Source organism: Vulpes vulpes, chromosome 9, assembly GCF_048418805.1.
Source record: "Vulpes vulpes isolate BD-2025 chromosome 9, VulVul3, whole genome shotgun sequence".
In the NCBI taxonomy this organism is placed as follows: domain Eukaryota; kingdom Metazoa; phylum Chordata; class Mammalia; order Carnivora; family Canidae; genus Vulpes; species Vulpes vulpes.
This window is the reverse complement of record NC_132788.1, coordinates 31,552,304-31,786,531: the sequence shown is the minus strand read 5'-3', so window position 1 is coordinate 31,786,531 and position 234,228 is coordinate 31,552,304. Positions and strand designations below refer to the sequence as shown.

Below are 234,228 nucleotides of genomic sequence, written 5' to 3'. Positions count from 1 at the left end.
GCAAGGCTCTTAGAAGCCGTAACTGCATATACTCCAGACAATGTTTATTTGTCACTGTTGCTTGCAGTCATCAGTTGCAGGCAAAATTATGAGAGACTGAGAAAGCACAGATCTTATTACTTTTGTCTGCTACCTAAAAGAAGGAATAGAGAACTTGGCCCTCCATGGTAGCAAACCTAAAACCCACATATTAGCATTCATTACTTTATCTATATTAGTGGATAGAGTGACCTTCATTTTGGAAACATGAGATCCAAGTTCTCTGTGGACGAAACCTGATCTCTCTCAGAAAGATTAACCTCCAGCTCTTGAGTGTGCCTCTTGAGATGTTTCACATCCAAGCTTCGGATGTGACCTGTATTCAAGTCCATTCAAATTCATAAATATTTACTGCATGTCTGCTCTCTGGAAAATGTATTCCCTGGTAGGAATTGGTTATTAACAGATGGCAGAAAGCTAATAGATCCTCCATGGCAGCTGTATTCAGAGATGACATCTCATAGTATCACAAACTCTTAGAAAGCATTGCTTACGTGACCGTTCCAAAATTCCTAATAACAGGTAAATCTATTCTAAAATTTATTCTTGAAATCTCTTTGAGAAGAAAATATGTTACTCAGCAAATTTGCAGTATACGGGCAAATGTAACAGCAGTTTTAACCTAGGTGAGAGAATAATTTCCAGGGACTCCAGCAACATTTATTAAGTAGCGACAATAAAGGTCAACAACTTGACAACAAGTCTTATCTGTCCATTAAAGCCAGTCTTTTTTTTTTTTTTTTTTTAAGATTTTATTTATTTATTCATGAGAGACACAGAGGAGAGAGAGAGGCAGAGACACAGGCAGAGGGAGAAGCAGGCTCCATCCCAGTTCTCCAGGATCACGCCCTGGGCTGAAGGCGCCGCCAAACCATTGGGCCACCATGGCTGCCCCATTAAAGCCAGTCTAGCAGGATCTACATTATGGCAAAATAATAAGCAATTGACTCAAAATAATTTAGTAGCTTAAGAACATCAAAAATTTTGGATTTTTTTTAATTCATTGTTCAGATTTTCTCCTAATGCACCTTGCTTCTTCTGTCTGTGACTTTGGATTGGTCAAGTGTTATCTGTACAAAAGAAATTCTTAGACGTATATTGAGTCTTTCGGTTGCAAGATCACTAAGAACTTTCTGCAATAGGAAATCTTCAATTAAATGACCAAAAGGATTCAACAGCGCAAAATGAAATCCTGTTCTGCCATCTAGAGGACACATACTGACTGCCTAGGAAGTATCTTAAATCTTAATGGCCCCTGAAGTATAAAATATACAGATATTGTTTAAAAGAAGGTGGGGGGGGGACCGTGAAAGAGATTTTTTTTTTTTTTTTTGCTTTATGAAACTATCAGATTTCACCACACAGAAAAAAATAATTTATTTAAAAAAACACTCTTTTAAAAACTGTGCATTAGGCATGTATCAAGCTGAGATTTACACCTTGCCAAGTTTGCTGGGCTTAAGCCTACCTTGGATATATCTCCTAAGAACACTGTCCTGGCCAGTCACTGTTGATGCTTCAGCTTAAACTGAAGTTTCTTTTATAATGTTTTCCACTGAATTTTCTTTTTTTTTTTTAATTTTTTTATTTATTTATGATAGTCACAGAGAGACAGAGAGAGAGGCAGAGACACAGGCAGAGGGAGAAACAGGCTCCATGCACCGGGAACCTGACGTGGGATTCGATCCCAGGGCTCCAGGATTGCGCCCTGGGCCAAAGGCAAGCGCCAAACCACTGCGCCACCCAGGGATCCCTCCACTGAATTTTCAGTCCCACATTTTAAGATTTTCTAAACTACCTTTATATATATATCCCGTGCTAAGCAATACTATACATTGCAATGTGGCATTTTACAGGTACAAAGTATTTTTCGGAGTATACTACAACCTAATACATACTTCTTGAAAAAATCAGGAAACAGATGGCCATCCATATAATCAAAGAGCTTCATAATTAAAGGGGAAAGTAAAGATAATCTTCAATCTCTTCATCTTCAATGGAATAAACTGAAGTCAATAAAGATTCTATACTCTGTTCAATGTCACACATTGGTTATTGGTGCTTTCAATATCACCCACACTGCCCAATGTAAGTCCAGTTTTTTTTTTTCCAGGTCATTTATCCATTCATTCAACAGATATTTATATTTTTTTTAAATTTTTATTTATTTATGATAGCCACAGAGAGAGAGAGAGAGGCAGAGACACAGGCAGAGGGAGAAGCAGGCTCCATGCACCGGGAGCCCGACGTGGGATTCGATCCCGGGTCTCCAGGATCGCGCCCTGGGCCAAAGGCAGGCGCCAAACCGCTGCGCCACCCAGGGATCCCCATTCAACAGATATTTAATACATGCCTACTAAAGACTAAGCATTGTGATGGGCACTGAAGGGGAAATGCCACATGAAAGAGACACAGCCCCTGCTCCCTAAGAGCTCATAGTCTGCTGGGCATGAAGCATTCATCAGTCACACAGAATTATAAAAATATAAGGGACTAACTAAGAAAGAGTTTAATGGCAGCAGGACTTAGTCTAGTCAAGAGGTCAGGTATGACTTCTCTAAAGAAGTTATTTTTAAAAAGAGATTCAAAGGATGAGCAAAGCAGAAAGAAAAAGCATTCCCAGCACTGCCAAAGGCCTTGGATGGGAGAAGGCATGATGCTCTTGTGGAACTAAAAGATTAGTGGGAAATGAGTATGGCTGAGCCTGCAGAGGAAACAGATGACAGACAATAAGCAAGCTATGAAGAGTTTCAAAAGAGAGAATCAATCAGATTTGTGCTTTTGAAAGATTGCTCTGGATCCAGGCAGTGACAGAGAGAAAAGAGCCAAGAATGGGCTGGGCAGAAGACCAATTAAGAGGCCACATGTGATGACAACTTGTTGTACAGCGGTGTCATGGCAAAAGACAAGTCCCCCGAGATTGTGGTCTGTCAGCCATGTCTCCTGGTGTTGGGCGGTACGCTGCCAACACTGCCATACTTCAGTCCTGGATGGTGATAGAGACTTTGTGCCCACCCTCCCCAAAATTCATATGCAATGGTATAAGGAGGTGTGGTCCTTGGGAGGTCATGAAGGTGGAGCCCTCAAGAATGGGAACTGTGCCCAGTAGGAACACCAGAGAGTTCCTGCACCCTTTCTACCATGTGAAGACACAGTGAGAATATGCCATCTGTGAACAGGAAGCAGGTCTTCAACAGACACCGAATCTGCTGGGGCTTGGTCTTAGACCTCCCTGCCTCTCGAATTGTGACAAATAAATGTCTGTGGTTCAGGTGACTCAGTCTATTTTTTTATAGCAGCCTGAACGGACTAAGTCTCTGGCTAGTCTCTGCTATTTTTTTTTTTTTTATAGCAGCCTGAATGGACTAAGACACCTAGGGACTTGGTCATCAACCAAGAGGGGGCTCTGTGTTGCTGTCAAAATGACCTTTAGTTGTCTAGTTTGTACAACCAGACAATTGAGCCATTTACTAAGATGAAAAATCTGCAAAAAGATATCCTCTGGGACATCTGTACTATAAGGGTGGATACATGACATTATGCATTTGCAAATGCATAATGTCATGTGTGACACAAAGAGTGAGCCCTAATGTAAACTACAGATTTAATTTAATAATAATGTATTGGCATTGGTTACTGAACTGTAACAAATGTACCACACCAGTGCAAAGTGTGTAGGGAAAATTGTGGGAAGTGCGGAGAAAGAATATATGAGAATTTTTCTATGTTTGAAAGAATTTTTCTATAAATCTGAATCTACTTTCAAAAATCAAGTTGATTAATTTTTTTTAAATATTCTTGGGAAAAATCAAGGTAGCCCTCTAACTGGTAATAAATAAGAAAGCAAAAGTTATTTTCTGTGGAACAAGGTTGAGAAAAGGACAGGTCTTAAAAAAAAAAAAACTTTTATTAAAAAATGCATGAGGGACACTTGGGTGGCTCAGTGGTTGAGTGTCTGCCTTTGGCTCAGGTCGTGATCCCAGGGTCTTGAGATAGAGTCCCGCATCGGGCTCCCTGCAGGGAGCTTGCTTTTCCCTCTGCCTGTGTCTCTGCCTCTCTCTCTCTCTCTCTGTCTCTCATGAATAAATAAATAAAATATTTTTTAAATGCATGAAAAGACTATGGTACAATGGTACAGATATCACAGAGGGGATTCTTTTTTTAAAATTTTGTATAGGTAATTTATTGTTAGTTTGTAGAAAAATATCTTTTTTTTATAAATTTATTTTTTATTGGTGTTCAATTTGCCAACATATAGAATAACACCCAGTGCTCATTCCATCAAGTGCCCCCCTCAGTGCCTATCACCCAGTCACCCCCACCCCCCAGCCCACCTCCCTTTCTACCACCCCTAGTTCGTTTCCCAGAGTTAGGAGTCTCTCATGTTCTGTCTCCCTTTCTGATATTTCCCACTCATTTTTTCTCCTTTCCCCTTTATTCCCTTTCACTATTTTTTATATTCCCCAAATGAATGAGACCATATAATGTTTGTCCTTCTCCGATTGACTTATTTCACTCAGCATAATACCCTCCAGTTCCATCCACGTCCAAGCAAATGGTGGGTATTTGTCGTTTCTGATGGCTGAGGAATATTCCATTGTATACATAAACCACATCTTCTTTATCCATTCATCTTTCGATGGACACCGAGGCTCCTTCCACAGTTTGGCTATTGTGGACATTGCTGCTAGAAACATCGGGGTGCAGGGGTCCTGGCATTTCATTGCATCTGTATCTTTGGGGTAAATCCCCAGCAGTGCAATTGCTGGGTCGTAGTGCAGATCTATTTTTAACTCTTTGAGGAACCTCCACACAGTTTTCCAGAGTGGCTGCACCAGTTCACATTCCCACCAACAGTGTAAGAGGGTTCCCTTTTCTCCGCATCCTCTCCAACATTTGTTGTTTCCTGCCTTGTTAATTTTCCCCATTCTCACTGGTGCGAGGTGGTATCTCATTGTGGTTTTAATTTGTATTTCCCTGATAGCCAGTGATGCAGAGCATTTTCTCATGTACTTGTTGGCCAGGTCTGTGTCTTCCTCTGTGAGATTTCTGTTCATGTCTTTTGCCCATTTCATGATTGGATTGTTTGTTTCTTTGCTGTTGAGTTTAATAAGTTCTTTATAGATCTTGGATACTAGCCCTTTATCTGTTATGTCATTTGCAAATATCTTCTCCCATTCTGTAGGTTGTCTTTTAGTTTTGTTGACTGTATCTTTTGCTGTGCAAAAGCTTCTTATCTTGATGAAGTCCCAATAGTTCATTTTTGCTTTTGTTTCTCTTGCCTTCGTGGATGTATCTTGCAAGAAGTTACTGTGGCCGAGTTCAAAAAGGGTGTTGCCTGTGTTCTCCTCTAGAATTTTGATGGAATCTTGTCTCACATTTAGATCTCTCATCCATTTTGAGTTTATCTTTGTGTATGGTGAAAGAGAGTGGTCCAGTTTCATTCTTCTGCATGTGGGCGTCCAATTTTCCCAACACCATTTATTGAAGAGACTGTCTTTCTTCCAACGGATAGTCTTTCCTCCTTTGTTGAATATTAGTTGACCATAAAGTTGAGGGTCCAATTCTGGATTCTCCATTCTGTTCCATTGATTTATGTGTCTGTTTTTGTGCCAGTACCACACTGTCTTGATGACCACAGCTTTGTAGTACAACCTGAAATCTGGCATTGTGATGCCCCAGCTATGGTTTTCTTTTTTAATATTCACAGAGGGGATTCTTCTTGAAGGTTTTTTATTTTAGTAAATGGCCCAACTATCTATGGGAGAGGGAAGGATGAATAAGTAAAACAGGGAGTGCAACCATCCTGTAGGATACTGCATATGTTCACTGTTCAATACTGACTCTGTTGTCATCAGTGACTAAACAAAGACATTTCTGAAGGAAGAGGTCCCCACGGCCATGTAGCTTTATCTTTTCCCTCCTGAATCAAAGGCAGAAAGGGCAGACCCACAACCAGTTCTGTGTATAAAGTGAATGACCTGTTACACAGGCAGCCACTGTTGAACCAAGATCTCCCAGGACTTCCATCCTTCCCTGGTAGCAGCCAGGAAACATGGGAACTTTTCCAGGCAGAGCAAAATATACCCCAGAGGGTAACAACGGTGATTCCTCAGGTAAATGCTGCCTTTGGGGCCTCTATGTCCATGCCCTCCACCACCAAACCCCAGCACACTACAGTGGAAGAGTCACTGCCTTCCAGATGGATTGAAACATGCCCTTTGTTCCCAGCTCTGTCACCAAACCCCAAGTTCCACCAGCCATTTGCAGCACTAACACAGCACAGAAGAGAAACAGTGATGGCAAAAGTCGCATCACTTGAATGTCTACAAAGTTAAGGTAGCAAAGGCATGGCTTAAGTCCTTCCTGAAACTCATCACAGGAGGGCTGTCCAGGTCGGGGAGCAGGTGGTTGGACCCTGCTAGGGGACACAGGGGTGAGCAAATGCTCAGGAGCCCACAGGACATCTGCCTTCACTCTGAGGGGCCACTTGATGCTTTATTTATCCCCCACCCTTCACCTCTCCTTCAAAATGACATGGTCAGCAAGTCACTGAACAGGGCAGTGTGGTTTCATGGTCTTTTGTGCTGGTCTTCTCAGCAAGAATCTGAGTTCTGTCCTTGTCCAGCATTCTCCACCTCATCAGCCATGGCTCTTCTGTGAAACAAATGAAATGGAAGCCTTCAAATCCCTCACCTGCACTGCCTCTCTCCAATGTCCTTGGAGGGACCCCTCACAGTGTGTTTGTCAGCTTTTTAATAAATGTACAGATGTGAAATATCTGAGCCTCAGATGGTTAAGACCATTCGCATTCCACCCTACGCCCCCTTGTTTTAGATGGCACAGAAGTGGGCAGGAGTGTTTGGGAATCCAGCTAAGGAGAAGTTGAGTTAGAGAAATACATTTAGTTGGACAGTCAGCTGGACTTGGTGGGATACATTCATCTGGTTCATAGACGTATCTGTGTATAGTTACAATTATAGTTAGTCATCCTGATGTAGGCATGGCTTCCAGAAAAACTGCCACCCATTGTGTCAACTCACCCAGCATCATGACCAGAACATGGGGGGCCAGAGCTTGCATCACAGTCTAGATGTGTTTTGTGGCTTCTGGCACCCACTAGTCTGTGGATTGTGAACCTAAAACATAGTTTGAAACACATGGAGCCAGAAGCCTGTCTGGGAAAACTCTTCCAGATTTCACAGCCTCTATATAAAGGGAACTTGATAGACGTTATCCCAAATTTAACATAGCCCTAGAAGTTTTAAAAAAGATTTTATTTATTTATTCATGAGAGATACAGAGAGGCAGAGACATAGGCAGAGGGAGAAGCAGGCTCCCAGCGGGGAGCCTGATGTGGGACTCGATCCCAAGACCCCCGGATCATGACCTGAGCTGAAGGCAGATGCTCAAATACTGAGCCACCAGGTGCCCCTAACCCTAGACTTTTAAATGACATTACCAATAATCTTTATTTTTAAATTTTCAATAAACAAATTTCAATCAACCATGCCAGAGCAAATATTGAATGATTCTATGCTCTCTAGAGGAAATTAAATTATATAATTGTTTTCTTTAAAAAGGTAACTAAAAAATATAGAGAGGAAAAGTATTATAGAAGTATAGCAGGCAATCAACTAATAAAAATATTGTATTATTTTTCTGGATTTTGTGTTTTGTACTATTTGTTAACTTTTTAAAATATGTAATTTGTTGTGATTTCTTTACTCATTATGTCATAACGAATTTTGTATAGATCATTTTCACATAGCCAGGATTCTTCACAGCATGTAGAAAACTGTTGGGTAAAATGTTGGAAGTAGTATACTCTAAATGTTCACTGTGTTAAATGCTAATGTTAAATCATTTCCTCTGCTTTTTAAGTTCTCCCCCTGCATAGCCAACAAGCCCAGCCTCAGCTACATCAAGCTCACACATCTCTCTGGGTCCCCTAGAGCTGCCTCTTGACCACTTTCTCCACCTGCCATCAAGATCATCCATCAAAAGCTCAACAACTCTGCTGAGATGCACACCAACACTTACAAGATCCGGGAAACTGCAGATGGACTGGACATAGTGGAGGAGAGGATGATCTCTGGAAGTGAGGGGAGTGCTGGTGATGCTTGCATTGGCAGCAACACCTCCATGAAAGGCCTCGGGAGACTGAGCAGCTACTCTGGTAATCACCACTTGTGGCCCTGCACAGCACCATATTTTCCACAAGAGACATTTACAAAAAATACATCAGAGGCAACAAAAAGCTGGCCAAAGGCAGATGTAAAAAACAAAAATGTAGTTTTCCTCTAAAAGTCTTTATGACAATAAGCTACAGAACAAATCATGACCATGGTGCTTATTTAAAAATCAGTTTTTTATAGATGAAAACAGGAATCCAGATGGTATAAGCATCCACTAGTAAAGGTAGTGTGACTTACGTGTGATTCATGTATGTGGAGGGGGGATGGTTTGAAAACAGAAATCCTGACAAACTTGGCGAGTTGCTTTGAGCTAATAATACTAGGGGACACGAGCCTTTCTTTCCTCAAGCTGCACCAGGAGTGGAAGAAAACTAGATGTCATCTCGACTTTTATTCACATATTTAATCTTCATTGATTTGAAATGGAGGCATGTGGGTTAACAAAGATTAAAACAACACTATTAAAATTTAAATGAAGGGATGCTTGGTTGGCTCAGTCAGTTAAGTGCATTTGGCTCCAGTCCTGCTCCCAGGGTCCTGCTCCCAGGGTCCTGGGCTCCCTGCTCAGTGGGGAGTCTACTTCTCCCTCTGCTCCTGCTCTCTTTCCTTCTCTCAAATAAATAAATAAATAAAATCTTTAAAAAAATTTTTTTAATTGAGGTTCTTTTCCTTCTCAAAGTTATTGGTCCTCCACCCATTGGTTCAATGGCATTCGCTACTTAAGGAGAAAGTGGCAACAGCCAGAATAAAGCAGTCAGTGGAGGTGCTGAGTGGATTCATAATTCACAACATCTAAAGTTGAAGAGACTTGAAAGAGCTAGTCCTGTGTGAGGGAGAAGTGGTCTTATTTTGAATTCCAAAAGGGCTCAACTTGAAGATAACAGTAAAAGCTTGGAAGACCAGAGCATAGAGTTTACAGATGTTACCCTCTAAAGGATGCAGGTAATGGTACAAGGTCATTTTTCCATCACACACACATGCACACAAGCAATGAAAGTATTTCCTGACTGAGAACAGAGGGGTGGAGGCAGAGCCTAGGCAGATCGGGGGAGGAGAGAGAGAGAGTTATGAGAGTGCATACTGTGGAGGGAGGGAGGAGAAGGGAAGAAGGTCAGAAGGGCAGACTTGGACTGATGGTGGGCCTCAACCACCCACCCTCCTTGAGTCTCCCCCACTTCTTCCTGTGTGTGGAGAGTAAGAAAGGATCCCATAGCTCCTTAGGAGGGGTGAGGAAGGCAGAAGAGAATGGAGAGTTAGTGAGAGCAGCATCAGCCCCTGTAGAGCACGAAGCAGCCTCCACGTGCCGCCTGACAGACTTGACAAGGAGGGTCAATGGTAAAGTCAATAGGGACCAAGGTAGACACCCATGACCAAGGTAGCAAGGTGTGTCCAAGAAGGCCAACTGGGAACAGAGAACAGAAAGTGAGGAACTTAGACCCAGGACTTATCCAGGAGGAGAAGATGAGGGAAAACATCTTGCCTGGCTGGAGCTGAAATCCTGAATTGACAGAGGAATTACCCAAAAGAGGCTTTTAAGCCAGAATGGGGTCAATTATCCTAAAGTGGCAAGATTGAGTTTTCCACTACCTCATAAGCAAATTGAGTGCAGTTATAGAGAAATAGTTTCATTTTTGCACGTCTGAGATGTCACTATAAATTTGAAACCCTCTACATGCATTTGAAATCCCTGCCCTCCCTCTCTATGCCCCAAAATATTCCAATCACAAAGGCAGCCTTGTATGCTGAGAATTTGCCTATGTTTTGTGGTGTGATTAACAGGACCTGAACCAGACATCCAGGAATACTTTGAACTTCCAGAAATCTACTACTATCAAAGCACTTCTATGAGTTTTCAGAAATCTAATTTGGGGGCAGCCCAGGTGGCTCAGCGGTTTAGCGCCGCCTTCAGCCCAGGGCCTGATTCTGGAGACCCGGGATCGAGTCCCACATCAGGCTCCCTGCATGGAGCCTGCTTCTCCCTCTGCCTGTGTTTCTGCCTCTCTCTGTGTGTCTCTCATGAATAAATAATAAAATAAAATAAATCTAATTTGGGAAAGTATTTGAGAGACAGAAACACCTGGTTCCATCTCACATAGGTCACAAAGACATGAACATGGGTAGCCCCAATGTCATCCTAACAATCATTAATTACTATCACGACATCCTAATCTAAGATAATATAAGAAACATAGTGTCTACTATTTCTCCCCCCCCCCCTTTAACCTATTATCTTGGAAGCAGAGAATTATAACGTAAAACATTTGCTACAACTTTTCTCTCTAAGTGGTATCCACAATGATTAGGAATACCTTCAAGACAGTACTCCTGTCTAGCTGGGTGCAATCTACCAGTTGTTCAACCAGTATGACTACATTTCCCTTTGTTAGGCCTCTGAATGATTTCTCTCCTCATATGTGGGTGAAAGGCTCAGGCTGTAGTTCTCCAAGTACCCTAGAGCTAAAGGTCCTTGTTTGCTTTCCCTGGAGTAATTTCACTCAATCCCCGCTCCCCTCTGTACAAGGAAGCTGTGGCTCACAGGCCTATGTGCCTGTAAGGATTCATGAGTAATTGAAATAGAAGCATTACACGCCCTATAGAAAAAATAAGGACATTCTCTAAGTTCCACTCTAAATGGGGTGAAGCCCAAGCATTTAATGGAGACAAAAATCAGAGATTACTGGTCGTCTGCTTTGGTTGTCCTAAGGGAACAGCTTGTTGCCTGAACACGGGGAGCTCCCTGGGATTGCAGTCTTGGCACTGTTCTGAAACCTTCCTCAAGAGACCAACTGAATTCCTGGCGATTTATTTCTGCTAGTGTGGTTCACATGCACAAAGCCCAAACCAAGCAAGCCCAGGAAGATTTTTGCCATTGGACATTAACGAGCCCTACCATGCAGCATTTCTCCTCTCTGTCCTTGGGGCTTCTTAAGCAAACTCCATCAGCCTCAGGTCATCCACAAAACATCTTTGTGCATTTTTATATTGAAAAATCTTATAAAATGCTCACATGTACATTAGAACTTGTTATATTACCTTTGTAATGCCTTACATTTTCATAAACAATAGAATCTTGAAGTCTGAACAAAATTAAACAAATGGGAGTACATCAAACTGCACATCAAAGGAAACTATCAACAAAATGAAAAGCCTCCAGCTCTTGATTTTGGCTCGTCATGATCCCAGGGTGGTGAGATCAAGCCCCACGCTGGGCATGGAGCCTACTTAAGATTCTCTACCTCCCTCTCTCTCTGTCTCTCCCCCCTCTAAAAAAATAAATGAAAGGATAAAGAAGATATGATATTAGATATGCACTGGAATATTACTAAGCCATAAAAACCCATGGAGTCTTGTCATTGGTGTGATGAGATGGATGCACTTAGAGGGTATTATGCTAAAGTGAAATAAGTTAGAGAAAGATAAATGCTGTATAATTTCACTTATATGTGGAACCTAAGAAACTAAACAAACGAGCAAACAAAAAAAAGCTGAAATAGACCCACAAGTGCAGAGAACAAATGGATGGTTGCCAGAGGGGAGGAGGTGGAGGGATGGGCAAAAAGGAGTGAAGGGCATGGGAGGTACAAGCTTTCAGTTTTGAAAAGAGTAAGCAACAGGGATGAAAGGTACAGCAAAGGGAATACAGTCAATAGTATGGTAATAGCATTGTCTGGTGACAGATGATGGCTACACTTATGGTGAGCACAGCATAATGTACAGAGTTGTGGACTCACTATGTTGTACACCCGAAATTAATGTAACATTGTGTCAACTATCCTTCAATTAAAAACAAAAAGGACAGAGGATTGGAACACATTTTTCCAAAGAAGATATACAGATTGCCAATAGGTACATGAAAATATACTCAACATCACTGATCATCAGGGAAATGCAAATGAATCAAAATAATGATTTATCATGTCATACCCGTTAGAGTGGTTATTATCAAAAAGGCATATAACATTTCTTCGGTGGGATATATCAGGAAGGGAGACAGAACATAAAGACTCCTAACTCTGGAAAACGAACTAGGGGTGGTGGAAGGGGAGGAGGGCGGGGGGTGGGGGGGAATGGGTGACAGGCACTGAGCGGGACACTTGACGGGATAAGCACTGGGTATTATTCTGTATGTTGGTAAATTGAACACCAATAAAAATTAATTTATTAAAAAAAACAAAAAACAAAACAAAACAAAAAGGCATATAACAAATGCTGGCATAAATGTGGAAAAAAGGAAACCATTGTGCACTGTTGGTGGCATTGTAAATTGGTGTGGCCACTATGGAAAACAGTATGGAGTTTCCTCAAACAATTTATAAAGTAGAACTACCATATGATCTAGCAATTCTACTTTTACATATTTACTTTAAAAACCAAAAAATGCTAACCTGAAAGCTATGTGACCTCCATGTTCATTGTAGCACTATTTACGGTAGCCAAGGGATGGAAACAACCTAAGTGTCCACTGATGGATGAATCAATAAGGAAACTGTTGAATGTATAGTGGAATATTATTGAGCTTTACAAAAGAAGGAAGGAAGTCCTGCCATTTGAGATAGTATAAATAGGGCTTGAGGGCATTCTGCTAAGTAAAAGGCCAAACAGAGAAAGACAAATACTGATGATCTCACTTATATGTAGAATCTTACACATGCGTGTGCACACACTCACACACACACACACAAATGAGCTCATAGATAGAGAAAACTGCTGAAAGAGTAGATCTTGAAAGTTCTCATCACAAGAAAAAAATTTTGTAATCATGTAGGGTGAGAGATGTTAACTATATTTATTACGGTGATCATCTCACTATATATATATATATATACATATATATATATATATATGAATATCAAGTCATTATGTTGTACAGCTAAAACTAGTATGATGGGATCCTTGGGTGGCTCAGCGGTTTAGCGCCCGCCTTCAACCCAGGGCACGATCCTGGAGTCCTGGGATCGAGTCCCGCGTTGGGCTCCCTGCATGGAGCCTGCTTCTCCATCTGCCTGTGTCTCTGCCTCTCTCTGTGTGTGTCTCTCATGAATAAATAAATAAAATATTTTTAAAAATAAAAAATAAATAAAAATAAAACTAGTATGATGTTATGTCTATTCTATTTTAATCAATTTTTTAAATGTTGAAACTAAAAATAAAAGTTGAAAGTTGACTTGATCTAAACATAGTTTGAGGCCCCTCAACAGCACCTCTAAATGCTGGCAACCAATCTCTCATCCAGTATCTCCAGGTAATTTATACCTTTGGATTACTCAGGTGGAAAGTCTGTCTTCCTTCCATAAAAGACTGCCTACAATTTGCAGTTTGGCCCTACTTTCACCTCTTCACACCCTTTAGGATAAACCTGGCCCTGCTTCCACGTGCCAGCTCTGAGTAATTGGTGGCCACTTTCTTCAAGGCCTCTCTTCACAGACCAAGCTCCTTCAGTTTCTGTAGTTGCCATCCTTCCTATCCGAACGGTCTGAGATTGCTCACCATCCCGGTGCTCCTCCTTGACCATCCTCCAACTTGTTGGTTCCTGGTAAACTACGGTTTTCATAACTTGGCACAGTGCTCAGCTATGGTCCATTTAGCGCAGAGTGAGGAAGGCTTTGTTCTAAGTACTATGCATCTATTCATGCAGCCTAAGGTTTAATTAGCTTTCTTGGCAACCAATTAAACTATGTCCTGTTTCTTAGCAGCCACTACATATTTGAGTAGCTGGATTTTTAAAACCCTAAAACAAAGCCTGCCATTTACTACTGATAGACTTTGTCTTGTAACACAGGCTGATTGGTTCACACTTTTAGAGATCTTTTGCAATTCTGATTTTGCCCTTGCATGCATTAGCATTCCAGTCTAGCTGTGTGTCACCTGCAAATAAAATAAGCTTCTTTTCTGTCTTCAGCCCAGCCACTCATTAAAAAAAATCTTGTCTAGCACAAAAATGCAGAGTTCTGTGGTATGCCAATAAAAACTTTAAGATTGAAAAGGAATGATTAATGAACAAGCTTTAGCTAGGGTCCTTCTGCTATTTATAAACACCCAATTACCCTATCCCTCAGTCCCTATGAGGAGGACATTAACCGATCTTCATAGTAGCCATCATCTGAAACTTTTCTGTTTGGGGCAATTACCTACCTTATGCGTCTTTCAGAAACCAGAGACTGCCTTTCTGGATGAAAGAAGAAAAATGTTGGCTCCCGGCTGGCTCAGCTTCCTTTGCACCTGGGGTTCACCACATGATCTACACTCTACAATCAGAGGCATCGTGCTGAGCGGTAGACCTAGGAGGTGGAGGTGCAAATAATTTGGGACTTTAAGGATTCTATTCTGGCAGAGGGTAGGGACAGCTTTACACCCTTTTTTTGGGACACCAGGGTCAGCGGTGTCAGCAGTGTAAATGGTGGTGTTCATGCCAGTGTTGACAAGCTGTCACATGCTCACAAGACCACCTCTGTGATTTTTGGATATGGTTCTGATTTGTGACATCCAAACCTGATTGTCTAGCCCTTCAGGAGAGCTGTTCCATATCCTCAAATAAAATCCCTTTTTCCCTTAAACTAGTTAGAATTTGTTTCCGTTGTTTATGACCTAAAAACAGGAAATGACATCCGGCTTTAGCCCTTATGCCAAGAGAACTGGAGTGACCGTGTCAGATTCCTTCCTGGAATGTACATTCTTTGTATCAATCTCATTTATAAGCTTGCCAGTCAGAAAAGGAGATGAAAACATTCAGACACAACGTGTTTTTAGTGACCCTGTGCTATTTTTTCATACTCACTGATTCTCTTTCTCTTACTCATTCTCTTTCTTTTTTTTTTAGATTTATTTATATATTCATGATAGACATAGGGAGAGAGAGGCAGAGACACAGGAGGAGGGAGAAGCAGGCTCCATGCCGGGAGCCCGACGTGGGACTCGATCCCGGGACTCCAGGATCGCGCCCTGGGCCAAAGACAGGTGCCAAACCGCTGAGCCACCCAGGGATCCCTACTCATTCCCTTTCTAAGAGCTCAGAAACCATTTTATAGTATTCCCTTTAAGATTCTTACCAAGAATCAATATCAAGCTCACTCATCTATAGTTTATAATATTTGCCTTCTTTCACTTTCTGAGAATTATAATTCCACTACCCCATCTCTTGTGGCTCTGTTTTTTTTTTTTTGTGATTCCTCAAAGATTCTTCAAAAGATTTCTCAGTCACATCTCCAAATTCTCTCAACACCCTGGGATCCTATTTTCCTTACTAGGAAAATTCTGTTATTTTTTAATACCATATCATCTAGTTTTCACTACAGAACTACCTCAAAGCCTTTCTACATCCCTGAAGACCAAGGCAAGGTGTCTGTCTGTCTGTCTGCCATGTCAAGTGTCAGAACTCAAGTCTGTATACATCATCTTCATACATAGTAAGTGCCTTACAGTTGGTAGAGGAACAAAGTTAACGAATGACCTGCAACATCTCCCGGGCATACCTTCTTGCCCTTTGAACTTCACAGCTATCATTGTATAAAGAGTCTACCACAGAAAAATATAAATGATCATGTAAAAGTTTATATTAACCAGGCCTTAATTAACCTCATTAAATGTCGCCTTTCAGGCTCACTTAATGTTGTTTTGGCCAACAAAAGCAATGCAAGATTATTTCAAATTGTTTCTTAGAATCATGGGTCTTAAAATCATCATATTAAGTTCAGTGAATTTGAGTGCAAATATCCACTATTTGGTTAATGAGATATTCAGACCATTAGAAATGGGGTGGGAACTGAGAAAGCAAAAGTTCCAGAAAAGGAAGAGGACAATAAGTAGGGTTAGATAAGAGTTGGGAGAGAAATGGTTCTCAAGGAGAATGATTATATCCAGGGTAATATGATTCTATACCCCAAATTTCTCTAAATTTTTCTATATCCTCTGTAATTCCTGCAAAATATGCTTAAGCTGCAAACTAGCAATTTGAACGCAAAACTTCCAGGCTCCTATTTAATTCCTAAAGAATAAAACTCCCAGACGGATTGAGGAACGTAAGATGAAAGAATATTAGTAGAGAGGTGGTGGAGAAACGGGCAGGAGACGGAAGAGAGAGAGAGAGAGACACACACACACACACACACACACACAGGGGAAAAAGGAGGAGGCGGAGCCAGGAGAGGAAGGGCAGGGGGAGGGGAGAAAAGATGCAGGAGAGAAACCCACAATCCGCCACCCAGCTCCTGGCCTCCTCCTGACGCCCTATGATAGAAAATAGTTCTTTTTTTTTAGTTTTAAAACATAGGGGCAGCCCGGGTGGCTCAGCGGTTTAGCACCACCTTTGGCCTGGGGCCTGATCCTGGGGACCCGGGATCGAGTCCCATGTCGGGCTCCCTGCATGGAGCCTGCTTCTCTCTCTGCCTCTCTCTCTCTCTCTCTCTCTCTGTGTCTCTCATAAATAAATAAAATAAATAAATAAATAAATAATAATAGACACTCAGGGGGCACCTGGGTGGCTCAGTTGGTTGAGTGTCAGGCGCTCGGTTTTTGGCTCAGGTTGTGGTGGTGAGATTGAGCCCCACATCCCACTCTACACTCATCAGGGAGTCTGCTGGAAATTCTCCCTCTCCCTCTGCCCCTCCCCCTGCTCATTCTCTTTCTCTAAAATAAATAAATCTTTAAAAATATGTGTATGTTCAGTACCCACTTGATTGCTTTAACTCAGTGTTTTGTTTTTTTGTGTCCTCAAACCCATTTCTCTAAGCTTACCACTTGCTAGAGGGCATGTCCTCACTCAATCCACTTCCCTCTCAGAGGAGCAGCACCCTCACGTAAAGGCTTTCTGAGAATTAAGTCATCAGGGTTGTCAGGCGACAACTCTGGAAATGTCCTGAAAATGGTAAATGTGTCCTGGAAATGGTATATGCTTCAAATATGGGCAGACTGTTTTAAGGAATTCAAAGCGAGCATGCAGCAACCGGGGCTCCTTGGAAGAATGGAGATGTTTCTTCTGCGGTAGAAGCTGGGTTCCATAGAGCATTCCAGAAGTATTCTCGATGCATTCTACCTGAAATGCCTCCTATTCTTCAAGAAAACAGGATAGTAATACAGCTACACAACTGTAAGGATAGGTAAGGATAGTACCATCACATGCCAAAAACTTAAGAGAAATTTTTTTTATCATGGATTGTGGTTACAAGACAAGAGAAAAAGGACAATCAACCAAACACCATTGCATTGAATGGAAAAGTCCTGCCTGAGAGAAGGAAAGGCATTGCCACTGGGAAGCCACCAACCTCTCTGGTTTGGATGAGGATAGAGTAAGGCCTGAAGTGAAGCCACTGGGCAGTTGGGACAGGACCAACTTGTTCCATGGATGTCTTTTAGAAGTTATCAGATGGTGGATTCCACACCAGGGACATCTTCCTGTAGTGCTTGGCACTTATATTTAGCACAAATAGGATGATGAACCAGTCAGGTCCCTCTCAACCATGGTTCCTAAGAGGGCAGATGTGTATTTGAAGAAGGTCACCACCCTGGATAACTTCAGATAGCCATGAGACACACGTGTGGTTGGTGCCAGTTTAAAGCGATGCCTTGCCAGAAATTAACTTCGTGTTATTTCCCTTATTTGGTGAGAGAGAAAGAGGAGACCAACCTTCAGGACAGTAAGAATGCATCAAGGACCCACATTACCAGGAAGAAAGAGTCAAACTCACAAGATACTTTGTGCTTTGAGGTTTTCAGTTGAAATCTGTACCATCTCTTGGAGAGTAGATGCCTGAAGAACATCTGGGGCCACAGAATGGTGAGCTAGAAATCACCCAAACCAGGGCTTCCAGCAGAACTACTGCATTGCTCCAGAAGGCATCATTCACACAGGACACAACAATGGTGCTCTCTGCAGTTGTGCAAAGCTGGGGCCCACCTCCTGGGGGTGGGTTTATGTTCCCGGGCTGAATGTGCTTATGAGGAAGAGTTGGTCGTTAAGGGCTGTAATACTTTGGGCTTTGGCCTAGGAGGGAATGAGTTCCTTACAACCAAGCCCAGTTCTAAGGAGTTAGTTTCCAGAACTGCTACAAAAGGGTTTTGCTGCAGCCCAGATGGAATGGTAGGGGCACAGGACACAAAATTCAGGAACAGATTCAATCCCTACTCCACCCCCTTCAAATGAGTAAAGCCAACCATTCCCAACTCCTTAGCTGCTCTGTCCACCACCCTATATCCATGAGCTGATGAAGAATTAAAGGGGTTTGACTCAGATCCTCCTATATGGTGATGAAGGTAAAGTAGAATATCTTTAACCTGAAGATACTTGGCCAGTAAAGGAAGAGATGGGGTACAAAGTTGAGAATCAATTTCTTTTCTTTTTTTTTTTAAACAAGTTTTTATTTTTATTTTTTAAAAAATATTTTATTTATTTATTCACGATAGAGAGAGAGAGAGAGAGAGGCAGAGACACAGGCAGAGGGAGAAGCAGGCTCTATGCAGGGAGCCTGATGCGGAACTTGATCCCGGGACTTCAGGATCGTGCCCTGGGCCAAAGGCAGGCGCCATACCGCTGAGCCACCCAGGGATCCCCGAGAATCTATTTCTATAGGAGATACTAAATACCCTTGGCCACTAGGTGAGTTCAGGGCTTTGTCCAGCTCTGGGCTCTGGCTATAACCTGCCAACATGAGGCTCTATTCAGCCATCGGTTCCCCTCCATCCTAATCACTTACCGACATGAGCTCCAGCCCATTTGGACCGACCTCCACATCCAAGCTACTACCAGAAAACTCATACACAGATATGAAGGAAGGGGTTGGTGCATTTCAGGAAGACTGACATCTAGATTCTTTGCCATTACAGAAGCTCTTGAATGCTTGATCTCTTGGGATAGAATGGGTCATGTTATTTCTCCAAGAAATCTTTAGGACCAAAAAATATTGCCTTTGGTACCCACAACCCCTCACCCACCCTCACCCTTATCTGTAAGATAAAGAAAAACTACAATAAATCTAAACATTTCTCTCTCCCAAAGATTTGCAGTTGAATCCACACTACCCTAAAAGAACACATCTTAATTTCCATTACCAGATACATGGAGACTCCTCTCCTTAAGGATCAACAAAACCGCAACTGAAAAAAAAAATCACCAGACATATGAAAAGATTGCACACTGCAGAGGAGACCAACCTGATACCAAACCAAATAGCCCCTCTCAAAGAATATTGCAAGAAACAGGAGAAATGCTTAGAGAATATTTAACTTGTATTTTTAATGTTTTTATTTTTCTTTTAAAGATTTTATTTATTTATTCATGAGAGACAGAGAGAGAGGCAGAGACACAGGCAGAGGGAAGAGAAAAAGGCTCCATGCAGGGAGCCCGATGTGGGACTCGATCCCAGGACTCCGGGATTACAACCTGAGCCAAAGGCAGATGCTCAACCTCGGAGCCACCCCCAGGCATCCAGAAGTTCTCCTGACCCTGTCCTTTCGGGTTTTTATGGAGCCTTCATTACAAGATTAATTAACTCATTGGCCGTTAGTGAGGATTCGACCTCTAGGCCCCCTCCTCTCTCTGAAGAGGTTGGAAGTTCCAACCCTCTCAGGGCCCGGTTGGCTCCCCTGACCTCCAGTGCTCTCAGAAGTTACTTCATTAACATAACAGACACCTCAGGAAATTCCGAGTGTTTTAAGGGCTCTGCGCCAGAACCGGGATGAACACCCTTATAAATCATGACATCAGGCCTCCTTCGGCTGCCTCCACACAGACAGCGGGCAGGTAGTTACGGCGGAGCCGAGCCCAGAGCCGAGCCCCGAAGGGCCCTTCCAGCAAGGCAGGGCTTCGCAGCCCTACTCCCGAGCTGCCTGGGACCCCAGAGGCTGGAACCCGCGACACCCGCCAGGCCCTTTGTCCTTCAGGGTTGTGTGTCCACCTGCCAGTGCAGACAGAAGGATCGAGGCGAGTAGGTACAGCACAGGGCGCTGGTAGAATCTGGAGCCCTAGCAGAGACACCTGCTCCAGGTCTCCCAACCGAGCCCAAGCCAGCCCTGGGAGGGCAGCTTGGGTCCCACAGCTTTAGTGCAGAGAACGCACTTTGCAGTTTGAGGAACCGGAATCCACGGTCTGGACGAGCTGTCTTTGAGGATCAGCCAAGAGTCGTCTGGCTCCCACGACGGTTCCTTTCTGCCAGGAGGGAACAAACAGTTCTGGAGACTTCTCCTCTATTTTGTCCTATCACGAAGGGAACAGTTCTTAAAGTCACCCCATGCTCCTGATCTTGAGAAATCACCAGCAGACTTAACCGACATCACAAGCACTGCAGGATCCACAACGATGTGTGTTTCTTCCCTCTCTGTGGCCGAACGCCCAGAGCGAGCAGTGTAATATAAGAAGCAGAGAAAATGATTAGAGATGGGGGAAAAATCACATAAAGGGAACGACCAGTCAAGATGTGAATCCCAATAGCAAATGGGAAAGCTTGTAAGTGTTCTCAGCAGCGAGCACTTGCCAAAGTTGTTACTCATACCAGGCCTGTGGGTTCTCCGCACACTGTTACACGAACAGCACAGTAGGCAAGGGGGATATGTGACTTCTCATAAATGATCTGTTCTTATTTTATATAAGAAAAATCAATGTAAGGAAAACACGGTCATATTTATACATCAAACATCATGCTGTGTACAATGAGACTTTTATATGGTTTTAAAGACGTCCATTTTGTATGTCAATCCTTATATGATCTGCCAGCAGGATTTATACGTCATTGCACAATTACATTATAGCGAGAACACCGAGATGGTATTTCAACTCTGATTGGGTCTACAAGATCTTTGCATTCTTTTCCTGAAGAGCAATAGCTTTGAAAAAAAGTTTTGTTCTTTGGTTTGTTTTATTTTTTAACAGAGGAGGGAAAAGGGTCAGGACAGCTGCCAAGAGCTTCTTGGGTTGGTTCCAAAGCATTCTGGGCAAAATCCCTCAGAATGTCAAATGTCACATCCCATTCAGGGATTCAGTTGGATTGTCAGTGACGTGAGAAGAGACTGGGAAATAGAAAGTTCTTTCTCACTCCTGTCTCTGCTGCAATAGACCCTGTTGACCTCTACTTCTGGAAACTGCTCTCCTGGCTTCTGTGACGCGGGACTTATCCTGACCTTGCTACCAGAAGGCAACACTGTGCAATGTTCCTCTTCATGCAGTTACCTCCCTGTGTGCCTTTCCAAACGGCCACCCTTGGTCCTGGGCTTGTCCACGGCTCACACTGCTTTTCCCTGAAGGAGTTTGAAATCACTCCATTGGCATTTTTCTCACTCTTACCTCATATGAACTTAAATTTCATGTTTTTAGCTGCCTACATGACATTTACAGTTTAAACTCCTGACATTACTTCAACTCAACATTCCCCCAAACAAAACTTAACATTTTTTACTTGGAAATGCTCTTCCTTTCCAACCTCTGCGTCCCTCCCGAAGGCCACCACTACAGTCACTGTGATACAAATCTTTGGTGTTTGGCTATTTTTTTTCAAAATGTCTCTCCTGGCTTTCCTTCCTCTTCCTGCTGTCCGCCGTCCCCCGTCGAGGTAGAGATCAAGCTTCCTGACTCCCCATGTTCTCCCTGACTCCCTGCCCCCCTGCTTATCTCCATTACCCTGGCCTGACAGACAGTTGCAGGCCACATCTCCTGAATTGGGAAACCTTCAGCAGCATCAAGGTAACACTTCTGCTTTGCTTTCACGACTTGTCAGCATTTGGCCATAAGCAGGATACAGACTATACATTTTCTGTATTCGTTGTGGGTTTTCCATCTCCACACAAACATGCCTGCCTGATGTCTGCTGCTGAGCTATTCTGCTTCGAGTCTGGTCCCCTGCACGTCCTTTCTTTCCCTGATACCTATTCAAAATCTCTCCATTCTTCTTTGTCCAAGTCCTATCACCCTTTTATCTAACCCTTGCTCCTGCCTTCTGTTGGCCTCTCTCTTCTCTGAGCTTACATTGTATTTGTCACCTTACCTCAGAATGATTATAATGATGCCGCGTCTTCTATTTTGTACAGTTTTTGGTTGGTGTTTTCTCCCCAGACTGTAATCTCCTTGAGGACAAGGACAATGTCTTTTATTTCTTCTGATTATCTCTTCCTCTCCATGTCCTGTTTGCCCTGATCATACATTATACCTATTTTTACCTTTGTCTTTTTATTTTATATGATTTCATAAAGCTACCTCCAAACATTTGCAGTATAAAAAAGTATTTCTTCTGTTTCTGTCACAGTAACTGTGATTATGCTAGCTAAAGACACAGTGGAGCGTGGGAACCCACTCAATAAAATAATATAATTGGTTTTGAAATATAGTGAGGCATATGTGTATGAATTTCAGGCAAACAGAAAATACATTTCAGTTCTTTAAAAGTTGGAATTTAAATGGAATCATTTAAGTCTTCTTCCTCCTCTGGTTCAGCTGTGTTGTCTTTTATTATATTCCGGTACCTTGAAAATGACTTAATACAACTAAAACTGAGAGAGAGAAGGGAAAACAAAACAACAAAAACCCTCAATGGATTTTCAGATGCAAATGTAACAGGAGTAGTTAATGATAAAAGCATTTTTAGATGAGGACACTCGTTTATGGAACGTTCCAGCAGACACCAACTCCATCACCCAACACCTATACTAAACAGAGGGTGAGAGTGGGAGCTAGAGGCAGAGGGAGAGAGAGAGGCAGAGATGGAGACAGTGAGATAAGAGAGGAATCATTCAATCTGTAGGACTTTTTTTTAAGAAAAGAAAAAAATGTATTCTCTGTCATAAGGCATAGTTCAGGATCAAAGGGTAAGATTTTGATTTTAAAAGTATTGAGTCTGTGTTCTTCAGGCCTAAGCCACTGGGCGAATTTAGATGGTGGGGGAGATTATTGCAGCTTTGCTTATGTGAAGCATTTCTTTTGAGATACCCTCCTGAAAGCTTCACCCATTTCAGTTTTATTACAGGGGCTGACTGAGAACATGCCAATCCCACACATCTGTCTCAGTGGGCAAAGAAATCACAGGAAAGAACAGTTTAGCAAGGGGTAGAAATTCAAGCCCAGCTTTGATTTCTGCTGCCATCACCACATCAGAGCAATCCCACAATTGCTACCCCAGCGGAACAAGCAGTGCCGGCCCTACACGGAGGCTGCCCTACTGCTGCGGTGGCCGGGGCAGGACTGGGGGCAGGCAGCTTGTCATACTTCCTCCGATCTTCATGAGCCCAGCTCTTCCTTTGCAGTCAGCAATAGAGGAAGGATGCCTTCCTCCTCACCTTAGGCTTGGGTCCTTGCAGGTGGCTGTTTGTGTAGACTTGGCTGCTTGAGCACCACGGGGCCAGTATATGGGCCTCCTTGGATCGCCGTGTCGCTTAAACAACTGTCCTCTATGTCCATGGTTGCTGTCCACATGTGCGGCTGTGTCACAGCCCTTAACTCAGGAAGCCAAGGGGAGCCCTGGCGTGCTGCTGGGGCCGACTGTTCCCTCCCGGGAATCCCGAAGGGCTTGGGCAGACGCAGAGCGCGGCTCCTGGTTGGATCTGCCCACACTCGCCCAACCAACTCCGAGAAATCCGTCACAGGAGAAGTCAAGGACTCAAGAATGGAGTCTTGGGAAAAGAGAAAGGGAGACAATTATTTCGGGCTCCAGCAGCCGGGGGCGGGGCAGGCTCAAGCCTGAACAAGCCACCTCTCTGCTCACAAGATGGGAAACCTAGAGTTTTAGGAGGGGAGCCTGGGGGTGAGGGGCACCTGCGGGGGAGCAGGCGGAGGGCTGGAGCTCAGGGGTAGGGGCGGCATGTGCTCAGCGCCAGCCGGGGAGGGGGGGGATGCGGGGCTGTGGTCTTACAGGCCTTCTGTGGTTAATAGAGGGCTTTTCTAGCCTGGCAGTTAGAATGTTCTGGTCATTACAAAACACCTTTATCGGTGCAAGAAAGTGCGGTAAGAAATAAGCACAATGGGTCACAGAGCATGAGGTCAGCGGGCTTGTCTGCTTCTGGTTTTAACCATTGTGGCTTATAGTGGGGAAGAGGGCTCGCTGACACACAGAGGGTTTCAACAACCAAGGTGGTCTCCCTCAGTATGGAAGAGTTTACAGCCGGCAGTTGTTTCACACATAGGACCCAGGAGACGTGGTGATGCTGTCATCTGGTGTCTTTTTTTTTTTTTTAAAGATTTTATTTATTTATTCATGAGAGACACAGAGAGAGAGAGAGAGAGAGAGAGAGAGAGAGGCAAAGACCCAGGCAGAGGGAGAAGCAGGCTCCATGCAGGAAGCCCGATGCGGGACTCGATCCCTGGTCTCCAGGATCATGCCCTGGGCCGAAGGCAGCCGCTCAACCGCTGAGCCACCCAGGTGCCCCGTCATCTGGTGTCCTCTAAAACATAAAGGTTTTTATCCACAGAATCTTCCCTCCTCTGCAAAGCTAAGGTTCTTGACCCTAATCAGTTCCTAACAGAGTCTCCTACTAAACCTTTGTAAGAAAGGGAAAAAGGAAGAGGGGCTACCGATGAGGAGGCCCTCAAGGGCTGAACTGGCTTGTGTTCAGGAGTGAGCTGGCAGTGAGGCCTCAGTCTTCACTTTGTTTCTGCCTTTAGGGAGTTTATTGAATGTGCTTTTGTGATATAATTTATAAGGAAATTGGTTTTACTCAAAAGGACGTTTTTGCTTTATGCCATGTAGTACCCTTGAGTGCTTAAAGGGAAAAGGTAATTCCGTTAAGCTTTCAATTTTCTCTGGCAAAATAAATGAACTAGATGTGATTGGAAAGATAAGGCACCAGCCTTCACTTGAGCTGACCTTGCTCCAGGGCTTGGGGAATAAGCAGCATGGCCTTTCTTCCACAGGTGTCACTTCATGCTTAATTAGAGGGCTACGGTTCCATTTCTTTCCCTCTGTAAACCCCAACCTCAGTTTGTGGAGAAAATGTTCATTAAGTTCCCAGTGGGCAGATCATCTGATCGTCATCTTAATGGCTTTGAGAGTCATGTGCTCAGTCTGGCGATCCTTAGTTGGCTGAAGATCAAGGTAAATGCTAAAATCAAGGAACGAGAAGAGGCCTGCCCTTTGAAGAATGCTGGGATCTCTGTGTTCATGGATGGGTCCATGAAGACCATGCCTGGTCCTCTCAGCCACCCCAAAAAGCTTCAGTAGGATCCCCAAATTCTCTTCTTTAACTTCTTGCTTTGTCTACTTTTTGGTGGGCAGTGGGAGGGAAAAACCACTCAAAATGAAAGAATCTCCATTGCCCAGTTAAGATGTTTTCACCTCTCTTGAGGGGGTTCTTTGTTAGAATCCAGTTCTGTGATCCTTAACTTATAAGTAGGTGCCTCCAAATGAGAAGCTGCATATGGTATGTTTTGGATAAGGCCACATTTTGGTATTTACATTTTTTTTGGTTTGATCATTTAAAAATAGGTATTTTCTAAAACTGCACTGCCTAATATGGTAGCCATTAGCCACATGGGGCTACTTTAAAATTTAACTCATGAAAATTAAATCAGATTAGAGATTCACTTCACAGGAGCCACATTTGAAGGGTTCAAGAGCCACACGTGGCTAGTAGCTACCATACTGGGCAGCACAGATAAACAACTGTAAAACTTTCCATTACTTCCTGGAGCACAAGTTCTATGAGACAGTGCTGATCTAGAAAATAAATAGTGATGAAGTTTATTTCTCACCTATGCATATATACATGTATATACACACACACACACATATATACGTATATTCAGAATAGCCAAACACTTAATTAGCAGCTCAAATATAATTTTCATAAGCTGCCATTAGACCACCTCAACTGCCAATTAGGTTTTGCCATGTAATGGCTAGCAGGGTGTGGCACACTGATCTCTTTCAATGATGGGTCTTTTGGAAGCTCCAGCTTCCGAAATTGAATGTCTTGGAAGGTCAGCTTGAAAAACTGCAGAAAGACCTGGAGAAAGAGAGGATAGTGATAGTGGCCAGATAGGACTCTGAATTTTACATCTTACTTGATCAAATCTTTCTGCTCTGGGAGGGAGGCCTTGGTGGGCTTTGTTGTTTTTTGCTGCTCATCCTCTTGCCTCCAGCAGCTCCTCCAAGAGGATTAAGGCTGAAGGCCTCGTGGTTCTGCAAAAATCAACAGGACTGGGTGAGGCCTGTGAGTTCACGTTTGCCAAGCAGATCACCATTGCTCTTGCTGTCTCACTTTCGACTACCTGGTTGTGAGCCGAATGGTGAATATCCGAATCCCTTTCTGTGGGTATTTAGGTAGTACTCCTGTAGCAGTGTTTATGGGACGGACGACCACGGACAGAAGTCCTGCCTTGTTTCAGACTTGTCCTTACACAAGATCCAAGGCTGGAAGCCCGCACCCTAACATTCATCTTTTGTTGATACTTTTCCTTCATTTTGTACCATGGCAAATCTAGGAGTTCTGCATCTTGGGACTACCTGCAGAGGCCCCAGTAGAATCTAATTATTGACCTTGTTGTGTATCCAATTTATTTTGTAAGGTCTTATTTGTGGGATCCATTGTACTCTAAAACAAGTCTCTCAATTTCCCAAAGTAATGGCAGAGGAATAAAAGTCAATCCTTTGTGGAAAGTCAACCTCTGGGCTCTCCTGCGCTCTTGTAGATCATGTGCTCTGAACAAAGAAGTGGAAATGTGGGATCACCCTCTCTAAATGACATCATTTTTCTATCTGTTCTTGAACTCAATAGTAAAATGATGAATCATTCTCACTAAAGTGAGAAATCCCTTGCTTTCTACTTAATTTGAAAGATCTCATTTTCCTAAAAAATTTTTAATGTTTGTCTCCTCTCTCATTCTCTCTTCTAAATACACTTGACCCTTGGACAACATAGGGGTTGGGGCACTGGTGCCCCACACAGCAAAAAATCAATGTATAAATGCTGCAACAAATATGGGAACTGTCATTTTACACTTGATAAATAAATATACTTGGAGGACAAATTCTTAAAAGTAGAATGGGTAAGTGCATCTGCAATTTTGTTTTTTTCTAGATTGCTCTCCCTAGATATTTTATCAAATTCCATTCTCATTAGCAAAGTATAAAGTGTTCCTCATTTTGCCAACACAGTGATTTCTAATTTTTTAGTTTCCGATGTTACAGATGAAAAGTATTTCACTGTTGTTAATGTGCCATTTATATTGGGGACAAAGTAGAACATCTTTTAATACGTTTGAATTTCGTTTGATGAACCATCAATTTAATTATTTTTTAGAGAAAGAGAGTAAGGGGAGGGGCATAGGGAGAGAATCTCCAGCAGACCCCCATTAAGTGTGGAGTATGACGTGGGGCTTGATTTCATAACCCTGAGATATGACCTGACCTGAGCCAAAATCAAGAGTCAGACGTTTAACTGACTGAGCCACCAAGGTGCCCCTTATTTATTTTTTAAGTGAGTTCTATGTCCAGTGGGAGACCTGAGATCAAAAGCCACATACTCCATTGCCTGAGCCAACCCTGAACTGTTGATTTACATTGGTATCAGTCAGGGCAGTTGAGGGTAAGAGATTAGACTCCAGTGGCTTAAAATCAAGGGACTTACTCTCACATAAATCATCTCTAAGGCTGAGTAGTGCAAGCTGACTTGAAGGCCATAAGTGTATCAATGTCTCAGGCTCTTTTTTTCTTCTCTATCACATTAAAATGTGGCTTCTCTCTTGAAAGTTATCTTATGGTTCAACAGTTACTAGAGTATCAGCCATCAAGTCTACATTGCAGGCTGGAAGAAGGAAAAGCAAAATGGTCAAAGGAAGTGTGCCCTTTTAAGAAAACTTACCAGAAGTCTCTTTTAACACTTAAGCTGTTTTCTCAACAAAAGCTTAGTAACAGAGATGCACCCAAGAAAAACTGGATGCAGTTAACTGAGGACATTGCCCAGATATCAGTTCATAAGGGAGAATAGGAAAATGAATATTAGGAGGCAATTGTCAGTTTCTGTCACAGATCCTTGGTCAATTTTACTTTTGGGCTTATGTTCTTAATGATTTGTGGGAGCTCTTTATATGTAAATGAAATTCTGTTTGTTACAGGAGTTACAAATACTTTTTTCCCTATTATTTTGATTTTGATTATGGTCTTTTGTCATGTAGATACTTTTTCTGTATTGAATATATCAATGTTTTCTTTTTTCATGGCTTCTGGTTTTTATGTCATAGTTAGGAAGGCCTTCTCACTCTGAAATCTCTCATGGTTTTCTCCAGTACTTTTATAAGAATTCAGACCTTGAAAGAGTCAACTCAAGGTCAGAGCCTTCTGGAACCAAATTTCTTATTTAAGTTGGAAGCAATAGCAGTGACGTATGGCTCACTGATTACCAGTAGAGATAGTTCTGCTGTCTTTGGAGACTTAACAGTACCACTAAAGTAGTCTTGCCATATAATAGTAGTATTGAATGGTGGCTCAAAGATTAATGTGAATTGCAGGTCCATCCTAAATGAGACCAAGGTGGTGTTTTCAAGATGGAAATCCAAACAAGCCAAGCCAGGAAGTTATTAATAAGAAATGCAAAATAAATAAAAGAAACATTCATTTGTAAATCAGAGAGAGTATTTTAAAACTATCACAGTTCACATCGGCTGGTTACTGTTCCAAAAGCTTCTTACTATCTCTGATGATCATTACTCCCAGGAACAGAGCAAAGTCCCATTAGATATATCTGTATGTACCAGAGCATGCCCCATTACAGTCTGCAGTTGACAGGAGTTCATGAAGGGTAAGGCCTTGCTAAGCCTGGACACGGGCTAATCCTCTCCATTACTGTGGTAGCTCGGCAAATTCTTTCTCTTGGAAAGGAATAATTTCATTAGGATGCCACTTTGGTAAGAACATAGTTTAATTGGTTCAAACAAATTTTTAAAAAATTTCACATGGATACACACAACAACTTAGCCTAACATCTATTAAAAGCATTTTCCAAACTTGAATTCTAATGTTGTGAAATATTCACCTGAACTTCTGGAGATATGAAAAAGGTCCTATTCTCATCAGGAACAAAAAATTAAATGCATAGCAGTTGGAAACATCACCTTAATATGTTCCTTCTAAATTTAATTAGACTCAATAATGGAATTACATGCATGTACTCCAAGAGAATAAGAGGAAATATTTGAAACCAGATATGAAAATAATGCCACCTACTACAATAGCACTTTTCAAACAAGTCTCAGTGTGGCAAACAGGGCAGTAACAGGGGAAACTAAGAAATAAGTAACTTGCCCAAGTGGTCACAAAGGTAGTTTTGGGAAAGCTATGATTTATAAACTGGAATTCCTGATTTTTAATTCTGGTAAGTAATTTGATAGTAACTAAAGGTTAGGTTAGGAAAATATTTTTAACAGGATGTACATGGTTTCTTTAAATTTACAACTTGTTGGCATTCCATGGAAGAGTAAAATCAGAGTCTAAAGATGATGTTCCCACGCTTTGCTGAGGCCTACTGGTTATTATACAGTTGGTTATAGGTCTACTACTTCTTTCTGTGGCTAAGAAACAACTTCTAGTGGCCACCAGACATTTTAGTTGCCATGAAAGGTGCAGGGGAGCAGAAGTGGTAATACCCATAAGCTCTTTTAAGAAGACTTTAAGCTTCTTGGAGAACTAACCAAAGAAGGTTTGTTAGTTGGAGAGGTAAAATGTATCATAACCACTAAACTGATTATTGTAGACACCTTCTTTTTGAGGTATATGCAAAAGGTTCTTATAAAGTAGAATTTACGTCAAATGTGTCTTAGGTTTAAAAAAGGAGAAAGAAAATTTAAAAAATTAAAAAAAATTTTTTTAAAAAGGAGAAAAAGAAAAATTTTAAGAATTAACACAAGGAACACATGATTGAACATCAAATTTTAATCTTGAACCTTTTCTCCAGTCTTCAAACTATTAACATGGAAAGGAATGATAAATTGCAATTTTATCATTGCCATATCACTGTGTAACAAGCCCTTGTTACAAAATCTCCATCTACTGTCTCCAAAAAACCAATAGAAAACCCATACATTATATTATCTAAGTGATCTATTAACAGATGAAATTTTAACCAACTTCATACCAGGAAACTATTAACAGAGGTACGTCAATCACATAGCTTAAAATATGGAGAAGACAGGTAAAAAATTATCTTAAGCTGTAGTAGTCTTTTTACTTTTTAAAATTTTTATAAAATACACTAATTTCCCAAAATAAAGAATATTATGACACATTGGTGTCAACTTACACAGATGAAAGCTGATGTCAGCTTTTTTCCTAACTAAAGTTCATTTCACCAAACCTTTATATATTACATGAATATCCAAGTATTTTTTTAAAAAAATCAACACACAGGAACATAATGTACAGTGTTTTATATATATATATATAAAAAAACTAAAAGGTTAATTTAGGAATGATTTCATTTCAACCATATAACATCTTTTTTAAGACCATGAAACCTCTTGCTATTGCAAGAAGACTTTTCAGTTCATGTTTCTATATCCCAGTTGTAATTCTTAAGAGTAAAAAATGAAAAAAATTTTTTTTCCACAAGAAAACTGTAGCAACAATTTCATTCACTACCAGGCTGTCTTCCCTCCTTTTGTTTTTAGGACTACCCAGACCCACAACTGCAGTGGCCCTGGAATGTAATGGGGAGAAGAGGCCAATGACATCAAAGAATGGATATAAAAAGACAGGCTCAGCTGGATCCTGCTGCAATTGTAAGGTGTGGCCATTTTCCCTTGAGCAAGGCCTCCCAGAGCTGCAAGGGAGCATCAAGGGAACAGTAACAGCAACAGCCTCCTGGCTCATCCTTTACCTCAATTGGCTAGGAGGACAGAAAGGAACATTTTCATGAATGACTGTATAATGGCTGATGGATGCCTTAGCCAGGGAGGGAGGGCATACACCCAGAGACCTTGGTCAGGAGCGAAAAGAATACTGTTTATTTTACACCTCCTGCATTGGTCACTTCTGAGCACAAACTAACCTCAACAGGACACTGCAGTGAAATATACACTCCATGCACAGTCGATATTACTGTGGGGATCCAGTAACACATGCAAGACGGTGGGAAAAGAACCACAATGGATGAATGTAAACTTTTCACAGTGTTTCTTATAGCCTTTAACTTCAGCACGAGGGCATCACCACCACGATCTCACAAACGTTTTATTGTGTCCTGGGCATGCAGATCACTTGGGGTAAAAATAGGAGATTATATCTCATAGCCACTCTCAGGAGCACAACTTCAATTTTCCCAATTTCCAACAATGAACTGAGCTCCTTCTGTTATAAAACTAAATATATTTCTGAATACATTTTTGTTCAAGGATTGTGCTTTATTTTTCCTTATCACTTCATTGACTTCATTCTAGGAATTTAAAACCCACTAAATTATACTGAGAACTAGGTCTTAAGGAGGATTCCTGACCAAACCAGAAAGACGGAACCACTAACTTCTTTTCTCTCAAGTTTCTGTCTCCCTACCCCAGGCCTTTACTGATACTTGATTCAGTTATATGTTTAGTTTCCCAAAGATGAAAACCAAATTAGAGAACTGGCATTTCTATCTTAAAGAAGCAAAGAGTAACACCGGTAGGGGGAGAGAAGGGGGGTTCATTCTAAGTCAAAAACAATCTCTTGCTCTCAACAGGAGATAATCCAGCTTCTCCTTAGCTATCATTTCATAAATTAATAATTCCTTAAAATCACAATCCAATGAATTTATCTATTACAAGAAAAATTCAAGTTTAAAAAAGCAAATAAATTAGTTAAGCCTTGTAAACAATTGTCCTTTAGCTATATATCTTTTTAAAAAAGGCTTCTCTGTAGAGTAAATCAGACAGTACAAGGCACACCTTATACATCCGAATCCAGAGTGACAAGACACACACACACACACACACACACACACACACGCACGCACCCCTTCTTCATGCTCTTGGCTGGCCTAACCATGCTGGGGGCACTGGGGTCACGCACCAATCCTTTGCTCATCTCCTGACTATCTGGAAGTCCACAGATGTGCTCTTTCCATTAAAATGCTTTGTGCTACTTTGTTGTATGATGTGACTTTCACCCTTCTCAGTGTTAGTCTCCTTAGATGTTCTCCACAAAGCTTCCCGGGAAAAGGCCAGTTTTCCCATTACGCTGTAATGTGCCTTTGAACCAGCCGTCTTCTCGCTTTTTATGCACAAACACTATATCTCCTTCTTTAAGTTCAAGTTCTGCCTCACTCTGAGGAGGATAGGAAACTACCACCCTGTGCCTAGAAAAAAGAGATATATTTTAGTTAAAGCCACACAAAGTAGTGAAAAAAAAAAAAAAGGTGTACTACTAATACACATAGCTTTAAACATGAACAGAATAGGAAATAACATAAGTTTGTTTATAACATTTGTAAAATAACTCAAAATACACTATTCTCTGTTTTGTAGAGATTGTTGGAGTTTGGATGTGCTTCACAGTCCACTACTGATGACTCAGACTGGTTTATTTGAGTGACGTTTACAGGGAGAGCTATTCTTGTCCCCTCCCATATGGAAAATGTTATTCCATTTCCTAGGAGGAAATGCCCTGTCCTTCCCTCTCCTCCAAGAAGAAAGGAGTGAATTTACTGGATTAGTGAGACTAGGAGAAGCTGAGTAGGTGGTTTCAGTCCTTCCTGAGCTACCTTCCTCTGGGCTCCGCTCTGCCTCTGCTGCCACATTGGAAGCATGCAATGGTCAGGGGCCAGAGGGGGCAGACCTGCCTTCTGGAAGTGGATCTGAAGTCTGTCTCTCTGTGTCCTTTACATTGGGCCTTGACATGGATGAGGCAGGGATTCTAAGGAAGTTCATTTCCCTTACATAACCAAATCCACCCTTGGGCAGGCTGTCCTAAGGTCTAGACAGGGAGGGGAGCACAATGGCCACAAATCCAATCCAGTACCACCAATAAGAAGGTTGACATTCTGCTCTCCATTAGTCTGATAACTGTGTCTCTTTCTCTATTGGTTCTCAACTCAGATATTAGTAGGGAAAGTATGATTATCACTTAAAAACCCCAGAAGCCTTATTGGTTTAATATTATCTGTCTCCCTTCTTCCTCTCTCTTGAGTCTCCTGGAAAATTATGATTAGCAGCCATGGAAGACAGATGTTCTGTGCCTCATATCCTTTTATTTTTCTCTATTTTTCCAGTATTATTGCCCTCCCTTATTCCTCTCTTGCTATTCCCAACAGGTGGTATATGCTAGCCAACCTCTAAGATGGCCCCAATGACCCTCGTCTCCTGGTATTCATTCTCTTGGGTGATCTCTTCCCATAAATGCACAGGGATGACTAGTAAAATACTGTGGAAGTGTGTGATTTCTGAGGCTAGATCATAAAAGGCATTGTGGCTTCTATATCAGTATCTCTTGGATCACACAGTCTGTAGAAAATTAGCTGCCATGTTGTGAGAAAACTCTACATTCCTATGGAGAAGATCACACGGTAGGTACTGAGGTCTTCTTTTCTTTTTTTTTTTTTTTTTTAAGATTTTATTTATTTATTCATGAAAGACAGAGAGTGAGAGAAGGCAGAGACACAGGCAGAAGGAGAAGCAGGCTTCATGCAGGGAGCCTGATGTGGGACTTGATTCCAGGTCTCCAGGATCATGCCCTGGGCTGAGGCAGGTGCTAAACCGCCGAGCCACCCAGGCTGCCCTTCTTTTCTTTTTTAAAAAACATTTAATTAATTTATTTTAGAGAGAGAGCAAGCAGCAGTGGGAGGGGCAGAAGGAGAGGGAGAGAAAATCTGAAGCAGTCTCCCTGCTGAGCATGGAGCCTATGCAGGGCTCGATCCCATGACTGCGAGATTGTGACCTGAGCTGAGACCAAAATCAGATGCTCTGACAGACTGAGCCACCCAGCTGTCCCTAACTGAGGTATCTTTCTAAAAGCCAACTAACTACCCAATAGTGATGTGAGAAAGCCATCTTGGAGGAGAATCCCCCAGACCTGGTCAGGCCTTTAGATGACTACAGCTGAGGCTAATATCTGGACTGCAACCTCAGGAAATAATCCAGGTCAGAACCATGCTGATAAGGCACTTCCAAGTTCCCAACCCACAGAAACTGTGGGGTAACAAAATGTTTGTTATTTTACGCCACTCAATTTTGGGGGTAATTTGTCACATGGCAATACATAACTAAAAAATGTGAACATACATCTTTCTCCATTGGCTTTATGCAATATTTAGTCATAAAGGTAATTCTGAGTTACTACTTTTGTTTGGTTCTTAAAGTTAGAAAAGAAGTCCAAAGCCTCACAGGGACTCACTCTTGACTGTAAGTAAAGACTGGTATGGCTTAAATATGGTAGTTGTAACAAGTACTATAGAACTGCCTCTAAAGTATGAAACCGATTAGAGCCCAGTCCTTTAAGAAGATTGCTAGCTTCACCAATCTCCATCTCATAAAAACTAGAATAGACTCTCATTAAGAAAGGCCACAGCAAGAGCCCCAGACTATTACTCTATTAAAAAAAAAAAGGGGGGGGGGGCGGGCGGCATCTCTGCAAAAGTTACATGGCTTCCCAAACAATTCCTGAGCTACTTTGGGCACATGAACCAAATTATCCTCTAAGGTCTGAAGCAAAAGTACAGCATAGAGGCTGACTTATTATTTCTAAGAAAGATTCTGTTAATTCAAACATGAATTACAAGGCTCAGTGTTCAATCAAGCATGAACTGAGGGAGTAGGCCTGGCACTGTGTGCAAAGACACTGTATGTGAAGCTCTGGGCTGGGTTGATGTGGCCTTAAAAGTCATTTGGAGTAGCGTCACTTGGGCTAATTATCTCTGATCTCTTGGTCCCAGCTTCCTTATCTGTAGAAAAAGATCGCAGTAACTTAAACAGATATTGTCATGTAATGGAGTAATATTCTAAGTGTGATGCTCTTAGCATGGTGTCTCTTACAGAGTTTATATCCCAAAACACTAGCTCCTATTGGGATCACATGGCTTACGCAAAAGCAGGAGGGGTCTGGTACTTCAAGGAGGTGAAGGATAGGCCAGGAAGTCACTGGCCACTTCTACTATAAAGAGACTCAGACCACAGCCTAAAGAACTGCCTTATAATGACACCTGACACTTTAGAATGATAAAGTTAGGTTTTGGAATTCCTTCTTTGATACCTTTAAAAGCAAGACAAATAGTCTCATCATACACTTATCTGAAGGAAGAAATCCAGGTGAAAAGATTTCTCAAGTCTGATGCCAACAAGCTAAAAATTCATGTAAAAAGCAATATAACAGGTTGCCATTTGGGGCAAGTTAAAATTTGAGCAAAGTGTTGTAAGTCTGGAAAGAAGCATACAAGTGATTCACATTATATTTAGAGTAGATCTCTCATGAAATGTATTCCCTGTTGGTTCTCTGTGAGCTGCCTTAAAGGTGAAATGGAACAAAAATAGTTCTTGAAAAACTTGAAGTGAATTAGATTAATATTTGCATTTTATAAAATGCACTAAACCAATTTTGTCAAAAAATTTTTTGAATTAGAACTGCTGCTGGGCTAAGAACATAATCTTCCTGCCAAGTTCCCAGTGGGAGCAAATTTTCATTGCTCAGTTATAAACCTCAGGGGGGGGGGGGGGTAGGGAGAGGAAGGTGGAATGAGAAACCATGTGCATAATGGAAACTGTGACACAGGCCTGATTGTATGAAGACTACCAGGTGCAGCGGTAACAGACTCTACTTAGAAATCTTCCAGCTCCGAAGCTGGCCTCGAGCCTTGTGAGGTAGTATGTACACAGATTTCTAACATAGACTCTTAAGGCCAAATTCTGGGCACAACTGGCCAACCATCTCAGGCATGGAAAGTAGAATGTTTACAGACCAACAAACAGATGTAAGGCACAGCTGCAGAGGCCCCTCACATCTGTTCCTTCACCCTCTGCCTCACTTCGATTATGCTTGTCTTTGAGTAGGGCTTCTGGGAAACAGTGAACCTCAGAAGTCAAAGATCCCTCTCCCATAATCTTCACAGACCTGCTAATCCCACTTTCAGAGCCACGCCCTATCTATTCTTCATGGTCACTGCTACCATCCTGGTTGGCAAATTCATGACCTTCCACCTGGTCAAATAAACTACCTGTCCTCTCTGACCCCATTCCATTCTATACAGAACTGACAGACTCTTTCTTTCTTTAAAGATTTTATTTATTTATTCATAAGAGACAGAAAGAGAGAGAAACAGGCAGAGGGAGCAGCAGGCTCCATGTAGGGAGCCCCATGCAGACTTGATCCCAGGACCCGGGAATCACGCCCCGGGTCAAAGGCAGATGCTCAACCTCTGAGCTACCCAGGCGTCCTGACAAGCACTTTTTTTTTTTTTTTTTCTGACAAGCTCTTTCTTAACTGGCAACTCTACCTATAGTTGCCTATAGCTCAAAAATCATTACTGGCTTCCAACGCCTGTGAATAAGCCTAATCCTCAGCTGGTGAATAAGGCTAATCCTTAGCCTGGTATGTAAAGCTCTCAATGATCTGACCTTCCCCTCTATCTGTATCTACGATTATCTCCATAAATGAACGAAACAGGTCTCTAAACCTGAATGTGCCCACCATACATAGCTTTTATCTCTCCACTCCTTGGCTCATGTGGTTCCTTCTATTGGGAACTCCCTGTGAGGATCTCTGCTCATCCACACCTGATCAGCCCCCCACAGCCTGGCTCCAATTTGCCCTGCAAAATCTTCTCTAGTCCCATGGCCGGAAGTAATTTCATGCTCGCTTGGATCCCGGAGGCCTCATGTGCATTTCTTATGGCACTTAGCACAGTGTTCATTGTATTGGTATCATCTCCATCCCTGTCTCATTTATTATCCCAGACCATAATCTGCTTGAGGGCTGAGATGACGGTAAATTCACTTTATATGCCTCATACCACTTAGTATAGTTCATGATAATTCTTTTTTTTTTAGAGAATCTTTTTTTTAAAAAGATTTTATTTATTTATTCATGAGACACAGAGAGAGAGAGAGAGAGAGAGAGAGAGAGAGGCAGAGACACAGGCAGAAGGAGAAGCAGGCTCCATGCAGGGAGCCTGACGTGGGACTATCCCAGGTCTCCAGGATCACGCCCCAGGCTGAAGGCGGCACTAAACTGCTGAGCCACCCGGGCTGCCCTTTTTTAGAGAATCTTAACCAGACTCCACACACAGCATGGAGCCCACCAATGCAGGGCTCAATCTCACAACCCTGAGATCATGACCTGAGCTGAAAACAAGAGTGAGATCTTAACTGACTGAGCCACTCAGGTGCCTCTTGTGAGAATTCTTAATAAGCATGTTGAATGACAAAAGAAAAAGCACAATGTATAGTAAAACTATTTCCAAAAAGTGCAAAGCTCCCTAAAGAGGAATGTAATTTGACAAATGCTAAAACATAGAAGGACCTTGAGAACATTATGCTAAGTGAAATAAGCCATGAACAATAGGCCAAATATCATACAATTCCACCTATAAAGTTCCTACAACAGTCAAATTCATAGAAAAGTAAAATGGTGGTTGTCAAGAGGTGCCAGAAAAAGGAATGGGGACTTACTGTTTAGTGAGTGCAGAGTTTCAGTTTGGAATAACAAAGTTTTACAAATGGATAGTGGTGATGGTTATTCAACAATAGGGACTTACTTAATGTCACTGACTTTTACCTTAAAAAAATGGTAAACTTTATGTATATTTTAACACAATTTAAAAATAAGATAAATGAATAAGTGAGTGAATAAAAAAACAATGGAAAGATTAGGGGGAAGAAAAGAAAGAAAAATGAAAAAAAAAAAAAAAAGGAAGGCTGAGTGGTAAGATGAATGTTTGTAAAGTATGCATTTGAACAGAGCACCTGAGAGGCAGTGTGAGGCATACAGCATGGCTCACAGACTTGGCCCTGAATGGGCCTCTGCATTTTGGTGGCTTTCTGACCTTCAGTTTTTGTGACGGTTACCAGGATGGAATTCAAGACACGGAGGCTTGCTACACAAAGAAGCTTCACTAATACAAGAAATAGGGAAAGGGATTACAAGGGAGAGGAGGGAAACTGAGTGGGGAAAAACAACCTGAGAGAGGAAGACAAACCATGAGAGACCTCTAACTCTGGGAAACAAAGGTTGCAGAAGGGGAGGTGAGTGAGGGGATGGGTAACTGGGTGACGGGCTGAGGAAGGCACTTGATGGGATGAGCACTGGGTGTTATATAGGATATGTTTGCAAACTGAATTTAAATAAAAAAAATTTGAAAAACAACAACAAAGAAGCTCCACTGCCATCCCACTGCCAATCTTCCAGGCTTGGGCTATGGTGTTCAGGCTTCTACGTAATAAGCACTTGCAATCTTTATTTTTATAAATTTTCTATTTCCTTTATTTTTCTGGTCTCTTGCATTCTCTGCAATTCAAACATTTTTGTTGTTGTTGTTTCTAATCTCTCCTGGTACAGTCCAAGTTGGACCCCCTGGGGTTCTGGGAGGCACTCTGCCCATCACCCTGGGTAAGTAACCTGCACTGCTTTCTGCCAGTTGCTACAGCAATCTAATATCCAATTAAGTATTTCACTGGCAAAACCATACTAGCTTACTTTGTAGCTTTGCTTGAAGTCCAAGTAAATTATATCCACTGCTTCACTCAGTGGGTTCATTGTCACTAACTCAAATTAATCATGCTGATTAAACCTGACTGACTCTCTGTAAATCTATCTCTATCCAATTTGTGTGTTTCCAAGTGTTCTAGCTTAATCCCTGATCAAAGATCATAGGTTCTTTTCCAATTTAGGAGATGGGTTTATAGGTATGTGGTTATCAGTTTAATTCCTAAGCTTCAAAATACACACAGAGATGGTGAGCTGTGTTTCCTTAAGCCCTTATCTATTCATTTTCAGTAGAGAAAAAAAAAAAAAGCCTGTCACATATACTTTCTTTTATTGTCATCCCTTCCGAAGTATTATTTTATTTCTATTTTCTCTTCACAATTTTCAAATTATTTTTTCCTCCATTACCTAAAATAGAACCTAAAATATTTGTTCTATTATTTCTGCTGTCATCAATTATACATCTCTTGCCTCCAGGATATAGCATCGCTTGCTTGTTTTCCTCAGCCTCTCTAACAAACACAAAAGGATTCTTTTGTTCCTCAGAGAATTGTCTCAGCTGACACCAAGACCTGTCAACACACCTCAAGGTTCATCCTTTCTTACTGTGAGATTGCTTAAGTCTTTATGTCACGTGAATGCTTCTTTCCTTTGAAGGCACCAGCTGCCCTACTCGCATTCTTTTACCTTAGATTTATGGGACAGAGCCATGGTTTGAGGAGAAATTTTATGCTCGTTCTCATTATAACCTGTAGGGGAATTCTATCTCACCCTATACCAATACTACAGTGACAACTACTTCTACGAAATTCTATCAGTAAAAATTCTACCAGAAGAACCCAGGCAGGCTTCTGCACTTTGCCAGAGCAGGAGCTGTTGATGTTTACATGGTGAATCAAGGAATCTAAGATCCTGAGATACTTTCAGAATCATACTGATGTGAAAGTTAATCTTCCCTTCTTTTTTAGCAATAAGCACTTTTTATTGTGTTAAAAAATTTGAAATGTCAAAACAGATAATCCCTAAATGATATACTTGGTAGCTTTCTACTAACCAAAAAATTTCATTCCCAGTGGATAAGATGTTTTCCCATATTACTTGTTTCCGCACATTTTCCCTATTGTTTTTATAGTCAGGCAGACCTAAGAATACAAGTTAAATAAATACTATCATCATTGTATGAAGGCAAAGGAGCTGTGAAAAGTTGATCAGTCTGGCTATTATTTTTAATATGCCACTGAACATATGGATTATAAAAATATAAAATCCAGCAGAAATCTTCTCCAAAGACCCCTTTTCCACTTGTAAAAATTGAAATGGTTATACAAAAAACCTGCCAGAGAATTCCAGAGTGCCTGTGCCCATCTGTTCCATCATTAAATTCTCCCTGTACCCTAGGTGATGTGAATCCCCTGCTCCCTGAACCACCATCACCTGTCTGCATTAGCGATTTCTCCTTTTCAGACACACTGAACAGCAGGGCCTGCTGTTAGAAACAAGGGCCGGAATGCAGAAGCCACAGAGATCCAGGACATCTGGCAACTGAAAAGGAATGCATAATGGGGGAGGCAGGCAGCAGTGCCAGAGCCAGTGCCCAGGGAGGGGCTGGGCAAAATGAACTAGCGCTCAGAACAGTCACACAAACACCACAAATGACAGGGAAAAGAGGAGACAGATACAGGGCACAAAGGAAAAACTGCAGATCAATGCCTGGGGATGGGAAGGAAAGAAGGAGCCTGCCTCGAGTGGTGTAATACTGCAGGAGCATAGCAGAAGAGGGGAAAGAGAATGATTTTATTTGTGGGAGAGGAACACTTTTTAGGGTAATTTCTCATTTCAAAACTGGTTCTATAAGGATGAGAACTAGGGAAAATTATCTCACTTAACCATGAAAATATGTAATAAACCATGTACTTTGTACTTAATGCGCATAGGTTGTTCAAAGTTTATTCTTTTCTGGTTTATTTTTTGGTAAGTAGGTATGTCCCCCAGATTATATGAATGAAGGCCTCAAGTTTTAGTGGGCACAAATGTTCATCTGAAATACAGACCTGAGGGAATTTAAGTCATTTTGAAGTGTAACATTTTATAGTCAGACTTCAAATCAGTAACCTAAAATGCTACCTAAGATGCAACACTGCCACAAATTAGACAATTGGTTCATTTATAAAGTGCAGGTACACAAGGAATAAAGCTTACAGACACAATAAAACAGATGACACTTTTAAAAATAAATGTTTGTATTATTTATGCATGATGTGAAAATTGTCCACTATTTTTAGTGTACTTCATGATGCTTTCCTGGCCAACCAACAGTGTTTAAAAAAAATTTTTTTTTTAAGATTCTATTTATTTATTCATGAGAGACACACACAGAGAGAGAGAAAGAGGCAGAGACATAGGCAGAAGGAGAAGCAGCGTCCCTGCATGGAGCCTGATGTGGGACTTGATCCCAGAACCTCAGGCTCTTGCCCTGTGCCGAAGGCAGATGTTCAACCACTGAGTCACCCTGGTGCCCCACAACAGTGCTTTTTATTTTTTTTAAAGATTTTATTTATTTATTCATGAGAGAGAGGCAGAGACACAGGCAGAGGGAGAAGCAGGCTCCATGCAGGGAGCCCAATGTGGGACTCGATCCCGGGACTCCAGGGTCATGCCATGGGCTGAAGGCAGGTGCTAAACTGCTGAGCCACCCAGGGATTCCCCAACAATGCTTTTTAAATTCATGTAGTCCTAGCAGATATTAGTCTTACTCCCCATATAGTTTTTCCCAGCGTACTCCTGGAACCCCACTGGTTGTATAAAACAGATTTGTAATCATTATTCAAAGCCAGAATCACTACAACAGGACTCCTAGTTCCAGGTATAACCAAACCGAGTGCCTCTGTCAGCAGAGGACTCAAGTCTCTGAGAACTGGGTCACACTGTCCTCACTCAAGAAAAATACAAAGAGCCTTCTCAGTTGTCAGAATCTCCAGCTGCTGTGCAACTAGCAGGTACTGATGTAAACGTTTAATGAAAAAGGCAAAGGACAAAACAAGGGAGCAATTGCTGGCAGTGGAAGAGCAGCAAGAAGGAAAGAGATGTGAACCAAGTTCCAGGGATTCACAAATTTCATCTGGATGCAATTCTGGAGTGGTTGTCTGGAGAAAATACACAGAGAAAGCGCTGGCGGCCTAACCCATGGAAGAAACACAGCAAGTGGGAAAAGAAAGCCAGTGGTTGGTTGTTACTACAAACTCGGTTAAAAAAAACATAGGGGGGTGTGGAAATGTATTCTAATGTCAGGATAAATAGTTCAGCATGAAGGTCACTAGGAACAACAGTGGACTCACCTCTCACAAACCACCGGCCTGGACTCATTCATGACAGGGCCCAGGGATGAGCATGGCTGGCGAGGTGGTGGGGCAATGGGAACAGCTGAGTCCAGAGAGCTGGTCTTGCGATGCAGAGCAAGAGCATCCTGGACCACAGCAGCAGCTGGGCCATCCCCATCCGTGGGGCAGGAGCCAACCCTGCCATGGGCACCCCCGAGCGGCAGCTCAGGACCCACTGCTCCCTGCAGAGGCAACTCGCTGCCCCCAAGCTCCACTTCCAGGGTAGGTGAGGCTGGAGGAGATGTTCGGGGCTTGCGTTTAGTGGAGGCGCCAGAAAGCAACTTCAATAAACCCTTTTTTTCTTTCTAGGAAAAAAAAAAAAAGTACATTAATTGGAGACCAGAAGGTATTGCTGTTATTGTAATCAATAGGGTGTCACAGTTTCAATTTTGGGTTTAACCTTTTTTTTTTTTTTTTTTAAATTTTGAAGTATCTCTATAACCCAACATGGGGCTCTCACAACCCTGAGTCAACAATCGCATGTGCTACCCACTGAACCTGTCACGTGCCCCTGGTTTGGTATTTTAAAATTTATTTCTGTGGATATTTGGTTATTTGTGATCTAGCTCCCAATTCCTGTATGCTGTTAATCCAACGTTTTGCCTCTCCTTCTTTTCCCTTTCTGCCTGCATGTTGGTGCTTGTTTTGGACACTCCAATGTTCATCACTATCTTCTATTAAAGTAGAATAAGCAGATAAAACAGAAGTGAAACAAAAAACTCACCAAGTCATATCTCAGGCTTGGTGAAGGCAAAAACAGACATTTTAGGACAAAATGGAAATTTCTGATTATGAACTTACTGATTTAAACATCATAGCATTTTACTCTCCATCCACAGACTTGATTCTTATCATATACAGGTAGTGATGTCTTGATCAGGGTTAAGGACTAAAACACTTCTCAGTAAGCCAATAATGACAGAAGTCAAACCATTTCTATTGTGCAAGAATGTCTTGGATTAGACAGCCAAGACTCCACAAGATTTTAAATAAAGCTTCAGTATAATCGAAAACATTTTTATGTTTCTTTGCTAGCAAATGTAGAAAAACATTTTCTTTCCAGCAATCTTACTCCATAAAAAACCATCTCTTGAATCTTTGTCTCTTTTGACACTTTTGTTCTCTGCTCTGCTAGGAAAACCAGATTAGAGCTAACTTTTCTTCATTTCCAAAACCCATGTCAATGGTCTTTCTGACGACCAAGCATAGTTAACAATAATAATTTTACATCATTTTACTAAGATGTCAACATCATCATAAAGTCCTCTGAGTGGAAGCATTGCTTGGAAATAAAACATTTCATAGAGAAATAATTCTTTAGAAAACTCTATAGGCAAACTGGAATCATTATGGTCTACTGAAAAAGGGAATTAGATTATGAGGGGCCCATACAAAGACAGAACACTGAGGAATTTTTCTTAGAATATGAGTTAGTTCACGCTCAGTAAAAATCCCTTGGGGAAAGGGGTCTGAATCCATAATAACACAGTTCCATTAGAGACAGAATGGCAGAAAAAAGACAAGACAAAAGCAATGTTTAACTAGATGATGAAAAAGCATTCCAGGAAAAAAGCATCCTAGGAAACTGTAGGCTCCATTTACCAAATACTGTTCACAGTTCGAAATAAGCCACAGGTTAGAAACAGAAGACAGGGAAGAATGGTAGGGAGTGCTGAATTCATTTCTGGACCGGTCGACTCAGGCTGCAGATGAGCAGAATCAGTCAATTGATCCCCACCCCTTTTCTCCCCATCCCAGCCTGAGGAAGATTCTTTTGCATTTTTCTTCAAGGCCTGGCCGTAACTCACCTTTTTGGCTTTTGCTTCATTTTCCAAAGGGCTATTAATACATCCCACTGAATGACCCTATACACTTGGGCTACCTGCTTGAGTGCTTGTACCTTATCCACCCGGTGCCTCGTGCAGAGTTGCACCTACTGAGCTAAATGTGGTCAAGACCAGAAAGAGGATGAAACAGGTGGGAGGAAGGGGAAAGATTTGGCTAGTCCCAGGGTAAGGGCCTAAGAGAAGGCATTTGCAATTCCCAAATCCTGTGGAGATGAAGATTTCCCTTTATACAGTAGCCAATAAAGTAGGCTGACCAAACGTTTGCCAAAGATACTACCATACTTCTTTAGGAGAGCCTGAGGTCTGGAGGGCCGACAAACAAGCTGAGAAAGAATAATGTCTACACTTCGAATGGCCTATCAGCCACAATTTCCAGCTATTCCTTCCATGATGTAAGAAAGCACACTCTAATCCCTGGATCCCGACAGATTCACTGAGATCAAGTGAATTACAATCTCAGCAAGCCACAGCTACAGATGTTTCTTAAAAGCTCAGTTCTGGGCACTCAGAAAAATTCAGTTAACTGAATGGTGCTCAGGAAAGAGCCTCTAAAGTGATTAGGAAGAAAGATGACTTGGTTCATCTAAAATGATTAAGCACATTAAATACAGCTTGCTTTAATGACTTCTAAGGGATTTGTTATCATCATTAGCTGATGCCAACGACCATGGAGCAGAAGGCAGAAGATGAGGTGGTGTGGCAGGGTGTGGGGGTACGAAGTGGGAGTGCTAACACGGAAAACACACTGCCCTAGCTTCACCAAACTGTGCTTTTAATAGCATATTCTGATGTTTTCTACATTAGCAGAACAGTTGCCGCTGGAGAGAGATAATTTTGCAAACACAGACACTTAGCATCTAAGGGTACCTTTGTTTTTTTCAAAATCAAAACAGCAGAAATGAGAACTATAGATGAATAAAAACTACACTTCAGCAAAGCAATTTTTAAAATGTAGTGTTAGCATGCACGCAAAACGGACATATCTTTTAACATAAACCTTAACAATTCTCCTCCTATGGGTTTTCTAGGAAATTATTACTAGATGGAATAATATTTTTATACTCATAATTTTTTCTTTAGAAGGCCTGATGATTTAAAATCACAACTCATGTATAAAAAGAACTATTTGGGTCAGAAAATTACTAGATGATGAGAAAGAGTAACTTTTACATACAAAAATCATTTCTGAACATCACCTAAATAACTTTCTATTAGTCATATCATGGAGGATGAGTACAATATAGGAAATCTCAAGTTCTCCTGACCAAGCAAAAATAAATTTGAGCAATTTATATAGTGAACTACATTCTACCTCATGTCTTCTTTATTCTTTGCCTTCATATGTACAAAGAAAGTAGCAAGAGATAAACAGTCTTCTGGGCCATTGCCATCAAAAATCTACACATATTCCCAACAATCAGTCACTCTTCCTAGATAAGGGATCTCAAAAGCTTAACTGATGTCTAATAATAATCACTCCTTCAGCAAATATTTACTGAGTGTTGAATATGAACCAACAATGTGCTAGGCTCTGGGAATACAGTAGGTGAACAAGACAAGAAGGAGTTCATATTCTCTAGCAGAGACTAGAGACAGTAAATCAGGCACTCTCTAGAAAAATAAAGCAGGGGAAGGGGAAAATGAATGACCACGCCGTGCTGTCTGAGATGGGGGGTGGGGGGGCTCAGGAAAGGCTTTTTTAAAGAAGTGCAGGGAGAGAGAAAGGCCATGTGAAACTCTAGGGATTGTTATTCTCATTGCCTACACCTCTCTAAGCTTGCCTAAATCACACAGCTAGTAAGGGGTGGGAGTGGGACTTGAACCTAGCCTTTGCTCTTCTCTTCTGAGAGTTCAGCACAGGGAACATTTCTAGAAGCACATCTACTCGATGGAGTGAAAAGAGCAGGTATGTTTGCCTAAGGACTGTGCATCATAAGGGTCACTGTGTGCACATCCACACCATCCAGACCTGGATCCTAGTTATTGACAGGGGCAGGTATGTGACTCTGATCACTTAATATGGACAACAGTGGCTTCTCCTTGAGAAAATGAAATGGTGAAGCTCACAGATCAACTTATTTTTGACAGTGAACTAAGAATTGGGAGGAAGGTAAATCATGTGGGCAAAGAAAGTGATCAGTAGGGGCTCTAGGACAAGTGTTCAAGAACAGAAGAAAATGGGTATTGGGGCACCTGAGTGGCTCAGTGGTTGAGCATCTGCCTTTGGCTCATGGCGTAATCCCGGGGTCCTGGGATCGAGTCCTGCATGGGGCTACCTGTGGGGTGTCTGCTTCTTCCTCTGCCTATGTCTCTGCCTCTCTCTCTCTGTGTCTCTCATGAATAAATAATACAATCTTTAAAAAATGGGCATTTATTTTTTAAAGATTTTATTTTGAAGTAATCTCTACACCAACTTACAACCTTGAGATCAAGAGTTGTATGCTCTATTGACTGAACCAACCAGGGACCCCAAAAATGGATATTTAAAAACTAGATGGACCCTTGGCTTAAAAAAACCAAGAATAAGAGCATAGGTCCACAACAAAGGTTGGCTCCTTAAGGGTGAGAGTCACAAGGACTTTGGCGGTGGAACATCTGAGGCACTAAATGTTGACCTTTTGTGGCCTACTTGTAGAAATGTTATCGTTTAGGAACAAATCTAGGATGTGGTAGAGGGCATGAGAACCCACACCTACTTCTGCTGATTGGTATGGGAAATAAATGACAATGTCAGAGAAGACTTACACTGTGAAGGGAGGGGAAGGAAATGGAAGCATGTGAGGGAAAGTGGGGCCTCAGATATGGTTTCTTCTCTTTTCCTATGTGACGGTAAATTCTGTTAAATTGACTAAATCATTAGAGATTTGATTAGAGGCCATTAGGACTGAGGGGATTCTAATATCCTACCAGCCACCACTAGCAAATCCAAACCTAGGCCTGTAAACACCTCAAGGTTAAGAAATCAAACCTAAGGACAACCAATCATAAACAGCCAACGGGGCTTTCCCAAATAAGGCAACTGTGTGCAGACAGCCAATCAAATAACTTCCCTGTTCTGCTCTGAGGTGTCCTCTATGTAATCCTTGCCTCCAGCGCAACTGTTGGTAGAGTGCTCCTAAGCACTTCAGTTTGGTGCTGCTTGATTTGTACACATTTTTTACTCAACTGAAGCCTTAGAATTTTTAATATATATCAGCTCACCTTCAAATAAAACTTAGGAAATATAAGAACAGCCAATTATGTAATTGGTGTTGGAAAAAAAGATTTTATTTTCTGGATAAAAGCTTAGCATACCAAAACAACATTTACTGTATTTTGGTATGTGAGGGGGGTAAAAAGTATATACACACCATAGTATTAATGGCTGTCTTTGAAATCTTGGATCATACTTCGGTTTTCTATCTGGATACTTAGATTTTCTTTCACATCTAAATAAATACGTAGATTTTAAATTTTTTATAATAAGAAAACAATAAAATATACACACATATGCACATGGGCCCAAGTATCTCATAAGGACTGGGAAACACATTTGCCTGGAGATTAGCTGGTCAAATAATGAAGCCTTTATTATTTTTTTAATAATGAAGCCTTTAAACTGAACATGCAGTTAGAAAAATGTCCAGACAAAGCTGTTAAACTGATAACTGTAGAAGACATGAAGAATAACAATGGCAGAAAGGCCCAGGATTTCAAAGAAGAAATAACTGAGATAATGTTTGGAAATATATTACACAGTTTCAGATGCTTATTTATCAAATCACAGAAGCAGTTACCAGACAAAATTAGCTACAGGGACAAAAACACTTTTTCTTAAAGTCAAGGACAAACACATTTGAGATAAGACTTCCAAATAAAATATTGTTCAAAAGGAATAGCTTAGTTAGGCTAGGAGCTGCAACAGTCCTGTGTGCACATCAAAAAGTTATAGGTCTCTATGGAACACCAGTGGTAGCTCACTGCAGACGATTTATGTATAGAGAAAAGGACAGGGCATTCGCCAAGCTATTATTTGGGGGAAACAGTACACGCTATCTAAGGAGTTTCAGTAAATGGATGATGCTAATCACAAAATGATGAAAGCAGATAGAGATAACAAGGGGATTGTCAAATCCCTAGCTATCTGCTGGAAGTCTCAACTAAAACTAGGGTCTCTATACACTTAGAATCTCTGATATACTTTTCCCTTGAATTGTTGATAATTTAATCTCACTTTGGATCTAATTCTGATCAACTGGGGAATGGTAGAGACCAGTAGGAGGTGCAAAGTTCATTAGGTGAAGCAGAAATGTTGAAAACTTCGAAGTAGGCACCCAAAGAGAAGTTGGCTATAGTGAGATTTGAACTCTGAAGTTTAAAAGAACTGATTTTAAAAGTTCAAAGAAAATATATGCATGACCTGGAACTCAAAAGGAAAGATACTTCAAGAAGAATGGGAGGGATCTCCAGAATGAAATTTCAACATTACTACTGCAAATTATCTGAATAGATAAAAATGTAGAGGCATCTAACGGCGCTAATGTGATCCCGCAGAGAGTGGCCTAATGGGCTCAAATTTTTAAAGGACTCAATACAAAAAGATCAAGAGAAGGGACCATAAGAAAGAATGTATTATGGCCCATAATAGCTTAAACTTGGGGAAAAAAAGGGGGGGGGGGTAGCCTTAACGTTATGTTTGAAATGAGAAGAACAGGAAAGATACAGACCTGCTGCTTGAGATGGATGGTGGTTCTCAGAAGATAAGAAGAAAGAGAAGGATAATCTTCAGACTAGAAAGACCAAACCCTGATAAGAGGGAAATGGGTGAAGAGATTGGGATTTAGAGATCCAATAATTACTTGCCAGGATGAATTCACCCCAGCATACAGAGAAAATTAACAGCTGAAATGCAACCAAATAATCTTTGATAAATGTGGGTGAACCTGAGATCAGGTCAACTCAACAGGGCAATAAGGGATGTATAATCCTAATTTTCAAAAAGAAGACAACAATGTACTTTGCAGACTGTCTGGAAAATTCTAGAACAATATATTAAATGAAAGGAAATGAGACTCTGAGGAGACTTCTTCAGGAGACACTTGCTAACATGAGTAACAGCTAAAATGATGGAGGACTGGGGAATAGTTTGGATGGGAGAATATAAAAGACATCTGGATTTTGACAGGTATCTGATAAGTTCTCCCATGATATCCTTATAGACCTGATGGAGGAATGTGAACTAAATGACACTCCAGTCATGTTAGTCATGGAATTATGGATTTTATATTAACCAAGAGAAGTCTCCCTGTGGATCTGGAACATTAAATGAGGTAGGAGATTTAGGAAGGAAAATTTATAATCTGTGACATAAGTACTAGTGACAAAAACTTCAAGAGTATAGCCTTAAAAAAGAAGATAACTCGGAAGTAAGTCAAGGCATCATATAGAAAGGAGAGCAACATTTTCTATGCAGCCCCTCAACATAAGGAAAATGGCATGGGACACTCTGGACCTAAGGCATTAATGGTTGGTTAGGGTGTCCAAACAGAGGCCATTTGTCAAGGACAGGGACTCAACAGGTAACTTGTTAGGCCCTATATTGTTGCTGTAACAAATTACCACAAACTTTGTGGTAAAAATCAGGCTTAAAAACTAAGGACTCAGCAAGGGCTACATCCCTTACAGAAGCCCTAAGTAAGAATCTGTTTCCTTGTCTTTTCCAGATTCTAGAAGCTGCTTGCATTTCTTGGTCTGTGGCTCCCTCCTTGAATCACTCTGATCTCTGCTTCGGATGTCACATCTCCTCTGGACCCAATCCTCCTGCCTCCCTTTCAGGAAGATCCATGTGATTATATGGGCCCACTCAGATTTATCCCCTCATCTCAAGAGATTGATAAAATCCCTTTTGCCACATAAGGAAACATATTCTCAACTTTCAGGAATTAGGATGTGGACATCTTTGGGGAGCCATTATTCTCTCTGGCACAGCTCCCTTTCAAGTCTGTGATTCAATTAATTCTTTCCTGGGAGGACAGGAGTTGAAGAACCCCTGTTCTCAATGATGAGGGTCCTGAAATCTTAAATTCTAAACTACAAAACAATTTTTTAAAGATATTGACAAAGTTGAACATGTCAGCTTGAGTACAAGTTTAATGTAGTTAATTATAAACATTGAAGAGATACCAATCTTTTTCAAAAACACTAAGGTTAACTGAACAATTAAATATTAACTTTTTAGTAGGCTGTAAAGTTTATTTCCTTATAAACTCCTATTTACAGGCTTACCTAACCACTTAAAATAAGCGACGTACATTACCACTGAACCAGATGGTTAAGAGTTTATGATTACCCTAGAACTTCCCAGAATCGGGCTAGAGTTGTGGAGAAAATACACAAAATACTGAGGAAAACAGGATTTTCCTCAGGTTGCTACTTCCTTTGATTGTAATACAATTATCCAGACTTTGTTATCACTTCGATTTCTGTTCACAATTACTCACCATCAATTTCCCTGGTCTCAAACCACCTGTCTCCAAACCCAAACACACGTTAGTCTTTCAAACACAGCTTTTTATTTATATTTTCTTTGAAATTCAGCCCCAAATGAGAGATTTTTAAAAGATCTATAGATTTAGGGCAGCCCAGGTGGCTCAGCGGTTTAGCGCCGCCTTTGGCCCAGGGTGTGATCCTGGAGACCTAGGATCGAGTCCCACATAAGGCTTCCTGCATGGAGCCTGTTTCTCCCTCTACCTGTGTCTCTGCCTCTCTCTCTCTCTCTCTCTCTCTCTCTCAGTGTCTCTCATGAATAAATTAATAAAATCTTTAAAAAAAAAAAGATCTATAGATTTAGGAAATCATTTTTCACCCATACTTCAAATTAAGAGGAACACTATCCATGCTGATTATAATTAAATACACTGCAGAAAAAATAAATCCACAAATAACACTTCTGATCAACAATTCCAACCCTTTCACATATTACCTTTTCTTTTTTTCAGAACTGACTGAAGAGGAAGAATTAAGGATGGCACAATGATGAAAAAATGAGTTAACTAAAGAGGTAAGGAAATTCCTTCATGAGACATAAGCTGCAGGAGAAATGGCTAAATCTTATTCACTGTGGTTTCCCTAAACACCCAGTACAAGGCCTGGCAACTAGTGGGTGTTTCAACGCACAAAATCATGAATCTAGCACCTGGCATGGTGACTCACACATGGTAAGCACTTGAAGGATTGTTGAACAATGAGTCCTTTCATTAGTTAGAAAGGATGGAACACAACATAAGCAGAGGAGAGGGATGTTGGTCTTACTTTATTATCCTTGTCTGGCTTGGTTGCTGAACTGTTCCCACAAGCCAGTGAAGCACTGTCAGGAGAGGTGGGAAGTCCAGGAAGAATAGTCACTGCCCGGCCACTGGGCTCAGTCTCCAGAGAGGCAGTGGTGATGCTCGGAGAGGTCAATAAGGCAGCTGAACCACAAGCTAGGGGAGCACTGACTCGACCCATATTGACGGCAGCCACATGGGTGGTAGGGCCTGCCACTGGAACTGGAAGTTGTGGGGAAGCCAAGGGATGATGAGGCAGGCTCACAGACGCAGGGCTCAGGCAGGCAGTGTTCTGTACCTGGATGGGTGTCACTGCTGCCGTAGGGCGTTCTTGGTTATGTGCCGCCACTAGTAATGACAGGAGAGAAAACAGCAAAGTTCGACTTTCTAATAATAAATGCTACTCACCAAAACATGAGTCATTTCACTATATCAGACCATAATGAAAGGTTGCTATCGCATTTTTACAATAAATAACGGATGTTTGGTGGTTTAAAAGCACTTAATCTTAGCTGGGTCCCTAGACATTATTTTCCTTTCAGATCAGCTCTTAGTCTGTTGAGAGCTTAGAAGCTTAGCTATAACTCCATGCTGTTCAGTTAGAGAGAAGGCCTTTCCACATATTTATAGACATAGCCTGTCTTTGATGGTACTCTACAGTGTCAGATTAGTTTGGCCTCCAGGCCTTTTCAAAATGATTCTCTCTTTTCTTAAAAATAAATACATACATAATTTAATTAATTAAAATAAAATAAAATAAAATAAAATACATACATATGTTCTTCTCCCTTTTCTTAGTAACCATTTTCCTTCTTTTGGTTTTTCTGATAGAATTTACAAGTTTACCCCACCATTGTTACCCAAGAATCTTGGGTAGGTTTTCAAAACCACTACGGAAAATAGAAAGTTATTTAAGATCTTATTGGGTCTAAAACAGATTTGGGATTAAGCTCATCAGAAATCAGCACACCAGTTAGTAGAGTACAATGTCGTGGTCACACAGCTGACAGCGGTGAGGTTTGAGCTCCTCCGGTGTTAACTGCAGACGTCATATTTTCAAGTCTATTGCTATTCTTAGGATTGGCCTAATTCTTTCAGACTTTCAATCTGGAGATCAAGCTTGAATTAATGTGTTGGGCAGGCTTAGCCAAAATAAGCAGATGTGGAGTGCTGCTAACTAGACTGTGCCTACTTCATTTCCTAATGTTCTTCATTACCGTAACATAACATCTGCTTTTCTCAACACCTGTTGGAGAAGAGCTGGTTTAGGCTAGCAGCCCCTTTCCTGGTACTTTCCATTCCAGTCTCCCCCTTACCTGTCCTCACAGCATTGCGGGCCTGGTTGACTGTCATCTGCCCAGTCATGTGCAACAAGACCTTAGCCTGAGGACTTGTCTGGATGTGAGCTGCTGACACCACGGCTGTGGGGACAACACTGGGGCTCCCAGCCATACCATTTCCCTGGAGCTTCTGGGCAGGCCCTCCTGCAGTGGAAGGACTGACCATAGTCACTCCTTTACTTGTCTGACCAGCAGTAGACATAGGGACTTTAGCTTGGGAAGCATTTGTCACGGCCCTGCCAAGACAGAGACAGAGACAGAGAGCCCAATCAAACAGCAAAATGGGGGAGAAAACATTAAACGCAAGAAAAATGACTTGGGGTTTTAAAACAGAACATTTTAAAAGAATTAATGGATTTTTACATTCTGTAAAAAATGTAAAAATCACAAATTCAAAGTAAAGATGGCCCTGAGGGAGAGAAAGGTCTGGAAATATATTGTGAGTCACAGAACATTACACGTCATAATCTGCTCAAGAATAGGTGGTTACTGGGTTCAGCTTTCCATATCAAGGCTCAGCACCTGCCACTGCCTTCCAGGTCCTGGATTCTTCTGCTTCAGCTATCAAAGAAGTTGATTTGTTTGCTATTGCTGCTAATAACATTAGCAGTTTTGCTACTTTTTCATAGCTTTGCTCACATTTTTGGCCCTTTTCTCTGCCTGCTCCCAGCTCAGATCACACGAGTGCCTGTGAACATGTATGTGTGTGCATATACACATATGCACACACTCTTGGAATATTCTCTTTAGCTTCTCTTTACCTGTCTTAATCTCATGTATATTTCAAGGCCCAGCAGAAATCTCTTCTTTTAGAGAAGACATTCCTAAGGCTTAGGCTGAAGACCTTATGATTCTATGGTTTCACGTGAATTTCTTCCTTCTATGGCCCTTGATCACCAAATGTGTTATTTTTAGCGTGTAAATTCTTTATTAAATACTCCTGATTCAGTAAAAGTTTCTTGAAACAGCTCTAAAGAAGCATTCATAGGTTAAATTAAATTAAAATAGGTTCAATGTAGTTTTGTGTCATGTATTTTTTTATATCCTAAATTCATTTAAATAACTCTACATAGTAGAGTTGTATAGTATAGCTGTATAGTTACTATATTCTATATAGTAAAGTATAGTACTGTAACTTTCTACAAAGTAGAATACTTCATTAACTCAAACATCCATATTATTTATTATGATAAATAACAGAAAATTTATTCTAAGTAAGCATATCCCCAGAGACTTTTAATAATTTGTTTTTGAAGGTTATGAAAATGCTTTCCTTCATTAACTTAGTCTTTTGTTGTGGTTTATTTCCCTCAGTTGTGATGGTGGTTTTTTATTTGTTTGTTTTCTAACCAGGGAAGGTCTATCTGCCATCTTCTGGATCCTGAATGTAGATTTTAACATACACAGAAAAGAAGGTTTATATTGATTAAAAATCTGCAAGTCAAATTAAAGCTAACATTCTGTCACCATCTGCAACAATAGTGATCTTCATTTGATTAGGCTGCTGGCCAACCTATAAATCAAGGCCAACAGCTGACAAACATGTCAGTTCATTAAGCCATTTATTTAAAATCAGGGTGTTTGAGGAATGATTTAACACAGCTAAACCTGGACCATTTATTAAAAGCACAGTGGTTAAGATCTGAGGCTCCCTCAATGCCATTATGGGTCTTTTCATTCAGTTTCCAAGGCTATTTTCCTCAGTGACTAGAAGGTGAGCTATCTTTAAAAAAATTTTGAGAAAAAAAAATTTAAAAAAGGAATGAAAATTTTGTATAATTAAAGCTCTTACTTCCTATTATCCTATAACGGAGTTTTTTTTTTTTTTAACCTCAGGGATGTTTTGGGCCAGACAATTCCTTTTGGTAGGAGGCTATTATGTATACTATAGGACATTTAGCAGCATCCTTGGCTTCTATGCAACACATGCCAATAGCAACATCCTCCCACATCCTCCATAGTAACAATCAAAACTGTGTTCAGACACTGCCAAATTCCCTTGAGGAGCAAAATCACCCTTAACTGAGAAGGATGAAGGATCAATGTCATATTTAAGGAATTTTATTTCTGACTTTATTAGAGAAATTAATTGGGAGACAAATCATAAGAGACTCTTAATCATAGGAAACAAACTGAGGGTTGCTGGAGGGGAGGTGGAGGAGGAGATGGGGGGTAACTGGGTGATGGGCATTAAGGAGGGCATGTGATATAATGAGCACTGAGTGTTATATAAGAAGACTTATGAATCACTGAACTGTACCTGGGACTCCAGGATCACATCCTGAGCCAAAGGCAGACACTCAACCGTGAAGCCACTCAGGCATCCTGACTGAATTTAAATTTTAAACAATTAATTAAATTTTAAAAAAGAAACTCGGAATCTTGAGGTCATCAACAAGCTATTGTAATGAATATAGAACTAGACACCTAGGTTAAGTACTTCTTCACTGTACCATCTCAGATGAATTATTTAATATCTCTGTGCCTTCATTTTCTCATCTATTAAGTGGGAATAATAATAGCAACTACATCAACAAGTTGCTTAAGGACTCTGAGTTAATATGTGTACCATGCATTTCAAAATCTGCCTGCCTGGCATATAGGAAGTGTTACACAAACATGTAATAATATAGCTTTTGTTGATGCTAAACATGTTATTTTTTATTTTTGAGCAGAAAAATATTGAAAGTGGTATAGTTGGATCTTCTCACATATAACTTGAAGCAAATAATTTAAAACCTAGTACATTTATTGGTTGAAACCTATAATTTCACATATACTCATGTGAAAAGTAAGCTAAGAATTTGAGAATTAGAAGGGATTTCAGCAAGTAGAGATATGAAATTTTCAAATGTTGGCTATGTAACAGACAATTATAGTGTGAGAAGGAATCTTGGATAGGCTGAAAACCATGGGAAAGAACAAAGCTTCTCTGTTTAGAATTTAGTAAACCATTTATTCAAGACCATACCTTGTGACTGGTGCCACATAATTGCCAGGGAAAACCCCTATCTTGCTGGTATGCATCGATGTCCCTTTGAACCAGCCGTCCTGGCAACGCTCAAAAACTAAAAACATCTCCCCTTTCCTCAGCTCCAGCTCATCCTCTTTCCGGGGAGTGTATGGATATATAGCAACATACCTAAAATAAAAAAGAATATTTAATTTCAGGCTGAGTAGCAGACAAGCCCCTGAATGCTCAAAAACTCTTCCTTGGTACAAAGTCTTGAATATTCCATACAAGTGTAAAGAGAAAATGTAATGGTTTAACCCGTGAGTAGCATTGGTGATTTGCCATTGAGAGAGTTTTTGCAGCCTACAATTGACAGAGGCCTTCCTGATTAAGAAGTGCCAACCTGGTCCCCCTCAATGTGAAGGTGACTATCCAACCAAATGGTATTCGTGGGGTGTGAAAGAATTACCCAGCTTCCCAAAGTGTCTAGCTTGCTGCTGGGGATTAGGGACCTACCAGGAAACCTGAGCTCTTCAAATGGCACTTGTTAGACATGGGAAGTAGCCCCAAATGAGGACATATGGCATGAAATCCCACTGGGAGGCACAACATGCTGCCTTCCACACACAAGCTGAACCTAGAGGTTTGGGGTGCACCTGCTTTCATATGCTCAGCCAGGAAAAATAGTGAATTTGAAAAAGTCAAAAGGAAAAAAAAGTCCAGATCATAGACAGTGCAAAACCACCCCACAGTGCAAGGTGACTGTGCCACCAACAATAGAAACTAGGTAGGCAACACCAACCAATGAATAGTTCATTTCTTTCTTTCTTTCTTTCTTTCTTTCTTTCTTTCTTTCTTTCTTTCTTTCTTTCTTTCTTTCTTTCTTTCTCTTTCTTTCCTTCCTTCCTTCCTTCCTCCCTTCCCTTCCCCTCCCTTCCTTCTTTCCTTCTCTCTTTCCTTTCTCTTTCTTTCTCTCTCTCTCTCTCTCTTTCCTTTCTTTCTTTCTTTCTTCTTTCTTTCTTTCTTTCTTTCTTTTCTTTTCTTTTCTTCTTTTCTTTTCTTCCTTCCTTCCTTCCTTCCTTCCTTCCTTCCTTCCTTTCTTTCTTTCTTTCTTTCACCAGGGCTCTAAACTGTTCCGCATATAAAATCACACATGATGGGGCCACAAAAATGTAGCTCTTTTCTGCCATCAGTAAACTTTGAACGAGACAATGAGGCTCTTCTGCATACTTATTGCTGGGGATTTCCAGCTTTCCACATGCACGCTCCCTCTAAGTCTGATTTGTGTGGGAATACCTTCCTGTTCCTTAGCATCCTCATGCAAGAAACGAAAATGAAGACAAAAAGCTCAAACAGGAATTATACAAAAAGGTGGTTCCGTGTACATATACTATTATGAAGAAGCAAACACGATGTTTCCCTAAACTGTAAAAGGGATGGCTGCACGATGGCTGCCTAGCGAGCTCATGTGTTGGACCCATTTTGTTTCAGCAGTTTCCTCATTATATGCATGACTGGGTGTAAGTTTGCAGAACACAAACCACTTTGGTGAGCCATAAGCCTGTCACCAGCTCTTCTCAGAAAGGTGTTTCTCTACCTCTGCTGTTTGGGCCTAGCTTGAAGTGAACTTTAAAGCAGTAATAAATGACATCTTCACTTACACACTGGGGCGAGCCTGAGGCCGTAAATGTGCAATCTGGTCAGCGGGTCCCGCTGTGGGCCTCGGTCCCACTCCAGCAGCAGCAACAGCAGCAACAGCAGCAGCAGCGCCTGGAGGTGTGGAGGCCAGTAAAGGGGGCGGCGGAAGAGGAGGATTCATCGTCTGGTATGAGAGTGGAGGGGGGAGAAAGAGAGGCAGAAAAGAAAGAAAAGAATGAACAGTTTATTTATTTACATCTTTCGTGGGAGGTGGGAGGGAAGAGGAATCAGGAATCCATTGGAAAAGACTTTAATGGAATCCACAGGGAGCAGAACCAGCAGGCTACCTTGTATGAAAGCCTCTTTAAAAAAACAAAAAACAAAAAACAAAAAAAATTCTTGTTCTCCTTTAAGATCTTAGAGCCACAGCAACTTTTTCAGCAAACAGGTGAGTAAGGACGCTCGGGAAGGGGGAAAGAAAAAAATGGAACAACAGCATGTAATTTTATGATTAATAGCATTTTTCAGTATCGACTTGGGTAAGAACTCCAACGCTTTTCAAGGGGGCAGCTATAACATCACACTGCTTGCTAGGAATTAATTTGTGATTGTTTCTGTAACTGGAAACTTAAACACAACACAAAACAATTTAGCTGCACTATATCTCAAACGACTCTTTCAGAAGAAAATTTCCTTTGATGCCTGGTTTCCAAAAAAGCCCAAACAATAGCAAGCCACAATCACTAGGCTATTGTTGCCACTTTTGCTTATTCTTTTCTTAACTTTGCCAGCTTTTGAAATTTAGTACTATCAAGGCTGGTAATCTTTAACAAGTACACCAATGAAAAGCTGCTGGTTCCTTTATGGGCACAGCCTAATGGGGTTCTGCCTACAGGATTCCATGCCTTTTGAAAATCAATGGAGCAATTGTTACTTTCTGATCTATAAACCCCAGATGATTCTTTAGGGTCTGTATACTGAAACTCCTGGGAAAACAGGCACACAAAGACTTGCCTGAACCCCCACCTCCCCAAATCTTTGAACCACTAAATGTAAAAACTGAATCAAAAGAGAAATAAGGAGACTAGAGAATGCACCTAAGAAAGCATAAATGGCTCTAAAATCGGTCTCTAAAATAGTTCATAACAGTCACCTTGCTTCTATTTTTTGAAATAATAATTCACATCTCATCAACATTTGCTTCATCTGCCTGTTAATATACATAGTTCCAGAAACACAATACACTGAGTAGAAAAAAAAATTCAGAATTCTAGACATATCTTACAACTGTTTCACACATTATATTAAATTTTTTGCTGAAATGACTTTCAAGAAGGATTTTTTCCCATACCGAAGCTGGAGGTGCTGTGGAATACTTAGTGCAGAAATAAATGAGGTGCAGAGCTGCTTACAGAGTACTAACTTGGACAAGGCAGAGGGCAGTTCAAAAAGTTAGAATTGCATGAACATCACTCACGCTCTCCATACAAAACATGGCAGCCATAAGATTTGCTACAACTCTGGAATTGCAGATACAGGGGCTTAGAGTCTTCAAAACCTTTAATCAGGAGAAGGTCAAGCATTCATTCCAATCGGGCTCCTCCCAGTGACAGGATAGAGAGAAACAAAGATAATCCTGGTAAAAACACTTAGGACATGTGACCTGGGCAGTTCACTGGTAATAACAACACATCGGTGACTTGTCAGACAAGATAACAAGTCTAGACTCTACATGGGATAATATATGGAGATTGTAAAATTACCACTCAATTGATTTCCACTTAAATCTTCCAAAGCCCAATCTCCAAACAGTGTGGCTGTGGGAAGGAGGAAGACACGAAGACCACTGCACGAGCACATAAGGAGTCCAACAAGAACTGCTCCTAGAAATTACTTAAAATAGTACCCAAGGCAGAGAACTAAAAAGATCCACTTCACGCTCTGAGTAGAATTCTATTCTCAAGAGGAAAGGAAATTAAAATAGTCTGTCATATCTTAACTTTATTAAAACAGAGGCTGCACTAAATTAGCCCTAAGAAGAAAACGGCAAAAACAAAAACTACAGACCTGATAAAAACTTGTCATATTCTGTTAACAAAGTGAAAAAAAAAAAGACAGTTAAAAAATACAGTAAACAAATGCTTCATGTACATTCCTTTCACAAAGAGTACTTTTAGAAGTCATTTGAGATACAGCTTAGAAGAGGATATTCTGAAAGATCCCAAAGGTTGTGCTTGAGAGAAAATGTATTATCTCTTTTTTTGTGGTTGAAATAGTTTTAATAAAATTGGGCAGATTTTTTTTCCCACTCTTGGGTTACATATCTTTGGGGAAATGTGCACATGTGTGTGCATGTGTACTTGGAACATAAGCACACAAAGACCTAGAGAGAAAGTCTGATTAAAATCAGATTCCTAGATGTTGTTCAGCCCTGTGGGGTTGGTAAAATGATAGGGCTCTGGTGAGTCCAGGGCTGGGACAGACTAGGAAATTCTGTGGGTTGCTTTATAAACAACTTAAACTGAAATAATCTGGTGATGTGGAAGTTCAAAAGGTAATTCACTATGTGTTGTGCTTCAGGCAGTTTGCTATCCTGCAAGACCTGAAATTTCTACAGAGCAAACCACAGCCTTTCATTCACCCGGAGATGACCTAGAGACCTGCTTATTATTTCATAGTCCAGCCCAGACCAGGCCTCAGAGGCCAAGATGCAATCTCCATCAGCAGCAAAAAACATCTATGGACCTGCAAGAAGTACAGATCATATTTTGCTAATAATATTTTGTTAATATCGTTGAGAACCAAATGTCGCACTTAAATGCTATTTTCACTAGACATTGCATACTAACTTAACAGGGGTTTAAAAAGCAGCTCACTTATAATTTTATTTTATGGAAATGTAGCAGGTTTATATTATCACAGCACAGGTGTCTACAAACTATGTGCCACATCACAGAAATACTAATGTAGAAAATTGGAAGTTATTCCAATATATATTAAAAATGAGCTTCCTGGGGATCCTTGGATGGCTCAGCAGTTTGGCACCTGCCTTTGGCCCAGGGCATGATCCTGGAGCCCCAGGATCGAGTCCCATGTCAGGCTCCTGGCATGGAGCCTGCTTCTCCCTCCCTCTGCCTCTCTCTCTCTCTCTCTATCATAAATAAATAAATTTTTAAAAAAATATTTTTAAAAAAATGAGCTTCCTCCTTACATTTTAATAGATTCAGATCTTCTGTTTATAGTCTGTGCTAATGGTCTGAGGCAAGAATTACTATTTCTGAATAACATTTAGCTTAAAAACAGGACTGTAGTCTGCTAATGTGTAGTAATCATCCTTTGCCATATCCAGGTTCTGTTGCCCTGACCTACTGATCTTGAGAGCAGCATCAGCTTTACACAGTAGGAGTATGGGCTTTGGGGCTCAAAAAACACAGATTCCATTCTTGGCTCAGCCTCTTGGGGCAGCCCTTGATAGAATGAACACCAGAAAAGAACTGTCCTCTCTGAAAGGGCTGGATTCTAAGCCAGACAAGCCACAAGTGCTAGTGGACATTGTGAGTGAAAAGCTTAAGTACATGGGGATGGATGATACCACTCCTTTCTGGTGCTTTCTCCTTTTTTTGCTCTTTCATGCGACCAAAGAGTGGTTAGGTCTGAATGTGGCTAAAGAAAGGTGACAAGATCCAGCAGGGTTTAAGCCTGTGCCATGGGCTGCAGGCCACTTCACCAGAAAAGTAGTTTGGAGTTTGGGGCACAAGTTCAACTGACAATAAAAGATTCATTTTCTTTCCAATTGCCCTTTAGGTGTGCATTTCCCTCACACGCATTTCATTTCCCAGGTAAGAGTGACTGGCAGGAGAGACTTTGGGCATTTCTGGGTTCCTGGGCAAATAGCATGTGATATCTCCCAATGCCAGCATCCTTTTTTTCCTAAACATCTGATTTCCAATCAACCCACTTTCACCCTACACATCAACATCTCTGAACAGCCTCCCTGTGTACTGAACTCAGACGCATGTATATAGGCTGAGGGGAGAAACAGTTGAAGCTGCTGCATGGTCAAGCTCCCTCAAGTCAGGAGTGTTGGCAATTTCGGCAGCATCGCTGTGTAAAGCAGTGTTTGTGCAATTATATAAATGGTCTGCTTTAGTTTATGACAATGAGTAGGAAGAAGAAAAGTGAGAATACTGACACTAGTGATTAAAAAAAAAAACTTAGGTGTCAGAATCCAATAAAATTAAGATAAAGATGGAAGGTCCTAAGTCTTAAGTTTCAACTGGATGCTCACCAAATTAAGCCCATCAGTTGTGGGTACAGCTATGAAGAAAAATAAAAAAAAATTAAAGAATGTATAAAAAAAATAGAAATAGGTGCTTAGATGATTATGTCTCAAAGGGAAGATGTAGTGAAGAATTTGGCAATTTTTTAAAAATCTCTCAAGAATGGAATTTCTCTCACAAATGATGGATTTATTGTTCTAGATTTGATTTGTAAGAAGAGATACCTAATGCTAGTTAACTGACTTTGTATCTGTTACATAAGGTCTCTATGCCTTAATATACCAATCTGTGAGATGGAGTTATAACTATAATAGCTTAGGTAAAGCTGCCTTTCCCGGTGCCCTCAAGCACTGCACAAACCCAATCAATAGAAGCTGTTATTATGATTCATGAGACTCTGAAGTGAGAAAACTGTCTTACTCATCCTTATATTGCTGTCACCCAGCTCCATAGACAGACGTTAACAGATCCTCAATGAGCTTTTTGCAAATGAGAAAACATTCTGTGCTTCTACCTCCCTTAGGACAATATGATACGGACTGAGAGGCCTCGGTTCCTGAGATGCCAGAGTCCTTTTCTGCTGCTGCTGTGAACATTCTGGCCACATCCTACCCCTAGTCCTGATTTTTAGAATTCCCATCAATTCCAAAGGCTCAACTTGTACCTCTCAAACTACAGAGGTTGGCAGTTCATTACCCTTCTTCCAGAGCCCTTCTCTAATGCTGACAATAGCAGTTAAGTCCTACTGAGCCTTCCACCATGGGCTTCAATGGGCTAAGTACATATTGGCTATTCTGAGAACCTGACCTCATTTAATTTACTTCTTTAAATACACACACACTATGTGTGTACGTGTTAAATTTTTTTAGTTAGGGTTACGCATTTTTGGAATGCAATCTATCTATAAGTTGGCCATGGGCTGTATTTGGCCTTTACTGACCTGCCTAACTTGTGACATCTTGCAGCTAAAACACCTCTCAGCTGGTACAGGGAATCAGGGATTATTAATCACTTATTTAAGAGTTCTTCTGCCCTTGTGCAGAAATACAAGACTAACATAGATCCTCACCCTCTTCCCTTCATAAAATTAATTGGAAAAAAATCCCTCGTTACTATTAATAGCCAGATGTCTACATTAGATAGAAATAATGCCAGTTTTGCTCTTAATATTAGATATCTAACATTTTAACTGTTATATATGAAATGTATAGGACAATATGCTCCTAACTTCATTCTGCATAAAAGATTCCAAAGTCTCAATTCATGACAAAAATACTAGAAATAATTTTCATTTCCTATTCTAGTGTTGGCATTTATTACCTAATAAATCCACACCACAGGGCAGCCCTGTTGGCCCAGTGGTTTGGAGCCGCCTTCAGTCCAGGGCGTGATCCTGGAGACCCGGGATCGAGTCCCATGTCGGGCTCCCTGCATGGAGCCTGCTTCTCCCTCTGACTGTCTCTGCCTCTCTCTCTATGTCTCTCGTGAGTAAATAAAATCTTTAAAAATAAATAAATAAATAAATCCACACCACAAAAAACATGGTTTCCTTTCTACCAAGCTGCATACTATTGCTGTGACAGTGTTCAAATTCTTAGAAAATATTTCAGATTTTATTTTTAAGATTTTATTTATTTATTCATGAGAAACAGAGAGACACAGAGAGAGGCAGAGACATAGGCAGAGGGAGAAGCAGGCTCCATGCAGGGAGCCTGATGTGGAACTCATGACCTGGTCCAAAAGCAGGTGCTAAACCGCTGAGCCACCAGGTGTCCCAATATTTCAGATTTTAAATAGGATACTTGCCATGATTAATGTAAGATATAGAGGGTACATGTTACTGAGATTTTTTTTCCACTTAAACCTAACATATTAAATCCAAAATATTTCTGCCAACCTACCAGGGACTTTGAGATCTAGACATCTCCTGGGATGACAGACAGGTCTGTTTATAATTAGTCTTTCATTAAATGGAATTGGCACAGTAGACATACTGTTTAATAAACCTTCCTCTTGTTTAACATGCAGGCTTTCTTATATAATCCGAGGATGAAATGGTTGAATGTAAATTAATTTTTGTATATTCATACTCTCTTGTGACCTGTCCCATTGACTTGCCCTACAGTGTGCCTGCCTCTAGTGAAGAGCAACTGGCCTTTTACTACACTGTAAAATTTTCAGCCCACAAGGGCTGAAATTCAGCCAGCTCTGTCTTTTCCACTAATTAATTTTTCTAAGATCAGAAAAAGCAGCCTTTTTCACTTAAATTATGCTAGAATTTTTCCATGTGAAGCAGTCATCTGGAAATGGAAATACCAACTGGTTGTGTATGTACTGGGGTAGAAGAGCAGGAAGGAAAGGAGAGTCTTTTCTGGAGAAAGGAGGGCAGGGTGATTATGGAACTTGGCTCTGGTCAAAATACCCGAGGTTAACAGAATCTCATGGAAACCACATTTTAATAAAAGTTAACTGAATTTTTTCTACCCAGAAGAATCAACACAACTTTTCTTACACCAAACAGTGGTACTATCAAGGCAGCTGTAATTGTTCTGGGAACATTAAAAAAAAAAAAAATACAACTTTAACTCCTAACCAGAACATTATTAACTTCCATTTAAATACAAGAACATGCTTAACTCTATAAAAAGTTTTCTAAAGTCTAAGTCAGGCTCAGTAATAACTCCACATTTATTTATATCCCACCTTGTTTCAAAGTAAAGTGAGACAAGAGGAACATGAGGACAATAAAACTAGATGGAGCCAACATCTTGACTAATGTGCTAATATGTTGTGAGGTCTTAGTTGGAGGGGGGTACAGATTTGGCTCTAAGCATTCTAGCAGAAGGAAACATAATCTTTACAACATATATAAAATCTACAACCTAAAAACAAACCAGCTGCTTAGAAGCCTCCCTATTCCTGGTACAGATTGCAGAGAAACCATAACACAATGGACCAGGCAGGCCCTCCAAGGCATTCGCACATATCACAGGCCCACCTTGCAACAGTCCTCAATAGAGAGATCGGTAATAGTCATCCCCTACTACATTCTAGGCATGGTACTAACTCTTCAAAGTAGATAGTATTAGTTTCATTTTACAGGTAGAGGAACTGAAGCTTAAAGAGGTTGAGTAACTTTTCATGGTCATGTAAACAAGTAAGTGGCTGAGCTGGGCTTCCAATCCAAGTCTGTGGCCACATCATTGGGCCATGCTGTTTCTCTGAGAGCATCATAGCCAGGTGAGACTCTATAAATCAACTTACAGGGGCAGGGCCCACTGGGGAGATCTGATTTGGTCATCTTTTCTATTCTCATTTGATTTAGCACTGAAAGAAACAGTCTAAGAACATAAGCCAAAGCAATGGCCTGGATGAGAGATGTCTCACAATTGCTGGTTCCTTGTAGTTCAACTGCCTGTAACTTCAGGAAACAGGGATTTATTTATTTTTATTTTTTAAAGATTTTTATTTATTTATTCATGAGTGACACAGAGAGAGGCAGAGACATAGGCAGAGGGAGAAGCAGGCTCCCTGTGGGGAGCCTTATGTGGGACTCCATCCCAGGACCCCAGGATCACGCCCTGAACCAAAGGCAGACAGATGCTCAACCACTGAGCCACCCAGGTGCCCCAGGGAAACTGGGATGTAAACAATTGTGTTTCTGCTATTTAAGGTTGAGTTTAGAAACTGCTTGTTTCTTCTCTTTTAATTTTCTCTCCATAGTGTTCCTTCTATGTATCTATCTCCCTTGGCTGCCCTCATTTCTCCTATTAATTCCTCCTATGAGGGTGTTGTAAAGCAATTAGTGTTTAGACTCTGTACGATGCTATGTCTTCACAAAGAAAAGACAATCTGAGGGAGGCTTCCAAGGCAGCAAAGCTGCAGCTATCGTAGAGGAAGACAAGAAACCAAAAGCTGAATCATAAATGGAGAGATTTGGAATCGACTCATCATGTGACTGAAAGCAAACAGCTTAGCTTTTGGGATTCCTGTTTCCTCAGTATTTCTATAAATGTGTCTTTGAAAGAAATAAGTAAAGTCTAGAAACTCAAAAGAATGAAAAAGAAATTTTAGGTTAAGCCTTCAGGAAATCAGGCTGAACGTTAATGAAAATTAAAAGTATTCTATAGAACTCTTCTAATGGCTTCAGGCCACTGATCCTTACTGTTAAAAATTATGCAGGCTGTAGGCAAGAAACCTTCTCATTTTTCCTGTAAGATTAACAGAGATAACAGATGAAAGAGATCCACCCCCACCTAGCAAGTGTCAATATAAACTGCAGGTGTTAGGAGGTGGGTGTGCCAGATTAATGGGACTAAATACCTAAGAGAGAAACAGAGACCAGAGAGGCTGTACTCACTCCAAGGGCAGCTGGGTAGGGAACATCCGATGGGAAAGTGAATGAGGGGCCAGTTGTCACTGGGCTGCTGGGGGGTGGGGTCACAATTAACCCGGTGGTACTTATATGAACCTGTCAAAAAAAAAAAAAAGTTAATTGAAAGACAACTACATTTAATACAATAGACTGTACAGACTAAACCTTGCAGAGATGTTATAATTTTAAAAAATAATATCTGTAAGTTTTTATGATTTGGGGAAGGCAGAAACTCAGTTTAATCAGTCAACATTTACTGATGACCTAATTGGTACTCAACACTGGGTGGTCATGTGATAAGTACTGGCCACTGTGATGTTTTACATACAGAATTCAACTGCTGTTGGCTTTTGCAATGACATGCTGCCTCACTTGGGATGCCACTGTGAACCAAACTGACCTTTCAGATAGTCTGATGCTTGAGGATCCCACTAGCAATTCTCCTGAAGATTCTGGGAAGGTAGGTCATGGCTGAATACTCACCTGTCTATCAATATGCAAATCTTTGTGAAGTGCTTAAGGTATTTTGTTATTCTCAGGATCATTTTTCATGACTTCTACTCTTCAGTGGGGATGCATAATTAAAATGCAGCTGCCTAGACATGCCTAGAGCAGGTAATTATTTATAAAACCTTTAAAGGAACAATGTCAAGCAAAATTAGCTGTTTTCAAAGGTGTCTTATCCCTGATACTATCCAAGATTAATTTACTAGAAAGAAATTGAGTTATTCAGGCCATTTCATTGCCTGTTTTCAGTTACTCAATCAATTTCACTCAGGTTGCATATCAGGTCCAACTGCAGAATGCTGTCATCACTTGATGCTGCAGATGGAGGCACGTGGGTTCCTGTACAAATGGGGCAATTTTCCTCCACTATTAAAGGAATGTGGTTGGCTGGTGCCTTGTTTCCCCAAGGAAACAATGATACTCCAACAACGCAGGGCCTTTTGTAATAAAACTTAATCCCAAACGTAGTTCCCTCAATTCCTATAAATTAAGAAAAAGATTATCAGGACAAAGAAAAGCTCAGAGATTAGTTCCCAGAGGCCCGAAGGAAACTTGAGTTTCCCCGCTGAGTTAGGCCTCACCAAGGCCAGGGAAAACCAGCATCACGGCATACAATTTATTTTCACAAATAAATCTGTGTTATACATGGAATCCACATCCTTTTAAAATCACATCCGCACCTGTTTGCTCAGATACTAATTCAACCAAAGGCTTAAACTAAGCAGATCCAAGTGATGCCCTAACAAGAATTTCTCCCCAAACCCTCCTTTTTTGTCTCTCCTGTGAACCAAAGCCTATTTCCAATCAATTTTTAATGGGAAGTACAGTGAGTTTTCATTCTAGGATAAAATCCAATGGCCTTTAGCTGTTTTAACCAATAAATCTGTTTATATACATACACACCACAAGAACATTTGTAAATTGGCACCACATAAAAGATGGAGTCTTTCTCAGAAGATACAATGAACCTCACTTCAAAGTGCATGTCATTGTTATGGAATCTTCAGGGTAGAAAAAAAAACCCCACCAAAATACAGCTTCCTGGGCCTGACCCTAGAGATACCTAAGAATGATCTCCTGATTGATCGATGTTTCTCTAAAAGCCACAGACTGGGAGTCAAGATAGTTAATTGCTAACGAGCTCATGGTCTTAGACAAAACACCTCACAGCCTGTGAGAAGCTGGACCAGATGCCCTCTAAGGTGTCCGCTATCACGGACATGGGAGGGAAGCAGTGAACACTGAGACTTCTGCAAACCCCAGCCAACACAGGGCCACTCCTAACACTGAGTAAAATAAGAGATAAAAGTCACCAGAGAATGACTAAAGCACAAGTAAACTGGCTGAGCGGTGAGCATGCCCAGAATAAATGCCGGAGTTGGGAACAACTTTCTCCTGTTTTCTCTCTTCCTCATGGAACTGCAAATTAGTTTTGGCTCCTCCACAAGGACTCTGTGGAGAGGGAAAGAGGTAGGGAAAGCAAATGGAAATGAGTGGGTGCACCTCTGGCTCCCTTGGAGCCATTGTTAATTCAAAAAAATGCCACAAAAACACTTAATATTATGAAGCATTCCTGCAGCTGGCAGAGACCAAAAAATATGAGTGGAGACAGAGAAGGAGACAAAAAGGCTTATTTACTTAGAGCATCATCTGCTTTCACAGATGTCACAGACATCTGTGTGTATTTGTTTTGGTGACCCACCTGGACAGTACAGTCTATAAATAATTTCCCAATTTAGGTATTTGAAAATTCTGCCTTCACTCAATAGTCACCAAATGTAATAGCAAGCAAGCCCTCTGCTCCTTTCTTCTGTCCATTTCCCCATCCTGCTGACTAGAATTTGGATGTCATGGAGAGATCTCTAAATTCCATATAGACACACAAGGATAAGGTTCTACCCCCATGTTGGAAAGGTGAGCTGAAAAGCACCATCACACCATCACTGACTGACTACCTACATGTGGATTCCATTCAGGTGATAGAAAAATGAACACTCACTTCTTTGGGCTCCTTACTTCAGATTTTCTAAGTGCAACCAAACCTAATTAAGGAAAAGCAAGAGAGAAAATGGGCCAAGTCAGGATAATAAAACATCCTTCTTCTCAGCATTGTCAAAATAAAAAATAAAAAGAAAGAAAAGGAAAAAGGGTCAGAGCAGGAGAAGTCAAATCTCTTGACTGGTCCTTTGCAGGGCAGAGAAAAAGGACAGTCCTATTTTCAACAGTATTAACATGAGCCATCTTTCCATGTACACTGATCTCCACAGGTAGGAGAGTGTTTGCCCATCACCTATGCTACACACACGTATTGCTTGATCATGGACTGTGGTTCCCTCCAATGTACACAGTGAGCTAGACAGGGAATTGTTTTCTGTAAACCTGGGCTGGAGAAGCCAGGCAGCACTTGAAACATCTCCCATAGGCTTCTTGAAATAACATCCCTGAGGCAACACATTACCACCTATAACAGAATGAATTAGAATACAAGAGGAGGGGTGGAACAGTTGAAGGGGAAGCTGTTTTAATGGAACACAGAGAGAGCCTTGTTTCCTAAGCTACTCCAACCAAAACAAAAATAGCTCTACTTTTATAGTCTTCATTCCCAGCTCTGGTGTGGCAGCGTCAGACATGCTCACACCTGACTGCTGAGTTCTCTACAAAAGATATAAATGCTAGGTTTATCCTGCTTTCTCTTTTAATTTTCTCTAATGCCAAAAGATTACTGTCTATTCTTTAAAGCTACTCCTATTCTGAGTTGCCACTATCTTACCAGAAATATACCTTTTATTTTAACAAAACATCATTGTGCAAACGTTGCTAGGTCACAAATAAAAAACACAAATGATTCAATTTTCTTATACTGAATGGCCATCTTTACTAGCCACCTCCATCAGAACCTTATTCAAAAATCTTTTGAACCTTTCCAGAGCGACCTCAATTGGTATTCCTTACTCCAATCTATAACCCATGCTTATTTTTCACATAGGTACAATTAGTTACATATAAAGTTACATATAAAGTAACATAGCTCTCCTTTCTACCTATTTTTCAAGTGTCTCATTCATTCAATACATATTTACTGAGTGTTTATTGTATGTCTGACATTTGGAATATATTGGTGAACAAAAAGACCTCTCCCTTCATCACACTTATGTTCTAGTGAGGTATGTCTGTATATCCTCATTCCCTCATAAGATCAAAAGCTTCATTTCCCCACCACCTAAAAAACACCAACAAATCAGAATCTTATTCAGAAAATGAATGCATTTAACTCACAACATGCAGGATGAATCTAAGGGAGCAAGGTCAAAGAAATGAGGCTGAGAGAAAAAAAAATTTTTTTTGAGAAAAAAATTTTTAATAAAATTGGCAAGGAATACCGAAAACTATGTTGTACATATTTATTCTGTGGCCCAAAACAGCCATTTTAATTAAACTGACAACTTTCTGAGGACCAAGACTATGTATTTGTTTCTTTGTTTTCTTTAAAGGAAATAATTCTTGTGTTTAAAAAATGTAAAATCTGCATGAATTTTAAAAATTAAATATGAGACTTGAAAGAAATTTCTTCCTTTATGACAGACTGCTTTGGATTGGGCTCTCTGACCTTTGGGTTGAGGAAAAATATAGCTGTCATCTAACTGGATAATTATAGTAGCCCTGTGACTTAGGTGGGCTCCTTTTACAGTCCAGAATGAAGGCCTAATATAGGGAAGTCCTATAGCTCCTTATTGCAGTGTACATGGTGCCTAGGAGGATCTAACAATGAGGCACTCAATAAATGCCTGCTGACTGCATGCATGTTTCCAATCACCTTGTGGGGATCCCTGGGTGGCGCAGTGGTTTGGCGCTTGCCTTTGGCCCAGGGCGCGATCCTGGAGACCCGGGATCGAATCCCACATCAGGCTCCAGGTGCATGGAGCCTGCTTCTCCCTCTGCCTGTGTCTCTGCCTCTCTCTCTCTCTCTGTGACTATCACAAATAAATAAAAATTAAAAAAAAAAATCCAATCACCTTGTGTATTCTTACTAACACAAGAATAATGTGCAGCTACTTCTGAAGATAGTTCAAAGCCTTGATGAAGTTATGAGGTTTTTTAAAAAAAATATGGTTAATTTCTAATTTAAATTAAATGTTTCTTCATGTCCTTTCTTTTTTTTTTTTCTCTATAACTCCTACTGGGAAGCCTAAGTATCAGGGTAAGGTACACAGATGAAAGCAACTGTCAACTATCAGTTTCAACCACAGCATCTTCAGTTTGGATGATGATAAAATTTTAGTTGGCAAGAACTTCCAAAGTAGCCCCATGACAGACAAGGTTCTATAAAACTGAGCAGTTGCTTGAAACTTACTACTTAAATCATTTTGTAATTTCTGATCCTTCCTTTGAAAATGGCTGAGTAGTTTCACGTTAGTTTTTCTCTTCTCCATTTTTCTATCTACAGAATGAAGAAAGAAAAAGGCTTCCCAGGAGAGCTATTATTTTCTCTCTCTCTCTCTCTTTTTTTTTTTTTTAAAGGAAAGTTACTATCTTTTGAAGGCAAAAATAAATAGCATTTTCCAGCTAGTGAACAAACATGTTTGTGGGTAGGTTACTTTGTTTCCAACCTCTTTTCATACCTTTATATGATTTACCTGAGAAGGGGCACTGCAGGAAAGCCCGGACAGCTCACTGATCCGCGCAGCCGCTGTGGGGTTACTGGAGCTGATGAGGACAGGAGGGCTGATCTCCATGGAGTGGCGGTTCTGGGATGCTTGGGAGGATTTGCTGGCCATGGTGAGGGAAGTAAAGGAGTGCCGCTTTTTGGTGTTCTTCTTGGTATCAGAGTGCTTTGGGGCATTGCTGCTCTGGGCTGCTGCTGAGGTACATTCTCCAGCATCAACTCCTGGCACAGGAGGCTTATCCCATTCTATCAGCTGCTTAGCAGCTGAGTTAAACTGCAAAGCAAGAAATCGACATAAGACCGTTACACAATTCTCAGGGACTCACTGAGATTTATTTTCAACCAGATTTTTTTTTTCATTTATATATTTGAGAGAATGAGAGAGAGCAAGAGAGCAAGAGCACAAGCTGGGGAGAGGGGTACAGGGAGAGGGAGAAGCAGACTCCCCACTGAGCAGAGAGCCCAATGCAGGACTTAATCCCACAATGCTAGAATCATGATCTGAGCTGAAGGCAGATGCTTAACCGAGTCATCCAGGTACCCTTTCAACCAGCATTTATCTAAAACTTAACGTTATCACTTTAGAGTTTGCATTTGTGAGTATATCTTTTCTTTTTTTCCATGTGAGATGTCTTTTCTCTCAATACCAGGATTTCATTATATCTGTCAGCAATAGATTTTTTTTTAAAGATTGTATTTATTTATTCATAGAGACACAGCTAGAGAGAGAGAGGCAGAGACACAAGCAGAGGGAGAAGCAGGCACCATGCAGGGAGCCTGACGTGGGACTCGATCCTGGGTCTCCAGGATCACGCCGTGGGCTGCAGGCGGCGCCAAACCACTGCACCACCGGGGCTGCCCAATAGATTTTTTTTTTTTAAGCAACAGATGTTAAATCAAGAACAAACCATTTTAATTTGAGACCAATAAGGTAAAAAATTTTTCCCCAAGATATTTTCAGAATATCTAAATTTAAAATTTGCCAGTAACAAATGAAGATTCATTTCAGTTCACTGATGAAATTTAAAGAACAACTGAAAATTTAGGGACACTTGGGTGGCGCAGTGGTTGAGCATCTGCCTTTGGCTCAGGTCATGATGCCTGGGTCCTGGGATTGAGTCTTGCATTGGCCCACCTGCAGGTAGCCTGCTTCTCCCTCTGAGTCTCTCATGAAAAAATAAGAAAGATAGGAAAGAAAGGAAGAAAGAACGAAAGAATGAAAAAGAAAGAAAGAAAAAGAAAGAAAGAAAGAAAGAAAGAAAGAAAGAAAGAAAGAAGAAAGAAAGAAAGAAAGAAGAAAGAAAGAAAGAAAGAAAGAAAGAAAGAAAGAAAGAAAGGAAGGAAGGGAAGGAAAGGAAAGGAAAGGGAAGGAGAGAGGAAGGGAGGAAGGAAGGGAGGAAGAAAAGAAAAGAAAAGAAAAGAAAAGAAAAAAAGAAAAGAAAGAAAAAAAGAAAGAAAGAAAGAGAGAAAGAAAGAGAGAGAGAGAAAGAAGTCTGACCAAATCTTCTGTTGCCTGATAATGGCCGGGTATTTGCTCAGAGCACAAGTGAACACTAAGGGGCAACTCTTGGGTTTGGTAAAAATGGGCAAGACGACAAAGAATGAAAGCATTATATGTGAACTTACCCATTTCCAATGAATTAACCTCCTGCCTCTGTGAATTTTGGGAGAAGTTCACAAAAAGGTTGGTAGACATTCTTACCTGTTTGTAATGTCATTGCATCAATTCTTTTCATACATGCTTACATTTTAAAATCACAAGGGGGTAAAACATGAAATCTAAGTGCTACTGGCAAGCTAACTTTGTCTATTCGAAAAGTTTTCTGATTACAAAGAGTCCAAGGGGTCCAAAGTTGTGCTCTGGGCTGGTAACACCAGCAAGAAAGGAAAGAACAAAAAATTTGTTTTCCCTGAGCTATAATACAATGTTTCCAGAAAGCTGCAATAATAACAAGCTGTATAGAACTCACCTAGATATTACAGTAATAGGAAATCATTGAGCACTTAATTTAACCTCTCATAAAAAAAAAGTGTTAAAGTGAAAAAGAATAGACTTCTTAAAAAGGTAATGTAGGTAAAGATTAAGGACAATAGGATCTTCTCATCTCAGCTTTGCATGTTCAGCACTTCACAAATACCCTTAGAAAAAATATCACCGTCAGATGTTATTTTCCACCCACTTAAATGGTTAGGATCATGTCTCTTTACTCTGTTGATGAAAATGTCCTACTGGAAGAATGGAAATCCCATCAGTCAATATTTACAAAGTGAACTTGCTCTGGTACAACTAGCTGCTCACAACACTGCATTAATCGCAGCTCAGTAGCCACTGCTTCTATAGATGATTGCAAATTGATTATTTCTTCCTGTGGCTTCCCCAGGACTTGAATTCATCTGGCCTGTGTAATCTACAATTAGTAGGGTACATCTTTTTCAAACAGGAGCGTGCCTCTCCTTCAGACTTCCAGGGTTTTTTCCACATGATAAACTTTCAAGAGTAAAAGGCTGTAATGCCATCATTAACACAATCAATGCCTCAGGTACAAATGGCAGGCAAAAGAGGATCATAAGGACTCTGTGTTATGTGTTTAGGAAAGAAGAAATGAAGTACTATTAAAGGCTGGCCTTATAACATGATAGTGGCATCTCCCAAGAGATCCATAATTCACACTTCCTTGACCTGCTATTCTACCCTGAAATTTTACCATTTGCATAAGATCACTGGACCCTCCAAAACCTGAATTTACCATTTGGAGGACACTAGGGATAACCAATACCACCAATCTGACTGACTGTTGTCATTACCTAGAATACTGGGATTATATTTTTGGAAAAAAAAAATTAGGTAGTATTTATAAATCCTACTTTGGTCTATCCTCTTATCTCCTGGTGGTCCCCAAGAAAAACACATGCCCAAAGGAAGAAATGTAATGTTTTATTATTATGGTGAGAGTGGCCCAAACCTCAGCAATGCCAGAAGAAAAGGAGTCAGAAAATGCCTTCTAATATAAGCTCATTTAGATCTCAAGGCACAAAGCCTCAAAAGCATGATGTATCCATATGCTGGAATCTGGCCAATTAACTTAGCATTCATGTTGCACTGAGTAATAAATAAGAAAAGGAGCTGAGAAAACTTCCTCCCCATTAAGGCCAAAAATAGGAATTTTTAAAACTATGACATGTACTTGATATTACAGTTAAATGAATCCTGGGATCAAATCATAGGTTCCATTGGCAATGTCTGCTTTGAAACAGTTTGAAATATTACCATATTCTAGTCCTGTTCACATCCAGCCAAGTGTCAGTTATAGTTAATATTGTATTAAAATTTCAGGTTTCTGTATGCTGTGTCCTGGAATAAACACAGGAAATAAAGAATTGTTCCCTATATTTCCTATTGTTTTTCTCATTATAAAAATACTAGGTGCTTCCCTGTATCTTCTTCTCTATCATATATTTGCCATCAAAATAAATACATATTGATCACATGTTCCATTGCTGGATAATACACTAGATGCTAGAGATCTACACATGCAGACTAATGGTCCCTGCCCTCAAGAAGCTTACAAACAGACTTATAAAGAAACACATGCACTCTATATTTTTCTGCGTCTTGCTTCCTTCATTCAACAATATACTTGAGATTCATCCATATGGCCCTATGAATCAGTCTTTTAATTTAAAAGAGCTATGGAATATTCCATTGTACAAATACATTACAATTTATTTAGGCATTCTATTATTGATTTATATTTGGGTTCCTGTTCCCTCTTTTTTCCCCCTCCTTCCCTTTCTTCTTCTTCTTCTTCTTCTTTTTTTTTTTTTTAAAGATTTTATTTATTTATTCATGATAGACATAGAGGGAGAAAGAGGCAGAGACACAGGCAGAGGGAGAAGCCGGCTCCATGCAGGGAGCCTGATGTGGGACTTGATCCCGGGACTCCAGGATCGCGCCCTGGGCCAAAGGCAGGCGCTAAACCGCTGAGCCACCCAGGGATCCCCCCTTTCTTCTTCTTTCCTTCCTATAGATTTTGGCTATCAAGAACAATGCTGCCATGAATAATCTCATGCATATTTTTTGGTGGACATAAGCACTCATCCAGATATTGGCTATATGCCTAGGAAATGGAACTGCTGGGCCATAGTAGGCATGTTTAGAAACATAAAGTCCACATGCAGAAGTATGTGCATACAGGCAGACACATCGTGGTACAGTGGGAACCAGTGAATTGCAGACTAAAGACCACAGTTCTGATCCTCATCCATAAAATGAGACAGTTGGAGCCAATGACCGTTTTTGTTTTTTTAGCTGTCCATATGTGTAATGCATTATCTCACCTTAAGCAAATATAATTCATTTTTCTATTTCACATCATTCATTTCTCTTCCTCTAAATCACCTATTATATTTTTCCCTCATTTCATTTTTACACACAGGCAGTTATATTTGTTAACAGAATGTTGCTATAATTTAAAATTAAACTTTTTCTGAAGCAGCAGAGGTTAGTACTAAAAAATGCTATCAGCTGCCTTTATAAGTCCCAGAGAATATCACAAAGTCAAGACTATTTGGGAAAGGCATTAAGTAAATCAGGCAGAAACTTAAAGACACTTTTATTCTCAGTGTAACTTAACCTTCAGCAACAACAGGAAAGCAAGGATCTGGCAGCTTATAATTGAATTTTGTTAACATTCATTTATGAATGTTTATTTGAGCTCACTCATGTAGGCTTTCTGTGACATTTATTTAACCATGACCTTTAGGTTTAGGAGTGTATCGTCACCTGCAAAATAAATTTGTGTCCTAATAATATACCTTCTCCAAACACTTGGTAAGGAATATCTGATGAGACCTAGGTTGCCCACAAGGTAAAATTCAGTACAGTGGAGCTAATGCAGGGACAAATGGGATTTGGTAATCTCTTTAAACTGTAATGTCTGTTTTTGGGAAACTTTAAAATTCAGATGGAGGATTATTATAAGTATAATTAAATATGAGAAAGGAAATACTGACAAAATATTGTAATAAAAATAACAACAAAGCAGCTGAAGAAATGTCTAAATAATCTGTGTGTGCATGTAGCTATCTTCTTTGCTAAAGACAATATGACCTTTTTAAAAGATGAAACTTATATGTCTTAAAAAGAGAAAAAAATGTTTAACAAAAACTATGTTGAATAGTCACTATTTGATATGAAGCTTTATAGATGAATCAGTCTAGTTTTTGAGCACCAGAGAATATAAACAGTAGGTCTGAGGAAGGAGCCTATTCTAATTCACAACCCATTAGAGTGTCCCTTAAACATAAAAGGTTTTTTAAGAAAGGCAAATAGACTTTAAAAAAGATATTATAAAAGAAATGTATGTCTGTTATTTTTATAAGAAAGAGTATAGAATATGAAGTAAAAATGAAAAGCCTGTTTCCCACATGTCTCCCCTCAACTCATTTCCCAGATGTATCAAAGCTTAATAGTTTAGAACATATCCTTCCATATATTTTCTATGTAGACATTGTTAATTATGCATCTATTTTATTAATTTTTAATACAAGTGAAACCAAGGAGTATATACTACTCTCTTCTATTACAATATCACATGAACATCTTTCCGTATCAATAGAGAGAGGTTGATAGCATGGTATTTCATTATGTAGAGCTGTCTTCATTTAATATATCTTGGCATGTTTGTGTGGGTATATATGCAGGGTGAACTCCTAAAAGTGAACTTGTTAGATCAAAGAATAGGCTTAAAACCCTTTTGAAGGAAGGGTTAATGCCTTATTGTGCTCCAAAAAGGTGTCAAATTTTCATCATCTCCAATGGTCTGGTTCTTTTTTTTTTTTTTAAGATTTTATTTATTTATTCATGATAGACACACACACACACACACACAGAGGCAGAGAACAGGCAGAGGGAGAAGCAAGCTCCATGCAAGGAGTCCCGATGTAGGACTTGATCCTGGGACTCTAGGATCATGCCGTAGGCCGAAGGCAGGCGCTAAACTGCTGAGCCACTCAGGGAACCACAAATCACCCAGGGTCTGTTTTTTATTGCAATATATTTGACATAGAACATTGTGTAAATTGAAGATATACCTCCAATACTCAATTAAAAAGTCTCTTTCTCCACATTGTTAACAGTATTGGGTATTATCAATCATTTTCTTATAGATCTATAACTGGTCTTCATATATAAACCATTCTTTAATATAATACATATGTGTATATATGTATATATATATCCATCAAATTAAAAATATTGTTCCAATTTGTTACCTTGGTATGTTTGTTATACATACCTTTTTATTTTATGTGCCAAATTTATCAATCTTTTCCATTATGCCATCTCAATTTGCCAGGCTTTATTTATTTATTTAATTTTAAAAAGATTTTATTTTTTAAAATATTTTATTTTTATTTATTTTTATTTATTTTTATTTTTTTTGAGAGAGAGAGCAGATGCATGTGTGAGCGCAGGGTGGGAGGCAGAGGGAGAGGGAGAGAGAGAATCCAAGCAGGTTCCATGACTAGCATGAAGCCAACCATGGAGCCGGATCTCATGACCCTGAAATCATGACCTGAGCCAAAATCAAGAGTCACATATTTAACCAACTGAACCACCCAAGTGCCCCTAAAGATTTTTTTAAATAATCTCTGCACCCAACTTGGTGCTCAAACTCACAACCCTGAGATCAAGAGTTGGATGTTCCATCAACTGAGCCAGCCAGGTACCCCTCAATTTACCACGCTTTAAAAATCTTATTCTATAATTATTTTTAAAAATAAAATTACTTTTTTCCCTAATATTTTAATGGCTCCTTCTTACATCTCAATCTTCGAACCATGTGCCCATCTACGTAAAGAATAAGGTGAGGATAGCATGCTGTTTTTTTCACACAGCTCAGGAGCTGGTCCATCACTGTTTGTTTAAGTCTCCCTTTCCTCACTGGTTTGAAATGCACCTTCATAAAGCCATGTTTTAAAAAGATACTTTAGTGTTCTGCTGCACTGTTAGGTCCAACTGTTCTTTCTCCAGACAGTTATACACTTTGAATAACAGCCGTCAACAAATGCTATAGGATATATATTCATGCCATTTACTCCTCTTAGCAAAAATATTTTGCCTCAGGTTACAGTCCTTTCCAAAATGTTTTTACATAATGGCAATGAAGAATTTCTATTTCCATTAGTCCTCCATTCTTCCCTGCAATTTAGGTAACAAGATTTTTGTTTTTGGATGATCCAAATATAAAAGCAAGCTCAGTCTTCATTTATAATACAAGACTCCCTCACAAAAAAGGAATAATTAGAAAGACTGAAGGGATTACTCAGGAGTCTTTTAAATTGATCTGAAAGCCTCCCTCAGCCAACAGCTCCATTTAGGGCTCTGTAAATATTTGTTGAAAGAATAAAAATGTCAGTCTCTTAGAACTATTAAGGGAAGAAGGGGCTCTCTCAGTTGGACAGCACTGTCCAACTGAAGTATAATATGAGCCACATGTGTAATAAAAAAATTTAATAGCCACATTTAAAAAGAAACAGCTAAAATTAATTTTAATAATGTATCTTATTTAATCCAAATTATCCAAGATAAATACATAATCAACATTAAAAAGTTATTGAAATAGGGGTGCCTGGGTAGCTCAGTTAAGCGTCTGACTCTTGATTTTGGCTCAGGTCATGATCCTAGGGTTGGGGGACTCAAACCCATGCCAGGCTCTGTGCTGAGCACAGAGTCTGCTTGTCCCTTTCCCTCTGCTTCTCCTTATTCTCTCTCTCGCTTGCGTGTGCTCTGTTTCTCTCTCAAATAAGTAAAATATTTAGAAAAGAAATAGAATAAATATTAAAAAATTAAAATGTTATTAAAATAGTTACATTTTTTTCTTTTGAAATCCAGTGTATATTGTATACTTATAGGACATCCCAATCTGGATGGGGACATTTCAAGTGCTCAGTATCTACACGTACATAATAGCACAGCTCTAGACTCTCAAAGGTTTCTGAGGAGAGAGGAGCTGCACCCAAGGTAGCTGTGTCCCGAGGCTCACTAAGCACAACAAATTTGCTGAACAGAAAAAGGACAACTGAAACTTCTCCCCTTGTCTCCCCTAGCCTACATTCCTGAAGCCTCTGGAGCCCGGAGGCAGTTCTCTGGTAATACGGGTTACTCCTTTATGCAGCAGGGTGGTGAGGAAAACAAACTCAATACAACCTTCATGATGTCCAAGGGAAAAGGATTTTCAAAGTAACTGTCCCACTGCACTAGGTTAGGAGGTGAGACATCAGTTACTTAGTTCCTTTGCTTATTTCATTTTCTTCACCTCTGCTGGACCCAACCATTAAAAAAAAAAAACAGAATTTTATTTTTCAGGTTTCTAATTCTGAAATGTAAAGGACGAGGGGGTGTTTATTCATTGAAAGCCTAAAAAGAATTTTGTCTTAGTGAGCTGAATAAAGGATTGTTGGAGAAAGAAAACCATAGGAAAAGCTGGGCACATAAAGTTGCAAGGTCTGGGTTGGAGTCAGGTCTCTTCTCACTGGCTAAGTGATCTTGGATAGACCATTTAAATTCCATGGTTTCCGTTTCCTTAGCTGTATAAAATGGGAAAGGTAACATCAGTTCTGTATACCCGAGGTAAAAATGAATACAGGTTAAAGTGCTCTGTAACCTATAAAGCTCTATATAAATGTGAGTTATTCTCATTATTCAGAGGGATCCCAACTGGTCCTTCACTTGCTCTGCTGCCCTGGGCAAGTCACTTTATCTTGGGTGTGTCTCCTATGTGCTGTGTGTAACATGAAGTTGGACTTAATATCTATAAAGTTTCATTCCTATGTAAAGTACTGATACTTTTCCTCAACCCAAAACAAAAGCATCCCATTCAAAATACTCAGAGGCAAAGACCTCTTTGTCAAGTATAGAGCCCTCAGATCCACGGTGACCACAATCAAACCTAATGGAGTCATTCACTCATTCAAATGTGTGGTTCTGTTTTGTTTTGTTTTGTTTCTGAGTGACTATTATAAGCCAGGCATAGTACTATGCGCAGTACATAGGAGAAAAGGGATACACAGACACACACCCTCTGACTTGTGAGAAAAAGAGACCTCAGAAATAGCACAATGGATTTCTAACATTAAAAGTAAGAGGTGCAAAAATGATGGGTTAGCAGAGCTAGGGCAGGTGAGGTCAACGAGTGAAGGTCAGACAGAAACCAACAGGGAACAGTGGCCTCTCTGGTGCACAGGGGAGTGCCGGTCCTCTCTCCAGAGGCAGCTCTTGCTGGTGTCAGCTGATTTTTCTTTAAGGAAAGCTAGCAATTTAGGCCTATGTGAAATCTCCTGAGTTTTCCATCTTAACAATGAATTAAAACAAACCCACTCTGCAAGCTAAGCATGAAAGTCTTGTGGGGTCACATTAGTTGGCATTCTCTGGTTAGGGAAGAAAAAGTAGAGAAGATAACAAGTAGGAGGGAAAGCAAAAGGCACTCAGCATTTCAGGCTACAGAAGGGCCCTGCATAGTTTCCCAGACCAACCCACCAACCAAAACCCCAGAAGTGAAAACAGCAAGTGGTTCAGGAAGATTAAGAATGGTGGTTGGGATGATTAATCCCATGAGGGGAAAAAGAAAGGAAAAATAGTGGTGGATGTCACTGGGAGAATAGAACAACAAAATAAGAGCTAAGAAAAGGCAGTTCATGGAGGGTATTATGCTGAGTGAAATGAGTCAATCGGAGAAGGACAAACATTATATGTTCTCATTCATTTGGGGAATATAAATAATAGTGAAAGGGAATAGAAGGGAAGGGAGAGGAAATGGGTGGGAAATGTCAGAAAGGGAGACAGAACATAAAGACTCCTAACTCTGGGAAATGAACTAGGGGTGGTGGAAGGGGAGGAGGAAGGGGGGTGGGGGTGAGTGGGTGACGGGCACTGAGGGGGGCACTTGACGGGATGAGCACTGGGTGTTGTTCTGTATGTTGGCAAATTGAACACCAATAAAAAATGAATTTATTATTAAAAAAAAAAAAAAAAGAAAAGGCAGTTCATTGGCAGCCAGGAGGGCAGTTGCAGGGGCTGAAGTAGCCCAGGGCTAATTGCAGGTAATCACAGAGAGGCACTGAGCAAGTGTTGTGATTCTTCTGAGAATCGACAGAAATTCCAGTGATATATAATCAGTTAATAAGCCAGTGAACGAATGTTTCTCCTGCCCTGGGACCTAAAGTGTGTGTGTGTGTGTGTGTGTGTGTGTGTGTGTGTGAGAGAGAGAGAGAGAGAGAGAGAGAGAGTGTGTGTGTGTGTGAATGAAGCAGTGGGAAGTTAAAGGAGTAGGGAGAAAGGCTAATGTGAGAATAACTCACATTCTTATAAAGCTTTATAGGTTACAGAGCTCTACCCTAAAGGTTAATGCTAAAGAGGCAGTCATTCCTGTTAAATTCTGAAGCAACAGATCTGCAATCTTATTATGATGCCAAGGAGAGAGACAGACCAATGAATAATTTAAAAGTTGAGCTCATTTCAGTTCTCCGTGTCTATAATTCTAACAATATATTAGATTTGTGTGTGTCTCATTCTGTTTGATATTTGTTCACCAAATGCACACCACAAATAAGAAATGTCTACAAACCAAAAGGATACATTCCAATGACACATTTTATTTTCAAGTACCTCATTACCAGAGGTAGTTAGTAATGCCACATCTGGAATATGTATCAGGAGGTTAAGAATATGTAGTTGTCACTAAATTCTAAGTAAAAATTTGTCAGTGTGAAATGACACACTGACAGAAATTCCAAAGTGATACGTAATCAGTTAATAAACCAGTGAATCAAGGTTTCTCCTGCCCTGGTACCTCAAGTGTAAGTGTATGAAGCAGTGATAGGTTATAAGGAATAAAGTGGAAGGCTAATCAGCAAGAAGTAATCTTATACAGAAAAATACTGAGAATATTGATCACTATGACTTTGCACTTTTGTTTAAGATCTCCCTTCTTCTCAGCATAGAGAAATTTTTACTCTACACACATGTGAAGCCTAATAGGCACATTGCCACTAAACACTATTTTAAAAGGAATACTGTTTTACAACACTTAAGAAAAATTTTCCAGAAATACATTTGATTTCATTTTAGAGAAGCTTGTTCCCTAGTGGTTTAATAATCAAGATGCTTCTTTTCATGCTGCTTATATGCCACATATGCACACAAATGTGCAGAATAATACAGAATATTTATCCAATCTTCTTCAAGATACAAGAAAGGACTTAACCCTTGGCTAATTAAAATTAATCTATTTTGCTTCTTAAAGCCTTAGTTACTACCAAATTTAAGATGTATACAGTAATAGAATAAAACTTTAAAATAATAAACAATAAAATTTAAAAGGCCTTAAGATACTATGGTTTTAATTAACTTGTGGCTTTTCTCTTAAAAAAAAAAAAGGCAACCTCAGATATTTGAAATTGTTGAATGATGAGTCATTTCTGAATATTAACCTCTTAGGTGTTAGAAATTTGAAAAGCTATCATGATTCTTGATGAAAAATGAAAATGTCCTAAATACTTTTTAAGCAAAGCATAACAGTGATTCTGTACCAGTATTAGGAACACTAGTATTACATATGCTATAAGGCTACTGTGGGGCAGAAGTATGGGGTAGCAATGGACAGCAGAATAGATACCACTATTCACTTCTCAGTTACTGGCTGGGTGTCTCTAAACAAGACACTTTACTTGTTTGAAAGAGGGGGAAAAATTAACTAAATTATGATTTTAGCTACCAAAATGTTTATTATGTAGTTTAAGAACCTGATGATTAGTAGTACTATAATAATGTAGAGAATGGAAAAATCATGTATGTAGTATCATTAAAGCATAAGGGGAAAGAATGGGAAGATATTTACCAAAATTATATGTGATGATACTAAGGGCTGTTTCTTTTCCAACTTTTCCACAATGTGATTATATTACTGAAATAAAATCATTAAAAATATTCTTTATGTAAGATGTGGCTCCCAAGGAACACAGGAAAACACTAAATCATCTACACACATAATTATACTCTTAGCATGTGCCAGATCTATAATGGTACAAACTGAGTATCACAGAACTCCAAAGCAAGGAGGAGGCTGGGTGTTTTTGTTTTATTTCTGTATAGGAGAATTAGAAAAGAAAGACTTTAGGAGAAATGGCAGTATTAATCTGGACCTTGAAGAAAGAGTGAGCTTCCCACAGATAGTTGGACAAAAAAAATATACCAGATGAGCCATAAAGGCAGCACTTCTAAGGTATGTTTTTCAGGAACAATCAGTAGATTAACTTAGCTAGGGCTCTGGGTATGTCTAGGGGATATGGCCAGGCTTAGTAATTTGAGGGTTCCATGGGGAATCATTGTGTATGTTAGACTCTGGTTAGTCATTATCCTCATCCTCTGATGAAGGCACTACAGGAGACCTGTATTTTTATGTTCTTTAAAACTACTCAGAGTACTGGAAACTGTCCATTTATGCAGTGAGAATTCAATAAACATTAGCTGATCTTAAGAATCTCAGCTCCTTGAGATAGAAAACAAAAAGGAAACTTAAATTAGAAAGAGGCTACTGAATAATAGATTGTCAACTGCCTTAAATAAAGTTCATTACCTAATTTAAAGGTCTTCTTGTCAGATTGAGTCTAGTCAAGTTGCTTCTAGCCATATGCATTAAGCAGCTGTTCCTGGAGTCCAGAGGAGACCCTCCTTTGGCCCTTAGAAATTCAGAAACCAGTGCTCATTTTTCTTTCTAATCATTATGGCAGAACAAAAGGCAACAATTACTTGTATCAAGTAATCTCCTGAAAGAAGACAAAAAAACATGCACTAGGAGATAAAGCCCACAATGCTTAAAAAAGAAAAAAAAATCCACTCCTATGTGTTCAGTTATCAGAATTTAAAACTGGAAATATGAAAGAAACATCAAAATGAAACAAGTATTGCTATTTAAAATGGAGCCGGGAGGCCATTAAGGGAACCAAGGCTTACTGCATGTCCCCACCTGAAAGAAAAGATCACTGCCAAACCAGAAGCATCCCAGAGCACTAGCTGCAACTGTACTGCTTTAAGACAAATGAATTTTTTGCTTAGTGATAGCCTTTAGCAATTAATCATGTACAGATAGAAATAGCTTCAGCTTCCAGTATCAATCATAATTCTTGACAATTTTTGTAGCTCTACTGGAAATCTCCTTTGCCTTTAAAAGTCCTCTTTTCTCCCCACTTCAAAATACATTTTCAACTCCTGCTCATATCTGTGTCTCTTAAATTGCAATTCTCAAACATCAAATAAAAGCCTTTGGTTTGCCCTTCAGTCGTGCTGCATTTCTCATTTGACATTCCATGCTATCAGAAGTGGGATTCAAAGTGACTGGCCTTCCTCTCCCCACCTCTGCTGCCACTGTGGATTCAAGTAAGGTGCCTACAAGAGTCCATTATGCTCGGTCATCTCCTCAAGGTTTTCGGGTTGCATTAGTAGTCCCCTTGGTCGCGGAACTCCCATCTCAATTAAGGTTCAGGCTCTATTTGGGTCTACTGTGTTGCCAGCCTTTGTAAGATTTCCTGTTTTGTCTCTGGAGAGTACACACTCTTTGTTAAAATGGGTAGTTCATTCTCTAAAGAGAAGGCTACTAATCAGTCTCCTTCTGGAACTCTCAAAAAACTATGGACCTTTGTCCTACAAATGTTTGTCATGCTGACCGATGATTACTCAGGATAACTTACAACTGAACTGGCCTAAATTGGTTTATCTGTGCAGCCAATTGAAAGATGTTGTAAGACAAAACAGCCTGAGTGGGAAGCTTATTTTCATCGACATTTCAAGGCCTCTAAATGCATAAGTACTTCCAAAATTGCTTTCCTGCAGAATGCTAACTTGAAATTAACCAAGGCTAATTCTGAGCTGTCTCAGAGACTCACTAAACTTGAGGAGTCTTCTGAAGGCTCATCTGTGGTCTGTTTATATTCCCTCTGCTCCTTCTGCTTGCCCACCAGATCTCTGTATTTCACTAGCTGAACTTTCTTTCCATAATGATTCAGATCCTGAGCTACTAGACTTTGCCACTGCCTTTAAGGTTAAACCTAATGAAGGTGGTTTACGCCCCCCTCCACCCCACCCGTGACCTCCACTCCTTGGACAAAAACAGAACTCTGAGCTATTACTACAGAGTTCTCAGATCCTAAATATAATCCTGTAAGCTTTTCAAAGGAATTTAACCTAGTGATCCAAACTAATCAACTAGGTTACTCCAATCTTTACCAACTGATTTCCATGCTCAATGGTGAAGGTAGAGCTAAAGAATGGATATAGTAAATTAGAAAAGTCTTTTTGAGAATTTCAATAAGTGGAGAGCAACTGACTGATTAAATGTTCTCAAACTAGCAAAAGAAATTTAAAATGAGGTTCCTAAACTTTTTCCTAAAATTACTGACTAGAAAAAGATCCAACATGTACTCAAAACCTGATAAAGATGCTTATGCTTAATCTCCCTGAAAGAATCTAAAGACAATATTCTTGTCTAGATTCAATTAATTATGAAATGTCCACCCTTCTTAACTCAACCTTCCTGAACTGGTTCAATAAAGAACTAAGCACACTTGTCTAACCTAAGTAGCTTAACTGAGGCACTGTGGATCCTCACAACCTAGTCAACCTGCCTGAACACTTAACCAAATAATCCAAACAAAAAATAAGAAAAAAGCCACCCAAGTTTTAAGTACCCAGATTTAAGCCACTCAAATAATGAGCTTATAAATGTAACACTTAACAAAACTTGCCTTCAAAATCTACCAGGCAAGCCATCCCTTAAAGGGATTTTCCACTACTGTAAAAAATCCCAAACACTGGGAAAAGTTTTGTATTACAACATAAGAGGCTCCTATAAGACCAATAGACTCTGAAACCGTAATTCCTTCCAGGGATTCCAACCTAAACACTCTCAACAGTAGGGATGCTCCAAGGATCAAATGAGGATTTTCCTCATGCTTTTGACTAACTCCCTGGGGAAAATAGACTTACTCATTGGAAATGAGGTAACGAAGGCTCTAACAGACACTGCGGCTATAATCAGTCCTCAACCCCACCAGCTTCATCTTTCCTTTCTCAGAGTACCAAAACTATACAAATGGTGGGTGTTTCTAGTCAATCCAATTCAAACAATCCACTGTTTCTAAATTCCTTCCTATTCCTTTTCATCATGGACTCATTCAAGGAACTCATCAATTCCTTTTAGTTCCTTTTGCCCCTATTCACCTCCTACGACAAGACTTCTTTGAGGCATACAAAGCTCACATTTCTTTTTTTCAAAAGAGACAACTGACAATCCTCAAGAAGACTTGTCCATGGCTATCCCAGTCTTTTCAGGCACCGTAACTGAACCAAATCCCTTCTTAGATTCCATTCTACCTGAAGTATGGTCTACAATGCAATTGATATTGGCTACATTCATTGTATATTACCATTAAAAATATGAATTGATGAAAATAAGCCCTGCTTAATACTCATCAATAAAATGCAGAGGTTACTCAAGGAATTAAGCTCATTATTGAGTAATATATTAGGCAAGGTCTCACTGTTCTCATAAGTCCTTAAAACATTCCAATCCTTTCCAAAAACCTCATGGAAAGGGATGGAGTTTTTTGTCCAAGATCTGAGACCAATAAGCAATATGGTTATACCCCAGAGCTCCATTGTGCCTCATCTTCACACCTTGCTCTAAGCCATACCACCAGAAAGCAAATTCTTTACAATTATATATTTCTGAAGTGCCTTTTTCAGCATTTCTATCAACTCTAGAAGTCAGTTTCTATTCATTTTCACTTGGGAGGACAACAGTACACGTGGACAGTAATGTCTCAAGGTCACATTAAGAGTCCAACCTACTTTTCTCAAATCTTGAAGGCAGATATCGCCAATAAATGAGTTTCCACACCAGTTCTCCCTTCTATAATATGTACATAACTCCTCCCATGTTCAACTTCTAGAGAGGCATCTCTCAAAACCAGTCTCTATCTTCTTCAAGAACTAGCAAAAAAGGGAGCCTCCACAACCTTCTTGCCCCAGGGCACCCTAACTATTGATTAGGCGTCTTCTTAATGTTTCTATTGATTGCTACAATACACTAAACCCTGCTACTCTTCTCCCTTTGCCTCCAAATAAACTTCCTCATGATTAACATTGACAGCCCAACTGCTGACTCCTTGAATTGATTTACAGGAAATCCCTCTTAAAAACACTGAATTAATTTGGTTTGCTGATGGACCTTACCTAAAAGATGAAACAAGACAGTATCAGGCCAGTTACGTAATTGTTTCCTTAAATGAACAAATGAGGCTGACACAATGCCCTAAGCAACTTTCACCCAAAAAACAGAACCCCATGCATTAACTTGACCTTGTGTCTTAGCCAAAAATTGCCAATATTTATACTGACAGTCAATATGCTTTAGTGTTACCCATGACTTTGTAATGCTTTGGAAACAAAGTTTTCTGATCTCCTCTGGACAAAAGATTAAAAAAAAAAAATAGCACTTGTGTTTTAAGCCTTTTAGAATCCATTCAATTATCTAAAACTCTAGTCTATGAAAACTCCTATACACTCTATGGCAAATAGAGAAGAAAGTAAGAGAAAGCATTTGGTTGATGGAGCTGTCAAGAGAGAAGCCCTCAATTTACCCTTTAAGACAATCAGGACATCCTTAACCTTGCCTGAGTCCTTTATCGATATGATGGGCCACATTTGGCTGCCCAACAAAATAAGAAAAAAATATGTTGAACAAGGATGCAAATTTAAAATAAAAAGGAATTTATGGGTGGGACCAAATGGATGGCCAGTCCTCCCTGTATTAACAATTAATATACCCATGACTTAACTGATTGGAACACTGACAAAATGATCTTAAGGGGAAAACAGTACTATTGGAAGCCTTCCCAAGTGTAGCAGAAATGTCAAATCTGTCCAAAACATAACCCTAGAAATCCACTGATACCTTTATGGGACATTTTCCCTTAGCCTCAAGTCCCTTTGGTTTATGGCAAATAGACTTCATCCAGTTGCTGTTTTCTTAGGGATACAAAATTATACTGGTAATGTTTACTGGTATACTGGTAATTATACTGGTATGTTTTATCATTGGGTAGATGCATTTCCATGCCACAGAGCCATAGACTCATCAGTAAGCAAAATACTATTATAGTATATAATATATAGTAATAGTAAGCAAAATACTATAATAGTATATAGTATATAGTAATAGTAAGCAAAATACTATTAGAAAAAAAGTATTTTTGCTTGGGATATTCCTTTAGAGCTCCACAGTGACAGAGGTTTCCATTTCATTGGTCAGGTTATTCAATTTGTAAAATCTGGCACGTCCACCATTTTCATTGTGCTTACCATCTCCAGTCCTCAGGACTGGTGGGATGTACCAGTAGGATTATCAAAAATCAATTGGCAAAAACCACAGAATCCTTTAAAGTGCCTAGGCCCAGAATTCCACCCTTAGTATCACTCAGCTTTAGGTCCACATCTACAGGAAAAAGCAAATTGTCACTCTTTGAAATGATCATTGGCAGACCTATGAGGCTACATGATGGAATGTACGAACCACTTTTGTTAAAAGATTTTTTTAACCTACTGCAAAGAATTCATAAAAGCCCTCAAAATTGACCTACTGCTCACAGAGCGATCTTTTCACAGCATGCTGCAGGGAGACAAAGATATACGTTACCAGGACCTCCAACTTGGTGATTCTGTTTATTGGAAACATCATCCTTATGGTATCTTATAGCTCCAATAGAAAAGACCATACCAAATTATTAACCAATCTTTGTGCTACTAAACTCAGGGGTATTGACTCATGGATTCATTTTTAAAGGGCATCAAGTCCTGAGTGGTCATCTTGAGCCTTGGGGGATCTCAAATTAAAAGTCTCCAGAGCCCAAGACTACCTTGAAGACTACCACCCAACCAGGCAAATGACACCTGATGTAGATTGTTTTCCAAGAATCTAGACTAGGTCCATATATTAAACTCTTTAGCCAATGGACATTCATGAATTATTGGGTATCCTACTCCTTTTTAAAGCAGTAATTGCACTCTGCTTGATTTCTTCTTATTCCTCCTGGTTGCAATTGTTTAACTCTGTTTAAAGAGTTCTGATTTTACTATACCCAAGATGATTCCCGTAATCCTACTTATTCTGTCCTTAGCCCATATGGAAACATAAAAGTACCCTTATTTGGTTTTTCTAGGCTATCGCCAAAGCAGGAAACTTATCTGATTGCTAGATACGTCGTCATCAGCCCCTTACCAACTACGGTAAAACAGCTGATCCCTTTTTATACCTGTTGATAATTTTTCATCCCTTCTGAATTGCACCAAAAATCAAATAACCCTTTCAAGCTCCACTTATTGTGTCAAAATAGTTTTGCTGCCAGGTAAAGCAAACCCCCAATGCTTTAGGGTTCCTCCTATCTGCAGGAGTACCTACAATATCCATTAGCTCTCCTTTATCAATGGTTTCACTCAAAAATAAATATTTTCCTACTATATCTTCCCCTGGCCTTCTATATAACACCTTCTCCCAACTAGAATGAGATCTATAGGCTGGGCAAACAAGCCAATCAATGCCTGAAAAAACAGTTACACCAACCTACATACAGATTCCTGGTTTGATCATATACCCTCTTCCATACTGGTAAATGAATCTATAAGTAAGCAGACACTGGCAAGGGTAGTTTATGTACCCTCAGGAACACATATCTGTACGTATAAAAATAAACCATAGACATTTGACTATTTACATAGCTGGAGACTCCCTGGACAATGTCTCCTGGGTTATTTAACAACTCCACTCACAATTCTTAAACTAGTAACTCAAGGTTCCCAGAAATCTGGAAGACAAAAGAGAGTCCTTAATATAAATGAGGATTACCCTGATGAAGATCCCTCCATATATGATGACAACACCTTCTTGATACACCTATAAATTTGAAAAACTACTCGAGTATAAATTTGAAAAACTACTCAAGCCTTGTCTCCTAAAAACCTCCCTGTTGTGCGAATACGATCACAAGCTCTCCTCAAATATACCAGTAATCCTACCTCTACTTTCCCTCCTCTGTGGGATGTGACTTTATAAGAATGAGCCTTCCTAGAGCTGAGGATACCTATACTAATGTTGGATGACCTACTAGTCGATCCTCAAATCTTTCCAAGGAAAGATCTCAATCAAAGGGAGAAATGTGAAAGAAGCATCAAAATGAAGTCAGTCTTGCTAGGAGAGGTATTTAAAATGGAGCCAGGAGGCCATTAAGAAAGGAAGGCTTGTTTCATATCCCCACCTGAAAGAAAAACTTTAAAGTATAGGTCACTGCCAAACCACAAGCATCCCAGAGCACCAGCTGCAACTCTGCCATTTCAAGAGAAATGAACTTTTTCTTTGACTTACAAATGGACTTTTTACTTAGTGATAGCCCTTAGCAACCAATCATGTACAGAATAGCTTCAGCCTGTCAGCACCAATCATAATTCTTGACAATTTATGTGGCTTTACTGGAAATCCCCTCTTATGTTTAAAAGCCCTCCTCTTTTCCACACACTTTGGAACACATTTTCAACTCCTGCTCGAATCTGCGTCTCTTGAATTGCAGTTCTCACACCTCAAATAAAAACCTTTGGTTTGCCCTTCAGACTTGCTGACAAAAGTATGATGCTAAGCAACAGAGTAATTCTCCCTTACTGACTTCTCAACAATATCTCTAAATTTCATTTGTAAAAATTAATTTACCTCAGAACTGAAGGAATAAGTGTGGTAAGCAACATAGTAATTATGCCTTTCTGAATTTCCAACAATTTCTCTAAGTTTCTTTTATAAAAATTAATTTACTTCAGAATAAAGGGGAAATTTGGATGCTAAGCAATATAATTATTCTCTCCAACTTTCTCCAAATTTTCCTATATTTCTTTTATTAAAAATGATTTCAATTAATTGAACATTTTACTTTGTAATTTTATTTTATTTTAAAGATTTTATTTATTTATTCAGGAGAGACACAGAGAGAGGCAGGGACACAGGCAGAGAGAGAAGCAAGCACCCTGCGGGAAGCCCAATGTGGGACTCAATCCCGGGACTCCAGGATCACGCCCTGGGCTGAAGGCAGACACTTAACTGCTAAGCCACCCAGGTGTCCCTACTTTGTAATTTTAAAAGAAAAGAATACACTGAAAAATACAGATAGAATATCTTTTTATAATGCTCAATCAACTCTGATTATTAAATCACGATTAATAAACAAGAACTATTATTTTGGGGGCAGCTGGGTAACTTAGTTAAGCATCTGACTCTTGATTTTGGTTCAGGTCAAGATTTTAGGATTGTGAGACTGAGCCCAGATTGGGCTCATCCACTGGGCATGGAGACTACTTAAGATTCTCTTTCCTTCTTTCTCTGCTCCACCCCCTCTCCTTTCTCTCACTCTCCCTCTCTCTCTAAAAAAAAAAACAAAAAAAACAACAACAAAAAACCCCCACACAAACTATTATTTTGGTCTTCTGCTCTCATTATTCTCTAGAGCAAAGGCTTTAGGTTAAGATAGAAAATTACTGCTATTTTGAGCTTCTCCAAGGATCAGTCACCTTGGCAACTTCCAACTATGTACCTAAACTTCTACTTCTTCTTTTCTGGAGCACAGATGATTATCTCCCGATTCCATGACCATAGAGGAGAAGGCTAGCACTCCTATCCTTAAGGCCACTTATGATCTCTGAGACCTGCACATATGACTTTTCCCTGTTAAGGCTGATAGTACTAATTCTCTTTCCTAGCCACAGAAATATCTCCCAAGATTTGCCTATGAGTTGCTTCTAAAAGTTGAAAACAACAAATAGCACCTGATCAAACTGTATACTTTAAATATGTATAGTTATTGTAATGACACTTATAACTCAAAAATGTTATTTTAAAAATTGAGGATCTTTGACAATAAGGCCACTGCAGCTCTGCTCAAAGTAGTCAAAGGAATAATCCTAAGCAGGTGAAAATTCATCTCAGAAAGTATTAGGGAGTCATCTGTGTATTCGAGATAAATAATCAGTAGAGGATTCAAGATCTAACCCACAAAATATGGTTATCATTATTTGGTCTGGAAAAATTCTAAAGTAGGCACAACCAAATACTCACCCAACCTCATTCAAAAAGAAAAAAAAAAAAAAGATCTTATTAAGGTCATACAACAGATCTTCTAGGCTTTGAGAAACGGAGATTCCTGAAATAACACTAAGATAAATCAGTGAGGAACTAGATGCCTAGGTAGTGAATGATGGGAGTATTAGCTGAAAAATGTAAAAGCTGGCAACATCTGAAAATCAATACGGTTTTGTTTAGAACCTTTCACTCTAAAGGTTGTTAGGTTGCTCATTCATTCATACAACCAATATTTATTGAGAGCCAATGGGCAGATGCTGTACAAGGACTTCAGGGGACCAAGGTAAACCAGAAATAAGACAAGGTGCTACCCTTAGGAGCTCACTTCCTAATGGGGCAGGGAAATAGTAACCACATCAAGTAGTTGCAGAGAATATAAAATGCTATAAAGGAACAACAATGCAGCTATCACATAACAGCTCCAACTAGGTGCTACAGTACTGCTTTTAAGCATCATTGGAATTAACTCACCCTATCACGTAGTTCTATTGTACAAAAGAAGAGACAAGGACCAAGGTCACGTAGACACTTAGTGGTAGAGCAAAGACTTGAATCCCAGCCATCTGGGATTAGAGTCCAAGTTTCTCCCTACAACCACCATGTGTATAAGGTCAAGCAAGTGGAAGAGGAGGAACTACTTTAGATAAAGTGGTGAGGAAAAGTCTGTCAGAAGAAGTGACATTTGATCAGAGATCTGAAAAATGAGAAATATAGCCCTTCTTATTGGCAGGAACTAAAGAGTAAACATAGTTGTCTGTCTACTGGGCCATATCGACTTCATGCCATTTGCACATAAAAAATGCTTATCTTTATATTATAGCTATAGCAGAGTAGCAGGTTGCCAAATAATTTTTTTTGTAGCTGTTAAAAAATGAGTGATATTTCAAATGAATGACTAAGAATCAAAATAAAATGATAAACTTAATAGAAATTTATAGTTCACCAGAACCTACAATGCACAATGGTTGAAAACATCCCAAATCCCATAGTTAGCATTTACTTCATTCAAACTTTTTTGCTTGCTAAGAATCATGTCATACTTGCTCAAATGAGTGCTAAACTTGAATGAGTCAGCTCTGAATTAATGACATTGTTAAAGTCTTCCATCCTATTTTGCAGAAGACTGGTATTTTTTAACAAATAAAGAAGAAAGCTACTGATTTCTTTTTTAAGCTACATTCAGTCCTTGACAAATATACCCTTTTATACATATCCTGGCATGGTGTCTTCAAGAATTCCTCAGATTTCCCTAAGAGTCCAACCTCTTCCAACTTTCCAGCTTGCTCAAATCTAGGCAGATCTTGTCTAAGCAGAATAGAATCCACAACCTCTATGGCTCAACCCCAATCTTAGGAGCTTAAACAAAGGCTCCAAGAGAAGAATTCAAGGCCATTTATATAGCCATTCTTTGTCCTACTCGCTTTCCTCAATCAGAAGCTCCCACTCTGTTCAAATCTTGAAGAATTTTGTACTTTCATAAGGGTAATTTGTGGCTATACCACACAACCATTTTATTACTTTATTCTAACACAGGTGCAGATTGTAGTACACAGATATGAGATGCTAAGGGAGAGAGAAAGAAGACAAGAAGGGAGGGCAAACTATTCCAGTAGCATTTCTAGTTCTTCAGTATCTCAATCCTCCCACTCAATTCTCTTTACCCACCTCTAATGTTCAGCTCCTTTCAATTTATCCACACCCTCTAATTCCACAGCTGAACCTCTGACCCCATGATTCTACTCTAGGTCCACGATCCTATCCCTAGGCCCATTCTAGCATGTCTGCCATAACCAAGTCCCTTGAGCATTGCCATTAGCAAAGCCAACCAGCAGGAGTTGAGGGGGAGTTCCAGTTTCTGCTGACAGGCCTGTGGAGATCAGAGATGTCACTGTGAGATGCAGAATTCAATTCTGAACTCATTTCTTTCATTATATGTAGTGGTGAGATTCTCTTATTTGATCATTACTATACTCTGCCATATTCTGGATTAGAGTTTAATCTGAGCTCCAAACACTATGCATAAAACACAGCAGTGCCAGACCCCTCAAAATATCTTAAATTTTTGATCCTCTCAGAGCATCTGGGAGGGAAGGTAACAGTTTTTGAAGCACTGTGAAAAAACCAAAAGCACCTAACAATCATAGAGACCTAAAAGTATATTTATAAGATTCAAGAAAATGTTTTGTAAATGGATTTTTATAACACAGACTGTTTTTATACTGGGGATAGTCTGGGTCCTGAAGAGGTTTACAGAGCAAGAGAAAGACCATTTCAGGAAAAAGGCTCAGTTTTTGACTCCTTATAGTTGGCTTTAACCCATCTAAGACTGCCTTGTAAGACAGTCTATACTTTAAACAGTTCAATTTTGGTAGGTTGCTATTGAAATCCACCTCCCCTCAATTCCCCTGCAGGCTAAACCAGGTGTTACTAATCCCCAGATGCTCTGCTCCTACCAGAAAATTCAATCTGATGGCCTGACATCAAAGAAATGTTCACAGTTTCTTAGAGATGGCCGATTTGTTTATCTCGTCTCAACTAGCAAAATTCTGGTTCGAATGAGAAAAATATTCATTTGAAAGAAAGGAGGCAGGAGAATGAAAATACCTTCCACTTGGACAGACTTTTATCTTTCCAACTTAAGTTAGAATAAATAATCCCAAGTGACTCAAAATGACTCTGGATTTGCCAGGGGTGGATCTTTTATGCCTCTCTGCGCAATTTTACACCTGCTCAATAACAAAAGTATAGCAATCCTTTTTCATGCATCACAAACCAAGTATTGGCATGTAATATTGATAATACCTAACAAGTAAAGACAGGCTTTCATTACTAATTTTGTGCTTACCCATGCTTTTCAGTGTAACTATTCAGATACTTAGAAACGCTTGTAATTTTCCATGACCCACAGCTAGAATATATAAATAATATATAGTAAGGATTGCCGGAGAGTTAGGAATTTTTTTTCTGTTGTTTACTTTCAAAGGAGAAAAAAATGTTTCAATAAATGAGAACATGTGAAGGGTATGGATAAAATTCAAGGTTCATACATGGTTTGAATTATTTTTCCATGGGTATACAGTAGTCAAACAGATTTTTAATGGAAATTTTGGCAATCTTACTGTCTATGGGAGAAGCTGAGTGCTAACTTCAATGACACAATTTGTCATTTTAGTTTTAAAAATCGTGCCAAAACAAATGCCTCAGACAAAAAGATGGAAAAATAAGTAATGGTGTTTTTTTTTTTTATGTGCTTAAAACACATGCTTTGATATCTTAAATGACAGAACTACTTTCAATTACCCTAAACAACCTGTGTTCTTACTTTTTGGCTCTTGCACATGCCAGTCTTCCCGCATGGATCTTCTTTTTGCCATAAAAATGCATTTCTTCCATTTATTTTGGTTAACCTTTATTTATCCATCACACAGATATGTACTAAGAACTCACTTCTTTGGACACCTGGGTGGCTCAGTGAGTGATCCTGGAAACCTGGGATTGAGTCCCACATCGGGCTCCCCGTATGGAGCCTGCTTCTCCCTCTGCCTGTGTCTCTCATGAATAAAAAAAAAAAAAAAAAAAAGAACTCACTTCTTCCAGAATCCTTCTGTGATCCCAGCTAACTTTGTATGGTTGTTTGCACTGTTTCATTCTTTAAAAATGCCTTTAATTTGTCTTCAGCAAGAAACTCTTATGACTAGAGGACATGAATGTTTATGATGTATGATGTAATGCAGCCTATTATAATTGTAACATCCTATTTCATTTTTAATTTATGTTATTCTTTAAAATAATACAATCATGTTATACATACTCTCTATAAAGACTTCAGTGAGTCAGGTTGGCCATAACCTTTCCAAGTAAAGCTGATTTAAAAGGGGGAAAGAGGTGGGAGGTGTTGCAGAGAATGACATGGGGGAATTTTTATTCATTTACTTTATGTTTGTTAGAGGCCTACTCTGCAAATCAGTTATAGTTCTGATCACCTGGCAGATAATGAAAAAAAATAAGCAAATACACACTCACCTCCCACCTTATTCAGAACTTCATCAACCTTCTGATGCGAAAGCTGGCAAATGAAATAGAACACCTGGAAACAGTATAGGTACTGATAGGAAGCATTAAGTACCATTTAACAAGACACAAGAATGCTTTAGCAGAGGGACAAAGTGGAGCTTCAAACATCTCAGAGTTTTCAGTAATTGTAGCCACGATGGAAGAACTCTTCCTAATCCACCCAGTGATCTGGGACAGGGCATTCCTGGTTCTTTGTATTATGTGTTCTTCTCTTGTTTCTCCTCCTTCTCCTCCTCCTGTCTTCTGCAGGCTAGATTTTTGTCTTTCTTCTTCTTTTTTTTAACCCCAGATTTATTGTGATATAATTGACATAAAACATTGTATTCATTTAAGGTGTACAACCTAATGATTTGCTGTGTGTATACACTGCAAAATGATTGTGAGGACTTCTTTTTTCTTAATTTTTTTTTAATTAAAAAAAAATTTATTTTAAGTAGGCTTATGCCCAACAACTCTGAGATTAAGAGTTGTGTGCTCTACTGACTGAGCCAGCCAGGGACTCCTGGGAGAACTTCTTAATGCCCAAAATGCATAAATAAGATTTGTCTACTAAGCTGAGTACTGACATGATTGGATTTTCTACAGATTAACTTACCTCAACATATGAAATCGGAAATATTCCTATTTTGTCTGCCAGCATTCCTTCAGCCCAGTTTTCATCCACTCTACGGATCACAGTCAGAACATCATCCTGAAGAAACAGCAAACATTAGTCTACTTAATCCCATTTAGCTCATCATTTAATTTTCCTTTTCAATAAAGGGGCTCAAGTTTTAAAAGTACGTGAATTAAAATGCTATGACATATCTTTAGTACATGAATCCAATGTTATCACGAACTAAATGGCCACTATCACAATCAAACTGTTGGTCCTCTCAGACAGTTATACAACTATGAACTCCTTCTATACAAGGGTTGGCTGCGCATTTGGTTTAGATCCACAAATTATAACTTCAAATACTACCCATCTCAGGCTCTTAAACTTCTGTTTTAGATTGATTCTCAGGCTCTTCTCACATTCTCTCTCAAAATATACCAAATGCCCATTTAAAAATGCATATCCTACTGCTTTTCTTTATTAAAAACACTATTGTGTTAATCTACTTAAAATTCTAAAGCATTTTATCAATTCAGTGGATATACTCCTGTGTGCTTTCAGCAAAGAAATTTATGTATAAAATAAGAAAATAATGATGTTTTATTTTGTTATTCATAATTCAGTAAATTAAAATCCCTCAGTTGCACACACATCCTATAAAGTGGCTTAGAATTAAATTTAGGCTCTAAATATGAAAATGATACCACAAAGAATATCAACCAAAATTATCTTTCATTTAAGAACAGCCTATGCACAAAATATTTTTTTGTGACTTTAAGAAAACTGCTTCTGGGTATTTTTAAAAGCACAGTGAAATACTAAAACTATTTCTATCTTTTTACAAAAAGAAATACCGGCCATACTGCTGTGTATCCGGGTCCAGAGGAAGAGGCAGCAAACAGAAAATCTCATTCTAAATTTACCTTGGCAAATGGAAGGCAATCTTTGTCTGCTTCCTTGTCTTTCACTTCGAAGTCATAAAGTGCTTTGCACTGAGGTGGGGGCTGAGGTAACGGTTTGATAATCTGCACAAAATTGGTGGGGAAAAAGCCATGGATCCCGTTGACTTCCCCATGGTACCAATTTTCATCCACTTGTCGCCGCAAAATGATGATGTCACCTTTGCTGAATTTAAGGTCTCCGGGTTCTTTCCCTTCGTAGTTGTATAACGCTTTGGCACAAGGTAACTGAGGTATACCCTTAAGGAAAGAGATGAGTTTTAATTAAAGAATGATCCAAAAATGTCTGAAAATTTAACTGTGTTATCATCTTTAGTCAAGACTAACTCAACATAGAGCGCAGGTCTCTAGCGTTTAGTGGGTGGGAAAATGAAACATTTCCTGGAGAAAGTAACACATGAGCCAAGTCTTCAAGGACACATAGGAGTTAGCCACAATGCTGGGGTGGAAGAATAAAAAAGTGAGGCATTCAAAGCTGATAGGACAGCACCCGTAAAGACAGGGAGCATGCTGTGCAGAGGGACTGGAGTTTTCTAAAGAATGCAGTGTTCCCAGACAGGAATTACAGAACATAAAGTGTAGGAGAAGTAGGCAGAAGCTAATTCATGGAGGGTCTTGAAAAACATGGTAAAGAGGTTCAAATGCTGTGTCCTTCAGGCAATGACAAGCCCTCACAGGTGTGAAATACAGATGGCCATGGCAAGAAGCATGTGTCAGGAGATGAATCTGGCATTAGAGTGGGAAACGGACAGAAGGGGACAGGCAGGCAGACAGCTTATGAGCAAAGCACAGGCCTAAACTACTTGAAAAAAAATTTTTTTTACAGCCTAATCTTTCTAATGAAGTAGAGGAATATGAAACATTACTCATAGTACTGCCCTCTCCCTGGGCTCCTCCATCTCCCCACTCCCCCAAAAAAGTGGTTCTAAGTTTTATACCCTTGAGGCAACAGAACTTCATAATACAGTTTTTAAAATTTACTTTGGTTTCTAGTCAGAGATTTAGAGTCTGGCCTACTCCCTAGCCAAACTTTTTTTTTTTTTTTTTTTTGGGTTAAATATTTTTGTTTGGCCTAAGAGGAATAGCCAATTCTTGGCTCTCGAAATGCTATTGGCAGTCATCTTGTGTTGGCTTGATCCATGTGATGTTGCATTTGGTTAATGAGAGCTGCTCTCAAGGCCAATATCCCAAGGAGGTGGGAGCTGAGCCTTCCAGAAGTTCTGAAACTGTCACATGCCCTCTGACTTTTGGACCCTGCCTTAAGATCTTGCCTATGAAAGCATGACTCCTATTATCTGGCCATGAATCTTATAAACAATTCTGCTGTGCTCTTTGGTTTCTGCAGAAGGAAAATGCCCATCAGGAAATCTGGTGCCTCACAATCCTGTGAACTTTAGTTTTATCTCTTCAGTGTCCAACTTTGTGGGATGATTCTAATTTTTGTCTCTCACAGAGATGCCTCACTACATTCTCTATTTTATTACATATTTCTTGAAGTCAGGTTATCATAATAACGAATTTTCCCAAGACAGATTTGACAAAGTAACAGTAAATAAACAGAGAAATAAGTATCACTGTGAAAGAGGGCAAGAGTGATCAAACCAGAGACAGAGCACTGGCAAGTACTGTAATAAACCAACTTCTGGAACAAGTTGATAGCACCATGATCAGGCATTTTCAAGGAGGTTGGAAACACAGACGTTGGAAGCCAGAATGCCTGGGTTTGAATCCCAGCTCAGCCACTCACAAGCTATGAGATCTTGAGAAGGTTAACCTCTCCGTGCCTCAATTTCTTCATCTGGGTTGTTCTGGGGATTTAGTGAAGCACTACAAAAGGCCCAGCAGTTAGTAAGTGCTACATGCATGAACTATCATCATCATCATTGTCCAGTACGAAATGCCTTGTTCACCAGTGAAACACAGCACTTGGAAATGTATTTGTGTCTATGCAGCTGGATGCTTCTCCTTTTGGATGAATTCACATAACAATTATATTTTTAATACATATTCACTATATAGCAATGTAAAGAATGTTCCTCCTAGGAAGTGCTGGGATTTCGAACTGTGAATTTCTGAAGCACACATTTGTTTTCTAAGTGAAATCCATTCATCTTCTGGTTGAACAGAAGAAATTACAAATTCACTGACATGCACAGTTTAATAGGGGATGGCATTTTAGATGTGGCTGTAGTTCATCTTGACAGGGCTAATGTAAGGCATTGGAAGCCTGCATGAATTAATTGAAAATCCTATTACAAACTCGGTGACAAATAACTCTATTCACCATTATGGCCTATTCTCTTGATCTTTTCCCCACCTCAATTAGCTCTGTTTGGCCCACTCTGTCCAAATCCATGCCAGCCAAATCCATGCACCAAGACTTAGCACTCTTAGAAACTACTCTGAACTGCCCCTTGAAGAGATCTGTAAAATTCTCAAAAAACCACAGTATGGTTCTTTTGTGACATGCTCATGTGGGAACTAAAGGAATTTATTTCTTCACAGATCACTTCCACACACCACTAGCCCAATGGGCTTATTAACTTTTCTACTAAAGCAAATCTATTCAGTATTCCTAAAATCACACATTCTTAATACAATGAAGGGCAAGGATAAAATTTATGATAACAGTGATATACATTATGGTTAGCCTAGTTACATCTTTGAGACTGCAACCTAAAATTCATTAATTCACACTGATTTGCCAAATCTGGACTGCTAAGGTTATTTCAATGATCAATAACCACAGAGAAAGAATCATAAAGCTTATGGCAATCTAATCCTTGAGCAGACATTTGTGCATCTGGCTGTGTTTTTCCATGGTGTTCTTTTTCAAATAATTCTAAGAGTCTAAAAAGCCAGTTTGTGTTAAGTTTCTCAAAAGAAGGTTTCCCACATTAAATAAAATGAATTCGACTCTGATTTCAAATCAAGCAAAGTTCAGTGATCTTTAAAAGACTTATTCCCACACAGACTACAGATGATTAAGGATAAATGGTCAAACGACTTGGAAAAGCAATAAAAGAACGCATTTTCCTTTTGCAACATCTGAAAGATAAAGCCAAAACAATTGGTTTGATAGCCTCGGACTACTCTTGTGGATAAAATACATCCCAGGCCCAAGGAGGCAATGCCTTCTCATTCATCTCCTTGGAAAGGTCTGGGAGTCATGTCATCGCCCAGGCCCTTTGCCCTTTATGCCTTCAGCAGGCTTTCCAAACGGCTGCCTTTCTTCTGTATCCTCTCATCAGGCCAAGGCCTCCGAGGATCTGCAGAGCTTACATTTCACTTGGCTACACATGAAAGGGAGGCTTAAAAGGAGAGAAAGCCAGAGAGAAACTGACTCTGCAGTCTAACCTTGGGTTTGCAGCTGTCATTCATGCTGCCAGCTTTATCAAAAACCTTGGCAATTTAGATAGGTGAGCTATTATTATAATAATTCTTAATCAGAAATACATTTCAATAAATAGTGACTATTTTACTTATTTAAAAGGAATAAATATGACAATGGGCCAGTTTTACTCTTCAACTAATTCTCCTTCTACATTATGTATACAGATTTTTTTTTAATGTATACAGATATTTTATATAACATTAAAATCCTTATGGTGGGGATCCCTGGATGGCTCAGTGGTTTAGCGCCTGCCTTTGGCCTGGGCGTGATCCTGGAGTCCAGGGATCAAGTCCTGCATCTGGCTCCCTGTATGGAGCCTGCTTCTCCCTCTGCCTGTGTCTCTGCCTCTCTCTCTCTCTGTGTCTCTCATGAATAAATAAATAAAATCTTTAAAAAATAAAATCCTTATGAGACCTGCACACAAATATTTTTGATTAAACACTCTACACTCCATTTTTGTACCATCAAGTGTATTCCAATATATCTGGCAAAGGGCTACTTGATGATGTGGCTGAGATTCTGATGGGTAAATAAAACATTCACTGCCAATTTATTTTATAGACTCTAAATGCCAATGCCCAGATATACATGCAAGACAGCGTCTTTAAATTCAAATCCCTTCATGCATTTCTTACTGCTCCATAAAGTAAAAGAGATTCAATGACCTATTAAAAAGAGTATCTGGAAGATACTCTTGCTGTAGGAGCAGTACCACAGGGTGTATAATTTAATAATTTAGTTATAACTAAATGGGCACAAACTATGGCTGATTTCTACTTGACTTTCAGAAACTTCCCAGAAAGAACTGAAGCACAAAGAAATTACAATAATATAAAGTATTATACACAGAGTAACAGTTAGCAAAATGGGTTCAAAAAAGGATTTTTAAAATGTCCTTTGTAGGGATGCCTGGGTGGCTCAGTCAGTTAAGCATCTGCCTTTGGCTCAGGTCATGATCCCAGAGTCCTGGGATCAACCCCTGTACCAAGCTTCCTGCTCAGCAGGGAGTCCACTTGTCCCTCTCCACCCCTGCTTGTGCACTCTCACTCTCTCTCTGTCTCAAATGAATAAATAAAATCTTTTATAAATAAATAAATTAATTAATTGTCCTTTGTACAACAAAATACATGTTGGCTTTTACCCACAATGTGAAAATCTATCAGAATATACCAATAGTATATCACAAAAATACTGATTCTTTAATAGTTAATAAGTATTAAGTATTGATTGCAAGATGCCTATGTTGGATTATTACTCAACTATTACTCAACTATTATTCCATCACTTGGAATGTTTCAACTTCAATATAACCAACATCCAAGATGAATACTACAAGTTATTTTTCCAAAGCAGTATCAGAAAGGACTGAGAATCCCATAATCCCATGATAGTCCATCTTTTTATCTGTACTTTCCTTTAAACTTTATTTATGGAGAGTACTGTGCTAGGACATTTTATCTGATGATCACTTTCTTAAGCTACCATCTGCCATCCATCCCAAGACAGTCACATAAAATCTTCTCATCAGACTCACTTCAATCATTATCTGCCAGCACTTTGAGGATGGTAGTTGTGAATAAACAAAAATGAAGAAATACATGTTTTCTTCATTCACATTTATTCCCTGTCTGCTCCTTCTCCTCACTGTCAGCAACTGCAGCCCAACCCACAAGCCCTCATGGAGTTTCTGTCCCAACTCATGACTAAACAGCACTCAGCCAGTTACAGCTTTCAGCCTTGTTGTTTTAGTGATATCAGTGTTTTAGGGAAAGGGTGGAGGGAGAAAAAAACAAACCCAAGGTTTAAAAGAGAGGAGACAAAGTAGCCTCTTTCTCACCCATTTCCCTGGGCAGTATTCTCACTGCTTCTTACTCAAATGATAATACATAATCATTTATTTAATCAATAATCAAATGTAAATACAGAATGAAATACATTGAGGTCAAAAGATTATGTTCAAACATCCAGAGAGAGAATGAAGACAGAGTTTTCCAAACTTAAGAAAAAAAATTATATGAGATTCTAAAATTTTTTCTAGGACTGCAGTATAGGGAATAGATAAATCCACCTATGTGGGGTAGATTCAGGCCTCAATGGGGCTCCCCTCTCCTATTTGTCCAGGAAGGCCTGAAGGGGCACTCAAGCACAGTATGAAGAGCTGTGTTAAGGGGGGGGAGTGGGGAGAGAGTGATCTAAGTGGACTGAGCGCACTGTTTAGGAAATACCTAGATTTAAGAGATTAAAAAAAAAACCTAAGGATTTGAGAGGTAGGAAGAGAACAAGCAGAATCTTTCTACCACGATAACCTACCTCAATGTCTGTGAATAAATTCTTGCTGAATAAATAAATTAATGAATTTATCTCTAGGTGGCTGGGGTCTATGACGTGAAAGGCGAAATGTAAAAATAGCATACCTAAAGGAAAAGCAACTTAAAAGACAATTCTGTGGATAGTCAGGCTCACCAGCTGAAATGTATTGTACAATATATGCACCTATGTATTTCTGTGCCTCTTGTACTCCTCATGAATAGCAGATCGTGAGCCCATCCTTTGGAAACTGTCTTCAGTGCCTCCTATGGAACACAGTATACGGTGGCTGCTTGACACTGAGATGTAGGAGGAGCAGAAACACTGTGGAAAGAATTTCATTCCTCATTCCCAAAGGCTGCTGGGAAGCGTGAAGCACATGAAGGTGCCACAGAAAACCCTAAGGAAATGTGAGCAAGTCTGCTCACCTGGTGTCCACTTCAATGTGCTCTAGAAACATGACTAAAAACATGATTTGTTCTGGAAATGGGCAATTGAATTTGTACTAAACAAAATGCTGGCATTTAAAAAATGTGAAACAAATTATATACCAAACCATAGCAAACAAATATTTTCCTTTCAAACTCATCTGGCGGTTATGAGGAAATAGTCACGTAGTTGATATATACCTTTTTTTCTTAGCTGGCCTTAAGAAGGGGGTATCCAACTGACAGGCAAATCATTACAGAAAAAAATCTTACTGTATTTCTCTAAGGGAAGACAGCTATTGCGAATGCAGTCACAGAAATAAAATTCAGGAAATTTATGTCACTCATTGCCCTGAATATTAGTTTTCTGTTTCATCACATGTTTAATAATTACAATAGTGTTTTGCAAAGAGGAGGAAAAGTTATAGGGAAAATTCTCTGCAGTAACATGAGCTATCATCTTGGGGACTCATGGCAGGATGAGGGATGTTTCCTGGTAAAAGGTCAAGTTTCTGTCTATTTGAAAAAGTTTGATTCCTGGCAAGGAATCTGCCCCTGCCCTTTCCTAAACCTCCCACCTGCCCGTGGGGGCATGGGACTAGATGAAGAAGAATGACTGTGTATCAGAATGCTATGTGGCCCTTGCCTAATCCTTACAGAAACCCAGAAATTTAGGGGAGTCAAAAATACAGAGGCAGAGGGGTCTGTGGGAGTAGGTTTTTAATTTAAATAGAAAGATCAGGTAAGGCTTCAATCTCATTCAATGGCCTGGTTTTAGACTTTTTTTCTGGGGGGGGGGGGGGGGAATCCAATGTTTCCATTAATATCCCAAAGAGAGACACTCATAATTTAGACATGATATTATTTATGAAAGACAGTTCATAGTTTCAGAGTAAAATAACATTGTAATAAACCCACATGTATACGGGCAATTAGACAAAAGTGCCAAAGCAATTCAATTTAAGATAAGAAAGTATTTTCAACAGATGGTTCTGGGATAATTGGAAGCCCATATGGGGAAAAATGAGTCTTGACTCCTACCTCACATCATATACAAAAATAATTTGAGATGAGCCCCAAAAACCAAACGTAGAAGTTAAAACTAAGTTTTCCAGAAGAAAGCACAGATTAGTGATTAGATAGATCAAAAATTAAATCAATCATAAAAATTTATAAATTAGACTTCATAAAATTGAAAAATTCTGTCCATCAAGACAATTGAGAAAATAATTTTAATTTGTAAATACAAAGAACTTCTATAAATCAACAATAAACAATGAATTTAAAAACAGACATGATATGAAGATAATAATTCAAGAAGGAAATGATTGATTACAGAGCCATGTAAAGGTATTCAGCACCAGTAGTGAAATGCAAAATAAAACCATAATGAGATATTCTTTCACAGTCATTAAAATGAAATTTAAAAGACTGACAACAGGGACGCCTAGGTGACTCAGTTGGTTGAGCATCTATCTGACTCTTGGTTTTGGCTCAGGTCATCATCTCATGGGCTGTGGGTTTGAGCTCTGTGTCAGGCTCTGAGTCTCTGAGCACAGAGTCTGGCTGAGATTCTCTTTCCTCTTCCTTTGCCCCTCTTCCTCCTACGTCCTTCTCTCCATCTCTCTCTCTCTCTCTCTCTAGTAAGTAAATCTTTAAAAAAAAAAATAAATAAATAACAGAAAATGCTGTCGAAGATACAGACCAAACAGAACTCAGATACATTGCTAGTGGGAGTCTAAAATGGTACAACCACTTTGGAAAGCTGTTTGACAATTTCTTATCAAGCTATTCATATACCTGCTCTATGACCTAACAATTCTAATTCTAGGTAATAACCAGGAAATGAAGACATATGTCCACACAAAGACCAGTAACAGAAATGTCATTGCAGCACTATTTATAACACCAAAAACTGAAAAACAAATGTCCATCAACAAGAGAAAAGATAATGAAATCCTTAAGTTATAAAAAAAAAAAGTGAAACACGAGTGAAAAAAATAAAATTAATACTACACATTTATATGACCTCAAGAATAGGTAAAATCATTCTATTGTAATATAAATCAGAACAGTAGTTGTCCATAGGGATTGGGGAATATAAATGGAAGGGTGAATGATGGAAATTTCTGAGATCAGAGATAGATTCTACATTTTGAAGGGATGATTACCCAGCTATACAAATGTGTGAAAACATATTAAATTGTACACTTAAGAACTACAATTCAAATAGGCCAATTTTATCTCAATATTAAAATATATAGGGGCACCTGGGTGGCTCAGTGGTCGAGCATCTGCCTTTGGGTCAGGTCATGATCCTGGAATCCTGGGATTGAGTCCTACATCAGGCTCCCTGTTAGGAGCCTGCTTCTCCCTCTGCCTGTGTCTCTGCTTCTCTCTGTGTCGCTCATAAATAAATAAATAAATAAATAAATAAATAAATAAATAAATAAAATTCTTTTAAAAAATTATATATGTATGTGTGTGTGTGTGTGTGTGTGTGTATATATATATATATATATATATATATATATATATATAAACAGTAGCAGCACTTAGAAATAAAAATTGAAATAACCACATATACCGAATATGTGACCATGTATGCACATGGAGGAAAAGATACAAAAGTATCACAGTGAATAACTTATGGCAATCAAGAGAACAGCAAAACTGGCAATATAAGAAATCTGAAGCCCAGATGTATGGAGATTAGTGCCTAGAAAGATGGCTCCTTTTTGAAAAAGAAACCCATCACTGACGTACAGAGTATGTGTATGTAATATAGGGTCTCTGCTATAATCTGACCCGACACTTAGCACCAGTCAGGTGTTCAGTAGATGTCCATGCTACATTCTGAATCCCATAAACAGAATGAACAGAGAGCTGTAGCATGTTCCATGGGGAGTGGTATAGATGATAAAAGTGTTGGAAAATACGATGGAAAAGCTGCAGAAGGTGAAATGTATCAGTGGGGCAGTATGAAAGTAAGTATTCACTTTGATAATAATACACTTATACTTGGTGACTTCAATCTAGCTCTTTCTATACTAGATAGGTCTTCTAAGCACAACATATCCAAAGAAACGAGAGCTTTAAATGATACAGTGGACCAGATGGATTTCACAGATATCTACAGAACTTTACATCCAAACTCAACTGAATACACATTCTTCTCAAGTGCACATGGAACTTTCTCCAGAATAGACCACATACTGGGTCACAAATCGGGTCTGAACCGATACCAAAAGATCGGAATAGTCCCCTGTATATTCACAGACCATAATGCCTTGAAATTAGAACTTAATCACAACAAGAAGTTTGGAAAGACTTCAAACACGTGGAGGTTAAGGACCATCCTGCTAAAAGATGAAAAGGTCAACCAAGAAATTAAGGAAGAATTGAGAAGATTCATGGAAACTAATGAGAATGAAAATACAACCGTTCAAAATCTTTGGGATGCAGCAAAAGCAGTCCTGAGGGGGAAATACATCGCAATACAAGCATCCATTCAAAAACTGGAAAGATCTCAAATTCAAAAGCTCACCTTACACATAAAGGAACTAGAGAAAAAGCAACAAATAGACCCCACCCCCAGCAGAAGAAGACAGTTAATTAAAATTCGAGCAGAACTCAATGATATCGAGACCACAAGAACTGTGGAACAGATCAACAGAACCAGGAGTTGGTTCTTTGAAAGAATTAAAAAGATAGATAAACCATTAGCCAACCTTATTAAAAAGAAGAGAGAGAAGACTCAAATTAATAAAATCATGAATGAGAAAGGAGAGATCACTACCAACACCAAGGAAATACAAACGATTTTAAAAACATATTATGAACAGCTGTACGCCAATAAATTAGGAAATCTAGAAGAAATGGACGCATTCCTGGAAAGCCACAAACTACCAAAACTGGAGCAGGAAGAAATAGAAAACCTGAACAGGCCAATAACCAGGGAGGAAATTGAAGCAGTCATCAAAAACCTCCCAAGACACAAGAGTCCAGGGCCAGATGGCTTCCCAGGGGAATTCTATCAAACGTTTAAAGAAGAAATCATACCTATTCTACTAAAGCTGTTTGGAAAGATAGAAAGAGATGGAGTACTTCCAAATTCGTTCTATGAGGCCAGCATCACCTTAATTCCGAAACCAAAGACCCCACCAAAAAGGAGAATTACAGACCAATATCCCTGATGAACATGGATGCAAAAATTCTCAACAAGATACTAGCCAATAGGATCCAACAACACATTAAGAAAATTATTCACCATGACCAAGTAGGATTTATCTCTGGGACACAAGGCTGGTTCAACACTCATAAAACAATCAATGTGATTCATCATATCAGCAAGAGAAAAACCAAGAACCATATGATCCTCTCATTAGATGCAGAGAAAGCATTTGACAAAATACAGCATCCATTCCTGATCAAAACCCTTCAGAGTGTTGGGATAGAGGGAACTTTCCTCGACATCTTAAAAGCCATTTACGAAAAGCCCACAGCAAATATGATTCTCAATGGGGAAGCACTGGGAGCCTTTCCCCTAAGATCAGGAACAAGACAGGGATGTCCACTCTCACCACTGCTGTTCAACATAGTTCTGGAAGTCCTCGCCTCAGCAATCAGACAACAAAAAGACATTAAAGGCATTCAAATTGGCAAAGAAGAAGTCAAACTCTCCCTCTTCGCCGATGACATGATACTCTACGTAGAAAACACAAAAGCCTCCACCCCAAGATTGCTAGAACTCATACAGCAATTTGCTGGCGTGGCAGGAGACAAAATCAATGCCCAGAAATCAATGGCATTTCTATACGCTAACAATGAGACTGAAGAAAGAGAAATTAAGGAGTCAATCCCATTTACAATTGCACCCAAAAGCATAAGATACCTAGGAATAAACCTAACCAAAGAGGTGAAGGATCTATACCCTAAAAACTATAGAACACTTCTGAAAGAAATTGAGGAAGACACAAAGAGATGGAAAAATATTCCATGCTCATGGATTGGCAGAATTAATATTGTAAAAATGTCAATGTTACCCAGGGCAATTTACACGTTTAATGCAATCCCTATCAAAATACCATGGACTTTCTTCAGAGAGTTGGAACAAATTATTTTAAGATTTGTGTGGAATCAGAAAAGACCCCGAATAGCCAGGGGAATTTTAAAAAAGAAAACCATAGCTGGGGGCATCACAATGCCAGATTTCAGGTTGTACTACAAAGCTGTGGTCATCAAGACAGTGTGGTACTGGCACGAAAACAGACACATAGATCAATGAAACAGAATAGAGAACCCAGAAGTGGACCCTGAAATGTATGGTCATCTAATATTCGATAAAGGAGGAAAGACTATCCATTGGAAGAAAGACACTCTCTTCAATAAATGGTGTTGGGAAAATTGGACATCCACATGCAGAAGAATGAAACTGGACCACTCTCTCTCACCATACACAAAGATAAACTCAAAATGGATGAGAGATCTAAATGTGAGACAAGAGTCCATCAAAATCCTAGAGGAGAACACAGGCAACACCCTTTTTGAACTCGGCCACAGTAACTTCTTTCAAGATACATCCACAAAGGCAAAAGAAACAAAAGCAAAAATGAACTATTGGGACTTCATCAAGATAAGAAGCTTTTGCACAGCAAAGGATACAGTCAACAAAACTAAAAGACAACCTACAGAATGGGAGAAGATATTTGCAAACGACATATAGGATAAAGGGCTAGTTTCCAAAATCTATAAAGAACTTATTAAACTCAACACCAAAGAAACAAACAATCCAATCATGAAATGGGCAAAAGACATGAACAGAAATCTCACAGAGGAAGACATGGACATGGCCAACATGCACATGAGAAAATGCTCTGCATCACTTGCCATCAGGGAAATACAAATCAAAACCACAATGAGATACCACCTCACACCAGTGAGAATGGGGAAAATTAACAAGGCAGGAAACAACAAATGTTGGAGAGGATGCGGAGAAAAGGGAACCCTCTTACACTGTTGGTGGGAATGTGAACTGGTGCAGCCACTCTGGAAAACTGTGTGGAGGTTCCTCAAAGAGTTAAAAATAGACCTGCCCTACGACCCAGCAATTGCACTGTTGGGGATTTACCCCAAAGATTCAGATGCAATGAAACGTCAGGACACCTGCACCCCGATGTTTCTATCAGCAATGGCCACAATAGCCAAACTGTGGAAGGAGCCTCGGTGTCCATCGAAAGATGAATGGATAAAGAAGATGTGGTTTATGTATACAATGGAATATTACTCAGCCATTAGAAACGACAAATACCCACCATTTGCTTCAACGTGGATGGAACTGGAGGGTATTATGCTGAGTGAAATAAGTCAATCGGAGAAGGACAAACAGTGTATGTTCTCATTCATTTGGGGAATATAAATAATAGTGAAAGGGAATATAAAGGAAGGGAAAAGAAATGTTGGGAAATATCAGGAAGGGAGACAGAACATAAACACTCCTAACTCGGGGAAACGAACTAGGGGTGGTGGAAGGGGAGGAGGGCGGGTGTTGGAGGGGAATGGGTGACGGGCACTGAGGTGGACACTTGACGGGAGGAGCACTGGGTGTTTTTCTGTATGTTGGTAAATTGAATACCAATAAAAATTAATTTAAAAAAAATTAAAATAAAACAGCTACATCATCCCTGAAAAAAAAAAAAGAAATTAAGTATTCAAATACAATGAAAAGGCTTTACACAAGGAAAGTAAATTGGCTTCATATTCACTGAAGAAAAAAATAAAGGCTTAAACTGATGTATGTATTATTTAAGTTGGAGAAAAGAATTTCTTGCCAGTGAGGGTTGTTAAATACTGCAATGGATTATTCTATCTCTTTCACTGGAGACTTTTAAAAATAGGACAATCTCACAAGTTTGGTTCTGTCCAAAGGCAAAGGAACAAAGATTATGATGCGTGATCTGGTAAGACTATGATTTCTTTGGCAATAAGACCATTTGAAAGAGCAATTGTATTCTTGATGATTTTGTCATTTGTTTCTTTTTTTAAGAGTGGAATCTCAAGAATAAAGAAGGTACTAAAGTATGGGAGAGTGAGCTAGTAGAGGGCATTTAGAAAGAAAACAAAAGGAGAATATGAATTAGTTTGTAGAAATCAAATCAAATCAAGTCAGCCTCAATACTCCAAAATCTATCACAACCGGTTGCAATGTTACTTGCAAAAGTAGAGGCAAGCTCAGCTATGGTCAGTCACACCAGGTCCTCTTTTATCTCATTATTTTTATGTCAAAAAGTAATACATAATATGTGTGTTATTGTTACTACTCTCCATAAGAGTGCTCTGCCAGTTAATTAATATGAAGTTTACACAGTGAAGACTAAGTAATTACTGCAGGATAATATCCTCTTACTTTGAAATAAATCTATTACAAGGACATAAAACCAATCCTGTGAAACCCATAGGGTAGAATCAAGATCTTTAAAAGATAATTAAGTCTTCATTAAAAGAAAAAAACCCAATCTACATGCATATGCTTTGGAGTTTTGGCTTTCAAAAATTTAAGTATTAACTGAATGTAGAGACAATCTTATACTTATTTCAACAAATGTCTTTTACCTTTAAGTCTGTTGTAAAATGATACTTTAAAAATATCTGTAAATATTCTGCAATACTTAAATAAGTGTTACTAGAAAATGCAAATTGCTTTTAATCTAATTTTTCTATTACATGACTGCACAAGAAATGCCATGAAGAAAAAAAATATTTTCAATGGATAATTTTACCAATAGATAATTAATTTAAAATAAGTAGTTTATTGAAACTTTTCTCTAAAAAAAATAAGTATTCCACTTTAAGTATATTGATCATTAAAAATATGAAATAAGAAGTGTAAGGGGGAGAAGATTTACTAACTAATCCAACACTGAGGAGCCCAAATCCAGCTCTTCTATTTTCCCCTATATTTATTATATATATATTATATATATTGTTTATTAACAATAGGATATGAATTATAGGTATTTTCAACCAAAATGAACCATTATATGAAAATGATATATTGTTTTTTACATTTCTAGGTGATTAAATATATAGCAAAGAATATAAAAATTATGCGCAGAGTCCATATGTGTGGATCCAAGACTTTCATTAAGCATTTAATACATACTGCACAAAGAAGATAAGACATCATTCTAGCTCTATTTGTAATAGAAAATTTGAGACAATGAGAAATTGATCATCTGAGATAGCCATTGACAACCAATTAAATTACGGTTTTAAAATACCTACTAATATAAAATACCACATCTGTATGTTTTTTAAAATGATATAACTAAATGTTTCTTTGAATAAGGCAACTAGTTCTTCATGTGCACCAGGCTGTGAGCGACCTGAGGGCAGGGTCTGGATATCATTCATCTTAGTATCCAGACTGCCCAGAACATGGCACAGAACCAACTCGTTGGATGACTGATTTCTGCCTGCCTCTTACTTCATTCCATCCTACAGAAATTTGCCAGATTCATCTTCTTAAAATACAGCTTTTACAAAATCATCTGTCTCATCAACCTTTTTAAATTCCATTCCTAACAAATTTAGTTCAAACCCTTCTCTCTGGCACTTAAGATGCCCATAGTCTGACTCCAAACTATTTTTTTCAAATACTTGTTGGAATATCTCCAACATTCTAACCAAACAGATGCACTCTAGTTCCCCTAATATGATCCTTCTTCCCTGACCTATGGGACTTTTCTCTGCCATTCCTTCCACCCAAAGAGCTCTTGTCAGAAGTCCATCCAGGCTTCAAGACACAATTCAAACATCATATTTCCCAAGTCCCTTCTCTATCGTCCAATATAGATGTATATTCTCCTTATGAACCTCAGAAGGTTTTGTTTACAGTTCTCTCTTGGCTTTATGATACCTTTTATTATATATATTTGAGTATTTTACTAATATGCTACCAGACTCAAAACACTTTGAGGGCAGGGATGGTCTCTCACACCTTCTTGAATCAGCTGTAGAGCCTAATAATGTATCTTATATACAGAAAACATATTTACTGAAATAAATTAGATCAGTCTCTCCCTCTAGGCAATTCTCATCAACTACATAATTCTAAGAAAGAGGAGGAAGCTTCTCCCCTCCTATCTTGCACTCTCCATTCAAGTTGGCAGTCTATGTCTGGTGTGCTACTCAAAGGAATTCCACTTAGAAAATTAGTAGAGTGGCCCACATGGTAACTGCCTGTATGTACTAATCAAGCAGAAGGTCAGGGCACTGACTGACATGGGTGTCTACTTGTATTTTTATTATTTTATCTGACCTAAGCAAAGAAATCAAAGAAAGAGACTTATATCAAGGCAGTATTTTGCAATGATGAGCTAAACAAATGCATTTAATTGCTTGAGTGACCTTTTTTCCTAAGGTCATATTGAAATAACAAAGAATATTTTTTAAAAAATAAACCACAGGAGCTCTAGAGAACAGGGAAAACATACCAGAAAACTTTAGGAATTTCTACAAAAACGAAAGCAAATGGAATCAGAAAAATTTTCAGTGGCTGGATTGAAAAATATATGGGGCAGGGCTAAATACCAGGATGGTAACCATTGTCATGAAGTCAACTATGTATCACAAAACATACAGAAAAAAGACAGAGGTGAAAAATAACCAAAAATTTAAGAGATATGAAAGGTACCTCTAAAAAAGCCTAATACCAATCTAAAGTAAGAATCATAAAGAAAAAAATAAGGGGGAAGAGAATAATGAAAGAAATAAGAGGATTAGAAGAAAAGTTTCATAAGCTAAAGACACTCAAGATCTGAATTACAATAATGTCATTAAGTACTAAGGTTAACAAGGAAAAAAATATTCATATTTGGAGACATCACTTTATATTGCAGAATTCCAAAGATAAGGAAAAAATTCTCAAAGATTTAGGGCAAAGTTTACCATTATGGAACCAGAATCTGATTTTTTGGCAGCAATACTGGATAAAAGAAAACGACAGAGCAATGCCTTTGAATTTCTAAGGGAACGTGATTTAGAAAAACTCAGCCAGCTAAGTTGTTAAATATTTATGTGGAAAAAAGAAAGATATTCTTGAATAAACAAAATCTCAGGAAGTTCATCCCCTGTGCATTTCAAATAAAAAAAAAAAAAGAAAATTTCAGGGATCCCTGAGTGGCGCAGCGGTTTGGCGCCTCCCTTTGGCCCAGGGCGCGATCCTGGAGACCCGGGATCGAATCCCACGTCGGGCTTCCGGTGCATGGAGCCTGCTTCTCCCTCTGCCTGTGTCTCTGCCTCTCTCTCTGTGTGTGACTATCGTAGATTAAAAAAAAAAAAAAAAAAAGTTCAGGGGCGCCTGGGTGGCAGTCATTTAGGTATCTGACTCGGTTCAGCTCAGGTCATGATCTTAGGATTGTGACATCTAGCCCCCCATCAGGCTCTGCGCTCAGTGTGGAGTCTTGCTTGGGACTCTCTTTCCCACTCCATCTGCCCCTCCACACCTATCCCTTGCTCTCTCTCTAAATAAATAAAGCTTAAAAAAAAAAAAGTTCAAGGAAGTATCTCCCATCCTACCCCCAACAAGCCCACAGAAGACTCCTAGAGAGAGGATATGTGAAACAAGAAACATGCATGGCTAAAAATGATCTAGAAGACATAAAGAAAATGGAAAAGAAATTTAAGGAGAATCCATAGAACTTCGAAGCTACATTCATCCTACTTATATTGAAGCAGGATCTGGTGACACAGGTTATGTTTCCCTTTTTAATGGACCCAACCACACTGCAGTGAATAATGCTTATATAATCAGAATACCACAAAGTGTTTTTATGGAGTTTCAACCTATAGAATCATTCTCCAAACATAGAAAAGAAGAATTAATTACAGCTACATAACAGAACTCTATAAACTCTGATAATATAACAAACAAAAATCAGGAGTTAGGGAAGGGGAGATGGGAAGTAGAAGGAATCTCAATATTATCCCTTAGTATCCGAAATTGATATTGTCCAAGGCTAAGGAATCAAGAAAAAGAAACACATTTTTTGAGGTTGTGCATGAAACCAGTAGAAGAACCAAATATCAGAACACAGTATAAGCCCTTAGCTCTGGAAACTAAGATTAGGGTATGAGAGAAGAGACACTTTAATTTTCTATTTTAGACTCTTCTGTGTGGTTACATATTTTATATCATGAACAGGTATAACTTTAAAAATAAAGTGCATAAGAAAAAGGAATGCAGTGTGTAAAATTCTAATATAGTCAACTATAAATTTTAATTATCTTGTTTATTAAATAATTCAGATATGCAAAGAAGATGGATACTATAAAAGAGAGCTCTGTACCTACAACGTAATTTGAGAAACAGCATTTTAAATGCAGTCAAGGCCACTTATATATTCTTAAGCAACCACATAATCACCTTTAAATGAAAATGAAAAGAAGAAAAGTTAGGTAGACCCTAAATACAGACCCCCTGTTCACACTTCCAGTTAATCCTATTACTGATTAGGATATTTGGTTGCACTAAATAATTGACTCTGGCACTTTAATGCAATATCAACAGAACATCAGTAAAACCCCTACTATCTCATTTATTATTTCAAATTCTCTTATAAAAATACAGACTTTTTAGCTTGCTATGCTAATTATCTTTATGACTATTAAAAATAGAACAATAGTATAAAATAAGACAAATTTTTTTTTTTTAAAGACATAAATTGGTTCCACAACCATACCTCCCACTTCTGTAAGACCTGGCCACACTAATCAATGTGATTTCATCTTAAGACTTTATGTCTGGGAGCTGGTGTTCCTGACATGCTGTAGATCATGGGGCCTGGAGAGTGAAGCATGTTAGCTTTGGAGGAAATAAAACCATAATGCCTTTCCTCAGATCAAAAGAGGTTAGTTCACTAAACTTATGAAATACATGTCACTTTCAAAAATATCTATTTCTCATGCAAACTTAAGAAGTCAACATATCATCCCAACTATCAGTTACCTCATCATTTACTTTTAAGCAGGGAGTAGGGTGGGGGTAGGAGGCAAGTTGATAGTATATGAATTCTTAGAGCCACAGTCAAAAAAAAAAACTTCATTAATCTGAGATAGCTTTTAAAATGTTGAAAATAAAGCCATTTCTCTTTCTCACAAAGTGTTTTAGAAATATAAGGGCAGCTCCCAATACCACCAATCTGATTTAAGGATATAGCATGATACTTCCATTTTAATTTTCCCTGAGTGTGAGAGAGAAATGGAGAACCAATGAATGAATTCATACTTGGTGGAAGCCTTAACATGATTACAAAATCAAAACAGGTGCTTTTCAAACTTTATTTTTCAGGCCTATGAGTCATTTGGTGTTCCTATTACATGCAACTCTGATTCAGTAGGTCTGGGTAGGGCTAGAGAGGCTGCATTTCTAACAGCTCCCGGGAGATAGCAGTGGTGATGCTGCTGGTCCAGGAACCATACTTTGAGCAGCATGGGAATCAGGGATCAGTCACCTTCCTCATGTCCTTTCTGATTCTTCTTCCTCAGTTGCTCCAGGATTCAAGCTTTTAACAGTTTCTCTTTTCTAAGTTTACTCCCAAGCCAATCTCATCTATTCCCTTCTTTTAACACCATTTATGCCAGCTATTACCAACTCTGGCTGCATATTAGGATCAACTAGGGAGTTCTTTTAAAGTTATATAAAAACCCCCACCCCAAACCAATGAAGCAAAAATTTCAGGGTTGGGTCAGAAATATAGGCTTTTTTAAAAGCTCCTTCATGGTTCCCATATAAAAGGCCAAGACCGGGCAGCCCTGGTAGCTCAGGGGTTTGGCGCCGCCTTCGGCCCGGGGCCTGATCCTGGAGACCTGGAATCGAGTCCTGCGTCAGGCTCCCTGCGTGGAGCCTGCTTCTCTCTCATGCCTGTGACTCTGCCCCCCTCTCTCTCATGAGTGAATAGATAAAATAAATCTTTAAAAAATAATAAAAAAAAAAAAATAAAGGGCCAAGACCTGTTATCTACATGCTAATATCTCCCAAGCCTGATCTCAGCTACAACTTCTCCCCTGAGCTGCAAGTGCTTCTATTTCTCCTATCGAACGTCTAATAGATGTCTCCAAGTTGACCTGTCTAAAATAGACCTCTTGATTTCCACCTGACTCCACCAAAACCTGATCCTCTACCACTTCTTCCCATCTTGGTAAATGGCCCCACCATTCTGCCTTGACCCAAAAACTGAGCCTCATCATGATGCCTCTTTCATATTCTATGTCTGATTCACCACCAATCCTGCTGGCTCTACCTTCAAAATATATCCTAAACTGGTGCATTTCTTACAACTTCGATTGCTACTAACCTAAGATAACATTATCTCCATATTGCCACTCTTGAACCCCTAGAGTCTGGTATCTACACTCTCTTGCCTGTTAACTTCCCGATGGCTTTCTTATCCACTTATATTAAAATACAAACTCCTTCCCATGGCCTCCAAGGCTTTGCATTATCTTTAACCAACCTCCTTCACTCTAACCTCTAACTCCTAACCCTGTTGATGCTTATAACCACTACAAGCTCTTTTCTGCCTCAGGATCTTTCTCTTGTTTTTCCTTATGCCTACAATATTCTTTATAGGTTTTTTTCTGCACATTGCTCAGGTGTCTACTCCAACATCACTTCAGAAAAGCCTTCCCTAACTATCCCCAAATAGCCTCCCACAACCAACATCTATCATAATGTCCTCACCTTACTCTTTCTACCATGCTCATTTTCTTCAGCATTTCTCACCACCTGAAGTTATATTAGTCATTCCTTTGTTGGCTTGTTTATTGTCTACCCTCACCCACTCCAAAATACTAGAACATAAGCTCTAAAACCCAGCTTACCTTATTCAAGTAAGGATCATAAGCCTATGTCCATCCCTAACAAGTTGTAGAGACTCTAATGCATGTTGGTTGTTATGGGCAGAAAGTTTATGGCCTCTCCAAAATTCATATATGGAAGCTATAAGCTCCAATGTGATGGCATTTGGAGGAAGGGCCCTTGGGAGGTAATTAGGTTTAGATGAGGTCATGAGGGTAGAGCTCTCCTGGTAGGATTAGTGCTCTTAAGAGGAGACACCAGAGTTTCCTTTCTCTTTCTCCACAAAAGTACACCAAGGAAAAGCCATGTGAGCACACAGTAAGAAGGTGGCCATTTACAAGCCAGGAAGCAGGCCCTTAACAAGAAACAAATGTGTCAGTACCTTGACTTTGGACTTCCCAGCCTCCAAAATTATGAGAAATATATGTCTGTTGCTTAAGCCCCACAGTCTGTAGTGTTTTATTAAAGAAACCTGACACTGGTAAAATGGATAAATGAATCAACAGAAAGTAACCTGGGTAGAGAGCTCTGTGGTGTACCCCAAAGCTTTGTAACTGTCCATCCTTTGGGATGTCCAGCATTTTTAGTAATGATTTCAATGAAAGTATTTAGGACACAATTAAATTGCCAGTGACACAAAACTAGAAGGAAGTGCTAGCCAACTAAAATGATGGATGACAGAAATAGGATTTTGAAAGATTTTCATCAATGAGAAATACGGACCAAACAAAGCAAGTATTTCCTGGGATGAACATTTACTAGTGTATTTCATTGTTTAAAACCACTAGCACAGGGATGCCAGGGTGGCTCAGTGGTTGAGCAACCACCTTTAGCTCAGGATGTGATCGCAGGGTCCTGGGATCAAGTCCCACATCGGGCTCCCTGCAGGGAGCCTGCTTCTCCCTCTGCCAGTGTCTCTGCCTCTCTCTGTATGTCTCTCATGAATAAATTAAAAAAAAAAAAACCTTAAAAAAATAAAAATAAAACCACTAGCATAGGTATAGGAAACTACAAAAGACCTGCCCTAAAAGCAGATTAAATGAAAAAGACTCAAGGACTTTTGCTAGCCACAAGTTCAATATAAGCCACGAGAAACAAGGATGCTGTCAGATTCACTGGAACATTAGCCTGCATAAATGAGATGCTGGTGGCAATTAGAGAAAGGAACAGACCTTCCATGTACCGACTGATCAGCCACATCTACAGAATCTTGTTCAGTTCTGCGTATCCCAACTTATAAGAGGAATATTAATAAACTGATCTTTAGAAAGGTGAATGGTCTAGAAATCATAGTAAAGAACATTTGCCTAAATGACTTAGAAGACTTGAGAAAAAACCTAGAAGGTGAAGACAATAATAGTTGGTAGTTGCTGAGCATTCTCAATGTGCCATCATACATTCACACACACAATACACTGTAGGGTAGGCTATTATTATTCCCATTTAACAGATGCAGAAACTGAGGCTCAGAGAGGTTGTGTAACCTACTCAATGTTACACATTCAGTAAGTGGGTTTTATTCCAGAGTATAATCTTTAAACACTCAAAGGGTTGACATATGGAGCAGTATTATAATTCTAGGGCCTAAAACTACAACAGAGGGAAGTTACAACGGGCCATGCTCATTTTCAATGCAAAGAAACATATTTTCTAATAATGAGTTCCTTCTTAGTCAATAACAAGTATTCATGTGAAGGCTGGCTAACCTGCTGTCCCTTTGCTGCCCAGAGAATAGTCAATTTTGGGTGGCGGTTCAGAGACCCCTTTTTCCTCTCAGCACTAATTTTCAACATGTTTCCTTTTTGAAGGAAAAGGAAACATTTAGATATCTTGTATCTAAATACAGCACAGAACACTGAATGGTAATGTCTACAACTCCTCAAAGCAGTGTTAGCTAGTTATATTTGAAAGAATGATAAGCCATCTCAAAGTCCAGCACTCAATTATTATAAAACAAGTAAGGGATGTTATGCCATCCTTTGTTAACTCCGAACACAAGGTAGATGCAAGTGTACTCACAAATAGGGTCTTGCTTATCTCTTTGTCTTCCAATTTTAAATACGTTCAGAAAAGATAGATCTTTTCCTAAAGACTTCCTCAGCTTGTACTCTAGAGATCTTTACTTTATAAATACCCGCTTGTACCAAAGGAGGCATTCTTCATCCTTTAATTAATAAGACATCAACTAAATAAAGGACAACACTTGCAAGAACAGAAACACAGAGAAGTTACAAAATTAAGCATCAAAAGATCCCCACACTGATTCGAATGAACACACAATCTGTATAGGCAATGAAAGTTTATTAAATAAACAAGAAAGAATATATTTTTAAAAGATTTTATTTATTTATTCATGAGACACACACACACACACACACACACACACACACACACACACAAGAGGCAGAGACACAGGCAGAGGGAGAAGCAGGCTCCCTGCAGGGAGCCCGATGTGGGACTCGATCCCGGGTCTCTAGGATTATACCCTGGGCTGAAGGCGGCACTAAACCGCTGAGCTACTCAGGCTGCACCATGAAAGAATATTCATAATCCATTGATAATCCATTGTATATGTCCATATCACTAAAAAGATTAGTCTAGTAAAAGCTATCTTTCATGTTAATTTTTTTTCTAAGATTTTATTTATTTATTCATGAGAGACACGTGGGGGGGGGGGGCGGCAGAGATACAGGCAGAGAGAGAGAAGCAGGCTCCATGCAGGGAGCCCGATGTGGGACTTGATCCGGGGATTCTGGGATCATGCCCTGGGCTGAAGGCACTCAACCGCTGAGCCACCCAGGTGTCCCTCATGTTATTAATTTTACAATGAGATACATCTTAACCACATGTAAATGGTATTATCTACCATTTAAAAAATACTCGAATGTTTTAAAATCAATCTCTCTCTCTCTCTCTCTTTTTTAAAGTAGGCTCCATGTCTAACATGGAGCCCAAAGCGGGACTTGAACAATTCTGAGATCAAGAGTCAGATGCTTAACCAACTGAGCCACACAGGTGCCCCTAAAATATCTCTATACCTTAAAGTTGCTTACATATATGTAAACAAATTTAATGGAGTTAAGAGGTTAAAAGAAAAAAGATCCTATATATGTAGTTAGTTCATATATACAGTTCCCTGTATATATGGAATGGAAAACATCACATATATGCATGTATAATGTGAACACACATACAAATATTCACTTACAAGGCTGATAAAGAGGCGCTAAGGCCTTGATTCTCACAGATGACATCTTTGAGAGTTTAAAAGAAAAATCACAATTAGAAATTATGAACCTACCTTATTTTGAGGCATCAACTCAAAGGATGTTGGGGCTAAAAGGGATCTTAAAAATTATTTAGCCCAACTCCCACACATCAGGACAGAAAGGTGAGCTGAATGCCCAAAGCCACACAGCTAGAAACTTTGTAAATGTGATGAAGTTAAGAACCTTGAGATGGGCAAGTTATCCCCGGTTATCTAGCTGGGCTAAACATAGTCATAAAGTCTTCAAAATCAGAAAACATTTCCAGCTGAGTTCAGAGGCAGAGGCAGAGGCAGAGGCGGATATGACTATGGAAGAACACTGCTGGCTATGAATATTGATGCAGAGATGAATCACTGCTGGCTATGAAGATGGAGGAAGCCCACAAGCCAAGGAACGTTGTGTAGCCTCTAGACAGTGGAAAAGGCAAGGAAACAGATTCTCCCCCTAGAGCATCCAAAAAACAAAACAACCTTGCCTGTGCCCTGATTTCAGCCCAGTGAGACCTGTGTTAGACTTCTGACCTATAAAACTATAAGATAATAAGGTTGTGTTGCTTTAGGTCACTAAATTTATGTTAATTTGTTACAGCCAAGATAAACTAATTCACTATGTTACTCCATATTCAACATTCTCATCCCTTGGCCAGTCCAACATCTGAGGCCACCTGGGACAGACCTCACATCTGCTTTGAGGAACTCCCCACACTCCGCAGGTTAGACAAGGATAAGTTGAGTAAAATGGTACACAGCTTGACAATGGAAAAGAAAGCTGCTGAAAGCCCTATACAAAGACAACACTGCTCGAACTCTGGATAAGTTAAATTTCACTGTTTACTTTAGCTCATTCTTTGAACTACATTTGCTTCCAAGTGAAATAAAATTGACTTTGAATAAATTTTACAGTGTTCTACTTGAAACAGCTGGTTGGGATTTTTCAAAAAGCATCTTGTCAGAATTATGTATTTTTTTCCTAAGACATATTCCACCCACTAAGTCATACCAGCAGCCTTGGTAATCATGGTAGATTACAGAGTGAATGCAAATCCCTTAGATTTCCATTCCTCAATAAGCTTCTTACAGGAAGGTGTGAATATATAAAATACCTTAAATTTAATGCAAAGGAAAGCTGCAAAAATCTTTGCCACATCCAATACATGGAGGGGCAAGCAGAATTAAAAAGAAAACTTGTAGTTCTAGTGCTGAACAACCAACACCAGACCATCTGCATAACACCAAAGGCAAAAGAAGCAAATGCAGCAAAATGAGACCTAAGCCTTAACTGATTATTTCCTTTCCAATTTCCAACTTAATGTGTCTTGATTTGGGAAGGGATTATCCATGAAGAATAAAGTAGTGTGGGAAAGGGAAAAAAAAAAAAAGGAGTTAAACTGAAAACCTGTAGATGAGGAAAATGTGCCAAAACCAGAGAGGCCAAAGGCTCGTGTTCCAAGTCATGCTTGTATAAATACTGATCCTCCACCTCATTGAATTGTTGACATTACATAATTAGCCAGTTACAATAATAACACTACAGCTTAACAAACTGCCACAACCAGAGGAATTTTAACTAGTCTGGTGAATTGCCCGTCACCAGCTACATTTGTGCTGAGCTTCAAAGCAAAAATGGAAAAAGAAAAGAGATGAACGTTTAGTATGCAGACTAACACAGAGTAAACAAGAGGAGTCTAGTCCATCCAGGATTTGGGTTCCTAGTCCCCCCACCCACCCCATTTGTTTTTGTGTTTATTTAATTGGTTCAGCCTTTAGCTGTTGCCTACTTAAGTAAAATTCAGTAAAAGCACCACATACACACTGTGATATAGGAAATAAATACTAATTTACCTCATGTTAGTGTATACATGAAACAAATTCAAGACACTTTTACTCTTCAACTTTGTAAACTTTAACATAACTCCCCCAACAAAACCCACAATTTAAACCCAATACTTTCAGTTTTATTCTTCAACTTTTTAAACTCTAACCTAAACAAACAATACTTTAAAAAAAAAATCTCAGATGTCTCAGGCACCTATTAGCATTCCCCTCGCTAACCAGAGGAAGAGTTTCACCTGCCAGTGACCCTTTCTTTTCTCTTTAATCATGTGTTCACTCTAGGGAATGAAGGGCGCTGTATTCTTTCTTAGTAAAGTAAATTAAATTTGAAATGTAGCCTAACCCAGGTACTTAGGAAAATCCTATACAGTATCCTGAGCGTTCTTACACATACTGTAGAGAAATGCTCAATCCTTCCATTGAAACGCAAAGTATTTTCTTATAATTATTTAAGATCACAGTCCTAGTAACTATTAAATCTGGAAGGAAGTTTAGAAATCATCTGTTCTACTCCTTTTGTTTTATAGAAAAACAGAATCACAATATGTTTTCTCCCCTGTTGCAATGAAATCATAAAACCTTGCTGACTGAGCATTCCACAGTGGGTCAGTTCCTCCTGCCACTATTCCAGGGAAAGCGCAGAAAGAGGAACTGGGGCTCATATTTCATCCAGGGAACCATATTGAAAATAATGACCTTTCCATGTAATTTATCATGTTCTTTCCTCCCTTATTTGGTTGGTACCTAATCTTCATGTCATCCCTCCCTCCCTATATCCCATATCCAAAATACTTTTTAGCAAACACTCACTTTGGAAAACCCTTTTAAGAGAAGCCTCCTGAAGATTAATAAAATGATTTAAGTATCAAAGAAATGAAAATAATGGTAAAATCTGAGGCATTCTGATGATATTTGAGTGTGTAAAAGTCTTCCCAACACTCTTTTATGTATATCATGTTGGTAACTATCCACTACATTCAAATTTAAATCCTTATCTTGTCTAATTTTTATTTTACTTTATTTTTTATTTTATTGTAGTAAAAGAACTCTATCCTCCTAACAATTTTAAAGGGTATACTCCAGTATTGCTAACCTGTAAGCACAATCTTATGCAGATTTCTTATTCATCTTGCATAACTGAAACTTTCTACCCTCAAAATGTAGTATCTTGCCCACTCTGCCCTTTGAAGCTACTACTCTTATCCTTTTATTCTCATTTTTCTAAGATTGTGGTGCCAAAAAAGAATGGGATGGAAATCTGCACGAGGCCACACAACACTTGAGACTTCCAACTTCTTCAGCTCTTGGAACTAAAAATGAGGTTGTCACCCAAATGGCCATTCTTGCAAGTGGTCTCCAGAGCCCGAGTGAACTCACCTCTCCCTTCAGGGTTTCACCAGCCCTGCTGCAAAAAGGCGCTGCTGACAAAATTTTCTAAAGTAAAAATTAAAGATGCATGGTCTGACAAAAAAATGATCTGACATTTCTGTTCCTAACACTTTTTTTTTTAATTTTTTATTTATTTATGTATGATAGTCACAGAGAGAGAGAGAGGCAGAGACACAGGCAGAGGGAGACGCAGGCTCCATGCACCGGGAGCCCGATGTGGGACTCGATCCCGAGTCTCCAGGATCGCGCCCTGGGCCAAAGGCAGGCGCTAAACCGCTGCGCCACCCAGGGATCCCTGTTCCTAACACTTTAAATCCTCTTACTCTGCTACATTTTTCTTTATGGTGTTTACAATTCAATTCATATCTATCCATGCATATATACATGATGTTCTATTAGGTACCTATTTTTTTTGCTGTATAGAGACAGTTGCCTCTTCTATTAAAGTGAGGAATGGGATCATATTCATTTTACTCACTGCTGTATCCTCAATGCCTGAAAATGTACCTGGCATGAGGTAAGTACTTACCTAATTTTTGTTTAATGAATAAATGAAGTTTTTGTTGCTTATGTGGAGAATGGAATGGACTATCTGAAATAGAGATTAATTCAGGAAAAGTCAAATACGTGATTTAGTAACTTTCAAGTTAGTTATATTTTACTCTAACTCTATAAATGAAAAAAAATTACAACTGATTTGTTAGGAATAGCTCATTTTTATAACCAAATTACCAATGATTGTATAAAACACCACCATTTCCAAAAGAATATAACCAAAAAGATCATTTACTAAGCAATGGCTTGTACACAAAGACATAGCATAGAATGTATACATGTTTCAACACACATATAATTAAGAATGCCAAAATATTTTCTATCTTCAAAGTATTCTTAATATCCTAACATTACCTGGAAAATTCAAAACTCCTCAAAAATATTATTACGGGGGCTTTTAGAGTATGGAAACTAACATAAAAACTAACCTGTAGGGGATCCCTGGGTGGCGCAGCGGTTTAGCGCCTGCCTTTGGCCCAGGGCGCGATCCTGGAGACCCGGGATCGAATCCCACATCAGGCTCCCGGTGCATGGAGCCTGCTTCTCCCTCTGCCTGTGTCTCTGCCTCTCTCTCTCTCTCTCACTGTGTGCCTATCATAAATAAAAAAAAAAAAAAAAAAAAAAAAAAACTAACCTGTACAGTTTAAAATAAAAGAGACTCGTTTATTAGTCTCTATCATAGAGTAATTTTAGGTTTTTTAAAACCAATTCTGCTCTAATGTGACTTACAAAGGGCTTATGGAAAATGTTTCTTCTGAACATGAACGATTAGCTCAGCACCCTGTTAATTACCATCATCCCCTTCTTGCCTCTCTTCATAGCTGGTTCTGTTGCAAAAATGTCTATTAAAAAACCAAAATGGAGTCATTTGTGTTAAGCCTCATGTAAGCAAACCAAGACTTAATACCTAACCTAACTGAAACTTCAACTTCTCCCAGGAATGTAGGTTTTAACCAGACAATCTGGAATTAACCTGAATTGCACCATGAAATAATCTGTCCAATAGACCCCTCCTGTTCCTCACATTAGGAGGGTGACCTTGCCTGAAACAATGCATATTCTTTGCTAATAATTTCCTTTTCTGTCCCTTTACACTCTTAAAATTCTTTCCTTTTCTGTAGCTCAGGAGAATTCTTTTCTATTTGCTGGGTGGGATGCTGCTTAATTCATGAATCACTGATAAAGCCAATTTGATCTTTAAATTTACTCAGCGGAATTTTTGGTTTTTATCAGATTTGGTGGCAGTGGTGGGATCTGAAGTGAACTTCTGACAGCATTCAGGGACAAACAGAAACATAGGCATGATACCCCACAAACCCTTTTGAATTCACTATTTTTTCTCAACTCTTCTGAGGGCCATGGGTGAGTTCTCCTATGTTCAGAGTTCTGCTCTCTTTGCTTTGAGCTCCTAATCTAATTAGCTTTCCAATCCAGGGCTTATTAGGTCAGTCTGAGCTGGCAGACAGTTCCATCCAGAATCCAACTCCTTGCCGTTGATTCTGTTAGGCAGAAGCTAGACCTGAACAGTGGAAGGAATACCCTGAGGTATAGTTCCAAGTCCATAAAGAGGGAATGACAGAGACATGTGCTGGAGGCAAGAATGGTGATAAATAAGCTATATATTAAAAGCCTGGGAACACAACATCCTGACCTTGTGGCTTCTAAGGCCTTGGGGCTGACAGATCAAGAGCCACAGGTGCATAGCATGCACTATTCTCTTCTACTTCTGCCCTAGAATAACCCATAGGCTCATTGTAATGCATTTGCACTGTGGGTACAGCCCCTTCAATGAAGAGAGGCTGCCATACCTTGTACGGTCAAAAATTCCCCCTCCCAACCTGTGGGAGGGGTCCCTCAAATGACCAGAAACAACCTCCATCAGAGACCAGCAAGACTGAATGGCACAGCTCCTCCCAGCCCAGAGAGGCACAACAAATATCCAATCCTCAAACAACCTTAGGGCTGGTTCCACCTCAAGGCATCTGCCCACTGTCATACCTAGAGAGTGTACTTTTGCTTTATAAACTGTTTTGTGCTTGCTACTTTCCTTCTGGCTGTCTTTATTAGAGTCGATCCCCCATGGAAATCTTCTCATGCAAAATCCAAAGACCAAGACCCCCATTCACACAATGCAGACTTTCCACCTCTAACAGTTCAGTTGGCAATTTACTAGTCGTTTGTAATCACTTCCCCCAGTTCCAGTCCAGAGTCCCCACTTACTGGAGTTGCTGATTTAATCCATAGTGCGAACTGCTGGTGGTGTTCACAGCCATCTCTTGGGCACTGTGCACTAAAATCCCTTGGTTACTGCTGGTATGTTAAGATGCACATGTTAATGTTTGTCTTGTTTTGTGTAGACAAAGGCTAACTGCTAATAAGAATCTTGAAGTCAAAAAACCACAAAATTGGTGAGCATAGGTCAAGCACTTACAAGATGATAAAGCCCTCACCACCTAATTAAAAAATTCCCACGTTAGGATAAGTTGGTCATGGAACAAGTTAGATGGACACTAGGTTACCCATTAGGTTCAAGAAAATTTCCATGCAATAAGGTATACTGTAAAACAGCACACCATTCCAAACCCCATGACATACATCTTTTAGGTATTAATTTGGCTCAGACCCAAAGGCCCAGCTAAAATAATAATAGTAGTAATAGTAGTAGTAGCAGTAGTAGTAGTAGTAGTAATAAAAATGAGATCTTCAAACACCAGTTAAGCATGCCATCTTCTGGCACACTTCCTTATTTTATGTGTAAGAACTGCAGTCCTAAAGGCTGTAAATATCTACAAAAATAACAAAATCTTACAAAAGCCAACTTAGAATTACAATGGCCATTATGGGAAATATTCCAATTAGACAAAATTGATTTCAGAAGGGTATTTGAAATTAAGGGTTCCCATATCAAATAAACAGAACGGGATACCTATTTTCATTGGTGTGTAGAAGGTTCCAAAAGTGTCTTTAAGATTCCATAACAGCGCAAAAAAAAAAAAAAAGATTCCGTAACAGCTTCATTAAAAAGTTCACTGCAGAAAGCTAATGAAAATCTAAAGACACAGGACTGTAAACAAAATCTTGCCAAACCATTAGCTTTATAGTTACAACAGTTCCAAGGCCAGCCACATAAAATACCTGCAATGCATTCTCCTAGGAATCCGTCATGAAAACAACGGTGAGGGATTGATGTTTCAGTTGTAATCAGCTAGGACACTGGGAAAGAGATTGTTCTCAAAGGGCCTGTGCAAATTTTTCAACATCAACTCAAATGAACTCATATCTGCCCTCAAAGGAGTCCATATGGGCCTCTCCCAGAGTTGATGAGACTCTGAGGAATTTTCTGGGAAACTGCTATGTTATTCTCTTAATCAGCCAAGGGAAACTAAAAATTAATGAAAAACCTTGCCAAATTCTGGATACTGGAGCTATACCTCCTTTAAACATCGCTCAAGAGCCTGTAGATGGAATCCTGGGAAAACTGGCAGAAGCTGGTTAAAGGTGACAATTCTTACCAGCCTCAGTTTTCCTGGATCTCTGCTATAGTGCCCGGTAAGAAAGAGGGAAGTAAAATCTCTCTTGTATCCTTCTTTGGAGATGTGTTTGAGTCCAAGGGGTTATCCAATACTGCCAAAAATATTTACTGTTTGTCTCAACTAAAAACTAAAGTAGTTCTGTTGTGAAAAACTAGCCAACCACAGAACCTGATAGAAAAAAAACGTTTAAGCCTTCTCCCTGAAGTTTTATTTTTACAAAATAAAACTATGTATCCAGGATAGAAGAAAAACCTCCCAAAGCCCTTGTAAAATGATTTATGAGTGGATCAACCTATCAGGTCATTGAAGGTGCAACCCCATCCCTTGAGGAATTGAGAGCAACTATCTTTATCTTAAAAATCTCTGCAAAACTACAAATGCAACTCTAGGGGCAACTTAAATTCCACATATTCCCCTTTACCAATCCCCAAACTTTCCCCATTTATCTTAAAATTCTTGTAACCTGCATTCTTTCCGGTGCTTTGGGATGTAAATGTTAAAGTACACACTTCAGAGAAGTAGTTCTTATCAAAAGAGAAACAAAAGGGGGAAGTCATTGGAGCTTGGGCTAATGGGAAATCTTGTGTTGTGAAACTATAAGGTCTCTGTTTGCATCTGTCTGTTTATGTGTTTATATATATGTGTGTTATAGATGAGTGTGATATTTTCTACCTCTAGATGGCAATGCCAAAATTAATTTGTGAAAGACCTCTATTTAAGTGTCTTAAAGAAAATCAAGTGCTTATATAAATTAGTATTCATAAAAATTCTCAAAAATACAACAGAAACAAACCCAACTACTTTTCAGTTTCACTGATCCAGGTTAACCTTTGACAAATAAAAACTAGCTTGAGTTTGGTTTCATTAAAATAGGCATGTCTTCTGAGTTACCAGCATAAAACACAATACAGACACACAACTTATATTCTACCTGGGTTTACTAATCAAGTAAGTTCATTTTATCTCTTACGGAATTTGTCAGCAAGAACAATAGCTTGGCATGTGGCTGATTTTGTCTAACGTCTCATTAAGTTTTTGTGGGTAGTCTAAATATAATTGTTAAGAAAAAGATGTTAAGTGAAATAGAAGTCATTTTTAGCAAACTTTCAAATACTTTCCCCCAGTTTTTTTTGTAATCTAAAACCTTAAAGTTTTGCTAAATTAAGTTAAATGGTGAGTTAAGTTAAATTCATTATGTAGCCAGATCACTTCCAAATAAGATAAAATGCTGAAACATCAATTATTGAACACAGGCTTATCTACTTTTTGTTTCCTTTTACAGAGGAACTAAAGATATTTGGGTCTATTAGTAAACATGTGTTTTTTGCTATGCTGAAAAATTATTGAAAAACATATATTTCTAGAAATTATAAAAAGTAGTTTTAGATTTGCCAAGCCACAGAAAGCTATTATAAAAGACAGTTGATAATATTTCTTTATTTTCACTAACAATTAAGGTTCTTGAGGGTTAAAAATTCTAATAGATTCAATTAAAGCCACTAGAAAGAAGGAAAATATCTCCAAATGAAACAGAAGTAGAATGTGTGTTTTCAGTAAAAGAAGGTATGAGGGGGCAGTCTGGGTGGCTCAGCGGTTTAGCACCACCTTAGGCCCAGGGCATGATCCTGGAAACCCAGGATCAAGTCCCACGTTGGGCTCCCCACAGGAGCCTGCTTCTCCCTCTGCCTGTGTCTCTGCCTCTACCTCTCTCTCTCTCCCTCTCCCTCTCCCTCTCTGTGTTTCTCATGAATAAATAAATAAAATCCTAAAAGAAAAAAGAAGGTATGAGGAATGAAAATACATTTTTGTTAGAGGGAAATGAAAGTTTGTTCTAAAGAGAGGTTAATTATTTAAAAATGGTAAGGAGGAAAACATAGGACAAAATATAAATGTAAGAAAGTTGTAAGTTTATGGAAAAAGAAAAAAAATTTAATGTGTTTAATGTGTGGTCAAGCTGGCTAAGATTAAAAAATAAAATTAATTAGGTTAAATGAATTTTAATAACAAAAGTAAGTCACTACAAAATTAGAATTTGGTTTTTTCTACTCCTGATAAGACACTATAAAAGGTTTTCTTAACCTTTTAAATCATCTGCCTAGAAAACAAGGATTTTGTGTCTTGTCAAAAATTTGTCAAAATTCTGCGTCTTTATCAGGTTTCTGATTACTTAAGAAGACTGAGTCTTCTTTATTAAAAGAGCTAAGGTTTTTAAAAACTAACTTTCTATATTTGCCTTCAAAGTCTTTAACTGTACTATGGTTAAATAGATAACTAAGTATTGTTTCACAGTGACCTATAATCACTTGTCTATTTAATCAAGTTTTCAAAACCTTTTGATATTCTTGACAAACTTCCCAAAAATCACACTCATCTTCTTGATATGAAATTAACTTCAGGACTCTCTAGTGGGGTCCCTATAACATCTCAAAAGATTTTTTCACTCTTTTTATAAAAAGAGAGATGTTACACAAATTAGGTTTATTTGGTTTGTTAAATTACATGGGAAGTATTATCAAATACATGATACTAAACCTTCTTAGATTATATTTGTATAGATATGTTATTAATATGTTTCAGAAATCATATGAAACTGTGTCCTGGTATGTTATTACTTGTAATTCTAGTTCTTATCCTGAAATGTTATCATTCAGTGTTATCAATGAAATAACCAAATTGCTCTGACAGCTGCATTGTAATGAACTTTCCACCAGATCTTTAATCATACGGATTTTTAAGTCTTTTGTCATTTACTGACATCACTGTAATGCTTTTGCAAAAGTGTTTCATCTTCAAGGACACTCACATGGAAAGCCTAGAACATGGTTTCTGATAACTTTAAGATCATAAAACTGAACTGGATAGCAATTTCCAGAACTAATGAAAAAACTGAACAAATCAAACAAGTATTAATTCAATGGTACTAAATAAATTGAAGAGAAGAATAATCATTTTTCAGACTTATTGTTTGAAACATCTCTGATTCTTTAATACTTTGTTTTTCCAAATCTTAGGAAGCCTTTTTCTCTTTTTCCTTACACTATCGACAATGTGGTAAAGATGCCTTTGTGAACAAAGATGAAACATTTACCTTTCTTCCTACCTGATCCCTCCAGAATTCAGAAACTCTTGAGTATTCTTTCTAGAACAATATAGTTATTTGCATAAGTCCAATAAAAATCTATTCTCCTTGTAACAAGACCCAATTGGGAACATTGCTCATATCATCAAGGCTTTGACTAGAATATTGTATTTGAGAGAGCTATGTGTAGACTCAGATTTGACCACACAGTTTTGAGGATCCAAGATTGACTTTATAGAACTAATAAAGCCCCTTGAAAAATTCAGCCTGCCATCTTGTTTACAAGGTTCTTGCTTACAAAGCAATCATAAAAGAAGCTTATATGGTCAATTACTACTCTTGTACTTGTGTAAATAACCAGGCCAAGTCTAATGCAAACAAATTAGTTTTACTGTTATTATCCTTGGGAGAAAAAATAGGAAATACTATAAAGAAAAAAAATTATGTTTGTATCCTTGTCTATAGTAGATTCTAATCCTGTTGTCTTTGAAGCTGAACTGAATCCTAAATTCTTCAAGTTTCCTCAAATATCTGGCTACAACTCACCAAACTAATATTTCCAATTCTCTCTCAGCCTTCTGATTTGGAATCACTAAGACTGCCCTTCAATCTCCTTGGAACTATACAGATGAAAAGGCTCCGTTTATCATCTGGTCGTGTCCAAGTCAAATTAATCAGGAAGAGAAGTAACTGATAGTGAGGTAGACTGCTTTCTCCCAAGACATCGAATCAAAATTTCATACTTTAAACATAAAACATCTTCTTCTTCTTTCTTTCCTTTACTCTGGCATTGGCCAGGAAAGATAAAACATCATACATATTTCTTAAGCCATTGCTAAGACAGGGAAACCTTGCCTTTCAGACTGCTGGATTTGTTATCAAAACTCCAATATGACCATTAAAAGTACCACCCCAATGGGAGTGGTTTGTGCCCTGACAGGATTTGTCTGTGGTGGTTGTCATTCTCCTTGGGCCTATGAATACCTAGAGAGCTGGCATATAACTGGGAAGTGCCTCTTACGCTATCTAACTGCCCCTAATTATTAACAAATCATTTGGTCAACTCTGCTGAATTTATGCTATCAAGACAGAAAGAATCTACTATAAGTCTTTTATGATTCAGGATTCACATCCTTTGGTAAAGACCTATATCCCTGGTTAGAAGTAAATGTAAATAAATCTATAATGAAAAACCTCCCCTTCACATTTAAAAATAATGCAGAATCCACTGCTAAGACAATAGATGCCTGACCAAAAGCATTAGACTCTCTGGCCAAAGTTGTTCTTGATAATAGAATAGCTCTTAACTATCCTTTAACTGAGCAAAGAGGTGTCTGTGTTGCCAACACCACCCACTGCACCTGGATTAACACTCCTGGAGAAACTGAAACTCACCCACATAAGATCACTGAGTAAGCCACTTGGCTTAAAAGGGGACTCCTTCAATACAGTCTTTCCATGACTTATTTGATTTTGATTGGTTTGGGTCTTGTGGACCATAGATCCAACGTACACTCCAAACACTAGGAATTACCCTGCTTATAATAATCATACTAATCTCCCCAGTTTATTGTGTTCTTTCAAATCTTTCAATGCACATTCACAGCTGCTAACCGTCAAGCAAATGATTTCCCCAAGACTGGAATGTCAGAAAACAAATAAAGACAATGACCAACCTAAAAACTGTGAACCTAAAATCATGGCCTATACAGAGATTAAGCAAAAAATGTCATGGCCTGTGAATACCACACAAAGGATCAAAAAAGTTACAAGAACTATACAGCAGTAGCTAAGAGTGGTGTTAATATCTTAAATTTTTATCACATCTCTCAATTAAGTGGAGTCTGAAAAAAAGGGCAATTTTTTAAGAGACAACAGACCCAAAATGGAGTCATCTGTGCTAAGCCCCACATCAGCAAACCAAGATTTAATACTTAACCTAACTGCAGCTTCAACCTCTCCCAGGAATGTAACCTTTAACCACCCAAATTGGGATTACCTGGTCAAGCATCAGTGAGGTCATCTGCCCAAAAGATCTTTTCAATAATTCCCCTTATGATGAGGGTGGGTGACTCTGCCTGAAGCAATCCATTTTTTGCTAATAATTTCTTTTTTCCACCCTCTTTCTGCCTTTACTAACTTTTCCTCTTCTGTGGCTCAATGGTGCTTCTATTTACTAGATAGGATGCTGCCTGATTTATGAATCATTAAATAAAGCCAATTTGATCTTGATATTTACTCAGCTGAATATTTGTTTTTTAGTAGGACTTCAAGGAGGCAAAGTGGCCAAGTGTAAAGACTAACAGTACACTGTCCAGGTATTAGGATGCTTACTCTGTTTTCTTAAAGAGAATATATCACGAAATAGTACGTAAATAATTGCCTTTTTCTTTCTTTCTTTTTTTTTTTTTTTTATTTATGATAGTCACAGAGAGAGAGAGAGAGAGAGAGAGAGAGAGGCAGAGACACAGGCAGAGGGAGAAGCAGGCTCCATGCACCGGAAGCCCGACATGGGATTCGATCCCGGGTCTCCAGGATCGCGCCCTGGGCCAAAGGCAGGCGCCAAACCGCTGTGCCACCCAGGGATCCCTAATTGCCTTTTTCTATCATCAGAGAAGAAAGGTGGCTGTTAGTGGTTTTTTCCAAGACTTTTTAATAACTGCTGACTTTTTTTTCTAATGTCACCAAAAAAATGAGTCAGGACATGAGTTAGGATTTGTTGGAAGCCTTTGCTGAGATAATAGGAATGTAGGAAAGAGATATGTTATTTCCATAAAATCATGAAGTTTATGAGACTACAAAGAAAAAGCTGACAGACTGTCTCCATTAGCAAGGCCAACAGGAAGGCTTGTTTGTTTTTAAAAACAATAATAGGGTATGTCACTCTTTTTGCCTCAATCTGTTACCTGGGATGTAGTAGTAAGGAAGCTGGAAAGCATTAACAATCCTTGGTGACTAACAGAAATTCACTCACAGAAGGTACCAGACCTCAAGGGCACCCCATCAGCGGACCTACATCCCCTACCTCTGAAATCCATTTGCTATAGTAGGAGGATCTCCCACAGATGCCTATTTTCTCAAGGCAAATTATCTACTGAATGCTTTACGGCAACACATTCTGTTCAACTCTAAATTTTAAGGTGTTTCTAACTCCACCAGCAATACCAGGGCACATCACACATGCACGTATCAAAAAATAGATCTGACCTTCCATGCTGGAAGATTCTAGAAAACCAGATGGTGAGGCCACAAAGCAGTGTGTAACCAACATGGACTGTGAAGTCAGCTAGACCTGGGCTTGAATCCAAACTGCTTCACTTCATCACAACTTACTTCACTTTTCTGAGCCTCCCATGAGGAGAACTAGCTATTCTTTCCCTTTTGACCCATTCAAAACTAACCATGTAATAATACTCTGAAGACAGCTAAGGCTCATGACCTTTAAATGCAATCCACAGCAACCACTAATTAACTATGAGCCACCAAAAAGAAGATATCTATCTCTGTATGAAGAAGGCTGGTGAAGAAAAGATTCCTAACTTCCCAATCATCTGAGGTAAGACAGTTTGTTATTTTTTGCACACTGGCAATGTGTGGAAATATTTCAGAGAACGTCTGTGCCCTAGGGTGTACAACAAACTAAGTTATATTTGAATAGCATTACCTAAAACTAAAGTGGACTTAACAGTAGCAAATGGACAGCAGTGGACAAGATTATACATGTGAAAGATTAATTTGCGTGATAGTTTACTTTCCTGACTCAAATTCTTTGTGCCTCACCTTAGGTTTCAAATAGTGATGCCACAAGACCACCAGGGAAAAAGTCTCCTTATTCCAAATGTCTTACAAGTATGTTATTTGCGTCATCTGCTTCCTAGGATGAAGTTTTAATCAAAAGGGACAAGTCTTAATGGGAATTTCACGATTTCCTTCTCTGTGTAGACAGAGGTTGTTCTTTCATCCCACAAATATTTACTAGGTACCTACCACATACCAAGCACTGGACTAGGCACTAAGAATAAAATGATGAAAGAGAAGGATAGTCTCTGCAGTTTGGGGGGCCCACATCTGAATTCAGGGACAACTGCCAGGAGAGAAACAGTGGCAGGATGAAATGGTAACTTTTAACTCCTTCTCAAACTGTTGAAATATTCTAAATATAGCAAAGAGAAAGAAAAGAATTCTCAAATTTTCAAGAGTGAATCGCAGTCTCAGCTGATCTCTTTAGCTGCACAGAAAAACGTACTATTAAGGAATATTGTTCTTTTATTTTAAGCAAATATGTTAGTTAAAAAGTGGTTACCGGGACACCTGGGTAGCTCAGCAGTTGAGCATCTGCCTTCAGCTCAGGGTATGATCCTAGAGTCCCCGGATCGAGGCCCACATCGGGCTCCCCGTGGGGAACCTGCTTCTCCCTTTACCTATGTTTCTGCCCCCCTCTCTCTCTCATGAATAAATAAATAAAATCTTAAAAAAAAAAGTGATTATCAACTGCTAACAGCCTCAAAGCTGGTGTGGACAGGAAAGAAGAGAAGTAAAGAAGAGTTGATTTATTCTACATAATTAGGTAAGAAGAATTGGACAGCTGTCCAGGCTCTGCTCACCCAGGAGGAAACTGGAGCAGGACAGGGGGAAGAAGGACAGGATAAAGCCCCAGAGGAGGGGAAAATGGGTCTGGGGGTGAGAGGTAGGGTGGGAGGGTAGGGATGAGCCCAATGTCACAGCCACAGCCTCAAGCCAGAGGTTTTAGGAGTGATAGGAATTTGAAGGTGTTAAATTGTCCATTTTAAACTATGTCCTAATTCAGCCTCCTCCATCCATCCAAGCCTTCAGTAGAGGGAGGCTGCTATACACAACAGGTTTGGATAAACTGTGCTTTGAGGATGAAGGAGGGGGATTCTTCCCCCAGCTTAAGGCAACATCTGAAAGATGGCAGCAAATCACAGCTGAGAAGTATGTATACAGAGTAATCAGAGCCCAATGGGAACAGGATTTCAAAGCTACAGGGACCAGAATAATGCACATCATGAGCTTCCTGCACACACACCTCCACCAAAGTTACTCTCCACTGCCCACCTCCCCAAGATCCACAGAAACACTAGGACAGACACTGGACTTCCCAAAATGTGTGAGATGGGGGCTCAGGTCATTTTTTTTTTTAACTATTAGGATAAGAGTAATGATATAGAACTAAAAGATTTAGAGAACTGCAGGTTATATAGAAAATTTTACTGCAAGTAAAGAAAGGATTTCCTCTTCCAACATGAGGAATGACTGTCCTATTTTCTGAGTATTTAACTTTCGAGTGGCTGAAAGGTGCCCAAACTTACTGTTAGTAATTTGTTTAGGCAGCTTAGGTATCTCATTTTATAAAACTGAAGTTATTTCTTCTCAAAGATCAACTATAAAATGATTGTTTATATCAATCTTTTTTTCTGATTCCATTATAAACTATTCTTTTCCTTTAGGTACACGAAATAATGAAAATTACACTTACTGTTTTAAAAGGATCTCTTTAACTTCACATATTCCAAAATATTCTCTAGAAAATGCCAATATTGTGCTCGCTTCAGCAGCACATATACTAGAAAATGCCAATGTTAATAATAAAAATATGTCCACAGATAAACATTTTCTTGACTATTAAAATATCCTATCAGTAAGAATCTATCCTTTGAAGAAAGACAGTCTCTTTAACAAATGGTGTTGAGATAACATGCAAAAGAATGAAACTGGGGGGCACCTGAGTGGCTTTGGCAGTTAAGCAACTGGCTCTTGATTTTAGCTCAGGTAATGATCTCAGGATGTAAGGAGTCTGCTTGAGGATTCTCTCTCTGCCGCACCCCTCCCCCCATGTGTGCACTCTCTCTCTCTCATAAATAAATAAATAAATAAATAAATAAATAAATAAATAAATAAATATACATATATATATATTAAACAAAGAAGAAGAATGAAACTGGACCACTTTCTTACACCATATACAAAAATAAACTCAAAATGGATTAAGGACCTAAATCTGAGGCTTCAAACCATAAAAATCCTAGAAGAGAGCACAGGCAGTAATTGCTTTGACGGCTGTAAAAATATTTTTCTAGGTATGTCTCCACAGGCAGCAGAAACAAAAGCAAAAACAAACTATTGAGACTACATCAAAATAAAAAACTTCTGTACAGGAAAGGAAAAACAACTGACAAAACTAAAGACAACCTACTGAATGGAAGAAGGTATTAGCAAATGACATAGCCAATAAAGAATTATTACCCAAAATATATAAAAAACTTATACAACTCAACACCCCCAAAAAACAAAGGAAAAAATGAGCAGAAGACATGAAAAGACATTTCTCCAAAGGCAACCAGATGGCCAACGGATACATGAAAAAAAGTTACATATCACCCAATATCAAGGAAATACAAATCAAAAACTGCAATGAGATATCACCTCACACCTGTCACAATGGCTAAAACACACACACACACACACACACACACACACACAAGAAAACAACAAATGTTATGAGGATGTGGAGAAAAGGAAACTCTCGTGCACTGTTGGTGTGGATGCAAACTGGTACAGCCATTGTCGAAGACAGTATGGAAGTTCCTTAAAATTTAAAAATAGAACTACCATATGACCCAATAATTCCACTACTGGGTATTTGCCCAAAGAATACAAAAACACTAATTCAAAAAAATATATGCATCTCTAAGTTTATTGCAGCATTATTGACAACAGCAAATTATAGAGACTGCCCAAATGTCCACTGATACATGAATGGATAAAGAAGATGTGGTAAACACACATATACAATATTACTCAGCCATAAAAAAGAACCCAGCTAGCCATTTGTAACAACATGAGTAGGTCTAGAGGGTATACTACTAATGAAATCAGTCAGAGAAAGACAAATACCACATGATTTCACTCATATGTTAAGACAAAAAAAAAAAAAAAAACACACACACACACACAAAGCAAAAACCAGACTCTTATCTATAGAGATCAAACTGGTGGCTACTAGAGGGGAGATCAGTGGGGTGATGGGTGAAATAGGGAATTAAGAGCATATTTATCCTGATGAGCACTGAGTAATGTATAGAATTGGTGAATCACTATATTGTACACCAGAAACTAATATATCACTGTATATTAACTATGCCAGAATTTTAATTTTTTTAAAGAAAAAAAAAAGAATCTGTTGTTTAAATTCAATTTCTAGTACAATCTCCACTCCAAGGTAAATTAAGATTTTCTATAAAATCTCAAGATCTCTGTCTTATATAAAAGGATTCTTTTTGATATTTCTTAAACTATTAGGGCTACTAGCAACTATCTCTCTAGTTTATGGTTAAAAGCTTTAAATGAGCTTGTTTCAGGGGCACCTGGGTGGCTCAGTTGGTTAAACATCTGCCTTCGTCTTAGGTCGTCTTAGGTAATCCTGGGGTTCTGGGATCAAATCTTGCATCAGACTCCCTATAGGGAGCCTGCTTTTCCCTCTGCCTATGTCTCTGCCTCTCTCTGTGTCTCTCATGAATGAATAATAATAAAAAAAAAAAATCTTAAAAAAAAAGAGGTACACTTGTATTAGGTTAAACAGTCCAAAATTTCATGTCCACCTGGAGCCTCAGAAATGACCTTATTTGCAAATAAGGTCTTTGCAGACGTAATTTGTTAAAATGAGGTCATCCTGGATTCTTCTGGGCTCTAAGTTCAAGGGCTGCTTCTTTGAAGGCTGTGTGAAGACACAGTAAGACATACACAGAAGGAAGGAGGCTACGTGATATCAGAGGCCAACTTGGGAATGATGAAGGTGAAAGAATACCAAAGATTGCCAGCAATCATTAGAAGCTAGGAAGACAGAAGAGAAGATTCTTCCCAAGAGCCTTCTGAGGGAATATGGCCCTTCTAACACCTTGATTTCAGACTCCTTACCTACAGAACCATGGGAAAATAAATTTCTATTGTTTTAAGCTACCCAGTTTGTGGTAACTTGTTGCAGAAGCCCTAGGAAACTAATATAATATCTTTGGCTGAAAGGCATGCTTAGATAGAGAAAAGCGGCTTTCCCACAACCATTCATTCTTCAAGTAAAATATTAATGCAGCAAAGATATATAACACTGGGGGAAATTCCTACTCAGTTTAACAACACAATCTTTATACTTTCTTCATCACTCTCATTGTAACCACCAGTGTTCATACCTTCAGGCAGCTCTTTGCTCTTAGACTATTGCAAGGTAAGAGCAAAATCTAACTACAAAAAAAAAGGCAGTGTACATGCTTATTATCCTAACACTATGACCACTGAGGAATGATACACTGTTTTTCTCTAATCATTTCTGAAAACGCTTCCCTTCTTTACAGTACAAAAAAAATAATGAAAATGTAGTTATAATCATAATTCACTGAAAATCTGACAAAAAAAAAAAAAGCCCACATCTAAAAACATCGACATACTCAAAATCTTTACAGCTTTTCTGGCTTATTTAATAATTTCAACCTGCCTGCCACAGTTCAATAAATTTTAAGTGAAAAGCTTTGTGCAGAAGTGGACAAAACTGGCAAAATAATTTCTTCCATACTCCCTTATTTTTTTGTATGTGCTTCAAGCTTTCAGCAGGGAATGTTACACACATGCTCTTTTCTTCTCCAATATTTTGGTGGCTGCATTGCTAAGGAAATAGTTTATCAATGTACTGGTTGTAACTGACTTTTTCAATGAAATTATATAATCACCTTGACATTTTCAAGAAGTTAGCTACCTTGAAAAAGAAAAAATACACACACACAGAGGCACAACGCATATATACACACTGAAAATGAAAATTTCTGGGGAAACAAATAGCAGTCTCATTCTAGTAAATATAGCTTTGGCTTACAATTACTGTAAGGACATTCTGACCACTTCAATAGAAGCTTTTCTAAGTGTCTAAGATGAACACACTGTGGTTTTTACCATTCTGCTTTCATTGATGCTGCATTCAAGAGCCACCAGAACAAAGCAAACATGTATCACAACAGTGAACGCAGTCCCCTTCCCAAGCCATTTCTATCAATTCAGAAAGGATTCTCTGAAATTAGTCAAATAAGTCATAAGGCAGGAAAGTCATCAGCTCCTAGTGCTGATATTTTGCTGCAATTTTAGTCCCATTAAAACACTCTCTTTTATGGGGTGCCTGGGTGGCTCAGTGGTTGAGCATCTGCCTTTGGCTCAGGTGGTGATCCCAGGGTCTTTGGGATCGAGTCCCACATCAGGTTCCCATGATGAGCCTGCTTCTTCCTCTACCTATGTATGTTTCTGCCTCTCTCTCTGTGCATCTCTCAGGAATAAATACATAAAATATTAACTAACAAACAAACAAAAACCACTCTTTTAAAGATCTGGTCATGCATTTCGATGAGTTCCATGTGGGGCCACAGAGAGCAGAAGTCATGGTGAGTTAGTATGAATTTTTTCTTACTCCTCATCACAGCTCTGGACATGACAATCTAAACGTTGGCATTAGGACAGGGAAAGAACTGGGTGGGAAGGCAAATACATTATTGCTGTCTCGTTCTAGAGATTCTTTTACAGATTTTCAGAAATTTTCTGCTTCAGGGGCCATTAGTGCAATACCCTAGGTTAAAAATAAAATTCTTATTTCCCTACATTATTAAAGAAAGTAGAGTGCACAGGAAAAGAACAACCTTTGGGACCTGCTCCACCATGCTTAGTAGCTGTTTGCTCTGAGGCAAGCTGCCTGACTTCCTTAACATTCGCTTTCTTCATTTGAGTGCTCTGTGGGGCTGAAAGGGGTGGTGAGAGCATGCAAAGCACCAAGGATACAGAAGTAGGCTATGCTCGGTGCAGGTCAGCCCCTTTTCCCCTTCTCCCCTTCCCCCAGTTAAGTTTAGGTTTATATTTTAAGTTTCGGCAGAATGCTGCAGATGTGTCAGCCTCCAACAGACAAAGCACAAGGACTCCACCCCCAGAGAGTTATTTGGGGCGTATTTTTTCTTTTAAACATAAATAAATACCTGTAGCTATTCCAGGGCTGTTATGTTCTACTTCGATATATACAGATATTAAGTCTGCAAATTAGAACTGTCATTCCAAAATTGTTCCCTCTGGGACAAATAAGGAGACTTTGCCCTATTACCAAGACTGCTTAGCTCACTGCATGGCCGAGTAATTATTACAGTGTAAAACCTGTCAGGGAATGCATCACTCCATCGATACAATAAGGAAGGAGGGTCTCATCACACAGTCCTGCCAGTCACCTGAAGAATAGGTCCCTTGGCCTACAAACTGGAACGGAGTATGAGGTCTCTCCTAGCAGTTAATAGACACTCTCTCAGGGATGGAAAAGGACAGTCTATGAGCTTTGGGAATAAATTAGCTCTTGTCAGATTCAATATCTGAACAAAAGAGACTGTTTTTCAGGTTTATGATCCTTTGTTGTTGCTCATATTTTTTCTGCTTTTCTTCCATGGATATTTGATAAAATCTTTTTTTTTTTCAGCTGGGCTAACACTGTGAGGGATTTTGTTCATATTTGGGCCAGAGTTGTAAAAGGGGACTAGCATGCTCCTGATGGCTAGCATGAGAGCTGCAAAAAAAAAAAAAAAAAAAAAAAAAAAAACTAGACCAAAAGGACCTCCCAAACAGACACACATCTAGATCATAGGAAGTTAAAATAGTTCTCCATTTAAAATTTCTTCTGTATGGTTTGAAAATTGTATGAGTATGCATTTTAACATTTTTTGTTGTGAAATACAGAAACATGCACAAAACAAAATAGGCAGTTCAAAGATTTATCACAGGAAAAACACTCATGTAACCATTACCAAGGTCAAGAAATAGAACTTGCCAGAACCTACAAGCCTCCCTCATGATCCTAATAACTAGCTCCTCCCTTTCCCAAAAGGCAACCAACCAAACTTTTGCCTAAGTATGCATTGTTTGACACTATGGTTCCATTTTTGTCTTTTTAAGATGCTATTTAAGCAAATCGTGCAGTTTTATATTCTTTTACGCCCAGCTTCTTTTGCTCCATTTTATGTCTGTGAAATCTATCCAGGTGGTTACATGTAGTTGTTAGTTCATTCCTTTTCACTATGTATATGTATATATATTCCACTGTATGAATATACAATTTGTCCATCTAATCTTGGTGAACACTGGAGATCTTTCCAAGTTTTAGTTATCATGAATGGCTCTGTTATGATTATTTAATGTGTCTTTTATATGCATTTATATTAAGCTGGATCATAGGGCATGTATATATCATAATGTCTGCACATTATCCTACTTTCCGAAAGTGGGTGAATAATTCACGTTCTCCACCAGGAGTTTCTGAAATCTCCAGGTAGCCCATATCCTTGCCATACTTGCCGAGTATAGTGGTATTTCAATGTAGTTTTATCTCCCATTTTCCTGTAACACATTTTGTTAGGTTAGTTTGTTTGTAGGTTTCAAAACCTACTTGTCGTATATATTTTAAATCCAAAAAGACATTATTACTATTTTATACAAGACAAGGGATTAGATTTCTCTAATTATAATCTAATCATATTCATTTAAAGTTGCATTTCTGACCACCTGGGATAATTTTTCTCCTTCCAATAAAACCCTTTATTATTCTCTTTGGTTAAAATCTGTTGGGATAAAGTCTTTCAAGTTTTGTTTGTCTGAAAATGAATTTATTTCACCCTCATGCTTGAAGAATATTTTTGTTGTGCTGAAAACTCTAAGTTGACAGTTATTTCTTTCCACAGTTTAAAGGTATCATCTCAATGCAAACCAATGCAGCCACTCTGGAAAATAATATGGAGGTTCCTCAAAAACTTAAAAATAGAATTACCCTATGACCCAGCAATTGCACTACTAAGTATTTACTCAAAGGATACAAAAATACTGATTCAGAAGGACACATGTACCCAGATGTTTACAGCAGCATTATCAACAATAGCCAAACTATCAAAAGAGCCCAAATGTCCATCGACTGATGAATGGATAAAGAAGATGTGTAAATACATATATACAATGGAAAATTACCCATGAAAAAGAATGAAACCTTGCAATTTGCAAAAACATGGTTGGAGCAAGAATATACTGTGTGAGGTGAGATCAGTCAGAGGAAGACAAACCATATGATTTCACTCATATATAGAATTTAAGAAACAAAACAGATGAACATTAGGGAAGGGAAAGAAAAAGAGAGAAGGAAACAAACCATAAGAGACTCTTAATAATAGAGAATAATAAGCTGAGGGTTGATGGAAGGAGATAGATGGAGAATGGGCTAGATGGGTGATGGGTACTGAGGAAAGCACTTGTTATGATAAGCACTGGGCATTGTATGTAAGTGATGAGCCACTGAATTCTACTCCTGAAACCAATATTGCACTGATGCTAACTAAAATTTAAATAAAAATTTGAAAAAAAAAAAAAAACCATCCCATTGCCTTCTGACTCCCACTATCTTTGCTAAGAAATCAGCTGTTAGTATAAGTATAGCCCCTTGGAAAGTAGTTTTTTTTTTTTCTCTCATTGCTTTTAAGATCTTCTCTTTGTTTCTGTTCTCATCAGTTTTACAACCATATGTCTAGATATGAGTTTCTTTTCATTTATCCTTGGAGTTCATAGGACTTATTAAATTTGTAGATGGAGGCTATTTAACAGTTCTAAACCATTTTCTATTCAAATATTGCTATTTTAGCTCTCATCTACCCTCCAAGATTCCAATTACAAGAGTGTCAAAGCTTCTTACCACATCCTTTATGTCTCTTAACCTCTCTTCTTTTTCTTATTCTTTTGCTCCGTTTTATTTTGCATATTTTCTTTAACCTAGAAAGTTCTCCTGAATTCTTATCTTTTCTTGAAAATAGTAAACATAATATTTTAAAGTCTGATTCTCGTTACACCAATATATAAAGCTTCTATGCATTTTTCTTTTTTTTAATTTTTATTTATTTATGATAGTCAGAGAAAGAGAGAGAGAGAGGCAGAGACACAGGCAGAGGGAGAAGCAGGCTCCATGCACCGGGAGCCCGACGTGGGATTCGATCCCGGGTCTCCAGGATCGCGCTCGCGGCCTGGGCCAAAGGCAGGCGCCAAACCGCTGCGCCACCCAGGGATCCCTCTATGCATTTTTCTATTGCTCTTGTTTTTCTAGGTTTTGCTGATATTTGTCTTTCTTCCACAAGTGTTTAGTTTTGACTGCCCGACACTGTTTTCGCAAAATTGTTAGTAAAAATAACTTGAGGATTAGGATGTTATACTCTTACAGAAAAAATTTAGGCTTATTTCTGCCAGATACTTGTGGGACTACTACTCTAGAATCACCTTAATCTAATTTCAGGAAATGATGATTTCTTAGAAGCTGGGCCTCTAATCTCCCTGATCTGGCCTCACAACTCTTCACTATCTTATAACCTCCCCAATGCCTCCAAGCAGATTTTTTAAAAATTTTATTTATTTATTCATGAAAGAGACGGGGGGGGGGGGGGGGGACAGAGACACAGGCAGAGGGAGAAGCAGGCACCATGCAGGGAGCCCAACATGGGACTCAATACTGGGTCTCCAGGATCACACCCTCGGCCAGGGGCAGGCACTAAACCGCTGAGCCACCCAGGGATCCCCCATTTTTTTAAATTTAAAGACTTAATTTTTTTTTAATTTTTATTTATTTATGATAGTCACACACAGAGAGAGGCAGAGACACAGGCAGAGGGAGGAGCAGGCTCCATGCACCGGGAGCCCAATGTGGGAGTCGATCCTGGGTCTCCAGGATCGCGCCCTGGGCCAAAGGCAGGCGCTAAACCACTGCACCACCCAGGGATCCCAAAACTTAATGTTTTAAAGCAGTTTTAAGTTCACAACATAACTGAGAGGAAAGTACAGGTTTCCCATAAACCCTCCTACCCCCACATATGCATAGCCTCCTCCATTACAAACATCCCCCATCAGGGTGATACATTCATTACAACTGAAAACCTGCATTTACTTATCATAATCACCCAGAGTCCATAGTTTACATTGACAGTTCACTCTTGGCATTGTACATTCCACACATTTGGACAAATATACAAGGACATGTATAATCAGAGTATTTTCATGACCTTAAATATCCTCAATGCTCTGCCCATTCATCCTCCCCCACTCTTTACTCTCTGACAATCAATCATCATTTTACTGTCTCTATAGTTTTGCCTTTTCTAGAATGTCAGAGTTGTAATCATGCAGGAAGTAGCCTTGTAGGACTGGAGTCTTTCACTTAGCAATAGACACGATTCTACCAAGTCTTTGCATGGTTTGAGAGCCTGTTTCTTTTTAGCCCTGAATAATATTCTAACACTTGGATGTACCAGGGTCTGTTTTTATCCATTTACATACTGAAAGACATTTTGGTTGTTCCAAGAAGACTTTTTTAATATTTTAACTTGCTTTTCCAATCTTCCTCAGCAAGAGGGTTAACCTAAATTACCTAGTCCACTACCCTGGCCCTGTGTTTTATTTTAACAAGCTGTTCCTTTACTGTATCTCCTCAAAGTCTAACCATATTAACCCATGAATTTGTCTATTATTGCTTTAGTTTTATCCAACAAAATATGTTGTTCTCTACTTTTGAAGTCCTTTAAATAGGTAATAGTCTTAAAACATTAAGTCTAAAAATACTGAGAAAGAAACACTCAAAGTAAAACAAAACAAAACAATCAAGTAAAAAATGACACAGAGGGAAGACCAAGTGAAGATGCCATAGTCAAACAACTGTAAGCCAAAGAGAGAGGCCCTCAGAAGAAGCCAACCCTACTAACACCTTGGTCTTGCAAGTTCTAGTTGCTAGGACTATGTAAACCAGATTTACATTGTTAAGGGGGAAAAAAGGTAAAAGGAAAAAGATCTATATTTCTATCACTTCTATTTTTAACTGTACTACTCTAGAATAACTATGTTTGTGGTATTATGTTTTATAAAGCAAACTGTATCTGGAATGGTAAGAATGGGAATAAACTTTTCAATATAAAATTGACATTCTGTATTAAAATCAGAAGTTAGGGGATCCCTGGGTGGCGCAGCAGTTTGGCGCCTGCCTTTGGCCCAGGGCGCGATCCTGGAGACCCGGGATCGAATCCCACATCGGGCTCCCGGTGCATGGAGCCTGCTTCAGGCTAAGGTTTAGTTAGCAAGTGATCTTCCTCCACACACAAAGTCTCAGGTTCTTTCCATCTTGTGGCTCCATCAATCCTTAGAGTATCATCACCGTCTACATCCAGAAACCAGAGGTAGAAAAGCATATGGATGAGGTTCAGGCACTCCTAAAAGCCTCTGTCCCAAAATGGCACACATCACTTCTGTTCAGATTCTATTCTCTAGACCTCAACCACATGGTATATTTAATAGCAAGTGAAGATGGGAAATGTAGTTGAGTTGTACGCTCAAGAATAAGAAGAGGATATACATTCAAGAGCTCACCTGGGAGTCTCGTTATAGCTTCCAAACCAGAAGTATAGTGTAGTGTAATAAGAACACAAAATTCAACCAATTAAAAAAGGACAATAAAATGGAGAAGAGAAAGACTAAAAAGTGAGACACACAGAAAGTATAAGACGGTGGTAATACCAAATATATCAGCAATCATAATAAACATAAATTAATCTGCCAGTTAAGCATTAGATTGTTATAATGAATTTTTTTTAAGATTTATTTATTTGAGCAGGGGCCGCAGGGCAGAGGGAGATAGAGAATCCCAAGCAGACTCCCTGTTAAGTGCAGACCACCACAGAGAGCTCAATTCCATGACCCTGAGATCAGGACTGGAGAGGAAATCAAGAGTCAGATGACCAACCGACTGAGCCACCCAGGTGCCCCTGATGTGATGCATTTTAAAAGAGTATTAAAATCCAGCAATACTAAAGAGATCCTAAAACATAAAGACATAAAAAGACTGAAAACATGGAAAAAAATACCAGGCAAATATTAACCTAAATAAATGATGTTAAAATATATTAATATCATTTTTAAATGAGCTTCAAAACAATATAAAATAAAGAGAGCATCCACATAATGATAAAAATTTAACTTAACAGAAGGTATAACAATTCTATCCATATACCTATTAAAAATAGCCTCAAATGTGAATAAAGGAAATTTAATAAACACAGGAGAAATTAGTAAACTTATCATGTAGTAGGAGATTCCAAAAGATGTTCAAGGTAGTGAACACATGCAGTGCACCAAATAATCAGAGTATGCACTATTTTCATATACCCATTGTCAAAGATTTTGTATTTGCTAAGCCACAATAGAAGTGTCAATGGATTTCCAAGAATAGGTGTTATATAGACCATGTTCCCAAATCACAAAGCAATTAAGTTAGAAATCAATAATATAAAAATAAATTTAAAATCTTCATATGCTGAGAAAATTTTTAAACATTTCTAAATAAGTCATAAAGTCAAAGTAAAGACTGGAAAAGAAATGTGTATGTGTAAGAATGAACTACAGCTCAAAACAACATGGATGAATAAGAAGCACAATATTGAATGAGAAAAACAAATTGCTACAGTTTGTATGTTACTACTACTTCAAAACTACTTGTACTTATGTGGTGAACTACACAACTCTTTTTACAAGTAAATGTTAAACACAAAAATTGGAAGACAAATGGGACAGTGAATGAACATACAAATAACCTCACTAGTAATGGTAATGTTCTGACTCTTAACCTGCGTAACAGGTTCACCAATCTACATATAAGTCTTATAACACACATACCTTACATAGTCTTTCTTTTGTTTCAGGCTTGACTGTCAACTGACACACTGTCACATAACCTATGACCAATTCAACTCTCTCTGTTCCTTTTACCATTTTTAAATTCCCTCTAATTGAAAAGAAAGTTCCAGTTACTCACTACTCTCTTTCTAATCACAGATTAGAAAAATACATCAGATCCCAGAAGAGATTGGAAAGAGATTTTGGATCCCAGAGTAATCTATGGTACTAAGTGAAATAAGTAAATCGGCAAGTTTCTAAAGTTTAAGTGCCAGACAATTATGAAGTTCCTGTATAAAATTGTTAGCCCTTTCAAAGCAAAATGACAGCCATAAGAGAACAAAGTCTTCGGTGTACCCTGCAGCAAGTCAGAGTAAAGTCAGACAAAATGTTAGTTAAATAAATAAAAACACAAGAGGATTACAAACATAAAGAAATTAAGAGCAATACCACTTCCAGTTTTCTTTGACAAAGTTTAGAGTACATGACCAATGTTTTTTAAACAAGCATTTTTTGGAAAGGACTGCTTTTTTTTTTTTTTTAAGGACTGCATTTCTTAAACAGATACAGAAATGATAAATTTGAAATTAAATTTGCTATTGGAAAAATAGCACTTTAAAAAAAAAGATTTTTATTTATTTATTCATGAGAGACACAGAGAGAGAGGCAGAGACACAGGCAGAGGGAGAAGCAGGCTCCATGCAGGGAGCCTGACATGGGACTCAATCCTGGGACTCCAGGATCACACCCTAGGCCGAAGGCAGGTGCTAAACCTCTGAGCCATTCAGGGATCCCCCAAAATAACACTTTTTTACTACACTCCCTCCACGCAACTGCCAGAGTTGGCTTTAACAATTAATAAATACCAGTGCTAACCTACTCTACAGGGAATGTGTTGATGCAAAAACCAGGAAACAGTTTATCTCCACTGGGGATATCGTGAAGAAGGAATTAGAGGAAGCTAGGCAGGGAAGATTCAGGAAAAAAAAAAAAAAGCCCAACAATATTTGCTAAACTAAAAGCACATATACACACATGGGAATTACTTTACTTTCAACAAGTTCCAAAAATAGTAACAAAACCAGGGAGAGTTAAAATAATTTAACACTGATGTTTCAGGCATGCTTAGAGGGACTGGACATTTAGACCTCACGTTGCTAAATTTGTTCATCTAAAACCTGAAAGGCACTGTCATGACAACAACTTTGCTATTTCTCAACCTTGTCTCCTTAGGCAGCTTATTTCCCACTCGAGGTTAAAATTCTGTATTCATAATACCATAATCATTTCCATGGTAACTTCTGTGATGTCACAGAGAAAACATTACTGGCTTCCCCTGCAGCTCTTCTTTCCCAGTCAGAATCATACATTGATTTTCTTCTTTCTAATGTAAATAAAAGACTTAACTATTAAAAGTTCTAGGAATAAGAACCAATATCCCATCTATCATCATTACAGAGGCAAGTAGAGAAACCTAGTAGCACAGGATACTCATTAAAACTGCAGGTACCAGCATCTGCCTACTTGGATTCATTCTAGGCTCCATTGGTTATGAAATAAGGCTCCTTGGGCACAGTATCTAATGTTCTCAAACATCAGTTTACACATCTGTCAAATGGAAAAGCATTCCATTTGACAGTTGTAAGAATTACAATGAGACAATGTACACAAAACACTTAAGCATAAAACCTAGCAAATGTCATCCTAAAAAAAGAAAAAAATTTTGAGTTCCCCAGAACTATAAACTCAGGATATAGAATTAAAGAGGAAGTTATGATTTTAGTCACTGGGCAAATATTTACTGAGTGCCTACTTTGTGCCACACAACGCTTGAATGCTGGGACCATAAAGAACCATGTTTGGACTACAGCCCTAACAAAAACTGTTCCTTTACCCTGCTTCTTCAATTTAATGCTTACCTCCTTCTACAGGAGGCTGGTTCCTGATATGAGATCAACCTCGAGCTCAGCCCTCTATTTTCTCTCCTGCCCACACATCTAGGCAAAAAGAGTACACATTTAATAACTTCAAAAAGTGAGTCTCTGTGTAGATGAAAAATGGAGTCCAAATACTATTTCAATTTACCAACTCATCTGAAGGAGGGATGTGGTTCTTTTTAAAGGGTAATTTAAAAGTGAATAAAAGTCTTCATCTCGCAGCCAGCTTATAATTATTATTTGGGTTTAAAGTATACTGACAATTGTCTGAACCTCTGAAAACACAATGGTAGTAAATATCTACCTTCAAAAATCAAAGTATCAATTAATTTCAGGCCCGTGTAAGTGCCTATTTCTAAAGAAATAACATAATAATTTTACCTAGCAACTTCATGACAAGCAGAGAAGAGTTTATGACAAATGAGTTCCTTGGAGTTCCTTACACACATTGTTGTCATCAGATATTTCATTTTTGCACCTAGAGATTAATATATTTACCATTAGAAATGCTGAGATGGTCTTCAATAAAAGGAACCCTAAAGGACACAATTATGTGCTTTCTGAGTAGGAAAAAAAACAAGTAAAGAAGGAAGATACAGCATTCTATAGCTAGACAGTACTAGAAGCTCTCCTGCACACTATTTGGGCTAGACATCTCTTAGAAAAACAAGGTTCATAAGTTTGGGAAATACTGCACAAGATTGACAACGCACATTAGCATATTAAGGGCTCTAAGATGTTCTGCAGTAAAGAAATCTCTTTAACCAAACATTTTCCAAAATGATTCAACCAAATACTTCACAGAACACACCTAAAGAGGGGATCCCTGGGTGGCGCAGCGGTTTGGCGCCTGCCTTTGGCCCAGGGTGCGGTCCTGGAGACCTGGGATCGAGTCCCACGTCAGGCTCCTGGTGCATGGAGCCTGCTTCTCCCTCTGCCTACGTCTCTGCCTCTCTCTCTCTCTCTGTGTGACTATCATAAATAAAATTAAAATAAAATAAAAAATAAAATAAAATAAAATAAAAAGAACACACCTAAAGAAATGTTATGTAGTACTTTCCAATTATGCCACATATTAACATAGCTGCTAGATATATTATTGCATCAAAGAGTATTAACTCATTACTCAAAATATTTTTTATAGTTCCTTCAAAATAAAGATACCCTGGAGTTGTTCTAAATGCTCAACAATTCCTACCATATGGTGGAAGGGGAGGGGTGGGGGTGAATGGGTGATGGGCACTGAGGGGGCACTTGATGGGATGAGCACTGGGTGTTATTCTGTATGTTGGCAAATTGAACATCAATAAAAAATAAATTTATCAATTAAAAAAAACAAACAATTCCTACCATAAATAAGAGGTCTCTTCTATAAATGTATACTATAGGTAAATGATGAAGAAAAAAAAAAGTAAGCTGTTTTTGCCTGTTTGGTTAAGGATACACACAGAACAGTATCTGGCATATAAAAATATTTGTTGAATGAATGATTGAATAATTTGCATCCCCCCCACCCCCCCCACCCCCACCCCCCCAACTCTAGTCAAGAGATAACTCTTCTGTTCTTCAGACTCCCTGAGAGGTAGCAGCAATCTGTGATTCTATGAAATCATTGATTTCGAAGCACATTTACAGAAGAAAGAATACAGAGCTTGGTGCTAAACTTAACAAGGTTTAAAGTCTAGTTGCACTACTAACTAGCTGTGTGATCCTGAACAGTTACTTTTTGCAAAACAGGAATTAAAACTGTTTTTATCCCAAAAGACTACTGTGAAGAAAGTGCCTGGTATAATTTTGGCACTCAGAGGGATTCAAAAGTTACTAGTAATCTCTCTCTCTCTCTCCATCATTCTAACTTCTTTAACCCTGAGGAAAAAAGAAACTCAAAGGATAAGTAAACTTCATGGTAGGCTATTAAATAAGATGAAGTAAGGCAAAACAAATCCCACAATGAATATGATAAAATAGAGAATTAGTTTCTAACAACTGTAATACTATTTGGTCTATTTACCTAAAGGTCCTGAATACTGTAGTTCCTTTTAATTTTGAAGTGTACATCTTCTTTCAATTAAACTAATTCAACAAAACTTCCAGCACATAATTTCATTAAATTACCTTATTCCCTGTCAAAGGCTTTATCATCCTCAAAATCAGAACAGCATATTTTTATGTTAATATATTGTCTCTATCCTCCAAAAACCCTCAAACATAAAAATTTCCCAAAGCATACTTAAGACTCTACAATGCTAAAAACAACGAGAGTATGATGTTGGGTATTTAATATATAACTAAATGACACAGATAAGACTGAATCTTGCCTAGTTATCACAGATAGCAACTTCTCCCCTTTGAAGCATCCAGGCTCATATCTATCTTGTTTCTGGAATTTGAAGCAATTTATAATATTAAGAAGTTGATTTGCTAATTAAAAGATTTTATAAAAAGGCTAAATTTCCTTTCTCAGTCTCAGTCATTAGTGAATGAAGGGAAGATAGGAATCATATATTAAAATGTAAATTTACTAGCTACATGACGTTGCCGTATGCTGACAGAGTAACAAGGGAGTCAAGAGAAATAGCTTCATTAAATACGCTATTTATGTTACAGTAAATCCAGTGTTTTAAAATTTTGACATTTGTTTTGAAACCAGATTCAAATTTAGTACATAGTATTTCTTTGTTGGCAAGAGCTGCAAGAAAGTTAATGCCAATAAGTCTAGCTATTTTACACACAACTTTTTGTGTGTTAGGGTATCAGAGGACCTATGAATCAGGTCAAAATTAACACCACATGTAGGGCTTTGGAGAAACAGAAATGACTTCTCAGATTTCTTGATGAAAAGTATATTTTTGTAATACCACTGATAAGGCAATAATAAGCATGGCAAAGTCTCTCATGCATTATCTTCTTTATATTAATAATTATGATTCTGTAAAAATAAGATCAAATCACCTAAAAATGCAGGCCAACTTCCAGGTGTGTCAAATATATGGCCCTACACTAAGGGGCATACTGCAGCACTGAGCATATCCTTCTTGGGTTATTTTTAAGCCATTTCATCTCATTAAAGTGTTAACAAATATTCACCTGTCAGAAAAATCTTCCAGCATATTTTTTCACTTATTAATATTAGACAGTAATTCTGAGAGGAGCCCTTAAACAGACATAATGATATCTTTAACTGGACTAATAAATTTCTATCTTCCCCTTTCTTGAATTTTGCCAACATACCATACTGATACTGAGTGGAATTCTTCTGACTCAAGGAAAGAGAAGATCAAGAATATTTAAAATATTTTTTAACGAGAGAGAGAGAGAGAGAGAGAGAGAGAGAGAGAGAGAGAGAGAGAATATCCATATCCTGACTTAAGAAAACAAGCAAACCTTGTCCAAAGATATTCTCAGATCCCCTTTGGCAAAACCACCTCATTCCAGCTCATTAGAGATATTTACATTTGAACTAAGCTTAAAATCTGGGGCCTTTTATAATTGGTTCTTCCTCTCTCCACCAAGTACAATAAATACATTTTTTAATTAATGTCTTTATTTTTTAAGGTTTATTTATTTAAGTAATCTCTCTCTCTACACCCAACGTAGGGCTGGAACTCATGACCCCAAGATCAAGAGTCTCATGCTTCTACAACTAAGCCAGCCAGGTGCATCTTAATTAATGTCTTTAAATGGAATAAACAGTAATGGAATTCTGGAATGCAGCAAACACAGAAACCTAAGAAGCATACACAGCACTTACAATCAGATGAGTAATTTCAAGGAACTTAACATTTGTTCTAAAGAGCATTCTTGAATATATCAGAACATTTCAAGAGAACATTAAGAAAATATGACAAAATGTATGAAATGTCATTTACTACTATAAATGACACAGTACTTCCAAATATTTGAAAATGATACACCTTTGTGTGCCATACATATGACTCTGGTTACAGGGGATGCTTGAGGTTCCACTGGATTCATGACCTCTTGCAAACAGGGGTGTGCCAATACTGCCCTTAAGTCTAATGTACAACAAAGACTGCTCATAAGATTCAAATTAAATAAATGAAGTCTAGAAATATTTGGGTCAAGTGTTTGCCATAGGGACGCCTGGGTGGCTCAGTGGTTGGGCGTCTGCCGTCAGCTCAGAGCATGATCCTGGGGTCCTGGGATCGAGTCCCAACATCAGGCTCCCTGCATGAAGTCTGCTTCTCCCTCTGCCTGTATCTCTGCCTCTCTCTCTCTCTCTGTCTCTCATGAATAAATAAAATCTTTAAAAAAAAAAAAAGTGTTTGCTATATACAAAGCTCCACAAAGTTACTATAAAGCTAAGTTATGCAGGTATCCCCTACATTCTGAAAGTTCACCTTATACCACTTCACTTATATAAAGGACCCTACATTACCACCTATTTTTGCTAACCAGACGAAATCGGAGGATTCACTTTTACAAAATGGTAATTGCTTCCTCACTATAAGACATTTTGACATATGAAAGGTTTCACAGGATATCAGGGGAAACCTGTACCTGTTCCAGGTAACCTAAAAGAAATCCCAAAAGGACTTCTGCATTTATCAAAAAAGGCAAAAGTGAAAACAGCATTCATCATTTGTTTTGCAGTAGTTATAAAGGCAGCTTGAGCCTGGTGCAGCCAGAAGGGCATCCTCAAGCTCCTTCTCCTCGAACTATACTCAGCATCTCAACACCAAGCTCCATAGCTTTGAACGTGTCTGTGAGTATCTCTCCTTTATCTTGACTTATTCTGTGCATCCGTTAGCAAGATGTGTCTTAAGGTATCAAAATAGCCTGAAAGAGGTTATTTCTGAGCCTGGGAACACTCGAGAACTCTCCCACATAAATTAATAGTATTTGCTTCTTCACTTTGCACCATTTTGGCCTACAAAAGGTTTCACAGGAACTCTCTACTTTCAGATAGTAAGGGAAAATTGTACTGAGAATCTCAGGCTCAAGCTCTTAGGATACCCTAGGAATATCAAAAGTCCAATCTGTATAGGGTACACAGCAGAAGATACACCAAGCCACATGAGATATAAGAAAATTTATAGTTTAGTACTATTGTCATTTTACCAATAGAAATGAATAAACAAGTTAAGGACAAAGTAAATGGGGCAGTAATCTAAAAAGAAATGAGATATGCTAACTTCTGGATATTATTCCATCTGCTAAACCAAAATTCTTACATTTTAAAATAACTCACCACAATATACTAAAATCATTTAGAATTAGATTCTGGCCTCTCAATCAACACTACCCCAGAAAGAACTTAAAAAAAAAAAACCCGAGAGCTCTGTCCAAATCTGTGGTCAGCTCAAGTGGTCTTCTGCACTCTTGAAGCTCAGCCCTCCAGCTTCTGGCTGCTGTGAGCTCTGCTGAGAGATAAACCCAACAGCGGACTGTGATGCCTAGGCCAGTTCCAGCACATCTACCTCTGTGGAGAGGACCCTTGTTTAGAAAGCTACTTTATCCTTAACTGCTTATCCCCGTGTCAAAAACCACCAAGATGCAACAGAGGACAACAGGAGATGGGGTTGTTTATACAGGTGCCACTCTCCAAAGGGCACTCACAGGAGCAACCCTCCCTACAGGGCCGGACTCACATCACAGGCCTAATGACAACACCATGGTGGGGGGCGGTGGGCAGTGAGGGTGAGCAGATTCTCCACAGAGAGAGGAGCAGGGTCTAGGCAAAAACCCAAACAAAACCCGGTAAGTACAGCTTCTAGTCTGCTTTGCCAGGTTTTCCTGTCTGCGAGTATGGAACAGATAAAATGAAACATACTAAAATAAAAGAACTTTATTTTAAAAATGTAAAGATTTAGTTCAGACTTTAAGGCTTCCAGTTTTGTTTTGTTTTTTCCTAAAAGGAAACTACATTCCTTCACTAACTCTCCATCCACATCCCTGCTGTCTGACCCCAAGTATTAGTAGTTTCTGCCCAGAGTTTAAATGACCTTTGCCCTTCCACCCACTTTATCTTCTGGAGGAATTCCATTCATCCTTTTGTTACCCACTGAAACCCACTGAGCTCTCATTTTCCCTCTCACTTTTATTTACATTCCTACAGAAACTCTTTATAGAGAAAGGAAATAGTTATCACTGGGTAGGTTAGAGAAAAAGATGAAAAATAAATTTGAATACCATAAAGCTATACTCCTTTTTAGCAAGACAGACACAAGAGTTTCAAAAAATACATGTGCATATACACACATCTATTTTATGTTTGTTTTTTTTTAAACTTAACAATTGCTAAGAAGTCAAATGTTTCTTTCCTAATAATTCAGTAAATAACTATTTTCATTCCTATTAAATCAAATACACATAACCTAGAAGACCAGTAAATGACTACTAGCCATCTTAGTTATACCAATTTCACCCTGTCCTAGCATCCCAAGGACAAAATGAGATCATAGAGTTTTGAATTAAGCATCATACATCTACCCTGAAGCTGTATCAGGCTTATCTACCTCCTTCATTCAGGTCCTGCTCCTAGAAAGTTACCAAACATTCATTCCAAGTCATTTGTAACTCAAGGGACAAAGCCAAGAAGTAGGCTGGGAGCCTCAACCATGCATAAATCCCCAGGTATGAATACAGATATGAATATTTTTCTCAAAACTTGAGTTTCTATGGCTGAAAAATAAGGGATTAAAAGAACAGAAATGAAGAAAGAGATGAAAAACACCAAACAAAGGAGAAAAGGCAGTTTGTTATAGGAGAGGAGAGTGGTCATTGTCAATTCATTTTTCAGTTCTCAAACAAGAATCTACCTCATCCAGGAAGCTTTCCCTGATGCCAAGTCAGTGTCAGGTGTTTTCACCCTGAATTCTCCTACTGCATTCATTCTCCTATCTACAGCATTTATCACTTGCACCGAACCTGGATTGTTACTTGTCTTGCCTGTCCCACTGGAATTTAAGCTGTATGAGGACAAGAATCCTAACTACCTTGTAACTGTAGTATTTTTTATGTCAAGCTTGGTCTATAATGAAGGTCAGTAAATATTACTAGAAAAATTAAATAAGGAGTTCAAATCCTGGTTCTACCATTAACTCACACTATAACATAAGATACTCAAGTTTTCTTATCTGCAAAATGGACATAATAGACAAATAATACTGTACTGTACCAGTAAATGCTAGCACAATTCAGGGACTCAACTGATGTTAAATCACTTAGACTTTCATGAATAGTGCTAAAGAGAAATAAATGTTTCTATGTAATATCTTAGTCGTTAGTTTCTAAAATATTCTCTGAAATACTTAATCAATAGCAAAGACAAAGTAAACATATCTAGTTTGAAGCAATATATTGACACAATAACCTCAGGACTCTTTTTAAAATCTAAGCAAAATACGTATTTTTTCTTTTTCATCATTTCCTCCCATTTTTTCCTTTTAAATAGAATGTATAGCACTTTTAGATGTACCAAAAAAATTGAACAGGAAGTTTAAGGAAATTCCCATAAACCCACTGCAGCTCCACACATTCACACCTCCTTCCACTATCAGCATCCCCCACTAGAATGGTACATTTGGTACAATTGATAAACCTATCCTTATGAAAGTCCAAAGTTTACAATAGGGTTCACTCTTGATGTTGTACATTCTACGGGTTCTGACAAATGTATAACATTCTACCATCATAGCATCATATAGAATATAGTTTCACTGCTCCAAAATTCCTCCATCCCGGCCCAAGACTCCTGATAACCACTCACCTTTTTACTGTCTCCAGTTTTGCCCTTCCACAATGTCATACAGTTGGAATCATACAATATTTAGCCTTTTTACACTGGGTTCTTTCACTTAGAAATATGCATTAAAGATTCCTCTGTGTCTTTTCATGGCTTGATAGTTCATTCATTTTTATTTTTATTATTTTTTTGAGAGAGAAAGAGCTAGCACACAAGAGCCAATGGGGGGTGGCAACAGAGCGAGAAGGGGAGAATCTTAAGCAGGCTGTGTGCCCAGCACAGAGACTGACATGGGGCTCCATTTCATGACCCTGAGATCATGGTCTGAGCCAAAATCAAGACTCAGATACTTAACCAACTGAGCTACTCAGGCACCCCAAAGTTCACTTATTTTTGGTACTGAAGAATATATCATCATTGGGGCGCCTGGGTGACTCAGCAGTTAAGCATCTGCCTTTGGCTCAGAGCATGATCCTGGAGTCCTCGGATTGAGTCCCACATCCGGCTCCCTGCATGCAGCCTGCTTCTCCCTCTGCCTGGTCTCTGCCTCTCTCTCTGTGTGTGTCTCTCATGAATAAAGAAATAAAATCTTCAGAAAAAAAAAATATATCATTGTCCCAATATACCAGTTTCTTTATCCATTCATCTACTGAAAGACATCTTGGTTGCTTCCAAGTTCTAGCAATTATGAATAAACATCTGTGTGAACATAAGTAAATACCAAGGAGCATAACTGCTGTATTATATGCTAAGAGTATGTTTTATTTTGTAAGCAACTGCCAAACTATCTTCCAAAGTAGCTATAACATTTTGCATTCCACCAGCAATGAATGAGAGTTTCTGTTGCTCCACATCCTCAACAGCATTTGGTGTTGTCAGTATTCCGTATTTTGGCCATTCCAATAGGTATGCAGTGTCTCATTATTATCTTAATTTTCATTTCCCAGATAATATATGACGTGGAACATTTTTCCATATGTTTATTTGTCATCTGTGTATATTCTTGGGTGAGGTACCAGCCCAGGTCTTTTGCCCAGTTTTAATAGGGTTGTTTGCTTTCTTATTGTTGAATATGAAGAGTTCTTGTAGATATTAGGTAACAGTCCCTTATCTTATGTGTCTCTGCAAATAGTTTCTCCCAGTCTGTGGCTTGTCATATTTTCTTGACTATCTTTTGTAGAGCAAATTTTTAATTTTAATGAAGTCTAGCTTATCAGTTTTTCCTTCATGGATCATGCCTTTGGTGTTGTACCTAAAAAGTTATTATCATAGCCAAAGTCACCTAGATTTTCTCCTAAGTTATCTTCTAGGAATTTGATATTTTTGCATTTTTGTATTTAGGTCTATAATTCATTTTGAGTTAATTATTTTGGTAGGTGTAAAGTCTCTGTCTTGGTTCATTTTACTGCATGTTGATGTCCAGAAGATAAAACTATCTTTTCTCCACTGTGTTGTCTTTGCTCCTGTGTCAAAGATCAGTTGATTATTTATGGGGATCTATTTCTTGGCCTTCTGTTCTGTTCATATATCTATATTTGTCTATTCTTTTGCCAGTACCACCCTGTCTTGACTACTCTAGTTTTACATCAAGCCTTAAAATTAGACGACACCATTCCTCCAACTTTATTAGTCTCCTACTATATTGTGCTGATTATCCTGGGTCTTTTACCTCTTGAATAAACTTTGGAATCAGTTTGTTGATATGCACAAAATAACTTGCTAGGATTTGCATGGGTCTGCACTGAATTTAGAGATCAAGTTGGGAAGAACTGGTATTCTCACAGTACTGAAAGATCAACAGTACCCACTTACATGGAATATCTATTAAGTTCTTCCCTGACTTCTTTCATTTTTCATTTTCTTTCATTTTCTACCCACTTACATGGAATACCTATTAAGTTCTTCTCTGATTTCTTTCATCACAGTTTTGTAGTTTTCTTCATACAGATCTTATACAAATTTCGTTAGCTTTATATATAAGCATTTAATTTTGGAGGTCCTAATGTAAATAGTACTGTTTTTAATTTTGAATTCCACTTGTACATTGCTGGTATATATGAAAGCAATTGATTTTTGTATATTAAGCTCCCTGCAACCTTGCTATAATTACTTATTAGCTCTAGGAGTTTTTGGTTAATTCTTCAGAATTTTCTAAATAGACAATCATGTCATGTGGAGAACAAAGACACTTTCATTACTTCCTTCCCAATCTGGATACATTCTACTTCCTTTTCTTGTCTTATTGCATTAGCCAGTATGATGTTGGAAAGGAGTGGGAAGAGGCAATATCCTTGTCTTGTACCTGATCTTACTGAGAAAGTCTCCAGTTTCTCACAATTAAGAATAATGGTAGCCATAGTGTTTTTGTAAATGTTATTTAACAAGTTGAGGAAGTCCCCTCTATTCCTAGTTTATTTATTTTTAAGATTTTATTTATTTATTCATGAGAGACACAGAGAGACAGAGGCAGAGACATAAGAAAGAAGCAGGCTCCATGGAGGGAGCCCAATGCAGGACTTGATCCCGGAATTCCAGGATAACGCCCTGCACCAAAGGCAGGCACTCAACCACTGAGCCACCCAGGCATCCCTCAATTCCTAGTTTAATAAGAGTTTTATAACTAATGGGCATTGGATTTTATCAAATGTTTTTCCTGAATATATTGATAATCATGTTCCTTTTCTTCCTAAGCTTGTTGATGTGATAGATTACATTAATTCATTTTTAAATGATGAACTTGACAGACTTACATGCGTAGGATAAATCCCACTTGATCATGGTGTATAATTCCTTTTACATTGTTGGATTCAATTTGCTAATATTTTCTAGAGGATTTTTGCATCTATATTCATGAGATATTAGTCCATGGTTTTCTTTTCTTATAATGTTTTTATCTAATTTTGGTATTAGAGTAATCCTGGCCTCCTAGATGAGTTAGAAAGGAGCTCCTCTATTTCTATCTTCTTAAAGAGAATGCAGAGAATTGATAGAATTTTTCCTAAACATTTGGTAGAATTTATCAGTGAATCTGGACCTGGTGTTTTCTGTTTTGGAAGATTATTAATTATTGATTCAATTTCTTTAATAGATTTAGCCTTATTTAGATTTCCTATTTAATTACATCATTTGTTTATTATGAAAGTTCCATTTTATTTCTCTCAGAAATATGAAATTCACAGATTTATTATCTGTGAATATGTGGCATACTCACTTTGTTTTTTAATAGGTAATGTAGTATATGTATATATTAGCTATATGCCTAACTCATTATTTCTAATGCAGACAAATAATAAAGAATCTTTAAAAGCCTATATTCTATAAAGAATAAAGAATTTAAAATATTTTGAAATTATAATGCTTAAAAATAAGACATTTAACCATTAAAATATTAATTTAGCATTTATCTTTATGATTCCTGAATTTAAAATAGCCAGGCATTTTTCATTGTTTCCTCCTAGTATTTGAAATATCTTATTTTTTAGGTAAAATTTCCTATAACTGCACTTAGTCTGCTATTAGCGTGAGTGTAAACAAGATCTATGCAACGACTACTATGAAGTGTAAAAAATGTCCAGAAACAAGAAATGCTTTCTCCTCATGTTTTTACATCAAAAACTCATGTCTGGGGCACCTGAGTGGCTCAGCCAGTTAGGTATTCAACTCTTGGTTTAGGCTTGGGTCATGGTCTTGGGGTCGTGGGATCTAGCCCCAGATAGGGCTCTGTGCTCAGTGGGGAATCTGCTTTTCTCCTTCTCCCTCTGCTCCTTCCCCAGCTCACATATTCTCTCTCTCTCTCTACAATAAATGGACAAATCTTAAAAAAAAAAAAAAAAATTAAGTTGCACTCTAATATTTAGGAATAGCTTGAGGGCAATTCATTTGAGAATTTTTTTTCATTTGAGAATTTTCTACATATGCAAAACAGTGTAACTGCCTACTTACTCCAAGCAAAAATTGTACTCTAATTTTCTAGATATACACACACACATAAACTATATATAATAATTAAACAACTATTTTGGTGTATTTAACTATTTAAAGTAGTTAACAGTAAACAAACTAAATACATTAGGAATAAAGTTTAAAAAATATTAGAATAGGAGTGCCTGGGTGGCTCGGTTGGTTAAGTAAGCATTTGCCTTTGGCTCAAGTCATGGTCTCAGGGTCCTGGGATCCAGTCCCACATCGGGCTCCCTGTTCAGCAGGGAGTAGCTTCTCCCTCTGCAACTCCTCCAACTCATGTTCTTTTTCCTCTCTCTAATAAATTAAATCTTTAAAAATATAAAGAAAATTTTTTAATTAAAAATTTTTAATTAAAATAAAAAATAAATTAAAAACCATCCTGGCATATTGGCAACATGTGAAGAAGCTAGACTAGACTGAGACTACATGGAGAGAGAAAGGCCAAAGCAGCACCTGCTGAGGGTGAAGTCATCCTGGACGTTCAAGCCCCAGTCAGGTCACCCCAGCAGATAGCACAAGAACAGAACAACTGCACAGTTAAGCCTAGCCAATCTAAGAATTATAAGAAATAATAAATTGTTGTTTTAAGACATCAGATTCAATGATGGTCTGTTACACAACTATAAATAGCAACACAAAAACATAGGAAAATATCTTCATAACTTGATTTAATACAGCTTTCTTAAACATGCAGTCAAATTTATTAATGGGAATTATTGTCTCATCTCTTTTATATTAATTGCTAACTCATGAATTATTTCTAGAAAGCGAGCTAACAGTCTTCAGTATTTTCCTGCTATTTTTGGTAAATGAAATTCATTGACAGTGCCATATTGCATTTATTGAAAAAAAATTTGCATAAGTGGACCTGCACAGTTCAAACCCACATTATTTAAGGGTCAAGTGTAATTCAAATGTGAATGCATTCATATATAGCAAGAATAAGCAGTAGCCAGAGTTTGCATCAGAATCAAGGTTGACACAGCCATGTTTAACTATAAATCATAAACATACATATATACATACAACACACATTTAGATTGGCAAATATTTTATTACTTAAAATATTTAAGTAAAATATTTGACTCTCCTCCTGTCAAAGTCTCTGGCCTGTACTAAAACTTCTTTTATCCATGTCCTTGGACTGGGACCAGGAGCCTGGGTATGGAGGATCAGCCACCCTCAATACAGGGAGGAAAGGCTGCAGAGCAGAGACCAAAAGAGAATACTACCATCCTGACACTAAATACAGAGAAATCAGTCATTTACTGTTAATTTAAGAACCAGAGCCACATGGGGATCCCTCGGTGGCTCAGCGGTTTAGCGCCTGCCTTTGACCCAGGGCATGATCCTGGAGTCCTGGGATCGAGTCCCACATTGGGCTTCCTGCGTGGAGCCTACTTCTGTCTCTGCCTGTGTCTCTGCCTCTCTCTCCCTTTCTCTCTGTGTGTCTTTCATGAATAAATAAATAAAGTTTAAAAAAAAAATCAGAGCCACATTCACTGCCTAGTCATAGATGCCTGAAGCTAATACTGAAATGCTTTTGTAAGTCTGCAAAGTAGGTAGTGGTGTGCCTAACAACTATATAAATTAATTAATTTATGGAAGGAAGCATCTAAGAATAAAAAATGTTAAGGGCATCTAGAAGTAAAATTTTGCCTCAGGTACCTGGGAATTCTTTCAAGGTACTTTAAAAATATTGTAATTTATACTATTTGGAAGTCAGACTTTTGCAGATCTACAAATCTGCAAAAATAAATATAAAATTTATTTATAAAATAAATAAATCTAAAATATAGCCACTGAACACAGAAGCATGATTACCCCACCAAAATACAGCTTATCACAAAACCTCCATACTCAAACTCCTTAATAACCCTTTCTTATATAACAGAGACTTCACAATAAACCTAGTTATCTGATTTCTTAACTCAGAAAAAATTAGAAGGAGTAGCTGACAGATGCAAGCATAACAACATGGAAGAGGTGATAACTGACAGCTTGACCTCTACAAAAGACAAAGAAACAGACTGCACTATGTTGAGACTACTCAACAATAAGTGGAAGGGTAATCCTAAACCCCCAGAAAAAGGTTAATCTATGCTGTGTAGTCTTTGTTCGGTGGACGTAGGGAGCCCTTCATGTGTGGAAGGAAAGATTTAATAAAAATTACAAGAAAAGAAAAAGGGTTCTGGACTCTCACAGAATAAACTCCAGTTAGATTAAATACTCATCCCTGAGAATACCTTATTTCCTAGCCAGTGCCAAATAAAGGAGCCATGTTTTATTTTCAAGTTTTTCTTCCTAAAAGAAACTACTTCAACGCCACCAGAGATTGCCTGCTAAAAAACTAATGTACTTTCCTCCGAAATCCCTTACCAAATATGTGAAGGATAAGGGGCAGCTTGTGTTTGTTCTTTGTCTACTGTTTTCTGTTTCCTTTAGGCCTATTTGCAGGCAAAGGGCCAATAGTAGATAGCTGCTCTGATTACTCTAAAGAACCCAAACTCAAGAACACTGTTCATGCGTTCCTGCTGGTGAAGCCAGGGGTCTACACACTTTAAAGGTGAAACTATTTCTTCCTTTGTGCCCCTCTACTATCAGTCCTTATCAAACAATCATCAGAATAATTTATTTACTTGTTATCTTGTGTAAAATCATTTTATTCACATATAGGTTATGCTGCTTATTCCCAGATTTGTATTTTGTCTCAGCTGACTGAAATGATAGTTGTTTTTGTTTTTTTTAAAAGATTTATTTATTTATTCATTCATTCATTCATTCATTCATTCATTCAGAGAGAGTGAGAGAGAGGCAGAGACACAGGCAGAGGGAAAAGCAGGCTCCATGCAGGAAGCGGGACGTGGGACTTGATCCCTGGTCTCCTGGATCACACCCCGGGCTGCAGGCGGTGCTAAACCACTGCGCCACTGGGGCTGCCCTGAAATGATATTTGAATAGACAGTTTGTTATTAACAATCAACATTAATGCAATCAATTCAAGTTAGCCTATGTAATCTAAATTAAGAGAAAGACAGAAGGGATGAAAGAAGAAAAGAGAAAGGAGAAACTTTTGGTTTATGCTTCAAAGAAATACTAAAATTACTTCAAATCAGCCAAAGTGAATCATCTGTCTACCAGCATGCCTCACATTACATGGCCTATTTATAACTAAAAGAAAAGCAACTAATGTAAGAAATAGTTTTGTGTTATAAACTGCATAATTTTACTGTTTTAATAATGAAATTAAAATTAACATAATTTTCTTTCTTTCCTTCCTATGAACTTCCTATAATTATAACTCAAAGTGGCAAGTGGTGTCTACAGCTAGCTGACTCTTCACATGAAGACTGATGAAAACTAGGTTTCATTTTAAATACATGTCATTTCACAAGTTCTATGATTAAATATTTACACTAGTTTTCCTCAGTCAAAAATGAATGAACCGAATGAACTTCTGTTGCTCCTCTCTTCCACAGGATAAATTTCCCTTTTTCTGGTACTTTTAGAGTGCATATTCTCACAAGGGTGGGTTGAGGAGTGGGGCAGGTGTTGGGGATGAGGAACACTTGCTTTGTTCCAAGAGCAGCTGTCTTCTGGTCTTTGGCAATTTTAGCAATGTGCAGTTCTGCCCTCTTTCCAGAAGTCTGGGCACCTGGGTACCCAGCTCCAGAGGGATCACTCCTCAATCAAACAACTGACCCACAAAGCCCTAGATCTCACCATCATGCAAGACAAAGCTTGATTTTACTAACCTCCTATTATTTATTGGTAAGTAATGCACAGAGGAACTTGAAATTACCTGAAAATATAATCTACAGTAAGAATCTACAAATCTTATGAGGTTAGTATTTATAATTTTCAAGAACAAAGTCATTGCAGAGGTTCTGATTACTGTTAAAAGTAATGAGACTAAAGATCAGTCAACAGGTAAAATTTGCCTTAAAATTAGAAGTTTGGCAAATAATTCTGGTTCGGTCAAAAGTACTTTGAACATCATGTATCAAAATAGTTTGAACACAACTTTAATATCAAAAGGTCTCAAGTGGTTAATCAGAAATGAGAGGCACACACACTGCATTTTATACTGTTTTCAATTTGCTGACACAACATCATTCTGTGCTCTCTAGTGAGCAAGAGTAATCCTCAATGGCATTAAGATGAGAGGCTGAGCATGAAACCACAGGCAAGTCAAGTAATGACTTTATTCTTTTTGTCATTTTCCTTTCAAGTGGAAGATTCCTAACACTCTTTGCTTCTGACAATGTTTATAAACAGAACTCTCAGAAGCATCTGAATGCAAAAAAAAACAAAAAAAACAAAAAAAAAAACCAGATCTTTCTTACAAAGTGTGATAGACAGTCAACCAGCTGAGTCTTCATCCTGCAGACACAGATTTGGAAGCACTTTTAAGAACTAGTTTCCACAAAAATAAAACTCAAAAATTCTCCAAATTACTACTTTGATCTCCATCAAAGAAAAATAATGTATAACTTAAGATTTACCATAATCAGCTATACTAACAACTCTGTTCTGGGAAAATTTTAAAAACATTAACACTAGGAAAACAGGTTTCAACCAGATATATGGATTAGGCTAAAACTTTTGATATGTAGCATTTCATTCTAACATATAAACACTCTATTTGTAACATACCTATGTACAATTAAAGGCAGTATCTTTTATGCCTTATAATAAAAGAATGTAGCTGTTAGGTTCAAGATGATACAACACTTCATCTGTTACTCCCTAAAATTTGCCTTGAATCTTAAAATTCTTCTTTTACATAATATCTGCATTCTACAATTCTGATAGCCTTTTTGAGAGGGATCCTAAGTGAATTGCTAAGCTAAAGCATAACTCTAGTGCTTAGTGGGTGAATGGATTTCAGTAATAAGAGCTACATAAATTCATCCTTCTAAAACTAAGCCTTCCAGGGCATGTGGGTGGCTTCCGTGGGTTTAGCATCTGACTCTTTATTTTGGCTCAGGTCATGATCTCAGGGTGAGATCAAGCCTCTTGTGGAGCTCCAACCTCAGTGGAGAGTCTGCCTCTCTCCTTCTCCCAAGTTCTCTGCCCCCCCTTCAAATAAATCTTTAAAAAAATAAATAAAGCCTTCCTCCCCTCATCCACTGAGAAAATACTAATTTTTCCTTGTAATATTATCAAGTGTAGATGTCTACTATCTGATGATAATGATATATATATATTCAATCCATTTGCTTGTTCTTTTAAGGTCAACTTCTTTTCTTCCAAAGGCAAAACATACTACACTATAAAATCAGCAATGTTGTAATTAATAAATTGTAAATCATTGGCTTTTCTGTACATTTTGACACCTTACCAACAGGGATTTAAGATAACAGACTTTAACTCCATTTTAACCACATTGCTAGATAAATACCATAACAAAATAATAACAAACTCTGCCTCAATAAAAATGGAATCGTAATCTGAGGACACATTTCAGTTTATTGCTTCCCTTGTTAATCTTTCACTTCCTTAAATGCATTTATAACTAAAATTGAGAAAGAATGTACATTAACAACTCTCTATTTTGTGACATAACTTTTATAGAACATGTTTATTCCCCATTTCTGTCCTGCTCCCTGCCACATCTCTAATACAGAAGTTCAGCTGAGAAAATTTTGTCTCAAATGGAAAGATCTGAGCAGACTATGAAGCCTGTGTGGACAGCATCCCTGTATCCCTGTGAGTTTTTTTTTTTTTTTAAGATTTTATTTACTTATTCATGAGAGACAGAGAGAGAGAGGAAGAGACACAGGCAGAGGGAGAAGCAGGCTCCATGCAGGGAGCCTGACCTGGGACCCGATCCCCAGTCTCCAGGATCAGGCCCTGGGCTGAAGGCGGCACTAAACCGTTGAGCCACCTGGGCTGCCCTCCTGTGAGTTTTTAGGAGGTGTAGTATCATGCCTCATGTGGCTTGCTCAGTTGTAGCCCTTCACAAAGATGAAGCACACACAATATTGCTTCTACTTTTCTTCCCAAGTGGTATCAGTACTCCAACATGCTGACTCCCTGATGGCAGTGCTCCAGGGCTGTCCAGGCATAAATGTCAAGAGGGGGGCCCTTTCTCCCAGGCAGACACAAAAGGATACCTATTCAACTGACATATAACAGACACCCACTGCAAAGTGCTGTGCTCAGCACACAGGGATAGTAGGATGAAATGGACATAGAGCATGGACAAGCAAGGAACACTGAAACATAAATAACAGAAGTCAGCACACATAATAAGAGTTACAAAGTCCTCTGAGAGTTCTGAGGAGCTAGAAAGATCATAGAAGGGACTATGAAAGAGGGGACAGCTGAAAAAGACCCTCAAAGGATGGGTGGGAATTGGAGATACGAATAAAATACACTCTATAGGTAAACAAAGAGGAGACACCACAGCATGAGGCTCGCAAGTGTTTAACATCTGCTCATTCTGTCAATATTTATCTCAAATTATTCTACTCCATATTCAAAAGTGATTCATATCTAAAAATCACTGTCAACAAATGTTTACTGAACACCACACAGTCACAGGCACTGTTCTGGGTGCTGAGGATGCACTGTAAAAGGCAAAATCACTGATCTTATCAACCTTATTTTCCACTGGAGATGAACAAAGAGATCCACAAATAATATAAAAGTTCATGTCAGATAGTGATAAGTACAAAGAAGAAAAATAAAGCAGAGCAAGGGCACAGTGGCTTAGGGGGATTTCTATTAAGGGTGATCAGTGAGGTGGTATGTGAGCAGACCTGAATCAAGTGAGAAAATAAATGATTCCAACAGAGGAAAGATTGAGGCGGGGGGGGAGGGGGGGTATGTGCAAAGGCCCTGCAGCAGAACAGTCTGGCATTATCTAAGACTAGCAGGAAAACCCATGTGTCAAGAGTAAAATAAGTGAAGGAGAAAAAAGGCAGGAAATGCTTCTGGAAAGGTAAGTGAAGTAAGAATGAGCATCTCAGTAAGAGCACTGTTGTCATTTGGGACAGGATAATGTTGGCTTCTTTCTGTTCAGTATCATGGTCCTTGAAGCACTGAATACCAATAGCACCATCCTTGTAATGACAGAAGAAACCATGACTTATTTCTAAACACTCTTATAGGTGACAAAAAGGGAGCAGTATCTCCCACTGAGAACCACTGAGGTAGATCCTGTTTGGCTTTATTGTCATAAATACTTGATATGATTTTGTTGAGCATAAGTGAGAAGCCACTAGAGAGTTGGAACATAGGAAATAGCATGTTGTCTCTTTCATGGAACTATGATCTGAATTCGATCTTTAAAAGACGTCTTTGTCTACTGTATAAAAAAGTGAGTCTAGATCAAAGTAGCCCCACAGTAACCAGGTACAAGGCTACCATAATCAGCTAATTGTGACAGCTTGAACTGGGGTCATTATAGTGGAGATGCTGAAAAGTAGCAAGACTAGGGGCATTTTGTTGACAGAGCCATTAGAATCTGCATGATGTAGCTTCATCCAGGTGAAGCAAAATACTTCAAAAGGGAAAATCAAAGATGAGGTTAGAATGGGAAACTGAGAAGAGATCGCTGAGGACCTAGAGAGCCAGCTCAAAATCTGTAGTCTCATCCTGTAGGCAACAGGGTGCCAAAGAAGCACTCCATGCTTTCAGCAGAGTATTCCAATAGCAGTGTACAGACTAAATGGGAAAAGGAGAAACTGAAAAGAAGGAGACCAGTCAGAGGAGTGAGGCCAATTACAGCATCCATAGGGGTAAAGGAAGCAGGCTCTGCATAGGTGAATCCAAAAGACATCACAGAGACAAAGGCAGTGCCAGTTAATGACTGGCTGACACTGAGATTCTACTGTGGCTGACAGAGGGATGACAGGACCATGAACAAAGCTGGGCATTATGGAGAGAGAGGAGAGGGTTTCAGAAGAAAAGGAGTATGTCCAGCATCAGCTTCAGATAATATCCTGGGTTTGAGTGCTGGCCAATCTCACAAGTGGGAAAGTCAACTGAATATGTGGGGCCAGAGCTCAAACATCAGGGCTGGAGATCACTTTTTGGGAGTCATTAGCAAGATGATGACCAATCAAGTCACAAGTTTGAAATAGCGCCACCACCAGACAGAAGGTCGGCAGAGAAAACCGTGGATACAGAATGTGGTGATGGGAGAAAAGGAAGAAGCAGTTTCAAGAACACAGCTGTGTGCAGTGAGGTCAAATGCACAGATGTAAAGGGTGAGAAAGCCTGAAAAAGGCCAAAGGACATTGTGACTAAGAGTCAGGAACTGCCAACAGTGCAGTTTCATCAAGAGAGAGAGAAAGTGACTGCAAAGTGCTAACGGAAGTGAGTCAGTCTAGGAAACCAACACGAGAGTACACTATTTGTCAAGGTGTGGTGATAAAAGGAAGTACATAGGAGGGGGGTAGCTTGGGCAGAGCTGAGAGGAGATTGTGTGAGTGCATGTGCGCCTAAATGTCTTAACAGTGGGAGTTAACTTAAGGGGCTTAAAGAGAAGAACTCCAGTGCAAACAGAGAATAAAACTGCAAGATGACACCTTCTGCTGAGGAAGAGGATAACAGAAGAGACGGGCAGAAAGACATCCTTGGAGAGGAGAAGGCATCCTTGTTTCTTCCTTGACAAAGAAGGGAACACCATCAGGCCTTGTGACCCATGGTGGCCGCCATGTCGCTGACAGCATAACAGACTGGTGTCAACAGTATGTGAAACTCTGAAGTGAATGATGAGATAAGGAATAACGCTATAGATGGCAACACAACTAATAATCATTCTAGAAGAATCAATATTCTGACTAATGCCATTATTCTAGTTAATGTCATGACATCAGAACAACTGAATGTTATGATTCACAGTTTGTCTCTTTTGTTTAATGCACTTGATGTGAATGAAAGAGGTGGGTGGTTAAGTATCTTTGGTAAATGAATGAAGAACAATCTTCTAGACACCGTTTAGCATGCTATATATAAAACAGTATGTTTTGTTTCTGAAATTTATTTAAACTCCTACTTAGTTTGTCTTTCTCAATCACTTGACATTTACAATTCAGTTTCAAATTCATAAATCAAAAAAATTCTGCTTTTTACTGTAGTTGTGTATATCCGTAAAGTTTTTTCCGAGCCACCATAACACTACCATTCCATAGCATTGAAAAGCAAAATATACAGAGTGCTATAATGAGAAAAAATCTGATGGAGCTTGATTTTTTAAAAAGGAGCAGGAAAGAACAGAATACAAAGATAAGCTAAGTAATTAACGAGATAATCAATCATAGCTCATACTAACCACATTTAACTAGCCCTCCCCCCAAAAAGTAAACTACAGAAAAAGCACAAGGCAGCAGCAATTGTCTTTAGATCAGGAGCTTTTAAAGTAATTGGTCATGATGTATCACCAATCTTATAGGAAACATTTAGAGATAATGAAAATGCATCTTTGCAAATATATTTTATATAGTTTGCCAAAATTATCAATGAAGCTAAAGTCTTATAAGAACTATGAATGGTGACATCCTGAATAAGTTAAAACAGCATTACTCACCCCAATTCTAAACCTAAGTTGTACTATATCTCAATTACCAAACTAGTTTTAAAAACACACAAAAAAGAATCGAGAGTTCAGTTAATTCCAATTACAAAATAACAACAGGAAAAAAATTAAAAATTCACTAGACTGTATCAACAATCAATAACCTATTTTCAAAGAACTCTTAATTTATTAGACACTAAAAAGTTCTGAATGGCAGATGATAAACAAAGAACTACTCCTTATTTCACATATTTTTTAAATATTCCTGTTGAAAAAGCTGTAATTATCACCAAATATTTCATCTTTCACTGATAGGTAAATGGCAAAATGATTAATGGAGACCATCTATGGCTACAAAAGCATGTGGTTTTCTTAACAGGTGTCAGGTGTCAAGTTGGAATTTAGGCTTTACAACTTGTGATGAGCCCACAGCAGCATAATGTTTCTTTCTAAATCTGAATTAGCATTTTATATTCTGAAACAACATTTGGCAGGGGTAGTTGGGATCCCTGGGTGTTGTACAGCATCCATGCATTATTTATTTTTCTATACTACCATATTAATCTATAATTACTCTCTCTGTGTGCCTTTTTCCACCAGTAGACTGGAAACAACTTGAGAGTAGAGAGACAACATCCCCAGGAAGCAGAACAGTGCCATTGAGATAAACCCAGTCACTTTTAAGAGGTGTGTCAAAGGGCAATAGGATAGCTACAATACAGTTTCCCACTGGAAACATACCATCTCTGGATACTTGAGCAGAATCTAATTGCATCCCCAAATACCTCACCTTAGAAAATTCTTAAGGAAAACCTTGAAATAATAATGCCACAAGAGTGAATGAAGGGAACCCCATAAATTCTGGAGTCATAAAATGATACTGAATCCCAAATGCCTGATGTGAACTTTATAAAGGATTTTATTTCCTATAAAAGTAACATAATGCATTTCAATTTTAATCTTCAAAGTTGTTTCACTATTCTACTTTTCAAGCTGTTTCCATGAATAGTAAGTACATCATCATTAAATACATAGATACTCTAAATGTGTATCTTCTAAAAATCTGCATTAGAAAATTACAGGCTATAAAATCAAGTAGTCTTCAAACACAGGGAGCCACCAAAACATATTACAGTATACATGTGCATTAGTTTCCTATGGTTGCTGTAACACATTACTGCAAACTTCACAGATTAAAGTAACACAAAGTTATTATAGTTCTGGATGTCTGAAGTCTAAAATGGGTCTCACTGAGCTAAAATCAAGGTGTCAGCAGGGATGCATTCTTTTCTGGAGGCTCTAGGAAAGAATCTATTTTCTTGCCTTTCCCACCAGACGCATTCTTTGGCTCATAGGTCCTTTTTCCATCTTTAAAGCCAGTAGCAGAGCTTTAAGTCTTTCTCAACCTAGCATTAACTCTGCTTCCCTCTCCTGCTTCTAAAGGCCCTTGTGATAACATCAGACCCATCTGGAAAATCTAGGATCTTCTCTTCATCACAAAGTCAGCTGATTAACAATCTTAATTCCCCTTTGTCAGGTAACAACATATTCACAGGTCCCAAGGATTAGGATGTGGACATCTTGTGGGGAGAGGGGCATTATCCCGCCTGGCACAATTTGTAATCATCCATTAGTACACATACCATTTTATCTTTTCACATAGATACAAAGACATATACCATATCCACACACACAAAATTCTTTAGATTTTTCTGTTCTACTTTATGAATTCTAGACTATGCTGAATAATTCCACAAATATCTCCTATAACTTTGTAGTGTTAAAATTGTTTTTTAAAAATCTGTTCTTAAAAGAAATAACAGATGGTTCAAAGAGTGCAAACCAGAAAATAGCTTACTTTGATCAAAAAGTAGGATAACAAAAGCACAATAACCCCAATGAATAACTCTTTTAGGTTCACAAAGTTTAATATCTACTATGATCTCATTTTAGGCTTATTCTAGAAAAGGTCCTAAGGCTCCTGTCCATAGTCTTAATTCATACTGCTATAGGCAGGCTGACCTATGGCTACACTTTTGTTAATTTTACTTTATCTCAAAAGAGTGAGTCTTTCCAGAAATTCTCAAGGTCTCCATTCAGTTAACCAAAGATATCTGAACTCCGTCTCAAGTGTCAGTGCTTTCCAATAAAAATAAATCATGACATTTTAATTTCAACTTTAGTTATGGGAAAATGGATTCATCTTTACAATTCTTTTTTTATTAAGTGAAGAGACTTACATAAAATGATTAAAGTATTTGAATTTAATTAAGAATGATTCTTTTGTCAAATTCAAATAAATTACCTAATACTTCTGTTGGCCACTTTCTTTTCTTTTCTTTCTTTTTTTTTTTTTTTTTTTTTTTTTTTGAGCACCCAGAGCATTCACAAGACAACTGGGAACAAAAGCAACCCCAGTTTAGCTCATGAGAGCTTATGAAATATAGGTACAAATGTCAAATGTAGAATCAATGCCAAATTGCAACTATGATTAAGATTTACTTGAAACAACACAAATAAAAAAAATGCATTGTAGCCTCTAATTGTATTTATATGGATGGGTCATTTAAAAGAAATACTGTTTAACTCAACATAACGTTAAATGATCCAAGTATAAACAGACCATGCCATGTTTATAAATAGTCAAAATGTCTCTCATTCAAAATGCTGGCCCTCAAATAGAGCGATGGATGTTCCATCCACTACATATACACAGTAGATTCATAAAAGGCATGTCAAAAGTTTTTTTCCTTCATTCACTGAGTTAATAAAAACTAACATTTAATTAAAATACATTGAGGTTAATTCTAAAATGATAGGAAATTTCTTTCAAATTGTTTTCACCTTGTTTTTCAATAAATTCTAGAATTATTTACATCTAAGATAAAATTTCAACTTTAATCCTACAATGTTAACTATTCAAATATTATTGACTCCCCTTTTTTAAAACTTCTATACAAATGGGATCTACAATACATGAGGCTCAACAAGTTGAAAAACAATGTCTTGATCATTGTCCTGCTCCTGTGAGATGTTAAGTAACAACAGAAAGACCACACATTCTGGGGCCTGGAGTGGGATCCGGCTCTGCCTCCCAGCAGCTGTGCGTCGTAGGCATGCTCACTTTCTCAGAGCCCACCCTGCTTCATTTATATAAGGGAGAGGGTAATAACACCTACCTCGTGGGGCTGCTGTGAGAATTAACTGAGTTAAAATATGCCAAGCAGTTAGAATAGTACTGGCACATGGCACTCAACAAATGTGTCGTTACTATATTACAGTTATTATATTACCGTTTTTACTACACTGTCTCTGACCATGTTTGTTGCCCTAAATTTGCCATTAATAAAAAGAAAAATACATTTCTGAAGAGTCTATCTAAATTGCCAACATTCATTTTGGCCCAAAGCTGTGACAGGATACCTACACCTCTGCCAACTCTCTGTAACCATTAACCTACTACCCATTACTGTTCCCATCACAGTCCTGAACCAATGCCTTTTTCTTTTTTTTTTTTTTTCCAATGCCTTTTTGTACTTCTACCTGAACCATCTCTCCTCAATTATCAATTCACTCAAGCATATTCAAATATCTACTACATGTCAAGCACTGTCCAGACATTGGAAATAGAAAGATATAGTAGTATCAAGTCCTGTCTTTCAAAACCTATTAGCCTAGAAAAAGAACAAACGAAAAGATGTCAACAGTTTAAAAAATTCCAGAATGAGGGACCCCTGGGTGTCTCAGCCTTTGACCCAGGGCGTAATCCTGGGGTCTGAGATCGAGTCCCACATGGGGCTCCTGCAGAGAACCTGCTTCTCCCTCTGCCTGTGTCTCAGCCTCTTTCTCTCTCTGTTTCTCATGAATAAATAAAATCTTTAAAAGAAAACTAAAATTAAATAAATAAATAATTCCAGAATGAAAATATATCTAAGACAGAGTATTGGCAAAAAGAAAGGTCTGACATCCTTGCTGAGGAGCGAGAGTGCCAGGCCAGGGAGCTAGTCAGAGGAAGAAAGGGAGGAAAGGCATTGTAGGTAAAGGGGGTGGCTTGCACAAAGGCAGACATGCAGGAATTGCTGAGAGTGGTCTATATACTACTAGATAGCCAGTGAGGGCACTGGTATGGCCCTGTGCAGTGAGAGTCAGAGGAGGTGAAATCCTACAGGCTCTGTTAGACTGTGCTACACTGTGCTAACAGTTTTGGACTTCATTCTGTGTTCATAGAGGGCTCTGAAGAGATTTAAACAGGTAAACAGGGGAGTTGGTGGTTCTGATCCATACTTGGGAAAAATCACTAGAGCAATGTGGAGAACAAAAATAATAGAGAAATAGAAATTAGAAAAAACAGGTAGGCCAAGTCCACAGGCTTCATGATTTTTCCCAGCGTCTTCAAAATTAGAACACTCTTACAAAAACTTTGTGTGGAGTGGCCTCTGTTACTCCCATATTTAATGTTGGAAACTGAGCTTCACGAAGATCAAAAGGCTTGCCCAAGGTCACATAATGGTGACCAAATAATAGCTAAGAGGCCCCTTGAATCCAGGTCTTCTCATCCCACTGAACTTCTCCCAACCCATGAAATTAAAATAAAAGGCAAACTTTGGTCATATCATAGAACTGTAGCCAACCTGGTTTAGCTGGGGCAATGAACTGGACTTAACTAATCAGATACTTTCTGATCGAAACGGCCTATTACATACACCATAGCTGTACAAAATGAAGTTGATTCAGTACATTTTTATAAGCTGCACTTCAGTCCTGAAAGTTGGCTACTATTAAGTATTTTTTACCCTTCTCAGTGATGTGCACAAATACCCAAATAATGTTCACAATATCAAACAATAAGGCAGGATTTTAGTTTTAATCCATAAACTCTGAACATCATGTAATCTACAACTCTAATCAAAGGTGGAAACTGCCCGGTTGTAAATATTAAGTCTTTAAAGGTAGCAGATTATAATATCAAAACTCTGATTTCCTCAGAATAGTTGGTAAGTGGGATGTTCTGGTTAATTTACTATTCTGATTATCTGGAAAGCAACATATAAGCTATATATCACAGAAGAATTAACAATTTTCAAAGCATTATTATAATAAAATAATTTAAAATTAAAACCATATTGAATATGATGATTCATCGTCTTCATTTGAACAGCTGATGGCATTATGGAAAGGTTACCATGGGACAGGTACTCTTCCAAGCTCTTTAAATCTATTAACTCATTGCATTATATTTTACCTCACCAACTCATTGATAAACAAGAACTGCCACTGTTAAGTCATGAAAAACAAACCCAGTTATTTTAGGTTCTTTTGTGAGGATGAGTGGTTTGGCTTCTGGAAAAATAAAAGTTAGATTTCACCACCATAATTCACTGACTGATTTTCTTTACAGCCTCCAGATAATGAGCAACTTAATCAGCAAACCGCCTCTCTCTACACCATTATTTCACAGAACCATTACTCCTTCATACTTGTCAGCTCTGCCCTTACAAGCTGACATTTCATTATGGCACATAATTGAAAACCTCGCTTTCAGGTAAGTCTTAGGGTCTTTCTTCCCCTTCGATTTCTCTATTTTGACCCCTGCTCCAGAGCCACTATAAAACATCTTCTGTCCCTGCTAGTTACCATCTGCTTCCTCATCCTGTACTCTGAAATCTTCTCCAACTATCATTCTGATTTTCTATATATTCCTAAAGCTGAAAAGTACTCCTGGTTTGCTGAGGTTTTTTTCCCCATTCCTACCTCACTCTACTAAACCTATCCATTTAGTCAACCTGAACACCCCAGAGAAAGCAGTGTCCTCATCCCAATTACTCTAGAACAGAAGTTCTTCGTTAGGTGCATCCCACAAGGGAATATTTGGCAATGCCAAATTTTTTATTGTCCACAATGGTCAGATGGAGGGGATAGGGAGGATTTTGCTACTGGCATCTATTAATGGGTAGATTTCAGAGATGCTGCCAAACATCCTACAAACAAACCCTCACGAAAAAAGGATTATCTAGCCCAAAAGGTCCATGGTTCAAAGCTAAGACACCCTCATCTAGAACATGATCTAAAATCAAGTACCAAATCTTCCACTTCTCCCAGGAAGCAAATTAACACAAAACTCTTCAAATATACTGCCATGGTGGTTAAAGAATATCAGATTTGGTGAAGAACACTTTTTACATCTATACAGAGATATCCTAATAGCTCCTTTCATGAGGATTAATTAACACATTTCTAAGACCAGACTTATTATTTAATAGACATTGCTATACCTCACAGTACACCTTTGCTAGAATGAGCTGCTTGGCAGTATTTAGAAATAGCCTCATACTATTTCCAATAAGTCATTATAATGGTATTTACAACAGGAATCTACCTGCACTCTAAGGATTCTTTCTACTTAAAGCAATCTATGGCAAATTGATTTCTGTTTCCAGGACAGGGTTTTTCAACCTTGCCACTACTGACATTTGGACTTAATAATTCTTGGTTGGAGAGGGTGGCTATCCTGTGTATTGGAGGATGTTTATCAGGATCTTTGGCCTTGAGACACTAGATGCCAGTAGTACCACTTCCCCCAGTCCAATATGACAAATGTCTCCAGATATTGCCAAATGTCCCCTGGGCAGGGATAGAGAAAATCACTCCCTTACCCCCACTGACAACCACTATTCTAGAACTTTAAGAAACAAAAGCCAGCTTTCCAACCTGGGCCCGAAGGAATGGCTCTCACATAGAAGGGTGGTGAAAAGATAGGCCATCCTGCCATCAAGGAGGTAGGGACCAGAAAATATACCACCAGCATTCATAAGCTCATCCAAGGAGTAGGTTTCAAGAAGCATGCCACTTGGGCACTCGATTCTGAAATCTGCCTAAAGGAGATGGAAAGTCCAGATGTACATTTCAACACCAAGTTGAACAAAGGTGTCTGGGCCAAAGGAGTAAGTCATGTCTAATGCCATATCCATGTGCTGCTGTTCAGGAAATACAATGAAGAGGAAGAGTCACCAAAGAAACTCTAAGCTCTATACTCTGGTTATCTAGGTACCTGTCATTACTGTCAAAAATCTACAGACCATTCATGTGGATGAGAACTAGCCACGGATTGTCAAATAAACGTATAAAATTGCCACACACACAAACACACAAAACAACCTTAATTTAAGCTTTCTACATCTACATTTTCATGTTTTAGGTTTGCTGGGCACAGATATTTTTAATAATTAAATTAACAAGTTCTTTTATGTTGATATTCTTAAAACAGAATTCTACCTATTATCCTACTGTGGAAATCAGACTCAGTATAACACTGCTCTAATTCTTAACGAATACAAATGAAAACATGTAAACGTTAAACAGTACCCAAGCACTACAATAATCTGGCTTATGTAACACAGTGATATCCTTACAGACAAACCTAGTCATTAAACTATTTTGTCTATAGTTAAGTTTTTAAAGATGCCATTTATTCTGTAGCAGGATAAAATTCATAGTAAAAAACTGTAGGTAGCATCTAATCAAAATTATTATGTATTTCATACTTATTCTAATAGCACCAAACAAACACAATTTTAAAAATCCCTTTCAATGATACAATAACTCTGTAGGATAGTTGCTACTACTTTTCCCATTTAAATATGAAGCAATTAAACAGAAATGTTAAGTAATGTGCCCAAAGTAACAGAGGTAATCTGTGACAGAGCTGGCACTGTAATCCAAGCAGCATAACTCAGAATCCATGTTCTCACTTAATATGCTATACTCTCTCATATACTAGCATGTCATATTAATAATTATAAATCATAATAATGAACATATTACTGAGAACTGTTAATGTCTTTCAATGACAGTTCCTCTGCATCCTAAGTGACAAAACTGTTGTAGACAGTACATGCCTCAAGAAGCTGTTGTGTATTTTCTTACAGTAATAGTCACTGTGCTATAACAATGTCATATCCTCTGTAACCTGACAGCCTGCTTTCCAGTCCAGGTCCACCACTGTAGTAATTGTTAGACCTTTTCACAAACACTCCAATTCTTTTCTCCCTCTGGGCATATGGCAGGACTGCACTTCCCTACCTCCTTTAAATGGAGTCATGGCTGAGTGACTTGGTTTGGACAATGAAATGTGAGCAGAAGTAAATGTGTCACTGCAGGTAACTTTAAGAGCCAGAGCTTGACTCCCTGTTCCTCCTAAAAGTATAAGTTTAGACAGAGCCTATGTCAGCTGGGGTCTCTTAGTAATTACAATGAGGAGAGCCCCCTGGTACCTCACATTGGCCATGCATCGTGAGAAATAAGTCTTTGCTGTGTTGAGCCTCTCATATTTAAGGTACTACACATATTGTCCATTACTGTACCAAAGCTTAACCTATTATTTCTTCTTTCTTTAAAGATTTTTTTTTTTTTGAGAGAGAGAGTGATCAAGTGTGGGGGTGAGGGGAGGAGGGGCAGAGAGAGACTCTCAAGCAGATTCCCCTGCTGAGTACAGAGCCCAGGGCGTGGGCTTGATCCCAGAACCATGAGATCATGACCTGAGCGAAACCAAGAGTCAGATACTTAACCAACTGAGCTACCTGGGTGCCCCAAAGCTTAACTTATTCTTTTTTTTTTTTAAACTTATTCTAAATAATACAGTTACTTTCAGATGTGTAAAACAAGTTACTTAACCTCTCTGTGTCTATTACCTCGTCTGTAAGATGGAGATAATAATAACAACTACCATAGGGGCACCTGGGTGGCTCAGCAGTTGAGCGTCTGCCTTTGGCTCAAGTCGTGATCCGGGATTCTGGGATGAGTCCCCCATCAGGCTCCCCCGCAGGAAGCCTGCTTCTTTCTGTGCCTGTGTCTCTGCCTCTCTGTGTCTCTCATGAATAAATAAAATCTTCAATAATCATAATAGCAACTACCTTATAGTGTTGTTCTAAGAATAAAAAAGGGACCCAGAACATTGTCTGGAAAACAGTTAAGTATCCACTATTTATCCTAGATACTTTTTTTATTTTTTAAGATTTTATTTATTATTCATGAGAGACACAGAGAAAGGCAGAGACACAGGCAGAGGGAGAAGCAGGCTCCCTGCGGGAAGCTTGATGTGGGACTCAGTCCCGGGTCCTGGGATCACGCCCTGAGCCAAAAGCAGATGCTCAACCTCTGAACCACCCAGGGGCCCTGATCCTAGATACTTTCATGCAAGCTAACTTACATTGTCACTATGGTCACAGGTCTTTACAATATGAGGAATGGATATGTAAATATATACACTGTTTCTCATTATTCTAATAATAAAATGCTAAATACAGATCTAAAAGCTAACAAATAATTGACTGACAGGCATAAAAACTGAATAATAAAATGCATGATCCACTTGCTATAAAATGATGAAAAAGGAAAAATAAGGAAGATAGAGAAGAGACAACTATATTTAACCAAACCAACTTTTGCTTATGCCCCATCCTCTGCCAGTACTACACATATAAATATAAACACACACACACACACACACACATACACACACACACCCATCTCAATGAACAGATTTAATTTGCCAGCCAACTAGAAAGAGATTCATCAGAAGGAGCCAAAAATGTGGTGCCAATTGGCTGTGTGACATGCACAGTAATGTCTACTAATGAACCAGCACCCGAATCAAGTAGCTAGGGATAGAATAAGCAGATAGAAAAGAAGTGATGTGATGTGGAAAAACCAACTTGGAATGTTCTAGACACAGAGTAAAGGTGATTTGATTAGGAATAGGGTCATGCTTAGAATCATAAAACATTTTAAAAAGCATAATCATTCAAAGACCATTTTCACCAGGTGCTTTATTTACTCAGGAGATCATTACAACTGATTTCAAGAGGAGAAATGGCTGTACCTGCCCATAAGATGGTTCCCCATATCAAAAACTAGCATGCTACAATGACAAAATTCTGAAGTCTTTATTAGACAGTTTTGGGGAAATAGAGGAAGGCTTTCTTAAAGGTAGAGAAGAACCACACTGACATACTGAAAAAATATCCTACTCTACTAAAAATTAACCTACTCAGGGGGCTGCTATAATAATATGTATTTGTGGAGTTTTACATATTTTTTAATGCAAATATGAATGAGAAAGCCCTGAATGTGGCTAATGGAAGGGAATGATATATCCAGCTAAATCACAGGTAAAGTGATGAAATCTAGGAAGCTTGGCTGTGGCAAGTTACAGAGCTTTTAAAAAATTAAGAAGAGTAGGTAGGGCACCTGGGTGGCTCAGTGGGTTAAGTGCCTCGATTTTTTTTTAAAGGTTTTATTTATTTATTCATGAGAGACACACAGAGAGGCAGAGACATAGGCAGAGGGAGAAGCAGGTTCCCCATGGGGAGCCTGATGTAGCACTGGATCCCAGGACCCCGGGATCATGACCTGAGCAGCAGGCAGATGCTCAACCGCTGAGCCACCCAAGCATCACCTGACTCTTGATTTTGACTCTGGTCATGATCTCGGGTGATGAGATGGAGCCTCACATGGAGCCTGCTTAAGATTCTCTCTCTCCGTCTCCTTTTCCCTTTGTCCTACCCCTTTTCGCTCCCTCTCTAAAAAATAATAATAGTAATAATTTTAAAAAATAGTAATAATTAAGGAAGAGTGCCCTGAGACCAGAAAGGCCAGCAAAAGAATAAAAATAGTGAAAGTCAGATGGACATATATTACTAATAAGCAATTAATAATAAGACTGCAGAGAGAGAATGCCCTACAGCACTAATTAGAATATAAGAAACAGGCTTATTTGAAATCTGTGGTTCTTAACAATTTGGGGTAATGGAGCCCTAGGAAAGTCTGAGGAAAGTGTATGAACCTTCTTTCCAAAAAAGAAAAAAAATGCGCGTACACACAATTCTCTCAAAAACTCAGAAGAAGGACACCTGGGTGGCTCAGTGATTGAGCATCTGCCTTTGGCTCAGAGAGTGATCCTGGCGGTCCAGGATCAAGTCCCACATTGGGCTCCCTGCGGGGAGCCTGCTTCCCCCTCTGCCTGTATCTCTGCCTTCTCTCTGTGTCTCTCATGAATAAATAAATAAAATCTTGAAAAAAAAAAAAAAAAGCTCCTAAGAAAGAAAAGAGAAAAATGCCAGAGGTTTCTGGATACTCTAGACTTATTCTAGACTTATGTCAAAGGTCAAGGAGAAGAAATGAGAAAGTAGTAGAAACTTCCTTTCCTGGAACTGGAAGATGCTAAGTTAAACAACTGTCTGACAAGAGACTGAAAGACAAGAAGATAAGCCAACAGGTCGGCACAGCCTCTATAAGCACTTGGCCACGATTCCAGGGTGCCTCTAGAAAAATGCTCAAATGCTGCCATTTTTTTTCTATAATGTTAATGGTGAGAAATGACAATACTAAGACTAGAAGTCCCCCTCCCTCCCCAAAAAAGTTGAGACTGGAATGTTATCTCCAAGATTGTCCAGGGTTGAGACAGCAGCCCAAATCCAGCCTATACAGGTAAAATTCATCACAGCAGGAAGAAGGGAGCCCAGCCAGCAATCCTAGTGTGAAAGGTTGTAGGGAACTCTGGCCCTAGCCATCTTCACCACTGAGAAAAAGACAGAATATTAAGCTGCCATAGATTCTCTGCTGCATTCCCATTTTACCAATACCATGAAACTATAGGACACTTCGGTTTCAAACACAGTACCTTCTTACAGCTCTGTCCTCCTACTAGATGCCTATAAGGTAGATGAGGCTGAGAATTATGGGCCGTTGTCTACCAGGGTAAAATGACTTTTGCAAGATCAGATCTGACAGCACAGAGGTCAAGCATCAGCTCTGTGCTCTCTTCACAAGAAACAAGTCATTGCCTCCTTTATTCTGGCACAACTCAGCCAACTATGCTGCCAGGGTTTATTCTTCCCATCATCTGACTGCTGAATACAAATTCTTATAGGCTTATTAGTTTAGGGAATAGTCACTTCCATTCTGAAAACATGTTGGCTGTGGTAATAGATAGAATGCTGTGAAGAACTCTTTTACGATACCATCTTCCTCCTATTCCCTACTGCCTCACATTTAGTTCTGTCAGAAGCAGCATTTACAGCTGCCCATTCCTTTCTTCCTATTAGATTTTTAGGCTATTTAACTATTTCAGGAATAAAAACTGACAGGTAAATAATCTCCCAGCTTAGCCTTTCTTTCTTCTTCCTTCCTTGCCCAATTCCAGTCTCAAGATATCATACGGGTCCTGCAAGCATTTTCACAAAAGATACCTTAACTGCTCGGCACTAGCCTTGGTTAATTCTTATACTAGACTATACTATACACAGACTATACTAGATACATTTGCTCAATTAAGTAATACTGCACTGATCTTTCTTCTTATTCCTCCTCCATGTGGGATTTTGGCCTTTTCACAACCATCTGTGGGTCACTATTTCAGCCAAGACTGCACCAGTAAGAAAGCTTTTAAATCTACCCACTTTGTATAAAGGGAGTATTTTTGTTACCATCACTTATCTCTGTTAAACCATGAAGGATATAATGCAGGCCAAGCGCACAAGCAGCAAGCAGAAAAAAAGCTGAAGTTCAAGAAGTCAAGCATAGACGGATAGAACGAGAGGTTAATGAAGTGATTTCTGGGTTACAAGTGTTGTTCAGAAAACAAAACAGACAGACATCTGTAAAGATCAACCCTGGAACTAGTCACTGCTCCACAATCAGTGTGTAAATATGTGTTTTTACCAAATAACTGTTCAGAGACTTCCAAATAAATTAAAAGGCAGTCTAAGTTTTAAAACTTTTAACCATTCAAGCTTTAGCAACGTACACCTCATGATCAAACATTCCTATATCAATGAAATGAGTACCTTATTTGAGAAGTACTCAGAATAACTGCCATTAATTAATTGCAAATTATAACATGAAACTACCAATGAAAAACTTTTCTTTAAAAATCATTAAGATCTACAGTAAGATTTACAAAGCATAAACCCAAAATAGACATTGGGATATCCAAAAGTGGAATCCTAAGACAAGCAACTTTTTCAAAGTCAATTAAAACTTCCCAAGGTGTTTTATAATAAACCACTTAAGAAAGCAATTTAAGAAACCGTGTTCAACTTGGAATACTAACCTGCTTTATACACTACTCAACTCACTTGCACACCAGCCTCTCATTCAGTACAACGATCCATGTGCTTACAAGACCTAACTGAACTTCACCTAAGCATCATCCTCTCATCAGGAAGGCCTTCCTGAAGTAAGTGAAGCCTTCTGTTTAAAGGTTTACTAGGGTCTAAAAAATTCAAATCAGTGCCACTGCTCAAGTCTGTGAAATGGACCAAGTTTAAACATTCAAATTAACAGGAAATACATGCTAAATACTATTGAGGAGGCACTTGAATAGATTCAATAGATTCAAATTCATCCTTCAGCAAATAGGCAGTGAACTTGACCTCCAATTCCATATAGAATTGTTGACATGATTTTGGGGGGTTCTGTTTGTGTCTTAAATTATCCACTAAAGTAAAGGCCTTAGGGATAGAAAAGTGTTGGAATGTATCTGAGCAAATGAAATGTGCTTTGGCATAGGCTTATTGTCAACAGGGGCACACCTGAGCTCTACCTGGGCTGACTCTGAGAAAACCAGCACGTCCTGGAATGCTCCAAAAATGCATCAGGAAAGGGAAGGAGGGAAGGAGGGAAAGAAGGAAGGAAGGAAGGAAGGAAGGAAGGAAGGAAGGAAGGAAGGAAGGCAGGCATCGGAACAACCAAAAGGAGAAGGTGGTTATCTTTCTAAAATGAAAAATTAAAGGCACAGGCTGAGATCCTGCTGAAATGTCATTTGTAGTGTAGTCACTGATGCACTTCCAGGGACACAGGAGCTAGTTCCAGGGACACAGGAGCTAGTTCCTTCCTACAAGGCCCTCTGACCCTTGGCAAAGTCAGTGTGGGCTTCTCTGTCCTTATGGCTGAAGTCCCTAAGTCTGTTAAGCAGACAGTTAATCAGTAGAAAGCACAGCATCAAAAACTGTTTTCAAAAAATAGGAGATAGGGGGATCCCTGGGTGGCGCAGTGGTTTAGCGCCTGCCTTTGGCCCAGGGCGCGATCCTGCAGACCCGGGATCGAATCTCACGCCGGGCTCCCGGTGCATGGAGCCTGCTTCTCCCTCTGCCTGTGTCTCTGCCTCTCTCTCTCTCTCTCTCTCTCTCACTGTGTGCCTATCATAAATAAATAAAATAAAAAGTTTTAAAAAAAAATTGGAGATAGGGATCCCTGGGTGGCGCAGCGGTTTGGCGCCTGCCTTTGGCCCAGGGCGCGATCCTGAAGACCCGGGATCGAATCCCACGTCGGGCTCCTGGTGCATGGAGCCTGCTTCTCCCTCTGCCTATGTCTCTGCCTCTCTCTCTCTCTCTGTGACTATCATAAATAAATAAAGATTAAAAAAGAATTAAAAAAAATAGGAGATAAAGTTTCAGGTCATTTGAGTTTCTGGTCATTCATATTTTGAATAAAATCTGAAGATGATATATATACACAATAATCTTTAAATGCCAAAAAAGCTATAAAGAGGATCCTTTGGTAGGAAAGAAGGGATTTGATTCTTAATCAAATATTTTTCTATTTCAATTAGAATATTTTTTTTAACAGAGGAGTATAAAAATATAGTGCTAAATGATTCTGTCACTCTCCCCAAAGGGAAAATATTCTGCCTAAAACCATTTCAATCATTAAGCTGATGTGTGATTTAATCACAAACATAAAACTGCTTCCCATGAAAACTCTTCTCCCCCCACAGGCACCTCACTTGTTCAGTGGCCCAAATTCTAGCATTTATGTAATCTTTTTCTATTAGGCAATATTTTTAGGATGAAATATCACTTCTAAAATCATACTCAGAGGAAAGAGAGATTTGAAACATTCAATCTGTGCAGCTTAATAGGCAAGATTTGCATTTACATTTTGGAATTGGTTTCCCTCAAACATTAAGTGTGCACCAGACCTTGTTCATAATACAAATTCCTGTGTCCCAGTCCCCGGAAATCAAAATCTCTGGTTCTGGGCTGGGACTAGGAACCTGCACTTTAAATGAGCACCCTGGCGTGTTTTATGCAGGTGGTCTTGGAAAATAGCACTGCAGGGAAAAGAATTCATTTCCATTACAGCTGTCCAGTCCTCAAGCCCCTTATCCCAACTCCATGATTTTTTTTCATTTGACACTTTTTAAACAATCCCTAGTTGGATTAGTGTTTCTCAAGGAAAATCTTTGAAATGCCATTTTCACTGCAACTACAGAATAATAACAATGCCAGAAGGCAAGACACAGCAGAGATGGTGTAAGAGAAAGCTGAAAAGCTCACTTGCTCTAAGGAATCATTTAAAATTAGGACTAGATGGGATCTTGACCATTCTAGACCAACTGATTTCAATCTTTAAACAATATTTTAAGCACTCCTCTATTAATTTTGTTATCTATGTTCTCCACTTACCTCACTCATGCTATAAAGCGAGATGGTGCCTGAAATTTAAATCAGTCTCAACAGCTCTTGCACTGGGTTTTCATTAAGTCTTGCTTTCATTTACTGTGTTTTCTTATTTGAACTTTTTAGAATCAGAATTGTTTATCCATTTATTTCATTATTTTCCATAAGATGACTTAAAATCTCCTGGAAATTCCCCACCACCAAATGTAATTGACTGTATTGACTACATACAGAAAACTTATATTTTTAAGTCACAAATTCAGATTTTCACTTAAATAACTGCAGACATGGCAGGCTACCCTGGAGTTGCCAAAGTCAATATGTTAAGTCTGTCTCTAGGGCAACAGACTAAAGAGTAGTAAATGAGGTTTTGAACTGCATTCCTGTTCATTTCTGATTTAGCAACAGGCTTCTACATGCTCCTATTATGCTCTGGCCATCCCTTTGTCTGGTCTCAAAATTACACGGAGTAACTTTTTGGTGGTTCTACTTTTTTTTAAAGACGCTCTATTTCAATTTTTCTTGCTGTTTCCACATACATAATTTTTTTCTAATTTTCACTCTCAATCATTACAAGCAGCTGCCCTATACAAACACACATACGTACACGCGCCTCGCCACCATTTTAAAATTTTTCCATGTGAATTGAGGACTGTAAGTATTCAGTGGCTTAATTAGAAATCTGCAAACCCCTTCACACAATGGACGAGTGCTGATTCAGTAAGTACTTCCTGCTGCTTTTGTAAAAGCTCTTCCCAGTTTTTTTGAAGCCACTACACAGATGATCTCTTTCTACCCAATTCTAGAGTTTCACAATACATCTTTTTTGTGGACTCAAGAATACACTATACTGCTAATACCAGAATGTCAATCAATCTAAACTTTCCTAGTCCATAAGTTAATAAATTTAAATTCATCGAACTATAACCAGCATTACTTGAAGGAGAAAGACATATAAAATCCAGTGTCCTAACTACCCAAAATGCACATGGAAATACTTATGATAAACTGATATGTATGTGAAGGATATCTAATGAAATAATATATAGAAGAGAATAATGATTTTTTGAGTTGCACAAATTTAACCAAGACACAATGACAACCCTGCAGCACCAAGCTTTTCTAAACCTAGTCAATGGTTTTCAGTTCTGTTGTTCTAACCTAATTCCTTTAATATCCTTAAATTGTACTATCATTTAACATCCTATTAATAAGAAACAAAGAGGGTGGTACATAAGACTCATCATGAAAAGAAACACTGAAATTCATCCAGCTTTTAGTAATGGTTATGCAAAAACACAGGTTACATACTTATAAAAATCACTTAACACACAGAGGTATTATACACTACAGTAAACATACCTCTATTCTATAAGCAGCTATTCCATCATAATGATAGCACAATTGGCACCAAAAACCTGCTAAAATAATACATTTATCTTTTGTATTACAAACCAAATTCCTAAATTGGTCTAAATTTGAAAACAACTTGTGTTTACCATAATAAGAGTAGTTTGTTTTAAAGATTAAAGGAAGAATAAACGTCTCAAACACAACCTTAACTACCAACTCTAACAAGGTAATCTCAAGGGAAGAAGTAAAATGGTACTGTCAACAAAAATCTAACAAATCTACTTAGGTTTAAGCCTATGTCCATGCATGAAATGTGAACAAAATGCCCTAATGATGGCGCATACTGGAGTCAGAGCACAAGCCATATTAACCAATATTAATTGCATACTCAAATGTCCATGTTTCAAGTCTCCATCCAAGTCTATCTATCTATCATTCACCTAAATCCACTATATTCTGATAGCCACAGATGAAGTAAACCATGTTCTCCTACCAAGATTAGCAAAAATAGTCCAGAAAGCAAAGCTCCAACTGTCCTAAAATCACTAGCTATCTATCCTCAAGATCCTGTTTTTGCCTACGTGGAGAAAACCACACAATCCAGTTATAAAGAGAGCAATGATAATAAACCTCAGTTTCTGCTACAAATAATATGGTCAGAAATACAGCAAATGCAGCTGAAAGAAAAAGCAAAATCGCTGTGGTAGGTTGGTAATAAAGACTGTAGTCTTCTAACTGTGGAATAGCCTATAAAATGAAAATGTAATTTATAAATCATTTTTAATGCTACCAGAAACCAAAGGAAGGGCAATAGGGGAATATTTACACAAGACCACCTTCAAAAGATTCCAATAAAGCTGAATCTACTGAAGAGAAAAATGGTCACATTAGTTTTTAATGAAAGACAGGTGAGACATCTCTGTTCATTCACCTGTCCAGATAGCAATTGCTGAAGCTGAAAAGAAAAAGTTTTGTCAGGTGTGTCACATCCATTGTAAGCTGCAGCAACTGAAGACCTGAGAGGTAAAAAAGTACTTCAGAAGCCCAGATGGCACTTCTACCTGGCCCCTCTACCTCGCCTGTAACTGAGTCATGCAAATGGTATGCTGTTAGGCGAGGTGTTGCTTATTCAAGGTTTACTCTGAAACTCAAATTATTTCATAACACTCAGAATAGGACTCAGCCATAGTTTACTCCAAATTGGAGTACGAAAGAAAGAGTTCATAAAGAGAACTCAGCTTTCCAAAAGTTAGATTTGGCAGTGGTGGAGGGGAGCGGTGAGCTAGAGAACATAAATTTTCTGTAGTATGTTTTAATCTTTGTATGTAGGTGTGTTGTGCAGGTATTATCACTGAAGTATCGAACTCTGAGCTGGGAGATCGTGCAATCGTGCTCATCTGCATTCTGTCACTCTGTTCTGCTCCATAGACACTGATGAGGTCATGCTTAATGGCCAAAAAATTCACTACGTGCCTAAAGGATAAAGTATAAAAAGATAGGCAAGCCTGAGGGTGTGATTATCTATTTAAGCATGCAACTGTATTTTAAACATAATTAGACTAATTGCCTCCCAATCTTTGCTGATGCATCTGCACACGCGATTAATTAGAACTGATTTTAAAAGCCCTGTTTGGAATCCTTTGTTCCCGACTTCCTACAAATCAAATTACCAAGAAACAAATTTAATTCTTCAACTTTTATTTTAAGAGAGCCACAAACTTATGTTAACTAGGTCTGATCGACTAATATATGTCATTTAACTAGCAATTATTTTATTCTGAAACTAAAAGCCAATCCAAATTTTTTAATCTATAAAATAATCCCAGGTTATTATGATAATCCTGTAAAACTGCTATAGAAAAACTTGAATAATTTCATAGCTCTTCATCTAAAAAGGGAAAGTAAAAGGAGATAAAGTTCCATTTTGCAGAAAAATTGCAAAGTATACTTATTAATGCCTCTTTTTACTATGTGCTTTATTCACCATTGGTTTTTCTACCATAATTCTTTAACCATAAGGTTAAAGAATTTTAAAAAGGACATTAAGACATGATGTGCTTACTGGGAAAAGAGGGATGACTATAAAACAAAGACTGAGATACTCAAATTGGAGATTTGGGAGTGGGTAATAAATAGGGATAAAAAAGAGGCAAGCAAAAAAAATGAGAAAAGAAAAAACAAGCTTGATATAGTTTAGACAGAGACCATAGTGGGTGAAAAGAAGACATCATCAAAGTAGCTCAAGGATCTTCTCCCATGTAAATATTTACTGAGCGAATGAATGGTGGATAACCCACAGCAACATCAGGGGTATGTACTTGATTCAGGGGACACTGACTAACACAGGACACAGCCTGGTCATGTGAGGCAACACTAAAGGTGCAAGCTAGAGCCTGGCTTTAATAATGGGCCTATGTACAGTGACTTTATAGAACTGCCCCAGAATCATTAGTGGGTAGGGGGGACAACCTCTATTTTTTTTAAGATTTTATTTATTTATTTAACACAGAGAGAGCACATAAGCAGGGGGAGCAGCAGGCTGAGGGAGAAGCAGACTCCCCACTAAGCAGGGAGCTGGACCTGAGACTCCATACCAGGACCCTAGGATCGTGACCTGAGCCAAAGGCAGCCACTTAACTGAGTGAGCCACCTAGGTGCTAGACAACCTCTAATTCTAAGTGTAAAGCAGACCAGTACCAATATATGATAAAACACAGAATTATCTGTTAGTGAAAAAAAATACAAGGATCCATCCCTCTCATAGAAGCATACAGGGCAACAATAGGAAAAATAAATTTTTAGCAAGCTCTGACTCCATGTCAATAAGCTAGAAAAAACACATACAGATTTAAGGATGGTAAATGATGGAAAGTGATGGTGATCATGTTTATAAAGTGTCTACACAGAGACACTTAAGTGAACTTTACATATAATGCACATAGATTAGATTAGAAAAAGAACTTCATTTCTAACATTAATCAATAGGCTTAGGACACTCAACAGTATCAACACACAATTCAGTAGTATTATTTTGCAAAGGAAAAAAAAAGGATACTTGTAGGCTAATTTGAATCTACACAACATCCCATGAGCAAATATTCTCAAGTCACGACACAGCCAAGATTAATAGGTGTTTCCACCCACTCCTTAAACAGTTTTAGGTACAGAAAACAATGTCACTTCTCTTCTAAAGAATATGTTAAGCATAGGAGTTTGCAGAAATATATGAAAAAGACAGTGCTCCTTTCCATGCTCTCATTATCTTGGGTGTTCTGGGTAGCTTTAAATGTATGAGTACTGAAGTATGCTGACAGTATCAGTTATAAAGGGTGTGTATTCATTTCCAAAAGCTAAAAACAGAGATAGTGCTATAGTTTGAAATCATGCTGTTCACCTCTTGTACTGGAAAAAAAGGCTCATGGCAAAATTATTTTTTAAATCATTCCATTTTTACAGTCATAAGCCAAACAATACAAAATGAATTCCTAAGGAAGCAAATATGACACTTTAATTCACTTATCTATAAAACTTTTCAGTTCTAACTTAAACATCTGAATGATCAACAATCATATTCCTATTTGCATTATTTTTTCTTTTTTTTTTAAGATTTTATTTATTTATTCATGAGAGACACAGAGAGAGGGAGGCAGACACATAGGCAGAGGGAGAAGCAGGCTTCATGGAAGGAGCCCAATGTGGGATTCGATCCCAGCACTCCAGGATCACACCCTGAGCCAAAGGCTAGTGCTCAACCGCTTAGCCACCCAGGCATCCCTGCATTATTTTTTCAACATGAGGTTTACAGAGTTATTAGGGCCAACATACATCAAGTAAAACTCATTCACTGATTTGTTAATTAAACAAATTCTTACCGAGGGCGTACTGTGTACCAGGCAGTGTTCTAGCTGCTGGGTATACTGACAGCAATAAATTTAATCAGTCCTGACCCTCATAGAGCTACCGTCTATGGGGGTGGGGGTGGGGACAAAGTAAACAAGTAAATATATAATTTTAAGTGGACATAAGTGCTATAAAGAAAATATCAGGGCACCCCCGGTGGCGCAGCGGTTTAGCGCCGCCTGCAGGCCGGGGTCTGATCCTGGAGACCCAGGATCGAGTCCCACGTCGGGCTCCCTGCATGGAGCCCGCTTCTCCCTTTGCCTGTGTCTCTGCCTCTCAGTCTCTCTCTCTGAATAAATAAATTAAAAAAAAAATACTTATAAAAAAAAAGAAAATATCAGACTAGAAGATTGAATATGGTGGCCAGAGAAGACCCTTCCAAGGAAGTGACATCTGAGAAGAAATCAAATTGAAGAAGCAAACCATCCTGGGGCACCTAGGTGTTTCACTCGGGTAAGTGGTTAAGTGTCTGCCTTCAGCTCAGGTCCTGGGATGGAGCCCCACCTCAGGCTCCCTGCTCCTTTGCCTGCCACTCTCCCTGCTGGTGCTCTCTCTGTATCAAATAAACAAATAAAATCTTAAAAAAAAAAAAAAAAAAGCAGCCATCTTGAAATCTGGGTAAAAGCAGACCTTCCTTCCTGGTTCCATGGAGAATGAGTACAAATGGCCCCAGGTGGTTTGATGAAGAGCAAGAAAATTTGTCTGGCTGAAGCAAAATATATAAGCTTAAACGATAAGGTAGAGGAAAAGATATGGCTCAGTCATACTGTTTCAGTCTAATGGGCCATTACATAGTTTTAAGCAAGAGAGTGTCCCTTCACATTGAGATGTAAGGGAATGCCAGGAGATGCAAGTAGAAGAGGAAGATTAGTTAGGAGACTATTTCAATAGTTAAAGCTCAATCTGATACTCTATGAATACTTTAAACCCTTTAGATTTTGTGGGGGTTGAGGAGCTAACTTCTTAAATTTAATTCTATCTAAAGAAACAGACATAAGGGTGTGTTTATAGACTTTATACCACACATCCCTCTCAGTGACTTTGTTAAATAACTCAAAAATATTGTTTCAAATAATCTGTCGAGCTGCCTTAAAATCATGCACAAAACAAGATGACCATCCTCCTAGCTTTTATTATAACTACATGAAAGTCATGTAGGAGTGAATAGTTCTTTTGTCCTTAAACAGGCTATTTGAAAAACAGAAGCATACTGTCTTTTATTGTCAATTCATGGTTCACAAAGCCTCTGAGGTTGGCTTTCGTCCTTCAAAAGCTTTTAATGGACAGGTACATTTAAGCCTTATTTTATGGGCTGTGAGAAATGGAATGCACTGGGAGCGGTCCACATCTCCCTTTTATGAAAGGAAAAAGATATCAGCAATGCAGAGTGACCTCACCTATAAAGAATGCATCAGTGACATGGAACAAAGGTGGCTTCCTTCGTAAGGAAACACAATCTGTTTCAAAAAACTGCTTCATTTCTTTTGAATGATTTAGGGCTGCACAGTCTACCAGAAAGAGTTCTAATCTTTAACCTCTATTTATTTTATTAACAAAACCGATTGTGATACCATTCTTTGTTCAAACCTAAAGAAAGCCTAGTATATTCATTAATCAAACCTATATACTGTTCAGATCACCTTTGATCATATGTGTTTGTGCCAAATAAGGGTATTTATCAGTTGTAGACTATAAACAAAGAATGCATATCTACAGAAATAAGAACTTTGGTATGCTGTCCAGAGACTCAAGAACTTTGTAAGATGTGGAAAATAAAGGCAATTAACCCGATGTTTCAGTATATAAAAGGAAGCCCAGCATTTTCACATTCTAAGGCATCCTGAGTTTTCCAGCTTATGAAATTTACTATAGCTTGCTTTTTTCAGTGATATCAATGCAAAATAAGTTATTCAAGAACAGAATGAATTCAATCATTGCTAACCTAGATGCAACAAACAGAGCAGAGTTACAAAATATCAGTTTACTCAAATTCATTAGCTCACTCAACTCATTAGCTCACTCAAGATCACAAAACATCATTACATATTTTCCCTTAAGGGCAAGTAATAAAGAACTTATTTTCTTGAATCAGATATACATTTTTCCATGTGATCAGCTCATAAAATGATTTCATGATCATGTAAATGTGATTTTGGAGTCAAACTAAAATTACTACTATTTTCATCCTAAAGCTACAGATATATCATTGTGATCTAATTACTCCCCACCTGTGCAGAGCATATTATCCAGTACATGGCTGTCGATAATTAGCAACTCTGCATGCTTCTCAGATGACACTGGACTAGGAAAATTGATATTAAGTATTAAACTATAAATCGGGGATCCCTGGGTGGCTCAGCAGTTTAGCGCCTGCCTTTGGCCCAGGGCGCGATCCTGGAGTCCCGGGATTGAGTCCCACGTCAGGCTCCCAGCATGGAGCCTGCTTCTCCCTCCTCCTGTGTCTCTGACTTTCTCTCTCTCTCTCTCTCTCTATGTCTATCATAAATAAATAAATAAATCTTAAAATAAAATAAAATAAAATAAAATAAACTATAAATCAACTTTAGTCTCAATCTATCTTTAACCCACCTATTGAATTCTTTGGCTTAATATCCCAGTCTGTCTGGTAAGAGTACCAAGAAATGGCGACCTTTCACTCCAGACACAAAGAAATGTGTACCAATGACTGATAACATGCCTGCACTAAACACAATCTCGGTTTTCATACATTCTCAATTTCAACATATATCACTAAACATAAACCACGTTAAATAAATCCCAAGCTGGTCAAAAGCCTCCACTTACAGAAGGGCTGGGTGGCTCATAGCATGGCTGCATTTACACAGACAAGATGCTAACTAATTGCTAATGATGGGTACTCTCTGCCCAGATACTAACCTGACACCACTAAATTGGAAGGAGAAAGCCACCAGCAAGGACTGACCAATTTACATATTGGGTTGATGTGAAAAATAAACTTGCTTCTCAGTCCAGGAAATAAAGAAAGCTGGGATCACAAAGGAAAAACGTACATAAACCTAGCAACATATGCAAATTTACATAATAAGTATTCATAGAGTATTCTTACCCCTTCCACACAAAGCTCTTCATTCACTGCATACCTAAAAACCACAGCATGACACATTTCTAAAGTTACCAAGCCTTCCTAAAATGCTGCTCCTGGAGATATGCCATTCTCTTTCATCTATAATGAAATGTTCGGTGGATCTAGTGTTACTTATTTGTAGGTATCACATAGCTTAGTCTCCTGAGAGGGGTAATAATAACTCGAGGTATTTCCACACATTATAGTTAAATATTTGATATATTAACAATCACAGAATATCAGCCTTGCCGCTACCTGACTTAGAGAGCCTGGGGTCCTTGTCATGTTTCATATCATAGCTGACTGGCTTATAATTTGAGAATTGGAAAGAGTCACTTGGGGCTAATTTATTCTTCTAACTGCCTTTTTCCCCCCTTTCCACTTCATTCTTGAGAATTTTAATTTTATTTTGAATGAGCATGTTGCCTCTTATGGGAATTAGAATGTGGAGGTGCTATTACAAACCACATCATTACCTGTGCTTCCTACCATCCACAGGATTACCTACCATAGGAATTACTTAGTATATAGAAAATCTACATCAAAACAGAGGCCTTTATTACATGTAATGTTTGCATTCCAAAAGTAGATATGCAAGCAAAGAAATCACAAGGTGTTTGGTAAAGATCAGCTTGACTGTTGGGTAGCTAATTCCTCTTATATCCATTTCATTTTCCTCTGTCAGAGCGATGGGGTGCCTGGGGGATAGGAGATAACAGATGACATATTTTAACTTTTGTGAAGACTTCCGATTCAATTCAACAGAACATTCTTTCTAATAAACTAGGAAAACATGATTTCCAGACCACCATGGTGGGTGTAACACAAATGTTTTGAGGGCCACCCTCAAGTGAACTATTACTCAGGATCCAGTTACAGTCAAGTTTCATGAGGGTTTACCCAGCCTTTGGGTAATACTTTCATTGCTGACTTAAATAATGGAGAACTGAATATGATTAAATGCACCAAAAATATACATGTGGTTAGGCACTCTCTCCGATGAAGATGTAATTGTGTTCAAACGGACTTTGGGATTCTGGAATGCAAAGAATCTATCAATCCCATCAAGATGTACTTACTGAACACTGAGTTTTCAACAGTAAAGAACAGAAAAGAGATATAAAACACAAGAGTTCCTGCTCTCAGGTTATTTACAACTTGGTTCAGAGACAAAACTAAAACATAATTAACTAAAGAACGACCAAAAACCTAATGGGGGCAGAGGATACTCAAAATATATATGATAAACAGGTTATATATGTGTTTAAGATCAAGCATCCATATAATTACAAATACCTATTAAAGAGATAGCATTTTGGATTGACATTTTTCTGTTCCCATCAATAGCTGCAAATTGCTGATGCTGCCATAAGGATTACAGAAACAACAGGAGGCAGTTTAATTAAAAAGGTAGTAAAAACTAACCACTCAAGTAAGAGGTAGGGGAAAAGCAAATTTTATATAAAAGAAACTCTGAGGGTCTAAGCAAAGTATGAATCAGCAACAGTGAGTTATTTTTAAAGATACATAAGCATCAGGAAGTACAAACGAGCAGCCAGCTCAGGAGGATCATGTGCTAGCAGCCTTCCACAGCACGATGGTCTAGTTGGGACTTCAGTACCATGCTAAGAGCTATTCTGGACCTGAACCCAAGCAAGATGAGAAGTTGGCCAGCATCCAAAGGAAAACGACTAAAATGATTAAAATGTCAGGAAATGAGTCCTAAGAGGACCTGTAAAGGAAATGCAGTTATTTAGGCCAGATAAAAGATGGCTGAGTGAGGAGGTCAGCGGCACAACGGCCTGCAAGGTTACAAGGAGAACGTACAAGGGAGCACTTCTTTTCCATTAAGGATGAGACTAGAGGAATGTGATTAAATTGCAAGGACAGGGATTTGTATTTGATACAAAAGAAGGAACTTCCTGGCGATGAAGCTTGCAAGTCACAGGAATAAGTTACCAACCAGCTTTTGAAATGCCCCTTTCAAGAGGCTTTTTAAAATACAGTAGATGACCATATTCATAAAATATTCACTCAGTGTCCTTTTTTACCCTTCAAACTCAGGAAGTGAATATTTTAACTATAAATAGAAGCTCCATTTAACAAAAAAAAAAAAAAAAAAAAAAAAAAACTTGCTTCAAGTTGAAGCACAGCAAGGCTCTTTACCGTTGCAGCATTTTAAAAATTCACCAGAAAGTTATCAGTTATGTAAATGCACTTATTTAGCCAAAGATAGCTCTAATCACATAAAAATAGCAATCAGTTGCTCTAGACAGGAGATATAAAAATAATGAAAACATGGAACATAATCTTGATGCTCTATGGATGCGAGGGGTAGGAAAGGGTAGGAATGGTAAACAAAAATCAGCCACAAAGGAATAAAACACGTAGCATTTAAGAACCTGTGTGAAGGCATAAAAATCCTTCCTGACACTAACTTTTAAAACTTAGTGCACTGAACAAAAATTGCACTACAAAAGCACATCTAGTTTCCTTTACAGAAGTTTTAGAGATCTAAGTCCTTTTAGTACTAAGTCTTTAAATACAAAGATCAGTATTTAAATTATTTGAACTATTATCTTCCCCACAGCAAGAATGAAGGCAGGAAGGAAAGCAGGCAGGCAATGAAAACAGTCACAGATGGTCTAATACAATGAATTCTGCTGGCTGTGTCTTATAGGATGAGAGAACAGGAAGAGGTATGAGAGATAATGTTGCTCACCATCTCCTTTCACAGATGAGGCCCGAAGAACCAGTGTCACACCAGAGTTAGTGTTAGAAGCAGGACTTAAACCAGATATTTAGCATCATGTGCAGGCACTAATTGATGGACAGCTTGTGCACCTAAAGTCTGTCTGTTAAAGAGAACAAAATCTCCTGCGGCATTAACATTGGAAACGTGGATTAATTAAATAACCAGACTACACACACCCACATGCACGTGCACACACATGCATACACACACAGATAATTTTACAATGTAACTGATATAAGGTGCTAAAAGTTCTAATTTCTGGAAAGAGAAAAGATAGAACTAACGTTTACTGAATGTCTAACCAGGTCCTAGGCACTTAACATTCTTTATCTCATAAAATCCTCACAACCCTGGAAAGTAGATCTTCATCATTTTACAAATAAATATATTAGGCTAATGAAGTAACATGCCCAAGAGCCACATGGATAACAAAGAATAGAGGAAGGTCTGCCTAAAGCTAAATCCCCTGCCTTTCCAACACTATGTAACATTTTTTCTCCAGCAAAAACCACAGAGCCCACAGAAAGAAGCATTCACAGGAAAAAATCAATTCTCTTGCATTTAGCCTGAAAATGTTTGAAAGAGCTTCTGTATTCTTTGGCATCTTCCCCATACTTGATGAAACTTTCTTCTATTTCCTGGGCTCACTCACACTGCTCTCAGCTAGGATGACCATATGGCCTTGTTTGTCCCAGACAGACCCAGCTTACCCCGTTGACTCTGCAAAATTATCAAAAGCATCCCTTTACACTCAAAAGTGCAGAGAATAAATTACATGGTCACTCCACTAACCACCCTCTGCACTCCCTTCATCCAGGCTTCTCTGACCCCAAAAGAAACTCTGTTACTTCCATCTCTCCCTTTCAGCATAAAGAATTCTGTCCATCGGAGCAAGTATTCTCAAGTCAGTAAGAATGGGAAAAGCAACATATTTCAATGATTTCATACCCCTTCTAAAGAGCAGAACATTTTAATATATGGACAATCTCTAATTGTCAGATTTTCCAGCGGTGTGACTACTACACGAAGGTAATATTCAGGCATGATCGAGGTAGACCATTCCACGGAAAAAAGGCCCATCAAGCAAACCAGCCCTCCTTGGAGCCTGATCCCAAGTCAGGCTCCCTACACTGTCCTTGCTTCTCTATTCTACCTCACATCTAGACTCCCAAATTATCCAACAGTTCCTCTGAAGGTTCCTGTGGCAGACAGAAGTGTGGGCTTCTTGGGGGATATTAGAGTCTCGTGTCCATGGGTGACTCTGAGAGCCACCTTTCACCTCATCGCACCAAGATGATATGCAGACACCAACCTCAGTTTGTTCATCATGTTCAATGTCAAAGCTTAATTATTTCAAAAAAATCAGGGAAGCAGAGGAACTTGGGATATCAAATAGGCCCTCATTTTACAAAAGGAAACCATGGCCTATAAAAGAGAAATCACCAGCATAAAGTCAGCCACAGTCAGTAGTAAAAACCATCATTCTTATCACCGTGTAGGTGATTGCCAACTTCTGCACAGCATACATTTTCATATTCCTATACTGACACTCAATACTTTTTTGATATAGGAGTGGAACTTTCTTGAAATATATAAACACTTTGAGCTGTCACATGATGGTGCCTTTCAATGAACACTCTAGACAGCTGCATCACTGTCTTTGTACAGCAAAGATCAGGTTTTTAATATCATCTAATGTTCTGGACTTGTTTTATAAAAATGAACAGAAGAGAGGAAAATGAAAGTGTTAATTCCAGCACATAGTATCATGTACTATGAAATAAATACTGAATGAAAATAATTAGGCCCACCAAAAATGCCAAAAATATTTAGCCTACAGACTTAAGCTCTTCAGCGGTGTTCAACTGTGGAGGAAAAAAGTAAAAACATGAAATACCAGAAATAGTTCATTGAAAGTGTGCTTAAAACACAAGCTTATCAGGGGAAAAACTGAGATTTGCTAACTACATGTCACTTTGAATAGGCTGAACAAATAAAAATTTGAAATCTAATTTTTTATATATAATATTTAATCTGTGTTAAAGAACTTTTAAAATTATTTAAAAACTGAATAGTTATGTAATTAGGAGTGTACACATGCTTTTAGCTCTACAGGAATTGTATCTCCTTAAAACAAATCAATGTTCAACTTTTAAACATTAGTGCTCAACCATACTTCCAAGAATATTATACAGATGCCAGAGCTGTCAGTATCCCGCACTGATATTTTTACTCTACTGCTATTGTTTTACTGGGGGAAGGGGTGGCATCCCTTACACATAAATTAAAACTAGATATGGGGCACCTTGTAATAAACCTCAATTTTACTTCTGTATAATTCTTCATTGCTTAGGACTACTCACTATATCTTAAAATAATGAAAATCCACTCTTGTTTAGTCATTGCAACATTAGAAACAATAAACATACACTGTTTCAAAGGATTTTTTTTAAAAAGGATTTTTTTCTTGCAAAAATAAGGAATTTTTTATTTTCTTGGGCTAACAGAAAAATGTTCAAACTTGCCAGTCCTTGCCTCTCTGTACTATATTTAATATAACTTAAAAATTCATTTGCACATCTTCCTACTGCTCCCTTTATCCATGCTTCACAACTCAAATAGTCTACTACTTAACTGCTACTGTCAACCATTTGAAGTGGCACCTCCATTCCTTTCCCTGCTACCCCGGAAGAGCCCATTCACACATTTATCTTTAACATGGCTGTGTTTACAGTTACCCATATGTCACTATTCATGAAACAACTGCTACCATCCTCTTGACTAAGCACTGGCAGGCATATACACTGCAAAGGATTGCAGGAACAGAAGAAGGGGGATTGGGGCTCAGAATTTTTCTTTTTAAGGTTACTACTTTCAAGGTCTCGGAAATTTAAAAAAAAAATTTTTTTTTAAATAAAGAGGTAGAGGGATAGACACATTCTTTCTGATAAAAGCTTTGTGCGGGTGAGAGGTCTAAATTCCACAATGAGGGAGCCTTACTAGCAAAACTGTTTCCAAGTGTAGTATTTCTATCACAAGTACACCTCACTATTCTATGTTACTATGTAAAAGAGGCTTGCCTGACTTGACATCTGATTTGATATCCAAGTTCCTCACTATACTATGTTGCTATACATAATATTTCTATCTCAAGTACTGTCACTATACTGTACTACGTATACTATGTTGCTCTACTATTGTGAATTCTCATAAAGAATCCTGCTAGAAAGCGAATTACAAAGTCATCTGTCTTGAGCTTAAAATAAAAAAGGCTTTTCAAGTACTGTCTCAGGTTTGCTTAAACCATATCAATGCAATGGACTGGAGACGTATGGATTCATAAACAGAGTGAGCACCTGATGGTGGTGGGGAAAAGCAAGCATTCTTCCCAGTAGAGGAGGTGAGTTAAGGAATGGAGGTGTGCAAAGAAGAGCCAGGGACTCTTGGAATGGTGAAGTGGAGGTAGGACTGCCCCTATCTTTTTTGTATCTATTTTTAATCTTTTAAATCTTTTTAATCTTTCTTTTCCCCAGCCCAGAGACTAATCATGACGGAAAAAGGAGTAATTTGTGAATGCAACCTGGAAAAACAATTCAAGGAAGGAAATGGAACGACACAGGAATCCTGCTCTCCTCTTTGTTCCACCATTTCTTTCATATCCCTCCTCTCAGTTACTTGGAAAACGCAGACCATGGTTGCATGACAGGACAATGCAAGGTGGCTAGAAGACAGAAAAGTGAACAAACTACAGAGGTTCCACACCAGCGGAGGCTGGAGCTAGGAGCCGGAGGCTGAAGCCAGAGAACTCACAGCAGAGGTAGGACTTTTCAGAGAACAGGAAGAAGGGCAAGGGCTTGTGACTAAACCAAAACTAGACTATCTCATTATCCTCCCTTTCTCTGTCCAGCTAGCAACAATAGAATAATCTCCCCTTCCCTTCCTCTCTTTCAGTCTTGTCCAGGAAAAATAAGGGTCAAGGGAATAGTAATCAAGTGGGGGAAATGGGGGGAGAACCCTCAGGGGTAGCCGAAGAGAATGAACATACATCAGGTTGTTTCTTGCAGGTAAGGGACCAAAATAACTGAGCTAATGTCCTCATTTTGTGTAGCTTTACATTCATTTTGTGAAATTTTATACTTCTTCTCAATTATTTGTTTCTTGTCACCCAAGTAGAAGTGATATTATATTCCCTATGAGGACTGATAATTTGTATAGTAATGATACTAACAATAATACATCCATTTATGTTGACTTTATAATTTTCTAAATGTTTGCACATCAATTCTTGCATTTATCCACTAGGCAACCTATTAAAAGGAAGAAAGGGGGTATGTACAAATAAATTGTTGAGGGAACGCACAGCTAAGGATCCTTACAAGGTGATTAGAATTCACGTCATGGGGGATCCCTTGGTGGCTCAGTGGTTTAGCGCCTGCCTTCGGCCCAGGGCATAATCCTGGAGGCCAGGCATGGAGTCCCACATCGGGCTCCCTGCATGGAGCCTGCTTCTCCCTCTGCCTGTGTCTCTGTCTCTCTCTCTCTCTCTCTCTCTGTGTGTGTGTATCTCTCTCATGAATGAATAAATAATATCTTTAAAAAAAAATAGAATTCACGTCACGCAATCATTCATCCCTGCATTCATTCAATCTGTTATGGGTTGAATTGTGTCCCCTAAAATAACATATTCAAATTCTAACCCCCAATACCTTACTTAGAAATAGTCTAGCTGATGTAATCAAGTTAAGATGAGGTTATATTAGTGTAGGGGAGGTCCTAATCCAACGACTGGTGTCCTCATAATAAGAAGGAAATTTCGACAGACACACAGGAAAGGAATGTGAAGACAGAGGCAGAGGTTGGAGTGATGCGTCTACAAGCCAAGGACTGCCAGAACCACCAGAAGCTAGGATGAGGCGAGGAAGGATTCTCCCCTGAAAGTGTGAGAAAGAGCATGGCTCTACCAATACCTTGATTTCAGACTCTGGCCTCCAGAACTGTGAAAAAATAAACTTCTGTTGTTCTAAGTCGCCCTGTTCACAGTTCTCTGCTATAGCCGCCCCAGAAAACTAACAAACATTCATTCAACAAACCTCTTTTTGAATGCATACTATGTGCCAGATACCACAAAGGGTTCTGAAAAGTGCAAGATAAACCAAACTCAGCAATTCTTGTCCTCCCATCCCCTGCATGGAGCTTAGGGACCTAAGGTTCTGCACTTCTGTGCTGAGGATACAAAACCCAGAAAAGCCAAACAGCTGGTTGATGGCAGCATTAGAAACTGAGGCCACAACCTCTTCTTCGAAACCACACTCCTTCCGTGTGCCAAGCTAAACAAAATCTGGTTTCTTGGTCTACTGTCACTGTAAAGGAGCTTCAATGTCCCTTTAAACAACAACAACAATGCATACACCGACAGTAATGACACAAGTACCTCCACTTAAAAGCTGTCCCTGTTACAAGCAGCATGAGGACCCTGGAAGAATGTCTGTCACTTAAGTAGAGTGTGGGAAAGGAGGGAAAGAAGCTCTTGGGACCAGACGCTCTGGGGTGAAAGCCCATCTCCACCACGTTCTAGCTAGGAGACCCAGAACAAGTTATTCAGCCTCTTTCTGCCATCCTCTCCACATTCATAAAATGAGAATGATAGTACAGAACACCCTCTTAGACATCAGTGAGAGCAGATATGGAAAGCCTTTTTTCTAAAAAGAAAAAAGAAAAAAACCTCAAATTGCAGAAGAACATATATAATGTGATCTTATTTCTATAAATGGGGGGGGGGGCACACAAAAAACCTCTTCACAGTAGTCACTCCTAGAGGTTAAGAATGGAGAGATTAGAAGCCTTGATTTTTCTCCATTACATCCTTTTCTACCATTAAGTTTCTTACTATGAGTGTGTATTCCTTAATTTTTTTAAATAGGGAGAAAATTCCAGGTCATTTAAAAAGAATGAAGCAAAAAAAAAAAAAAAAAGAATGAAGCATGATAAATGAGTTGTTCATTTAAAATAGGTACACTTCTCTGCGTATGATACCTCAGTAAAGAGGTGTGTTTTTAATGAGACAGATATATGTGCTCAAACATGAAAAGGTTTCCCAGATATATTAAATGAACTATCAAATCATCAGATACAGAGTGTGAAATTCCATTTACGTAAATATATATATATACATATACATACATACAAACATATATGAAGAGATGTGGAATGCTATGCACACTTCATAATATTATACATCTATATTGTTGAATTCTTTTACCACCAGAATATTTTTAGGAACTCATTTTGAAATTCACATTCTTTTTAACTTTTTAAATAATAATAGTACTTAACCCCAAAGGGTTGTTGCAAGATTTACATGATAATGGTCACATGATACTTTGTGTAATAAAGAAAGGAGTCGTTAAGCATTTCTTTTTTTAATTACTCATCAGTATGCACCCAGACTCCTCTCCATCCCTGCCTTCTGTCCCAGTCCCAAATCTGAGGCTTGAGCCCTAGCCATTGAGGATGACTCGGGAATAGAAGTCAAGTCAAGGACAAGATGAACATAAGGACTAAAGCAGGGGTCAGGAATGAAATGATCAATAAAAGTCAATAATTTCTCCAACAAACATTGTTTGGCAAAAACAAACACAATTTTCTATTTTAACTCAGCCATTCAGAAACAGCCAAACATCTCCATCATCCAAACCACTAAAGACATCTATCTATTCCTGCATCAGTGTTGGACTGAGTCTTCCACTGAAGGGAAGCACACCCTGCCCTGTCCAGTCCACCCTAATCCACACTCACTCCATTCTTGGACCACACACTTAATCCAGGGGCCACAATACACAAACCTCACCACAGAGACTTTTTCCATTTCTTATCCCATAGCTTGATGCTTCACTATACACTGCCTTATTTGTTGTTTCTTTTATTTACTTCCCCATAATGTACACTCTCTTTCAACAAAAACATGCATGAATGCCACCTCTGTTCTACGATGTATCATAGCATAGAAGTGAGCCAGAAAAAAATTCTCCACAGGTACCTGTTAATGGAGGTTACAGATGGCCAATGGGGCAATTCATAGCACTAGTTTCCCACATCCTACCTGGAGCCTCATTGTAGACTCAACTTTCTCCCCTATCTTCCCTCTGCCCCTCTCACTTCTCTCTCTCACTAAAAAAATAATATATATATATATATATATATATATATATGTAAAATATATATATGACTGAATATATATATATATATATATATATATATATATATATATATCAGATATATCAGTCATATTGTAGATTAGGGCCCACCCATATGACCTCATTTGACCTTAATCACCTCTTTAAAGTTGCTATTCCCCAAACACAGTCACATTCTGAGGTACTAGGGGATACAACTTCATCTTATGAATCTGGGGAATAAGGTAGAGGAGGACACAATTCAGCCTCTAATAGTCAGCAATAGGGAGAGGGAGAGAAAGGAGCTGTGAGTGTAGCTATGGAGAAATGAATGCATATTCTACATTTGCAGAAGGAAATTTCACCCAAATCTAGAATTCCCTACCTTCCTTCTCTCTCAGTCCTCTGACACGAAATTGCCATTTCCATTCGGAGCCCTGATGATCTCAGTCCTAATGACTCATAACTGTAAGCCCAAATGCAGAGCACTTACTAGCTATATTGCTCATCTGGCCCTTAACCTCCTGTGGCCTGTGGTGGCTCTGGATGCCTTGTGCATTACTGCACTTGAGGCCTCATCTCGGGTCACTATCCCTGTCCCTTGCTTAGTCCACATTCCCCTTACATTGGTTCTTCCCAGAATCCATACCCTGTCCCACAACAGATCAAAGCCACTGGAATACTCTTCCCCCTGCTCCTTCACCTGCCCAGTCTTCTCTCAACTAATAAAAATCATTTTATCCTTAAGATCTCAGCTCAAATGCCTCTTCATCAAGGAAGCTTCGGAAGCTTCCTTTGACCACCTCCCACACACACATTTACCTTCACACTAAACACAGGTCTTTCTCCTATCCTCTCCCCTAGCTTTCCGTCATAACACTTACCAAGTTTAATTACGTACTTGCATTGCTGTGTTATTAATGTGTGTCTCTCCCCCAAGGTTGACACATACTCCTAAGTTCGTAAGTGGAATTTGTATCTCATTTATTCATCATTATCTACTGAACAGCTACAGCAGTGCCTAGCACCCAGTACGTGCTCAATACACATTTGTTAGATAAATGAAAGAATAAACGAAGTGTGAATTAGCATAAATCAGTGGTTATGCGGATCTATTTTTGCTGAATAAACTCACTTTGAGATAGAGGCAGTGTGAAACCATTAATAATTCCTAGACAGACAGATAGGTGCACAGGTATGAATAGATCTTGAACGAATGGAACCCCTCATAGAAAACAGAAATTTAACCATTCTACTATGTCATAATTCTGTAGAAATTACTTAAACATGTCTCCCATATGGAATTTTGCATATATATTTTTTTTTAATTTTATTTATTCATGAGAGACACAGAGAGAGAGAGGCAAAGACATAGGCAGAGGGAAAAGCGAGTTCCCCATGGGGAACCCGATGTGGGACTTGATCCCAGGACCCCGGTGATCACTCCCTGAGCCAAAGGCAGACTCTAAATCACTGAGCCACTCAGGTGCCCTTATATATTTTTTTATATATTATCTATCTTCTGTGGGCATTTTTAATCCATTTAAGCAAATATCTGCAATGCCCCTCACCCTGTGGCTCATTCCACTGCTCAACTTTGGCCTAAAACCAACAGGAATTCTTTACATGAGGTAGAGACCTGAAGGATTCCCACAGTGACTCCAATCCAACACTTTTTCATTTTCTCCTTCATATTAGGCAGGAAACACTAAAATTCTGGGAACAAGATCTGTGTCACACATTGGAAATGTTTGTGTCTGCTGATAACACTCAATCTACCTCGGCTAAATGCATGAGGAAGCCACATGGTCACAATCTAATAGAACATAGAACATAACTAATACACTGAAGCAACATTCCACATGTTATCACTTTCAGCTTTGCGCAACATGTGGAAACAGGCTCATGTACCACTTAGTTGTGTCAGAAAATCTAAGAGAGAAGAATGCATGTTTGGGATTTATTATGGTCACTCACCTCAGGAAAGTGTCCAAAGGAGTGCATTACAACCTCCACATGCCTGAATGCTACAGATTTCTTTTTTAAAAGGAGGATTGTCTGAGATATATTTATCTTTCAGGTACTTGGACTATTTGTACAGCTCTGGTTATTTTGTTTTTGTTTTTATTTGTTTTTTGTTTTTTTAAAGATTTCATTTATTTATTCATGAGAGACACACAAAGAGAGAGAGGCAGAGACATAGGCAGAGGGAGAAGCAGGTTCCATGTAGGGAGCACAATGTGGGACTCGATTCTGGGGCTCTAGGATCATGCCCTGAGCCAAAGGCAGATGAGATGTTCAACCACTGAGCCACCCCGGCATCCTACTCTGGTTGTTTTGAATACTTGAAAGCAAAAGGTACCAGTAACTATCAATGAGAAATTATTTTAGAATAGAAAAAATAAAACTGCTCTTTTTATAAGTATTTCAGCATTTGTATGAACTCAAATTACTGTGTAATTTTGTTTTGTCCTCTACCATCTGTGCCTCCCCATCCCCTAAAGTAACAGACATCATCTTCTGTTTTATTTACCTCAACTATTTTATCCAAGTTATAAGGCTCAAGTTCATCAGCCTCTTGGTCAATAATTTTTCTCATGCTAAAGAAAAAACATGATGCAAATTAGGAATTCATATAAGACAGAAAAATAACAGTAACATCATCAAAATCCCAAAATAATTTACCCAAGATAAATGGAGCTCAATTTTGAGAGTTTAGCAGTTGAGATAAATGAACATTACAGCATTACATAGTCAATTTCTATGTAAGAAAGAAAACAAATTCAAAGGACATTAAGTTGAATGCTTAATTAAGCCCTTTTCTTAACTTCCTTTTTATTTTATTTTTTTTTAAGATTTTATTTATTCATGAGAGACACAGAAAGAGAGGCAAGAGACATAGGCAGAGGGGAGAAGCAGACTCCCTGCAGGAAGCCTATGCAGAACTCAATCCCAGTACCCCGGGATCATGAACTCGATCCCAGGACCCTGGGATCAAGACCTGAGCCAAAGCAGACACTCAACCACTGAGCCACCCAGGCGCCCCCCTTTAAATTCCTTTTTATCAGTAATCAAACATTCAATGCATTCCTCACAACAAGTAAGGCAATGTGTCAACAACTAAGATACTTCATTCATAGCCAGAAGCTACATCATCTCTAGTCTAATTAACAAGGAAACAAAATCTCTCCAGAGAAGCAAAACTACTGTCTCACTAAGCTAAGCAGACCTGGGTCAGGTGTCTCAGAAAGGACCAACTTCATCACTGGTTGTGAGGTTAAAATAATAATGACCATATACACTAATCAATGCACCAGTAAACTCCATAAAATAAAGGAAATCCAGGAAAAGTGCTATAAGACCAACTTCACAACACATGGGCTTCAAATATGCAAAGAATATCTCCCTATCCCAAAGTTTTCATTGTCTTTAAAAAAAAAAATTAAATACAAATCAAAAGAAGCCTGATAGCCTAATAAAGAAATTGTTTCCTAGCAATTAAAATGCTTTCCTACTTTACATCTAGTGATATAAATATTTTGTATTATTTTAAAAGATGAGCTCAAGAAGGAAGGGAATTGGTATACCCTCTAATAGCCACATCTGTAAATTTATACTATCTAATGCCATCCCAATGGCTGTTCTCACACTAAATGAAAGAAGTCAGCTTTAGATGTTAACCATGAATATTTGAAAAGAAAATTCTTATCCAAATTAACTGTTCTTTAAAAACCTATTTTGTCAGTCAGGCCAACTATCAAAATCATTTCTTCCAACAAAAATGAAATTGTTTTAATTATCTGATGCCCATAACTACTTTTTATTTTTATAAAAATGAGAAAAATGTGTCTTACTGGGATGCCATCACCCACAACATAATATAGACTTATTCAGAATACCTTACCTTCTAGGAAATTTAAAATGTGGTAACTATCCAAATAGCTTCATTTAAAATCATTTCAGCCCAAACCCAAAACCCAAGAAAAATCATTCTGATGCAAACATTTCATTTCACTCCCTGTAAAACCCAACATAAAGCTAGATTCTCCGTGACATAGTCCTAAATGACATTTCGTTGCTACAGCAACAAAACTCTGCTACCTGTGGCCATGATTTGTTAAGAATTCCTCCAACCAGTAAATTCTGTGCTGTGCATTCATAAAACCAAGAGAATGACTAGAATGGCTCAATGCAACATAAAAATTAAGGTCTAATTTCCTACTTGTGATTCACCCACACACATATTTATAACATATATTATGCATATACACATATATATGTAATTATGGTTCTCCCAACTCCATGAAAAAGGGAAAAAAAATCACACCAAATTTCCATTTTAAAATGAGCATCAAAAAACTGCTTTGTTTTATATTTCAGTGAATAACGCCTACCTGTTTCTCAAAATTTATCTTAAAAGGTACTAGGAACTATCTGGAGAGAATTTTTATTTTTTATTTTTATTTTTAAAGATTATTTATCTATTCATGAAAGACACACAGAGGCAGAGACACAGGCAGAGGGAGAAGCAGACTCCCTGCCGGGAAGCCTATGCAGAACTCAATCCCAGGACCCCGGGATCATGAACTGAGCCAAAGGCAGACACCCAACCATGGAGCCACGAAGGTGTCCTGGAGAGAATTTTTAAAAATGAAAATTTTGTTATTTATATCCATTCTCATTCCAAAAGTAGGAAAAAAATAAACGTGAGGTATAATTTCCTATCTGCTCCATTAAGTGTGCCTTCCTTGGCAATGAAGTGATTTAGAAAATATAAAGCTGGAGCATAAAAAAAAAAATGTAGTTGTCACCACCTTTATTCACCAAACTGCTTCTGCAGGCTACTCACCCTCACCGGGGGACTCCAGGCTTGCACCCGTGGCTGCTGTCCTCCCTGGGAGCTCTGCAAATCTTTTGAGCTACAATTAGCCACAGTGCTGCTCTGAGCCCTTAATGCATTTGTGCAGTTCATCCCACTGCCCCCACAAGGGCCAGGTTTCCAAGGCCTCTGCTTGATGCCATCCAGAAGTCTGACCAGCAGGATGTTACTTGGAAGCTCCTCAACACCCGAGCCAACAAGAGTCCTACACTCAGGACATCTGAGTTCATTTCGGGAACCTACAATCCCCAGCAAACATCGTTTGCAAAACGTATGTTGGCATGGCAAGACCTTTGCAGAAGCATCAAGCCGCTCTAGACAAACAGGACACTCCAGAAGATCCAACAAGGCAGATTCATCCATCTTTATCTAGTTTACTGAGAAAAAAGCTTCAGAAATGTTCATAGTTCCGTGCATCCCTTAAAGTGACTCATGTAACATCCATTTCAGACTTTGCTCTGGAGTGATGGGGGAGGGGGGGAGAGAGAAGACAAAAAAAAAAATTAGTACTGTTATTTGGGGAGAAGGTTCACAGAGGAGCCAAGAACCAAAGAGTACACAAAAGTGCTTCCTCTGAATAGTGCAGCTTTGCTTTGGAATGTGGTTCCTGAACTCCAAAGTCAACAATTAAAAACAAAATGTGCTTCTTAAACAATTCAAAATTAATCCCTAAAGGTATCTAGGAGTTCACTGTGCAGAAACAGCTAACAGGTACTATATAGAATTCCTGCAGTAAAACGGGATTTATGAAATGCAATAAAGAACATAATTTCTTCAGCTCTCAAAGTGATACTGGCTGCCTAAAAAAAAGTCTCCAATACGTATGAGAAGCTGAACAGAAGCAACGGAAAGTTTCCTCTACCTGAAATTACTTTTAAACCCAACAAACCTCCCAATCTTTAGGCCACTTCAGTGTTTAAGAAACCATGCCTCGCGTGATCACTTGTGGTAAATGATCCCAATATTAAATACACATGTTTCTTCGCTGGTCTTAAAAATAGAACTGTTTCATCTTGCCCCAGCAAAACGAGCCGAAGGTTGACAATTGGAGAGGACACAACTAAAGGTCTGTCTGAGGGCAGCTGAAATATAAAAGCACCCTTCAGAGCAGTGGTTGACAAACTCCGAAACACATTTCTGAGCAGCTTGTCCTAATCCCATTCAGAAAATCTGGCAAAATCGTCGCCCAAAGAATTCGACAATGGAACGCTGGGCTGAAAAATGGGAGCATCCTACGAAAATGGGGCCATCCGGGGAAAAGCACTGAGGCCAGTGCCCGCGCCGCTCGCCCCTGCCGCCGAAGCAAGTGTCAGCGGGAGCGCCCGGGAGAGGAGGGAAGGAGGTGCTGGCGGAGGCATCGGCAGCTGCTCCCGCCGGGTCGGGGAGCCCCGGCCGCGCCGCCCGCGCGCCGCCGGCAGGTACAGGTGGCCCAGGCCCGCGGACACACCCCAGGGCCAGGTGCCGGCGACGAGCAGGGGGCCCCGGGCCGAGCGGGAGGGCAGCGGGATCCCCACCGCGCTCCGGGTCGGGCCGGGCACGAAATGCCCCCGAACGCCTGCTGAAGTTTCCAAGGACTCACACACACACCCCAGCCCCGAGCTGCGGATGGGGGGCGGCCCCCGAAGTGCCGCCGCGGAGAGGAGGCGGGAGCCCGGGGAGTCCGGGCCGGCGGGCAGCGGGGCACCGCGGCCCCGGGCCCGGGGCGCTCCCGCCGGGCTCAGAGGCAGCGAGCAGCGAGGCCGCGGCCACCGGGGCCGGGCGGGGGACGGAGGGGAGGGGCGCCCCGACCACCCCTCGGCGGCCGCCGGGGTCCGCCCGCGCCGCGCCCCGCGCCCCGCGCCCTACCTCGCGCCGCGGCTCCTCCTCTTTGTTCGCGGCCCCGCAGCGGCGGCGGAGACCGAGGCACGGGCGGCCCCGCCGCGCCCGCCGCTCGCAGGGTCTCTGACGCGGCGGCGCCCGGAGACTCCTCTCCGCCGCCCCCCTCACGCGCGCACGCCGCCGCCACCTCCCACTTTCCCAGCCGGGAGGGCGGGGGAGGAGGAGGAGGAGGAGGAGGAGGAGGAGGAGGAAGAGGCCGAGCCGCGGCGGGCGCCCGGGGCGGGAGGGGGCGGCCCCGCACCACAGCGCCTCCCCCCGGGGCGGGCGGGGCACCTCCGGGAACTGCGGGGCGGGCGCGCCCTCCTCCCCGCCCAGGTCCCTGCCCCGCCCGCCCCGGGCAGGAGGGGGCGACCCCCCACCACCGCGTCCCGCCCCGGGCAGGAGGGGCGACTCCAAACCACCGCGCCCCGCCCCGGGCAGGAGGGGGCGACCCCCCACCACTGCGCCCCGCCCCGGGCAGGAGGGGGCGACCCCCACCACTGCGCCCCGCCCCGGGCAGGAGGGGGCGACCCCCCACCACTGCGCCCCGCCCCGGGCAGGAGGGGCGACTCCAAACCACCGCGCCCCGCCCCGGGCAGGAGGGGGCGACCCCCCACCACCGCGCCTCCCCACCCCGTACCCCCCCGCGGGCGCACCCTCCTCCCCGCCCAGGTCCCTGCCCCGCCCGCCCCGGCACTAGGGGGCGACCCCGCACCACCGCGCCCCGCCCCGGGCACTAGGGGGCGACCCCGCACCACCGCGCCCCGCCCCGGGCACTAGGGGGCGACCCGGCACCACCGCGCCCCGCCCCGGACACTGGGGGGAGGGCGACCCCCCACCACCGCGCCTCCCCAGCCCGTACCCCCCCGCGGGCGCACCCTCCTCCCCGCCCAGGTCCCTGCCCCGCCCGCCCCGGGCACTAGGGGTGGCGGCCGGAGGGGGCGCTGCGGAAGCCGCGAGCCCAGGAAGCGGGGTCCCCGGGAGCGGGGGAGGTGGCCGTTCCTGAGGGAAGCCGGCCTGGACCGTGAAGCCGCGGGGAGGCGGAGCGTTGGGAGTGGCGGGGAGTGAAGAGGGAGCCGCCTCCGGGCGGGGCCCACGTCCTCCTCCTGCCCGGGGGTGCCCGGGGGTGCCCGGGGGTGCCCGGGGCGGGAGGGGCGCGAGCGGAGGGCCGGGGCCGGAACGGGGCTCGCCTCCTTGGCGGCTGTCCGCCCGGCCCTGTGGAGACGCTTGGCGGAGCGAGCGTGGGGTGCGGTGCCCCCGAGGCCCGAGAGAGGCTCCCCTGTGTGGGAGTCACGGGGGACAGCCCCGGGGCAGCTGTCCGTCCCGTCCCCGGCATCACGCGGCCTCCCCGGGGCACAGACCTCAGCAGGCCCAGAGACAGACCCGGAGGGCAGAGGCGAGGACACCAGGTGTGCGGGGCTGCTGTTACACCTGCCTCCTGGGGACGGCTCAGGTGACCCGGGGCGGCCGGCCCCGTCCAGGCCCGCTCACAGGCGCCTCTTGTCTCCGAGCCTGGGAGCAGCCCGAACCATCGCTGTGATCTTTGCTTCGGTTGCCCCAGGCGCACACCTGTAAACTCTGAAATGTAGTTTTGAAAAACATGTCCACAGGTTTTGAGATGTGTTTTTCAGACTCGATTCAGAGGGGAACACAAATTAAAATGTTGTCGTCATCTCAACGTTGTCATAATGTGACTTGCACGTACCATCAACTTAGAAAAAGTTATCCCAAATATCCTTCCTCCAAGGGGTGCAGAAACTAGACGAAAATAAGAAGGGTTCTAGAGAGATCTTGTGAGAAATCCCTGCTTGGCCAGCAAACAGGATGACGTTCCAAAGGGGAGCCCGATTATTCTCGTCTCCACCCAGGCCACGGCTAAACTATTCAAGACCAATGAGATCACTTACCTAAGAAAAACCTGATAGCAGTTCATGATTATGTATCCTTCGCTGTGTGATCTAAACATCCATTAATTCGATCCTTACGCAGTCTCAGACCTCATCATGCCTTAGCTTTGTTTTAAATAGATTAATATGCTGAGAGTCCTATTGTGTGAATACCAGAAATAACAGCCCACTTCCCCTTCCATTAGGAGTGAGCAAATACACATGCATGTGAACTGAGAAAGCAAGGAAAAGAATGAACATGGTGGAGAATTTTTAACAATAATCGACAAAGCACTCTGGAAGTGGCTACATAGCCTGTTTTCTTCTGTATCTGGACTATACTGATGATAGCGGGGCTGGCTGGATACCATCACAGTCAACAAACAGGTAAATATGAGTACCTGCAGTTTACAGTCTTTAAAACCGAAGTCCAGATAGGGGCATTTCACCCCCAGGTCACACAATCAGTAATGCTGAAGGAAGATTCAACCTCGGGCCTATGGATTCCAAGTACCCTTTCTCACAGACCGCCTCAGGCAAAACCAAGTGTACTCTATCTGCTCCCAGGGGAAAGACGACACTGTTCATCATGTATTTACTCTGAAGAGCAAGGAACAATTTTGTTTTATTTTGTTCTTATTTGGGGTTTTTTTTGTTTGTTTTTAGAGAGAACAGTATAGAAGGCCATGTGTGGAATGGTGCGGCTTGTGAAACTAGGCAAGAAAATCAATCATCGCACCCGTTATCAGAGAACTGAAGACAGCATACCCAAGACTACAGTGATCAACACGAGCACCCCCGCCCCCAGTCCCACAAATATTATCTGGCTCATGGCTTCAGTTGTATGTCCCTGGTGCTAGTTCACTATATTTTATAGAACACAAATATTAGCCTTCATTACTCTAGCTAAAAAACTCTTGAGCCATCTCTCTTCTGTTAAATGGTGAAAAAATAATACTTTTCTTAGTGTCCTTGGAAGAGTCAATGAAATAATGTGTTCATTCTTTGTAATCTGTACATCTCTATTAAAGAAAGATCTCATTATCATTACCTGCCAGAAATTACCCAGGCAGAGTTAGACTGGGCAAAATCCTTCCTTCCCATGGTCTTTGAAAAGTTTGAGAAACTCAGAATTGCAAAACCCTGTCAAGAGAATACTACAGGGGAAGGAACAGTTGGGGAAAGAGAAGCATGTTCATCTTATCATTTCTGGGAACTGAACATGAACATGTAAACATATTATACTTAGGGCCCCTGTGACTCTGAGGAGATACAAGAAAAATATAAACACACCCTGTACACAGTAATGATAGCTTCACTTAATATAGTTTCATCCTCCCAAGACTTCAAAGTTACTTTCACTTACGTTATCTCATTTATCTTCTAAGCATCCCTCTGAAGTAGTAAAGATAGATATAATCATTCCCATTTTCAGATGGGAAAAAAATGAGGTGTAAGGCAGCTATTGCTTCTAGTGATAAATTTATGACACAAATCAGGCTTTTGAATTCCCAGACCAGAGCACTCTTTTGTAAGCTTTGGTATCATGCTTAGACATGCATGTTCATACGTGTGTCTGATCATCATTTTCCCTCAAAACTTTTTTTTAAGTATAGTGACATTTTTAAAAATATTTTATTTATTTATTCATGGGAGACAGAGAGAGAGAGGCAGAGAAATAGGCAGAGGGAGAAGCAGGCTCCATGCAGGGAGCCCAACATGGGACTTGATCCTGGAACTCCAGGATCACACCCTGAGCCGAAGGCAGACGTTTAACCGATGAGCCACCCAGGCATCCCATCCCTCAAAACTTATCTAGCCCCCAGCTCCAGTGACACTGGGAAATGCAAGCACCGTTTACCCAGTTGTTTAAACTAGAAACCTAGGGGTTGTCTTCGATTTCTCTCCATCCCTCTCCATCAACAAGTCTGCCAGCTATCCCCAAAATATCTCCATTGCACCTTTTTTCAAGCCAGTGTGGCTCTTTGTTTCTGGCCCTCCTAACCAGCTTCTCTGCTCCTTTCCATTCCTGTCCCCACAGTCTTGCCCTGAATGTAGGGACACCCACAGCAAAATACAAAAAAATGCATGATAGATCATATTACACCCCTTTTCAAAACATCAATTTCTTTCTATCATACTTGGAATAAAAATCATGTATCTTTCCCGTTTTATGAACCCGTGTCACTCGGACTCTACACCATCATGCTCTACCACAGCACTTTATTTATCTCCTTCACAGTACTGTTCAGAATCTCATTCTTTGATTCCTTATTTATTGCCTATTTCCCTTACCTGAATATAAGCAACCTGAAGACATGGACCGGGTCTGTCTTCTTCACCTTGGTAGCCTAGACAGCCAACCATGGTGGGTACCAGTGAATGGTTCTCAAACAAATAATTAATCAAGTATAGAATCATACATCTTCCCATCCTAAAGCTACAAATATATTAGTACCTCACTGCCCCAAAGATAGGAAATCGGGCAATGTTCCAAATTCCATTGAGAGTCTTTCTTAAAATAAATAAATAAATAAATAAATAATTTTTAAAAAGGGAGAGTCTTTCTTATAATCTATTGGTCAATATGTAGAAGATGAAAAGGACCCATGATTCTATTCTCAGTTAAGCTGCAGAAAAAGCTGAATGCCAGCTATGTAACACAGAACATAAATGCAATGCCAGTTTGTCTTCATTCTAAATCTTGGTCACCATCTACTTTGTTTTCCAACCAAGCAGGAAAATTCAGAGTTATTTCCAGCCCCTCATTTTCCCTCTGCTCCCCCTCCCACCGATAAATGATCCAAAGATCATCAGAAGTGCTTTTTAAATCTGCCCCTTCTCCCAAACCTTATTTTCAGGACTGTTTATCTTCTACCTGAATAGTAAATCCCTCTCCTAGCTTTCAGTCTCTCGAGAGTACTGAATTCTGGAGAGAGCTCTGGAATCAAAAGCTTCTCCATGTACTAACCAGGTGAACTTCAGGCCAGTTTCTAGTCTTCTGTGCCTGACTTTCCTGGTAAAATGGACCTAAAATGACTACCCACCTCAGGGATTTGTGGAGATTTTACATAAGTTAGAAAAATAGAATGCTTGGAACTATGCTCAATACATGGTAAGTGCTTAATAAATGATGGTTAATATTACTTTTATTAGAGGGGTACCTGGGGAGCTCAACCGATTAAGTGTCCTTGATTTCAGCTCAGGTCATGATCTCAGAGTCGTGAGATCGAGTCCCAAGTAGGGCTCTGTGCTGGGCATGGAGCCTGTGTAATATCTCCTCTCTTCTGCTCCTCCCTTGCACCTTGCCCCCGTGCCCCACCCTATGCAGCACGTGCCCATGCTCACTCTCTCTCTCTCTCTCTCTATATATATATATATATATGTATATATATATGTACATATTTTTTATCAGAATCTAGATTCAATTCAGAATCCACTACCTGTTAGTGAAATGACTGCAAATTTCCTTAATTTTCTGAGTTTCTAACTTCCTTATCTATACAAATGAATACACTTATCTACTTTGAAAGCTTACTGTAAAAAATTAATGACAAAACTCATTGAAAAAATGTATGGCACATAGTGGGGACTCAATATAATATTTGTTTCCAGTCTCCGATTCTATGTACATCTGCACCTTTTCTCACATAATTGGATTGATTATCTCTAAGGTTCTTTCCAGCATGAAAAGTGTATCTCCATCCTAACAGCATAAAGGACATCTAAGGGCAATGGATTCCTCTTGTGAAGAGCCAAGTGGTCTTGAAGCACCCTCATTTATCAGTTAGAGTCAGGCAAAGCCCAAAGAAGTTATTTTGGTCTACGGTAGTGGGAAGGTGGTGCAAACGCCACTGTCTGGCAGAAAATCTGAGCAGATGGAGTATTTATAGGCACTCCCCAAAGATTTCAGTTCAATCAGGATGATGTTAGGGAGAAAGACTGATGAGTGGGAGGTAACTGAACTGAATCTTCCTCCAGCCTTTTTGAAACAGGTCTGAATATTTGAGGAACTGTTTGATAGCAGAGTACCTGGGGAAGGCTGGAGTGCTCTAAGCTGACTCTAATTCTAACCTGGCCCTCAGGGAGTGGCTCTTGAGGTGTAGCACAGTCAGAATCACCTACAAAGCTAGTCAGAAATGCAGACAACTTAGCCTCGTTCCTAAAGGTTCTCACTTAGTAGGTGTAGCAGGGGTTAAAGAATCAGGTGATCCTAATTCATGGGATGCTGGGACAACAATTTGAGAAACGCTAGCCAACTGTCACCCAGAAGCACATGAAAAGGAGGTACCCTGGGCATTGACCAAAGAAATTCATCTCCCAAAGGCCCTCTAGAGCTTTGGTGTTGTTGAGAAAGATATGGGAGACTGGAGCCATTGCTGGTTTTCTGAGGACAGAAGAGCCATTGAGTATTTCCACCTCCATTCGTTCTAGTCTGTATGCCTCTTCACTGCCCACTTCACCATATAGTGCTGTCTCTCCTCTTAGTAAATACTAGACAGATTTTATTTATTTATTTATTTATTTATTTTTTAAAGATCTAATTTATTAATTTGAGAGAGAGAAGGAGAGCATGAGTGTTGGGGGGGCGGGGACAGAGGTAGAGGGAGTTGAGCAGGGGGCAGAGGTAGAGGGAGAGTTGGAGCCTATCCCAGGACCCTGAGATCACCACCGGAGCCAACGGCAAGGCTCTTAACTGACTGAGCTACCCAGGCACCCCATACTGGATAGATTTTTAAAGAACATAAGTTTGAAGGGAGGTAAAATATTAGTCTGCCCAGAGAAACACACATGGCTGGCCCCAAGTTGCCCTAGGACCCTCAAATGTGATGAAGGTCACCCATATCAAGCCTCAGAAGGTCCTGTTGCTCAATACTGTTAAGCTTCAGTGAAAACATGACTGAAAACTAGATGCCTCTAATATTTTTTGACTCAAGTACAAAGAAAAATTTAACCTACATGAGGAAAATATAATAGGATTTCTTCCTTTCTATTGAAAAATACTTTCTCTTGTCAAATTTCATTATCATTCTAAAAGTTTAAGCTTTCAAGTGGTCTTTTTGCTTCTAAGCAAACTTTACCTGACCCAACTATTAAAGAGAGTAGATAAATATCCATCACTCTATCTAACCATCTTCAGGAAATGAAATTCCATCATCTTTCTTGGTAACCTGTCTTTATATATCAAAGATTATTTATCAATTTTGAGACTTTTTCTGATCAAATCTAAAGATAAAGGCTGACTTTTCTAATGCATTTAAATAGATCAGCTTAGACACACACACACATGGACATGTGCTTGAATTCACTAGAGACTCATGACCCAGGTTCAATTTTTCATTATAATACTGAGCAGAAGAAGTGGGTCCTTCTCAATTTATTCACCCTAATTCACATGTATACTCGAATAGAAGCCTATATTCTATGATTTCATAATGAGTAGAAATTATCCCATCATAACATTTCCTTTTTTCTGTAGCTAGTACCTCACCTTCTCTCTTTCTTGCTCCCAAATAAAATGTGTTTATTTATGTTTTTAAAAGCATAATTATCATCACGTGTACTGATCATGCTATACTTCAACTCACTTTTCTGAAAATTGGCTTGAATTCAGGAAGTGGTTTACTTCCTTTTGTCAACAATTTCCTTACTATTTTCTGTCCCTCTTTCCCCTAAACCTGTACCACCAAAATATTCATGCCAATCTTCACATTGTTCCTTAGAATTTCTATTCTTATAGCTTCTTGTACATGTTTTCTTCCTTTAAAATTTTGTGTCATGCGTGAAGCAGGCAAAGTTTAAAGGAACAATTTGGAAAATTTGTTAAAGTGAGGTGCCCAGGGGGCACAGTCAGTTAGCATCTGACTCAGGTAGTGAGTTCTGGCTCAGGTGATGATCTCAGGGTCTTGATCTCAGGGTGGTGAGATCCAGCCCAGCACTGAGCCCAGTGTCAGGCTCTGTGCTCAGTGCAGAGTTTGCTGGACCTCTCCCTCTGCCCCTCTCCCATTCTGTAAAATAAATAAATAAATCTTTAAAGAAAAGAATAACTCCTTGAAGTAATAAACATGATTTTTAAAAGGAAATTCCCATCATCAGTTTATGCCACTGAACTTCATGTGATGAAATACCTAATAAATTTATTATAAAGCATTCCCCATGTAAATTACACATGCTACAAGTATTGAATAACTCATCAAAAAAAATGTATTAGTGGTTGGTGTTAATGAATTAGACCTAAGCATAGCAATATAGAAGATAATGTCTTTAATCATCTCACTCAAAACAATCTCTTTTTTCTGTAATTCAAAATGAGCTGCTCTAGAGTTTTTTACAAATAGGAAACCAAGATAGTATCAATCCAGTTGACATTTTTCTCTTCTACAAGATTGTGGAAGACTAAAGATGAAGATAATTTCCTTGTTTTCCATGATGCTTTTATGCAAAAATTATAATTTGCATAATTTCTTCTCTGTCTCAATTGAATTCCTGAAGCTATTTTCAAGCAAACTTCCACATGTCTCCAGTGTACACCATCTGTCTCATCTCTCTCTCCCTCTCTCTCTCTCTCTCTATTTCTCTCTCTCTTTTTTAAGTATTACAATTATCTTGTAACAGGAGCTGTCAAATCTTTATTCCCCAAGGATTCTTTCTTTTGATAAATGGAAAGGAACTGTATATATTGTTATGTGTAGTTGTATGAATGGGATGGGGGTTAAGGAAAGGTTAGATGTTCAAAGCAGTTATGGCTAAGTTGACATATTGGAGGAAATGTGATCAGGTAAGTTAGCTAGAGTTTTTAAATCAGATTCATTACCCCAGGAAAATAAAGGAATGTTTAGTCAAAAGATCAGGAGGCCTTGAAGCAAAGAAGAATTCATAAATAGCTTTATTAAGGATTCTGTGGCCCATACTACAAATATTAGAGAAAATATGGAAAAAGAAGATGAACTTACAAGCTGCAAATTGCTTATAAAGCCTATTGGCATTTGCAAATGGTTGATGCTTTTACTGGGGGAATCAAGTTTTATGTTTACGTAGTAAGTTTATACTCAGCAGGAACTTCAGGAAATCATATGGATTGCCAAGAAAAAGTCCATATTGAAGTATTTTTTAGAAAAAAAAAAAATCCTGCCAAAAACATTTAGAAGGCTTTTTTTAAAGAAGGAAGTTTGCAAGGAAATGCAATAGATAAAATTTATGTACTACTCAAAATTTACAACCAATATATTTTATGGCATTTCATAAAAATTTTATTTGCAACTCAATTTTAATCAATTTGTAGAGCTATAATTACTGAAATCTAGTAACAAGCTACAGAGTACAGTTAAAGCTTCAGCTACCCAGAATCCTTGAAGAATGGGCCATTCTGAAAAAAAAAAAAAAAAAGAATGGGTCATTCTGGAAAACCCAGTTTTATTTGGCTGAAAATATTTGAAATATAGTTTAAGTTTCCCTGAGTTTTGAAATAAAGGGCACTGGGAATTAACATTTCAGGATGACTCCAGGCCATCATTATAAATATCAGGGTTTGTACAAACAGAATAATTAACTGTGGAGTCAGATAGGCTTGGGTTTGAGTCCTGGCTCTGGGAATTTTTACTTATGTGACTTTAAGAAAGTTATTCAATTTCTTTTTTTTTAATTTTTTTAAAGATTTTATTTATTTATTCATGATAGAGAGAGAGGCAGAGACACAGGCAGAGGGAGAAGCAGCCTCCGTGCAGGGACCCCGAGGTGGGACTTGATCCCTGGTCCCCAGGATCATGCCCTGGGCCAAAGACAGGCGCTAAACCGCTGCGCCACCCAAGGATCCCCAAAAGTTATTCAATTTCTGTCAGCCTTAGTTTCATCATCTCTAGAAGGGAGATAATGGTACCTCCCTCATTGGATGTTGTGAAGCTTAAAAGTGAGGATACATTTGAAAAACTAATTTACTGGCCCTTAGTGAGAGCCCTTAACTAGTCTTAGTATTAATATTAATGTTAGTATTGACAGGTTTATTTTCATTGAAGTATTTAGGAGCATTTTTCTAACAACAGAATTATATTCTTAAATCTTGTGTTTATATATATATATATATATATATATATATATATATATTTTTTTTTTGGTTTCCATCCTTCTTCCCTTTCTATTGGAACCAGGAGCTGCCCAAATCTTTTCTTTTAAAAAAAAGAAATTATTTATTTATTTATTTGAGAGAGAGAGCAGGGGGAGGGAGAGGGAGGGAGAGAAGGAAAGAGAGAGAGAAAGAGAGAGAGGTTGCACCTGACCAGGAAGAGGGGCAGAAGGACAAGCAGACCCCTACCCACCTCTAAAACTGCTCCCCCACCCCCACACTGAATGGGGAGCCCGGCGGTGGCTTGATCCCAGGACTGCGAGATTATGACCTGAGCCTAAATCAGACGTTTAACCCACTGAGCCACCCAGGTGCCACAAGGAGCTGCCCAAATCTTTTAATGGTGAGGGTTTGGAAGTGCCAACAGGCAGACCCAACCACACCGCTCTGTCACCAAGTTCACTCCTCTGAGTTATCACTAAGCTCCATACCCATCTTCATCTTCCACTTGGATGATTCTAACCATTAGGAGTAGTCGGAGTTTTTACACATTCTTGGCCTGCAATATGCTCTGGTGCTTGACTGTCACATTGGCAATCTTCCTCTCCTCCTCCCGAACCTCCCCACACTTTTGGTAAATGGTCATCACCTGTGGATTTTAGTTTAACTTTCTCTTGGCCCTCCGTTCTCACAAATTTTCTGCTGAGTATGTTAGTCACTTGTCCTGCTTCCAACTGCTGATTTTTTTCAGATCCCAGCCTTCTCAGTTGGGGCCTAGCAATAGATCTACAGACTATTCCTTCTTACTATTTTCAAAGTAACAGTATTTCTCAATTAATTAACCAAACTGCTAGCATTTCAGTAATCAATTAACCCAAATGTTAAGACTTGATTGTAGAGCAATAGAAATTGGTCAAAACGGAGCAGTACTGTCAAAGTTCATCTTTTCCTTCTTATCTATATCCATCCCTTCTCCCAAACATATATATATATTTCCATGTATCTTTCTACAAGCTCAAGTAACCAAATATAAAATATATGTACATATATTGGGAACTTAACTTTGCTGAAAGAATAGGATTCTATCTTATATATATATATATTAACTTTGCTGAAAGAATAGGATTGTATCTTATATATTTCTCTGCATCTTGCTTTTTGTCTCTAAAAACTATAATGTAGGAATCTCTTTTAGTCAACAGGCATAGAGCTAACATTCTTTATATTGCATAGTTTTCTTTGGAATGGTTGTATCCCAATCATTTTTCTATTAATATTTCACTATTAATTCACTATTTTGTCTTTTGTAACTAGAAACAAAGCTGTAATAAACATTCTTGTTTCTGTGTCCTTACGTAGCGAATGAATTCCATAGAATGGGATTTCTGGGTCAAGGGGAAAGTCCTTTTAAAAATGTTTTTATTGAGATATAATCACCATATGACATTGTGTAAGTTGTTGGTTTGACACATTTATCTATTGCAATATGATTACTACAATAGCATTACCTAACACCTTTATCATGTCACATAATTATTTCTTTTTATGTAAAGAACAGTTAAGATCTAGTCTCTTATAACTTTGAAGTTTATAATACAGTATTGTTGTCTATAATCACTATGTTGTGCGTTATATCTGCAGAACTTATTTATCTACTAGTTGTAATGGAATGCCTATTTTTAACAGGTATTGCCGGATTCATTCCACAATTAACAATTTAGATGTCTACCATCAACGTATGAAAAAACTCATCCCACATCCTCAAATCACCTTTTCTGACCACCACTTTTTAATATTGTTATAATTTTGATATGTGCCTTATGATATTTGATTAATATTTTAAATTGCATGTCCCTGACACCTACTGAGGTAACCTTTTATTTATCATTCACATTTTGATTTTCTCTTGAGTTTGTTAGTCCTTATCAGTTTAACATGTTTAACTTTATATGTTAAACATATTAGCTACTTCTCTGACATTGGCATTGCTAATATTATTCCCAATTGGTAGTCTTTTCACTTTCTCCATAACTTTAAATTAAAAAAAATTTTTTTTTGAAACCATTTTAGGGCACCTAGATGGCTTGGTTGAGCGTCAACTCTTGGTTTTGGCTCAGGTCATGATCTCATGGGTAGTGAGACTGAGCCCCGAGTTGGGCTCCATGCTCAGCAGGGAGTCTGCTTGAAAATTTTCTCTCCCTCTCTCTCTGCCCCTCCCCACCATTCCCTCTCTCCCTTTTTCTCCCTCACTCAAATAAGTAAATCTTTAAAAAAATTTTTGAAACAATCTCAAATTTATAGAAAAGTTGCAAGTAAACATATCAAGAACTTTCATTTTCCTGAATCATCTGAGAGGAGTTGCCAGTGTGATGCCCCATCACCTCACAGACATTTTCCTGCATAACCACAACACAATCATCAAAACTGGGATATTGACAATAATACAATATTACCAGTGAGTTTTGTCAAAAACAATAACAATAATAATCCCCAATAATTTCCTTTGTTTTTTTTTAAAGGTTGTATTTATTTATTCATGAGAGACACACACAGAGAGAGGCAGAGACATATGTAGAGGGAGAAGCAGGCTCCCCATGGGGAGCCCAATGTGGTACTCAATCGCAGAACTCTGGGATCACTCCTTGAGACGAAGGCAGATGCTCAGCCACTGAGCCACCCAGGCGTCCCTATAGGCTAGATATTTCATATAACTTGAGTTTAAAACTATTCCCTATTATTAGATTCAGGTTATGTACCTCTGGAGAAAAATCCACAGAAGTGATGCTGTGTTCTCCTCACGACACCCTATCATGTGGCACATGATTTGTTTTTAGTGTTGTCCAGTTTGATAACTTATTTAACATTAATGTCTTCCAGTCTTCTGCACTGCAAAGTTACATTTTCTCTCTGTGGTATTTTCTTAGGGAGTGTTTTGAGATTAAGTAAATATTCTCTTATTAAACTTTAACTTTCAATATATATGTGTGTGTGTGTGCGTGCGTATGTATTCTCATGGTTTGCAGTCTCATTCAAAGGATATTTGCATTTCCATCATTAGTTGTTTGGGTGCTTAATTTGCCCCAGATTTGTAGGCATCTCTTCAAACTGGCTTCTGTATGTTTTTGCTATATCCCAAATTCTTTGAGCAACTCCTTGCTTTTTGCCACTATAAGATGTTCCAGGTTCCTTTTGAACTTACTCTGCCCCAGTCCTAGAATCTCATTTCTCCAAGGGGCTCTGGCTCCTTTCAGTGGAGAATGGTTTTCAGAAATCAAGATCCTAGTACTACTGTGCTCATTGCTTTTGGAATATCTCTGCCCTTAGAACCTTCTCAGTGGACCGATAAGGAATGTACACACACCTTTGCACCCATATTTATTTCTTTTTCTTTTTTTTTCCCCATATTTATTTCTATAGCTCTATATATTGAAATCTGTGATCTCAAGATACTTCCAATTTCAATCAGTACTGCAGGGCTGATTCCTTTTTCTCCCTTTCTTTATTCATAACTCCTTCCACCTGATTCCCATTTTCCTTAGTATAGTTACTTCTTTGACCAATCCTCCGGCCTATAACCAATCTCCCATAACCCTACGATGGCACTTTAGCCATCCTGCTCCCCACAAAGGATACCCTCCCTCCCTAGCCTAGTTCGGTAGGGCCAGGCCAATCCCCTGGGAGAGCCACTTCCTCACCCCAAATGTCCTGATACCCTGCAACATGATGTCCTTCTATGCAAAGGGCCTCCTTGCCTTGCTTGCACCCTGGCATCTTACACTGGGATGTCTCCTCCGAGTCCTTCCATTCAGACACGCTCCTTACCCTGGTTGGTCTCTGACAATCACACCTGGCCACCCCTCCTACAGCAGCCCTCCTTAAGCCATTAGATCTTTTCTGGTATGGCATGAGATATGCCATTTTATTCCATTCGGCCAGGTGTGCAACATCGCTTACTTCAACATACTCCTCCAGCTAATAAGAAAGAAAATTAGAAGAAATTCAAAAGTGGGATTTCCGAGAATCCACTGGGCAGAAGCTGCTAGTCTAGATGGGAGTGCTGAGGAAGGCTCTTGTTTCCTTCACTTCCTGTCACAAACCAATTGCAGCAAGCTTTAAGAAATATATTTGTAGGAATGCATATTTGATAGAAAGGAGGCTGGCTGGGGCCAGGGCTGAGCACAGGAGGAGTGCCAGGACACTTGACACTTGACTTGTGTCTCCTGAAGCATGAGGCACATTCGTGAATAGAATGCTATAGCTTTTTCCTTGAAGAGTCTCGAGGGGGCAGGTGGCCTTGAGCAGTCTGCACAACCAGGGCAGGGAGACAGGCTTGTGTCGGAATAGGTGTATTTCCACCATCTGACAGCAAAAGCATGTTTGTGTTTTTTCCATTGTATCAATAGGTAGCAGGGCCTGGGTCATCTTGAACTGAATCCTAGAAAGAGGGTTGCTTGCCAGGGGGAATTGAATTCCAAAAGAAACAAACAAAAAAACCCCACAGAAGCAAAAGGCAGAAGGCAGGGACTAGGGATACCTGGAGTCTTGCAGAGGTTAGCTAGCATGTGCCTCAGGTGCTCCAGGGAAAACCAGTGCAGGTACAGAGGTCTCCAAGGGAAATCTCCCAAGGTTGCTGCACACCAGGGAAGAACCAGAATTTGAAAATGAGTCAAGAAGGAGGGCTAACGACCAACAAAAGAAATGGTATAAATGTTGTGGGCTCATCCTTCGCTCTGCACACTCTTGGTCCCAACAGTGGAGGAGGCTTGGGGGAGCCAATGGAGATAAAATGGGCCCCCACACCCCTATCTCACCATGGTCTACAAAGCAGTGGATCAGATCTGAGTGGGAAAGACTGGAAAATCACTGAATGGGAAGAGATACTCATGTTTTCATTTAGGCTGCATCAAACTACAAAATATCTAAGTATGGGACTGATTTTAGACTCCAAAGTGGGTAAAAAGTCATAGGGTCTACCGGAAATGTCACCAAAAACAAAGAAATATTTCTGAGAAAAAAATGTGTGAGGCAGTGGTGGGAGAGAACAAAGCTGTTTGCTGACTGCACGCTGATCAGTCCAGTCAATTCAATAAGCCTGTTGTTGCACCATGTTCCTTTGCTCCCTGCGTTTTCCTCCTGTAGGCTGGGGCTTCAACTCTTTAGGGGAGTCTGCCATAAGAATCGGCTTTGAGATGGACTTCTCTTTTCTACTTTATTTGCTTTTGGTTTTTTTGATAGATTTATTTATTTATAACTAAAGAGAGAGAGTGTGTTCATGCACATGAGCAGGGGCAAGGGCAGAGGTAGAAGGAGCACATCCTCAAGCAGACTCTCGCTGGACTCAGGCTCATCTCAGGAAACTGAGATCACACCTGAGCTGAAATCAAGAGTCCCACACTTAGCTGACTGAGCCACCCAGGCACCCCCTACTTCATCTGTTTTCTATATTCATTTACTCTTCCAAGTTTTTCTTTGGTTTATTTTGCTGTTGTTGTTCTAACTTCTTAGACTGAGTTCTAAATTTATTTTTCTATTTTTTCTTTAATAATAAAGCATTTAAGGCTATAAATTCCCAGTAGGAATGTTTGAGCTGTGTCATATATGTTTTGGTATAAAGTTTTCTCCATTACTGCCTGGTAGGTAGTTTGGGTAATTTTGGCTTTATTTAAATTTTATTTATATTTATATAAAACTATGTATTTATATATTTATTATAGTTTTATTATATTTCTTTTATATTTAGTTGCATTTTAGATAGTATTTATATTTTGACGTGTTATTTGGGACATTGGTTCTCAATTTCCAAGTCACAACAGGGGTTTTCTTAGGGGGCATCCCCTTTCATTACTTATCCTCTCCCCATTTTGGGATTACGGTCAGGAAATGTGGCCTATAAGATCTCTACTTTTGTGAATTAGATATTAGATATCCTAGATGTTATTCTGAACCAAATACAAGACTAAATTTTGTAAATGTTCGTAAATGTTCCGTTAAAACACAAAAGAAACAAAGTTATGAGATACAATGTTCATACATCTTTTAGGTCAGATTTGCTGGTTATTTTATTCTATTTCCTCCTATTTTTTTTTTTTGTCTGCTAGATATGTCTGATTCTGAAAAAAGTATCTTAAAATCCCTATTATAAATGTATTTTTACTAGATTCTCTTAATAGTTTTTGCTTTATATATTTAGCTTCTGTATTAATTGGTGAATATGGTTAATGGTTGTTATACCTATCTATAAATTTGCCTTTTATATTACATAATAATAATATTCTCCCTGCTTCTTCCAACATTGGTATTGCCAGACTTGGCTTCTTTTGATTTATATTTATCTGATGATATCTCTTTACATCCTTTGAATTTCAACTTCTATCACTTTCTTTAAAGTGGGTTTCTTTAGGAACATGTGGTTGGGTTTTGCTTTTTTAATCCACACTAACAGTTGTCGGTAGATATTAACCTCCTGTCTTCTGATTGCAGAGTTGTGGTCCAGTTCTTTTTTGGTGTCAATGGCTTGTCCTTCCCATCTGGAGGACTGTAGAACTTTGTCATTATCCTTGGAATTAGCACATTTTACTGGAATTTGTCTTGTTTGTTCCCTTTTGTGTGGCTCCGTCCCTTGGATCTTAAAGATCCCTTTATATCTGAATGGTTTCTTTAGCTCTGCAAGATTTTCTTCATCTATTTGTTTTAATAGCGCCTTTCCTCTCTCTATTGCTATTTCTCCTTCTGCAATTCCTATTTATTTATACATTACAACTTCTGGGTCTGTCTTCTGGCTCTCAGATTTGCTCTGATGGTTTCTGTCTTTAAATTTTTGCTATTTGAAAAAAAATAAAATAAATTTTTGCTATTTGGAGAGATATTTCCACTTGCTCTTCTAAGCCTGTGTTCACTTCTCAGCAGTTGCCATACTCTTTTTCAATACATCTGCTGTATTTTTAAACTCAAAATCATGTTCTTGAGTTCCAGTTATAGCGGTTTAATGCTGTAACTGGAGCCCCTTGATTGCACTAATTGGTTTTTTTGGTTCAAGTTGCCCTGTACAAGCCATGCGATTTTGCTGGCAGCTGCCCATCCAGGGTGCTATGAGTATTCTTTCCCTCTCTGGCTTGGTTGTTACTTTGTCTACCTGCAGTATCATTCACCCTGGGCCAAGTCTTAAGTGATCCCATGGGTTCTTGAAGGTCAGTGCTCTCTGCCCCTGTAGACAGACAAGTTATCAGCTGGAAAATCCTGTTTCTCATCCAAGCTTTCCTGCATCCTGGTTTCCTCAGCTATAAAGGTTAGTGCTCTTCCAGCCTCAAAGATACAGAGGCTTTAGCTCACCCATTTAATCACCAGCCACTCTTGAGGGCCAGAAAGACCAGCAAATCCTTCCAAGGACAGCTGTGTCAGCTGTAGGGTTGCCAAATAAAATATATTACATGGGACATACTTGCACTAAAAGAGCTATTTTATTTATTATTCATATCAAATTCAAATTTAACTAGATGTCCCATATCTCCCTCTCTCCTTCAGTCTCTCTCTGTCTCTGTCTCTCTTTTTGGCTCAACCTGGTGACCCTAGTCAGCTGAGTTGTTCTCCCTTTCATCTTTCCTCTTATCTATGGATCTCATAGACCAAACTCTCTCCAATAACTTTGGAGCTCTGACTCTTGCCTTCAGGCAACGTTTCTGAGGCCCCAGACTCTCTCTGGCCTGGAGGATGTCAAGGTCCACGTCCCATACAGGCTCTCTCTACATAGGATCCCCATAACCCTGAATACCCCTTCCCACTTCCAGGCTCTACTCAAGAAGCTGTTCACAGTTAAACTTAGTTGCAAGAGCAGAGAATACTGCTGAGACACACATATATGCAGCTCTCATAGAATGTTTGAGGAAAATAATTCTTATCCTAGAGCTCTGCAGCCAAACAATCTACCAATTACGTAGAATACAGGCAAAAATATTTTCAGAACTGCAAGCACTCAGAAAGCCTATCTCTCAAGTATTTTTCTAAAGAAGTAATAGGAAGATATGCTCAAGTAAACAAAGGAGTAAAACAAGAAACAAGAAGATATGGGTTCTGAAAAGGGGTGGGTCCAACCAAGGAGTGCCAGGAAGGGAAGTTCCAGAACACTAGCTGGCAGCTGGCCTGAAGAGGAATCAGGCAAAATTGGAGTAGAAGGACAGAACTGCAGAAGAGATGTTTTCATACATTAAATACTATGTGGAAAATAATGGAAGAATGTAGTGACTTGATAAAGGGCAGACAATCTAGGTCTTTCCAGGCAAATTTTTTTTTTCTTCCAGCCAATTTTTATTTGAGATGGGATCAGACCATTCAGAGCTGCTCCCATCAGATCTTACTGGGAGTTGGTCTTATTCAGATTCATGTCCCCATATCCTCAGAGACAGATTAAAATCACACCAACCCCTGGAGACAGAATAGAATATATGTTAAAGGCTAATAAATGCAATAACTTCTGCTCAAATTCAGACCTCTGAGGTCAAAAGAACTCAAAACTTGAGTTCCTACTTTTTTTCTGTCACCACTCATTCCAGCTGACAAAAACCAAACTAAGAAATCTACTTTGGGTTCTGGTCTGGCATGGAAGGAGCCTAGAAGTTGCTGCTCCATTTTAACAACAAGTAAAAAGTTGAAGAAACTGAAAAATTGACAACTCTCCTTAGATCTGTAAGAGAAGTAAGGGAACAGGTCACGTTGCTGCCTCCAAATTTGGAGAGACTGACAGAAGGCTATGGAGAATCACAACTTACTGGAGCAGCAATCCATAGTTAAAGCTTCCACAAAAACCAGTACCAAAATAGGAAAACCTGACCTCTACAGGCAGACTTCATTTTATCACACCTCACTTTACTGTGCTTCACAGATACTGTATTTTTACAAATGGAAGGTTTGTAGCAACCCTGTGTTGAGCAAGTCTACCAGCACCATTTTTCCAGCAGCATTTGTTCACTTTCTGTCTCTGTTGTCACATTTTGGTATTTCGCACAATATTTCAAACCTTTTCTTTTTTATTATATTTGTTATTGTTATCTGTGATCAGGGATCTCTAATGTTACTATCATAATTATTTTGGGGCTCCACAAAGCACACCTATATGAGATGGTGTACTTAATCAATAAATGTGTGTGGCTCAGTGGTTGAGCGTCTGCCTTTGGCTCAGGGTGTGATCTCAGAGTCCTGGGATGAGTCCCACAAGGGGCCCCCTGCATGGAACCTGCTTCTCCCTCTGCTTATGTCTCTGCCTCTCTCTCTCTCTCTCTCTCTCTCTCTCTCTCTCATGAATAAAATAAAATCTAAAAAAAAAGAACCACAAAAAACGTGTGTGCTCTGATTGCCCCACTGACCAGCCTTTCTCCCACCGTTCTCCCACTCCTTGGGAGAACACAACAATATTGAAACTAGGCCAGTTAATAACTGTACAATGACCTCCAAGTGTTCAAGTGAAAGGAAGAGTCATGGGTCTTTTACTTTAGATCAAAAGCTAGAAATGATTAAGCTTAGTGAGGAAGATGTGTAGAAAGTTGAAATAGGCTAAAATCTAGGCCTTTTGCACCAAATAGCCAATTTTGAATGCAAAGGAAAAGTTCTTGACTTACCCAGTCACCCCCACCCCCCACCCACCTCCCTTTCTACCACCCCTAGTTCGTTTCCCAGAGTTAGGAGTCTCTCATGTTCTAAACAGCAGATTTTTAACGTAGATGAAATTGTCTTCAATTGGAAAAGGATACCATCTAGAACTTTCATAGATAGAGACTCAATGCCCGCTTTCAAAGGTTTAAAACACAGGCTGACTCTCTTGTTAGCACTAATGCAGATTATGACTTTAAATTAAAGCCAATGTTCATTTACCATTCTGAAAATCCTAGGGCCCTTAAGAATTATGGGAAATCTATTCTGTCTGTGCCCTATAAATTCACCAACGAAGCCTGGATGGCAGCACAATGGCAATGTACCTGGTCACCCAAGAGCTCTGATGGAGATGGACAACAAGATTAATGCTGTTTTCATACCAACTAACACAACATCTATTTGCAGATCAAGGAGTTATTTTGACTCTTAAGTCTTATTGTTTAAGAAATACTTTTTGTAAGCCTACAACTGCCATGGATAGTGATTCCTCTGATGGATCTGGGCAAAGTCAGTTAAAAGCCTTCTGGAAAAATTCACCATGTCATTAAGAATATTCATGACTCATGGGGAAAAGTCAATATATCAACATTCACAGGAATTTGGAAGAAGTTGATTCCAACTCTCATGAATAACTTTCAGGGGTTCAAAACTTCAGTGGAGGAAGTAACTGCAGATGGGGTAGATATAGCAAAAAAAGAAAAGGAAAAAAAACCCCACCAGAATTAGAAGTAGAGCCTAAAAATGTAATTGAATTGCTGCAATCCCATGATAAAACTTGAACAGATGATGAGTTGCCTCTTATGGATAAGCAAAGAAAGTGTTTCCTTGAGATGTAATCTACTTCTGGTAAAGATGCTGTGAAGATTGTTGAAGTGACAACAAAGAATTTAGATTTTACATAAACTTAGTTGATAAAGCAGCAGCAAGATTCAAGAGGATTGACTCCACCTTTGAAAGTATTTCTATGGGTAAAATGTTGTCAAACAGCATCACACATTATAGCAAGATCATGAAAGAAAGAGTCAATCAATGCAGCAAACTTTATTATTGTCCTTTATTTTAAGAAATTGCCACAGACATCCTAACCTTCAACAATCACCACCTTGATCAGCAGCAGCCATCAACATTGAGGCAAGACCCTCCACCAGCAAAGAGATTATGATTCACTTAAAGCTCAGATGATGATTAGCATTCTTTAGCAATAAAGTACTTTTAAATTTAGATATGTATATTGTTTTTTAGACATAATCCTATTGCACACTTAGTAGACTATGGTAGGTGAGCATAACTTTTATGTGTACTGGAAAACCAAAAAATTCATTTGGCTTACTTTATTACTATATTTGCTTTATTGTAGTATCTGGAACCAAGCCTACAACATCACCAAGGTATGCCTGTAATTGATTGACACTGCTGAAGGGTCAGTGTGGACAAGGTAGGGAGAGGTGTCACAATTTTGGGATCCTTACCCCTTAGAGCTCTATTAGGTTCTTGTGAAATACAGAAAATCCCCTCTGCTTCTGGTGAGAAAGGGGGAAAGGAAGCATTTAAAAATATGCCGGAGCCTTCTGCTCTTCTTTAAAAAAGTCTGCCCTCAGGAAAAACTATTTAAACGCCTCCTAATCTGCTGAGCTTTATCAGAGGCTAAGTGACCTGCAGGAAGGGAAATACTCAACTCCAGCCCATTCTAGCCATCCTGTACCACCTAAGGGGTGGGAAGGGGGCAACCAAGAAGCACAGGTGAAGCTCACAGCTTGAAGTACAAGCTCAGGAAAGACTGAGACCTAGTACTAGTACTATGGAATGCTTTCTCTTCTCTCACACCTCACCACCACATTACCAAAAGCCTATTTACAGATATATATATATATCAAAAAATTAAAAGACATACAAAAGGTAACCATTTAAGGAAGAAATATCAATTCACTACATTCTCCTTCTACACACAGAAGGAGAGGGAATATTTTCTAACTCATTCAATGAAGTCAGCATTATCCTAGTACCAAAACATGTCCAGGTCTATATGAGGAAAACTTCAAATAAATCAAAGAAGATGAAAGAAATTAAAGAGGAACTAAACAAATAAAGAGATATTCCATGTTCATGGATAGGAAGACTCAATATTGTCAAGGTGTCATTCTTCCCAACTTGCTCTATTGATTCAACACCATGCCAATCAAAATCTCAGCAAGCTATTTTATGGGTATTGAAAAACTGATTCTGAAGTTTGTATGGAGAAGCAAAAGACCCAAAACAGTCAATACAATGGAAGGAAAATAACAATGTCAGAGGACTGACACCATCCAAACTCAAGACTTACTGTAAGGCTATAGTAATTAAGACTGTGAGGTATTGGTAGAAGAATAGATTACAATAGATCAATGGAAGAATAAATAGCCCAGAAATTGACCTCTCTAATTATAGTTAATTGATCTTTGACAAGGAGGCAAGAGCATTACAGTGGAGCAAAGGTAGTCTTTCTAACAAATGATGCTGAACAAAATTTGTTTTTACCTAGATATAGACTTTATATTCTTCACAAAAATTAACTGAAAATGGATCACAGACCTAAATGTACAATGCAAAACTACAAAAGTCCTAGAAGATAACATAGGAGAATATTCACATGACCTTGGGTTTGGTGACAATTTTTGGCTACAACAACACCAAGTGTGAGAGA

General features: G+C 39.1%; 1 protein-coding gene across 1 annotated transcript; it reads right to left on the bottom strand.

The window, feature by feature from the left end:
* Positions 1-30,055: 30,055 nt before the first annotated feature.
* Positions 30,056-212,114, bottom strand: SH3RF1 (SH3 domain containing ring finger 1). The gene is made up of 12 exons (XM_072719729.1): positions 211,950-212,114; positions 210,075-210,562; positions 97,904-98,179; positions 96,978-97,073; positions 71,053-71,355; positions 65,897-66,007; positions 57,280-57,440; positions 55,637-55,807; positions 52,642-52,901; positions 51,312-51,673; positions 42,133-42,479; positions 30,056-32,465 (listed from the first exon to the last, which is right to left on the bottom strand). Exons 2-12 carry the CDS (start codon positions 210,465-210,467, stop codon positions 32,297-32,299), a joined length of 2,649 nt encoding a protein of 882 aa, XP_072575830.1. The 5' UTR covers positions 210,468-210,562; positions 211,950-212,114; the 3' UTR covers positions 30,056-32,296.
* Positions 212,115-234,228: the final 22,114 nt, after the last annotated feature.

Coding starts and splice junctions, on each gene's coding strand:
- SH3RF1 (XM_072719729.1), bottom strand. CDS start 210,467: ATGGATGAATCTGCCTTGTTGGATCTTCTGGAGTGTCCTGTTTGTCTA. Junction 98,180..210,074: donor CCTGGAGTCCCCCGGTGAGG/GTGAGTAGCCTG, acceptor TCTTTCCTTAAG/GGTATACCTCAGTTACCTTG. Junction 55,808..57,279: donor CCTCAGGCTCGCCCCAGTGT/GTAAGTGAAGAT, acceptor TTTTTATTTTAG/GTATGTTGCTATATATCCAT.